This window comes from Apteryx mantelli, chromosome Z, assembly GCF_036417845.1.
Source record: "Apteryx mantelli isolate bAptMan1 chromosome Z, bAptMan1.hap1, whole genome shotgun sequence".
NCBI lineage: Eukaryota > Metazoa > Chordata > Aves > Apterygiformes > Apterygidae > Apteryx > Apteryx mantelli.
Genome location: NC_090020.1, coordinates 17,280,588 through 17,568,945, shown reverse-complemented (window position 1 = coordinate 17,568,945; position 288,358 = coordinate 17,280,588). Strand labels below are relative to the sequence as shown.

At 42.1% G+C, this 288,358-nt stretch overlaps 2 protein-coding genes across 2 annotated transcripts; one reads left to right on the top strand and one right to left on the bottom strand.

The window, feature by feature from the left end:
* Positions 1–41,412: 41,412 nt before the first annotated feature.
* Positions 41,413–99,093, bottom strand: MUSK (muscle associated receptor tyrosine kinase). The gene is made up of 17 exons (XM_067315770.1): positions 99,009–99,093; positions 94,610–94,736; positions 91,026–91,177; positions 88,594–88,721; positions 87,920–88,061; positions 72,142–72,266; positions 67,135–67,294; positions 65,886–65,892; positions 62,741–63,007; positions 57,883–58,058; positions 56,953–56,976; positions 53,257–53,345; positions 52,767–52,926; positions 51,245–51,434; positions 50,693–50,884; positions 44,868–45,016; positions 41,413–42,600 (listed from the first exon to the last, which is right to left on the bottom strand). Exons 1-17 carry the CDS (start codon positions 99,085–99,087, stop codon positions 41,924–41,926), a joined length of 2,844 nt encoding a protein of 947 aa, XP_067171871.1. The 5' UTR covers positions 99,088–99,093; the 3' UTR covers positions 41,413–41,923.
* A 48,190-nt stretch (positions 99,094–147,283) lies between these two features.
* On the top strand, positions 147,284–280,424 carry SVEP1 (sushi, von Willebrand factor type A, EGF and pentraxin domain containing 1). The gene is made up of 50 exons (XM_067315744.1): positions 147,284–147,802; positions 169,505–169,760; positions 170,993–171,169; positions 195,987–196,145; positions 196,381–196,560; positions 200,974–201,153; positions 205,501–205,698; positions 208,094–208,212; positions 209,669–209,798; positions 210,519–210,626; positions 210,930–211,061; positions 212,541–212,735; positions 213,861–213,982; positions 216,842–216,950; positions 219,100–219,291; positions 219,611–219,844; positions 220,368–220,529; positions 221,301–221,462; positions 222,278–222,439; positions 223,044–223,138; positions 224,441–224,537; positions 225,259–225,372; positions 226,253–226,366; positions 227,095–227,296; positions 227,836–227,993; positions 229,209–229,410; positions 230,036–230,211; positions 230,746–230,870; positions 235,859–235,982; positions 236,512–236,682; positions 238,825–238,998; positions 241,369–241,488; positions 242,315–242,491; positions 243,262–243,346; positions 243,658–243,849; positions 245,835–246,002; positions 248,024–248,696; positions 250,088–252,867; positions 254,146–254,371; positions 255,505–255,660; positions 257,884–257,947; positions 259,008–259,181; positions 260,169–260,342; positions 262,486–262,659; positions 264,160–264,336; positions 265,226–265,396; positions 270,607–270,702; positions 273,309–273,404; positions 276,208–276,301; positions 277,827–280,424. Exons 1-50 carry the CDS (start codon positions 147,284–147,286, stop codon positions 277,855–277,857), a joined length of 11,076 nt encoding a protein of 3,691 aa, XP_067171845.1. The 3' UTR covers positions 277,858–280,424.
* Positions 280,425–288,358: the final 7,934 nt, after the last annotated feature.

Genomic DNA, 288,358 nt, shown 5'->3' with positions numbered 1-288,358 from the left:
TGCACTTACTGTAAATGTTTATAGGTTGTATCTAGCACAATAAATTATTTAGCATGTGTAATATGGAGTGTGCATGAAAGATCCTTCATCAGGGTTTTGGGTTTGGAGGTGAGTTCTTTAAAAAGTGTGTCTATGTGTAAGCACAAGCTTGTGAGTTCCAGGAGATACCATAAGGATGAAACACAGGGACAATGAAGGGGCAGCTTGTTTCTAGTAAATAACTTAATAATTAAAGCATATTAGTTCTCAGGCTGGGGGGAATGGGGTCCTTCTTCTGAGTCTTTTGTTCCTAGCCCCTAGTTACCCACCTTTCTTCTGAGCTGTATGAGTCCCCATTTGCAGCTTTTAGCTTCAGGCATCCTCTAGTTGCTAAGTAGTTAACAGGAAAACAAACCTGTTTTCTTACCTTCCCCTTCTCCCTTCCCTCCCCTTTCCCCTTTCCCCTTCCCCCTTCCCCTTGCCTTGCCTTGCCTTGTTTTCCCTTCTCTTCTTGATGCCTGTGTATGAACATGCTTCTCCCAAAATAGGTCTCTAGTTTTGATTTAACTGGGGAAGGTCACATATTAACTAAAGCAATGCTGAATAGCTTGCATTTGGAAATGAACATGTCTATTGCACTGAGTGGCACAGCAATAGGAAGTAGGAGGAACTGAAAAGAAAAGTGTTATTTCAGTTTTCATGGAGCGCAGCTAGTTTACAAGTCTAGTTTATTTTTATGTTAAAATTCCTACTTAATTCCCAGTTTCAGGAAAAAATGTCTTTGTTAGGGGGTCGATTAACCCCCTGCCTTTTGTTAAAGAAGCTAAGCACTTATATATAGAAAGAAACCCAGTGCCCTGCGTTTTTGCTTTTTTGCTTCAGCAAAATAAAGGAAAATAAAGTTGACATTCCTGAGGTAAATTAAAGTACTAGTCATTTGGGGGCATTATTAAGTACCCTACAAAAATGTGAAAAGGGAAAAGTCAGATTTTTCCCTCTCCCCAAACCGTGGTGATTCATAGTGAATGCCCTAGTGGTGGACTTTTCATGACATGGCATGTGTAATGTAAAGCAGTTTCATAGAGCTTGATTGCTGGACATAACAAGTAGAAAGCCAAAATACACAATTGCTAAATAAATCATGCCTCATGAAAATGCAGCGCAATGCCTCTGGGATTCCTTATTTTAAGACCTGGATCACCATTTGTTGGCAAAGTTAGACTGTTTATATGGCAATCTGTTACCATTAAATACACAACATATGCAGTGATGCAGGACAGAGCCTCAGCATGCAGTGGGCAGCAAACAGAGACTTGGAGAACCAGTGTGTTTGGGATGATGAGGCCCAGACTCTGCAGCACGTTCCTTGGGATCACAGGGGACAAGCCACCCATCTGACAGCGTGTCCAAGCCTGGAGCACAGAGAGGTCTAGGTCCATCAGTACTTCAAAACTATAAAGCTGAACTTGAGAGGCAAAAAACAAGATGTGCACAGCCCCACTGCACTGCTACAGAATATCGTCACCCACCCTCACTGCACCGCTTGTCAGTTTCATGCCGTCCAGGCAACACTGCCTTTGTTTGTCTGGCTTTAAACACCTTGGCTTTGTTCACTTTTCCTAGTTTTCCTATTTTAAACATCTTGAGATGTGCCCCTTCATGCCAGGTGGCTGGGCATGTGTGGCTGGGATGACAGGGTTATATGTGGGCACATAAGGTTGGGGACCTTGGAAATAGAAGAAATTCAGATTTTGTTTGTTTATTTTAAGCCAAGTTAGTGCCCATACACTCAAGGCTTCTGCCACATGGAACAACTTGGAGAACTGGTCCTACTTACCAGGAGAGAAGCAGAGGAAGAAAGTTGCCTGAGGTGGACAAGTGACTGACATGTTTATCTGAAATTCCTTACAGCCTCATTGCTGTAGGTAGCATATTTCCTCCAGAAGAACTAAAAACACTTCTCTCTTTTTATTTCCTACAGAGCCTGTAAGGAAAAAAACATCAAAAAATAGTGAGGTTGTAAAAGCTGAAGTGGGAGGCTGCGTCCAATTTTTGTTCTTAGCATTTGGAAGTTGTGAGTCACAGCCAGTGACTCAACTTTGCTGGAGGTCCCCTCCTTTGGGTTCCCCAGGTAGTGTACCTGGGAGTTTTCACATTGCACACTCCAAAAAAGTGCCTCAGCTTACCTGCATTCACTCCAGCTCCAGACTGCTGCAGATGAACCAGTCCCACCAGGACCAGCTGCAGATAAGCTGTGCAGCAGCCCAGCAACTGGTTGGCGTTTGCCTTTTTGTTGCAAATGGTGATTCCCTGGTGTCTGTACTGCAGACTGTGGCTCTAACACCTACTGTTATCTGAAGTCTTCCTCTTCTTCGCATGGTCTTCACATCCTTATGGATGTGCTGTTCCCATCTCTAATCACTGCACATCCAATCTATTGCTGATCTTTCTCTTTCATGTCGCCCCTCTAAAGAACCCTTCCGGTTCCTCCTTTGTGTTGCTTTTTTTCTAAGCTTCCTCCAGGTAGCCTAAATCATCTGTAAAACAAGCTGTGAGATGAAAGCCAGGTGCTTTCCACCACTGCTATGGTTTCCTTGAAATTCACTGGGGGATGACGTGGAAGAAAAATAAATACTATACATAAAGAACAGAGAAGTGAAAAATTGCAGAGAGAGAGAGGGACAACAAAGTAGAGCCCCCACTACCTTCTGTGCAGGATTTTGTTTATGATCCTTTCAAGGACTTTCTGACAAGTTCAGGAAAGGGGTTTTTTGCTCTTGGAAAGAATAATGCCCTTTCCATGGCTTGACATTTCTTCTGATGGAAGCTTGGAGACTTTGTTATTTTAGGTGTATTTCATTATTAAGAGCTCAAAAGGCCAAATGAAAAAAGGAGAAGCCTTCCCATTTCCCACCCACACTCAACACAAATCTGAACTGTTTTTATATAAATGATGTTTCACCTCTGAAAGACTGAAGGATGCTTCGAAGTCTGACATAGGGCTTTTTTTCTTTCGTTCTCTGTTTTTTTCTAGGATCCTGATATCTGGATATTTTAATGCTTGCTCTGCCACAGATTTTGAAGCTTGTGCATTCTTCTTGTCCTCAAGTGTCTCTTTACAATCCTGCTTTTTCAAAATATGTAAACACTCCTTAGTTCAAGGGAGTTACTCAAAAATGTGCCTGGTTTGAGCTAGTCCAGCTGCTATTGCCTTCCAGACCCGTCTCCTGTTTGCTAACAGTGAGGACAGAGTTTGAGCCAAAACTAGATGTTAGCAAGTGACAATTATTTTGTTTAGAAATTCTTGTGTCAGAGGAGATGCCAATATCATATATGTGTCCTTACAGCCAACACACTATCCTGCCAGCAAGCTGGCTACCCCCAGGACATTTCTTAAAGAAGCACATGCGCTGGGGTGGTTTAAGGGTTTAAAAAAAAAGGACTGACCTTTTATTTTCGAAATTCAATTCTTACATCCTTGCATGAAAATGCTTAGGGATAAACTGTTGTTTAGTCTTTTCTTCTACTATTTTGGGACGTGCACACTTCTCTTTATGGCCCCACTCACCACAGTGATGTCAGTGGAAACACTGATGGGGTGAGGAGTGCTCGACTTATGCAAGGAGCTGGGAAAGAAGTGAGAGAGGGACTGTCACAGGGCTCGGTAACGGGCTGCCACTGATGAACATGGACTTGCACTGGTACACTGGTATTACCAACACACCCTTGGCTCCTGGCCCCTGGGTCAGATGATGCTGAGTGCTCATTTCAGAAGCGCTGGCCCAAGCACTGGAGAGGAGGAAGGTTCCCAGACCTTGTCTCAGGGTGCACTGGATGAAATCTTGCTCTGTGGACATCTGCAGAAGTCTGGCTCTTATTCTTGACTCTTTTTCCCTTCCCAATTTGCGTATTTTATCTCAGCTGTTGAGATAACAAGTTCCAGGGGTATAAAAGACCTTGCACATTTAAGTTCAGTGGTTGCAAACTGAGAAATTAAGGGTGCAGTTCTTGTACCTTGTATGTTCACAAGCAGGGAAGGTGAAGGTACCAGTCCCAGAAACAGTGATAATGTGCAGTGGTACACGACTTTCTCTGCATGGTGGGGAGGCAAAGGACAGACCAGTGTAGCAAAATTTTTGGCAAATGAAAGTTTCACCAAGTTACGAAGCAGAGATTTTTTAACTAAAAAGCTCAGATAAAATACCTCTGGGGTACAGTGTGTCAATACCAGCGAAACTATAGGGTCATCAGTGTTGATAAACATGCCATGGATGTTCTCTGCATTTTATGTGCTGTTGTTTTTATTTTGCCATCAGAGCTGTGATTCATATCAAGTGGCCAGATCTGTTTACATGAATTAAGTGATATTCAGCTCTGTTACTGGGAGACCTTGTGTTTAAACAAACAAAATTGCAGTTTCCTGAGTGAGCCTGAAGAACAGACTCCACAAATCATAGCTTTGCCCTTCATTCTTAAGGTAAAAGACTGCAAAAGGCAGCAGTTAATTTTGAGGCTGCCTTGGCCAAGGTGCAGCCTGGCTTGTAACGAAAATAACAATACTGGTAGCTGTTTGGTTATTTGGTGGATCAAAATTCGATGCTCTCTAGTCCAAAGGATCATCTTCAGCTAAAGATCTCCTGGTGACTGTTCTCGCTTTCCTTCTCTGCCAGGTAAGATTTATGATTTCCACTTTTTCAGGGAGGAAAGGTCATTCTGAGACCTGAGAGAGTGGTGGATGCTGGCCTGGTTACACCTACAGAGGTGAATAAAAGCTCCTAATACGAGCTCCCTGAGCACAGCCTGCCCTACAGCCCTACAGGCCATGTGTTCCAGGAAGCCAGGGAGGAAGAGGAGCCTCAAGGCAGAGGCAGCTGAACTGGGGCATCTGGGCACTGCTCTATCAGGCTTGCATCAGCCCACAGTGAAGTCCTACAGGAGAAAGGAGACACAGGAACAGGAAAGCATCCCTAAACCCCAGTGCTTTCTTTACTCAAATAGCAGTGCCTATGGCTCCTGGGCAGCAGGCCACTGATCAGCGGTGCCACTCGGTGACTCACTGTCATTTCCAAATAAAAAAAGCCCTCAGGAGCCTTCAAGTATCCCTTAGCTAAGTGACAGCTTAGTAGCATCAGTTTAACTGAGCCACTTGAAGGGTCCTGTGAGCTTTTTGTGCATTGGAAATGACAGGTGTTAGAGTTTTGGAAAAGCCAGTCTCCCCTGCAGATTCTTATTCCTGGAAAACGTAGCCTGGAAAAAAAGTGAATTTTCTGTACAGCAGAAGTCCTGCCTGTCAGTCCACTTGGCTAAAAGCACAAATGAGCCACACATGATTTATCCAAGGGAAGGTAAAGAGAGGATTTGTACCAAGGCAGGTAAAGCAGGACCTGGGAACCTTGACTGACCTTTGTTCTCATCAGCAGGTCACATGCTGAATGTCTGTGTTGCGATGTCTGTTTTGATTCAGACACACGAGATGTGCTCAATTACTTTTATGCTAAGTCCATGAGTAAAATGCAAGTGCTACGCAAGTAACTCTTTTGGTTAGACAATATCTCCATGAAAACTTGTAAGATTAGAAGACTTTCACTTAAAAGGGTGTTATTGTTATTATTATTTTATTTTTCTATGTGGAAAACTGTCTGAAACTGGGCAGCACTGTTTTTTTCTAAGCAAAACACATACTGAAGCCAAGTAAGTGCTTCAAAATTCTGGGGGGGGGGGGGGGGGAATGGACAATTATAAAGATAAAAATTATGATTTTTTTATAGCCATCCATAGGTGACAACTAAATTTTTAAACAAACAGTGTCAGCCTAGATGTTCTAGGACTGCAGTCCTTGAAAACTCTCCTTGCAGTGAGTTCAGAGAACGAAATGCAATCTGAGAGGTTTTGTTCACGCATCTCAGTTGCTACAGCTGCAATAGCATGAAGGGAAGCAGAGGCTGAGGGGGACGAGGGAAGAGGCCCACATTTCTTTTGTGGGAGCAGTCAGCCTGCCTAAGCCCCTAAAGCAGCATAAGAGTAGCAGCCCACGGGTTAAAGACATGGCCATGTTGTCAGAGGGACGGGACAAAAAGGGAGGCAAGTAGCTTGTGCAAGTAGCAACATGAAATGGAGCTGAGCTGGACTACCCTCTTCTCTGCCTTTAGGATTCTGTAAAGAGGTGCAGACTTGGCTGGGATACAGCAGAGCAGCCACTGAGTTTGGATAGTACAAATAATTTATTATGATGAACCAATAATGTGGATTATCATGATGGCAGACCTGGCCCAGAGTGCAAGGGAATGAATTTTGTCTTGGCTGAGGCGCTAAGGTTTGTTGTTAAGAGATGTCAATTACTGTGCTGTATAATGAACTCGATATAGTCTCTACAGCACTGGCTTTTAACTTGTACTAGAGGGCTATAACTCAGCCAGCTGGGATGTGTCAAAGAATACATACAACTTTGTCAATACTACAGGTCCTGCCAGGAAGTGGAAAACTGACAGTCTGGTGACCCCTCTGCCTTTCCAGTGACTCCCTGCAAATGAGCATTTCTGCCACGCTCATTTACGTTGCTTGGCCAGGAAGTTTAGCTGTTGTGGCAGAACCCATGCCACCACAGATACCACCAGCAAGCTGTGTGCATGCCTGCCTTTGCAGTGTTTTTTTGTGGCTTTTTTTTTAACCCAGCAGTTGAATAGCATTTTGGAAGTTTCCTGTATAAACCTTGTAGCTAAGCTAGCCATTGTGTTAGTGAGCCAACGCAGGGTGGTGATGTAAGAAAAGCATCTAGCAGTCATCTGTACAAAAATCAAAATCCTACTTTTTCCACACATTTTCAAGTACACAGTGGTATCTACAAGGCCTTGTAGCACAGAACAGCACCTCATGGGTTTTTCTAAAGTGCTAGTGCCCTACCTTTTTGCTAGCAAGGCTAGCATTTCCCCAAAACATTTACATGGCCTAAGAAGCTTTAAGTTTGGGTGAAATATGTCAGCTGAAAGTCAAAAGGACATAGCTTCCCAAGTGCCTAAATCACTCAGAAGTGTGGCTGAGTTCATTTTACTGAGTTCAGTGGAGGAGACTCTATTTGTGTAAAAGTATCTCTACCAGGCTACCAGTGTTTGTGCCAGTCTAGGTTATTCTAGTTCAGGAATCAAAAGACACAGTACTAGTGAAAGGCACCTTTGTACCAGTGCCTTGTATCGCTGTGTGATGGAGCAACCATTGAAGGAAAAACATCACACCCAGACCAACACACACTGGTGAAATTTTTTTGGTGTAAGCCATAGACACCTAAGTGGCTTAGACACTTTTGAAAATACTACTCTTCATCCAAATAAAGTAAAAGAGATGCCAATATTCACAGTGAGTGGCTGTGCTAGTAATGTTGCTTAAAGCAACCTCCCACAAGCTTCCACCTTCAGTGAGAAACTCCATAACTGAAAAGCTTGGACATGGCCCAAACCAAACAGTGTGTTTTTCATTAAGAGTGGAAAAAAATTATACTGTGTATAAATTTGCTATGAAGCCATGTTGTTTGCTATGAACTAATAGTGACATACGTGTGATTTTAATAAAGAAAAGCATGATTTCATTAGTTAACACTGTGTGCAAGTCAAGCATACGATGAAAAACAAAGCAGGTCCATTCATTCATCAAAAAAGCGCTCATCAATAAAGCAACATGAGCCTTTGTAATGACACTCCCCAACTGGGTGGGCTTTTGCCTCCTTGTTGCTTCCTAACCGGCCCCGACCCATTGCTGATCCAATTTGTGCCTGCAGCCAGTGGTGGAGCCTGAGAGACGAGCTGTGCCTGCTGGGACTGGCACAGCCCTCCCCAGGTCGGTGCCCATGCTTAAGGCCAGCGCGCGAGTACCATGCAGGTGTCTGACCTTGCCACCAGCCATCAGGTAGAAATCTCTGCATGAATCCGCCGCGAGGGCTCTCCCCTCACTCGGGAGCTGCAGTTAAGTCCCTGCCTGCGCCCTGCTGCAGCCGTGCCCGTGCCTGGCTGGGGACCCCAACCTGCAGACTTGACTTCCTCAACCCTGCTGGTGGCTGCAGACTCAGCTGCTGCGCTGGACCCTTGGCTGACCCTGGTCACTCTGCCCCAACCTGCTCTGTCGACCTTGCTCTGCCCAGCCTGCCCTGCTGTCCTCCTCCGCTGTTCTCCCTTGCAGAGCAGCCCTCGCTGTTCCCTGGCCGTGCCTGCTGATTTACGAGCTGTCCATGGGTGCACCCAGCAGTCAGGGCGTTGTGAGGGCAGGTCACAGCAGGGATGCTTCTTGCCTCCCCAGCCCACACTCCCCACCCAGTTGCTCCTCACTGGGCCTGCCAGCCGGGCGGTGCTTCTGGAGAGCTCCTGGGGCTCGTCCCCTAGTTCATAACCTGCCCTTCCTGGGCACTGGTTCAGATACCGCAGAACTGATGGTACTGTTGTAAACACTTGGTTCAGCCACATGACACCAGGAACAAGATTATCCATATGTGACTCCTAGCTTAGAAAATAGATACCAAATTGGTGCATTGGGACAGGGAAATAGCTGTCTCTTCTGTTGCTGCCTCTAACCCAGAGACCCATCACACAGTCAATAAATGCAAAGAGAGGTAATACAGTCAGCCGAGTAAAATATTGGACCAAGACTCTGGACATACATACAGATATGATTCCTTGTCCTGCCACAGGCTGTGTATGACTAGGCAAATCACTCTCAGTATCTAACTTTTCCATTTCAGTGAAGGGTAATAGTTCTGTTCTCTGACTCTGTTCCCTTTCCATTGTGAATTCTGCAATATGGGGAATACCTCTTTATAATGTATTTACACAGAGCCCAGAAGCGTGAATGAACATTTCCACACAAGAACATTTCCACCAGGAAATGAGGCCACTTCTGGTGCAGGACTCAACAGTCTCTCAGTAGAGCAATTCAGTCACTCAGTTGACTCACTGTCAATTCAGGCGTGAGCTGGTAAGTAATGCACTTACCTCATTCTTTGGAGAAGAGTTTGGATAGGAAAGCAGACAGAAGGAATTACATCAGAATGTGCTGGACACCAAAAATTAATGACAAAGGAAGAAGGCAAAATATATGTGCTGTTCATTGTTGGTAAACCAGCAAGAAAAGTATACTAAAAAAAAGAAAAATAAATTCAATGGATTCAACTTCACAGAAAAAGTTGAAAGATTCTTTGCAATCAAGCTTTGCTGGACCACAGTCAGAAAGCTAATCAGCCTGCATGCTTAAACCTTACGATTTGTCAAGGTTTGATTTTCTGAAAGACTGGGCATAAAGAAGGCACCAAAATCAGTGAGACCTGCTAGAGTCCCACAGGAAATGGCTGTATTACCTGAAAGGCCTATGAGGCTTGTGTTAGCAACTTTATCATTCAAGCAAACCCAGCTCCTTACAGCCACTGAGGAAGGAGGTGGAAAGTCTCTAAGGAAGGTGGAGCTGTAGACTGCATCAAGGTGAGCCTGTGGTGCTTTGGCGGAGTGGGGAGGGAGTGGGCTCTGCCAGACAAACAAGGAGCAGAGCCGCAGAGCTCCAAAATATTGCTGCAGCACAGAGGGACCTCTGTTAGAGCAGATTGACCTGACAACAAGCGATGCATTATTGAGGATTTTGGCTGCTATCTACTGCATCAAATTCACTAGCTGGTCACATGGCTGTTGGATGGGAGCATAAATCCACAGCACTCTGTGAAAAAACATCACCATAGATGTTCCCTGGCTTTCTCGAATGGGCCTGTGTTCCTTTCATGCACGGCAATTCCCCTAGGGCAACTAAGAGCTTTCCTTTATAAATACTGAGACGAAAAGTTTAACCTGGGTAGGACAAAGGCTCCGGTGACCATGTCAAACTGACCCTCTGTGGGCCAGCTGCCAGTCCACTGGGTTTGATTTTTATTGGACCTTGTGCAGGATGGAGCCCAAGCCATCCGGCTGGCAGCCCTTGTGTTTCCTGTTGTGTTGAGGTTAGTTGGGTTTATTTCTTTCCTCCCCTTTGTGGCAGCTGGAAATGTGTTCCTTGTTTCTCTCACCAGAGCCAAGGCCAAGGCCATGGCCACATTTTGCTGAGACAATCAACTTGAAACAATCTTGCTGAATTTTGCTGAAACCATCGAGTACTGCAGACCTGAAGGACGTGGGTACTGGGAAGGTAATACAGATGCTTGAAATCAGCCTCACTACAGCACATTCATGTCTTTGTAGAGACAGAGGGAAAGGCAGTATGGATTTTGCCCTGCAAGTACAAGTGTAACTTTATATAGAAATAGAGTTGCTACAGCATCTGGGATTGAGAAGGTTGGTGCCATTGGAAGGGATTTTCTTCTAGAATCATTACATGTAAGGAATGCAAATAGTCCCAGTGCATGTGCAAGTCTTCTTATTTAAGTTGTTTTCCATGATTGTTGAGTTCAGGGATCTTCTGCCTTCTCCCAGATCCCTAGAGTTTATGGAAAGATTCCCGGTGACTTCAGAGAGGTTTGGGTGGGAACTTCCTTAGCCTGGCAGGAAGGGTATGTCTCACCAATGTTCCCAGGGCCTGAAGCCAGCACAGGATGGTTCAGGATGCTCAGGATGCCTGTGCCAACACAGGCCTGGGCCATGCCAGACAAAGCACAAAAGAAGGGGCCTCAGCAGTGGTTTGACTGAACCGTAAAAAGCCCAGCACTAGTCTGTAAGTGTTTGGGCTGATGCAAACAAATGCTCTTCAGAAGTGGCCATTCTTTGGAGGGAAAAAATTTCTGTTCATCATCACACTGGACTGAATGCAATTTAAGTAGATGAAGGTGACTTGGGTTTTTGTGAAGAAATTGCCCTTCCTTGAAATGCAAAAAATTGAGGGGAGCATAATTAAAAGCATTATATCTCACATAATCTTATATTAGGATTGTATATTGGGTGGTCATTGGCTTCCTATCCTGTTATGAATGGAATTTTCATCTGCACCATGAGACAAAAACATCTAAGTGAGTATTCCTATTTTATAATATCTCCACCAGGATTGCTACAAAGTTCCACATAGTACTCAGCAGAGCTGGGAACTACTTCTATAATAAGATAAACTTTTTTGCATAGACTTGCAGATGCCATACCCTGGACAAATCGGTTGTTACAGGTAAAGGGCTTTAGACCATACTAAAATAGATTATTGAAGCTGCTCTCAAAATCACAGAAAATGAAATATAGAAAATGATGTCACTGTTATCCCTATGATCATGATCTTGTCTCATTTCTCTCATAAATACCAGATGATCACATTGCAGTCAGAAAAGCAAATCCAGGTGTATATCTATAAAATTAAGCGCAGAACCTGGGCACTGCTTCTACTTCCTTTCAAACAAGAGCTAAACTTGCTTTTGACCTTGGTACAGGCATATTTGTAAACCCTGTACTCTCATGAGCAAAAAAACAAAGACTGATGCCCAGATGCCATTCAGGCCAGGGACAAAGTTTCACATGATGAGGAGTGGTACTGAGTCTCTGAGCTGTCTCCACTATAGAAAGTGATCAGAGGATGGAAGGTTACAGCAAGCCTAACCTGGGGACACTGATAATGCTTGGGTGAGCACTGACTTTGAACTACAAACCTGGATTTCTTATTTGTCATAAATGACACTTGTACTTCTTTTTTTTTTTGGGGGGGGGAATGTAAAGATCATATCCTTTTTTTAAAATCACGCTAATCTAATGGCTGAGATTTCCACAGAAAAGCTTTCTACGTTATTTTGAACATCTTGGATAGTACTAGGGCTAATGATGGGGAAAAATTAAAAACTTGTTCACAGCCACTCAGAATCCTAAACTGACTGTGCAAATAAGTTTCAGAGAAACTTTCCCATCTACTTCAGCATCTCCTACAAACCTGCTACTTAAATTTTGTGCGCTGTTCATGTTATATACGTTTCTGAGACTTTTCAGAGTTAGGGGTAAGAAAAGTTTTTGGTCATGGAAGAACTGGAGCTTACCAGCTCTGAATTCAGCAAATGATCCACATCCAGTGGGGAAAAAGCCTGATCTCTGGCATGTTCTCCTTCCTGGAGAAGCAGGTGTGATTGCCTGGAAACCCAGCAGCATGCAGACAAGCTTGGCAAGTGATAGGGGGAATACTCCTATTACCAAAGATAGGTTTTAAAGTAGAGCATGTTGCTTTTCCTGCAATTCTTTTTAAGAATTTCAAACATGTTAAAACTCAATTTCCTGGAAGCTAAGTACTGAAATTCATGTACCTTTTAATTTTTCAAAGGTTTTAACTATCTACAGCTGTTTTCAGAATCAAAAAGAACTGAAGATAAAATCAGTTTCATCTACTTTCCTTAACTTCATCTCCCTTTCCTAACTTCAGGTGAATTTGCGTTTTCATTTGTTTAGGGATGTGCAGCTTTTTCCATATCTAGCAGTACAAACAGATTACAATACTTCCATTTCACCTATTTACAGTCTAATTATAGCCCAGTTACATTCTAATTACTGTCTAATGTGATATTGACTGATTTTATCTGCTGTCTAGCTAGGTATCCATCTACAATAAATTTTATAGTGGTAGACACAATGATATTCATTAAGTAATTTGACATCCAAAAGAAAAATGAAAAAGAGGACAGACAGAAATATAGGTGCAACATTGGGCCATTAGGTACTTCTTCGCCTGTTCACAAACAGCTTGTGATTCAGCTCTGTGACGGGTTGTTCTCGGAAGATGCTTGATAAAGTCCATGCATCTGCTGACGTGCCAACTCACTCACTCATGTGCAAAAATCCTCACTGTGTTGTGATGTTTGTAATAAACAGAGATCATGGGACAAGGGGAAAGCTTAAGGAGTGTATAGGAGATTGGTTATCACTGCTTCTGAAACTGTGAAGGATGCTTTTGGCTTATGCTTTACTGGCCAAACACAACTATCTTATACAGCTGGGGAATGCTCACAATTCCAGTCACGAAGATGGGAACGCCTGTTGAAAATACCTAGCGTTCCTGACCTCCAAGGGTTATCCCTGGGAGCTGCAAGACAGGGTTCAGTTTATCGTCAGTCCTTGAAAATACCAGAAAGTGCCTCTCCCGTCTCTATCTGGAGTAGGAGCCTGAAGGAGCCCTAGCTGCTCTGCGACCATTCACCATTTGCAACCTCTGAAAAACTAAACAGCAAATTCTGACAGGGTGAAGAGAAATAACGTGTCTGAATGAGGCCAGGCTGCTGAATATCTTTCCAAAAACGACCCAGCATGCATTAGCACAGGCATGTCGGGAGTTCCTCTTTGTGCTGACTGCATTTCCTATCGTTTTGTGAATGAGCACAAGTTACCAATGAGGGAAGGCTGGACTAGGCTGAATGGTGACTCTAGGAAAGGGATGGCATGACATTCGCAGTACTGAGAGGTGTTAACACCAGGAAGGGAGAAGTTGTTGGAAAAAGGAAGTGTGGGGCTGTGAAGAGGAAAAGGAAGCTGAAAGCTGAGCCCTCATAGACAGAGAAGCTTTCTGTCTGTGTCTGACCTAGGGAGTGTGTTGCTACAAAGTAGTTTGAGATCTATTGTCTTTGATATTTCAACACAATATATACACTGTTTGCACCCAGGTAAATGCATTTCAGATACAATTGTTTGAAATAATTTCCTTATGGTTCCAGAAGTGGGGGTTTTTTTTCCACCCAAAAAATGCTCAGCGCTCTCCTGCCTCTGCTATCTGTGAGATGAGTGCTAAAATACACAGCAGTTTTAGAAAGAGCCCAATGCTGAACAGTTTTCAAACTCCCATCCTCCAGGCCCAGATTTGCCATAGTAGGTGATATACTATGACTCTACAGGCTTCAATGATAATCACAAGAGCCAGATTTTCACAAATATAAACCCGAACAGCAGCAAAATACTGTTGCCAGTCCATTCCCTCTCAGCTTGCCAAAGATGAACTGAACTCCCCTCAAAATCCTGCTCAGAGCCAACCACTTTCAGCAGAAAGTGAGCAGATACAAGCAGCCTCAGAGTGAGTGGGAAAATCAGTGTCAAAGATGATTAGTTCAGCAATTTTTCCAAAAAACATCATTCTTCCTCCTGCTTCATGCACATGTTTCTCTTACTACTCCACTTTGTATTCATTATTCCTAAATCCTAGCAGTCTTTCAGGAAAACCTGTTCTGTGGGTTACTCTGTCAATATTGATCATTTGACAATGTACAAAGTTTTGTCACAGCCTGTTGAATATTACCGGTGTCCTGTGGCTCATGTTCTCAGCAACTCCCCTGCCCACCTCCAGCAAGGATGGAGCGTTCATCCTCCAGTGCCCAGAAAGGCCAGAGGAAGAGCGGGGCCATTCCTCATTTATAGAGAGCCTCTTTTAGGTCACGTAAAGGCTATTCTGCATTTTGATCTTTGTGATTCACTTCCTGACATACAGATCATGTTTAGCAGATGCAGAAATGGAACAAAAAATGAATGCCCTTAACGGGGGACACTGTTACTACAGTCACTGCAGTGAACTGAGGATGTGCATATCTACACAGGCAACAGGCCATTTGGATTGGGAGATCTCCACTTCGTTCCTGGTACGCTCATGTTCAAATTAGGCATGACAGTTTTCTGAAGGCATAACAAGACAATATGTTGAAACAAATATTATGTCAGTAACCCCAGCTGACAGGTTAATACACCTTAAAGTGTTGTCACGTGTTAGCATGTAATTAAATCCCTACATCTAGCCAATCTGAGGAGTATTATGTGGTCATCGCCTAGAGAAAGCCATCCAAGTGGCACATTATTTTGCAAAATTAAATAGAAAGAAAAGCAGACCAATGGAAGAACAGAAGTAGCCAATACTGATCATGCCACCAGTTTGATTTATTTTTGAATAATTGTTTTTATTTTGATACTGGTCTCATTCACAGTGTTTTGTAATGTTTTATGACACAGCAATCCCTTTCAAAATGCCATTTGTCAAAATTTGTCTGAAAATAGGTCTCTTTTTGGGTAGGAGCTGGTTAAAAACAGCTGCAGTTGAGCAAGTGGGAGAATCAGACCATGGTTATCGGTGAGCAGGAGACTGCATATCTAGCAGACAGGTGAGCTGCCATCCACAGGTCTCCTGCAGTCCTTGTAGGTGGAAACAGTAAAGAGGTGGTGCCATTTGGTGGCTGGCTGTGTGCCATGTGAGCTGAGCTGCCAGTGTTGTTCAGGTATTCATTCACACCCAGAGATCTGCCAAAGGATGTGGCCACCCAAGGAGGGGCACTGCGAGCAGCAGGCTGGGGTCCCCCCTCACCCCAATTCTGCTGCTTCGGGCAGGCGTGAGATCTTCAGCAGGGCTATTGGAGGAGGCTGTGGTCACATTGGTCTGGGCTGTGCAAGATGATTTAAGGCTGCAAGGCCAAAAATCAAACCCAAATCAGAATCCATAAACATAAATACTGACATTTTAAAAAGTGGAAACAGCATTTCAACTGTGTTTCCCAAGAAGCAATGCCAGTTTCCGCTACAATAAAGGAAAACAGCAAAAACAGCACAAAGACCTTCTTTTTGATGAAAAGCATCATTCTGATGAAAGCATCATTCATTAGTTAATATGGGACTGGAAATAGCTTTTAACTCTGATACTGACACAACCACAACACCAGTTTTCAGGAAGTGTTTATCATCCCATCTGAAAACTGAGGTACTTACAGACTAAAGAGAATGCAAAGCAGGCATGCATCTGCTCAGATGCACCTGAGAGGAAAAAGAAATGTGAATAGCAAGGTGCAAATGTCACCCTCTTACACTGAGGAGGCCTTGCATCCCAAAGGGACCTGAAGCAGTTTGCAGACTGCAGGTCTGGGTCCCAGATCGCCAGGGCGATAATGACTGCTAACCTTAGGAAGAGTAGATCAGACCTTGTGTGTGGGTACAGGAGGATCTCTTCATCCACAGCTGTTGTCTCCATAGTGAGACAGGAATCTGGAAATCCATTAACATTGCATATCTTAGCTCTGTGCCCAGAAAAGGCAGATTAATCATCTAGTCTATCTTCTAAATTATCTTAATGTGAATCAAAACATATGCTGCTTGAGGAAACTCTGTGAAGCACCATAGGCATGTGAACTGTGTTGTGAAAAGCTGTCCCAGAATTTGGGGCTGTTCAGCTTAATGAGTCTCTTTCCACAGCTGGAAAATCCATATTTCAGCTAAGTAGAGGCCAAAGGATTATTGGAAATTCTTCTAGGATGGATTCTTTTGAGAAGGGGGCGTTATTGACACTTTCTCCCATAAATGTCTAGAGGTGATCTGGGAAATCTGCCTGTCTGGAAAAAAATCAAGGCAGCTAAAAGATAGCTTGACCATCGCAGATGCAAAGTGTCCTTTGTAAGAACAGGCAAGCAGCTGAAGAGAATTCCTCATTTTCTGCCAGCTGGGGATGCATTTGCTTCAGTTCTGACTGCCCCGTAACATGGCTATTCCTCTCCACACCACCTCCTCTCTTTGACCATGCTCCCTATCTGTTAAGCACTTCCTAGCTTGGCAATGCTCTGCCAGTCTATTCTGCTCCCTGTTGAATTACCTGCTTGACTAATGCTCCTTTGGGTTTCATGCTGCTAGCTCATTACTTCCATGTCTGAGCCACCCCATCTGCAAGGACAGGACCTTAAGATGAAACAATATCCAATATTCATGTCCTTCATAACTTCCTCTTAAGATAAACCTCTCCCCATTCTGAGTTCTGGTCTTAATCACGTGCAAGAAACCTTCAGTCATAGCTCTGGATGTCCCAAGTGTCATTTCTGAGCATCTCCTTGAGTTCCAGTGACTGGATAAGGGGAAAAGACAGAATATGCCTGTAGAATATCACCTTCTGATGGCAGCTCTCGATGAGTTATCTGCAGCTGGTCTATCTGACAACATGCTTATATTGCTATCTCACTCTCTCCTCTCTGTCTTTGCCCTACCTGTTGCAAGTTGTCATTAACATGGGGCAAAAATAGCCTCTTGCTTATTTGTACAGCATCTAGCACCATAAATTCCTAACTTTACCGAGTACCCTTGGGCACTGCTGGGAATTTTACAGCAAATTCAGATAAATTGGGCTCGGGTAAAGGGGTATGTCATGAGGGTTTGCTCTGATGGGAGGAAATAGAAGTTCAGATTTTTGCACATGTGTAATGACCATGACAAAATTAGACTTTTTATAAATGAACCCATCCTACAGAAAGAAATATGTGGTAGGCCCTGGTCTGCCTATCCCTTTGTATTAAAGCAGAGGAAGACAGACTGCTGTCAAAGACAGGGTTTGTTAAATTCATGAGCTACAAATTTGATGGTGGTGGGGAGTGTCACGTAAGAAGTTCTGTCTCGATCTGTTGCTAAGCCCTTTAAAATGCTTTTGGACAAATATACAGTTACTCCTCCAAGGACACTGATTCAGTTATAAAACTGTCTATTGGATCAGTGAATATATGAATCAGACAAGATGTTTTCTGATGCTCTCTGGATTCCACAACTTGAAATGATCTTGCTGGAAAAAACAGTCAGGACTGTGGGGAGCAGTTAATGTGAGTGTGAGAAGACACATGATAGATGTGTATTTCCTGGCTTTTTTTCTTTTATTTTCCCAGTGTTCTGCTCATTTTGTTGGTGCACTGCAAAATTTTCCTTTTATCTATTTGTTATGCTTTCCTCTGCTGTAGCTGTATGTCATTAGCAAAGAAGAAGAAGAAGAAAAAAAATCTACTCAAACAGAAATACAAATAGCTTCCCATTTATCAGATTCATTCAAATTGGTCCTCTAGTCTCTGCTGTGACAGACAGTTGTACTGGTTTTAGTGGTACTGAATGAGCAGGTTAAGTGTCCTGTGGATGAGGAATACAGGCTTGACCCTGCCACAGGTAAGGAGTCATCCCAGCAGTCCCAGGGAAAAGAAGGACGGGAGTGCAAAGGGACTGTTCTGGTAACACAGTCTGGGATTCACTGCATGCAATTCGTTCCAGACTCTTCGCAGACCACCTCATATCAGCAGTCAGGTTAACGAATCAAAACTCTCTGTGCTGGCAACTGATTTCCAAGAAATTGTTCTGGGAGGAGTTTTTTGGCTGGTCACAAAGGCCCTTAAGTCAAAAATAAATCTGCTGAGCAAAGAACTGGTATGAGAACTTCCTACAACCAGATGCAAACAGGAAAAAATGTTTCAAAATGTCTCTAAAGAGGGGGAAAAAACAGAATGACTAAGTCACATGCCTTGAAATTAAAACTCTAGGAAATCATTAGCTGTTTTAGGAATAGCCTGCATTACCTGTAATGAAGATCTATTATAAGGCTACAACCTCAGCTTCTGTGAATCAGCACAGCCCCATCAAAGTCATTTGTCAGTTTCCTGAACTAGCCTGTAGATTACAGAAAAGGCAAATCATCTTATCCTATGCAATTCTAGTGAGAAATATGTATGTCTTTACGAGGTCCACTTTGTAGGATACTTTATATCCATATGGAAAGAACACTGAAAAATTAGGTCACCAGTCACTGGAACAATCTTTTGAACATCTATTAATAACTCTTTGTAGAGTATTTGTTTATAAACCTCTGTAAAAACTGTGATCTATATTTAATCTCTAAACCTTTTAAATTTGTCTAGAACTACTTGTATTGGGGCTAGCAACTGTTGTCTTTACACACTTGGAGCTCATGGCACAATTCATGGATTTCAAAGGAACTATTCCCCAAGGAAAATAAAACTTACACTGATCAAGGAGGGCAAAATCTATCTCACTAACTCTGTTATTCTTAAATAGGACTTTTTTTCCATGAAGGAGGAGAAAATTAGCTGCATGTTCATGGGGAGATAGAATAGTAGGAGATGCTCTTAGTAAATAGCGATGTAGAGGCTTGAACAAAGAAGGGCAGGACGCTGTTACTGCCAGGCACTGAGGTGTGAGCAGACACAAACTCCTCCAGACGGCAAAAACACCTGACCTGTCTCTGGAAAATGCATCCAAACTCTGACTAACTCATTAAACGTATCCTGCTTTGTCGTTAACTCCTCTGCAATAAAGAGACCTGTCCATCTTTGCAAAAGGAAAGAGCAGAAAATAAAGCAGCAAAGGTAGTTTTAATAGCTTGGCTTAGGAAGCTAAGAAAAAAACAAAATACAATTAGAAAATCACATTTTCTGCATTTCAGTTCAGGTGACTAGAAAACACTCTGGAGAGAGCTGATGAAGAAAAGTTGGGGGTTAAACTAGTTTCCATCATTTTTTGCACCAAGGTAATTGCATGACTGCCCTCCAACATTTCAAGCAATAACCAGGCTTGAATTAACACAGCAGAGCACCAAGGATGCTGCTGCTACAGAAGGAGTTTCAAGGAGCCGCTGTGGTGAGGGAGGAGTTGTTAGCAAAGGCTGGCGCAGGGGCCACAGTTTGGGAGAAGGGTGCATCTGGGTCTGTTTGGGAGCCAGAAAAAGAAGGCTCTTCTCTGTGTTGTGTTAGGAACAATAAGAGAGGAGCTCCTGTTACGTTGCCTTTTCTCAGTTGAAATTCCCCTTGGAGGAAAGAGGAAGGCAGATCTTGCACTGGCTTTACACTGCACCTGCCCACTTTCCCTGTTGCAAGCCCTCTGGGTTGTGAGCCTGGCTGTTGTGCCCACAACGGGGCAGACTGACACGCCAGCCTCTTTGGGTCTCCAACGCACCAACAGCAGGAATCATAGGAATACTTGAGGCTGTCAACTTCCACATTGGGGTTTTGGGGGGGGGGGTTGTTTGTTTTCTTCTGATTGGATTTTTCTCAGTAAAGCTTCTCAGGACAATATAGAAGATATTGGAAATGGTACTGCCTTCTTTACCCTCACCTCTTCCCCCACCTATGCTGCTCCTCCTACATCTCCCTTGTCCAAATGGATCAAAACTATGATGAAGATGATGGAGCATGAGGTGACTGTATGTCTTGTGAAAGCTGGGATTTGGCAAGCTAGCCACTTTCTAAATCTCTTGGGTGGATACCTAGATGACACAGTGGTTAAATGCCATATGCTAGCCTGTTTTGTTTTCTTGTCAGAAATTGAACTGTACCAGTAAAAGCAACAGGAGGAAACTTGAAGGGGAAAAAAAGCTTTATATAGACAAGGCCAAAGTGTATGAAGCACAAGACGCCTGAGGATGGCTGTTCCAACCCCTGCATGTGATCTGCTTGTAATAAAATAACAGAGAGTCTTGGCCATTTGTGACGTTCCAAGGCCCAGTGGAATAACACGGTCCTGCCATCTGGCTTCTCAGTATCTTTCTGCTTCATTAATTTTCCATATCTTTCCACTCCTTACTTTTATCTCTGGATTTCACTTTCCTTCTCTCGTTTAATTCAGCATTTTTGCATGAGAAGCAGTAATGTAAAACAAAGTTACACTTCAGAACAATGGGTATGAAAGATTCCCATGCAGATTTAGTGCAACGGAGCCAGACAGCTATAAAGCTGTTGGCTTTTTTGGTGAGAGATATGTGTTTTTTTTCTTGGAAAACACGTGGTAAGTTCCTGTGTGGAGTTTGCCAGTTGTGAAGTTTCCCAAGCTGCTTAAAGCATTCATATTATTATTTTGTAACACAGTCTTCAAAAACTGTCCCTGGCTGTCTTTGCTGACTCCTCTGTCATTTAAGTCAGACCTTCTGGATAATGGATGTTTGTGTTTTTTGCCACTCAAAGAGGGAACGGGGTTCTATTTGTTCGTTGGATCATTATGTTATTTTGGCCTTAGGCAACAGACAGAGAGGGGAAAAGGAGGATATTAGTTTCCATGTGTGCAAAGATTTTCAACTATTTTCCATTTTCACCAGGAAGGAATGTTTCACCCGTTTCAGTGCTCCTGCTTGTGCATATTTACACCTGGAGAAGATAAGAGACTTGTCATTTTCAGTGGCAGCAGGATTTAGCCCAATGACTTTAAAGTCAGGTCTGGACCAAGCATTCTTGCAGGAATATGGACCCCCTACACACTTCACTTATACTTTCAGCTCCCGCAGTCCATACTGGTTTGAGTATCAAAATTATTCATTTTCTTTTATTTTTTCCTTAATATTCCAGACTTGCATATGCCTAAGTCTAGAAATGAAAGAATTACATAATCTGAGAGTAACTTCTTGTGATATTCTTAGCTTTTCTCAAACCCCAATTCCCCCACATGCTCAGGTTCAAGCACAGTCATTTCTATAGATTTCAGGAAAGAACAAAGTTTCAACTCTTCAAGGTTTTCTGTGGTAGCCCTAACAGATTCTTTTATAACTCCTGCTTTTCACATTTTGTTTCATTTTAACACACAAATGTTCAATATAAACCCAGCAACTTAAGCTGGCTTTGAGCATATGACCTTGTACTTGTTACATATTGTAAAATCATTTAATATATTTAGGTTTAAAGTGAACTTAATGTTGTCATCATTTCTGATTCACGTAATCCTCTAACAAGAATATAAGTGCGTATTCAAGTACTTTTCCTGTTCATTTCCAGTGTGGTTATGTCATGATTTTTTTTGCATCCTGGGCAACTTCCTTCAGCATTTTGTTATTTCATATTGATGATTGCTTTGACATGACTGTTTATGTGCAATGAACAGTTGTGTGAGGTATATGCATACCTCAAGATGTTCAGGAACCAAGTGAAGGAACACGTGGAGACATCAAAAATCTGAGGTGTGAACTCTCCATCAGCAGTTACACGCCTGGTGTTAGAGACTATGATGTGGGATCATGGCATCTGAGCAACAAAGAGCATTTTTGTCGTGTAAGATACTTCTGGAGGACCCAAAATTGAATGCACTCCCTCGGTATCAAAGCTTAGCAGTACTTCCAGACCCAAACACCCACAAGTCATGACATTAGCTTAAAAAAGATGAACAGGTAAAACATTATCTTCAGGATACTTTTGCCTCCTGATTGTGACTCTTCCAGGTTTTCCAATAATAACTTTCAATTTTAAAATTAAAGTTTTCTTTCAGCTACAGGAAGGTTCAAAGCTCATTTCCAGCCTTGGATGAATTCTGGGATCCTCACCTATCCTGGGGATTCCTGGAATGGAGATTTTAAGAAAAACACCACACTTGTTGAACTCATAAACTGAAATCAAATGGACTGGCAGCATTGTGTTTGAAACCAGATGAGGAGCTTTCTCTGGGAGAGGGAGCAAAGCAGGGGCATTGCTTACCTTCTCCAGGAACATAAAAGGGAGGCTTCCCCCTTTTACAGAAGAAAGGAGCAAACCAGCGTCCCCTTTTCAAGCTCTACATCACTAATCCCTGCTCACTGAAAACCCCCTGCTATTTGCAATGAGCTAGGTTCTCAGGTCCTGTAAACTGCATTGAAAACCTCAGCCTATCACTTTAAGCTGTGTTCATTGCGCCCTCCTACACCTCTCCTTCTCTCTTCTCTACCGTAGTCTGGAGAGTTAAATACAAGACTCTCCCTGACCCCATTTCACGTCTATGCAGACTTGCTTGTGGCTGTGTTATCTTTGTCCTTGCATTGCTGGTGGTTGTTACAGAGCAGCAAAGAGGGCTCTCCTAAAGCACTGGCTTGGAGTAACCTTGCTCTGGATCTTACAGATATAACATTCATTACTATTTTCTTAATATAATAGCAGCAAAGTTTTTAAATTTGCAATTAACATCACTGTTCAAACTTTCTTCTCCTCTCTTTGGAGGCAAGCCCATTGCTTGCAATAAGGGAGATGATTGTGTGTGGTCCTGAACACTATGAGAGGTGAAGAGGTGCCTGTTAATTTTGAGGAATCTTTTCTGACCTTTGATCTCTGAGAAAATGTAATGCTTTCTTCAGAATCAGGACACCAAAGCAGCAACACTATAGAAGGGGGGGAAACTGGCTTTTAGTATAGCGATTGCTGACTTATTGCTGTTCCTTGGGATTTATTTTGGCTCAGCCGGGGCTCAGCCCTCCAGTGTCCTGAGCATCTCCTGCCAGGGATCGGGCCTTATTTTGTTTTCAGCTGACCACAGTGTTTCACAGAATGACTTTCCCCCCCCACACACACAATATTGTTTAATTGTTTGTTCACAAGCACCTCGGCCAGCAGCTGGGGAACTGAATTGCGGGCTTCCAGGGCTGGAAACATCAGCAACTGAGCAGCCAAAGCTTTGTAACAGCTTCCATCTTCTGTGGTGTGAAACACAATATGTGTTCCCCTTTGGGAGATGTACTTCCTCTGCACAAAAGACATTGTCCCCATTGTTTGAGGCCTGTCATATCTCAAAGACTGAGACTCCTCTTACATCGGAGCTCCCACTTGGCCCACGCGTGGGACCTGCAGAGCGAGCATTGCAAGGCCTTGTTTTCTGTCGGCGGTGCCTGTAGGAGCTCCTATGCTTTAAGCCTTAGGCAGGGAGAGGCACTAGTAACTTGCATGCACATTTGCATGCCTAGTTTGACCACAGCTGGACATCTAACAAGTCATTGCAGCAGCAACATTATTGTCCTTATGCTTAACTTGCTTATATAGTCATAGTAATTACAGTTGAAGGTTAGATATTAAATCTCCTATGCAACTTCAGATGGAGTCTCACTCTCATTAATAATGGAGCTAATGTGATTTTGTTTTCGTGTTGTTTCTGTAGAACACAGGCTCTATTGTAGTACTTTTCCGGTGTTTATTGGTTTATTTTAATTAATTCCAGTCCTGAAAAGAGTAGAAAGGAAAGCAGGGAGGGGATTTAGTAACTTTTTTTTTTTTTACACTAAATAATATATGAAGACCTTGTTTTTATTTTCAGGTAAGGCTATTTATCTCCCACCTGTAGCAGGAGCTGAGCTGTGAAATCCCATGGCATCTTCAATGTAAAAAGGGGTTGGGAAGAACTTGACACAGGTACAAATAAATGAAAGGGTCAGACAGGCGTGAGTGGGTGGGTAACAGCTTCCTGAAGTGAGGGTAGGCTTAATGACTCATGCCAGTTTACAAAATGTGGCCCTGTATATGTTAAGTACACACAGATGATGGCCTGTAATGGATACTTTATTCAGAAACCCAGATCAAACCTAAGCAGATCATATTTCTTTAGCAAATCTCACCATGCCTCTGTACTCTGTATGACAGCATTTAATTAGGGGAAAAGTACTGACTGAAGACTAATTATGTTCTGTTTTTTGTTCTGTTTTGGGAAATCTGTGCAAATTACTTGTGTGGAAAGCAGGAGTAAGGCTTGAGAAAACAGGAGACTTCAGTGAAGCCAGGTTGTCCCCTTGGGAGGACAACCTCCTCTATTCAGTCTTTCTTAACTCTTTTAATAAAACCAACCTGCTACAAAATACAGTTTTCAATAGAACATACTTTATGCTTCCCGAATCTTGCTCTGTCCTGTGAAGGTTTTAAATTTGCACTGTAGTAGGCATTCCTCTTTCAGAGAACAAGCAGGGAAGAAATTGCACAGTCCAAGGGCATAATATTGTTAATAGGGTGATAGTCCTAGTGCTGCACTGTGGGAAAGCGATCAGACAGGATTCAGCAGAGAAATTCTGGCACACGTGAAACAGGAGCTGCCCGGCAACGCTGTCCTCCAGCAAAGATAGAGTAACACTTTAGTAAGTCCTTGCATGTTGTGGCATAGATTCTTGTAAAATAATTTCAGATTTTTTTATTATAATTTTATACTTTTTTTCCCTTAAGTTTTCTACTTTAAATTTGTCTCAGAAATCAGTTATCAAACATTTTATTTCGTTATTCTCCTGTCATTCACATTTTATAGTATAAAGAAATTCAAGAATTGTGAAAAGAACATGCCAGAGCCTCTATCTCATCATTCAGCATCCTTCCTGTTCCTCCTGGAGACTCTTGACCTCCCAAAGAACAACCATTAGTCAGCATTCAGTCATTAACAGCAGATGTCCCTTCCATACATGCCAATTACTAGTGATCTGCTAGTGCCATCAGTAAAGTTTCTATTACTTAGCACCAGATCAGAGTGAGCAGAGTACACACGCAGCTTTTGGAAGAAGATTTCAGCGGTGAAGCAAGGGGTTGAGATGCCATCTGGACCCCTGCCCAGGGTTAAGGGATTAACGTGATGATAACGATAGATGACAGCATGCTCTCACTCTAGCTGTGTTACAACTCAGCCCTGCAGATGCTCATTTCTGCAGAGTCCAGTAGGACAGACAGAGCTATCAGTGCCAGACTTTTTGTGTGTCACCACAGGGGTAGTCAGCATGGGCAGGACTGGGTACTTTATTGGTATTTGGGGGAAAATCTCCTGTATCTGCAATCTCCATTCTTGTGGCATCAGAGAGCTACTTGGTCTCTCACGTGATCACGATCATGACGAGCGCATGCATTGCTTGCCCTGGGGGAAGAAGCATGGCAACACTCTCCAAACCACCCAGGCCAGCTGCAGCAGTGCCTGGAGATGACTGCCAGACGGGATCCCAAGCAACCGGACCACCCTTCCTTGCCAGCTTGCAGCCAGGTATAACTCATGTGGCCTTAGTGAAATGGCACCCAGGATGTACTGTACCCATTCTGCTAAGAGATAAATTATTTATGCAAGACCATTTTAGCTTCATGTTTTCCTTAGAGACTCATTATGCTTTGCTGGGGCGAGTTGCCTAGGTATGCTCCTGATCTGAGCATTATGAAGCAATCAAGGGGGCACACTTTTGCAGGTGACTTCCCAGGCAATTTAGAGGAGTACAGTCTATTAAACTAAGCAGGACTCATGATTTCCACCATTCACTCGCAGGGTCTTTGTTCCTAGCACACCATAAAAGCTCTCCCAACATTTTGAGTTTCTGTCACTTACAACAGCCACAAGGAAACTTAACAAAACTTCTCCTGTTCCCACTTTTGAACATTGCTGTCACTGACAGCCAGAACAACCTGCAAAAAGAGCAAGACTTAGGAGCACTTCTAGATAGACCCAAAAATGTGCAGTAAAAGTACCAAGTGAAGCATTTCTTGAACAAGATCCATGATGTGTCATTACTGTTCACAGTGAGTGCCTAATGGATAATATACACCAAGAGATTGCTACTCTAGCATTGTTGTTGCATTACTCCCATGCCCAAGGGCCTTAACTGGGATCAGACCTCCATTAAACTAAGTGCTACGCAAACACAGAATAAGAGGCAACCTCTCTCCAAGAAATCTTGTCTTCATGACCCTCAGCTTGCAATTAAATCTGTGGACAGACTCTTGTGTATTCCAGGGATATAGCTGGAGTGTCATGTAGGGGAAAGTGTCCCAAAATAGGTGAGTCACAGCAAGGCCTAGCTTGCTGCTACATTTGGGTCAAAAAAGCACATTAAGGAAGAATCCAGAGGAGATAATCATCTGGAAATATGGCAGTGATCCTTAGCTTCATGCATTATCAATAGGCCTCAGGCTTTTCCACCTCTGAGAAAGCCATGGACTTGCGACTGTTGGTGAAAGTCCCACTCAATCCATTGCCGTCCTTCTGGCAGACCAGTCCAGCCCATAATCTCCAGTCTGTTCTACAGCAGAGTTTGGTGCAGGTCTTTGGGCATCTTTAACCACCTTTTTGTCAAAAAAAAAAATCCTTTTTAATTTTTAACATTAAACATATTAAAAAGTTCAGTGACCACTTTAAAAAAACATCCACTTAAATTTTGGGGCAGGCACTACTTTTTCCAGGGGTCTGTCCTCCAAGCAGAGGAGTTGGCTCCCTCAGACAAGGCTTGCATCCAGCTCCTAGCAACAAATTTCTGGTTCTGTAAAGGCCAGTGTGTCCTTCAGACACTTGATTTAACGCCTGCAGATGTGACCCAGCCACAGAGAGATCCAAGAGAGATTAGAAACAAACCCTTGGCTGGAAACATCCAAGGTCCTTAGTGTTACAGCCCTGGACCACCCTACCCAAAAGGAAAACAGGACTGGCACTTGTCCCTGCAAAAGACGCCTGGCAAGGCAGCATCTCCATCTTTCGGGCATCAGGGTAAGGGAAGCATGACGGCTGTAGATGAGACATGGGGTAGCGAGTCAGGAAACCTGGTGCCCTTTTGGACACCCTCATTCACACTGTCAGGGGCGGGAGAGTCCCAGCTCCTCACTCCCATGCCCAGGGCTGGGCTGGCAGCCCATCCTGCTGGCTGGCCAGGGATCTTCAGGAACGTCTGGCCCATGGGAAGCACCAGGAGCCAGGACCAGGTTCGAACCGGGGCTATATGAGCCTGGGACTCTGTGTGACTTAGATTATTTAAGATTATTTAGATTTAAGCTCATGTATGTACTTGATTTCCTAAAAGACACAGGGCAGGGAGGGAAGGGGAGGAGTTATTTAGCCCCTCTAAAAATGAAGCAGCCCTGCTAGGTGCTTAAATACAGATCGAGAAATGCAGTCTCAAGGATCACATTTTGAACAGTGCTAGATTTTGCAGCCCTCCACCAACATACACAGTTAATTCTTTGCCTTATTTGTGAAGCAGAGGGAGGGAAAAGCAAACTGCTTTCCTTGTGCTCCTGAATGGTTTCAATGGGCAATTACCAGACTGGATTTGTCCAGGCATGCTGAACCCATCTTCCATATTTTGATCAGAACCATCTTGCTAATAGCTCTGCATCCCATTTACTAACAGTTTCACAAATATTTATGAGCTAATTCCCTCCTCCAAAAAGCAACGGCTGTTATGTTTGAGAGCCCACAGATGCTGCATGTGGCCTGAGCCTTCTCAAGTTGGCAGACATTGCTTGTTGCCTGCAAGTTTGCGCACACACACACAAACACACACACACACATGCACGCATGCACGCACGCCACGCTGGAAAGAAAACTGGTCCAGAAAAAAAGCATGAAATGAAAGCTCTAAAGCTTTACTGGTCCTCTCATTATAGCAGCATCAGCTAGCGGAGAAATAAGTTAGTTTTGTCTCCCTTACAGGATGTGCAGAGAGAAATGAACTGAAGGAAAAGTTAAACAACGTTGAGTGAGCTCCCACCTCATGACTTTTGCTTTTCTGGCTCTTCTGATTTCATTCTCCTCCCAGAAAAATATGCTGTGCTATCTTTTCCCTTGTGGCAGCATAATCTGTGGCTGTGATTTGAGTATGCATCATATTTTGGCATACGTGCCTTTCCAGACCAACGTCCCCTGAAGAATAGATATACACCCCTGCCAAAACATCAGACATCAACAAACCTGTTGTGACTTACCCCACCCTTTGCTCTTTGCACCTGCATAGCTCTCTTATGTGGCCCCCTGCTTGTTCCACTTAACAAGCCATGGAGTTCATCAGTTACAGCCCCTCCTGCTTTGATTTTTTTTGTGGAGAAAATTTATTTCTTCCTGTCATTTCTCAATCCCACGTGGAGGGTCACAGGTGAATTCTGTTTGCTTTCTTTTTGTAGTTTATTTATTTCTCCTGGAGTTTCTAACGTCTTGTCTTTCCAATTCATAAAGATGCATCCTGTAGTTTTATATGCAGCCAAGAACTAATGACTCTACTTGTGGCTCAGCATCCACAGACCTCAAAGCAATTGAGTGCAATGCTTTGCCTTATCTTGTCCTCTGACTTCCAATCTGTCAATCTGCTGTTGCAATGAGAGAAGGGAGGAGTACAAAGATGGCCTGAATCTAAGAGGCATGGAGCCATGCAATCTATTGCCTTGTTTTCACAGGATCTGAAGGGAGGAGAGGAGAGAACATCTCCATTAGCCAGAACTGTGAAAATTTTGGGCCATCAGTGTGAGAGCTGTTGATCCTCCCCTTCCCTGTCACTTTTTCTTTCTTTTGAATAAACAAAATAGAATCAGAGATGGTGCAAAGGTGTGGGCCACCCAGCAGGGTTCACAAAAGGAGCACTATCCCTGAGGGATGCTGCAACTTGTGTGGTCCAGCCAGCTTCCAAGTCTACAGTAGTAGCAATTTTGCTCATTATTCATCAAGCGGTGATGACCCCTGCCCCAGGACTCCTATAGAAATTTTGTCACTGTTGTGTCAGAGAAAGCCAGAGGAGAGTCAGTGCCAACAGCCCATAAAGTCATACACTTAGGAATGGAAGAAAACAACAGAGCCAGCCTCTCTCATTTTATCCAAGAGATTTTTCCAAATACTGTTTTAGTATACATTTAATCTAATTGCATTAGTATGGCACCTTTATGGAAGAAGCTGGTTCAGTACTGGGAGAAGGCGCCCATGAAATGGCCTGTTTCTTGGGGAAGCAACTTCCCGCACACAGGTTCTGACACATTTGTGATCTTGCATTCCTGAGGATGCTAACACACCAGATTAAAAGCAGCAATCATCGCACTTCTCTTTGTTTTCTGTGTACTAGTGCCACTGGCTGCAGCATCACAACTCTTCAGGGACAGGCTGGAGTGCTGTAAAGTGTTTGGGGAAACACTACTGAATATTCATCCCATTTAAAGCTCTGTCAAAATGTAGTCAAAATACAGCCACCTACAGTCACATTCACCAGGGATTTAAGATCCAACTTCTGTCATCTTCAAAAATGCCAGAATGCCTTCTAGTAGGAATGTCTTTAGGCCTACACTTTGACTAAAAGATATACTACTAATATTAATAAGTAGTATATCATCTAGTAGTATACTGTGTTCCCTCCCTCTGCCCAGGTGAACTCCTTTGGTGGTGATTCAGGCCAAAGCACACTACAGGGTTTCATTTTCTCCCATGAGATGACTTCAGTCTGTCTACTTCTCCTGCAGTGAGCTGACATGGCTGAAGTGTCCTGTGCACTTGTTTTGTATTTAGCATAACTATAGTTCCCTATGGATTGTAGTCATTTCCCAAGTTAGGTCAATGGGAATTGTTCCACTGACTTGAATGGAAGCTGGATTAGAACCATTATAATTAATCCATTATAATTAATAAATGGATGTGCACTCTATTTTTGTTTGTGTTTGCCCAAGACTGTGGAAAAATGCACGGAGAGGGCAAAGAACATGGTTGAGCATTTTTCGGAGATGCATGCTGTTTGTTTGGTAATGGGTTTCTGATTCCTAGAATTCAGCTTCTGATTCAGTTGTTTGTGTGCAAGTCCTTGTGTCAAATACCGATGATCTTTTGTGCTCAGAAAGGGATAGATCATACACACCCCTATTGCGAACTCTGTTAACCATTCTCACCTATTGGCTCCACAGAAGTAATGCCCAGCTGCTCATATAAAATCTGCAACAGGGATTAATTACTAGCTTGATCCTGACCTATTCATGGGGGGGGGAGAGTTCCTCTTTGCTCACAAGTAGAAAGACTATCCCATTTTCCATGTATCTGAAATAATGTATTGGCTGTGGTGGGTCTAGAAAAATTTCCATTCTGTTACTGTGGGCATGTGTTTGGTGTCTCTGTTTGCACAGAATTAGGAAAATGGTTTTTAGACAAATCTATGCTTGACTGAACATTGCTGGGCAACCCACCATGATCCCAAAGCCACCCATTTGCTTGTTCTTTGTGAGGTAAAACTATGGAAAAAGTGTCTCAATGTCTCTAACACCCTTTGTCTGCCTGCTGTCCCATTGAGCTGGCAATATAATGCTAATTGTCCTAGGACTGGCCTTTGATGAAGTCTGTCCTGGGGCTGTCACTTTGCTTGACTGAGGCCATTGGTTACAGCCTACCCTTTCTACCACTGCAGGTTTAGGTGACCACTGCCTGACCCAGCAAGATGTATTAGGCCTGTGAACAAGTCACTTCTTCCCACTTGTTTTCCTTCTGCTGCAGTGATGAACACTGTGTCATAAGCATTAGGGAGATGGGAGTGAATCAGTGTCCTCATGTTGTTTTGACTTGGAAGCATCACAGCATGAATTCACACTGGTGTAGGTGGCAGACTGCAGCACTTTGACCATATGAAACCATGTGTTTAATTTTAAAGAAAAAGGCAAACCACATAGGTAGGAAACTTCCCCAGAGCTTGCTATCACCCTTTATTTCATTTAGGCACTGGCTGTGAGGGCTTTTCCTTACAAAGGTGCCACCAATACAGGAGGAGTTGGAGGAAGAGGGAGAGGAAAAATTTTACTTGTTCATCTGCCACCAAAAGTGTGTGGCTCTCCAGGGAAGACATTCCTGAGACAGCGTCAGGCTATTTGGATTTCCAGCTTGCCAAAAATGAGTATCTGGAATTTGCCAAACTGTTTGGATCCCAGCATAAATTTGTAGCCAGGAGGTCTCTAATTACAAGTCAGGAAGCTGCCAAGGAAGGTCAGGTACAGGTCACGCTTATGTAACTTCAGCAAGAATATGCAGCAATTCATAAAGCTCTGTTATGTGATTAAAACTGTCCAGCTTCACATCACCTTAGATGTTATAAATCTTTATCTTGCATAACCACTGACATTATGAAAACCTCACTGCCGACAGTTAGGGTGGGATTTTCAAAAGTGCTCTGAACTAGCCAAATTCTGCTGGCGCTGAAATCAATGGAAGTTTTACCATTGGCTCCAAGGGCTAGCAAGCAATACTGTGTGTACAGAGGAAGGATAAAGGACTAATCTCATATTCTGCCCTACTTTTCCCTCTCCAGGAAAGGGAGCAGATCAAGAAATGATCCCTGCTGTATCCCACAATGTCTGATACTTGGTAATACCACCAGCACACTTGCTGCTGTTTGGTCAGGACACGTTGTTCTCCCCGGAAAGGCAAAAGTGGTAGTTACACATGTCCCAGGGTGCCTCACGGATCTACTCTTTCAGTATCCCTGTGTCCCAGGGAGGCAGATTTGCAGCAGAATGGTTTCGCTACAGTTGGTCAAACTGAATGGGGACCAGAGGTTTCACACCAAGTCTCACGCCAGTGCTTGTGCAAATGGCAAATTTTGGCTCCAGGAGCCCTCAGTCACGCCTTGAGGGCATGGCAGGACTGATCCTGATTTGTCACTCCCTGACGTGTCCGTGGGACGTTCTCCTTCCTCCCTCTTAACAAACCTTTGATAAGGTTTTCCAAAATAAACCAGAAGAAGTCTCTCGAAACGTGGGGCCGGCAGCGCGTGAGCAGGTGTGTCAGTCTGAGGATGCTGTCGGCACTGGGATTTGCGTTCCTGCATGGGCCTGGCCCTGCTGCGAGCATTGGGATTACCGATTTTTTTGGCCGTGGGTGGAGCTGCCTGCTGATCCAGGGAACCATCTGTGGATGAATCATGGAGCACACTGGAAAAAAGCTGGCCCAGGGGAGATGAGAAAGCCAGCTGCTGAGATTGACAGTTTCAGGGTTTGGAACTGTAAGAATCACATTTGGCCACAAACATCCGAAGATGGGGCACCAATAGCTAGTAATGACTGAATGGAAAAAGCACTTGCTAAGAAATGCCATATTTCTTGCCTTTCCTTGTTGACACTATTGTTGGTGTTTTACAAATAATGATATTGCCAAAGCTGCAGGAAGAAAACGATTTGATTCAAAATCTCAGTCTACGAAATTACTTCAGCACAGGGGTAGCCTTAAGGACAAGATCAGACTCCAAAACCCAGGAAGGCTGTACATTCAGCCTTAAGCACATGTTTCACTTTTGCTGGATCAGAGGCAAGGACTCTAAGGGCATGTTTTCTGGATTTTAATTTGGAAAATTATTGTGTGCAATCCCAGTCAGTACAACAGAATTGCAAGGTCAGGAGATGAGCTTGGTTTCTTGTTCTGTATCCTCTAGTCATATTTTCCTAGTATGTCCCAGCTATTTGACTTCAGTTTTGGGTACAGTTGCATCCTTGTAAGCTGTAAACATGCTGAAGGCTTCAAAAGTCATTGATGCAAGTCAACGGGTAACAATATTTCGAGTTACATGAGGCAAGGTTTTTACTGGTGATTTATCTTTCCTAATCCTAGAGTGGAGCTAATCGGTAATAAGTGCAACAGCTTGTGGAAGGGGGTTCTCTTGTCTCTTTGCAGATACCAGTATATAGGTATTATAGCATTAACCAGGTGATGTAATGTTGCACAGGGAATACGGAAAGCTGTCATTGTTTGCCCAGTTACATGCCTCATGTCAAGCCCAGACCAAAAAATATCCTTCAGCAAGGAGACATCTCTGAGGTGAATCCAAATTTTACAGCCCAGGCCCTTTTTCAGACAAATTTCACAATAGAATTAGTAAATAAGGCATCAGAAAGTTAAATATTCAGTATCCTGATTCCAGCAGTAACCAGAAGATACTATAAAAAATGTAAGAACAGGTCACATATAGAGTAGGTTTCTTCCACTGTGTTCTTCATGCCTCTATAAATCAGCCACATAAGAAATTCAATCAATATCAAATTTAATTGCAACTAATGGGCCTCATTTCTGTGAATTTGTCCAACCTCTTTTTTTTTCTTTACTTCTGTTTTCTGCAGCTTTCTGTCCATATGATTGTGTCCTGTGTGAAATTTTTATTTGCTTGCTTGTTGGTAAGCTCGTTGGACACCCCTTCACTCTTGTACTGGGAGAATCAGTAAATAATCATCAGTCCCACTGAACTCTGAGTAAAATTAGAAGGACTGCCAGTCAGGCCAGAGAGGATCTCAGGGTCCCCAAGGATGAGCTGTGTATATTATTTCTCACAGTTAGAGATATTTTTACCAAGTGTAAGGTTTTAATCTAATATTTTATCACAAAGTTATTTTTAAAATCTTGCTAATTGACAATCCTTTGTCTGGGGTGGCATAAAAAGGTATAGTAGCATAGTAGCAGCTACTTAACTGTATGGTAGTTTTCCAAGGAAAATATTTATACAAGTCTTGCTGAGTTGGTGTATGTTTCAGTATATTAAGTGTATTCCTTTCATTGACAAAATATATCTCATGTAGACAAAATCCCACACTCTGTACACTCAGGGAGAGAATGATTTCAGCACCTGGTTTGCAAAGGAGAAAGCAACCCTATTTCTTTGCAAGTTTTATAGTGTTATGTTTGCATATAGTGTGTTATACCATTAAAATAAATTGGCTAAAACCTTTATTGTCTTGTCTAAAAGGTGCCACCTAGGGCCCAGACAATACTTCACATTTTTTTTACATCCTCAGTTCATGAGAGCACAAACCATTAGCAGGCTTTGCTATTAACTTGAAGATTTCACATGGAGGTCACACTGGTATCAGGTCACCTTGTCCATTCCCCTGTTGGTCTGTGGCTGTTGGACTGCAATGTACTACTGATGCCAAACTATAAATCAGGCCAGTTTCATTTGAAATGGAGCCGAGAATCAGCCTAGGGGCTTGCAAAACCTTTTAGTTAACCTTATCAGTGCGAGTAATGCCACCCAAATGCAAGTGGCTTCACATTGCTGGAGGTTTTTATCTGAACATTTTGTACAGTCCTCACCAGGAGCTCTTTCTAAACAAGGAGCAGCCTCTCAGAGCCATGGAGATCTGTAGCTTTATTACACATTGGGTCTCTGCCCGGGGCAGGGGTAGCTCTGATATTTAATGGGAACCTCACAGTCATGCTGCCTTGGCTGCTATAAGTGATGTGGGAACATGCACCTCATCTGCCAGTGCTACCCTGCTCAGTGGATGTCCACCTGCCCCGTCACTGCAATAAGATGAATGTTCTGCCCCTTGAACCACACTGGTATGGATATGTGGCTGGGAACCTGTGGTCGGGTTGCAGTGTTGGGAACAAGGGCAAGGGGAGGAGAGCAGGGCTGTGCTTCTATTTTGCACTCGGCATGGTGGTTTGGGGTCTGGGAGCAACAGAAAAAGTATTACTGTGCTCCAGAATGGGAGAAATAATAACAAATGCTGTGGCACGGTGAGTAAATCCTAGTCAAATCCAAATGAATTCAGCACTAGAGTGAGCATACCTGGTATTTTATCCATCAAGAAAATAGCATGTTCCTCAAGTGAAGGACAGCAAGTTCCCCAATGTTCTTTCATCGCAGAGATCCTGTATCATTCCTCCTGGCCTCAGCAGGCCGCGGGAAGTTCCCCCGTCTTCACTGTAACTAAAGCTCGTTCTCTAGTATAACTGCTGTGACGCTAGTACCGCTTTAAATAAGAAGTTAAATTTAGCACAGAATGAGCTCAGCATTCAGGAGAGTGAATAACCCTCATTCATTCATCCAGTGCTACTCACTTCAGCACAGTTCCACTCTTCCATTAAGTTGTTTGTTTACATAAAAGTTTGCTAACCTATATAAGCTCCTGAGCTGTAACATCTCTTTTACATAAGAGCCTTGAGGGAGGGCAGATAAACATACAAAAGCCCCAACATGCTCGCTCATGCCCAGTAGATAAGTATAATGTGGTTGTCTCAGAGGCAAAAAAAACTTTCTGGCCTATAAATTGCACAGGATTTAAAGCCTCTCTGCAGGGAGAAAAAATATTGGCTTAATAAATATAATTAATTAATTAATTATCAGGGAGTTAATCCAAATCTATGATAAAACATCCTGTCAGTTGCTGATGAAACTCTTTTTTACTTAATCCTACATTTGCAGGAAACTACAAGACATTGTGTTGACGAGATATGTGAGTGGTATAAAGTGTGACCTTTATTTCAGCTTACCACCTCTCATGTTCTAGAAAATTCTAGTTCCTAGTTTTAAGATTGGCTTTAAGCTCCTCCTTTATACAGTTCAACTGGCCTCTGTACTTTCAATATGTAAAGCTAACTCTAGGAAATTCCTCTTTGCTGGATACTGCAAGACTGTATAAAAAGTATGTTTCTAAAGATTTTCCAGTGAATGAGTCCCATTTTCTCTTCTAAAGTTGAGAAAATTGAAAAATATGCATGATGTTATTAGGGCAGGTTCTACAGCTTTAGCGAAGTTGGCAAATTGACTTGTTTTTTGTTTTTTTTCCCCTTCTTCCTAATAAGAAAAAGATCCTAGTGCTATATTTCAGAGTCCTTGGCAACCTCTGATTTCTTAAGCTTCATGACACGTGAAAAGCAGTTTCCCATATACTTCACAGCACCAGTCTGGCAGCAGAGAGAGATAGCAGCTCCCACTTTATAGAAATTTCAAAGGAGATTTTGTAAAGGCCTGTTAGGGCCTAAAGTTTCCCTTGAAGAAGTCTGATGTTCTTACATCTAACTGAAAATGAGAAGTTTCATAAAGAACTGAAAGCCTTGAAAGCTACCAAGAGAAATTTGCACAAAGGAATCACTATAAACTTTCATCTCCTGCGCAAGGCATGCTTCCTCACCCTGCCCAGTTCCAAACACACGTGCACGCACAGGGATATACACATCCGCGAGAATGCAGATAAAAGCTGAGCAAAACAAAACAATCCACTGCACACTTGTCCTCTTCCCAGCTACGTTTTTCTCATTGATTCATACAGGATGGTAGGCGTTCCCACTCTAGTATGCAAAATACTTAGGGTGACTAATGACTTTGGGAGCAGCTGCTTGTGGATGTCCAGCTCAGGACATCTCCAAGGGGCCTGGGTTTTGGAGGGAGGGAAGCCAGGCGGTGATCAAACTGCTGAACACTACAGGTTCTGTCACAGAGCAAACCTTTGAGTACATGCTAAAAAAATGTAACCACAAAAATTCAAAAATCACTTGTTTTTCTAACAGGAACTGTGGGCCCCACTTCTCCTTGTGCCTCAAAAATACTTGGAGTGTAAGAGCCAACCCTTTGAATATGATTCTCTCCAATTAAAAAGGCAAAAAAGGTAGACCGGTTCCAAGTTCATCATACATATTCTCAGTAAGGACAGTATTTACAAAACTTTTTTTTTTTTTTTAAGATCTCAAGCAAGACTAGTTGCAGAAAAGATCTTACATCACATTAAAAATAAAAAAGAGGAATGTATTTCATGGCTTTGCTGGCTCATTGTAGTCTGGAAGTCTGGTTTTACTCTCCAGTTTGGATTGTCAAAAACTAGCAATGAATTCTAAAATTGTTAGAATTCCAGAAGACTTTGTGGGCTTACTGAATGAGCTGATGCATAGGAATCATGTGCAGAAAAAGAAGTTATGACATTTTTTAGATAACCATCAATGGCAAACTATTTTCTCAGGTGTATTCTACAGACAACAAACTCAATTCTCCTTTAATTTTATACCATGATTTTATTCCATGTATCTCTAGGTGTGAGATCAGAATCCAGAAATCATGGGGGGAGGTAGATGTCATTCTCGTCTACTTGAGACATCCTTTACATTGCTCTGTCAAGGGAAAGTGGTCAAGAGAATGACACCAGTGTTGCTTTCGTAACACCATGCTTTCTATTCTCTAAATGTCATTTGGTACAGGACAAGGACTATGAGCATAGAAAACAGGCTAGTTTTGCCACATACCTTGATCTGAAAAGTCTGTGTGAATTTTTAACTGCAGTTGCATACAATATAACCATTCTGATAGTAAAGCTGTAATAAAGCTTTGCTACTAACACATAATATGACCATTTTCAGTAGTAAATGCAGTGTTGGAGAAGGAAGGAAACAGAGAGCCAAGAATCAGTTTCATCCTTTCCTGATATCTCTTTATTTTATAAAATATTACACACATGAGTTACACAGGTTGGGATAATGTAAAACGTACATCTCTGCTTGGGATGCCGTTCAGAACCATCATTCATGAAATATGTATCAAAATAATCACAGAATAATAGGTATATATAGCCTTGGAGTTCAGACTATTGGGTTTAGTCCCCAATGGGTCTGAAAGGTAATTCTTTTAAACCAAATCTGCATCATGTTGCAGGCAGTATCCAATACAGATAGGAATTTATAGTTTAAAATGCACTTTAAATGCAGCCATTAAATATATCCATGAAAACATCAATGGATTTCTCTGCTGTTTGGTTGATGAGATTGTCATCATTTGTCATCTAGGTTAAAGCTTTATATATGCTACAAACGCTCTAGGCAGGACACTTGCAGAGGGAATGGTTACACCAAATGTGCTGTGAATCTGCTTCTTCTCTTTGGGATTCTCGCCCAGTGCCAGTGACTGCCAGGCTCCCTTTGCCTTCAATGGAAATGGGAACTGAATTTCCAAAAATGCTTATTTTTGCTTCATCCACTTTCTCTGTATGAGCATGTAAATGCAAACCAGAGACTGCAAAATAGTTTTACTTCCAAACAGATTTTTGAATAACAAACTTTGCTTTCCTCTTCCACCTTCTGACAGTCCCACTGTTTACTCCCATTCAAAACAACTTGAGTTATGTAATTGTTATACAGAACATCATATAAATCTCTTGACTAGCACATTGTATAACATATACATTTATGAAAACAGAACTCTCAAGCAAAAGTGGGGGGACTGTGAAAGAAGGCAAATTTTGAAAGCAATTTGACTTTCAGCTTTCAGCAAGCTGAAAAACATACAACTGGAGGCAACTCTCAGGGTAAAATCCAGACATATGTCAAAGCAAGAGAAGATCCACCTACCGTTTAATCCTCAAAGGAAAGCACCATTTAGGTGCTAAGCCCTTCTGCTGGATCATGACACAGGAGTGATTATTATCTTTGGAGGGCATGTTACAGAGAGCTGCTCTATGAGATGATCTTGAGATGATCCTTTCCCCATGTAGCACAGGAACCATTTTCCATCCCTGGCTACAGTCACTAACTACTGCACATCTCAATGCATGCTTACAATGCAAAGACCGGAATGCTGGGCAAGGAAAGCCAAATTTTCCACTCTTTAGTAACTACCGGCCCATGTCAACTGGCCAGGGCCTGAATTGCCATCACCAAGAGGAAGCTTTGGTGAGGAAAGTGCAATGAAAAGGGCTATTCTTCCAAGTTTGTGGGAATCCCTTGCGCACAGAGGAAGCAAGGGGAACTTTATAGCATGTACTGTTACAGGTGTTCAACATCAGAAGCTGCATCCAACATTTAAACAAGGAAGCTGTGATCAGGGTTCAAAGCCATCTAGCTGGGGAAAATGAAGATCAAGTGACTGCAGCCAGCACTGGGATCTTAGAAGGCAGAAATGTGAACTGTCCTTCAGGCTTTAAAGGGGTTGATTTGTTCAGATTAGCATATTACATAGGTTCTCCACAAATCTGTTCTCGGGACTGTCAGTGTAACTTTTCAGGTTAGGAGAAGGTGCTGGTTTCCTAGGAGTATTTATGCTGGACCCACACTGCTGTTTCACATTCAAGGCCTGAGCCTGTCCTTTCTAAAGAGAATGACAAAATCCTTGCTGCCCTGAGCACTTCAATTTACAAGACAGACCAGGAGCCGCTGTGGCAAGTGCAATAGGGATGCACAGGCTGAGAAAGTCCCTGCTCCAAAGCTGTTCAGGTCTAACTTGGTAAAACAGGCAAAAAGTGGAAGGCAGGAAGCAGCAGCCTCTTTCTTTTAGCCATGGGAAAACTAAATTGCACAAAGGTGTTGTGACTTGTGTACAGTCACCCAAAAAGTGGGTGGCAGATGAAACAAAACTAACTAAAGCCAGCTCTTACGATCTTAAGTGCACCCTTGTTTACAGTGATGAAGATGGAGCACCCCCTTGGCCAAACACCTGGGGTTCAGCTCAGCAGCAGAGCCCTCCTGTCCTTGGGCAGCCGCTGCAGGCACATCTGCCTGATCTGGGACATCGTTCCCAGCGACAACAGTGCATGTGAGGAGTCGAAGAACGTGCAAGGCACAACTTTTTAGGCATTGGCACATCTCAAAGGCTTTTGGATCAGTGTTGATTCATGTGCGGTGAGAAGGGACGGGGTAGCCTGTGACTCTCTGCAGGAAACCCCAACCCAGAGTCTACGTTGCTCATTCCTACTACTGTACTGCAAGGATGACAGTACATCTTTGACAGGTAGGTGACAAAATGTAACATGCTGAAGACTATGAGGTGCTCAGAAAGTGGTAACAGGAACTACGTAAGGAGCTGCAATAATTATTTTATTTGAATAGGGGGTGTTGGGCTTCTTGGGCTTTGTTTTTTTTAGCATTCAGACCTCAGTAAGATGTTCTGTAATGGAAGGACTTCTAAATGAGTAAGATAGCACTGGTCATTTTGTGTTCAGTGTGCACATATCCAAACATTTTTAGTATTTCAATGTTTTACAATGCAAGTAGAGCTTCCTCTTGTTCTTCCCACTATTTGGTTAATCACAAGCTCTTTGGTTTGAGTGAAATAGATGCCAGTGGTCTGAAAACACTAAACTGTGCTCTTGTGGCCACAACCAAAATGCTCAGAATGATGGTTATTTAAAAAAAAAAAAAAGTTTATGATATGTAGAAGAGATGATTAACTCACATTACAGAAAAACATAGCAGAGAGTGCATGTTTTTCAGTTTCATTCTTCATAACGCTTTTCAAATCTACCTTTCAAAAACCAAGTCTGTTCCTGATAGCCCTATAAATGGCCACTGTCTCTTGGATGAACACAACCAGTGCGTCAAAATGACAAAAGCCACACAGACCATGCACTCGCTAGAGCTCCTATCCTGTGAGGATAATGAACAACCCAGGCTCTAACTCTACTTCATATTAGTGATGAGGTTGTGTCTACTGTTCCTCTCTGCCCAAGGAAGCAAAAGGTAAAATCTGTCCTGCAAGGAACTAATTTTACTAAGGCAGTGAAGTATCCATTGTGATTTAGAGAACTTTTAGCAGAGAGCCAACAGCTGATGTTTGCAAGTGGGTTTTGGACCACCTGTAACCAAGGTAGTGTCATCCTTGCCCTATGTTTGTTCCAGTCTGCAACACTTATTGTGTTAGGTGTGGACTCCCATTTTTGTCCACGCTCCTCTAACTGGCATGTTAATTCTGAAGGCCACTGATAACACACATCAGCCTTAATTACTTTCATGATATAGCACAAGGAAAGGTAGTCAGTGAATGCTGCAACAGGACATGCAGGGCTTAGGAGCTGTTGTAAGAAAGTAGAAAATGGAATTGAGACAGAATCAGAACAGAGAAAGGAGAAAAATAAAGAACAGGACCTGCCATGTTCTCTAAAAAGAAAGCATGTTTTCTTACTAAGCGACATGGATGTGACAACCAGTTGCGTGTGACTGATGCTTCACACATTTGGGCAAGTTTTGAATATAGAAGCTGCATTTTGCGCAGCTCTTGGTGCAGGGAGAACTGTGCTGCAATCAGAGGGAATGAAATATGCCTGAGAGAATACACGGGTCCAGGGACCAGACCCTCATGCTGAATTTCTCCCTTAGCACCAAATGGCTTTGTGCAAGGAGGAGGCAGGGAAAATTTATCTTAAGTTATGCTTGAGATAAACTTTTGGGTGAAATCTTGGCAAAATTCAAATAAGTTATCTCTGAACTTCACTGTGGGCTTCCCTCTTTTGAAAATATAAGGCTTTACATTTCGTGGGACTTTGCTCATCTCTGTAACATGTTATACTGGCCACTGTTGGTGGTCCTTTGGGGTCCTGTTTCTTTCTGTTAGTCATGTTCATGAGAGCCAAAGAGAAGGAGGAAGTCAAAAGGAAAAAGCAAGCGGCCTATAGCTTCAGAAACATCCTTTTTTTTATAAAAGGAAGTGAATATGCAAAAAGAAAACAGTAAAAAAAATCCAAAAAAGGCTTGTCTTCTGTGATTTATTTTTTTTTAAGATGATGGTTGAAAATGTATGAGGAAGGGTAAAAGCCAAATGCATAAATGCAAAAGTACATGGAGACAATTGCTAGGAAGGGAAGTGCAGACACCAAAATGTTGGTTTGTTTTGCTGGGAGAACTGTTTGCTCCCGGACATTCCAAATATAAGTACTGAGTTAGCAAGGCCAGGATCATCTCTAACCTGATGGAGACAAGGCATTGTGACAGGAAATTAGTCCTACGGTATGGAAGGTATAGTCCACCTTAGGGAGATACAATCTAAACTTTTTGCTCGCCAGAGGAACAACCTGTTTCTGCTCTCCCTAAAGCACTCTTCCCTTAATGTAGCCATGGCTCATAGATGCCCCTTCAAGCACAGACAGTTTCTTCCCTTTCCCTTTGGCAGATCAAGTATGTTGGGCCCGGCCCTGCAGCAGGAGCTCCTTGTGCAGAGCTGCACCTTGGGAATTCACTCTGCCACAGGTCGAATTGCGTCCGACCACGGGGGTCGATTCGCACTGCTCGCACTGACGGCTGCTCACGCGGCACCACCGAGGCAGGGGACATGGGAGAAAGGGCCCTCTGGAGCGCACCCCTCAGACCTGCGCGGCAGCCACTGCCCTCTCGTACATGCGCTCCAAGATGCGGTGGATGCTGGCAAAGCTCGGCCGGTCGGAGGGCAGCTTGCTCCAGCACAGGCGCATCAGGTTGTAGAGCTCCAGGGGACAGTTGTCAGGGCAGGAGAGGACGTTGCCATCCCTCACGTAGTAGATGACCTCCTCATGAGCCATCCCATAGTAGGGCTGCATGCCATAGGAGAAGATCTCCCACAGCACCACCCCGTAGGCCCACACATCGGACTCCGTGGTGTAGCGGTTGTAGAAAATGGACTCGGGGGGCATCCAGCGAATGGGAATGGCATCGTTCTCGTTCGCCTTGTAATAGTCTGCCGAATACATGTTCCTCGAGAGACCAAAATCGGCAATTTTGACTACCATGTTCTCCCCCACCAAGCAGTTCCTGGTGGCCAAATCCCGATGCACAAACTTGCGCTCGGAGAGGTAGGCCATGCCGGCAGCCACCTGCTTGGCAATGCAGAGCTGGCTGGTGCAGCACAGGGCCAGGGGGTTGGAGAGACGGAGCCGCGTGTCCAGGCTGCCGTGCACCAGGCTGCAGAGGTTGCGCGGGGAGCGGTCACGCAGGTATTCGTTAAGATCCCCGTAGGCCATGTATTCAAACAGCAGGCACATCGGTTTCCCAACAGCACACACACCTGAAAGGAAACAGACGCACCACACAGGACTTTTGGGGAGCAAAGAAGGTTCCAAAAAAAAAAAAAAAGCCTTACACTAAGGGGAGATTTTCAAGGAATGCATGTGGGGGCAGAAGGAAAGGTGAAGCATGCAAACACCTTTAACCTCTATCAGGTCCCTTTGTGCCTTTGAAACTGCCTCAGCCAGTGATCCAAAGCTGAGCTCTGTAAGAGATGTTAATCAAGTCAATGTAGCTGCCTGGTTTGCCTGGACATCCAAAGAGGAGGATACATATTTGGAGCTGTATCTAATTAAGAGCCCAGTCCTGGTTAAATTGGCATTACCAGGAGTCTCACGTTTTCCCAGATGCAACTGGAAGGTCATGCTTTCAAGAAACAATCTCTTCAGTCCTGCCTACTGTATTTTTTAATAGCTTTGTTACTGTAATTAGTGTGTTCATACTGCTATGGGTATAGCAGCTATACATACATAGGTAGACTTCAGGGATAATCAGGAAAAACATTTTCAGGCACATGTTCAAGAGTTCAATGGTATACTTGAAAAACAAAGACACCCCTACCCCAAATTCCTCTGTGTTTTTGAAAACAGCACATGCAAAAATGTGCTTTGCAGAAATTACTTTTGTATAACAGATACTCAAAGAAAGAAAGAAAGGAAAAAGACCCAGGCATCAGAAAGGAGAGATTTCCCCATGCGACAGGTGCAGAACACACACCCACTAGTGGGCACATGCTGGTTTATCTTTGTCCCTACACCAGCTTTACTGGGGGTCTGCATCAGTACAAGGCTCCACTCTCACCATGCAGTAGGACTACTGTGACTCAGTTGCAGCTGATGAGAGTGTATTAGTCTGTAGGAAACTGTTTGGCTTGCTTTTTTCTAAGTTTTCTAATGACTTACTCATGTGTTTCAGACCAGGACCACCAGTTAGATGCATGTAATAAACGTATCTTATATGAGAGCATTGGAACAGAAGAGCCTCTTTTCATTGCATTAATTTTTTGGGTGTGTGCAAAGATCACCAACTGAATACATAACTTTCCAAACCCAATTTTTAACCAGTTGTAGTAAGCACACAGTAATATTAAGAGGCAGGCAAAAATACTGTGTTATTAACATGCCTGTTACTAACTTGCCTACTGCCAAAAGCCAGCATTTAAAGTGTATGTGTTTTCCTTTCTTAGGGCCATCATTTAGTAACTGGTGATCCAACTTGTTGTGAAATACAAAATTCTTTTTGATGATCTACCACTTGAATCTTTGAGAAAAAACAGGCAGCTGTTCCCAGTGTGATAACATCAGATCCTGACAAGCATGAGGAACGTATGCAAAAGCTTTATTGTCTAAGTTGTGTTCAACAACGTTGCTATTTCCCCACACCCCCACAATATGAAACTAGTTTATTGCTGTTCCTTTGCCCTTTCCTGATTTAAAATGTGTTGACAATAAACAGGATGTTTATTACAGTTTGGGGTATTTCCTGCTTTTCTTTTCAGTTGCTGAAAAACTTATATTAATCCAGCTTTCCCAAAACTGGGATTTATATATTTCCAAACTTTGTGGAGCTTCCTACTGAAATAAATAAAGACCTCAACTGCTTGTTCACAAGGATCAGATCTGCCTACAACAACTTACATCAGGATTGCTAGGTGAAGATGGCTAATGACATCTGCTTCAGTCAGAAACTGAAAATCTACTGAAACAAAACCTGGTAAGCAGCTTTCTTAACAGAAGAATGGCCTATTAGCAGAGCAATGGAGCCAAGACTTTCTAAAAAGCCCAATAAACTAGGGTTTCCTTTCGGCTGGGAAGGGAGGGGAAAGAAGATGCTGTTTTTGTGGCTGGGGTTTTATTTTTCGTTTGTGTTGTTACGATTTTTAATGCTGGTGAGTATTCAGACATCACAATAGTAAGTGGGACCCATAAAGCTAACAAGACTTGTTCCTTTTTTTAAAAAATATCTACAAAGTAAATCACAGCTCCAACAAGCTTGTGTGTTTCCTGTAAGACATTTGTGCCAATGCTATTAAACTGGAAGCAGAGCTATGTGGCAGCATGGTCAGGGGTATATTCTGACACAAGAAAAAGAGGGTTTATTATAACGCCCCTTCCTGTTAAGGCAGTAGCATCAAATCTACATTTTGAGACTTGGGCCAGTAGAGAATTTAACACAGCATGCAGTGGCACATAGAAAAGTTTGTCTCTTTTGCAAAAGGCATTTTTTCCTGTAAAAGAGATCTGCATTGCCTTTTGCATTAAGCCTTACCTAAAAGTTTGACAATATTCGGATTGTCAAATTCTGCCATGAGGGCTGCCTCCCTCTGAAAGTCAGCTTGCATGTCTGCAGATGCTTCTTCCTTTAGCATTTTCACTGCCACCATTGTGAAAGGCTCATAAGGCAGCAGTCCTGGAGCCCTAGAGGGATGGTGGAAAAAAAAGGAAAGGTATCAGTGAGAGATGCATGCAAAAAAAAGTTTTCTGTTTGTGTTAAATATCACAGGCTGACAGGAAAAAAAAGTTGGAAGTCCTCAGCACTAACTGAAGGAACATGAAAGACCAACCTTCCCTCTTAGACCTGTCTACATTGCACAGTACAGAGATATTTAGCTTAGTTCAGGGAGAACTAAATCCAGTATAGCTGTTTCTGATTACTACTCTTTTTGTTTAGAGGCTCTTTACCAAGACTGGCTACAAACAGGCTTAGATAAATAACTGCTAGCTTGAGTTGGAGGACATACCAGAAATCTGATGGAAGGCAGCATGGACAGCATTGAACCAAAGCAGTTATGTCATTCATTTGAGGGGTGTAATAATGGAGCCTTCTGAGAGTCAAAAATAAATGTATTTTGTATGAAAATGTTGAAGTAGAAGAGCCATCTTTCACTGGATCTTGTCCCACATCTGGCACAATGGTGGCACTGGTACATCTACTATGAGAGTATAAGTAACAATTACAGAAAATATGTTCCCCTGGTTTTGTAAGGAAAATGACTTATACAATTGTTCTTTGTGTGTCTATGTTTGTGTGTGTCTGCACTCTAATGATTTTCAAACTCATTGGATAATTTCAGCTGAGTTTAACAGGATGAGGCAGAAGTCTGGGAAACAGCTATGTTCCTGCAAGTTTTATGGAAACAGGTGGCTGGACAGAAGAGGCAAACCATATACTTGCCCTGTCTGAGGAACAACTTAATACGTGAATGCACCCTTGTTAGATGCTGGCAAATCTTTACTTAGTGCTTAGTTATCTCCTGACACAAATCCATAGGAAACGGAGCTTCCTGACTTAGAGCAATCACAGACTCATTTTGCTTTCTTATCCAAAGGTCACTCTGCCCTAAACACATTTAATTAGACAGACTTGCCAAAGATTTAGGGATAGCTGTTCCCAGAGCACATTAGCTTTCCACTCTGCAAACATGTGTCAAACCTCTGACAAGCATTTTTGTTGCCCAAACTCTTCCCAGGGGTCCTGCAGAAGTCATCCCCTTGTAGTTAAAACACTCTCCTTACAGGTAACCAGCCAAAACCCATAGAAAGTGGCACCTATTTAAGTTTCATGTTACTACACTGGCCTGACTGCCTTCCCATTGCTTAAATGCCAGGTTATTTTACTGTTCAGTAGCCCCAAGAGGAGGTTCCGATTTCCAAAGCAAACTTCCAGTTTCCCTGTCATCTACTCCAGACATATGGCAGTTGCAACAGATGCACTTGGATACTATAAATGTCAAATGTCAGAAGATGGCAGGATGCCCATCTGGAAAGGAATCTAGCCAGCAGCCAGATTGCTGCTGAGACGTTTGGGTGAGGAGGTCCAGCATGAGGGAGCAGAGCAACAGACTCCACATTTGTTTGCTACTGCCCCATTAAAGCAAAATGTCTTTTGTTTTTCCCCTCTGCTGGGAGTGAGCTTCCAGTCTAGCAAGAGGGGAGAAGTCTTCTCATGTACCAACTGCTGCTAAATCTCTGTGCTTGAGAAAGTCAGCAGCAATACTCTGAAGCACCCAGCAGAGTATTTAAAAATGAAAAGAGGTGAAAGTTTATCTCTTCCATGCAGCCTCATTGTAGATTACAACTCATCACTAGCTAGCAGAGTTAGTGCTATGCCAAAACAAGGGGCAGGCACAGCTTCATATTGCATGCTTTGGAGGGAGAAATTCACCCTAGGCCAAAGCTTGAAGTACATCCATCCATCTATCCATCACTGAAATCAAGCAGCATAAACCAACCTAAGTGGAATCTAAATGAGAATAAGCTGCACACAGTCTTTTGCTGAGCCTTAGGCAACAGTGAAAGATTTCACCCGCAAGAACTGATATCCTAACTTCAATCCAGTTATTAGCAGATGTGGGAAAATCACACTGAACTGGAACAGAGAGAGTCTTTGTTAGCAGTCTTGGCAGAGAGCTGTTGAAGTTGAGCCCTTTGGTGCCCAAAAGACAGTCTTTGCAGAATGTGCTAGAGATACATTTGCAGGGGAGTAATGCAAAGCTGCTACAGCTGAAATTAAACAGGAGAATTCATGCTCCAGGCCAGAACATGGACTATTTTGTAGACAATAGATAATTTTATTCTAGAACTAGGAAACATCAGCAGAAATGACATTAGGTTTCCTCTCTAATGATTTCCTAAATGCTTAGGCAAAATACTTACACTGTTTTTGCATGGCAGTGGACAGGACAGAGGACCTGTCCTTGCCTTCTGCCCCATTGATGGATTTGTGCAACACTGACAGCATTTGGCTTTTAGGTACCTGCAGTTCAAAGAACTAACCAGTGGTGAAAGTAGAGATTTAAACACCCATTCTATCAACAAAAGAGTACCTGACTTCTAATTTCTGGTTAGACTTTCTTTCCAGAGCAGTAACTGCAAAAAATTGAGGAGCAGCATGAATCTGCATTTTAGATTTTGTTCTGTCTCCCATCTTCCTCAGCATCATAGCTGGGTAGCTTATGTTAGACTGTTAAATGATGCAGTTAACATCTATTGAGGCTGATAGAGACCTACGCTTACCCTCTCCCTTGGAGAAAATTGTATATGCAGGAAAGTACTCTGAATTGGCAGGGGATTTTCTGTGGGACTTTTTAAAATAAACATCCACACTGTTTTTCAGTTATATTTGAGACAGCAGGTCAAAGAAATACCCTTTGCACTTGAAAAGAAAATGAGGACATCTATGGTAGAGAAACCCCTGCCATCCTGACCTTTGACTGTCTTTCCACGCCCTAGTTGGGCCCTAGGGACATCCTTGCCTCTCACGTGGATGAAGAGCTGTGACTTTGCAGAAGGGTCCCAGCAGGCCTGCGGAGCTGAATTGCTGACAAAGACCTCACCTCCAGGGTTTTAGGCAGTCTTGGGCTTCAGGCTTGGGCTAGATCACACAGATTCAGCTCTGGGAGAAATCTGCTTGTTGACCTGCACAGGGCTTGAAAGCTACTCATTGTGCACTGATGGTGCATGAGGGTAAAGGCAGTTTCCCCCCTAGTAGAAGATCTTGAACTGGCGACCACAACCCAATTGGGACTGACTTGAGCCAGGTCCCTAATCTTGTTTCAAAGACATCTGTTAAGGTAACTGGTTACTTCCTCATCCTTTCCAGTGGGAATTAGTTCTTAGTGAAAATGGCAGCCTTTCAGAAGTAGCTAGTAAATAATAGCCAGTCACTTCCTGTCCTAACATGTTGCTTGACCCAGGAGTAAGTAAACACTGAATCAGGATTTAAAGCAAGCCAACTGGCAAAGCATTGCTGGCACTATGTGCAGAGCTATGTTTACAGGGATGAAACATTATACTAGGAGAAGTAAAAAAGGGTTGCTAAACTTAGTCTGAGATGTCCATTTAACACACGTAGATGAGTACATTTTATTCATCTGAGGTGAAAAGGCAACAATTTAAGTTGTGATAGCTTCAGTGACCTAGAGGGATGCACAGCTGGTGCTACTAGGTGTTAGCGTAGCAGTCTCTTCTGATGTGCCAGCCATGCACAGAAATGCCAGTGACTTAAATTTTCCCTGGAAATAGGAGGCTCCAGAGGTACTTTCAATGGAGATATTAATAACAAAAAAGAAGCTCCTGAGAAGCAATGCTTCTGTAGCTCGTTCCCTGAGCCACAGAGAACACATGATCCCAAGGTATAGTACTCTCCAGTGTGCAAAAGCTGGCTGATAAGATGTGTTGCTTTTTTTTTTTTCTTTTTCTCCAGGTTTCCATTAATAATAGCAAAAAGGTTTCTTTAAAAGGAAAAGCAGAATTGGGGTAGTTTAAACCCACACGAAAGGTCTCTACACAACTTTAACACTTGCTTAACTCAAAGCTTTAATGACATCTGAATGGCCTTTGAGGGGTTCTGTTCAATATGGGTGAGAGTCATTAGAGTCATTTCCATACAGAGGCCAGTTCAGAAAGGTCTGTGCAGCACCTAAATTCTATTTAAATTCCTGATGTAGCATTTGGCACAAAGACTGTGTGTCCTGCTTGCATTTCTGCAGTGTGGTGAAGATACCCATTGTGACAGGCAGAAGCCAACATTCAGCAGAGTGTACCAAATGCCCTTTTTAGATCTTAGATAGTCAGATAACCTGGGATGAAGGCTGTTTTGCATCCCTGGAGTGGCTCACATACAGTGTCCAGAGCACAGCTGTGACACCATACCAGCATGCTTTGTTCTTGATTCAACTTCAAGTGCATTCAACTTAGCCATCCAAGTTAACAATCAATCACGGGCTAAGCATCTGTGATTTTCCCACTGTGTGCCCTTTAAACTTTGTTATTTTTAGCTCTCTCTATATTAAAGAAAAGTATGCCTGCATTTCTTCCATATCCCTTCATTAAAAAAAAAATCTGTCACATCTATTGAAATTGTTCCCCCCTCTAACAGATTTAACCTGTGTATAATTCACTTCCTAATAGATATGTCAACAGTATAACTATAAACATTGAAAGTATCTGCTCTGGTGACTGCTCCTTGCAAGAAAAGTCCCTTGACGTTGAAGTCAATGGGAGCTGTTCCACCAAGTAGGTCCTGGCCCATGTTAGGGCCATATAACGCATACCAGAGTCCATGTTAGGACTCTGATATTTCCCTGTATTTTCTTTGTTATCACACACTACTCCAGATATGGTGAAAAAATCAGCCATGCTACATTCTGGATACATCACATACTCATCAGCTATGAAAGGACAAAGAAAAGACAAACCAGCCCAGCAAAAACTAAACGGTACAGCCTGTCCACCTTCTTTCACTAATTTTAGGATGGGATTTTTCATGAATGCCAGTGTTGGCCTAAGGCTATCCTGCTGAAATTACAGACTCCGTTGAGACTAACAAGAGTCCCTCCATCCACATCAGTCTAAGCAGGACTGAGCTCTTCTCTGGGTTTTCACCTTTGAAGAAGGGAATGATCTCAACTCCTATGAGATTCAACAGAACTGGGATCACATCTAAGTCCTTAAACTTAAAACAGGCAACAACGGCTGTGAATTCCAAAAATGCAGATTGAGTAAGTAACAAGGGCAGAAAAAGAGGTTGGCCTAAGCGGGCTGGGTTTTTAGGGGATTTTTTGGTTTGGTTGGATTTGGTTTTGCCACTGAATTAAATGGAAACTGTGTCAGGACCTAACTGCAGCATGACACATTGACCTCTGTGGTAATTATTGGCCAGTGTTGACTTTGTAATGTAGGACAGTACACACTGACAATTTGCAAATACTGGAAAATATAAGAATTTCCCAATAGGTGACATTTTACAGGCAATACTCTTGGCAAAAACAGGCATGACAAACTTAGCTGAGTATTTACTCCAGACTTTGGTATGTGAGTGAGACACTGTATCTACTAGACAGAAGAACAGGGCATCTGTGACAAAAGCTTAGCAATTATCAATGGAAAGCAGTGAACAACAGAAACAATTAAGTCTGAGTTTTACCAAATGGTCCTTCTACCATATGTGTCTGATTTTTGTTTGAATAGTTTGTTTCTCTGCGTAGTTCAAGTAAAAGAACAGAAGATTTCTGGTTTTCAGAAAACAGCTGGTCAACTGCTGTTTTTCCCCAGTACCTCTAGGTAGGGAGGACTCCCACACAGGCCCCTTACCTTGCTTGGAAGACTCTGCCAAATGCTCCTTCACCAATATCTCTCACGTATTCAATATTGTTCCGTGGATACTCCAGGCTGAGTAATTTTGGATTGAGCAGAAGGGGCATCCGCTGGTACATAGGGTTGGGGTGCAGTCTGTCCAACAGGAGTTCAGAGGGCAGAGTGGTGAGTGTTGGCGTTTCTGACTCCCTGAAATGATGGAGCAGTTGTTAGGTCAGTGTGCACACACTCCCCTGCCAGGAGATAGCTTTTGGCATCTCCTCTGGGGTTGGTTTCTTCCAGAATGGAAAAAGGAGCTGCAGTGGGGCTGCTGACAAAGCCTTGGCCCAGGGTGTCACGCTATACCCCCAAAATAGCCACCAGGTCAACTTCTGCTCTGATACAGGAGCAACTTACAAGCGCTTGCTCTGGCATTGCAACAGACGAAGGGAGGGCTGCTCACCTAACCAAGAGCTAGTTGGACTATGCTCTCAGTCAGTAGTCTAGGTCTGGAGGCAAACTCCATTTCAAAACAGAATCTGTAGCCTTGAATTAAGTCCTGACCCTTACCTCTTTTTGTTTTTCCATTGCTTTCGCCTACGGCAGCAAATCAGGGTGACAATAGCAAGGATCACTATCAGGGCAAAGCTGGAGATGATCGAAATGATAACAGTCATGGAGTAGGTAGGGGAAAAGGGAGGAGGAAGGGGGAAATCTGGAGTCTCTCCGTTTGGTTTTCTTGTTCCTAATGATAATGATGCTGTAATGAAAACAAAATCAGGTTATTCTTCTTTTAGTCTACAGGGCTTTCCCTAAAGAGGTGCTTATGGAATCAGTCTGTTGTCCTGAGATTACTGTAACTTTATAGATATAACAGTATGACCTCGCAAGAGGATCATAGTTGGGTGGCGGGGGGGAGGTGCGCAGGGAAAGGCGCTAGGTTTAAAGGAAGCAAAATCCCTGCTTGCCTGCCGAACATGAAAATCCAGGATCTGGTAATGACCAAGACACAATTCCCAAGACAAGGCTTTAATCCCCATGATTTGATAAGGAATCAGACAGTTTGTAAGAATTACAAGTGGGAGATCACACTTGATGGTCTCGAAAAATGTTCAGATATAACAACGTTTGCATGGGGAAGGATCAGAGATCCGCACCACACAGTATCATGCATCCCACAAGGAACATGCAGGGAGGATTGTAAAAGCAAGGTAAGTCCACAGTGATAATATCCTGGAATACCACCTTGCCTCCAACAATTTGCACCTCAATGCCTTCATGGGTCCAAATATGGTAAATTACTGTAAAATAGTAAATTTGACTGAATACCTTTAGAAAAAAATCATTATTCAAGTCAGCCACCATTCAGCCACCTGCTGAGTATTTTTGACCCATCCTAGAAACTGCTAATTTGTGTATGCAATCACTGAAAATAGAAAGAAATTTTATTAAATTATTCTTTTTTAAGGTCTGCTAAACTGGTGCTGACTTGTGTTCCCTTAAGCCCACAACACCTCTATTCTCTGTCCAGGTGGAATTGTCTTATTTCCAAGTCTTGAGATCCTAAAAATGCATATTTTAATGAAATATGTTTTGAAACAATTGTTCTTTGAAAAAGAAATAATAGAAAGGCTTGGTTTCAACATCACAAAAAGAAAATGTTTCCATCTTTTTCAAAAATTTTTTTAGTTAGGATTTGTTTTTATTGAGAAAATCATCAAAAGGCAAAACAACTTTACAAAATATTTCAGGTGCCTTAAATCTTGCCTTTTCCTTAAAACACGTTTGGGGCCAATTCATTTCTCACAATGCAAAATGCACAGCAAATTTAAATTGATCCTTTGGCCTTAATGTAATCAGGGGCAAGTTATTCAATTTCTCCGTCTTCCTTTCCCCAACTGTAAAATGAGTATTACACCTCCCGGTTAAAGATGCTGGGTGGCTCTTTGAGAAGAAACAGTGTTGACCAAATCCAGCAGTCAGAATAAATTAGTATGGCCTTGAAGTTCATGGTGTGACACTGAGGACGCCAAGACCCTACGTGGTCCCAAAACAACAACTGTGGTACCTATCACAAATTAGAGATTCTTACCATCTCCACAAGGAGACACGCTGCAGTATTCCCAGTTCACAGATGGGTCTTTTGTATAACACCAGGGACGTTCGTTTTCACCTCCGGGATTACGGCAGTAATTCTCTGCGTCAGACAGCTCAGGGAAGACCTGAGGAGTCCTTCTGTGTAAGTGAGGAACCTTGTGGGAGGAAATAAATTGCATTGGTATCTGACTATAATTTTTCCTGCTGGTATTAAAAGAAAAAAAGGAACAAAGAAAGAAAGGAAGAAGCAAAACAGCTTTGTAGTAGCTTGCAAGAATCACTGAGAATGCATCTTGTGATGGGAAGGGGTAACTCTCAGTTCAAACTACTGAGACTGTGAAACACCAGTCAATGCAAGCATGAAGGCAGCCTGCTGTTAACCCAGTTCTGTCAATGGGACTGGACTGCCCAGCTCTGGTAAGCTCTTTAGAAAAGCAGATCTCAAGCACAGCACTCCATTTGGTGGGTCACACACTGTTGCGCACCTGGTCACTCCATTTCTGGCAGGGGATGCCGGAGGCCGTGACGTTGGCCATGCCCTGGTAGAACCGGCCATTGCCGCTGTAGCAAGTCCCTGGGGAGAAACAACATGCGGACAAGCCACCTGAGACCTCATCCTGCAGCAGGGACTCGCAAGTGTAAATGTCGTGTCATTACATGAGAACAAGTGACAATTAGCAGCAGATTTGACATGCAGAAAAGACAACAGCAGTCAAGAGACTATTTAGCCTTCTGTTCACACTTAAATGATTCTGAGCTCAATACCGAAGATTAAATCTGATAAAACTCCAAAGAGGGAAGTGGAGCTCTTGCAGACTAACCAAGCTGTGTGCTTGTGACAATCACTGTGTCTACCCAGGTCACTGTGCTTTCATGCACAAAATGCAGCACAGACCCACATTTAATGCAGCCAGTGCCAAAGCAAGCCAAAGACAGCAGGCATATTGCAACATTAGTTTCACAATTCACATCCTGCACATTTACAGGACAGTAGCAAGAAGCTACCTAAACTCCTGGGGTAGGTAGCAGGGGGCAGGAAATAATCAGGTCCTATTGTGATACTCCTCTATCAGCACTTGTCTTCTTAGCCTGAATATCTGGAGACACACTGTGGTTTTTGGCATGTATGGAAAACGCTACTACAAAATGAACTACAACTCTGAAGGGATAGTATAAGCATAAAATAATGTTATTTATAATGAAGGATGTTCACATAGTTCACATTCCATATCCAAATCTTACAAAGGCTGCAAAAAAGGCAAGCAGGAAGTCTTGAGAGGATTTTTATTGCAAGAATATGCTCCCAAGACAAAAATGTAGACATGATCTGCCCTTACAGGAGAGTTTAATGCATGCTGGCATAATTTATGCAGCAGGAGTGACAATAGAGGAGATACAGCCTCACACACTTAAACATGTGCTAGTAAATTTTATGGAAATTCTGTTGATCTTGGGCTAACATTCTGGTTGTTGTCATGCATTACAGTCCATATATTCAGTGTTGCATTATTAACCTTGTTAGATAAATTAGTAAGCCAGCAAGCACTGTCACATAACTTTTTTTTGCACTTTATATATATTCTTAAACTTGCAGCTCAGAAAATGGAAAACAGGATGGTATCTGTTCTGTTCTAAATTAAAGTTTTGAATTTTAAGCACATCTTTTTAAGCTTCAAAAAAGATTTGTCCAAGGCGTGATCCAAGTTTCAGACAAAAGCTGTGGGTACACTTTATTTTATCTGAGCAGATTGTACAGTTTCTTCTGTAGGAGGGACATGGTTGATTTATTTTTTGTAGGGCTGTAGTTGTAATGAGATGCTTGTTTAGAGTAGCTGAACATTCCTTTAAGGACCAGTGTAAAAGGCGATGCTAGAATAAATCAAAATGCAGTATGATGACTACCTGCTCTTTTCATCTTGAAGCATTCACTGCATTCATTATTGCAGTTATAGGTCTTCTACAGACCCATAGCTTTCTGCATTTCCATCAGGCCCAGTCACTGCCCATGAGTATGTAGAAACATCACCATGATGATGTCTGCACTGTGCAACTGAGCTCAAACACAGGATCAAGTAAGTCCTTGTAGTCCAACAAGCGGAAGCACGTCAGTTTAGGAACAACAGCAAACACCATGAGCGTGCTTAGCCCCTCACAAATGCAAGGTGACATTAACTTGGGCTACTCTGACTGGCATTTAAGCTACTGTGTTGTACCTCACACACACAACGAGCTAACAGCACACATGTGGCCAGCGACCCTAGCTCCACAAAGCTTGTTAGGCTGCCTGAAAACACTTGTGTCTGAGCCAAGCATTTTAAATGTCTCCCATTCAAAGGCAAGGAGAGCAATACTTGAAACCTGTCTCTTCACTCAGCTGGTAGCCAACATGGAAAAATTTTAACCTTCCATTATGATCATGAACTCTGATTTGGTGCTTCTGCCACAAGACTGAAACAAGCATCAGTGTGACTTCTTTGAGGAGCAATGTGGAGGGCTTTAGGGGCAAAAGCAACACTAGGAAAGCATCCCTGTGTCCATAGAGGGCAGGGAAATAAAGGTGCTTTCATATTGACGCTTATTACAATGAGAAGAAAGGGAGTAATAAAGATTCTTTAACTGGGCTTTAATGAATAACTTCAATGTGCAAGCTGGCAAACAACTCAGCTCTTGTGTCCCAGAGCTTTGTGCACCTAACAGTGGTTCTCAAGTAAAACAGAGAGGAGAAGAATCACTAAAATGTTATTATTATAATGTCCTTCTGGTTCATCACTGAGCAGTACCTATCTGTGAGATGCCAACCTGAGAGCATACTGCTAAAGCTGAGCAAAAAGTACACGGCACTTAGAAGCGAAAACCCAAGAGTTTATAACTGTTTCAGGAAAGTACCATTCACAGCATCCTTCCTTTGTGTTTTTTTCCCCAGAGAGAGGACTGACTACTGCTATTGGCTTTTAGCAGAGGGACAGTTGGGCTAGTGAGGCTGGAGCATCTGCAAGATGTTAAAACACTGGTCTCTGATGTGTACAGTGCAGGGTGCCTGGGGTTTGGGCAATGGGTTGAGTGTGGCAGCCAAGCCTTGAAGAATGGAGGCCTCCCATAAAAGAAACTTCTCAAAAATTCTCAGTTTTACCTTCTTCATGTTCTCTTTCTATATAGAGGGTACGTAATGCTGTAGAATCTCAAGAAATTCCCTGCTCAAAAACATAACAGAAGAGAGATACTGTTCTTCATTTTTTTGAAACGACAAATTCAATGGTCAAGCTTTAAAATGCAGTTTGAAGAGCTGAATGTGCACGCTTCAGCCAACGCAAAAGACAGGCCCTTGCAGTATGTCAGATCAAAATACCAATAAAAGGATAAAACTGCAAAAGCAAAATAAGCAAGTCTTTAATGTGAAATGCCTTCAGTATAGGCAGTCCTTGTGCATTCAGCAAAACCACAAATTCGCAAGGGTAACTTCATGATCCTTTCAAGGTCTGAAATTGGCTTTGTTCTGTCCATGTGCTCTCTAGTTCAGATGGTTTTCATTTGGGCTGCCAGCAGGTGACGAGGCCCTGGCCAGGGATTTATCTATGTCAACAGGACATGGAAGACTATGGGATTTGACATCAGAAATTGCCAGACATGACCAGTAACAATGAGAGAGGCTGACAAAAGTTACAGACAGTGCTGTGAGGGACGGCTGGATCTCACAGGTGGTGAAGGGGGAGTCACGCGAGAAATGGCCAAACTTCAGAGATAACTAGAGCATACTGCTGGGGTCTTTGGGGGAATAAAGCCTTGTAAGGCCAGCTGCACCTAAGTAATAGCATATTATATGTTCAGTAAGAGCACATAAGACCTAAATGACCAAGGTAACAGTATCAGAGATATCAAATGGGTATAGCAACACTAGAACCAGTGGTTGGAAAGATGGGAGAACAGCCAAGGGGTACTAGGTAAAAATATCGTTCCTCCATAACTGCCTTCAATGCTTAGCAGGCCATGTTTTCCCCAAACACCAGGGAGCTGGAAATTTATTTCACCATGTCTTAGATGTGAAAGCTCAGGCATTCTCTGGTGAAAATCTGAATCCAGCCAGCCAGACCCAGAACAAAACACAAAAATGCTATCAATATTAGCAATATTGCACCTTAAACAAAAATATCAGACCCAAACTCTAGATCTAACATCCTACTTACTGGTTATATTCTCCTTCTTAAAATCTGTAAAAAGAAAAAACAAGCTGTTAAGAGGTGTCATCCTGAAGGTGATAACTGAGCACTTGTTTAAGGAGCATGGAAGTGGGGAAAAGTTCCCTGCCAGCAGAGCCCCAGTGGCTTGTGTCTTTGTGATGGTACCCAGACAGCAATCTTGCCATTGCTAAAACTGATTTTGGCAACAAGGATGTTATGACCCCAGTTTCTCTCAAGTACAGAGCCAGGTTTAGAAGGGAATTTTGAGGGGTATTTTTTTCCACATCCTCATTGAATCAAATAGGCAAACAGCTGATGATGCTGTTGCAGGGTAATGCACAGATGCTGGCAGGATGGCGTTCACTTTGCGCACCTCTTCCAGCCATAACAACCGCTACTGAGGAATAGGTCAGCTTTTATTTTAGTTGTAAATTTCACCCTTCACAGTCATTGTCTTGCTTATTAGAAGGCAGTGCAGGTGCCACAGTTTAGTACGCAAACACACCCCAGCACAAGTGCAGGGCTGACTCACACCACTCGGATCCCAAATAAAATCTGTCAGGTCTCTTCTTCCCTTGACAGCCTCCATGAGCCAGATCTCCCCTGACAAGGACTCCCCAGGCAGCTCCTGCTCCCAAAGGAGGGATCCCCTCCAGGATCCCTGCAGCCTCCCACTGCACCAGGACTTTCCCCCGGTTGCAGTTGGAGGCAAGGGAAGCAGAGAGAGGTCCCCTGAGCTGGGGAAGCTCCCCCAGGCAGGGCAACGACGGGGACACAGTGGCCACAGAGCCGGCCGACACCAGAGCCACAGAGCTTCATCCCATCCGCCACTTGGGCCTGGTCTCCCAGCAGCATCCGCGAGTGCGGTCCCCTCCTTCCTGCTTCCCTTGCTTGGAAAGCCGCTACGCAGAGGAGTGGCAGCGCGTGGCCCGTTACCAAAGAAAGGGATCCTGGTGCAGGCGCTGGGGTCCTGGTGCAGGCTGGGCAGCCTGTTGCATTCAGGAAGAGTGAGCAGCATCAGCCCCGGTTTGTAAATCCCCTTCTGTGAGTTTTCCTCCATTGAGAGCCATTCCTTAAAGCAGTAGAGATCCTTTACAGCAAGGCAATTCTCTCTACATTATTTTGCAAAAAACAGTGAAATACAGCGGTCAATGGCTTGATAACAATTGCTGCATTCAGCAGTGGTGTGCGGGGGTTATGTGGGCTGACAGAAATCCACAAATGGGGCTATGCTTGTCTAAGACAGCTGAGACTCTGTCTGGCTCGTAAACTGCAAAGGAAACTCTGCATAAAATGTAACAGCTTCCTTCAGGAAACCCTCAAAGCTACACTTTTAATGAAGCTGGGTTATGCTCAAAATGCCACACACATCATAGTCTGTGAGGAATATTCATTCCCATCTTTTCCTATGTATTTGTCAGCACCTTCTAGTAATACAACACATCTGGGTGTGAGCTGAGCATTTTTCTGTCCATTCTAAAAATTTCACCTGTCTTCCATAAATTGTACATAAAAGTACTGTGCAATAAAGACAGATGAGCTGCACTGCTTAATCTTTCTAAGCTAAATATTTGCCCATATTTTTAAACTCACACAAACACCCACCCAACTTTCTTCTTTTCTCCACAGACATGTTTCTCTTTTTCATCTGTGACCTATCTGCAGCAAAACTTTCTACAGTGCCTGCTAAAATAAGAGACCATACTATCTCCTACCTAATGTAGTACCTCCCTAAAAATGTGAAACATTCATTGAAAAGAGGTTCTCTGCATGTTTAAATGTTTCTTAATAAGAAGCTGCTTTGTGAAGAGAGCAAAGGCAGAAATACCTGCTCTAGAAAAAAACTGAAACTGTTACAATATGGGAAAGTCTGAGTGTTTGTTATATTAGTTAATTTATTAGCTGTTTATGTATTTATTTATTTGTTTTCAAGAGCCTGGGTTGTAAAACCACTTTGAGGTGGCATGTAGGGACAACTTCTGCTGAACTCCTCTGAAGTCCTCAGCAGATGCCTGTCCTTCCCAACGTCCACGCCGGTTGGCCCAATTGGGAGTGGACACACTGATGCAGGAAGATACTATCACAACGAAGGTTTTAACCAAAAATACCACCTGGTGGGCTGATGTAATCTCTCTGCTTGTCTACCAACAGTTTGGCAAGGGCAGATGAAAATGAGCATTAGCGATAGCTGCCAACACTGCAAACATTGACGGCATCATGACCCCTGAAGGACTGAGGCTGTTAGGACTTTCAGCATGGTGAGAGGACAGGAGCTCTTTAGCAGCTGCAACAGATGTCTTCATGTCTGCATACCAAGCAGCCGAAGGCCCAGCTAACCTGCACTGGCTTTGGCCAGTGCTGCTTTCTTCCTTCCTCACTTCTGTAAGAGCCAATACGCAGCCAGATGCATCTCTTTTTTATTACTAAACAACATGTGGAATAAGAACGACCTTCTGAAGTAAAGAGGTGCTTAGCCAGGGAAATGGAAAAACCTTACATTTGAAGTGCTGGCTGATCCCTAGGAGATCTGGATTGTGTTAGCTGCCTTCACTCTAAAAGCCTGAGCATCCTTAAACAAGACACTTATTCAGTGTGCAAATGCAAAATGCAAATGACCATTCCTCTATAATCCTGTCCATTACAGAGGAAAGTGAGTTGATGTTCATTCATGAGCCTTCACTGTCGTTAAGGCACTCCAGGAACGTCGTGACAGAGTCATAGGGAGGGACAGTCAGTCTCCTTGACATGAGATCATACCATTGTTATAACACTTAATCCTGCGCAGTGAGAGCTTCATGAGGTCATATGCAAAGGTTACTTCAGATTATTATTAGAAATTTTATGCAATGTAAATGACAGATTGACAAAGATCAGTAGTAAAGGAAGAGGACAGGTGGCCAGTAGCATTTTATGGATGAAAAAGGACTGTTTAAGAAAAGGTAGACACACACACATGGACAAAGTGAATGGTTTTCAAACTGTTCCCTGGAGCCCAATCACTCTATATCAGCAGTAGCTGAAAAAGAAATCCGTGTTTTGTTGGGTTTTTTTTGCTGTCACAGCAGCAGTAAAAGACAATTGACAATTATGAGATGAGACATTATGTTCCCTTAAAAACAGAAAAACTCTAATTTTAATCAATTTGCATCTCAATTTACATGAAGTGAGATTTTTCTCATGATGTTCCTTCTGTTTCACTTCATCTTGTTTTACCAGCTGTTTATTTTTATAAAAGCTTTACTCAGTCTGCTTGTCAGTTACTGTTCGAGCTAACTAGTTTCCAAAACAGAATGAACATGCAAAATGACATAGGGGGAGAGAAAAAAACAGTACAGAGAATAAGTGATAATAGGACAAATAACCTGAAGCAAATGGTAACACGTCAAGGGAAAAATGTCCCTCAAAAACAGGAGAATTTTAGAGCACCTGAGATAATTAAATTCCTACTCAAAGAAGTAGTTCAATGAGATCTGAAAACTGGTGTAGTCTAGCCAGTTTCTGTAGAAAGGTATAAAGTTGTCAGTAAGAAGCAGATAAGATAACTGGAAAATAACCAAGACTGTGTGAAATGCATTTAGGAGCCCTCATGGCTCTTCTGACTGCATATTAGATGTCTAGGTTAGCAAAAGAAGTACTGGGGTAGGATTTTGGAGAAACTGTTGTCCAGCTGATGTGCTGTGGGAACAGAAAATAGGAAGAACACTGTTCCAGGGCTCTGGTCATGAAGTAAGTTACATTTAAATCCACTTTGAAATCATTGGGAAAAATCATTAGAAAAAAAGATGTACATATCCACAGAGTGGATTTGAAGAAACATAGTATCAGATAGGTCCATTAAGATTTAGATACATTTGCAAATGTTAGGCCTGTTAGGTCAAGATCCTCAGCGAGTGCAGACAGGATGTTGATTTATACTACTCTGACTTCAGTCCACAACTTTATGTGCCCCACAAGTGCAGATCCTCTATCGACTCACCAGGAGTTTTGTTCCTGCAGGGCTGTCTACGAGCGAGGGGAGACGAAGTGAGTCTGTTATCCAGACTTTACTGAAATGTTTCATAGAGCACCGTGCAAAATCCTTAGCTGACAAATGTGCCGTGAGTGTGTGGCTCAGATATAAATACTGTCACACATCATGAAAATAGGCAGAGAGATCATATACTAAAGGGCATAATAACAAAGAGCAGAACATCAAGGCAGCAGGGAGGTGTCTGCCAAAAACCAGCAAGGCTCAGGACTGGTCTGCAGAATAATCTGTGCATATTTACACATATGTTTCTTAGGATATATTCCATTACTGTGCAGACTGGGGAATACAGCACAAGCGCCAAATGGAGAACACAATGCCCTGTCACGCTTCTCGCTGGGATCTTCCTGTGTGCCTTTGTTTTAGGGATAGTAGAGGAGGAGCGATCAGGGAGGCCAGGATTACGAGACGATGTCCTGTTGATTGTCCTAAAAAGCTCCTCCGTAACTGGAAAAATAATTGCCAGTAGACTACAACTGGCCCAAGTCCAGCTGGCAGAGCAGTGTCTCTGCTCTTGCTGTGTCTGCAGACAAGACTTTTATTTTAGTTGAGACATCAGAATTGGGTCTGCTCTCCTGATAAACACTAATTTGAATAATCTGTTTTAAGATGCAGTTCAAGGAGGACAAGAACTAAGTACTGCACTTAGGCAGGAATGTCAGCTCCCCAAACATAAGATGAGGAATGACCAGACAACAATCCTTCTGAGGATAAAAATGAACATGAATCAGTTGTGTCACATTGCTGTGTTAGAAAAAAAAAGAAAGCTTCTCCCTGGGATATCTACACAGGACTGTCCTCTGCAAGACATGCCAAGCAATTGTCATTCCTTTCTAGTTAGCACTAACAGATCCTCAGCTGGACTCAGGGCACAATTTGGCTATAGCTCTTCAGGAAAGATGCACAGCAGGGGCTCCAGAGGCCTAAAAAACAAGGCCTAGGAAGATAGCACGGAAGAAGACAGGGTTTTTTCTAGCTTGAGAAAATGAGGAAGACTTGATAAAAGAGAGAGGAAAGAAACTCTCCTCCATGCCCATGGTGGGAGGACAAGAAGCCAAGAAGGAAGGGCTGCTCAGTAGGTTGCATGGGGAGGGAGTGGTGGACTTGGACTCGTTACACAGACACCTGACAGCAATGGATTAGCTGTAGCAGAAGATGCTTTGGACTCTTCAGAGTCCCTGCCAGCCCTGTTTTAATGGACATTTCTCTGAATATGGGATGGCACACATGCCACACAGGAGGTTTGGCTTAGTAGGTACAATTACCCTGGCAGTGTCTCTAGTCCAGTCTTTTTGTTGTTGTTTTGTCGCAATCATGGTGGGAAATATTGAACAATTAGTATATTGCCTTGACCAGATTTTGCTGCATGTAGTCTGTCCATATTTATCCAAAATTCCCAATGACTTGTTGAAAGTAATAATGATTACATACTGATAGCCTTTGTTAACTATTTAAATCAACTGTGTTATTCAAAGGGATACTTCTTTTCAACACCTGCTGTTGAAAGCCCTACACTACACAGACCTCTGGGCCTGAAAGTCACCTTAAATTCTACCGCTGACCTCAGACAGAGCAAGATCAGGCCTTCTTTGTGCATATGACAGAGAAAGCAAAGACTGATGCAAAGGAAAAACCCATGCAAACATAAAGGGTCCATTTTCACTCAGTACTCCTGTGTATCTGGACAAACTCTCCCTCACCACTCCCCTGCTGCCTACACATCCCCGTGAAATGAAAATGAAAGATAAACATTTTTTTTTTCTTTACCTGCACACTGGTTTTGGAGCTGGTCCAGCTCCCGAGGGATTGCACTCCTGGAAGATGTAGTTACACAGCAGAGACTCAGCAGCTGGTTGGCAGAATGAACTCACCATTTTCAGTTCAGTCCAGGCAGTGTGAACAAGCAGCTCTTGGGTCTCCTCTGGGTCAGCATAGGAGGAGTTGAAGAAAACAAGAGCATTCTTCGCCAAGATAGCACTACACACCTCACCTCTGTACGTGCTGCAGTAGCCTGCATCACCCTTGTACAGTTTGCTGTTGAGGGCAAGAACACACACATACAGTAAGCTACAATCATAAATACCTACGGGAGCAAACAACTAAATGCCTAGGCATTGTTTCTGAATAAAATGGCATCCATAAGGCTGAAGAGGCTACATGATTATAACCACTAAAATGAGGTAATATCATCCAAAAATAGAACACTGCAAAGAACCCAAGTGTCAGCACAGGGCCCTCCAGGAGATCTCTGAGCGCTGAGTAACTGGCCTTAGTTTCTAGCATTAGAAGTGGGCAAAAAGGCTGAGTGACAACGCACAACCCTGACCTAGCATGCCCCCTCATCCAGTCCCCAGGCCCTGACGGGAAATCATTTCCGTGTTTTGTTCCTCTGCAGAAGAGATCAGAAGTGCTGCTGCACACCTGTAGGAATTCATGTAGTGTTCTGACAAGCAACAGTTTAATTTTGGAGGGGCTTGGTGAGCAGGTGCCAGGTGAGTTCCACTCAACACACTCCAGAAAATCCTTTGCAAGGTAAGATCAGCAAAACTCCTGCCAGGCCCTCCCAGGTTCCTGCACCCCTCATGGCTCTATGTCTCTCCCACACACCCTTCTCATTTGCTCAAAGCAAATGTTTCACTCCGCCTGTGGCTGTCAGAACAGAGAGGACTTTTCAGTGGGAGACATGGGAAGGCAGAAGCCACAAGGCAGTGGAATTTTCCATCCTGTGCTTACCCCTGCAAGGTCTTGCTCTCCCCTCTCTACAGTATCTCCCAGTTTGCAAACCCCTGTCCTCAAGCATGGGGCCAGAAGCTACACTGGAGCAATAAAAAGTTCAGCAGGGTCTGCTCCTTCTAGGCCATTTATTTGTTTTTCCCATGTCTTTGCATGTAGCAGGAGACGGCTGTCATTCCTCCCTCCTTCCCCAAAGCCATGAAAAGAGAGCAGAAGGGCGAGTGCATGCACAGGTCAGCTGCGCTCACAGCAGCTTGCACGGCGGCCCGATAGAGAGCTGGGCAGCAGCAAGGTCTGCGGGCGGAGGATGTGCCCTCAGCTCCAGCAGCTGTGGGAAATAATGCCGTAGGGGCAGAGCAAGAGAGCACCTGGGAAAGCTGCCTCTCCTATATGTGGGGAATGACCGAAACACAGAGGGAGGAGAGCTGGGTGCAGCTGTCCCCATTGCTCATTCAGTCAGTTTAACAGGGGTCATGGAGTTCAATTCACAACACGCCAACCATTTGGAATAGCCAGCAGAGCTATTTGTATCTTTGCCTTTTATTTCTTTCTTCTATCCAAATATCACCCATTGTCAATGTCCTGTGGGTTCTTGTTATTTTTCTTAAGAAAACTTGAGCTACACTGAAAAGGGATTATACAGGATGCCTGAACAAGCTTTTATCCAGCCCAGATTCCTGCTTTTATGACACTGCTCTCAGCAAACAGATTACACTTTCTGGCCCCAGTTTAGCTGCACTGTTTTGGGGTCAATATCAACTTTTTCGCTCTTTGCGGTGGTCTTTTCAGGCTGGCTAAAAAAAAGCAAGAAGGAACTGATTCCTCGTGGTAGTAACACAACGGCAGTGCTCCTGTGACACTCCCCAGAGAGCCCAGGCTCTGCAGACACCCTTCACATGACACCAGCACCTCCCCTGCATCCTGCATTGCTCCAACAGCCACAGGGCAGGTTTCCCAATCAGCACTGCACTGTGCTAGAGCAGACCTTGGGGTAGTAGAGGTCACATTGTTCACATTTTCTTGATGATGTTGGTTTTGGGAGTATGAAAGGTGTGTCTTTCATATGCCCCAGCAGACAAGAGAAGGCACAGACATCCATGGGACAGCTGTGCTACTGAGTTTAGTGGGCCACAGAAGCAGCTTGACAACAGCCACCAGTGCTAATATCATGTTTCCCTGTTTTTTTTAAATCTACAGGGAGATACAGATCAGGCCATGATGGAGAAGAACCGATAACATTTTTATTGCAGTACTTCATCACTGAAAGAGATTTTTAAACAGCAAATGCTGGGAGCAACTGTTGGAGAAACAGGCTGAGCATTTGATAACTGTTTCCAAGCCTTTTACAGTTATATGGGTGCAAGTGTAAAGCATAAGTATGTGTCTGCCATCATCATTCAACGGTCAAAAAAATCCCCTAAAAACTTCCTGAATTAATCTGACAAACCCCAGCGAAGGAGGTGAGGACCTTCACAGGGAGCCTGCGTCAGCAAAGTAGCAAAGCCATTTCCTTGGATTTTCTCAGGCTGTTCTTTTCTCCAAGGACTGATAGAACATATCCTTCCTCCCAGGCTAGCCCTCTCATTTTGCTTCCAGGCTGATCTGCCAGTAGGACATGCAGAAATATGTCAAGACTCTTAAAAAAAGAAGCAACCAAATTCTTCAGTACTCCAGAAAATACCAGGCAAAAGTGCATGCCTGATCATATACAAGTGGCTTTGCTTGTAACAAATATCTGAACTTTGCTTGCCCTAGCCTTGTGATCACTGTACCAAAATACATTTATTGACTCTGTACAGACAGGAACTTATTCTGCAGCTAACTTTTGGCCCGTAAATATATAAGGTCAGAGAAGTCGAAGGTGTGTAAATGTGAACAGAATTTGCGCCAGAGTATTCTGCCCACTACTGTATTTTAAACACTCTTACTGATGTTTGATGCACTGTTTGCTTGATACAGATGCATATTTATCTGACTGGGCCCAGTTTCTACTCATGCCTGTATAAAAGAGCTCAGCATTTCCTGCAGGTGAACCTCACCTGCATTCTTGGGATCCAGAAACATTCTCCTTTCATTTAAGCAAAGTTAACAAAATACCCTTAGTTTTTCATTCTTTTCCTTCTGCAACTTCCCTGGCCCACAGAAATTTCCCAAACAGCCACATAAAAGTAATTCTTACCTCCATTCTGCCGAGTAGGCACCAGATTCAGCAGTTTTAATGAGCAAGGAGAAAGAAGAAATGGAAAAGACATCAGTGACATTTCACCGCCCCCTCTGAGATGGGGACATCAAACGTCCCGTGCTAGGCAATCTGTCCGAAACCTGTAAGCTGTCTGAAAAGGACTTTATACCTTGTAGTGAGGAAGACGAGTTGGACTATGCTGGATGCCTTACAGGCAGAGGAAATAAATTATTGCCTGCAATTCTTGCTGCAGTGGGCTGGTGTGCCCTAACCCCATACCTTTACCCTTACCCTTCAGGTTCAATGTAACTGGCAAACAGCGTCTTCAGCTTAATCCACCTATGTGCCCATTACAGAAATGGTCAGGGGAAGCTGCAGCTGGTGGAGCAGCCTTGCCTTCCAGCCCACCGCATCTCAGGAAGCAGAGCTGCGCTGTGGTGGGCAGGAGACACTGAGCACCTGACCAAGGACCAGCCCAGGTTACTTCTGCCCCGGCCCCCAGGAATTATCATCCCTACAGAGCACAGATTGGAGCTGACATGTCCCAGGTGAATGACAAGGCTGAACCAGCACCGTGTTTCTGGGCTCCCCAGGGACTCCTCTCTCCACTACCCAAAACCCCCTGCCTTCCTCAGGACGGGAGGGACAAACTGCCACCTTTCTGTCTGTGTGGCAAACACATTCAGCCAGCTCAGGCTGTCAGTATTTCTCCTCTTTGGAGCCTCCTTTCCTTGTCTGGGAGATGTCCCCGCAGAAGCAGAGTTCAGGGTGCAGAGAGGCTACCCAAGGTGCAGCAGCTGTGCAGGCCATCCAGTATCGCTTGGTGTGCGGGAGAGCCTCTTCTGACAGAAACCTCCTTGCTTTTCGGATGCAACCCACTGAGACGCTAAAGATCTCATGAAAGCTATTTTCACCTTGCTGTTAGGTGATACTAATGCTGGGCCATGGCCACTACTTCCTCCACATGGATGAATTTACCAAGGGCTTCTGGGACACAAAGTACAAGACAGCATCAAGCATTCAGGAAATAACAGCTGTGCCCGTCTCTGAAGTGTAAGCATATATGAGGAAATAGCCTGGCGGGGGATGCACTGGTACTCAAATTTAGCCCTCTGCAAACTATTAGCTCTCCAAGGCTTTGCATCCACCTCCACAGCACTTCACACCCCTTTTCTCTCCCCCAGGAAGAAAGCTGGGACTGCAATTGCAAAGGTAAAAAGTAAAAGCCCCTTCTTTTCCAGCATACCTGAAACACTGATGGTTGCTGCAGCTTTTGCGGCACCAAAGGTTTTGCTGTGTTTGTTAGTGGCTAGGCAAGTGAACAGGCCAGGTCGGGTGACGTATACCTGCAGTCTGGAGTCAACCACTCTGTCTTTGACACTTTCCATTATAGACCCTGCAGAAACCTAAGAGAGTGAAAAGCCTACTGCAATGGTGTTTCCAATTAAAAAAAGCAACAACAAAACAACAAGAACAACAAAAGACACCCACCTCCAAGCATTGAAATTGGCAGAGAAGTTGTAGCAAGTAGATGAAAGTGACAGCTAAAGGCTGCTCTTGTTATTTTGGTACTTTCAGAGCAGCTGACTTCAAGAACAAAAGCGAATGTTAAAGATCTCTCCTATTTCGCACTTCAGCAATACTTTTACAATTAATTTTCAGTTCCAGAGGGTGATATTCTCAATTTTACTGACGTAATTGAGCTGGATAATTGTGCCAGGACCTCTACTTATTAAATCATTTGTCTATTTATGTCTTAGGAAGTAAGAACACTGTATGGCTTTGTGGTCCAACCCTGACTGTAAAGAGATAGAAAGAAAGGAAGATATTTTGGAACTCACTGATTTTGGATTAACATATCCACTGTTTTTTTTTAGGGTCATGGTGAACAAAACAGATGTTCTGGCTCCCATATTAGGAAAGATCTGATAGACTTTCTTATCTCACACCTGGAAATGTGGAAGGGGCTGCAGATGTGGTAATTCTGACCTGCCCATTTCTCAGATCAGAAATTCCCAAGAAAATGAGATTGGAGCCTGCTGGGTTTTGCCAGTGTGGCTTAATTTTATCCTCAAGTCTCTCCTGCTCATATGACAATCATATGGCATAGGAGGACATGGTACACCAAGTCTCTACCTTCCAAAGGCAATAGCACTGAGTAGCATTGCCTCTTCTACCCTTCACATCAGTAGGAGCATCAGGTATAACTCAGGTGAGATGTGGTCATTCTTGAATCCCACTGGTGCTACCTGGCCCTAAGGATAGTGAGAGTTGTCTCCCAACAAAGCTCTCTGCCTAAGCATCTAGCTTTGAGGTTAGCCAGATTGATCTGACCTCCTTGATGGTTAGTAGAAACATGATTTCAATGGGATCTGCATCTGGTCCCAGAAGTACTAACAGTGATAACAGTGATAACTGAAAAAGCAAGTTGAGGTGCATCGATGTTATATCACTTCTTTAGTAAGCAGACTGGTTTCTCTTTAAAAAGAAAATACAGATACTAATATATTTATTCTACCTCAGTCACACTCAGAATGGAGTTGTGGTGAAGGGACATGTGTGCATCACCAGCTAGACCAACACACTTAAAAGTTATGTTTCAGGGATGGGCAGTATGCTGGTCATCATGCAAAGGTAGGGACGAGGGATATTTTTGGTTTTACTGCCATGAAGTCAGTTCAGATGGGTGGGAACTCAAGGGATATTTTTTCATTAGTTTATCCTTGCTGAGTTATTGATCAGATTTATTTTTATAATTTTTTCTACACAGAAATTTAGTCAGCATTAAAATATCGCTGAGTCCTTCCTGGTGGAAAGGAGAAATTTCTTTAGAGGCTACACCCCGTGTCCTGACAGTCATCCAGGAGAGATGACTGTTAACACTGAGCTATTGTGCTGTTTTAGTCATCTCCTCTCCCTTCCTGCCAGTTTCCCCCCAGGTTCGAAGCTGTTTGATTACCACTGACTGGTGTCGCATGTACTCTGAAGTGTTTCTCCTCCCCTTCATCCTATATTCTTCTTTCTACTAATTCAATTAGAACCTCATAAATAATATTTTAAAGCTGAGGTTCGAGTCTGGGGCCCTCTGGGGGGTTTCACACAGCTGGATGGCCCTCAGATAGGAAATCTGAGCATGGTGAGCCAGGATTGCTCCTCTTAGCTTGGACCACACACTGAAAAACGCTTTGCTTGCCACGTCAGCTGATAGAGCTCACGGGGACAAGGAAATATACTACAGCTGACAATAACTCAAGGGCCAGTTTCAGCCCAAGGTCTCCCTGGGTGAAAACAATCCCTGGCTGACTTGGCTCAGACAGTTGCAAACAGTATGAGCAGTATGTGTTACCATGTACAGTATGGAAAATCACCATGAATTGCATAAGAAAGCCTTACGTAGCTCATGAAAATGGCAGGCAGTTGAATCTTACATCTTCCAAGTTGGCTGTTGTTTTTTTTTCTGCTGGGAACTCAAGACCTTTTCGTTACATTAATTGATCCCTTTTGCTTTTCAAATACGTTCCCTGAGATTTTGTTTCCAGCAGGTCTGTTTTAAACCTTTGAAATTCCATTCCAGCATCTACCAAAGAAGAGACTTTGTCATATCTTCGCACCTAGCTTACTTATCCTTTGTGCTGCAGAAAACTACAGTTTAAGGTCCACAGTGTACTGTAGTGCATACCAGGAAGAAAAGGCATTGTATTTTTGTTTGAGTAGTCAAGACAGCTGCTACTTAGAGGAATTTGCATTTTTCTGTTCAAAGGCAGTTTAATAACCACAGCAGTTTCCCACTCTTTAAAGCTCAGGTCAACATTCAGAGTCTATAACACCAAAGGGACATTGCAGGGAGCACATCCTCAAGTGACTGCCTGTCGCTTGCTTGCGAGTCCATCTTCAAATGCATGTGCTCCATTCCACCTGCTTCCTGCTTTAACTTTCCCAAAGACAGACTCTCATTAAACAAAGGTCTCCTTGCCATATTTAAAATGATGTGGTCTGGAACACAACCCTCTTGGGACTGGCTTTCATCTTGCAGACAGAAATGCCACAGAGCAGATCTGACCAGTTAAGCAATGGCCCTGGGTGAGGGCCAAACATACTGGCAACACACAGCTTTATGCAGGACAGCTGAACCAATCAGAGCAACACAGAGCATCAACCCTCCTAATCCACCAGGTGAAAGAAAGCTGTAAAAAGGAAGGAAGGTGGAGAGCAGGCTCTAACCATCCTGAATTGTGGGTCCCTGATACTTTGAGGCCCCCTCAGAGGCAGGGTGGAAATCCTGCTTTTCAGTGTGCTTCTGAAAAGAGAGTGGTGAACTCTGTGGTTTTGTTGTTTTCTCAGCTGCTCTGCAGCACATGGACAGAAGCATGATCTTTGGCCTAGGAACTAGTAGAGGTGACTAAAAAAGATCTCAAGGACATGCATTGTCCAGAGGGATATGGCAGGGGCTGATGCAGAAATCTGGAGGATAAACACACAAGAAGGGACCTGCCTGCGAGTCCATGCAAACAGATGTCCTCCCAAAATACCCTTCCCCAGTGGTACTGCCCTTACAGAGGCTGTCAGACTCCCTAAAAAGCTGGCCTTGTGGTACCCTCTTCTATTCATGCCACCAAACAACCAGCCTTTGCTGTTATTTTACTAGTGTAAGCACCTTTTCAGGAGATGGTTGTCTGATATCGGAGATTCGCCTAAGGCTCATGTAAAAGATTGTCTTTCATGCTGCTTGGGGGTGGGTATGCCATGCAATCTAAATAAATTGTACTGGCAAATACCCAGAACCACCTACAATAAGATTTCTTTTCCAGTGGGAAACCATCCTGCAAGGCCTGAATGAACACCTGCAGTTCTCTCAAAATAATTATTACTGAAAACTACTGAGGACCCATGGGACCCATTCTTGCCCTTTACTGCTTTCCCTAGTGACCTCAAGGGAAAATAGAAAATTACCCGTAATAACACTGAAGGATACAATAAGGTTTAGTGGAGATAAGGAAGGCGAGTCAGCCTGCAAAGTAGTCCAGGCTCCTTACTACATATTTTAGTACACGGAAAGAGGGGATACAGACCAGAATGGGAGCAGCATTTTGAAGTAAGGAACTTTAGCAAGAGGATTTATTGATCATATTGGACAAGCAAGTCCACAGGAACTGCCATTGCCAGACTCTGGCTGAAGGACCTGTAGTTTACAGGGGATCAGTAAGAAAGGGCAGAGGCAAATTGTCAGTCTGCACTCAGCGACTGCTCAGACTGATTTCAGAGCATACCCCGGGGCCCACGTCTTTGCAAGGCTGTTGAAAAACCATGAAGAATATAAAACTTGGCCACAATAACCATGTGAAGACCAGAGGCAATCCAGCACAGAGAAGGACTTGAAAACAGTTCAATTGATTCGGGTTCCGAGGAGTGTATTTGAGAGCTGTCTTGACTGTGGTTTACAGTTTCACTTCTGGGGAAGCAATACTGGACATTAAGTGCCTCTTCTGTCTAGCTGAAGGTAAGGCATCGAAATAACCTACACAGGGAACTTAAATAGATATCAAAGCAGATATCTGTTTTAAATGGCCAGGAAAATTAAGCTGCGGAACAATTTCCTGTGAGAACTAGTGAATTCTTCATGTCCTGGTGTCTGCAGTGGAAGAGCACCTGCCTCTCTTGAGGACATGCTTTTAGCCAGGAATAAATCGGTGACATTCTTTAGCGTGCTACACAGGTCAGTCACAAAAATTTCAAATCTATTTATCTGCAAATACACTGTGCATATAGGGTGTCCCAAAGGCATTTTGCCTCAAGACAGTTTGCCCTACTTAACTGCCTCAGTTTGTGTTAAATGTGGTCTTTTGTCAAATGAATAGTTTTTTCATGTTATTGTTATCATTATATTTCATAGACATATCATTAAGAGAAAAGCCAGGAAAGGTGGCTGCAGAAATACTTAAATCCAAGATGAAGTCCTAGACATCCTGGCTCAAAGGAAGTTTGTAAACCTCTAAAGCGTCCTTCATCTCGCATTTCCCAGATATTGACAAATAAAGCTGTGCAAGACCCCGGAGAAAGGGGAAAGATTTTTACAGACGAGAAAACTGCAACACAGCAGCTAGGCATTTTCAATCTGATTGCACAGGAAGGCATGAAATAAGACAGGAATAGAACCCACAGGCCCTGGCTCCCAGCCCTGCGTTTTAATCGTTAGGCTGTGTTTCCGGCTGCGAGCAGATCTCATGGGCCAAAGGCATAAAAAAGAGACACTTACAGTTTTTCCATTTTCAAGCCAGGTGACAGTGGGGACTGGAATGCCTGTTGCCGCGCACCGCAACGTCACCACAGACCCAAAGGTGATATTATGGGACTCGGGAGCCTTCAGGATTCTGGCAAAAACTGTGGGAGAAGACAAAGATACTAGTTGAACAGATATTTAAAGCTGAGACTCAGACACTGTTCTGACATGGGGATGTTTCCTCTTCAACATATCTTGAAATAGTCCATGGCCCCAGCCCTACCAAAAATAACAAGTTTCCTGGTGAATAAGATGACAGTCTTGGGAGAGGGACTACAAGAAGAAAATGAGCAGCATGGTATATTCTGCATATTACAGGTCAAAATTTTACCTCTGGAAATTTATATACAGCCTGAGTTTGATACTTCAGAGGAGGTAATATGCAAAAAACAAGGGTGAATTCATCTAAAATATCAAATGGGACAACTTGCAGTAGATGCAAGGCAAATTATGATACTTGTTTTAAACCAAAATGTGGGGACCACCAGCACAGTCACATACAGTTAAGGTTAAGGGTCAGATAAGCTCCTCAGTATGATCCTATTGATTATGACTTACGACAGAGCACTGTGTAAACCCTGGCATTTTCCATGCCATGACAGCCTTGTCCTAAGGGAAGAACGTCTAAAACCAGACTGTGGGGGAATGGCCTGCAAGCATTTCTGGTAGCTGAGATTCTAGAGGGAAAAGCAGGTTTTTAAAATGTCTTTTCATCTCCAGTGTTCTTGCCTCTTTGTGTCAATATGATTACTCAAGAGTTTGGAGATAAGGTCCCCCCTTCCCCTAGCAGATATTCACTTTTTGGTGAAAAGACAACACTGAATTGCTTTTGCTGAAAATGCATTTCAATCCAGAAACATGACTCTGATGGCCTCCACAAGCTGTATTTCAGCTGCAGTACTTGGACTACATAGAGGAAAGCAGAGAAGAGAGACAGTTCCCACATGGAACATTTGAGTTTTGACCCAAAATTTTTAATGGAGATGCCTGAATGTCTGTACAGAAGCAGGCTGAATAGCTCTGTGTCATTTCTTACTCCAGTTTTTCATGCTTAGTGAGTAATGCTGTCTTTCTACCTTCTGAGCTGCACAGCAATAACTAAAAATCTCCATCAGAAATTTTAGTAGCAAGCAGGGGAGATTCTCTTAGAGGTCTCAGACAGGCTTTATATTTTCTTCACCACTTTTGCTATCCTTATGGTTCCCCTTACCAATTATCTATGTCATAGTCATGGCTCCGTTTGCTCCAACACACCTCTTGGCATTGGCCACTGACTGCCCCATTTTCCAGATGGAGACCTCAAAAGCAGTGTGATAAGAGACCAGCCAAGGGTCTCTTGAGAAACTGAGTATATGTCCCTGCTACCTGGAATGTCTTCTATCAAAATCAGAGAGAGCTTCTCCTGCAAAATTTCAGCTGGAATAAAAATACCTATACTTTCCTTCTATCCAGTCTGGGCCTGGGAAAAGACTGAGCTTTGTATTAACAGAGAATCTAAAAACAGTTTTCATTTCACTTGTGGATAAATAACATTAGGAACACATTTCAGCGTAGAAACTTTTTCATCTTTGGAGCAGAGCCATTCAAGGGAATCCTGGGCAGGGATTTTGTGAAGATTAAATTTAATATCAGTGAAGTGAAAATGATAGGAGGATATGTATTATATTCCTTTTCTTAATTCCTCCATGCGCTCCAAGCAGTCCCTCACTGTCAATGCTCAGTGCTGCTTATTTAAAGTAGAAACTAAGCAGTATCAGGGTTGTCATACCCAACTGCCTTTCAGAGTGGCAGCAGGTACAAAGCTCCATCGCTAATAAGGAAAGCTGCAGTCATTGGCCAAGACTTTTTTCTGAAGAATAATAAGCAAAATGAAACCTTTGCCTGAGATTTCACTTCAGGCCATTAACACCAGATGGTTATGAATTCCACCCCAAGCACCATGGGCCAAGCTCATAATTACTTTTATACTTCATTTGGAGAAATACTAAACTTTTGGGTCTGTCCTCTGGCAGCAGTTATGTGCACATGGCTCCCACTGAAGCCAGCACATTAATTTCCAAAGCCAGAATATGGCCCTTAATGCTTTTCTCATGCTGCCGTTATTTTTACAGTGTGCCACTGGGACTGTACTTGCATGATATTTCTGCTGCTCTGATCCTGTCCAGCTTATTTAATATTGAAGTAATGCATTAATAGCACCCCATTAGCCGGTGCCAGATACAAGCATGTGTTCCATTCTCTGTACCTTCTACTTTCCCCAAATCTGCCAAAAGTTGTTAGCCAGGAAAAAAAAAGGCACCTTACAAAAATTATCATAGTTTTACAGATGGGGAACAGAACCACCACAAGATTAGGTGTCTTGCTGAGGCTCACACACAGTGCCTATGGGGGGGCCAAAATCCTCGACCCAGCTCCTCCAGTTCCCTCAGACAGTGGTAGTCACTATACTTGCTTTAGTAGCCCCAAGTGCTGTTGGCTCGAGTACTCATTTGCTAACATATGGAAGGCAAGGTATTAGGCCATTCAAGCCTAAAACCCAAATAGGGGGAAAAAAACTTACTAACAGCTAAGCATTCTTGTCTCTCTTGTGTTACCTCCATTTCTGCTAAAGCAAATAAGATATCTGTATTGTTAAAGACGTTTTTTCCCCTGAACAGGTTTTCTGCTCCATATTGCTGATTAGTACGTCCGTGCATGAGAAAGGGCTCTCCATTCTGCCTCCACTGCTGTGTATGCAAAATACTGTAGGTGTGTTATCTAGCATACTTCCTAGTTACGGCTGAGTTTTCAGGGCTGACTAACTAAAAGTCAGCCTACAAAGAAATAAGCTGATCTCCAAAACTGTGGAATACGCAAAGATCTTGCTACTTTCTGTGCCACTGTCTGCATTTTCAGTACTTTTGAAAATGAAGTTACAAATTTAATACTTTAACATCTAAAGTAATATCTAAACTTTAGACATTCTGAGTAGAATAATTTTGTTCTTATACTGTTCACTTCTTAAACCATAAATTCTTTGTGGGAAGGACTGGACTCCCTTGATCCTGACAGGCTTTGAGTGCACCAGTTACTTGTCACTGGTGCAAAGTGGGGTAAGACCACCAGGACAAGGTTGACTTTCTTGTTGGCTCCCATACCAGTGAGGAAACTTGCCTGTATGGTAGTTAAATGGAGGAATCCAGCCTCAAAAGCTGTTATTTATGCCTCTTTGATTTTTTTTCGCCATATTACACAAAGAAAGAAAAAAAGAAAGAGGCATGGAGAGAAAGAAAAGGCGATTTTGATGGTGCCAACACAAGCAACCAGGAGGAGAGGTGGGTGAAGGGCAGGAAGAGGTGGGAACAGGAAATGCCAATAAATATTTATACAATTAACACTATTTGTTGGGTTTGGGGTATGTTTTTGTTTTCATTTTGCCTCAGAGTGAAAATTCCCCACAATCTGATGACTTTTAACATCTCTGCTACTTGTCCTCCTTTTCCAGATACTTCTGAATGCAGATTTTGTCAGGATCTTCACCTATTCAGCAACAGAGGCTGTCACAAGGTTAACAACACCCACATTGAGACCCCCAGGGTTTCAGCATGGGATTTACACAAAGATATGCCAAAACGGAGGTAGAGAAGGTGGGAGATGAGGGCTTCATTTATTTATTTATTTAAGTGGAAAATAAAACAGAGTGCCTCACTCATAGGAGCTGGAAATGAAATCTGGCCAGTTAAAAACCAAGCCAGTATGTAAAGTTTCACTCCCAAGCCCCCTAATAAATGTCCTTTCTTTTACAGCCCTGCTAAATGATGTACTGTATACTGCAGGGCTTGCTAGGAGGTATCTGTACTGAGGCCAGCTGCTCTCGTTTCTGAGAATTAGGTAACATCATCCAGTCCAAACAGTAGGGCTTTAATACAGTCACGAAATTTTTATACTATAAAAAGATTAAAGCTGAGTTCCGTCCCCGCCCCCCCCCCCCCCCCCCCCCAGTTTGAACAGCTAACTCTTTCCAGGTGACTTTGCTTTTCCCTTGCCTTTGACTGAGCTGTGCTGCATCTGGATTTGGCCCTGATCTTGCAATCCAGGCAGATGCCACCCCCCGACTGGGAAAGTCCTGATTTTTGTCAATGGGGGGTTTGACTGGGCCTCTTGCACCTAGGCAGGAACCCGCACAGAGAGGAGCTGCACTGCCCTGTTCGGAAAAGGGCAAAGCGGTGCCCAGAGCTTCCTTCTGCCCCTCTCTTCCCCACACTCCTCCTCTCCTGGGGCCTAGGCAAACCGGGAAGTTGCTCCAGGGCTCTGGCCATGGGAAACAGGACACTTATTAGGTTGTACACGGTAACACCACTGCGCCCCTGTAGAATGATACCCATTTCAACCCAGGGTTTCACAAGTCTTCGCATTGGCTTTGATGGATCAAGCCCAGCCTATCACTGATTTTGGGGTGGGGCTTTTTTTCAGTGAAGATTTTCTGCCGCCGTTGATTTTGGTTGGAACTTGGCTTTCAGGAAACACAACTGACATCTGCCCATGTACGTGACTTAACCCAGTTTTAAAACACCAGTGCATATGCATTGTTGCAGAGTTTGTTGCTAGTCCTGGCTTACTGTAAAGCAAACCTGATAATCCAAACCTAGATGAGGTCACTGAAGTCTGAACTTGTGTTTGCAGCTACTCAGCAATAGTGGATACATGCTCCCTTCTAACAACAGTGCTAGACTGACTGAATATGTGAGCAAAATTTGGCATTTCCATACTGTGAGATCTGATATTTCAACACTGATTATTTTGCTTTTATCATGAACAGTGACCTTTTGGATGATTATGACCAGGTCTTTTGCTGAAAAAAATTGCCATCTAGCCTGCAAGACAGTGTGGGTAAAGGCAACTCCTATGTGCGTTCTTCTCTGGTATAGCTTGTGTCATGCTGAGAACTGATGCAACCACATTGCTGGAAGAATTGGTAAGCTACATATTGCCTCAGAAAATTTCCTGATATAAATACTCTGGCAAAGCATTTGCATTGTGTACTATTCATGTGTAAGCATTTAGGAACTGAACTGTAAGCATTTTTTTTTTAATCCTGTTTGCTGATGTTCTGGTGGTTCTTTCAAACCTGAAGTGTGACAGATTGAAATGACTCCTTCTTAACAGAGGACTTCTCCAGAGTTGGGTTTTGCTTACTAATCCGTACAAAATGGATTTATGCTTGCCACCCATATGTTCTTAAGCACCATAAATTTGTGTCAACTTATTTGCAATCCTTGCCAATAAGAAGTACAGTTTTCCAAATCTTCATTCAGATTCATTCATTTCACATCCATTCATTCTTTCCGAGAAATCTAAATCAGACAGTCAAGGAGGGATAATAGGCAGAGTGGCTAGAATTTCCTTCCCTTTAGTAAGATAAATGGGGATATATGTATGGGAAATGGGATATATATGTATGAAAAAAGTTGCAGCATTTGTATTTTCTGACTTTTCAAATTAATCCGTGCAAAATCCCAACAATTCTTGAAATACCAGGCCTGAAAACCCACTGCACATTACGTTCATTGATCAGCAGTTGCGGAGACAGCCACACTGAACTATGTGCAGCAATTTATCTCGTGCCAAGACCCAGAGCTGAACAAGTGAGGCACAGTCTCTGCAGCTGACACGATGGGACTGAATCCCAACTCAGAGAACAAACAAATTCTTTAGTAAGCACAATCAGCAACCTCTCTCTTGCAGCAGAGACAGACTTTGCATATGGATCACCACTGCTCACCTTACGGAAACTGTTCACGTTGTACTTTCACCACTGCTCACAATGTGCTATCTTTCCACCTCCTTCCAAAATTGCTGGGTTAATAATTAAATCTCATGATAACTGTAGGGTTAATTTTGCTTTGATCTCTGTGTTATTCTCTTCAAAACTGCAATATTTCTCTTTCTGCAAGCCTACCAAGTTATTACAAAGAGGAGCAAAATGCTGCAGGCAAAGCTGATATGAGACACTTCTACTTATCTCTATCGAATTTCTTACTTGTTTTTATTTAATCCCTGTCCAAAATGTTCTCATTGCCAGAGAACCATGTTCATTCAGACTATCAAAAGAAAAAATGATCAGATACTGTAGGAAATGCACACAACCACTATATTATTTCTCAAGGAACAGATCTATTAGGTGTTGACCCTAGAAGATCAGGCTCCAGAACAGCCATAAGCAAGTGGTGCTTCATCATTTGCCTGCCCCCCATTTGTACTGCTGCCTCACAGCGTGGATATCATGCTAATCTGGGAGGAGAATGTATTTTAAATTGCATGTGTTTTAAATTGCACCATATTTTAAATCTCAAATTTTCCAGAAAACTTCCAAGCTCTTTTGGTTCCTGACATGATTTGGGAGGTTTGGGGTTTACAGTAGTTCTAAGATACTCTGCAGCACAGGTCAGACAGCCGGAAAGCACAGCAACACCTACACATGCAGCCTGAAGCTATACAACAACCCTGTGAGATGAACAGCAGAGACAATTCCAGATCTGTGTGGAAGGAAGATGGAGGAAATCACAACATCTCCATCCTGAAGCATATCCCTTCCGATTCTAAGCTGTGGTGTCTAATATCAAAGCAAGCTTTTCTTAGCAAGGCAATAGCTTTACAAAGTAACCTTATTCTAGGGTGAGCTCCAAGATTTATGGATACTGGGATAATCTGCATCAGTGGAAGGACTCCCTGAATGTTAACTGCACTAACTGGCACAGGAGCTTCTCAGCTGTGAAAGACTTTGCATTGCATGTAGATGTCTCTGGAATCCTAAAAACAGAGCCTGCAAATATGTAAAGCTATAATAAACGGGAGTAAAATGTAAATAGATAGCTTATATCCTGTGTAACTATATAAAACCTGTTCAGTACAAGTGTTCATTTCTATATACAGAGCAAACACCAGATTCAAGGACAAGTGAGGATAATGTGTTCAGATTACTTCCCAAGGAAATGAATAAGGAAATTCTTTTCATGTCAGTACTAATCTTATATATGCGTTTGGTTTCTTTGAAGGAAAGACTCCTATAAAGCTCTCCATACTCTAATTTTTCTAGAATATGGAGACACACTGTTTAACACTTCCATTACCCATTACTGTGCGTGAGACTGGAAAAGAGGTTCTTGGTCTGCTGAATCAAAAAGCAACTCTTTTGCTAGCTGCATTTGTGTTTGGCAACCAGCTCAAAGAGGAAAAGAGCCAGGTGAGAAGCAGCACTTGGATTTTGCCTTCCCATTTCCACAACAGCCAGCAAAATTGTCCAGTCCTGCTCCGTTACATACCTGGAAGACTTGTCCGAGCTGCTGCAAAGGCCTCCTGAGCACTATATGGGAAGAGGTGGTGGCTTCACCCAGTAATATTCCTAATACATTACTTGTTAAAAAGCTCGTGCTTCTAGAAGGCCTGCCCTGCAATTCTCTGGCACAGGAGGCCCCAGCGTGACCATTACTGGTAGGCAGAGTGCATCTCTCTCGACTGAAGTTGTCATACCTCATGCCTGTGTCACAGCAGAGCAAGCTTCAGGAATAAATTCAATAGTTTGTGCTTGTTTGTACATTTGCTGAAGGTTTGGGGCTGTTTTATTTCTACTGTGACTTGTCCTGTTGTCCTTTAATTAGTTATTGTCATATTTGTAGTATCTTAGAGCCTCTAGATGACTATAGTGACTGCAGTAAGTAGGATGAGATTAACAAGATATTCCTGGCTTTCAGTTATACCAGTGCCAACCTACGAAGGCCAGTCTGTTACTTTAGTGCAACTACATGCAAGCTTGGTACTATTTGCTTTCCCTGTAATGCTCCCCGCCGCCATAGCCCTTTGCAACTTGTAACAACAAACTGCAATATTCTCTATTTACTGTGATAAAACATGACCTGCATACACATACCCCAACACCATTGCAGACAGGAAAGGAATTTCTTTCCCAGAGTTTCTGCTTCTGCTCGTGACAGAAGCAAACACCTTTCCTCAGTTTCGGTATCCAGATTTCACTTGGGAACAGCCCTACACTTAAATACAAAATTGCAAGCTCCCTCTCTCAGGCTGCTTCTTGGCCATAGATTGACTTCCATCTCACCAAAAGGTCCTACCTTAGAGGATGGCACAGATGCCCATTGAGATTTCATTTGATAGTTGTTCTGTGGGCAGGGAAGGAGGAGTCAGTGTACAACATGCTCTAGGTGACCCTGCTTGAGCAGGGGAGTTGGACTACATGATTTCCAGAGGTCCCTTCCAACCTCAACTGTTCTGTGATTCTGTAAGTGTTCTGACAGGCTACCTTGGCGGTGACTTAGTGTCTCCCCTTCTTATTTTGTCTATGCAAAGAATACCATGCAATACAGAAGTGGTGACACAAAATTGTAGAAAACATGGTACATTGGGAGTCAGTTTTCATTCGATATAAGGCCCATCTCTGGAATGCAGTCTAATCAAATTGACAGATTAGCTAGGTTTAATACACGTTTATTCTTGTTACCTCAAATATTGTGTGACTTTCATGTCTTTTGACTTATCTGTGATGCAAATTTTTCCTAAGACCACATAAAAAGACCACAAAACAGCTGAAGGAAACTAATGATTTACAGATTGTGGCCATAGTGTGTTAACTAAAAAGCCAAAGCACTGCCTTCTATTCTCTCCCAGTCTGCTATGCCCTCACTGTCTCCAATAATTGGAGAAGTGGGGAAACAACAAAAAAATGTAAAAAAGTCTGGACAGATCTACCCATATGCTTCTGGGATCCTTCACTCTGAATGGATGATTCTCCAAGGAAGCCTTTCCTATTTTTAAGGGCAAGGCAGTTCTCAAAATGGCTTATAGGGGAACATTTTTGTGGCTTGTGGCAGAGTATTATTTTAGTAGCTAGTAATAAGCAATAAACTATGGGCAGGAAAAGACTTCTGTCTACCAAGGTTGGAACACAAAAACAAACAACATCTAAGTCATTGCTTCTAATCTTGTTTTGATTTGTTTGCTTTTTGTGCTGTCACAGAGTAGCAAAGGAGGAAGCAGAGTAGGAACATTTTGATGGATGGATGAATGAAACTGCCTGGACAAAGGATAAGTAGCCCTCAATCAATACCCACATTCAGCCAATTGGAAACTCCAGAAAGGATTTGATCCAAAAAAGTTATGAAAACCCTGGAGAATCGAGTTAGTTTTCTGATGAACATGCTGGATCTTCCAGCACATGTCCTGCCTGAATTATTTTTTGGGGGGGTTCCTTGCAGACTTCTGATTGATTGCTAATTTCTCAACATGCATTTGTGCAGTGATGGCTTCAAAACTAAACATTATTGCACAGTATACACCAAAACCCTTCGATTCCACAACTCTCTGGTGCCACAGGCTGGAGATTGGGCTCAACTTCATGCAAATCACAAGATGGAGGTTCACGGAATTATTCAGTATATAACCAATAGTACAACCTTGTACTCCTTCCTTTTTCATTACAGTCCAGGTTTATGGCTTTCTCTTTTATTCAGGATGTCAAACTAAAAATGCATTACTGGGCAAACTGGAAATATTGGAGGTTTCACTAGATAAGTGTGACACCTAGAAAGATGCAGCAGGCAGGTTGTTCTCCACCTTCAGGAAAAGCAAAACTCTTTTTCAGATTTTTACACACCTATTACTAGCATGTAATGCTAGAAAGTAGTGTAGACAAACCAGATGGATTTCCTAAAACAAAGGACTTCCAGGCATCTGCTTTTTTTGGAATGAAAGGACATCTCTGGAAAGCATTCTATCTTGCATTATATTACTACATAATCCACCACAACCCTTTGTACATTTGAACACAAATAAGTCCATTGGTTTTCGGAAAATACACTTCCCATAGTTGGTGCTATAAAAATGATTTAGCCTGATAAAGAAACATCTGGTTCATATTTTTGTACCTCTTTTTAGATAGCTGTCTGTTCCAGATTGTAAAGAAACCCACAGTTAACTTTTCAATTTTGTGACTTTTTTGTTTTGAAGAATGAAGACCATATAGGACATGAGTAAAGTTCTTCATTATTGCTAAAGTGGCTCTTTCCTTCTCCCTGAGGAGAGAACATTCTCCAAGACACAATAAAAAAATCTGCCAGAACATAAGAGCCCAGGCCAGGCAATCAAGCCTGTAAGTCATCTCAACATATTGTTTCACTTCTGTTTTGCAGTAGAGGCTTCTTATTTAATGGAGGAATTGTATATACTTTGAATATCCATTCTAAGTACCGCATCTGCAAATGATAGCAAGTGATTAAAGCAAAACCATCCAGTGGAATTTATTTTGCAAGCTAAAAAAAATACAAAAAAATCCTGCTGGACAGTTTCTCTGTTTGCTTGAGTGACAAATGTGCTCACATTTGGAATATCCTCGTTCCTCTTACCAGGCATGAGCTTAGCTCATGGCTTTTAGTTAATCCTTTCAATGTCATGCTTCTTATACATAATGGCTACAAAGAATATAATTATTGCACATGTGAAGCCCTGGGGAATGTAGAGGGCATACAGTTTTAGGCAGTTGGCCCCCAAGTTGAACATGATAAGCACTTGCACGGCTTTTGCTGAACTGGTCCTATCAATGGCCTGGATCGATGTCACTGCAAACACCAATGAACTCTGAAAATTCCTCCTGTTCTAGAGTGTATGTTACATAAAGAGCTGTATAATGCATGAAGGAAAGAACAAACAACTGTCTTGCTAAAACTTTCTATCATGCAAACCCTACTGATTTCAAATGCTCAGACAAGGGCCAAGGACTGCATTCTTGGCACACCCTAAAGTACATACCCTGCCCTCAATTTTCATTGACATCAGTGAGGATTTCTGTACTTGAGGGCAACTCTGATTATTACTGAAGGCAATAGTTGCTCTCCTATTAACGTCCAAAAGAGTAAACTTCAAGTAAAACTGGATGCAACGTCTTAGCCTACATCAAAAAACTTCATCTTTCACACAGTTGCATGATGTACAAATCAGTTAAGCAAGCATGTACATATATTCTCCTGCAGTCCTGAATCTTGGAATCATCTAAGAGCCTTTCAGCCCCAGATTCATTTTGGGCATCAGTACAGCTATCAACAGGAAATGTGTACAAATATTGACTAATCATTTGGCAAGATACTGCTTCACTGAGTACATAAATGCTCTTCTCTCCAAGGTTAGCAGATGTGTTCATTATCAAAACTGATAATGTAGCAATTAAACTGCTAGTTAGCAAAAGGCTTAAGAAAAAAAGAATACTGAACTGCTGGTCAGGAATGTTGTCTCCAGGAAATTAAAAAGACACTTCAAGACAAATAGCCAAGATAACTATATGTTTCTTTATCCCAATGCACATGTTACATGCTATGGACATTACTGGATGTACATGTGTAACAGGAAATCATTCTAACACGTTAATTTTAGCAAAATCAGCAAAATGATCATTGCTTATTTGTTTGGCTTAATCAGTAAAATAAAGTGATCATGGCTCTTTAATCTACCTATTGAAGTGCTGATTAAATTGGAAGATCTATGAAATGTTGCATTTCTTGGTTGTAGTCCTTACATTGCGCTGAACGTGGTAGCATAACAGCCTATTTTAGCAATCCTTCCATAGCTAATAGAATATCCGCCCACACAGAGATGAATTGAAAACTCACCATACTCCTGAAGAAACAGGTGGTTAGGGGGCTCTACCGGGGATCAGCAGGAATCAGAAGAGAGCACATGGGCAGAGCTGTGTGCAGAAGACTTGTTTCTGCTTGTCCTACTCCTTCCTCATGCTAGTACTTTTACTAGTCCTTTCTTCCATAAGTTGCATGGTCTATAACTAATTTGACAAAGGGGACAAAAGGGGAAGAGCTGACCCTACACACCCACACAGCTCCTGTATTATCTGTTGAGCCCAGAGATGAAGCCAGCCTAACAGCACAAAGTGTTTAGCCACAGCCCAAAGCTTAGCACTGCTGGAAACCCTAGCTCTGGTGAAGGACCACCTCATACCATTCCCAGCATGCGTCAACAAGAGCAGGCCCCACTGCGTGGAGGCTTCTTCTGAGAGCTAAACCAGAGGTGTTGCTGCAAGCCACTCCCCTCAAAGGATCATTTTACTGCTACAGGACACACTACGACAGTAAAGATAGTATGCAACCTTCCTTTGGCACAACGGCCACTCACCTAACATGGTCACTTACAAAGCGCTCTTGGCACAGGCTTGCTGCTTGTGTCCTCCTCCAGCCCCCACCACCCGCTCCACAGTGTCAGGTCGGTCTGGGCACCTTCTGCTGTGCTCAGTGCTGCAGGATGTCAAAATACCTCCCTCCTCCCTTTAACAGTGTCCAGGCTGCTAAGGAGGCTTTTGATGTGTATAGTAGTGTTCATGGGCTCAGCACAGTGCCCAGAGAAAATCCTGGCTCTTTCTATGGACCCAGCAGTCAGGTCTGCTGCAAACATATTTCTGCCCCTAATGAACTGGGTCTTTTAGGGAGAGAATCCATTTCACCATCATTTGTCAAATTTTGTATGGATTTGCCCTGAATTTGTTGTGAATGGGAAAAATCACAGTCCAGGAGGAAATTTCAACCCTTTCAGTTAAAATTCTGACCCAGTTCTGGATATTAAAGTTCATTAATTGATTAAAGTCCATTAATTCATCACCTGGACTTTGGGGCCTATATGATTCACCCCAGGAAAGAAGTAGGCTGCTCTGGCTAGGGATGGTTTTATGCAGGGTGTGCTGTATGAGGCAAGGCCCAGAGAATGCTAGCTCCTTTGGATCCTTATCTCTTTCTAATTCACTGAGGAAAATCTGAAAGAATTGAAAAATTATTTCCCGCTAAGAAAGCCCTCCATTACTTTCTGTTTCTTGATAAGAACTGCGCCAGAATCTTCATTTAAAATTGTTGCTCAAATTATTCTGATTTTGCTGCAAAAATAAGTGAATGAGCAGAGTTCAGTATTATAAATGTTAAGGAAAGTAAATGGGGAACAGAGAAAAACATATTTGGGGGAAGAAAAAAAAAAGTAGGATTTTGCAATCTATTTTGTCCTGGACTGTTAAAACCAGACCAGAATGAAGACTGTAAGGCACCTCAGTGATGTAAATGCTCAGGCCGAGCTATCATCAGTTGTTTGAGTTAGTGGATCCAGCACAGAGACTTGTTAGAGACTTGCTGTTGTTTCTGCGCTCAACTTCAGCAAGTCATATAAATATGTGCCTGACCTTTCATTCATTAAAGAGTCTTACTACATTCAGAGGCAGAGGGTTAATCTTTAACGCAGCTGGATACCTCCATACTGTGAACGATGTCTGAAACTAACTGCAGCACTAATGTAGAACCCATTAAAATGAATGCTTATGACAGAAAATTAGAAACCTCTTTCAGAAATCAGGACACGCCTGATCTAGATTTAGCTAGGCATAAATATTTGCATTGCGCTTTGAATAGGCATTTGCTTTGGAATTAAATATTCATAGTTAACCAGCCATGCTCAGTCATTTTATTTTAATATTAAGCCACACTATGCAGGGCAGTAACTCCAGTGAGTGGTAGCACCAAGATTTAAGGAAAAATATTGTAATGTCGTTACACAGAAGCAACAAACAGCATATTTTCATTAGTTATGTGAATACAGGACTCCAGTGAATGCTCAGGCAAGGCTGATTGAAGTGTCATTTTCTTGCATCAAGTCATTTTAGATTATTATTTACTTGGAGGTATTTTAAAACAATGATACTAAGGGGATAGGAGGGGAATACTAAAAATAATGATAACCTGGGTGAACCAGTCTATCCAAGAGGTGTGTGAAGGGGGTGCATGTGTGTGTGCATGCATGTATGAACACGTATATGCATGTGGGTGTATGTTGAATGCTCAGGAGAGTTAATCTAAAGTACTGGGAGGAGAAGTGGTCTGTATGCACTGCAAGTGGTAGTCAGGATTATTACCTTCGGATTTTGGAAGCCAAAAGGTAAAACAAACATGCATGAGTCTAGTTTGGGTGGCAGCCTGAAATGAGGTATACTATATGGGTGCCCTACCAGAAAAACCAAGGCAAGCCTGAGAACAGCATTGCTTTGTTCACACAACACATGAATGGAACATGAAGGGAGAGTCTGTGTGTGAGCACTGAGCTCCCATTGATTAATTAAGAGCTAATTTTTCTTGTTTTAAAAAGAGCACACACAGGCTCTCCTTTGCAAGTAGGGTATTTGTGGATTAATTTGCCGTTCCTTGAATTAACAGTCACTGCATAATTTTGGACACAAGGACAAAACAAGATATTAATCTAAGCAACCCTGATTTTGGTGCCATTCCAACCCATTTTTAGATACTCTGAATCTAAAAGTGTCTGGTAGATCCGGAGCAATAAAATTCCAGTGCCTAAGGCCCCTTTGCAGTGATGGGGAATTTGTATGCATAGCATTGAGAATATGCCTCAGTTAATTCTTGATCAGCCTTTGGCCACTGTCTCAACAATGGGGCCAAACCAAAACCCAGGACCTAGACTGTTCAGAGCCAGATCCAAATATCTTCAGTTTGGCTCCTCACTTTGAGCTTAAGAGAAATGCAGCTCTGAATCTACATTAGGAATAGCTGCCTTCCTGTTCTAAAGCTATTTAATAAATGTCTAACATACTTGAAGTCTGTACATGTAAATATTTTTTAAAAATGAAAAATGAATGCATTTTTTTAGGCAAACAACAAACCTACAGTAATTTGCAGTTGGATCTAATACACCTGATCCTGCTCCCAGAATAAAGTCAATGGTCCTCTTAGAAATGGGATTGTACCCTAAATAACCTCTGATATTCTCAGACCAAATGTAACCTGCACTAGTCTTCTGAAGCTTACTCGGCAAATGGAGATCCTTTCCCACTTTTTATAGCACAGATGATTCTATTCTGAATAAGCAATAAAAATGATTCCTTCTGCTCTGCAAAACCTCGCTTAACCCAACTTCTCTTACAGGATCCAGGAACACTGAGTGCTTTAATGCCTACACTCAAGTTCCCCTGCAGCCCACTGGTCTCAGCGTTCTGAAATTGGTGGTGATTTATAACAGAGAGCAAATACTTTGTGTAAATAAAAGAAGGACAGTGAGCAAGTAAAGATCAGAGACAAAAATCAACCCAGTGTTCAGTTTAGCAGGCAGAAAATGCGTAAGTCCTCGAGGAGAAAAGCTCTGTTTAGCTGAAGAATCAACTAATTCAGATGAAAAATCAGAAGGAAGGGGGAGAGACATACACATACTGTAATGTGCTGCACCATTTGGAGCTGCAGCTGTCTCTGATCAGGCTCTTTGCAGCATATTTCTCTCCGAAAAGTTTCCAGAGCCACCAGCTTTGTACTTGTCGATCTCCACAAGCCATACTCTATAACCCAGGGGTATGGTGGGACTTTGCGAACAAGAAACAAGCTAGCCTCTTGGAAATCATCAATCAGAAGAAAAAGCCAATGGACTAAGTACATATTTGGGAGCCCTTATTCAGACAAATTTCATACTAGAGCCAAAGCAGCTGCGGGATATGACCATCCACAGATAGTCCCTTTTGCCATCAACCAGCAAAGGGAATGAGTGTGAACTAACTTTTGTTTCTCGCTCGGCTTTTCTTTCCATTTTCTTCCCCTGCCTTGTGGGTTACCTCTGAGATATTTTTGTCAACATCAAAATGATATTTCAGGTTAATTTAAGTTAACCAGGAAGTATCTGCCTGTGAGGTAGGTATGTAGAGCCAGAGCCAGGTTCAAGGGTTACTCACCTTCCACTACCACTGTAACAGGTTTTGAATAGGCTGTGCCCAGGCTGTTCTTGGCTACGCATCGATACTGCCCAGCATCTTCTCTCTGAACATTGTGGATCCTTAAATTCCCTGAATCAAGAACAGCAATGCGAGCATTTTCCTGCCAAAGAAGGGAGAGATGGAGTTAACAGACAGGAAAGAAAGAACATCCTCTACAGACTACACATAAGCAGTACCAAATTTTCATTTAAAATGATTGGGCTTACATGCATAAAAATGATCTGTGTTGCCCTGTGATGGAAGAACCTGGGGCCAGCTCTTCCTGGTCAGCTTTGTTACAACACACTCACTCATGCTTATTTTTGCAAATCAGTGAATTATATCTTCAAAAAGGTCATGAATCTTAGCAAAGCAGCTGAAAATATCTTATTTAGGAGAATACTCGCAAATGCGTTTTGCAGCATTTGGCCACACCTAGTAGTAAAAAACAAATGAGGTACGGGAACACAGAAATGTTTGATTTTTAGGTAGAATTACTGTGAATGCTGACATTTAGTAGATAAGATCTAGATTTCCTGAAATGCTTTCTTTCTAGAGAGCAGAATTTACAAATAGTATGAATGATGCTTATATTTTATCACAATACCTTTAGCAAACAAGCTAGCAATATTTTAATTTTATTTTCTACTCACCTTTACAACTGTTTCTCCCTTGATCCATGAAACAGAAGGTTTTGGATTCCCCATTGTAGTGCATGGAAGAACAGCCTTTAACCCTTCTATTATTTCCACATTTATAGGAGGGCGGGTTATTTTAGGTTCTAAAATTTAAAAAGGCAAAAATTAAACTTGAACTGGAGGTAAGAAATATTAGAACAGGACAAGTTCTGAAATGTCCTTGTCAACAAAATCTCTTCCTGTTTTTTCTGTACACTTCTGTAGCTGAAAGATAGAGGGGTCTTGGTAGGTCATTGGAAATGCCTTGGAAAGAAAAAACTTTCTCAAGTGAAGCTTTCAGAGTTTCAGTTTACAGATACAAAAACAAGTATGTTGCATAGGTTATTTGTTTTCAGGAGTGCAGTTTGACAGTAATTTGAATTAGGACCTGGGCTAAAATCCAGATCCAGATAAGAGTATTTCCAATAAATAAGAATGTTTACATTCCCAATTTTGGCATTCTTCATTACGTAAACAGTGTCTTGTGTAAAAGCTCAGGTCTGGAGTGAATTGATTTTGAAACAGTTTTAATTCAGGCTTGTCTCTAGCTCAGCAAGAAGGACATGTAAATTCAATGGACATCACTAAGAGAAGGATTTATGACCAAGGCCAGTAAAAAGGAGAAAGGTCCTTAAAGAAAAAACAATTAAACTCACTTGAAATTAATTTGGGGCAAATTTAAATTCATTTTATCTGAAGAGAAATGTGGTCTAGCTTACTCAAACTTAGCAAACCTGGAGGATCATGCTCATTAGCACAAACAAACCCCTTCCTACACACAGATGCTGTAATAGGTATACATCTAGACTCATCGTTTAAGTGCTCGTGTAAATAACTGCAGTCACATGAATTCAGCTTCACTGAGCTAGCCACGTATCTAAACATTTGTGAGAACCAGGCCCCTGTTTTTAAAGTGGGATGACCACATTTATATCATGATGTTCCAGACCTTTCAAGACTGCTATTAAGAAAAGCTGAATAGCATATGCTTGGTTTCATCGTGCTCAGGCATAAATCTGATTAATGAAATATTGTGTTTAAACAGCAAGCATATGGGATTTTCATAGTATTGCTATGAAGGGATAATCTATCAAACTGTGATGCTTACAAAGTTTCGTACAAAGAGGATTCTTCAAAAGATTTTTTTTTATCCTTGCTATGCAAACAGTCCCTGTGATTCTAGCACAAGTGTTTGTTATTCAAAATGATTAATCATGGGCAAATCAGACCATATTTAGTTAAGATATTGCCTAATATGTCATGATGGAATAGCTTAGGCATACTACTTTAAATTTATATGACCACTACATAATTAATCCGTGGAACTCCACTCCAGAGGACATCCAGGCTCAAGAACAGCAAAGGAACTAAAAATAGAAGTTAAACAAAGCTTCAGCTGGACAGTAACAGACCTGAAGCAAACAGCTGAGTAAATTTGTGAAGGATTAAATTCTTACATGACAAAAATATGGCATCGACACTAATACAGAAGGCAGTCCTTATATAGACGCTATGCACATGTAAGCTTTGGACCCTTTGTCCAGCCCATAGCTGTCTTAAGGTCCCTGAGGTCTTACATAAAACACAGGTCTTTCCTGAAGACAGCACTGCAAGCCAGACCCCTAGAGGACGTGGGCTCCCTTTGTCCTTGTAGGTGCTCCAGTGTTTGCTAAAGCCCTTCTTATTACATTGTTACCTGGTGTCAGGAAGAGATTCCTTCCTGACTGGCTTCTTCTCAGGCATATAAAACTGAACTCCTTATTATGAAGGTTTTGCACAAGCCCTGGAAGTGTCCTGCACTGGTTACTTACAAAAACAAGCGTTTTCCTTTCTGCATGGTCTGGGCCACGTGGTGGGCAGTGTTCCACCTCTGGGGGAGGCCACAGCACCAGGACTGCAAAGGAGCCACAAGGCTGCACCTGTCTAGCATATCGTAGTGCCTCTCATCTGAGCACCGAGCTCTTGCAGGTTCACGTGGCCTGGACACTACACGGCACCTCGCCTGTCTCTGCCTGTCAGACAAAGCCCCTCTGCAGCCAGGCTGCCCCGACATGGGGCACCCTGAGAGAGGGCAGAGGCAGTGGTGCTGCAGGGAGAGGCCAGCAGTGCCGATCGCAGGGCAAGGAAGCAGGGGCTCGGCACACTCGGAAGCAAGTCTTATGCCTAATGCATGAGCCTGGACAGATCTGCAATGATCCTGGCACGTATGCAACCAATCGACCAGACACAGGAACCAAATGCATAACCCAGTGTGCTCAAACAGATGTGCAAAAATAGAGAAAGACAGAAGCTGGGTTGTGGTTGTTTTGTTGTTTTTTTTCCCAGTGGACCGGGAACAGTTAGGCAATTCTGGGGAGAAGGCCACTTTTGGCCCTCATGCAGCTGAGCTTATTTGTTTTCGCACTTACTCATTTTCACTTGCAGAGCCCCACAGCTCTGTGCAGCCACTCCAACCCCATTGTCTGCTGTGCAGCAATACACCCCATCATCGCTGTCCTCCACGCTCAGAATGGTCAGGAGCTGCCCATTCCTCTGTATGCTGTACCTGGTGTCGAACAGCCTGCAAGGCACAGCACAGCACTTGTGAGGAGACAGAGGGAAGGCAGGGAACAAAGAGAGGGAATTGCATGTGTATTTGCAAACTGCCGATGGCACTACAAAAGGCAATTTGATAATTTTTAATTTTAACCTGTAAAGATAGGGAAAGGCACTGAAAATGCCAAGGTGAGCTTTATGATTTGTTCTGGTTCTTACCAAACCACACAATTCCTAACTCCCACTGGTGTGGCAGCACTTCTGCCCCCAATCCGGTATTGACAGAACATGTCTCACAGTAGTATCTTGGGTTCCTGTCTCCAAGAGACAGGCATGAGCACAAGTGATCTTAATCCAGCTGGTTCCTATTTTAGGTATAATCATTCAGTGCAATGGAAGGACTGTCTACATAGGAATGGGAACTGGCTGAAACATTTTAAAGAAACCTTCTTTAGGTAAAAAAATGTTTTTTTCCCTAAATGGATAATTTTCTGGAAATATTTTTTCTTGTTATGAAAAAAGACAGCAACCAAAAGCCAAACATTCTTCTGTCTGCATCTAGAAGTGTTTTTGTTTATTTGTTTGGAACTATAGAAGTGTTGTTTTTATGAAAAAAAATAAAATTGTGCTGAAGAAAACAAGTCATCTAAAGTTTGGAAGATACAAGTGTAGCTATAACTTAATGATAGCAGTAATTAACTCTGGAAAAATATGGTGAAACCTCCTATCAGTTTAGTGGAACAAGATTTGCATAACATTTCATAAATTCCTTAGCATTTGACCTTCACACCTTTTTTGATACCTTCTGGAAGCATGTTCATGCAATTGGCCTTTGATTCTGACAAACATTAGTGAAATAGACCCAATAAGAGGATTGCCTCCCAAGTTGTCACAAATATCCAAAGCCTAAGTATGCGCTTTTTTGTCTTCTATTGTTAAAAATTGTACTGAGTAATCTAAATATGCCCTTTAAGGTGTTATAGGCTCAAATTTCCTTACAAAAGCACCTCATCCGGTCTTAAGTGTTATAGGATTGTATTTCCCTCCCCATTTTTACCCTAGGAAGAGTATAACAAACTTTCACCTGTTGTGTAAAATGTGCAGGTTCTCTTTCTTTTTCTTTTTACAGAGGAAAGTTTATCCAGGATAGCCTATGTCATGACTGGGAGGTCCAATCTCCCAGACAGGTAAGAGAAATCCCTGGACTATTGGGCAGATTATCTTGCCTGTAGTGATCTACACACAGCACAAAATAGCCAAACAGCTTTATTATAGAGGCTTGTAACCTCTCACTGGTTTATCTAGTTTCCAAATAAAAATGACGGAGCAAGTGATTTCCCTATAGTAAACTGTTATATGCCATTAACCATGGCATATTTGTCACAAATTTCAAGACCGAAAGGAACACGGAAAGGTGCTTCCAGAAGAATAATACCGACCATAGCCTGTATCCTGACACTACTTTCACTGAAGCTGAATGTTTACACATTGTTTTGTTTCGAAGGTTAGCCATTCATTTAGAGTGTCTGAACCTTGGCAAGAGAAGAAAATTTCATAAATAAAATAACTGTTATTTATTGCTTGCAATAACTAGTCTCTTTGAAGTTTTCTACACACACACTCACACACATACACGCACACATAAATATATTTATACTCTTTTTAGAAAAAAGTCCACTGTTTTGATCCTTTTCCATTGAGCAAATACTTTCACCCATGCTCTTGGAAAGTAATTGAAATAGTTTCAGCTTATCTATTTCCCTGCCTTTGGTCCAAATTTTTGTATCCAGCAGCATTGACCGTTAATGTCAACACAGCTTTGGGAAAGCAATTTAGCTGCTGCTACTATTGCTGCTTCAGAAGCCCCAGGAAAGGAATAAAGTAGCCAAGTTCTCTGGCCTCATCAGAAGAGCTTTTTGGATTAGTATTTTCTCTTTTGGTTGATGCTGTGAAAAGGGCACTGTGTCTAAAAGAGAATGGGATGCCTTTTAGAAAACTGTGATGGGCTTTTTGAAATGGAGATTGGAACCAAAAAGGGTCTGTTTTCCACATGATTTTAGAGCAGGAGAGTGGATCTTTAAAGTCTGTGGGAAAAGAAAAGCATGCAACCCCTGTGGTCCTACGTGAACGGCTTGCTCAGCCAGCTTTTACCTTCAGGCTTGGTGTCACTTATGGGGAAGGAATTAGGAGAAAGGTGACCTGATTTGGAAAATTAGACCTCCATGTCATATGAAGCCCTGTCAGAGAATTAAGATCGAGGTTTTGCCGGTCTTCTGTTGCAGGCAACGAAATAAGATTTCTGAAGGCAAGCATGCATATGTGTAGACAACTGTTTTTTTCTTATTCTAAAATGGCCTTCCTAGCAACAAGATCTCTTTCTACTGCCAACTTATTTAGAGTCTGCAGAGCCCACAGTTCACAGGCAGTTTGGATGCCCAACCCTAGCAGTAAGAATCATGCTTCAGGAGACCATCTGCACCTGCCTAACACAGAAATTTTGCACTGAGAACCGGCCTTAATTGTACTGCACAAAGATTATTCTGTAAATTTCCATTACGGAGAGAATCACAAACAGAGATCAAGAAGGAGTAAAGCCATTTGGCAGATGCAAAGTGATTTCTAAGTTAAGAGTTTGGGTCTGGTTTACTTTACATCGACAGAGCTCCAGCAATAGTAGCAACTTCCAGAACACACTTCCAAGGTGTTCCTCTTCAGAGGCACTTTGGTACATGGTGACTGACGTTTCACAGTTCATAACACAAAAAAGCCAGTTTCCCTCTGTTAGATCCAGAAGCGAACAATAATGTTTTTGCTCCCTTTCCATGTAAAGTTTCCAAGTGCATTGCAAACACTCAGGCAGCAAGTCTGGCAATGCCTCCTTTAATTATTATATAACATTATCCTGCTTTGTAAATGAGTAAACTGAGGAACAAAGCGAACTGCACCACTTGAGGCCAGAAAGCAAATTCCTTGCATAGCTCACAACAGAAACTGACTCTCTCCAAGCTCAAGTGTGTAAAGTTGTGAAGGACAGCTACTTCTAACATAACCAAAACTGAGACTCAGAGAAAATTCAAGGCCACATACTACTGTTGCCTCCACATGTATATTCAAAACAAGCCCATGTTGCCAAGAAAATGGCTTTCCACATTCATTTAAGAAAGCACATAGCAGAGCCAGAGGTTAGACTCCCCACTCTGCGTATTAGCAATAGCTTTCTGTTTTTGTTACCACCAACCACATGTCTGTACAGTCCCCAGGGTGCTCTTATCACTCCTTAAGGAATACAGATTCCCTAAAAATTACAGCCACTCATTGTCCCTCCAGCCCTAGACCAGTTCTGATTTTTCCAGTTACTGCCTCTACCATGAAGAAAAATAAAGATTTTTTGGAAGCAGAGCCTGCCAGCCTCCTCACACTGGCTGCCTGCATGCCACCAGGCAGGGTTGCTCCTTACCTGATGGGAATGCTGTTGCGTGTCCACGTAATCTCTGGCTCAGGGTACGACTCCACGACACACACAAACTTGGCAACGTCCTCCACCAGTGCGTCCACTGTTTCCAGAGGAGTGCTGATAAAGGGAGCTGCACAGAGGAGAAGAAAATGAGAAAAACCTCCTGCTGCCGTCCGGACAAAGGATGCTGATGGTGCCAGGCTCCTGGCATGGGCAGGCCAAATGCGGACACAGACACATCCCTGCAGGGTCACTCCACAGCCTTTTCCACAGCGTGGATGCAGTTTATGCATCTTCCATGCATTCACTTTAACTGAGGTCACTCAGCGTTTGCTTGCTTCAGCCCACTGTTGTTTACTCTACATTTTGCATTTTCCCTGGTGCTCTCTGAAGAGTACAAAATAGAGTGACCCAAGTGCAGAGTGGTTAAAACCATCCCAGCGTTTCGCTTGTTTTTAGCCCTCCTCTCACACCAGATGAACTGCACTGGGTGCTGTATTGTGAGGGCTCTCCATGTGCTATGGCCGCTAGGCATGAGCTGGTATTGCAAGAAATGGTACACAAAAGTGAAGGGGCGCTCCCCTGATCCCTGGAGCGGGCAGAGTGCCTTGTTATTAGCACACAAGGTATGAGATTTGGGCTTCTTCTTCACAATTTTTTTGGGGGGGAACTAAAATATAACACTATTTTTTTCAAAGGGAGGCTTGTAAAGGCCCTTCATGTGTCCCGTATTCATAGCCTAATTAGTGCACATGCTCTCTTTTCCTCATCTTCTCTAACCAAATAACACCATAGTTAAAAGTCTAGTAACTGCACCTTATGCTTATTATCACAGACCTATCATCACACATTATTTGAATTTATCTTTAGAAACACATTTTCCATCACAGTGGTAAAGTACTGAAGCATGGATGGAAGGGATCAAAGGGTACTCCTAGTGAATCACTTTCCATGCACATGGTATGCATTGCAGCCATTGCAGCCAAAGACACATGAATGACTTTTAATATATAGCTGTGAGGGACATACATACAATATTTGCTGGACTGGATTTCATTGACAGCTGTGCCTAGATGAACTAGTTTCATACCATGTTCCTTAAACACCACCTTGAAAATGTGCAATGGATGTAAGAATCTTCCTGCTCCTTCACAATACAAAAAAAAAAAAAAACGGCCTACCCATCATAAATTATCACAGGATATGTTTTGATTACTGTAGCATTATCTGGCACGTTGTGTGTCTTCACAGAAAAAGCCTGCCTGCATAATATGTGCCAACTCGCCTTTGTACAATTAGATTTAAATATCTGCAAAAAGTAAACAGCACCAATTTTACCCTTCACTCCTAAAAATTGGCAAAAACAAGATACTCCAAAATAAATTACTGAGGTTAGTTATAAGGCATTTATCTTAATTCTTTTTTAATTTACATGGGAGTAAAAACTAGAATCTCTTTGGAGTGCAGCTGCAATGAAGCTAGGGAAATTAAAAATGGACTTACTCTGTTAACTTCAACTATCAAGTTTATGTAAAAGGTCCAATGCCTTTGAAATGTCATTCAAATAAATCTATGTCAATAACAATTCTGTATTATATGAGTTCAGATTGCATAGTTAATAATTACTATACTTATATGAAAAGAGGATCCTAAAACTACAACTAAGATAGGACTAAGAATTTTACACAAACATTAATTAAAACATGTGTGTGTCAGGATTGTTGTTTGAGATCACTGCTTTAAATTATATCAGGCTTTGATTTATTACTAGATAGAAGGTACTGTCTGTGCATATTGCGCCTGGGCTGAATCCCACTTCAGTCAAACTGAATGAAAGTTTTTGATAAAGCCTAAATTTCCCTGGTGAAAACTGTCTTTGGAGGATAACCTCCATTAATGGCTCTGCTGTCTTCTTCAAAGGGGCTGTTATTATTTCATGACAGATTTTATGAGGTTTTGATGGAAGTAAGTCTGATTGAAATAGCATTTTATGGTCTAATTTTATATATGATGTTTTTATTGCTGTGTCCATATTCCTTGATCTCCCTTGAAGGGTGCTCTTTTTACCCTGAGAAATGTAGATTCATACAGTAACCCAAACTGAAAGCAACCAGTTTTATAACTGCGTTGTCACAATAGGAATGGCTACTCTGACAAAGAATAAAGTTAGATTTGTACTAAGAGCCAGGATGCCAGGCGCATAATGACAGCATTTTATTATTTGGGCAAACAAGGAGTGTCAGGTTTATATAGTAAATATATTCATTTGGAACAGTTAAGGAGTTTCCTGGTATCTTTTTAGTTCAACATGACACAATTATCTTTAGCAATATTGTCCACTGGAGGTCTGATCTAGCATCCCCTGAAATCAATCACACAACTCTTCAGACAGAATCAAGCCTATCCTCATAGAAAGCCTGGGAGCCTTGAAGAATAATCACGTTAGCAACAGTAAGGCATCCTGTAATTATTCTCCTACAGCCTTATCTTTTCCCATACTCTAGCTAAATGTTGGGAGAGCAGAGAAGGTCAAGAAAATATTCCTTTTGCTACGGTGAGAGGGAAAAAGGACACAAACCCAGAATACGTGCTATATCGATGCGACACAGTAAGTGGTGCGGTATACCGCCATTTTGTTATAATACAGCGAGGGAGCCCCAAAATGGCCACGATGGTGCTTCTTTATAACGAGCCATCAAAAATGCTCAGCTATTGGTATCAGCCACTGTTCTCCCAGGAAAGAAATCAAAACTTATGGTGCCTATATTGCCAAATTTAAACATGGGAAAATAAAATCAAAATGAAACACTGATATATTTACCTTTTTGTTTAAAGACGGCCCAAGATCTTTGTGCAACAATCATCAGGCTGACAACTGTAGGTTGCACTGTGGCTTTAAATTATATTGACAATCAAATAACTTACACATCTGTAAAGCCACTCAGGTGCCATTTGCCTGAATGTCTGCTGTAATTTCTGGATATAGCAAAATCACCCCCAGCCAGTTACAGGGCCAAATTGTTCCTCGTCTTTTGGGAGAAAATCAAACCCTATTCTGCTTTCAGCCCACCAGAAAGTACCCGATTATTTTGGTTTTGATTTTTGATTTGTAATTTTAAAATGGGAGAAGCCAAGAGAACAAAACAAAACAAAAAATAGAGCTGATCTGCACTGCAGTGTTACAGATGCTTTGAAATATTGCAACTCCTCTAGTCAAAAACTGCTCGCAAATGTGTTTTCAGCTAACACTGCAGAACCTCTGTAGGATATCTCTTCGTTGTATTTGCATATTCAGCTTCTCTCAAGAAACATGGCAATCCAGCCACACATGATGTTTCAATTGCTGGAGAAATATTCAACACCACTGTTTCAAGGAAGGGTTTGTATCTCTTCATTGTACAGTGCCACCAGGAAAAAATCACTCCCATTCCTCTTTGTTTTTCTTGTCCTTCCAATCCTGTTTTACCAGAGCTTTTAAAAAGAGCATGGTTCACCAGCTTACTTTACTGCCTTTGCAAAAAATCGACATTTGGTTTCAAAAGCTTTTTATAAAGAAGAGATCTTTGTTTTCAGCTCCGAGGGCAGCCTGACTTCCAATTGTAATACAGCAAGGGAATAGCAGGGATGTTGACCTAACAGGTGACTACTGGTCTTCTTGAGATTTTTTTGTTTTTTCCTGATGCTGTACATTTTCTGGCATCCTGATAATCGCTATGTGATGGAACTGTTTGTCCACAGGGTTACATATGGCAAATCCAGAAGAACCCTGCTGCACTTCGTACCTCAAAGACTTTTCTGAACAGACTTTTTTTCAGTTCTTGTATTAGCTGGAAATGGTGTACATCTGTTTGTGTGTGTGCGTGTGTGTGCGCGCGTGTGCCTACCAGAGAGGAAGTAGGTATAATAATTATATGTTCTATGCAATAGATATGAAGAACATTTGTATCGATAAACTTACTCACTATAAAGGCATTAAAGCTATTTACTTCATCTTTAAGCTTTATACATTTGTAAGCATACATAAGCATGCAGAATATCATAAATCTTTGGATTCCACAACACTGTGCTTTCAGTAGCTTAAACCTGTAAGATTCCTTTGATGAGAAACATGTCCATCCCACACAGACTGGACCTAAGGTCTTCCCTGTCCTTTAGAATGGGACTAAAAGCTATTCCTGGGCAAACAAGCTTCATTCTATGACACAAACATGAGACTATTTTCATTGATAACCTTCTAAAAACAGCAGTGACCACTAGACAGATGAAGCTGAAAGCACATTTTTGCAGCTTTCAGGAATGATACAACAGTGCCCACCCCACAGTTATCAGAGATGCCTTTCCCTTGTAAAATCTCCTTAGCAAGTGGCAAAAGCAGAGAAAGATGAAAACTCTTTAAACAAACCTTTTGGAAGCTTCTCGGCCAAGCTGAAGGCTGCCAGGGTGAAGATGTGTACGAGGGGAATGTTCAGGAGGTCTTTCATGTTTGATCCAGAAAAATAGACTGCTCCTTCAGGCAACGCGTACGGAGCTCACTGCCTGTTTCATTTTAGACCATGGTGTGTTAACAAAAAGTTCCTGCGCTAAAGACTGAGCGGGGTCTATGGGATCTAAGTATAATCAGGAATTCTCAGACTTGGCTGTGGTGATGGACGTGACCAGCTGGTGTGTATCCACTTAGGTCAGTGTGAAAACGTGGGGCTCATGAAACAAGAGAAAGCAAATCCCTTTAGAATTCCTTTTAAGCAAACAGTGAGGAATACAATGGCCAAATGCTTTTCCAAAACAATACCCTAACCCAATATAGTAAAATCAGCAGGCCATAATTTCAGCACAATGTAAGTACAGCAGTGGAAAAAATTCTTGCCACTGGATTTTCCTTCAGCTTAGTCCTTCTCTCTTTCATTTTTCTCCTCTCTCTCAGACTCCCTCTGTCTTATTATAACCTTTCATGATTGGCTGCAATAAACCACCTGTTCCCCTGCTGATTGCATTTCTTTTCTTAACAGATACATTTGCTAGAGCAGGAGAGGTTGGCATCTGGGAGCTGAAAGCAGTCTTCTTTGCCAAGGAGGCTGCCAGTATTGAAAATTGCTGCAGCAAATTGCAAAAGCAGAGCCTTATCCTGGGAACAGACATCTCATAAGCTCTGTGGAAGGGAAAAGTGAGTAGACACAGTGGGAGTGACATCTATACCCTGGGAGAAAAAAAATATTTCATTTTAATATCAGCAACAGCCCAGGAGATTTTAACATGGGTAGAGGCATTCCTGTAACTATTTTGGATGCTGGATAACAACATTATTACCTCCAAAATATCCTATTATTCACCAAGTCTCTATTTAAAGTGAAAGACTGAAAGTCACATTTTCTAGGAAGCTTTAGAGGAGCATCAGACTTGAGAAGGTCTGACTAACTTGACTCTTGCCCCTTCTTATCACAGCGGTCTATGTTGTATCACCTTTTTTCAAAAAATGTCAAATCATTTGTAGTCCCTGTTTTCCCAGCATTTACAGTGAGCGTTAACAGTGTGGAGTGGCTAATCTGGGAGCAACATTTGCATGAGTAGAAGAGAAAAAAATCAATAATTATGTTAGGGAGAATCTAACCGATGATGATGCCCTGGGAACATGACATAGCAGGTGTGAGTTTTGCTCCCCACAGCACTGAAAGGAGTGGTTCAAGGGAAGAAATTGTGCAGCCATGACATATCACAGTGGAAGGTACTCTGAGATCTTTGGAGTTCCCTTTCCTTGCTGGACCTCTCAGTTTCAACTTCCTATTAGCAATCATTTCTGCAATGAATGTACATATTAAAGTAGTGTTTCCTCTGAGGAGCAAATGGAGAAAAGGTGGCCAGAACTATGTGTGAGAATCCTAGTGGTTTGGAATGGCATAATATCCATGATACTTTGGAGGCTTGCAACATTGACTGGGAGCAAGGACCCATAGGCAAGTGCTCTCTTGAACTTGAATTAAAGGCAGAAGTACTCATCAAACATATATTAAGGATGTTCCAGGAATTCTGGAGCTAGCAATAACAACAAAACATAACGACAAGACAACAACAAATCAACAATAAGTCCAAGAATGACTCTTTGCCTTTTTTCTTGCTGATTACAGCATTTAGAAATGGCACTGACAGCAATGGCTGTTAACTGTTAAAGCCTTTTCATTTTTAGGATTGCCCAACAACTGCTAACCTCTCATTTCCTATGACTTTTTCTAAATTTTTACCAAGCCTTGTTGTAAGCTAAGCTGCTCTAAATTGAAGAAATGCAAATTTACATTATAAATATGAACACAAATGAGAGGATATGCTTGACCAAGATGAAGTTACTTTGTTCTGCAGAAACACATCAGATGGCTAGTAGACAAAATACATATGGGAAGCTGGTGATCATCTATGCCAACCACAAAAAGAAGACGTCTCTGTATCTGGACACAGCAAAGGGAGATGAGTCCAACACACGGCTGTACTGAGTGAAATCAGTGGAAGTGAAATACTGGGGACACCAACTTTTCTTTGGTTCCAAAGATATTTTCAGTCGTGAGCTTAAAAAAGTAAAATGGTCCTTTAGCTTTTACTCGAAGTAGTTATTAGTTTGCTGTTTGTTTTTTCCTAACAAAGCTGAAATGCATGCAGTTTACAGCTAATTATAGTTATTGTTTGCAGTTGTGCCTCCAGGCCTCAGCCAAGATGAGGTCCCAGTGGCCTAGACAACTCATAATGAGAAGCAGTCCCTGGCTTGCAGGCGCTGCCGTCCGAAGCTTTGTTCCTGCAAAGGTTTATGCATCAGCTTAGCTCCCTGCACCATGAAGAGCTCCAGGGAAATCAGTGCAGGAAGTTCAGTGCACAGATACATCTCTGAGGTCAGTGCCTACTAAGGCAAGAGAAGTGAGGAATTGCAAGGGATACATCATCTACAAGGTGTGCTGGAGTATTTATTACTTGGTTACCATTTTTTCCCTTCGCAAATTGTTTGCAAAGTTATTTTTAATCATACAAAGAAAGTCAGAATCTTTGAGGATTTGCTGAATAGTTTAGATCAATGTCTTTCAGTTAATGGATTGCTTGCAAACTCCCCATCATGATAAGTAAAAATTTGCTCTTCACTGTTTGCTGGACGGGATCATTCTAGACATTTTCTCTGCACATCTCTCCTTTCCCTCTTTCTTGTAGGTGCTCTGCTGGAGTATGACAATTTTAGACTCTAATACCACATGATGTGATAGCTGGATACTTTGAAAATTGCCTTTCTTCCACATCACCAGCTGGGATATTTTGTCTCTAGATAGTCCAAGATGTACATCCATGCAGACAGACCGGGCCAGATATTTTTGGTGGAAGGTGTCCAGCTTGGGAACAAACTTCCTCTGCAGAGGGACAGAATGAACTTGCTTTGGCAATGGTCCCAGTGAGAGGTGTGGAGGCTATTCATGTAGATATATCCAAGTCAGCACTAATCCAGCCTGCCCAGGTGTCCATTTTAATGCAATGTCATGCATGTCAATGCTGGCAACCTACTTGAGTAAATATAGCACCCACAGGTGCAGCCCTCAACAAACCCAATGTGTCTTATCTTTACTACTACTGGTACTTCATCACATTTCTGACTGCAACATGATTTATTCTCTGATGCCTGAGAGCAGGTTTGAGGCCTTACACAACACAAGCCACACTGACTATTTTTACTTGCTTTTCACCAGCAACAAGAATCCCTAAAGATTACTAGGTCATTATTATTCAGCTCTATTCATATATATAATGATCAAGCCTTCAAAAGAGCGAGTGTTAAACCTGCCAGAGTAATAGATGAGTACAGACACAACAGATCAGTGCTCTTCAAACCTCTTCTATGTGTAGTTCCCTAAAAAATTCCCACCAAGAACAGAGGATCCTGGAGAAATGTACCATGTATATATTAGTGTATAATATGAACAAACTTGTTTTTCTTGGTCTCCTTCTGCAGCTCTTTTAGACTTAGTCATGAGAACCAGACATAATAGACTGAAAGCATGTGACAAAATACCAGCTATTTTATTATCTGGTGTGCAAGCAGTAAGTATTACTACGTAAAGGAAAACTCCTGAAAGCAGATGTTTGCTTTTAGTTGAGGGTGGGACTCTAGAATGGATAATAGGTTCGCCCCTGATATAAATAACTGGATATATTTGTATTTGAGAATAAGATTTTCCCCACTGTGGATTCTGGTTTTCTCATCTGCTGCTCCTGCAGTGCAATCAGTAAGTCATGGATGTGGCCAACAAGGCTAAGCATAATCATATTTCCAGCATAGGTCAACCAGAGCCTTGGTTGTCACTGCAGAACCAAAGGCACAAAGAACAGAGGCCAACACAGGTAAAGCTGTCATTAGTGAAGGTGGAAAACAACTGCTAAGACATACTGAGCAACTTCAGGATGAAGTCTGACATAGGTGATTTTTCCATATTGTAAGGGTTTTCCACATGCAAAATCTTGGTTCTTTGAAAATACTGCATTTCATAATGGCCTTACAGATCAGATGATGGCTGGGGGCATGTCTGGTCATTTACAGATTTTCCAGTAGTCAGCAAAGCCTGATTTAGAAATAAATGAACTGGATGTATTTCTGCTACCCTGCCGTACTGCAGCCTACAAGTAAGATAGGCAGCTTAGTCTCCTGCTCAGCAGTGTCCAAACATGTGATGAAACACTTTGGCAGTGCTCTGACACTCCCCCCCTGCTTTGGCTAATGCTGAGTGCTTTTAAAAATTCTACCTTCGAGCATTTGTAGGTGTTAGACTAATTTTTGACTCAGGCAGTAAGCCTCAACTGGAGGCTTCTGACAATGGGTTAAATTAGCAGAAGAAATGGGTCACAGGGCTGGATATTTTTAATGCAGCCACCTTTACACGATGACTGCACCCATTCTGTTTCCCTAAAAACGGCTGGAATCAGAGGGCAAGTGAGTGGCAGCTCCCTGGTCACAGCTCCAAGCCTCTTGCAGCCAAGGCGCAACCCAGAAGCACACACACTGCATACACTTTCTCTTAGAAACATTCTCTCCGCATTCGCTAAACCTGTGTCCGGTGCTCCCTTGCTGCTTCCGTCTTCAAAGCTTATGGTCTCTCTGATACAGGGGTCTTAACAAAATATTTGGCAGTGAAACTCTTCCAACTACTTTGGTCTTCATGTGTGCCTTCCTGTACAGAAACTAATTAGGAACTCATTGCTGAAAAGGTTATGGGGACATCAGTCCTCCCAGTCCCACCTTCACATGCTCCCATCACTGCTTAAATGCAGATCATGCTCCTGGTTGTATGGTACAGAAAGGTATAGTAACATGTGCCAGTGTTTGGGGAGGAGGTGAACAGCGTTTTAGTTCTTTTGTTACACGTCATAACTTGCTTCTTTACACTGACCCTGAGTGAAAGCTGCTGTTACAGCCACCAACTCCAAGGAGATTTAACCCAGCCTGTAACATACATATGGCCCATAGGGTATCATTGCTTGTGTCAGTAATAGCAAACGCTGTATAGACTGAAACATGCAAGGGAGAAAACTATTCTGCTGCTGTGCTGTACTCTGTGCTTGTATTTTTCTTGAACTGTCAAAATGAAGGAAATACATTTATTTCAAGTTTCTCAAGACATTTCTTTAAGGAGCATGGACCCACATCCAAAGACAGCTTCTTCTGCTTCAGTTACAGGGTTTTAGGAGCATGTGGCTTGGCCTTTTCTTTCAGCCATCTGGACCAGTCTCTAATCTCCTCCTAATATTTCAACATTTTCTGAACTCTAAAGCCTCATTTCTAAAACACTCCTTTTTTTTTTTTTTTTTTTGTCTTGAGATTTTGTGAATACTGGAAAATCTAAGATTTGCATTATTTTTCTGGAACACTTTTATTGCTATAGTTTTGCTATAAATTTCATGGATTTTTTTAACTTACAGAATCTGCCAAACAGATCAAGACCAGTCTAATCTGGACTGCTGTGATCTGCAGTAGGGCAAAATTATATGGTGTAAGGTAGTATAATTACTGTAGTGAAATAATGCAAATACTGTTATGAAGGAGGAAAGTCCTTTGTGATGCAGCTCGCTAACTGTGCACTGGCATATACAGCACAGGGACTTTCACGCACAGGGGGGTGCATACTTGGGTGTCCCCTCCTTTTGCCCATTACCCCCATGCTCCCTGCACAGTGCCGTGCCTTCGTCTCCTCCTTCACTCCATGCATGGAAGGAGGTGTCCGCCTCTGGGAACACAGCTCTGCTGGAAGAGAGTCACGTCAACACTAACATCATTTTGGGCGAGAGAGAGCCCCTGTTTCCAGCGTCCTAGTCATCATCTGGGAGAGGATCTCCTGCCACATTATTCCCCTTGTCTCTCTCCCATGACACACGCAGATGATATGCAATTTAATGTGGAAAATCCTTTCCTGACATGTTTTACACAGGTTCCTGGCCTTTCACCTGGAAAAGGGACCTGATAAAGGTCATTCCCTGCACTGGATGCAACAGTGCTCTATTTCCACAGCATGACAGCAAGTGTTCATTAAATGCTCTACTTTTGCAACATATTAAATTAACCCTTCTCCCTGCTGCGCCCCTCTGAGCTGGGAAGCACATCCCAAGTTCCCCACCTCACTAACCCTCTCAACTTGGTGAGGGTAATGTGGTTGCTGTGCTGAGCTGGGAGGCAGTTGGAGAGGTCTTGGCTTCTCCAAGCAGGGATACCACAGGCAAGTACACCCCTTGTTCCCCTGTCTCTGATTTCAGTCTTTCAGGCTGTGGAAGCCGTAAGAAGAGTGAAGGCTATAGGGTCACAGTGCCCACTGACTTACAAAACCTGCTCTCCATCACATAGCACCACAACCTGACAAGTGAGAAATGAGATCCACATTTAAAAAGAGTTAGCAAAGCCCATGTAAAAGCCCTGGAGGAGCTGAACCTTGTGCCTTCAGTTTTGGGGGGGAGAGACAGGATTGAGGGGGTGGAGGAATTTGGTATGCATTTCCTGGCAACAGGGCAAATACAAAAGCGACCAGCTCCATGCACTCTGGTAAAGTTAAGAGAAGCATGTTTTGCCTTGCCCATTATAAAAAGCTAATAAAGTTTTTCTGAAATCAGATTGAAAACTCAAGTAAAACTGGCCATTGTACGTCAGGAAGCCCTTGGGCTCAAAATGCAAGAACACATGCAATCTGTTTCCTGCTTCTTGCTCCATCCTGGAATTCCTGGCTGACACATGCCAGGCTGCTCAGTATTAGATGTTTAAACTTAACTCAGTTTTGCCATCTTGTCTGGGTAGAACAGTGCTTAATTTTGAGAAGTGTTAAGTGCTCATAGCCTGCCTACAGGTCAATGGGGACTAAAGGATGATCAGGGCATAACACCTTATTATAGACTATGAGGAGGTGCTTCAGGGGCTGGAATGCATTAAGGGTAAAATATATCATCTGGATGTACATCCCAGAATACTGCAGCTTGTGAAGTCTCACTGGCACCAAGAAGTGAAGTCAACCTCAACTTGATCAGATGGTAATATTAGATGCTATTGAATGAATACAGGCATCAGGAAATAAAATTTGCTTGTCTCTTACCAGAACTCCTGTGAGTCATATTTTAATTATTGTCAGCACCTCTTTAAAATAATCGAAACTAAAACAAGGAACAGCACAAAAAATAAATTTATGTACTATGATGCCTCATGTGTCAGATTGAAAAATGTTTGTTTTTCACTTTTTGGCTGTTATTCTTTGTTGTTATTGCTTGTTATTTTAAAATACTTAGGAGCCTAAGCTAAGAAGCCAGAATTTATAGATGTGTCATGAATAAATAACAAATCTGATTTCAAACATACAGCCTCTAGCACAACTGGCTGCCAGTTGAGACTTGTGGTCCTGAATACAGTGTAGACATTAGTTTTCCTAAGTGCTTTGTGTTCAGAGGCCTGTTAATACCTTTTCCACCCGTCACTATGGCTTCTCTGAAACACGACAGCCTCTCTCTGGAGCCAAATGGGATCTAGAGAAAGTGTTATGACATATGGGCGTGATATGAGGAAACATCCAAGTTTCAGAAGTATCTGCACCCATGCAATAGTTTGTCTGCCAGTGGAACAGGACACCTGAAATGGAGCTGCCTTGTTCTGCCAGGCAATGGCAGGTTGCCACCACTGGTTGTAGGAGGTGTGCAATACACATGTCCCAAAGGCATCCTGTCCCCTTTCATTTCATTATGCTGCATGCAACATGCTGCAACACGCTAAACAGCTCCTCACAATTTTTCTGGGAAAGCTGGCTCTTTCTGTTGCTATTACAGGAAGCAGGGCTTGGCAGCATGTGTGGCTCAGGAGTAACTGGGGGCATTTTGGGGCAATGTACAATATGCAGCATTCTCAAAAAGTATTTTGAGGGGCTATAGCTATATGCATTAAAAACTAGGCACTAAACTCTGCTTTGTGTTAACCCTAGGCAACCCTACTGACGTCAATGGAGTGTAACTGAGAGCAGAACATTGCCTGTGATCTTTATTTCTTAAGAGGTCACCTGCTGCTCATTTGAAGCCATAATCCGTGGTGACATCCCAATCATTTCTATGGGAGAGAGGCTTGAACTGCAAAGATCAGGTCCTGGTGCAAACTTCACTCAATATGGCATTCTTGTCTATAGTAATTTGGATCGTCCCAGTGTCTACAGCATTATCCTTGGTTGTCATTTAAATACTGCTACTTATAATTTGGAAACACCACAGTTAGCATGGCACTATGTGTAGATACATCTCTTTTGTCAAATCATGTGGCTTTAGCTGAAACACACGTTCCAGCACCTTTAGCAGCAAATGCTATGACAGCGATGGCCACTCAAAAGATTTTGACCTGGCACAAGAAACAAGAGCAGAACCAAAGACCCAAGCCTCAGGAAAACATCCTTAGCAATGCACAGCTCCTCACAGCCAGTGGGAAAAACACCACTTCTGGGCTCTCTGTGCCAGCTATGCAGGGCCCCGTAGTTGTGGCACTGCTTCTTGTACCAGCTGAGAGAGGGCTTGCACAGAGAGTTTCTGTGTCCTAGCACAACAGCCGTACTTGTACACTATCCCTCAGCTTTAACAGTCCTGCAAAGGGCACTGTGGAGCACACAAGGTGTTCAGAGAGGAGGGAGCCCAGGAGCACCTGGGGGGCTATGAAAGAGGGGTAGGTATGCCATTTTGTACACGCCTGACAAGCCTGGAGAAGACTAGATAGTGAGAAGAAATGTCTGCCAGCTCTGCGTTGCTGATGAAGGAAGTTAAGGGAGGTAAGTTAGCATAAGCTAACTTCCTTCCACCTAAGGAAGCAGCATGGGTGCAATATCTTCAACAATAAAATGGTTGTGTCTATTTTTTTCACTTCACTGGGCACCAAGGTGAACAAATGGGGTGATGGCTAGTAAAAGAATAAAACTCAAAGGCAAGAAAACACCTCCAAAGACAAACAGCTTGTTTGAATAAAAACAAAAGTTGGGAATTTCATGACACGTGTTCTGGCGGCCCTTTTTCTTGTCTTTCAAAAAATAACCATGCAAATGAAAACACACAGCATCAGAGATAAGACTTGTCACCATATATGAGACGTTATGCTCTCCTGCCCCATATTCATAAGCGTTGTCCTGATTACAGCATAAATGACCTGATCCAAAACCCCCGCAATTCCACAAGACAAGTTCTTTTAGTTTCAGTGGACTTGTCCTGAGGCTCCCATCCCTGCCTGTTGTCAGCATAGCATCATTAACTCTGTTTGAAGCTATGCCAATGCACACAGGTTGTGAGCCTGGCCCTACAGTCTCAAGTGTTTGGTCAGCATGATGTGCTTCTGACACTTAAGATATTGTGAATTATTAACTAATGATGGATCAGCAATACAGTCGGTAAGAAGAAGATACAACAGGGGGCTGGGAGCGTTCCACCAAAACCTAAACAGGATTTGTCTTGTGTCTACTATTTTGCCATTTAACATCCCTATATTGGGAAGGGAGTAGCAGGGGACAGAATTTGTTTCATGCCCCAAAAATACTGACATAAAGCAAAATATTTTGGCTCAAAAGTAGTACAGTGCAGATGCCACCCTGGGTAACTCTGTGGAAAAGCAGCTGACCCAGAAACCTGCCCTGCCCAGGAGCTATGGCAGCTACTGCATAGGGGCAAATTACTCTCATACTTACACGTGCCCCGACATGCTGTCCTCAGAGTGGGATGTTTGCATGGGCAAGGGTTCTTTCTCCCCTTCACCTTCTCTGTCCTTCCCACTTTGGAGAGGGAGTTTCTGAGCATCACTTCGGCACCTCTCCATCTGGGACCTCCTGCCCCTGGCTGGGGCAGTCTTGCTGCAGTGGGTGGTCTCCAGCAGAGGAGGCCAGGTTAGGGAAATCCATGCCATCCTGCTCTGGTTAAGCAATGCAGATGTTCTCAAGGAGTGGTAAGATAATCGGACGTCTCAGCGGTGACAGTGGAGGCTCCACCCTGTCTCAGCAATCACAGCTGGCAAGCAGCACTGGGCTCTGGTCCCCAAAGCAGCTTGTGATCAATTGGTTGTAAATGTCAGTGCTTCTACTGCAAGCATTTGGCTGGAGCCTTCTCATAATATTTGCCTTTTTTCCATAAGTATCGGTGACAGCTCCATAGTGTCTGGATGAATAAAAAACACACTGGGCCAACTTCATCTCTGAGGTGTCTCCTCTGACTGCAACAGACTTATGCTAGGGCTGGATTTCCCCCTCCCCACCTCTGCGCTTAATGCACCACAGCTGCTGAGTGGTACGTGCGTGCGTGTGTATCCGAAGCAGGCGGGGGATTTCCTAGAGCGGGCTGTTAGTTTCTGGGTCCTCTGGCGCGTAGACCAGATCTGCTGAACTGAAATCCCACCTACCCCTTGCTTGGAGAGGCCGCGCCGCTCGCCGGGGGCTGTGGCTGTGCATGGCTGTGCCAGCTGGAGGCCCTGGTGGCTGCAGTGATACACCAGGAAGACCACCATGGAGCATCAAGGGGACTCAGTGCAAGTCACCAAGGGGGTGGCCACTAGCTGCAGCCCAGGGTCATATCCCTGAGGAAAGACCATAGGAAGCCAAATCCCTGAATCTTACTCTGCCTTTGGGGGCCATATGAGATGGTCCATGAGGGACATGCAAAGACCTGTTTCTCTCGCTGGGCAGAAAAAAGCCCACCTCTGCTGACAACAGTGGTCAAATTCCTACTGCTGCTAATAAGACTGTTGGAGATACAAGTCAGAAAAAGCAGAATGGACTTGAATTTCCACAAAATGCCTGCAGACTTACAGCTGGTGTAAAATGTCAGGAATCACTTGGCAGTAGTGGAGCTATGCCTGTTTATACTAGCTGAAGAACTGGTTTGTATTTCATATTTGATTAGCATCATTGAGACTTCAGCTGTCTGTCATATCTGCACATCAGAGACTCTCTGTGCAGCTTGCTATGTCCTGTATATCATTCCACTCTTCTGTGCCTTATCTCCAGCTAAGAAAGAAGAGTTTTAGCCTGTGGAGACATTTGAAATGAAGCTTCTGTAAAGACTTGTGTCACAGAGGCTATGTAGCATCTAAACTTTAGCAGATGTATCTGCCCATGATAACTAGATTATGCCAGGAGCCAGATTCCTTATTCTGAAGCTTCCATTAAAACTCTCAGTCTCTTAAATTAAGATAGACTCATGCATGAGGCAAAATGTGTCTTCTCTTCAACAAGCCACAGCTGCCTAGAAGAAGATAGGAGAACCAACATAGGCTCCACCTATAGTAGCAAACATTCTGGTCTCCATCACTGAAGCCAAAGGGTATGGAACAGCTCACACCCACATTGTTAAATTCCCCTGTCTTCCAAACAAGGTGGTCAGCCTCCAGTTTGCCTGCTGAGAATGGTCCATTTGAAACCTTAAACTACCACTGCTGAGGATTTTTTTGACATGGACCAAAACTATACCAAAGAACACATAAGCAACGAAATGGTTTGGGCCCTGAGCTTCCAAAATGAAGAGTATTTCCTGCTGCTGTGCAGTCTAAAGGTATATATGTGGCTATGATGTCCAACTGCAATCAGGGAACCCCTTTTAGTGTAGCAAGGACAGCCTAATGTTTTAGCCTAGGCAAAAATGTCTTTGGGACTGTCCAGGAGTAAGGCTCTTCCTCTACATACGTGGACCCCAGAGCTCGTCTCTCCATTCATGCCAGAAGGCTTTTCACACTGGCAGGAAGAGTCTGGACAGCGTTTCACAAATGACTGTCACTTTCCATTCTACACCCAGCCGAGACAGAGAATTATTAGGCAACTGTCTACAGTTTTCTGCTTCCCAGCCTAGCCCTCACTCTGGGGGCTGTTACCACCACTGCCAGCTGGCGAATGGCCCTGCGATGCTTGTCCCATGCCATGCTACTTCTCCCAGCAAACCCCTCCCAAACACTGCTGCCTATCCCTGTTAGCCTGGAGCCATAGCACAATAATTTGTGGTGTCACACTTGGATGGAGGCAATGTCTTCTCTCCATCCAACTCGCAGCTCTCTCCTTGGCCTCCTATGGGCAGGGAAAAGCATCGCATTGTCCCTTCCGCTCCCCTTCAGAGACTGCATGCAGCAACACCCACCAGCATTGTAAGGGCTCAGACGGCTGGGAAGACTTTTTCTTCCAAGAGCCAACTCAATGTGGATGACTGTTGAAGAGAACATGCTCCTGGGGAGATGAGAGAATTTTCTCTATCCACATGTTGGCCAAGAAAAAGGACGAATTGATTGTGTTTGTAAGGCCACATGTTTTTGTACGGCACATGGGACAGCCGCACACAGAGTCAAGACACACACATGGGTACTTCACAACAGTTGTGTCTATGTTTTCAGACACTGGAAAAAGAAGTATTCCTTCTATCATTGATGGAATTTGCATCCTAAACAAAGTCTCATCATGGAAACTGTGCCAAAAGTGATTTATCTAGCAACAACTTTTTTTGTGGACAAGCATGATTTTGGAACTGTAAACGTGCTGTAGGATATTTGTTAAGGCACCTCTAACACCAGATGCATGACAGAGGTTCCTGGGGGGCTGCTTTTGGAATGCCAGAAATGCATTACAGTATACAGTGTTCAAAACATTCTGGAAAACAAAAATCCCTAAATTAGGCAACACTGTGAGGCTAGGAAAATAAAAAATCAAAGTCAGACACTGAAAAATAGTTGTATTTTTGAAAATACTCTACAATTTCCCTCAGGCATTCAAAAATCATGAGTCAGGTCTCAAAAGAGTCATAGTTGGCTTAAATATAGTAGATATGGGGGTTTTAGTAACCTTTTGTTTTCTGTACTATTAAGGGTCACATTTCTAAGTTCTTCTGGAACAACTAGAAAATGTACTTTATTTTGTAATAAAAGCAGGGAATTTTACATAATCTTACATAACCCTGGAGGCAGGAGCATTAAGCAAAACATCAGTTAATACGATAAAATCCCAATGGCTGGGAATGCTGGAGCAAAATCTAACTTCTATAGCCCTGGTGATAGGTTTGGGATCCACTTCAAGAACACACATCCACAGGAACAGCCCACACTGGTGAAGTGATTCACAGACATAATTGTTCCAGCCTGCAGTTTTTAGATGGTGGCTGTCAGAAATGACCTGGCACATGATAGCACTGTTCCAGTCAATGGAAAAAGTCTTTCTGAATAGAAGAAAAGAAAAGCCCCTGAGGGACAGACTTCTGTAGTGACAAATTTAACCAGAACAACAAAGTGTAGAGTTTCAAAGGGCCTTCTGAGGTTTAGGGGCTTTAATCTGGGAGAATGTGGCCCACTATATTTCAATAGATACATCAGTTTCTCTGAAACTTGTCCCTTGTGTATCCCGTTGTGGTGACATCCATGTATAGGATAAGATTTGGTTAAAATATACATATATGTTTGGAAACAACTTGGCTTTTAAGAGGACCTAAAGTGTGGTTCAGAAACAAGGAAAAATCTCTGCTTCTGACACTTCCACCCACCCCAGCAGCTGCCTTCCCTGTCCTAGCACAGATCAGAGCTATTCCCACCAATCAGTCACTGGGGCTAGAAAAGAGTCTGGAAGCCCTGGGGACTCCTCTGTGACGCTGAGGATGGAGCTGGGATGAGTTCTCGGTCTTTGAGGATGTCACCATGCACTTTGCACGAGAAGAGATTACCCTGGAACAATTCTAATCACATTATTTCAAATTTTTCTGAAGCATAGATGTTCTGTATTTGAACTGGTTCACCCTGAATGTCACGTCCGGGCTTTTCCAGAATATAGGTAGCTATAAATCTCTGTCAGACCTTTCATTCACCCCCTCCAATCCACCCACTTCCAGTTAATTAGCATATCTCACACAGTGACCATATATATACATCATGTTTTTCAGAAAGTATGTGTCAACATTTCCTGCTAATGTACTTCATTGCAATTTCTTTGCCAAGTGATGCTGTGTCTGGCCATGGCTCTGTTATGAAAGAGGGAATACCACACTCTTTTGCTAAGAAAATGGATAAGGTTCTTCCCCTTCAAACTTTGCCCTCAAAAGCAAAGGTGCCACCAATATGGCACCCTGTGCCAAAGCCATCCGTATCTGCTGCTCACTGCCTGTCAGAAGCATAAAATTATGCCACTTCTTCTGTGCAACTGGTAGTCAAGCAACTGCAAGTTGCTATCCTCTTTGCAGCAGTAGTACCTCTCTGTGCCAACGCACAGTTTTTAGTGGTGACTAATCAGTGTAGAAAACACTCTTTTGCCTCCATCCTGCCACTACCTGACCCAGACATCAGTGCTGGGGGAACAGGAACATGTAACCACAGTTGATGCTGGGTATTACAGTAGCTACTGCTACTGACAGTGGCATGGTTTACAAGTCTTGCATGGCAAGGAAGGAGATAGTGCAGGCAGCAGTAAAGGAAGTGGCTGAAAAATGAGCCTGGCCATAGGAGATAGAGAATGGGCAGTGGTGGATCCTAAAGGACCTGGAGCTGGCCACACAGATGCCTTGAGAGATCAAGGCACTTGGCGTTTTGGAAGTAGGTGTCCTGGCCCCAGGAAGACTGTGCTAATGTCTGGGAGCACTGGTTTGGGGGAGTTTGGCCAAGCCTGGTGTAGCTGCCCTGACTACAGCCCGGCCTGCACCCTGCTTGCCCTGCTCCAAAATGGCCTCCATGTAGCACCAAACAGGCTCACCAAGACCTTCTGCTGAGTGCTTGCACATCTAGCCTTTCCAGTCCTGCCTGCACTGGAAGAGGTCAGAAACCCACACTGAACAACACTGTAAATAAAAGCAGCTTGATTTCTTCCCAACAAATATTCAGAGGGAGATGGAGAGTTGTCCTTTCTTTGTTACACATAAGCCAAAAAGTGTGACCTGGGGATCTCAAACTGAGAAATTAAGATCTGATTAAGGCCCCTTGAAGCCAGCGTAAAGTCCATTAGAGTGCAATTTACAAAGACTGTTGTGCCTCTCTCATCATCCTTTGTGCAGGCAGTCTGACACTCTTTTGCTGCAGTTGGGAAGCTTGATAACACTCTTTGAACCCTTGCACATGTATTGAGACATCAGTCTATAAGTGTTCCTATCAACGACTGAGCACTGGCAGCAGCCAAGTGACTGTGAAGCCAAAGAGACAGTGATCAGATCATGCCTAAAGAATGGCTTCAGACTGCATGAACTCTCCATTTATTAGCTGATGCGCTGTATGTTATGTTGTGAGTTACCACTTCAATGCTTGGTAGAAAGCACGGAATAAGAGATATAGAAGGAAAATCCTTGACTGCTGCCCTCAAAGGCATGAGAGCATTTCCACAGAGCTACACAGCGCTATGCAAGAGCAGAGAGTGGACATGGCAAATGCCTGCCGCTGTTCAGCTTGTCTACTGACTGAAGGCACGAGGCTCGCCCTGATGCCAAATGAGCAGGCACAGCAGCACTGAGCAGGTCAAGTAGATTTTAACCCTGTTGTGACTAACCTGTGACTTGGGAGTAGGCACGGGTGACTCGTGCCTTTTGTAGGATTTCCCAGGGGCCACCCTTCTTCTCAGCAGCATGGTCATAAGGTTTCCAGGATGAGAGGAGTTACACAGCAAACAGTGATACCTGGAGAAAGGGATGAAGTTCTGGATAGTCCTAAAATGGCCATTAAGGTGACAAAAACTTGTTCTGGTGATGCACCTTCATTTTGGTGACTTTATGCATTGTGAGCATGTTTAAAAAAATATGTAATTACTGTGATTGATTAAAAATGATAAATCACTGTTCAAAAGTGGATTAGAAAGATTTGGTCCACCTCTTTTGCAGAGATATGCATAAATTTCAAAAGGCTTTGAATTACTTCTAAAAATCAGTTAGAGAAGTTTTTCCTAAATAAGTTTTTGTGCACACTAATTACTGGTTCTTTAGGTCCTGATAAAAGGAAATGGCAATGAATGCCATTCATTGTAAGCGAAACTTTCCTAATTTTTAGCTGGATTCACAACTAGTCTTCAGATTATCTTTCGTTAATACTGTGTGAACTGATTTGAACTAAAAGGTATTACTTTTTTCAAGTCCAATAATGAGGATCATTGAGCATTGCCAAGTTAAATTCCCCAGAACACAACGAAGACTTAACTGGAGGTTTTAAAAAGAAAAATGCAGTCTGGGACACGTTTCCAGGAGATTTGTGGCATACAAAGCCACACTTAGACTCAGTGTACAGGTAAGTCATAGGAATATGCCATGGATAATCTTCCTTTGATCTAATTACAGTCTGATACATGGTAGTTCAAATTTAACTGAGTTTGACTATCCATACATCTACACAGGAGTTTCAGGTTTGAGGGAGTGTATGCCTGCTTGTGCGATGTCTGTTTGTCTAATATGAATAATGCCATTGCTTGGTACAAAGTGCAACTTCCTAGATAGCATGACATCCATTTTCCAAAAGAGACAAAATTCCAGCCGGTTGAAGACATTTCTTAGGAAACAGCCAGGCTTGCTCAAATTTTTATTCTTTGGTCTGCATTGGGGAACATAATCCCTAAGAAATACTGTTCTGTGATTTGGAATTACCTACAGTCTGGTGGGTGTTACAAATCTATGTTTCGAACATGCAGTATTAAGACCATAGAGTAGTCCCACACTAAAGCTTCAGCTTTCCCTCCAAAAATATTGCCTAAAAACTGGCATCTGCTGACTAGGTAACAATGGATGTCCAGGATACAGCAAATAAATTGGAATTATTGTGAAAATTGGTCTAAGGATTTTTTTTCTCTCAAAATTGATCATTATTACAAAATTTCATGAAGAAAAATCTGTTTTCCTATGACAATTTCTTTGTCAGCACATGTTCTGTTTAATTTCTTGCTGATTGATCCTGAATGCTATGGTGTGAAACCACAAGGGAATCCATCCACAGTCTGCTGCAGATAACACTCTTCCTGGTGACTGAAGAAATATGGCATCAACAGCACACAAAACTATGAGAAAGGACTGCATTTGACATGTGTTACAGGAGGAAAAAAAAATCGTTCCTGCTGAAGCACCAGTTCCTTCCAGGCTCTCATTATAACAAACAAGGTCTCATTAAGAAGATCGCCGAGTAGACTTTGACTGGATGGGACTGCTCTGGTCCTGCTCCTGCACTCTGTGTCTGAAGTATGCCTGGCAAAATAAGACCATAGCCTTTGCTGACACCAAACACAGTGCTTAAAATCCTGCACAAGTCCTTGCTGGGATCTTTCATGAGCTGCTTCCAAGCCTGCCTCCATCTTGATTTCCTTCATAAGGCATGATTCTGTCAAGGGCACAGACAGGGAAAAAAAAAGTCCATTCTTTCAAAAGTGAATAATCTGGTTTGTTTCTGTATTGGTGTTTATTTTATGACAGTGTAACAAAGCCTGTAAATGTTAAGCCAGAGTCAGTATTAGCAATGGAAATAATTACTACTGCTTTAACGGACGTTTTGTTAGTGTTACTGTAGCTCTGTCTCATGAGTCATGACAGGATGGAAATTAATTTGTCACTGCTGTAGGTCTCTTTTTCTTTACTATAAAGCCAGTTTCTCCTCTTACATTCATCTGCTCAAGTGTCTGTAATAGAACTAATAAACCAAAAACATGCTTGAACATCCTTGTACGTGCTGCCTTCTCTGTGGCCAAGGCATTTTAAATGTCATCTTGCTTAGGTAATGGAACAAATATGTGAAAACTGAGGCCCTGGTGCAAGCATCACTGAAGTTCATGTAAAGTCTCTAGACTCCTTCAGGCTTTGAAAGGGTATATTTTTACAGTCCTCAGAAATAACTTTGCTTTTGAGAACTTCGTGGTATAAAAGTTCCACCTGTGCAACAGTGGGACTCATTTTCTGTTTTTATATTAATGCATTGCAAAGTTAGCTCTCCTTTGTCAAAATTCACCTGCCAGTATGGTGATGCGTAGAACCTGCGCTAGTCCTCTCAGCCACTGGGAGCAAGCTCTTCATTCCTTTGCCTCCTTTCCAGGATGCCTGCTTCTTGTGATTCAATGCCTTCCTGTTGAAAAACTAGAATACAGCAAGACTAAAGAAGAAGTAAGAATATATATATATATATATATATATATATATATATATATATCTCATATGGTGACCACTGGAGATCACCAAGCTGGTCAAGGGGCTGGGCTTCAAGGAGAGGTGGTCTGATTCTATAGGATATAGGATAGGTGGTTTGATTCAGCCTCAAGAAATGGGGAATGGGAGACCTTATCACCAGTCAGACTGTGTTGGACAGTGATAGGACAAGAGGCAACAGGACACAATTTGCAGGAAGGAAAATTTTGATTACCTGTTAAGAAAAGTTTTTCACTGTGAGAGTGGTCAGCCACTGATACAGGCACTTGGAGAGGCTGTGGGATCTCCAGCCTTGGAGATATTTAAACTTCAGCTGTGGAAGGCACAGTGCAACATGCTCTAACTGGACCTGCTTTGGGCAGGGGGTTGGATGGCCAGCAGTCACTTCCCACCTAAGTTATTCCATGCCTTTATGAAGCCTTTGGAAGGTTTTGTTTGTTTGTGTGTTTGTTTGTTTGAAGGACTGGCTTCTGATCTCTGTTTAATTTCTCTGCCTTGGACTTAGCAAACTTAAAATGTTTCAGTCTTTGACTGGCTCTCTATATAAGAGCTTTTAATCTAAAAAATCCAATAGGGGAAACACATAGATTCCTAGACAAAAATATTTAAAGTGAAAATACTCAAAGTGAAAATACCTTTTCACTTTTCCTTTGGCTGTTGAAATGGGAATTTATTCCATTTGTGCACCAATTATTCCATTATTTTTGGATATGTTCAGCCCTACTATCAATACACCCCACATCCAGCAGCCTGTCCAGTCCCTAGACAGTGGCAGAACCTACATTTCCCAGTGTGGACTGTTATTGAACCAGCTGTAAACTTAACTGATTTCATCTGCTACTCTCTAGATCTGCTCTCAAACTCTTTTCTGAAGGTGAATAAGTAAGAGCGCTAATGCTAAACTGTTTCTACTGAAGAGCTGTTTCTGATTTTGAGAGCTCAAAGAAGCCTTTCTCTGCTGTGAAATGAATTTATTTATATATTAAATTTAACCATTGCTGAAACTTGCAGTTCTAGTAATTTTGGGGAGTCTTCTTGGGTTTTGGGTTGGGGTTTTTTTGGTAACATTTTTAATGTTCAAAAGTGACACAGTCAGAAAAGCTGGAAGAAATTAGACTTCTGGTGAAGAATTACTTTTTTTGAAAACAGACTCCAGCAATGAGGTCTAGGGAAACCTCAGGCTCTCATCCAATGCACAGGAATCTAGCTTTGTCTCTGGGAAAGTATGGCTAATATCTATGACTGATGACGAATCTCAGTCAGTAGAAGTCTTGCCTTGTACATAAGACCTAAGACCAAAGCACACTTTCATCTTTTCCCTTCACTTGGGCTGATGCATTCGCAAGTGGCCATCGTCCCTTTGGGAAGGTGATAATTCACTTTCAGCATCATGCTATACTCTCCGGTCAGCTTGCATATGGGGCAAATGCATCTGTCCCTGAAAAGACCTGTAGAGAGAGGAAATGTCAGTGTTCTTTTCATTGCTTCAAATACATGGTTTAAAACATAAATATTTCACTCTCCTAGGATGCACTTTGACAATATGCAGAGGAAGTAAGAGTGGGCTTTCCATCTCTGCAAACTCAATTTTTCATGTGAAATTTCAGCTCTTGAAACCAGATCCTATTGTGAAACTCCTTCTAAAGGGCTTTCTGTGAGCCTGATGCATATTCCTTAAGTTCTGAAACAATACAATATCCCCCCCATAAAACAGGTAAATTATGCCATTCTTCTCATTTCACTATGGGTGCCTGTTTTTTAGCACTGCAGCTATACATACTTATAGTTAAGACCTGACAAAATGACAGAAAGTTGATAGTCAACAAGGTACCTTGACAGAAAGCAAGGCTCTCTCTTGCATCAGACAGAGCGGTTTTATCAGAGGACTGGAGAAGGAGAACACAGATTACCATGCCAAATACTGGTGCTTGCTTTGGGGGTTAGGAGAGGGTTGGTTTGACTTTCTATCCCAGAGGCAATTTCATTAAATTCAGCCCTGTTGGAAAAGGTTGGACTTGGAGTTTTATAGGTTCATCCTCCCCTCTTGGACATCTCCTGTTTAAAACAAAGCTCTCATTGCTTGTTTTCAGAACTGCACAATGCTTCTCTGGCCCCTGCCTGAGAGAAGTATGACCACAATGTCTGTGTACCATACACAGCTTTCACAGTCCCCATGAATGAAGATCTGAAAGGCATTTTCTCAGGCTGACCAAATAGGATGCCAACTAGTCAGTAATAAACATGAAAAAAGGTGGTTTCTTAGCTGTTTTCTATCTTTTCCTCCATCCCCCAGACCTGCAGTTTCTTGACCCATGACTTTCACAGCATGTGCTAGCATATCATTTCCTGAATGGATGGATCTCATCATTCAGCAGAACAATGCATTGCAGAAGTGGAGGAAAGCAACAAATGTATTTCAGTAAGTGTCGCTTTTTAGCATCTGGACACATCACAGGTCAAATGCCATATGTTAGTGTAGTGATGGAAGCCAACAGTGTACCTCTACCTGCTTAACCAGTAAAATGAGAAAACCTGGGTTCTTCTTGCAGATCACAGATGATTTCTGCTAACTTGGCCTGGGCTGCAACAAAGAGCTTAAAGACAAGCAGGCTTTGGCTCCTAATAAGAGTTTTCCAGAATACAGTCATCACCTTGCCACCTTAAAGTACAGAGAAGTCTAGTCACTCTTACAGAACCAAGCAGTAGTGCTAAGCACAGTCAGCCCAGACAGCTAAAACTCTTGAAACATCTGCTTTTCACTGGGGCTTTACTATTCTGTTGGTGCACAGAAGTTCTCATTCAATGATGCGTGGAAGGCTGTCCAGGGTGTGATTCAGGTCAAGGAGAGATTTCTTGCAAGACTGACTAGGCAAATAAAAAAATCCTAGCTGTTGTCTTTGATCTTATCACCTTAGAAAATGTTCTCCTGGGCAAGAGAGACTGGGAAGACTGGCTAAGACATGAATAACGTATGAAATTGCTTCTATTGCTTCTTTAGGCTGCTTCTAAGTGAGCTGACTGTCCTTTGTGACCATTGCTTCTTGGGTTTTTTTTTTTTTTTTTTTTGAAATATTTGCTATGGGTGTTGTTAGGAGACCTGATGTAGAGATGGGGATGCCTGTTCATGAGTAATTGCATGGAGATCATCAACTTCAAGGCCACCAAACACTTGTCAGATGTCAACTACACTCCACCAACAAAATCTGAGACAGGTCGGAGCCAGCAACGTAGAGGTCACAAGCATTATCACTAAAGACATGCTCAGTGTTGCAGAACCTCTTCGGGGTTCTCTTCACATGCAGCACTTTCACTGAGTATGAACTGTGAAGGGGGAACCAACAACTGAATTTTGGAAATAGGATGGCCGCTGTCTGACCTCATCCACGAGTAAAACACAGGTGCAGACTTTCTAATGCCTTTCCCTTGTGAATACTGAACAATTTTAATTCTCTAGAAAGAATCTTTCTGCTAAGCCATGTCATGCATGTAAAATATCACCCAAATATTAACATCTTGAGGGAAGCTAAGCATGTGTTCCTTAGCGTGTCTCGTGCTCTCCTGAAAACCACCTCCAGCACTTTGTTCTTTGTGAGCATACTGACATCTCCTGGTTGCATCTGAAACTGCGCTGCAAGGAAACAAACACGTACAAAAGATGAATTTCTGCAAGGCACACTCTAACATTTTACAAAAAAAAAATGGTGTTTTGGATTACTCCAGGAAGGTAAGCCACTGAGGGAAAAAAATGTGAAACTTGAAGCACATTTTTTTTAAAGTCAGTATTTCCAAAGAGCCCTAACAGACTCTGAAGGCAAGAGTATTGTAGCCTGGGGATTTGCAATTCTTGGCATAACTACCAATGATAAGATTCAAATCTGTTTCCTCCATTCACTTCACTGTCTCTGGGATGAAGACAAGTGAAGTAATTGTCTGGGAGATATTGAACTAGCATGACCCAGCCTTGTCCTTCCGCCCAAGCCCCCACATTTGCTTACACATGCACTGACCCAACCCATCAGTGTGATCATGCATGCCTAGAAGATCAGTTCTATTCATGCCAGAGTGTGTTTCCAAAAACCTGGCTAAACCAGAGCTAATGACAGCTGAGTTAAGTGTGAAACTCAAGCTATAAATAATCCCTTTTGGCACTGAAAATCTCAACTTCTCCCCAAAAGGAGCTTTTAAAAAACTGTGTTTGGTGTTTGAGATACAAGTTTCATTTTGATTTTGCTTTTATGAGGTTCCAGACAAAAACCAAACTCCTGAGTATGAGTACCTGAAATATATTATTCAAAAATAGTGAAAGAAGATGCTCTTTTTGTCCTTTCTTTTTGTATTCCTCAAAGCAGAACTCTTACTGAACTTTAACAGCTTTGCCAATATGCAAAATGACAGGTTTTTTAAGTAGATTTATTATATTGATTTATGGTGTCAGTAAATATACTCAGCTTCTAAGTGAAGCATAGCTCAGGACTAAACCTTCTAGTTATGCCTGACTTAGCTGAATTGCCATCGGTGTTAATTTTCTGGGATTCTAGTCAATGAAATATCATGTTATACAACAATTATTCTGGAAGTGAGAGGGTACTGAGAAATGCTGTTTTTAAAAAGACTTCTCTGCATTTAGGGGAAAGTCACATTCACATAGCTAGTTCCTAGCTAGTCTAGCTAAAAAATAAAAAGTCTGTAGCTGGGACTAAGTCTGAACTCCACCTAGACATACTAAGTGCTGCTGCATGAAGACCACTTTGGAAAATCTGCTTGCATCTAACCTGAGTTAATTAATCCGTTTAGAGTAAATTTAACAATGAACACTGGCCCTTGATCTTATCCCATATGTCCGAGGGGGGAACGCTGTCCCCCTCAGGAGTTGCAGGCCTGTAGTGACAGTGGTATCTGCTCCCACTGGGAAGCCAGAAATAAGCAGAGCCTGGATGCCACTGAGAGCTGTGGAGGGCAGTTTGAAGTGACTCTACAGGCAGCTTGGCATGGGTTTTTTCACCAAACACCTATAAAGGAGGGCTTGGCTAAAAAGCTTTGCAATAAGCAACCCTGAGATTCGGTGAGCTGATTTACTACTGACCCTCATTTAGATCCAGTGCTGAGAGAGGTATTTCCACCAAGAGGTGACACTGAGGAAGAGGGCAGTGGGGCCACAGTAAGAGGATGACCAGGCTTAAATTTCTTCATCCCTTGGCAGAGGATGAACTCCCACACTGACCAGAAAAGCCAACATAGCACCTTCATCAGAGGAAGCTGGCATGAAAGGGAATAGACAGTGGCATGAAGAGGAAAGCTGGCAGGGACAATGCTTGGCTTTGGAGGTCATTCATTCTCTGTTGACTTACCGTGGAGCTACTCCAACTCAGCCAAGTGCTGCAAACTGTCTCTTGCTGGCTTCATGAGAAGAAAAGACTGCACTGTATAGTACTTGTCAGTCTTCTGGGGAAGGCGGACAGCAGGGGTGCATAAGCTACCCTGTTTGTTTTCAGTAGTGCTACAGTTACATGTATTTAAGACTCCGTTTTATAAAAGAAGCCTCACACGGAGCGAGAACAACTCTGAAGTGTAGCTTGTCATCTGCAGCTAAATAAATTGGAAAGGCACTTCAGCAGGCAGGGGAAAATGCTTACTCTCCTAGGTAGGAGACAGGTCTTAAATTGTCCCTCAGCTGGATACCCTGAGAGGGACCAGAGATGCTCTTAACACAAGTGAAGATTATGTGAAAAATTTCTAACTCTATCAAACGGTGAGAGACAGATCAGGTATTCAAAAAACAGTCACACATTACAAATGCTCATCATATAACGACAGCTGGTGTATTTGTACATGCAACGTGTGTGTGGCTGGGCAGCAGAACTTGATAAAAGGTTAGCCCAGAAAACCTGCAGACTTTGGTCGTGGTGCACAGCAGTCGCCCAGAGAACCTGCAGACTTTGGTCGTAGTGCACAGCAGTCTCCATCGTGTCTCCTCCCACAGGCAGGCTGTGCACAGGCAGCATCATTGCTCTTTCCTGAATGACCTCTGTCACTGCAACTCCAGGAAAGCAGCATCCAAAACATATGAGGACAAAAACGGATGTAGAAATTTCTAAAGTCTACCTCTCCTTGAGACAGGAGAAGGTAACCTGAAGGCATGGACGCTAGTCAGTATGATGGGGAGCAGGCCCAGGGGTTACTTTAGTACATATGTGTTAGAAATGCAGTGTGTGGATGCTACTTTTATGTGAAACAATTTTTTAAGCTCCCTATGAACAGCATGTTGGTTATGAGCTCAAAAATGGTGTTGAACGGTATATTCATTCTTATTCTACTCCTCAAAGATGCAAGAATGCCTTGTCTAATGTCAAGCTAGCCTTTGTGACTAGACAGTTAGGGGTGAGGATAGGTCTTGGATTCACGTTTTAATTATAATCCAGGTCCTTGTAGTGATGTCTATTAGAGTGCAACACCATTTCCTGCGAGGACCCTCATAACTTTAGGGGACCTGGTGCAGGAGACAAACTGCATGAGCCAAGATGGTTGTATAATGCCATATAACAGGGTAAGAGTTGTTGCCTACTCACTTCAGCATCTTCTGAGAATAAAAAAAGCAAAGATCCTGACAGGGAGAATATTTCAATTTTCGCTTGAGCTCACTGGTGATATTGCATCAGATGGCTGCACTTCTCATTGCCTAGAGGGCACGCCTTCCCTCCCTCCTCAGAAAAGTGCATTCCAGTCAGATAGAGTTAAAATTGACTGTTCCTGTTTGGACAGCCCTAAGTGTCCATCTCAGAGCAAAAGGCTGAAGAATGTATCTCTGGTCTTTCCTGCTATTACGCAGGGGGTATGTCTCTCACCTCTAGTCTTTCAGTAGTCCCAGGAAGACCCACACTGTAATCCTCAGCTAGATCTGTGTAATGCTTCTGGTCACAGTGGATCTGCTGCCTATTCATTCCTTTGTTACAGGTTTCCCTAAGAGCACAAGAACACGCAGGCTTGGGGAGAAGATCTGAGCAGCTTTTAGAAGACAAGGAGGTTTCTGTCAAAATCGTGTGAGACTTCACTGTTTACAATCTCCATTTATAATGTGTCATAAAATTCATGTCAGCACCTCCTTCTGGCTTTCCTTCCCAACCTGGCAGAACATTAACGTTGCTGACACAGGAGAGGCTCTGGCAGGGTGCATGGCCACCCACAGCAAAGGTTGCCATGTGTGGGCTCTTTTGATCTGGATGACAGGCAGATTTTCTGAAAGCAGAAGAAATAAGCAAATGTCAAGTTGTCAGCTCTGGCCAGAAAGAAGCCCTGTGGTGAACAGAGTGCCTAGCTTGGTGAGGGGGTAACCCTGCAAGTTTTGCTTCTCTCAGATCTCCACGGTGCTCTCCCCAGCTCCATAAAGACTATCTCAAAGGTGTTTGGAGGAAGGGATCAAAGTAAAACTACAGTAAATTGTTGTTTAACGCATAAAGGCCCTGCCAATGGGAAAATAAGAACAGCAAATTGAGATTGCACAAAATTAAGACTGGGGAAGGTTCTTATCTGCTTCAGTGGATTTTGGATCAGCCTTCCAAAGTTTTTCGTAAATAGAGTTTGTCCTCATCTCACTCACAACATCATTCTTTGTCCCTTCACCTTAAATGTTGTGACACCAACATTTTTGAGGAATGTCTTTGCCCATGCGTCTCTCCTGTATCTTCAGTTTATAACACTGTTTATACTTCTACCATCTTGAAAGGTGGTGGAAAAGATCTTGAACTTCAGAAAAACTGTAATTTTGGGATGAAACAGAAACAACATTTTTCTGACCTTTGAACAAAAGTGAGGATGTAGGGAGTCAGAATCCCTCTGGATAAACACCATTTTGAAAGTGTTGAAATGGGTCAGTTTGAAATTTCTAATAACACACATTTCTGAGGAAGTTTCTCTAAACCACCTATTTCTTTGCATTTCCTTGCAGTCTCAAAACAGACCATTCTTTCTGCAAAGGACTTCATTGGAAAACTGCCACTTACCACTACTCCTCCTCACTGCAGTGCTTTTCACTGCCTTCCAAATGACTTGGAGACATAAGACTATCCTTGAAGGCAGAAGTCAGTGGCTCCTTGGCTTATTGACTTCCTTTCCTCATTTGTGCTGCTGGTTTCAAACCACTTCTGCGGTGGAATAAAGATCCTTCAGTATGTCAATAACTAGGAGATACTCAGATTCTGCTTAGAGTCTTTGTACAATAGAACAGTTTCAAATGTTAGTGCATCTATGCTGCATAGATATCTGTTACCTGAATAATTTTAACCATGACTCTTGTATCAACCTCCACACTCTGGGTCTTGGACATGCAAAAATATCACATAATATGATTTTCAGCAGTAGCTGAAAAATGAAGGTTTTTTTGCAAGTATCTTGCAAAACAACACTTAGACTTACTCCTTACTTTTCATCATTCTTCAGCAGTAGGTTCAAGTGTGTTTTGTTCAAAAGAGCCAGATCTGGGCAATCCCAGAAATTGGACCTGTCCTGAAGTGTACTACCAGCTTGTGATCACGTTTGAAGACAAAGATTGTGTTTGATAACATGTAAGAAACTGCTCTTGCTCGTTTTGTGAGCTGTCTGTAGTTTCACCAGAGAATCACTAGAGGGCAGCAGGAAGCTTTGTTGTGGCCTGTGTTCCTGGGGTCTGATACAGCTTTTGCAATGCTGAGGTTGTACCAACACCCTTTTCCTGCTTTTGCTCTCTTGATCCATAAGAGATGTTAATTTCCTGAAAGACTAGAAGTTATCTTCTGTCTTTATTATTTTGAAAGACTGCATGGAAAACTGGGACTTAAATCCCTGTCAGAACCACCTTAGTTCTTGCTCTTGCATGGGAGTTGTGAGGCACTGCTCAGATTAAGTGGGAAGATTGGACTCAGACTTCCCATAGACCAGGAATAGTAATTACTGGTATCTTCAAGATGTTCTGCAACAGCATAAAGATTCAAGAGCAAAATCAGTGAAACAGGAAATGTGTCTTCTACACATTTTGATGTTGTTTTTGTGCAAAGCAGTTTCTAAAATGCTAGCTTCCAAGAGGTAGTATGCCGCTGATTTGTGCAGTTGCTGCTTGTATGTGAATTTCTGCAAACTCCAAGGTGCATGCTTATGCATCAGTGCCGACTTGTTTCTGTCTTGGCAGTGATGGTCTTTGGGGACCTCCCAACCAAGAGCAAAGTGACTTGCTATCTTGAAAAGACAGTAACTCAAGAGAGTAAGCAAGTGAAAAAAAGAAAGTCATATATGTCCCCCCAAGAACCTCAGTGCACTTAAAACACTTTCCACCCATTGGCATTAGAGATCAAACAGCAGTGTTCACAGGTGTCTGACACAGATCTCTTCACTGTTGCTTTTGCAAGCTTAATTTGGGAGGGTCTAGGAACAGCTGATCTAGCAGTTACTAGACTAGCAGTTACAGGCTGAGTTTGGCTTGGCTGGACCAAGTTCTGGGACCTGCTATTCCTCCTTGTTAACCTTTTCTCCCTGGAAGAAAAGGGATAATATTTTCTGCCCCATATGAAAACTGGTATGGCCATGAATTGATGTTTGACAGCTGGGTCATAAAATCACAAGCTGAAGGGTTTTGCTCAGTTTCCACTAGATGATGCTATAGCCACTTCAGAGAAGAGAGGCTGTAACAATTAGCAGGAAAAAAAGATACATCCTTAGTTTTAACTACAGATTTAACTGAAGCACTGTTTCTGCTCATCAGTTTACACCCAGGCCCTACTCCTCAACCTTATCCTCAGGGTACCTTAAGCATGGTGTTTTGCATATGTGACAAGAGAGGTTATAGCCCAGGCAACCACTCAGCTACTTAACACTGAGGATAATCAAGCCTGAGTGGAGGCAGACTTCCAATGTTAGCCTCCAGTTCCAACTATTTTTTGTCTATCTCCTCATTTCTTCTGTATGGGGCATTATCTAGGGTATCCTAACACCACAACTTGGTGGTCTATTTCTAGCACGTGTCCGCAGCAGCCAAACGAGGCAGATGTCCAACAATCCTGCCTCATTTAACTGGAAACTGAATTGACTTTTCTGGTAAATCTGTGATGTGGTAGCAATGAGGATCATAATTTTAGAAAAACAAACCCAAATTGTTATCTTTTATCTTGTAGTGGTTGGGAGAAAAATGAGAGCCAAATAAGTTGTGCACACGTCCTCTGTGGAGTGAATTTCTTAATGACACTCTCATTAAGAGTTGCTGCTGCCAAATGCTGTTTATTTTTTCCTGTCAGAACTGTCTGAATTAATCACAAGCAACTCTACTTGAAAGTGAGACTTGTTCTCCTGTGCTTGTTGAGTAACATACAGACCAAGCGCGACAAACAGCTTGTCAATAGCTCCATCAGGCAGCCCACTTCAGTACAACGTCTGAAAAATAAAAGATCGCTTGCCAAGACCATCTCAGCCCATGGCCTCTGGTACAGCCCTACCATGGATGCAGTTACATGGCTGGGTCATGGAGAAGGCTTTGCTCTATAGAGTCTCGTCTGTGAAGGTGTTCTGCGCTGGTGGCAGGCTCAAAAGAGAAATAAGTCAAGAATCTTACTTCAGCCCAGACTGGCCGCACCCTATTTAGGGCTGACAGAAATCAAGCCCATCTGGCAATAGATAGGAAGATGGGAAGACACAGGAAGCTGAACAGTAGACTGGCAGACTAGAAAGATGGGGTGGGGGGAGAGGTATACCAGATTAAATTAAGTGTTCACTTCCAGAGTCATGAATTCTATTGTAGGCTTTAGTGCAAATAGTTCACAGACTAGCTCAGCTCCTGGAAAAAGTCATCCTGTCTCTCACTTTGTGATTACCTCTCTTCTTTACAATAATGTGTTCATTATGCATTGGAAGTATTTATCCTAACTTTATAGATAAATTAAGGAATTCATCTTGCCACACTCACATTTACCTCATAAAATATATCTGCTCTCTGAAAAACAGGCTGTGGCTTTTGTTTGTTCTTCTTTTCCTCAAGGCATCTGATACCAAGTCAAACATGTTTACACTAAAATTAAGATGTCTTGTTTGGCTTTGGCCTCCCAGGGACTTCAGAGGAAGTAGTTAGATCTCTGCTTGACTAAACAGCACAGTCAGTATTGTAACCTACAGGGTATGGTTGTTGAAGTAGTAGTTATTACAGGAGTGACGATCGTGGCTGACCAGACTTGATAAAGTACAAACTCCTTTAGATCATGACCAAAACATGGAGCTTCCTGGTGCTCCAATTCAGGCAGCTGCAAAAAGCAATGAACACAAGTGAAAGTGAAACACCTTCTTTAAGCTAACTGTTCTCAGGTAAACCATAGACAAATGGGAAGGAGAAATATTTTTTAAAAACTGTAACAGGAGAAGATTAACATATTCAAGTGATCTCAGATGCTTCCACAAGAACAGCCAACAGCAATGCTCAGGTTGGTCCTTGACCCCCGCGATGGGTTATGGATACACCAGTCAACCGCCATCTGCAACTTCCCCCATGCACTTCCTGCAGGACAGAGGCCTGCAGCTGGATGAATGGGAGAAGACAAAAGTTTTGTTCTAACCTCTCTCCACTTGACCCCAACTGGATTACTGTCCATGTGCTGCCTCTTCCCCAGCTGCTTGACTTCTTCCTTTAAAGAGAAAGGAGCAAGGAAAGTTAATAAACCTATGTGCTAAGCCAGGAACATCACCGTTTCCCCAAGTTTTGTCTTTATAGACCACACAAGACCACACACACCCGTAAAATAGCCTCCCAAGGATCTGGTCAAAAAGGAATTCTAATGAGACGGAGCAAACAGAAGGGAAATATCAGTGTATATTTGCCTGCAGTGTTAACTCACACCCTTTATGCTATTGCTTTTATATGTTTGTGACTGCTGCTCCGCTTACTAATATTGCAGTGGTGCCTCCAGCAAGCAGCTCTGTGTGTTGAAGAACAGCTTTCCCCATGCTCTGCTCTGTGTCCCCTACAGAGAATCATCAGCACCCAAGAAATGCCAGCTCCAAGCACCATGTGCTTTCTGTGTCAGGGATTTCATGCTGTTTGTGCAATTTCACTTTTCTAGTGTCCAGTAAAGTTTAAGTTTGTAGAGCTGTCTTTTCCTCTTACATGTCTCCTCTCCAAACGTCTGCTTGTTCTCATGAAACATACAGTAACTTAGTATCTCTAAGGCTCTCTAATACTCTGTCATGAAGAGCTGAAATTGTTCCTCAGGTTCAAAAGGTGTCTGGGATACACCCATTAAGCATTCACCTGCACTTTGCTTCTTTAAGCTGAAAAGGTATTGGATAAAACACTGTGTTAGAATTAATAATTGTGTTGCTTGTAATCAGCCTGTTTGCAGTTCAGTTCCAAGAGCCCCATGATGTATTTATGTGAAAATGACAACCTGATTGTCAAAGATGCCTAGGGTATGAAAGTTAGTCAGGAGAGCTGATTATTGCTGTTATGGCCTGAGGTGGGATATGGGAACTAAATAGGTATGTGTGGGCAAAGGAAAGCAACTGACAACCAGTAAAATCCTTTGACATAAGGCCATGATTTTAGGTTTGCATCCACAGTACCTCTGAAGTTTCACTGTACTGAATTGATAAAAAAGGATTTGATTCAAGAAGAGGTTTACAACAGGTTCTAGATCCTTTTCTACAGCCAAAGCAAGCGTTTGCCCCACCAGCTCCATCATTTGGGTTGCAAATCAAAAGGGCTGAATGCATTACAGCACAGTAGCCCTTATTCTCATCTTGGGTATTAACTGTATCATAGTCTTAGAAACCTAGAGGATTTTGCACAGCCATCCTCAGCCTTAGCACTGCTAATGCTTTGTCTGTGAAATCCTTGCCAGTTTGACTGAAAGAGCTAATTCTATGCAAAGATATTTTATGATTTAACTGACATTAGTGTGGTGAAAATCTGCTTGTTCTCTGGTACCTCAAAATCTCTAAGGCAAGTATCATGGCTGTGATCCAGCCAAGCACAGTATGAATGTGCACTTGAAGCATGTGCATTGTTTCATCAGATGTAAGTACTTGCATAACTAAGAGCTATCATAATGGAAATGTTCTCTGGATTGCATGTATAAGAATTCATTTCTTTAAAAAGGATGTTGTATATCCTCTTTGAGTGTATTTTTGGTTGTCTTCATCTTCAACAGAAAGCTTCTGTAAGGAATATTTTTTGCAATCAATGAACTGGAAGCAAAAGGGAAATAGAAATGCCCCTGAAAACATGAGCAATGCCAGTTTCAAGTTACTGTGAACTTGTATACAGTCTGTACGAACCTTTCGTAAGTTTGCATAGTGAAGTTTGTTTTGCATTATTTTTGGAAGATGGGTGGGGTTTTTCCTATGTCAGACATTTCCAAATCTCTTTTGCTCTCTTTACAGCGTACTCGGATTATCCCATCTCTTGGGTGATATCTCTAGGCCTGTCTGCTGTTCCAAAGTTCTGACTTAACAATTGTTATGTTTAAACAAAGCCTCTGGAGTGAGCTTTTTCTCTCTGCTCTGTCTTTAAGATGGGTGGGAAACAACGGTTCAGATATGTACTGCGTTGTGTTTGTGCTGACTCCATCCAGGTTAGTAGGACGCACAAACACACTCAAGAACACACTGACCAGCTGGACACTGTTTACAACAGAGCATGCCCTGCCGCATTAGTAAGTGGCTTGTTCTTTGATAACCTGTAAAGCCGCTCTATTATGTGTTTGCTACACTTTGAGCCACCTGAAGGAAACAAGATTTTCCATCTTCCACTGTTAAACAGCCATGATAAAAGTATTGACCTTCCTACAAATGGGGAAAACATTCCAGTTATGTAAACAGAAGAGGAATATTTTTTTCTCTGCATTCCTAGAGTAAGCTGGCTTTAGCTCAGTCCATAGCTTTGCTTCTACATGCTCTTTCCCCATTACTGCCTCCACACGTGTTGGTTTCTCAGAACCACGACCTGCGAGCCACTGATAGAAGAGGCTTCAACAAATTCTTGTAAAAGGCAGCAAAAAGCTTTTGAAAAGACATCTACCAACCAGATCTACAATGCATTTCCAAAAGATGTAAAAACTATCACACTAGGTCAATCCAAATGCTCATTTCATTTCCAGCTCTGGCCATTAGTGACAGCTTAAGGAAATAGCACAACAGGACAAGTTAAAGACTCTTCCTTCTTCTTGCAAAAAATCTCAGCTTCCAGCATCCAACAGTGTAACAGCTTTTTGGCTTGGCAGCTCCTGAATTTGGACCTGAAGAACTGAGTTCAACAGAGTTTAATAGCCATATGTAGCTTTCTTCCTTGAATCCGCTGAATCTACTTTAACCCACTTACATCCTTGTCCTCTAAAATATCCCATGCTAGATGAGTTCCAGAGTCTAACTTGTGCAGTGTTTGTAATGAAGAAGAGGCCAGAAAAGGGGAAATAACTTCTTTTTGTTGGTTTAAATTGGCTGCCTTATATTTCATGTTGCCTTTAGCCCTTGAATTCTGAACAGCAGTAAATTCCCCACCTTCTGCACTTATGATTTCTATAGTTGCATTCTCAATCATCACTTTCCCAAGAGTTGTTTCACACATTTGATTATTTTTCTGTTCTTTTTTTAAGTTCATCTTCGAGATGAGGCAAGAGAAATGACATATGATAATATTGAGGTGGCTATACCATAGGTTTATATAGAGAGCTTTTTATTCTGTATTCGATTTGTACCTATAAGAGGGAGCTGAAAGGATTCCTTTTTTTATGGATTTTTTTTTTTTGGCAACATACACGGGGACTTGAAATTCATGAAGTATAAGAATACTGTCACAATATAATGCACAGTGGGCTCTGATTTTTCTTGATTTAGACTGGATCTCCATCTGGACCGCAGCAGTGGAAGACAGGTGGAAAGTATGCTTGATGTAAAAATACCAGTCTGGTAATTGTCTGGATTTTCACCTCTTCCACAGCTCAAGCTCATTTCTGGGCTCATCCATTCAGGAATGTTGTCTGCAATACGTGGTGTAAGCAGGCCAGTTCTAAATCCTACTAAACTGTTTGCACCCTGTTAGTGAAGCTATTATGAATTTGCTGTTTCATTAGCTTTTGAAACTCAGCATGACTAGCTTTAATGAATAACTGCTGGATTTCTAACCTGGATTACAACAACTGCTTCACCTTGTCTTGATTCTTTCAAATGCATTTCAAACAAAAGAGAGAGAGAGCAGAACAGACAGCTCAGTTCACCTATTTGCTAACTAGCGTCAGCACGGTCCTCAAAGTAGGGCTGCTCTGGAATGCCAGAGATAGTGAAAGCCCCACATAACTAAACAAACAGCTCAGAATAATAAACTGATCTGCACAACTTCCTGCATCGTCTCTTTGGAGTCACTGAGCTTTTGAGGCTCCTAAGTGAGCAGGAAGAAGACAGCCAGCTCAGACAAAAAAACAGAGGTACTGTCATAAAACAAATACTACGCAAGAGCTGCGTTAGCTGTAGTGGGTGAAATAACACCTTTTCATCCTGCAATCAAAACTGAGGATGCCATAAAAACTGTTGTACAGGAAGCTTGATGGATGTGGGGCTTGGATCATATCTGAAGCACCAGTTCTACTTAGGTTCCAGGATTAATACCTCTACTGCAAATAAATTGCAATCAACACAGGAAAACCTGCTTTTGTGTGCACCAGTTACATATGACATAAATGCATTGAAGTGAGGGCCATGTTCTCAGATGTTGCACATTGCAATCTTTCTAATGAAGGCAGTGATGGGTACATTTCCTCATGTTATGAAGGTATCCATCTGAGCTTATCTGAGTAGCGGATAGTATTGTGAATCCACCTGGTTGCTGTAATTATTGCAAAATAGGTGGATTTGGAATGGCAATGAGATGCTTCCTGCCCATGTCTCTTTTATTCCTGCTGGATTTTCTTTTCAAAACAAGAACATAACCAAAAAAGCTGATCCCTTTTCTAATTTGGAGCTAAAGTCTGTTGTTGTTTTTTTTTTTAATCAACAATAAATGTCCACTTACTACACTGAGTTTGGCATTCGGATATCAGACACTGAACCTCAGCTTAAGCTTACCTTAGAGGACTCTGAACACCCACACAAAGCTGAAGCTTCACTGGGAAGTATATAAACTAAGTTGGAAGAACAGCATGAAGCCAAGAGACCTGTAGCCCCTTGGTCCTGTTTGTGTCAGCAGACATGCTTGGTAAGCCCTTGGTAAGAACTGTAGCAGTACCATTCAAGAAATCCAGTGACGTTTGGATGGAGTAGCTGGCCATGTGAGAGGCGCAGCCTTCCTTCAGACTCATCCGGGTGTGTGCACGTATGGAGAACGCCTCATTATGTCAGCACACCTTATACATGGCACTGCTGCCTTGTTCAGTGCAAACACTTGTGTCTAAACAGTCAGAAAGGCAACCTAGCTGTGATATTTCCTAGCCTTGGTGTAACTGAGTTGACAACCTGAATGTACCTCTCAAATTTTTTAAATGCTCTTAAATATAGGATTAAGGCAGCAGACAGAGGCTGCATGTTTCCCATGGCTCTCTGGAAAAGTGGTGTGGTAGACACAATATAAATTTAAAAATATTTGGAAGGCAAAAGTAACAGAGCTTGCCAGAAGATGACTGTTTCACAACAACTTGCAAGGTTTCAAAACTTGTTTTCAATGTGCGCTAGAGGAAAAACAAAGCTCTTCCAAAGCTTTCAGGAAGTGGAATTATGTCAAAATGGCTCTCCTAGACTGAGAAAGCCAGGATTCAGGCTTTCTGCCTCCCAGCAGCGAATTTGTTGTGTTTGTTTGAAGAATCCTCTTGAATTTCACATAAGACTTTATTAAAATCACACTTTAATAAATGTGAATGGAATTTTTCATATTTTGAAAGTCTTTGGATAAGCCTAATGGACCTATCAGCTTTAAACCAAGTGTCACTCTGTAGATCTGACAGAAGCTGAATGCTCCACCGCGCAAGCCCTGAACCAGATGCCAAATTATGATAGAAACACTCCTAATAATGTTTCCAGTTTATGATTTTTTTTCTAACATTAACTTCCTAATCCAACATTTATTTCCTAAATACAAATCTCTGTTTCTCTCACAAAAAAAAGAATCCAAGTCCTGTGCTGAGGGCATGAGGGCAGCATGAAGAAAAATCATGTCAGAAGAGCAGAGCCATAAACTTCCCAGAAACACACATGGTCTTCATGCTGCTTTAATCTGTGCTCAAAGTGTAGAAGTGCAGTGAATAACACACATATTTTGTGTTTTACACGTTCATACATACTGTGCCAGATCCTTTGCTGGTGAAGTAAGTGTCTTGCCATTTAACCTTTTGCCATAACTATGCAGACTATTGTACATCCAAGGACCAGCTTGGACCAAGGATCAAGTAAAATTTTTGAACATATTGGTGTGGTGATTTTAGCATTTTAATGTGTAAGTGTTCAAATCCTCCTATACTCAAAGCCCAGCAAAATAAATGAGCTTTTCCATTATGATTCATGTAACTATTTAAGATTGTTTTATGAAACAATAACCAATGGTTCCAAGGTCATGGGCATGTTAGTGACAGAATTCAAATATAAAATGTCAATGCACTCTTAATTAGGTCAAGATGTCTGAGCAAAATTCCTTCTACCCAAAGCATCTTTTCTTTCCATATTTAGGATAATTAAAATAAATGATGCCCATGAGAAAACCCACGTTCCATCATCAAAATCCCATTTATCTAGATAAGCTTCAAATCCCTCCTTGTTTTGTTCAGATAAGGTTCATCTGTCTTTATTTGCAATTGATCTAGCTTTGCTTAAGCTTACTATAGCAATTTCTCCATAGCTTCCCCACTTAGGTTTACGATGTTGAAAAAAGGAATCTTTAGCCCTTTCTGTTTTCCAGCTGTCTTCATTCTCGTTATTTTAACTTTTTGTTAGTGACCTTATGGGCCTCCATCTTTGGACATCCTTAACAAGCCATCAATGTTGTTTGATAGTTCAATGAGCCATCAGCAGGTCCTTCTTCACCCTGAGGTTATAAGGTGAGGAGGTGGCGAGGCTGCAGGAAACACCACATTTTTCTCATAGATGTTGCAGTGGACAGTCCATTTCCCTCCAGCTGTGCAGTGCGGAGAGGACATGAGGCAATGAGTCCTGCCAAAGACACAGGAAGAGGATGAATGTGATTTGAAATACTCCAGTTTTTATTTTTGCTATAGATACTTTAGTTCATTTTCTTCTTTCCCATATTTACATTAAGAAGTATCTCCAGCCCCACCGCTTTCTATGGGACAGTTCATGGGTAGTAATCATATCCAGACATAACAGTGTATCCAACACTGAAAAGGATGGTTGACCCTAGCCTTTTAAAACTGGAAAAGCCGCCTCCCTTCTTTCCCATCATCTGGAGTAAGAAAACTAGCCTTTATACCTAAGGGCAGCTGTTTTCCTTACTCCTTCACAGATTTCCAATACTTCATCATCCTTCTTCTATTCTGTATTTCTCCGAGCTCTTATCTGTGGAGTTTTCCCTCCAAAGTTTTAACGTTCAGCAAGCTGTTCCCTTGTGTGGACTGTAAACTACTAAATGTGCTTACAGCTTTTAAAAGAAGGTAAGAGAAATAAGCAAAACTAAATAATGAAATGGAAAGAACAAAACAAGAAAATTCACTTTCTTCTTTCTATTTAATGGAGAAAAAATTAATACTCAGCTTGCAGCTAAATTTGTTATTTTAAAAGAGTAGCTATTGCTTGGTACTCTGTAAAGTATGCAGTGGTAATAAATTCATAAAACTTAGACTATGAAATTAGTAAGTTTTAAACCTCAGACCATTGTTTTGTGGAAAGGAGCAATTTCACATTTCTTCATCCCTTTATAAGGGCAAGAAGCAATTTCCATTATTACTTCTCCTTCAGTTCTTCAAACTTTACTTTAGGAGTTGAAACTTCAGCATGAATTTGAACTGTAACTGAACTTGGCTTTGATTCAAAAAATTTTTTTTTGTCATTCATGTATTTCCTGACCAGGGTTACATACCTGAATTGGAACCCTGAATGGCTGTATGGATATCATTTCCTTCATGGCTTTCTGTAGGCATGCTGGCAACTTTTGAAGCTACCAATTTGAGACTGTATAGGACAGAACAAAGGAAAGAAAAAAAATTGATAATTTTGGTATCTGTAAGTCTGTGGGAGTTTAAGAAACATGTGCCTGAATGTGCCACCGTAGTCTCAGGATTACATAACAAACTCATTATTTCTAAAAATCTCAGTCTTTACAGTTGAAATGTTGTGATGTGATACACCATGTAAACATCTTAATCAGTGGTACCAAATAAGAGAGATCTGTTAGCTGGCACTTGCATATGCACAAACCAAACGTAGCAGCAAAAAGGGAAGTTACAGCTGCTGTACTTCTGGAGGAAAAAATGTGTTCCTTGTGGAATAATTTTGCAAATATGTGCAATTACTTGTAGATAAATAGACAAACTTCGTGTTTATAAACAAAAAGGTCCGACTGTAAAAGATTTAAAAGCTTAAACGGGGATAAAACAAACCATTGTTCTCCATCACAAAGCGAAATTTCAAACCAGTCACATCCTCTTGTGACATTTATGCTAACTCTGAGGACGACTTTGTAGGGATTGCACCTAACAAGGAATTCTGTTACTATTTTGTTGACTTCTGTGAATAGTGGTGTCTTAAACATATATCCATAAATTGTCCACATTTGCCTGATGTGTGTAAGAGAATAGCTTGGGTCTACTCTGACTAGAGGCCTGCAGAGGTGCCACCTGGTATTTGGAGACCTGAAGAAGCTCTTTGAAAGGAGAGAATGCGTTCTGGTTATTCACTACTGTTATCAGGGTATTGCTCTGATATGTTTAAAAGAAAAGGTATAATTAAGAGCATATGTTTTCTGTGTTCTGTGCATGTACAAACAATGAGGAGGGAAAACATAATTATTAAGTTTGGAAAGGGAGTTGAAAGCACGAATGGGTAGGAAATAAAATGACAAAAGAGAGTCAAAGTACCTCTTTCTACATAGTGTATGATCCAGGGCCTTCAGTCCCTACCTCATGGCTATTAATAAATTCTGGTATTTCCCTCCCAACACTTCAGTAAGTATTTATAGACTGTAGTTATACTCTGCTGGACATAAAAAAACACTCTGTACCACACTAAGTGATTCCACCCCACATTTCTAATACAAACAGATGCGTAAAGCTTCACTCCTATGATTTTAAGGGGTTTGATCTAAGCAGACTTGAAGTTGACAGATCTCTTAGAAGTCCATGAGACTTTGCTCAGAAGCCACATGGCTGTTATAACTCATCTAGAAACTGGGGCTGTAAAACTCCTGGTGATGGGGACTGCAAAGCTGAAAGTGGCAGTAGGTTCCAGTTGAATCCAAATTTGGTCACGCAGCCAGCGCTTAGCACATGGCCCTGATAACAGATCTGTAACCTGGTACAGCTGAGAATGAGAGATCACGGAAGCTGAAGGAAGATCTGCACTGCTGCCTACCCTCAACTAAGTCTCTTCCCTCTCCCAGCTTCTCTTTCCTTCTCCACAGTGCTTGGTGCAGGGAAAACCTGTCTTCACAGATGGCAAAGATCACATCACAGCAAGATAGTGCAGAGCCTTAGACCAAATCTATCCCCAAAAAGCTGGTTTCTAAAAAAAAAGCAAATTAGGGCTTAAAAAAAGCAAATTAGGGCTCAAAGTCATGCATTTCAGTGGAAACAGTACTGAAGCCCAAAATAAAATCATAAATTCTTAAAAGCATGGTTTCAGTTAAGTGTGACTAGGACAAGAACTGAGCACCGAGGTGCAGTTAAGTAGAACAGCTTCACAAAATGGCATAGTACTAACATTAGGATTGATATGACTTTCCAGCATGGCTTAATTCTTACATAACACTAGTAATTTCAGCGAAAAAGTCTTGGTTTACTCCCAGTGATGACAAAAATAGGCTTTCTACAAGATACAGTAAAATATGTACACCATATTGATTCTTTTTTTTTCCCAGAATTTTTCTATGGATTAGTGATAACTGTGGAATGTACAAGAAATTCTTCAAAGCTGATCATTTAGTATAAGTTGGCTTTTTGCCAAAGCTGCACAGCTAATCTTCTACCATGCACTTTCTAAAAATGTAGTAATCAATTTAGTTGTTTGCTTTCTGGTCATAATCATCCTTGCTTCCTTCCCTATAGTGGGAAGAGATGAGCCTAGTTCGTGGATTAGGAGAAGCTGGGATCATGAAGGAAAAGCAAGACCTGAATGTCACTTTGTGGAAATTCTGAGAAACAGGTGAATACGCATACTAATGGCAACATCCATTAACATGCTTCTCTGAAAGTTGGGAATACTCAATGTGTAAACTCTAGGAGAACTTTCCTTTTTGTTTTATTAAACCGTAACAGTTGTAAAACATTATTAAAAATTAATTTCCCACTTACACAAGCATTCATGAAACAGTAACGGAATGGTAATAGAATGTAAAATGTAAAAATGTAAATAAGAATGTAAAAAACAGGTACTGGTGATAGAATATAAAAACACGTGAAGCAGAAAAAACATTGACCAGCTTCTGTTTTTGCTTCAGCTGAGACTCCTGCTTTGTCCCTTGAGAGAGTTCATCAATCAGCAAACGTCGAAAGCAACAGCAGTGAGAGCATGTGGTGACTGAGCTAGGTTCACCTAACTCCCTGTTCCTTTGTGGTCACTCAGTACTGATCTGGTGACACAAGTGCAGGCAAACCTTTGTGGCATGTAGACAAAATGGAAGGCCACAAAGAAGATAAATAGCAGGAGACAGAGGCAGAAATAAGTGATTACTGAACCGAGTCCAGACAAGAGGGAGTGCAGGGGAGTGTATGAAGAATCCAGTTTGCCACAGCACTATGGTACCTCTACATGCAACTTGTGGACAGCCTTGGGGCCATCACTTATACATATGTATGTATGTGAAGACAGAAAGACAATTTTTCCTCTACACAACAGAAATAACTTTTAGGTGATTTGCTTCAGAAGCAAATCTGGAATTCTGAAAAGGTGCAAATTGTCACAACTCCATTGATTTCACCCTTTTCCATATTACTCCAAATTTTGGGGCCCGTCTTTCTTATTTAGCCCTTACTCTGGCAAAATTCCCATCAGTAATGAATGGGAATTATGCCTGAATATGCACAGGAGGATTAGGCCAGAACATTCAGTCTCAACTTGAATTTCCTGATGTTTATTTGTTTTTTTGCTGAAATTTTAGTATAATTTAGCTTTCGTTAATCATACAGGAAAGGAGACACTTCAGACCATAGCAGAAAGAGCACATGCTCTGAGGATCCTGTTCAGCCAGAAACGGAGAAAGAAGGTACATGAACCAAATGGGTCAGACTGCTAAAAAAATGCTAAATTTACCTCAAACATCTTTCTGGCTTAACTGCTGCAAACACATGTACTTTTAGTGTGATATCAAGTGGGCGAGGGAGCCAAACCCAAAACACAGCACGTCCTCCTTTCTGTGAGTCTTGACTTCTGACAGGCTGCAGGGGTAGACGTGGAAGGGTTGTGTGAGCCTTAGCAAGTGCAAACTGGGGTTTGTAAGCTCTTGAGGAGGTGACTGTACCTCCCTTCAGGGCAGAAAGGATGCAGCAAATGTTGGTAAAAGGAGACGGTGGAGGCTGATGCCCTATGCTCCTAGTCATCCCAGTATCGTGACTTGGCCACTGGCTGAGGTGTCCCAATGCTGTCCTTGTCAATGTGTGAAGAGAGAGGTAACTTGGACCTTCCCATCTTTCTTGTTGTCATTTCAGTTTCTCTCACCCCCATTTGGCATCCTGAGCTCAGTGTTTACCATTCCTGCTGTCCTTGAAGTTACTGACAGAACTCAAACTTTTTTCTGCAGGAGCATATTCTCTCTCCAGCCTTGTATATTTTCCTTCTCTTCCTTCTCTTCCTTCACTGGCACAGTGTTTTTGAGAGCTTTTTGTCCTAGATGAGTATCACAGTAATTCTGAAAGCTTTTGCAGCTTTGCTGCTGAGTTGGCTTGATTTCAAAATAATATTTTGAGTAATGTGCATATGAACTCTCATACTGAGAGAGAGTGAGATTATATGAATACAAAATGAGCCACATCAGATTAGATTAGGGGTCTGTTGACATTAAAATCCTCCCCCTGACTGCAGCATTTTAGGGAACAGTTTAAATCCAGGCAAGTGTCATGCATACTCTCCTAAAATCTTGGATATGCAAGTCAGAAGTTTCCTGAGATGGAGGTGGTACCTTTGTGCTGCTTTAAAGCTTTAGATGGATTTTTATTCCAGAGTTTTTTCCACATACAAATTTTTAGTACATATTGTATTGTTATGGAGCTCCACTGCTTAGGTACAGACTCTTGTGTGATATATCACCTCTTGAACCAGGTCCCCACCATTTAATTTAATGCCACTTACTCTTGGCACTGGAAACGATAGTGAAATCACTCCCTACTCATCATCTCTGTTTTTCTCATGACTTACTGTCTATCATATTCTTCTGCCTATCACTTTTCAGTTATCTCTTTTACAGGCTGAAGATCATTTCTTGTATGAAAGCAATAATTTTAATGGGTATCATAGTGTCCTAATGCACATTGAACATACTTGTTATCCATGGGTGATGCTAAAATTGTGTGAATTTTAATGAGGAAGTTATTGCCCTGGAGACTGGAGTGCCTTCTTATCCACAGAGTCACACTTCTGCAAGCCTCAGCTGCCATAAGAAAGAACGACTCCATCTGCCTCTCTCTGATTCCTTAATCTTTGCTACCTCTGGAAATGACAGAATGTAAGTTCTCCATCAGCAAAGCACTTTCCAACGTGTTTTTCAAATCCATTCTGAAAATTCTTTGGGCACTTTTTGATGCAGGGAAGAGAGTTTATATGAAATTATTCTGATTCTGCTAGTGCGCAGTCTTACTTTGCTGGGTCGGGGAAAAATAGCCCTTGAAATACAAATTCACAATGAGCACTAACTGTGCTGTGTAAGTAAGCTGAGTTAAGGACTGTGCCAATGCTTTTGTGTTTCCAGGCTGTAACACACAGGAAGTTTTGAAACAGGAACCTGGAAGAGAGTGTCTACCAAAATTGTTTTCCAATTGTGTCAGCCTAATTATGAAAAAAAAAAAAAAACCTTCTCCCTACAGACCTTGCCCATATCTTCTGTCCTGGTATACCAGAGCTTTCAAAGACTCCAGCCTCCCTGCATTTGAATCTAGCTTTTATGACCAAAGAATCTTCTATAGTTTTATCATATTTAATGTCCGCCAAGCTCTTTACAAAAATCACATGGCACGTACTTGGGGGTGTAGAATATTGTAAAATACACTTACTTTAACATGAATGTACTAGGCCAACAACAGACTTTGTGCTTACGGGCAAAATGTTACATGAACTCTCAAGAGCTTAGCTTAAAAGTATATTCAACATCTGCTGTGCAGACGGAGACCAGCAGATGTTTTGATTTTGCCTACCTTTTTTTTTATCTTGGAAGCTAGCCATGCGATATTCTTAGTGTGTGTTGGATTTGACCGCAAGTGAAGATGAAATTCCTATGACTAAACTTTGTGATTGTCTGAATAGTGCAAAGCAATATCAATCTTGTTTTTCTTTTTTTATAGCTTGAACTAATAACCCATAACTTGGAACGTTCAAATGCTTGTTTGCTCTGCTGAAGACTAAAACACCCATCTCCTTTACAGACCTCTGCCTGAAAGTAGAAACTTTTGGCAGACCGACTCCTCTCCTCCTGTAATAATCTTTTCCAAAGTACTGTGGACAGACATTTTGCCCTCATTTAAGGGCCATGTAGTCTCTTCAGTCTGTGTCAGAACTCCCAGAGGTGTCGACGGGATTTGCATGTATCAGTCAAAACTGACTGCCCTCAATCTGTGTGCATTTAAACAATTTATGTGGGAAGTCTGAACTTAAAGTTTCTAGCACTGAACAATTTATTTAGAACTAATTAAAGTCAGTGAACTACTACTATTCAAAAGGATACCAAAGTATTTGTCTTATCTTTTTAATGTTAAAACAAGTGACAATTTATTTACAAGATCAATGCCTTTTTTTCCCTCCTTTTTAAGGGTACTATTACTTTTACAGAAAATTCTTCATTTCCTCTATGCACATTGTTTCATGTTCTGTTTGCACTGAAGCCTAAACCATCAGAAAAAAACCACTCAGTTTCTATGGCTAGTATCTTGAGTGCCTCGCTCTGGTATACCTCAGTATTCAATGTAAAGTACATCCCACTCCCTTCTCCCTCACCACTGCCACCAGAAAAATATTTGCCAGTCAGCGATTGCTGAGGCAGCATGTTCCAGGAACCCGTCCTGCTGCAGGGAGCTCGAAATGGCAGGCTCTGCTCTGCAGCAAGACTGTATTCCTGCCTGGTCTCTGTCACGGTTTGGCAGCACTGAATGAAAAACACAGCCAGAGCTGTGGGTAGGGAAACCACTGACAGCGGTGTGGTCCTCGGAGAAGTTTCTCAGAGATGCAGGGTCAATTCATGCTCCAGCACTTGGGAGCTGTCCTGTTCTTTCTGCCCTACCTTCCAGAAGGAGTAGGAGGAAGGAGGAAGAAACAACTCCCCAAATCCCCTTCTTCCTCTTCCTCATCCCTTCCTGAAATGGTCCGGCCCCTTCCATTTACACCACGCAGACTTTGGACACCACCTAACAGTGTCCGTCCTCAGGGCACTTCTCCCCTAATACTCTATTAATGTTTCTCCAGGAGGCAGATTTCAGAGGTCATTTTCTGGCAATGCAAGTATTTATCTTTCCATCCTATAAATACCACCCCTGCAAGCTTTACCCCTAATAGCGAGTCCCAAACATCCCCCACTGAAATACTGCCTGACCTGCAAGGAGAAGTGGACAGTAGAGAGTAATCCTCACCATTGCCTAGGGCTGAAATGGAAGGAGGCAGTAGGCTATGTCAGCTTTGTACTGAGTTTTCCCCAGACAGATGCTACCCTGAGCATAAAGAGAGACTCAGAATAAGCTTAAAAAACATTAGACTCATATTTTTGTTCTTAAACTGTCATTTTATCTCTAGTCTAGATAAAATTTGGAATGTAGAAGACAATGTTTCAGTTGTGGCTATGTTACCACTGTGGTACAAAGTCACTAGCAGAACATCTTTACAGTGAACAAAAATGACCTGCATTCCTCCAAAAATTGTAGGGTATGTGATACTGTGGCGTTGTCTCTGCAGGCATGAATTCTGTGTGGGTTGAGCAGAAAGATGCATTCAGTGCAGCTGTATTTGGGGGAACATGAAGGGGGGGAACATAATGCTTTTCTTTCCATATTTGGAGAGATGCTTGGCCATGTTTCATTGAGTAATTCAACCAAAAAGCTATTTGGCTAAAGGACAGCAATCCTCAGACTGTTTGTTTGCAGAAGGGCTTTTAACAGGGGGTAAAGATTCCCCTTTTGTTTAGTAAGCACAGTGGTGTTAAATAACCATATGATCTTGTGGGGAGACAGCAAAGAATTACAGGAATTCATGAAGTCTGTGGATTTTATTATGACAATCAAAGAGATAGAGGAATGTGATTGTAAAAGCAGTGGAAGTGCTAGTCTCAAGCTTTCCTTGTCAGGACGAGTCAACCCTGCAGCCCTCTTCTGTCACATGACAGAGACAGTTTATTCACAAGGTCTAGTGTTTTTGTTACCTGCAGTTTTGTAATGGAATAGAGTCACAGACCAACACCGCGTTCTTGTGCACACTGTCACCAGCAGCCACAAGAAACCTGCGTTATCTGTTCAAGTAGTGAAGCCCAGGGCAGATATTTTGACCTTCAAGGATGCTCAAAGTGGGAAAAACTCCTGCTCGCCATTTCCCCATCTGCTACAGATCAGTATGAAGCAAAGTATAAATCATATGCACGAATACAACAGGCAAAAGACTGTCAGAAGCACGGGGCTTAAACCTATCAACACGGAAAGGATTTGTAATGGGCTGGCATACAGGCTTGGAGAAGGCAATTTCATTACAACAGAGATTTCCACTGGAAATGATGCTTTCAGAAAAGCTTAGTGAACAAACAGAACGTACAGCAAACAAAATTCTTGCTGCTTACATGGACACAACTGCCTCCATCGACTCCAATATGACCTTTACTCTTGCAAGCACAACCATGGATAAAATACCTGCCTAAGGATTTCATACACTGAATCCAAGATTGTAGGATTCAGTTTATTCCAGGAATTGTTCTATAGTTCTCTCAGTTCAGATGACAGGAACACACTTGAATACTTTGGATGCTCTTGTCTCACCCTTTCCCCATTGGCATTAGATCATGTTTATTATAGATGTCGATTTCTAACTTTTCATAGTGTTTTATAATCCCTGAATGAGGGTCTCCTGCCTGCATAACTAGGACGACTCCCATTGCCATTACTGGGAGTTACACCTGTCATACACAAGAAAGTACATGTAAGGAGAGTCATTCACTACTTACAGGTCACTGATCATTTTTGAAGTCTTTTACATGCTGATTATCCGTGGGTTTAATGGAAATTTCCCCTCACCACTTTAATTTTCCTGGATTTTGGTTCATTTCAGTAACGTGCTGTGGTCTTAATCTTGTATGCATCCACAATCAGAGCTTGGTTGATCACCTACTTACTCCTTTTTTACCGTGAACTGTGTGACACACACTTACATCTTGTGCTGATGACTTGACTCTGATGTCCTTAGTCATAAACATACAGCTTCCAGCTGAACCAATAAGGCTTCCGTGCCAAATCACTGCAGGAGCTGGGTGACCTAGGAGAATATGAATTTTCACAAACTGTGTATCAGGGATTAATTTATAATTGCCCTGCCATTTCTTGGGTTTTCAATTCTGACAAGATTACTAGGACTGAAATTAACTGCTGTGTTTACACATTTAGTCACATCTTATTGTTGTTACTCATGCTGGCAGTACAGGAGGCGTATATGAAAATTCACCATCCACATGAATTGTTCTTCCTTTGCTGAAAAAGTTTCTAACACATTCTCCCTTCCTTTGCTTCTTAGTCTGCAAATGTGTGGCATTTTTAAATCTACATATGATTAGTGTTAGGAAAACATACAGGGAAAACAAGGGAACTGACAGTTACCTTTTCCATAAACTAAACTGGCCTACAGGAAATTACCTGTTGAGTACAACCTGGACACTGAGGTTTAACAGAAACAGGGAGTTGCAATTACCCACTTCAGTTAGGAGCAGAAACCTTGCAGAAACCAGACATCTCCTCCATCTCAGCCTCCTCTTCTTGGTTACACTTTCCCATTTCCCTTTTCCCTTGGCTATACGTTTCTTGATTCTGAGCTGTGCAAAAACTGTCATGATCTCTAATTCAGAAGAAAGTAGCTGAAGGCTGTTTTAAGTTATGCCAGTGGTGTTGCTCAGACCATGAGGAGTACGACTGGGGCACCAATTCTTTCATCCTGCAGAGAGCCACTGAACGCATCTATTTGCTGAGGATTTCCATGGTTGTAGCATCTTTCGGCTACCTCTTTTAAGACAGCCTTCTAGTTGCCTGTTACTACAACAGGGAAGGCAGAGTAGCCCAGGTGTGAAGACTGAACCTACTGCAGCCTATGCTTTGCTGTCACAAAGACAAAGCCAGTTTAACTGACCCAACCTGCATCAGCTGCACATCTTTCAGTACCAAAACTCCTCTTCACATATGCTCCTGTAAGAGTGTCTGGTTGCTATCTGCTCTTCATGCACTATGAGGCAAAAGTATACCTAAGAAATGCATTTCTATGAAGCACTTAGACTGCTATATAAATGTAAAAACATGCTGAAACCTCATACCAAATGCATGATATCTCGAATTCAGTAATATCCTTTGTCATTTAGTCTTTTGTCATTTGCAGTGGAATTTGAATGTTGGTGGAAAGTCAAAGGAGCAGTATTGGGTTAATTTCCTATCAGTAGACACCCCAGTGAAGAAAGATGAAATGAATCCGTTTAATTTAAATGTGGGGTTTGACTTGCAAATGTACCGGTGTGCCTATATATTACACAGCTCTATGAAATGGCAACAGAAAGTAAACAAAAGCAGCGAGCAGTACTGGAAAAGGAATAAAACAATAAAAACAAAAGCACAGATGAACGGCAAACAGTTACAATCGTCAGGTTTACAGGGTTAATCTGTTTCAAGGGAATTTTTCCAAGATGGAGCGACTGCTTGAAATGGACTTATTAGGTGGACTACTGATCAATACCAACCTGGTGGCTAAAATGAGCACGAGTTATTGCCTCGCAAAAGCCTGGGACATGAAATGTGCACGGAGGCTGGGTGCAGGGGGAGCGGGCAGCGGGTCTCTTTGGGAGCGCCTGCGGCTCACGGAGGGATTCACGGAGGGAAAGAGAGTAGGGGACGGTTTCCAAATGCTGGCTGGCGCTTTCGCACCTCGCTACCGGGAACTCTCCCCACCGGGCACCGAACCAGCTTTGCGGGTCTGTGCGCCTGCAGACACGCGTGTACACGGACCTGCACGTGCGTGCACCGGTGCGCACACACACACACACACACAGACACACAGACACACACGCGCGCGCGCGCGCGTCCCTGCGCACGCCGGTTGCGGGCATCGCTGCAGGACGGCGCGCAGCGCTCCGGTCTCCTGCGCGGGGAAACGGAGTCACGGGCGGGCGCGGCGACTCCCGCGGGGCAGCGGCGGCGCGGGGGGGAGGGAGGGGAGGAAGCTTTTGCCCCCCGCCACCGAGGAGGAGGAGGAGGAGGAGGAGGGGGAGGAAGGGCGTCCAGCCCCCCCGCCGCGCGGGCTTTCGGCACGGCGCGTCGCGGCCGAGCGAGCCGTCGGGGGGGCGCGGCGGGGCCGGGCCGGGCCGGGCCGGGGCGTGCGGCGGGCAGCGGGACGCGGGGGCCGGCCGCGAGGGGGGCGTGCGGGGGGAGGCCGTGCCTCGGCGGCGGGGGAGGCGTCTGCGGCGCGCCCCGCTCGCCGCTCGCCTCTCGCCGCTCGCCGCGCCGGGATTAAAGGGCGCCGGTGCCGGCGGGGCCGCTCCGCCGCCGCCGCCCGCCCGCCCGCCCCGCCATGTGGCCGCTGGTGGCTCTGTGCTGCTGGTGGCTGCCGCTGTCGCTGTGGCCGGCGCCCGGCCGGGCGGGCTCGGCGCCCGGCGCCCTGTCGCGCGGCGGCCCGGCCCCGCCGCCGCCGCCGCCGCCGCCGCCTCCGCCCGCCGCGGGCGCCGCCGCCGAGAGCCGCGCGGAGCGGCTGGGCCGCGCCTTCCGGCGCCAGGTGCGGCGGCTGCGGGCGCGCAGCGCGCGGCTCGAGCTGGTCTTCCTGGTGGACGAGTCGTCGAGCGTGGGGCCGGCCAACTTCGTCAGCGAGCTGCGCTTCGTCAGGAAGCTGCTCTCCGACTTCCCCGTGGTGCCCGCGGCCACGCGCGTCGCCATCGTCACCTTCTCCTCGCGCGGCAACGTGGTGCCGCGCGTGGACTACATCTCGCGGCGGCGGCCGCAGCAGCACAAGTGCGCGCTGCTGGGCCGCGAGATCCCCGCCATCGCCTACCGCGGCGGCGGCACCTACACCAAGGGCGCCTTCCAGCAGGCGGCGGTGAGCGCCCGCGGCGCGGCGGCGGGGCGGCGGCGGGGCGGGCTGTGCGGTGCCTGGCGCTGCGTGTGATGAGGCGTGGCGAGGTGCGCGGTGCTGCCGGTGGTGCGTGGCGAGGCGGGCTGGGGTGTGGTGAGGTGCCTGGTGCTGTGTGTGGTGCTGCCGGTGGCGCGTGGTGAGACGGGGTGGGGTGGCGATGTGAGGTGCATGGTGAGGTGTGTGGTGAGATGGGGTGGGGTGGCAATCTGAGGTGCCTGATGAGGCATGGTGTCTGGTGCTGCATGTGATGAGGTGCAGTGGTGAGGCGTGTGGTGCTGCGTGTGGTGGGGTGGCCATGTGAGGTGCGTCTGGAGGTGTCTGGTGCTGCATGTGATGAGGCGTAGTGGGGCGGTGTGTGGTGTGTGCATGGTGAAGTGTGTGGTGAGATGTGGTGTGGCAATGTGAGGTGCATGGTGAGGTGTGTGGTGCTGCATGTGATGCATGGTGAGATGGGGTGGGGTGACGATGTGAGGTGCATGGTGAGGTTTGTGGTGCTGCATGTGATGCATGGTGAGATGTGGTGGGGTGACAATGTGAGGTGCGTGGTGAGGTGTGTGGTGCTGCATGTGGTGCATGGTGAGATGGGGTGGGGTGGCGATGTGAGGTGCGTGGTGAGGTCTGGTGTCGCATGTGATGAGGTGCAGTGGTGAGGCATGTGGTGCTGCGTGTGGTGGGGTGGCGATGTGGCATGCGTGGTGTCTGGTGCTGTGTGTGCTGCTGCATGTCATGAGGGGCGGAGGTGTGGCGACGGGAGGTTTGCGGTGCTGTGTCGTGCGGTGAGGGGTGGTGTGACGCTGCGAGCTGCATGGCGAGGTGTGATGTGTGGTGGTGCGTGTGGTGCTGCACGTGGTGCGGTGGTGTTCAGTGCGATGTTAAGGTGTGTGGGGCCGTGTGGTGGGTGGGATGTGGGGCAGTGGCGTGCGGGGCAGAGCAGTGCCGTATGTGCTGTCACTCAGCCGGCATGGCGAGTCAGTCTTTCCATGGTGTCTGTGCTGGTGACTGTCCTGTTTTCTGCTGCACTTGGAAATAAATGTGTGAAACTTGCTCTTTGGAGGAGCGTGGAGCCAATGTCCCAATTTCAGAACTGATAGAGATATTTCCGAGTCAAGTCTGGCTCCTGAAAAGCCTGCCGTGTTTCTCAGCAGTGGGACTTGGGTGCCTGGTAGCTGTCAGCAGTCAGGGATGTCTTCATACTGTCTCCAGATGAATGTTTTAATTGCTGATGGCCAGCAAAGGTGCTCTTAGCCAGTGTGTATACCAGCAAGTTGAAGCACGTCCAGGAGCATTTCCAGGCACTAACACAATCATCTGTAGCTCTGAATTGCCGTACAGCCTCACGGCACCAATTCTGCCCAAGCAGCTCCGGGACGTCTGCTGGCACCTGACCATGCCAGAGGTTTCCAGCAGACAGCCGGGGCAGCCGGTCTCCTCTGGAAGCTGTTTTACGAGGATGGACACAGGCTGCTCCCTGCCGTTGACCTCTGTACCAGGAGCATTCCCAAGGCACATTTAATTTCCTGGTATGAGCGCAGTCTCAGTGCCCAGTATCTGAGCATCTTGTGTACCTCTCTCAGGAGACCTTTTGCAGTCCCCTTTGGAGTAGATGAAAGAGGAGGTACAGACAAATGCAGGAGGCACATCAGCAGCTTGTGTTCTTATTCTCTTCTTCACATTTGGCAGGAGACAGGAAGACTTATTTTCCAGTGTGCCCTGAGTTGCACATAGAAATCCTGCTTTAAGAAATCATATTGGATCTTCCATTGTGAAATCCAGATTTGATATGGATGCATTCTCGGGCAAGCTGTGTGGAATAAGTTAGAGAAAGAAGTTAAAAGTAACGGCACTATGAACAAAACCTGAGCTGAAAAGATGTAGTCTGTTTTGTTCAATATGCAGTCCTGACTAATCATACCTTTGAAATTGAATAAACAGAAGTTAAATTCAGAAACCTACCATTTAGTTTCATGAGCCCAGCTAAATCCTGTGGGTGCACCAGTGTCACTGTCATTTTATGCTGTGGTCTCCTAAGAACTTGGGAAGAATCATTTTCACACGATGGCACGGAGAACTGCAACAGAGTGACAAAGTTACATGTTCACATTGCTTGCTGGCTCTTGGTTAAAGATACTGTGTTGTGGTTTTGTGCTGTTTGTCTTCTTCCTGTGAGACAAATTACAACTCTAGGGGGATACTATCCATTCTGGGGACTGTTCTGTGTTTAAAATACCACTATTGGAATACATTTAGAGAAGTATTTTAAGTATAGCAAAATTGGTGTTCCCTCTGGACTCCTATACTCCTGTCCTTTGTTTTTAAAAGTCTTTCGTTACAACCATCATTATTTTTTTCTTTCACTTTCCTAAAATGTCTCATTTCTTCTTATGCTTTAATGTGGCGTTTGTTCTGCTTCTAAGCAGAATTCTCTGCTTCTTTTCCAAAACCAAAAGTCTCCGCTAAACTTGACAAACTCCCAGAAATAGTATCAGTTGTGTGTTGCAATATCAGAAAATGAAGGAAAGTAGATCATTACAGTAATCCAAATGCTTAAATCTTTGTGCAGCACTCTTCACTGGTAGGTCTTAAAAGAGACTAATTCAAGCCTGTGTCATTATCCCAGTTCTACAGAAACCTCAGGCAAGAGAGAAAAGTGACATCTCTAAGGTCATCTGAGCAGTTGGTGGCTGACCTGGGAGCAGGATGTGGTAAATGAACAGAAGCAAGATTTATTTAGCAGTTGCTTGAGTCTGTCTGTCTCAGCCTGTGGCAGCAAAACCATTTAACACCCCCTGGAAGCAATGCCGTTCAGTTTAATGCACTGTTTCATACCTATGCTGCATCCATCTTTCAAAAAATAAGGGGATTCTCCTTGGCTCTGTAGTTTTTTATCCTCTCCGGAGGTGTTTTGTGGAGAGGTTTAATGCAGAGTTGCTGTGTTGTGTCAAGGCTTACTTTTGCCGTGTGAACCACATTTTGACATTTTTACCAGATACCTAGCAGGTTAAGGGTGAAATCTAGAAAGTAAATAGGAATATGAAGGATGTGCCATGGACAAGGGCCAGGGACAATGCCCAGACGAAGAAGGCTGCCTTAATATCAAAGTTCAGTTTGGGGAATTGGTTCTGGATTTCATATGACACTCACTCTATTCACTGACCTAAAGAAGCCTGATGTTTGTGTTACTTCTCTCAGCGGTTAAGTGTTAAAGAGAGAGTTTCTGCTGCAATGTTTTTTTCTCCAGAGCCCTTCAGTCATTGGGTCTTGTAGCTTGGCCAAATAGCCATAGTACGAAACAGAAGTGGATTTGAACACTGTCGGTAATATTGCCTGGTAAAACTTTAGGCGTCCCAAGCATGATGCAGAACTTAATTGCAGGTTCGGAAAAAAACAATCCATTTTGCTGTGCGTTTAGTTTGTTCAGGAAAGAGATCTTCTGCTGCTACATGTACCAGAAACTTCTTATGCTAGCTTAAAATTGCAGGAATTTGGTGGTGAATTTGTCATGCTTGCCAGTTAAAGCCTCCCAGTGAAGGAAATTTTTTTAAGCTTGGATTCTGACAGTTAGCTTTAATAACATTTCAGGGTCATTTTTATTTAGACATATTTTCACAGTTGTGTTCATCTCTGCACATACTACAATGTTTTCAAATATAATTTTACTTTTACCAAATCTAATTTTTGCATGTTCGAGAAAGATTTACTGTTCACACTTTTCCTGCTCCTTAGTAAAGTTTAATGGTCTACAGGCTAACCTTCTAGCTGGTGTAACTTTTTCTCCTTCTTTATATTTGACTATGGCTCTTACAGTTCATAAGAAGTCTGTGGTTTTCACTTTTTTAGCTAGCATACGAGGCAGAAGTAGATAGAGTGCTAGAAAATGGGTACCAAATCTGGGTATTTGAAGAGTGCCATTCAAACCCTCTGTATTCTGGTTCTAAAACTAGGTGATGGCAATAGGCTACTTTGACATAACATTACATATATCGTGGTCTGCTTCATTACTCTTCTAGGTAACGTAAGGTCAGAGTAAGTGACTGTGTTGTTGCAGGTGGTTTTTTTTACGCCTTAGATTCCTAAGATGTTAGTACTGATTGAGAAACATAAGATGCTACAGTTCTCACCTTATGTCTGAACGCTATAGCATGGGTAAGAGTAAAACGTATTCTGTGGTATCTTCCATGCAATTAAATCAAATATGGCTTGCAGTATGGGTATGTCTTTAATGGTACCTAGAATAGTTAATTTAAAAAAGTGAAAGAGCCATGGCATGAAGTTGTTTGTAACTCGGTTTAAGATCCACAAAACATCCTGCGAAGGATGTTCGTGTACGTGGCTTGAGACTCTTTCTCTTGTTTGTTTAGGTTTTGCATCATAGGAAAAAACAGATGTGGAGTTATGTAAAACATATTTATCATAGCAAAATATCTGTAGTAGTGTTTGTTTAGAGGTATCAACTTCTGCTCATGTTCAGCAGCCTTTCCTCTAAGGAACATGTAGCCAGGAGCAGTATAGGGAAGGGGGAGAAGCAGAACTTTTTCAAAACTCTTTGGCTCCAATTTTTCACATAGTGAGTTGATGGGCAGCACAAAACTAGATGCCGTACATGTTAAGCAGGTTGCTTAGTGCATTTCGGAAAGCTGCAGAGGTGCTCTGATGGCGAGGAAGAACTGAAGTTACTGCTGCTGTTTGAGGGACACATTTAAAGAACGCAACAGTGTGAAGTGCCGAGTTTCCCCGCTGTAGGTACCCGACGCTGCCCGCTCCAAAGACTCAGCACCCTGCAGGGTCAGATAAAAGGGTGTTTTGATCGAACCTTCTGGTCCTGAGAGGTAACCACTGGTAACAACAGCTGTTGCACCTCATGGGAGGGGGGGTGTTCGCTTCCTGGCAGATCAGTTGTGAAACAGAAATGGGAGGCCACCATACAGCAGTGGAAGGTTAACGGTGCATTTTCGTCCCTGCCCCCCCAAGACTCTCACCTTCGTCACAGTTCTCAAATGTGCCAGAAGAAGAAAAGAGTGCTCTGTCTTTGCTGATGGACAGTTTTTACGTCATGAAGCTGCACTACATGTTGTGGGTAAAAGATGAAAATACAGATTGTTTAAACTACTCCATGTAGTAGCCTCTTGACAAAATATGAATAGCAGCTTACAAGAAGACAGACTTTTTTCTGTCTTCAAATGTAAGTAAAACAGGGGATTTTTCTCTTCAAAACTGCACTTGAAGTTGTAGCTGTGCAGTGCTGCTGAGTCGAAGCCAGACCTTATATACATCCTGCCTTGAATAGACATATTAATTGTTATAAGCAACCTGGCAAAGCAATACCTGAGAAGGACCTTGGGAGGAGCTCTGTTGTTGTGGTAATTCTTATGTTAAAAAGCCAGGTTTTTTCCTTCTGTAATCCAGCTTTACTCCATTGAAGTCAGTGATATATATATAAAAATCAAAGGTCAGTCACAACACCTACGGATCTAAATGACACATTTTCTGTTTCTGACAGCGTCTGGTCTTCAGAAATAAAATCTGGCTTTTGTATCTAACCTGCTCTTGAGGGAGCATGACAATTAGCCAACCAGTATGTCAAATTCAGTGTTCTGTTATCATCCAATTAACAAACATGAAAAAACTGACCCTGAAAAAAATGTAAGCATATAGCAATTTAGGATAAACAATTCTAATGCTTATTTAATGCTTGTTTAAATAAGTGATGGTGGCTTTGTTTCTTCTGTATGTCAAAAGCACAAGAAAGTTCAGGATGCAACATTGTTACCCACTAGGATAATTGGCTTCTAATTTCAATGCATTATCAGATTCAAAATCTCATTTTGAAATCATAACAAAAAATAATTGAAGCAAAATAAAGTGGAAAACTTTTCATACCAGGTAAGTGATTTTTAAACTTTTTAATGTAAAAGTATTACCTTCTCACTCAGAAGACCTGCTGTGCATTTATGGTCACGTATGCCATCCGTTTACCAAAAAAGTATTTATGGATTTTTATTCCTATGACTGCTGAAGAATCAGCAGCTAATATTGAATGAGCAACAGATTCCATTCTGTCTCTGGTACCGTGATCTAAATATCTAGTGGCAGCTGTGGTCAGTTAGAGCTGACTGACTGACACACACAGTGGGCCTCTGTAAGCTCTGATACCACCTTGGAATCTGGACTGCAGATTATGGTGAAAAACCTGAAGTCAACCCGCTTTGCCTCCATGGTCACCTTTGAAATCGCACAGCTAGTAGTTAACAGTAACTGAGCAAATTGGGAGTGGAGTTCCTGTCAGCCCTCATCAGTTTCAGCTCTAAATCACTTTTAATCAGTGCAGAGTTTGTAAAAAAAAGTACTCATCCTGCATTCTGCAGTCTGGTGTAGGATGTGCTCACAAGATTTATACAGCAGGGTCAGAGACAGGGAACACATCTGTGTGTTGTTCACTGTCTTTAGGCCTCGCCCGAAATGGAGCTACCTTAAGAAGTTATTGAGTCGTTCATTTTTTTCCCTGGAAAAAACCAGCCAGAACTGGCAAGAAGTGCTCTGTTTAGTATCTTATATGGGGCTGAGTGGAGTTGAGATTTTATTTGGTGAAGACCTATTACTTAGAAGTTGGTCTGTCTGTGTCCTCAGAATTGTCTCCTGTATTTTACTCTAAGCAGAAGTGTTTGATTTGGAAGTCTGGTATTTAGCAGATTAGCCATTTATTATCCTCCCTTTAAGCTAAGCGTAATTCATTTTTAAAAAGCCAAAACGTGTGTCATCCAAGCAGCACAGAAGGATACTGCAAGGCTACCCTTTTGCGCATTCAACCTGGCAAACTGAGCTAATCAGTGTGAAGTACCGAGGAGAGAGTTAACATGACTTCAGGCACAGACTGAAGTCTTCAGCCTGGGAATCTTACTGCCGTACACAGACCACCTGTAGGGTCATTCTTTAGGAGTAGCATCTCCATATGGCAGTTGCAAGTTAGGTGTACTGTTTCTTCAGGTGTCTCCCTCTCTACTGAGTATGTGGGGTGTCGTGGATACATAGATGCACCACCTAACCTAACCTAAGACCCTGAATTGAAATAAAGCTCCCACTTTATCTCCTTTATTCTCCATGCTCTTCCTCCTCCAGTGCATCTGGAAGCAAGCATACTTGGTAGTTTCGGTTAAAAAAAAAGGGGGGGGGGAAATACTGGTGGCTCTTCTGCTTTTTATTGCTTTCTAAAGAATTGTTTCCCATGGCTTGAGAAAGTCAATAGTCAGACCTGTTAAATACTTTAGACTGCATGTCCTTCCAAGCCAAATTTTCTATACCTTGGAATATACTTCAACAATATGCTCATACTAGTATTAGGGATAAGAACAGTGGTGCAACATGCTGTATAAAGAAACAGTTGTTACTAAATGGGATGGCTTGTAATATTTTCATGCAACGTTTATAGTTTATTGAAAACCTGGCTTGAAAGAGTGCATGTTTTCATCCATCCCTACAGTGTTGCACAGTTCCTGGCCTAGTGGTTTATTCATACAAGTCATTACCTCTGAGAGTGACAAATTAGTCCATAAAAGAACTTGTAGCTGCAGTTCTTCTTGTTCTACTGTTTTTGAGGTGCTAATTATGGCGTATTGTTAATTGCATCTTGCACTACTGTGAGTTTATTCTGCATTATTTAAAGATAATTGAGCTTATAGATAATTAACAGAAGGAAGAACCTTGAAGCCATGTTAAATCTCATATACATCATAGTCTCCACTGAAATCTTCTTAAAGATCCGCAGAAAGTGCATCGCTGTTTATTAGTTTCCAGTGACTATCTCTGATTTCTGATTGTACTTCACAGAATTTTAAGACTGAAAAGATCATCGAGTATATTGTTTGAACCCTCACATAACTGTAAAGAGTTTTTTATGACTTTCAGCCCTAAAGAGTAGCCTTTGGTGGTGCTGTGTAGGATGGAGCTGAATGATGCAGTGAGCAGCTAGGGCCAAATCTTTAGGTGAGCTCAGATTTTCTGCCTTTTACATCTGCTTTGAATAGGAAATGCCATGCATGCACTTTGAGAAGCAGAGAAACTGTTACAGTGTTTAAGAGAGATCCCAAGGAAACGTGCAAGTGCCCTATATATTCTACTAATGGCATGTGTCCTTCTGAGGTGTTGAAAATGAGTCATCCCATTACCTGAAGTCAGCTCTTCATTTGTATTATAGTGACCCTTTCATTTTGAACTGTTCCACCCGTGTTAGTGTATTGTAGCCACACTGATCCTCTGCAGTTGTTAAGTGCTAAGTATGAAAGATAGGATGGACAGTATGAGAGATATGATAAACTAAGGCAAAAAAGCGCCATTTTCTGGAAGAAGGTGGGCAACCATAGCACAAGGAAAGGTGTTCTGTTTCTCTCATTGCTGATGAATTTGGCACCACCAGCAAAGGAACTTACATTACCAGGCTGCTGTTCCTTGTCTCACCCTCCTGTACCTGCCTTGGCAGGCTTCCATAGGCTGCAGAAAGCTGATCTAATTCTAGCCATAGAGGCCATATGATCAGAGCACATCTGGACATTTCTTGTGACTTCTAGCCCTGAGGCCTGTTGGGATGAGTGTTCCTGCCTAGGAGGACCTGCACTGTGCAATGTACCACAGCCTTCCTGACCTGTTTGGTCAACCAGCTGTGTCTGAAGTAAGGAAGAGAGGAGGTTTGGGGATGCAGAGACGGAGTGGTATGCCAACATCCATTGCGGCGCATATATGATAAGAAGAGCCTCTACCAGAAGGTGCAGTCATCATTTACAGCCTAATACCACAAAGCTCATCTCACTGGTGTAACATATGGAGGCAGAGTAAAGTGAGCAATGTGAGACATTGCTGCGGGAATTAGCACAAATCTCACTGATACCATCACAGAGCTAACAGACAATAAAGGAAGCTTTTCTAAAGAAACATCATGGTAACTGGGTGATCTCATAATAAATGTTTCAGGGACAGAGATTCCTGGGAACACCTCTCTCTGTCCTCTACTCCTCTCTCAGAGCCTTTGCTGGAGGAGTCTGGCACATAGTATGGTGTGTCCCACCCTGTCCTTCAAAGTTAGCACCTTCACACAGGAATGAGTCTTACAAAGTGCTTTTCCACAGAGACACAGGGCTAAACCAGAAACACTATTAAGCAATTTATGTGTAGAGTAGGAAATAAAGTCTAGGTATTACAATTTTTAAGAGGTAAGGAGGAAAAAAGTTGTTTTATTTTTAACTCATTCCATTGATTTATGAGAGGCCTTTTCAGCACAATGCATCATATTTAGCAGTAATTCCTGATACAAGTCTCAGCATTAATATTCTGTTTGTAACAAATTTTGCATGTTCTGTAACACACTTTTAGCCTCTTTCCTCAAGTTCCACTTTTACTGGAAGTAGAAAGTTAGACTTTGCAGGCATGACAGGACATTTGCAGCCATCAGAACTTTCTGACTGTCCTACTTGCAGACCCTTAAAAGCACCTCTCTTTTAGCAACAGCGATAGGAATTTTTTACTCATGTGAAGCATGCCCTTTACAGAGTCTGAAAGATGTTCTGCTTACAGAGGGCTGAATTTGACCAAAATTACTCTGTGCCATTATTGCTCTCTGTCCTTTATTGTCCCCTCCTGCTTCCCAGTGACTGTCTTGGTAGAAGGAGCTGAGATAAGGCCCAGAATACTTAACTACTAAAGCAATAGAGTAGCACTAAAATTTTCAAAGGTGGGCTCTTCAGCTAACCAGGACCATATTCACGTCTTTGAGTTGCTAACTTCTGCATGATGTTGACGTGATTAAAAACAAAAGCTCCTGTTAAAACAATGATATTCACAGTGGTTAAGAGTCTGTCTGGTAACCTCAACCATGGAGACGAAGAACCTCGTGGAACCTGACAGGCAGCTTATAAGAGGCTTTAGCGTTCAGAACTGTGGTGCTTTGCTGGACAAAGGGGTTAAACAGCAAAGCAGGGAGACCCACTGTCTGTCTTATTTCTCCCCCACACACACACGCAGTCTTGGGCTGGGACAGCTCTTATCAAAACTATCTGTTCATGTTGCACCATTCCAGCAGTCCTGGAGCAAAAGAAGGCATTCAGAAGGTATTTGAGTGTGACAGCTGGCAGGAGATGGCCAGATCATGAATTGTGTTCGTCCTTTTGGAATTAATTATTTTATTCAGTTTTTTCCCTGCATTTTTAGAGTAATGAATGCTTAAAACAAACACAAAGGAAACAAATATTTGGCAAATACACCAGTCAATAATGGTATGAATTTCTGGTATGAAAATACATGAAGATTGATTATGTATTCAGTAAAATAGCTTGGAGTCTTTTTTAATAACAGCAAAAAACTGGAGCAGTACTGGATAAATCAAGTAACATCTTGGTTCTATTAATGATGGAAATTGCTCATAGACAAAGAAAACATGAAGAAAAAGGACTTTCCTTTCTTCAATTCAAACCAAGGTACATTAGCAAGATGGTATTTTGAATAAGGTACATAGCATATCAACAAATGGACGCATTTGTTGTGAATGTAGCACACACAATATCAACACACGAAACCTGCAGCAGCCTTTCAGATTCCTGATTAGCTGTTGATAAAAGGTTGCACAGCACCAAAAGCTGAGGAAATGGCCATGTATCTGAGTTCCCTCGTCTTTTAAAGTCACATTTAGAAGATCTCAGAAGGATATGTATGTAAGCTATTTCCTGGGAACTAGGTGCTTTCCATCTGTCCTAAGTTGGAGCCCAAAACTACATGCCACCAAAATTTTCAAATCACCAGACCCAAGTAACTAGCACTAGCAATTATGTGGAACTGAATCTAGGTCAAGATTTTATGTGGTAGCTCCTGTCATTGCAAAAGCAATGATTAGGGGGTTTTTTAGGGAAGAAATAGTCTTTATAAAAAAGTGTGCAATGTGAATATGATTGTCTTGAGTTGGAATGAATAGCTTTGCTCTCTGAGATAAGAATAATTTCTTCATTTTTAAAACTGTACAAAATGCTTGAAATGGCATTTGTTAACTGGGCAACAGTACTTTTTAAAGAGTTGAAAGTTTAACAGACATTACAGTCAGAATCCATGCTATATAAAGAGGGGAAAAAAGTTAGGTTAGTGATAAATGAACTGGATGTCAGGTTATGTTCCTGCTGCCTCACAGAACAGCAGAATCACAGAATAGTTGGGGCTGGCAGGGACATCTGGAGATCACCTGGTCCAACCCCTGATCAAGCGGGGTCACCTAGAGCAGGTTGCCCAGGACTGCGTCCAAGCAGGTTATGAATATCTCCAAGGACAGAGATTCCACCACCTCTCTGGGCAACCTGCTCCAGTGTCCAACCTCCCTTAAAGTATAGAAGTTGTTTCTTACGTGTAGGAAACTTCCTCTGTTTCAGTTTGTGCCTGTTGCCTTGTCTTGTCACTGGACAGCACTGAAGAGAGTCTGGCTACATCTTCTTTACGCTCTCCCATCAGATGTATATAAACACTGATAAGATGCCTCCTGAGCTTTTTCTTCTCCAAGCTGAACAGTCCCAGCTCTCTCAGCCCCTTCTCAGATGATATGTCCATATATTTCCTGTGTGATCATGAGCATGTCTGGCTTTTTTACCAGTACACTTTGATTCAAAGAATGTGGATCCAGAGAATGTCTGTCTCTCTGTTGTGAGACCTACTGAGTTCATACCTGCCAGATACATAGAGATGCTTGGAAGATAAGTGCTATGGCTAAGCAAAAAATAATTTATTATTATTTTTATGAAATCATTTAAGAAGATGACTTGCTTTCTTAGTTAAGATTCTCACACTGTGTTATTGACAAGAGATGGAAAGTTCATTCTCAAAATTATGCAAAAAACCACATTCAGGTTGGAATTTTGAAAGATGATGGGGAGATGACTTCAGCAAGGAAAATTTAAGGTTGAAGAAAAAGGGGATAGAAGAGGATAGAAAAGATAAAAAGATACATGCATAGATTAACTACATGATTCTGAAGACCCACTCATTGCATAAACGAATCATCAGAAAATTGTTATATCTAGTATATGGTTTGTTAAAGGGAAGTAACAATCCTGGTAATACTTGATTAGCATGAAGTCACTGCATTTTACACATTTGTTATTTCTGTTTGATTGTTACATTCAACAGCCTGTTACTTGTAGCATATTCAAATATACAGGTGCATCCTGCAGATACATCTTTTCCTTAAATTCTGTATGCAGTTCCTGCTAGGGGAATATTCAGGGAAACCTTTTCTATTAGTTAATTTATTGTGTCAGATAAGAGCTCAGATTCCTTAGAGTTTGCATAGCAATGCAGAAGAAAGTTTTGAAAAAGCCAAAAGGAGGAAGGGTTAAAGGTGGCAATTGGAATCCAAAACCTGTAACTGTGGAGTAATTTTAGTTCCTGTCCTACAAAGGGGGCAAAAACCTAAAGAGATTTATTTGAGTGAAGCAGAGGAAATAGCACTGTCCAGTGAACAACAACAAAAAATGGTGTTGAAATCAGACATTTGTTCTTTTACAGAGGGAGCACTGGAAGTATAGTCAATTCCTTTATGTAGGCTGATATTTGTGTCATGCTTCAGGGTAACATTATTTATGTCACACCACAACTCTCCATTACTGCTGTGAAAGAACCAAGTTTCTCAGGACTGCTCAGGATTCAGTAGTAAAATACCTCAACCTCACCAAAAGCTAGGGTTGGTCCCAATATTGCTTTTTTGTGGGGGAGGACTCAGAATATTTGTTTAGATTAAATGTTTCTTTCAGACTTGGGCATTTTTACCTGCAGGAGAAACAAAAGCAAAAGGAGCTTGAAACAAAGTGTGAGCTTTACGAGAGGATTTAGGAATCTTCCTCACAGTCAGGGAGAAAGCAGCAAGGAGGCATTTGGTAAAGTCCTAAGGCCTGAGTTTCTCTGACTCTCATTAGTGTCCTTATCGCTTCTGTCTGCCCATGGAAGAGTGAAATGGAGACAGGAGAGAGTGGCAAGCCTGCTGCAGAATACTACAACTCAGGAGCATGTTTGTCCATAACAGCCCCACATCCATGTCTCCTGATGCAAATAGCGCAGTGCAAGGGTTTACATCTAGATCTGTGGAATTACAGAAGAGCAACCTAACTAGTGATGTAAAGAGCGAAATGAGTGTACAGGTCACTAGCATTAATATTTCCCTCTGTGAATGACATGCAGATCTTCTAAACCCATTGCTGAGAAATTAAGACATACTGTTTTAATATTTTTGAGTTAAAAAAAGAAAGTTTGGCCAAGTGTATTGGTCAAATATATGCGTATTCACAGTTTTCTGTAATAAAATATAATTTATTCCTATTTATTCCTATTTATTATTTATTTATTATTAATTTATTACTATATGAACATTATAGTTATTCATGTTGTATTTTATATTGTTATATTAAATCTGTAATATTATAATATGGGATTTATTTATTTCATTGTGAATAAGTGATCCTCCAGGGAAAAGAATCATCAGGTTTATTCAGAACTGATCCCAGAGTGTAGTTCCTAGGATGAAAACAAATTCAGTGTAAGTGCTCTATTGGTGTAGAAGGGATAAATGACTCTGTAATAGAGGACTTTGTGTTTCACTTCTGAGGTACAGTGATGGTTCTTCCTGTCTTATAATTAATAGCATTTGCTTTGTATCCCTAAGATAGGGTATTCCCTACACTGCATACAAGGAGCAGTACATTTCTTGTGATAAATGCTTGGATAATGTTGTTTTGATAGCTAGGTTCCAACTTAAACCTTTTAAGGCAAGCCTTCTTCTGGCAAGGATCCTGTGGATGACTGATGTTATCTGAAAACTAGTTTTTAAAGTGAGATAGATTAACACATTTCAGTTTGTTTCCCTGTAGACAGATATATTAATAGCAAATTTTGTATAGGCAAAATCCTCTTTAAAAGCCTGAATAAGGACAGAGATTAGGCCCAAGATCAAGTGTTTAGGGATTAGGTGCAGGACATGTAATCAAGGCAGTAACAAAGAGCCTCAACACTGTCATTGTTATGGCTGTTAAATGCCTAAAGAAGTCTTTGGTCTTGGACACAGCTCATCCCATGACTTTTACAAACTATAAATTAATATTAAAAGCTCAGAAATCAGTGATTTAGCTCTTTTTATGACTGCACTAGTAGGATTTCATTTTACCTTGCAGTAGTGAATTTCTAGAACTGGATTTTGTACAACAATTTTTTATTGCACAAGACTTCGTTTTTTAATTCTAAGGGCTGTTATTGGCACAGAGGAAATGGTGAGTCTGCCAGATATTTGTACACACTTAACTGAGATTGAATACAATACAGATGGTAATAACTTTTTGCTAATGTGAAAAGAATGTTGTATTTTTGCTAAAGGAGTGAAAGGATTACAGAAACTGACTGATCTGTCACTCCTGTGAAAGAAGGGTAGACAACAAAATAGTTACTAAAATAATCAAAGAGGAGGTCATTCTAGTGGTCCTCTGCATTACTTTCAAGAGTGGTCATGAAAAGCATTAATTGTTTTCTTTTGTTTATACTTGTCCTTTATTATGAATTTATTATAGTGATCAAATAGGACATGTTCTCAAATAAGGTCATTCAGCACCTCATTTTAAGTAATGCCAGTGCTCACAGTTTCATTTGAAATTAAAATCAGGAGCAGATGTGGATATTCATACTTCCAAGAAATAGGTTTTCAGGATCCGTTCATCTTCCCAGCACTGTTTGGTGGATTCTTATGCTTTTTTATTTATTGCAAAACCTGACAACTTATAAAAAGCCTGCAGAGCTTTGTCATGAGTGAAATTCATCTTTATACAGATTGGTAGTCCACAGAGTTGATAGGGACTGGCAGAATGCATCGAATCACTTGTGTGCATGCTTGCAAGTTTGGGGTTTAAGTGAAGATATCCATTTAAAATAGATGAAATTTCTATTGGAAAATAAACAGTTTTCAAAAGGGCTTTCTGAAGATGTAAGGGGAAAGGTTCTTTGCGATAGAGCAGTGTGGGTCATGGTTAAAGGAAACAAAAATGGTGTAAAATGCTACAAAAATACTAGAGAAAAAGGCAGAGTGATGCAGCTCTGTAGTGACTGTATGTAATGTTAAAGCTTACCAGAAGACCTGTGAAAACAGCCCATTACTTGGATTGCCAGTTGCTCCAGACAGTGGCTGTACTTTATGTTACTGTATGCTTAAAGAAAGAAACAAAACAGTAACTGGACCACCAGACATATACAAATGATTTAAAAATAGATTTATGCCTCCTTTTTTTTATTATTTTCCTCAAACACAGAATGTTTCTCTCTTTTTCTTGTTCTTTCTCTCTGCTGTTGTACAGCCGGGATTCTACATCTAGAGTTACAGCTGCAAGACGTAAGGGCCAGTCAGTTTAATGGCTTTGTTTTATTTTGTTTTCTAGGGGCATATGCAGCAATCCTGTCAGACTCTGTTTCTCTGCTCAGATCCATTGGTCCCTGAATATTTGAGTATGTCAGGTAGCAGCAAAACAGTTTCATGCCCCTTACTTCTATTTGTGATTGTATGTGACACAAAAAAGTGCTGCCCCAAAGAGGAGGTTGCCCTTTCAGAGTCAGAAGACAGAAAACCTGTTGGCTGCTTGCCTTGTCTCAGGTTCATATAGCTAAGGATGCCATTTGCCCCTCAAAAACAGCCTTTTCCTGAAGTTTCCCGCTTACTCTGGCCCATAATGCTCACTGTTAAGAGAGCTCATTAAGCCAGTGTTCACAGGTCCTACAGCCAGCAAACCTTTCTTGTACACACTGGAGGATGCAGAGGGCCTGTCTACTCTGCATAGCGGTTGAAGTGAGCACTGGTGGCAGTCTAGTTTTGTAGAGCAGAGCTCCCTTGTAATTCACAGAATCGCAGAATGGTTGAGGTTGGAAGGGACCTCTGGAGATCATCTACTCCAACCCCCCTGCTCAAGCAGGGTCACCTAGAGCAGGTTGCCCAGGACCCTGTCCAGGCGGCTTTTAAATATCTCCAAGGATGGAGACTCCACAATCTCTCTGGGCAGCCTGTTCCAACGCTCAGTCATCCTCACAGTAAAAAAGTTTTTCCTTAGATTCAGAGGGAACTTCTTGGGTTTCAGTTTGTGCCTGTTGCCTCTTGTCCTGACACCAAGCACCACTGCAAAGAGTCTGGCTCCATCTTCTTTATACCCTCCCTTAAGATATCTATACACATTGCTAAAATTGTCCCTCAGACTTCTCTTTTCCAGCCTAAACAGTCCCAGCTGTCTCAACCTTCCCGCAAATGAGAGATGCTCCAGGTACTTAATCATCTTAGTGACCCTTTCCTAGACTCACTCCAATAGCTCTGTATCTCTCTTGTCCTGGGGAGCCCAGAACTGGACACAGTACTCCAGGTGTGGCCTCACCAGGGCTGAGCAGAGGGGAAGGATCACCTCCTTCAACTGGCTGGCAATCCTCTTCCTCCTGCAGCCCAGGATACCATTGGCCTTCTTTGCTGCCAGGGCATATTGCTGACTTGTGGTCAGTTTGTCCACCAGCACTCCCAGGTCCTTCTCCGCAGAGTTGCTTTCCAGCAGGTCAACCCCCAACCTGTACTGCTGCATGGGGTTATTCCTCGCCAGGTGCAGGACCCTGCACTTGCCTTTGTTGAACTTCAGGAGGTTCCTCTCCGCCCACCTCTCCAGCCTGTCCAGGTCTCTCCGAATGGCAGCACAGCCCTCTGGCGTATCAGCCACTCCTCCCAGTTTTGTATCATCAGCAAACTTGCTGAGGGTGCGCTCTGTCCCTTCATCCAGGTCCTTGATGAAGAAGTTGAACAAGACTGGACCCAGTACTGACCCCTGGGGGACACTGATAGCTACAGGTCTCCAACTAGATGTGGCACCACAATTTACTCATCAGAATTACTTAGTCCTTTCCGAGATTTGTGCTACTCTGGCTAGACTGCAGGGACTCAAGCTAGCTTGTTAATTGGCCATGCAGACACGTGACAGACACGTATTTGAGGAAGATATGGAGGCTTGTCTGCTAGCCATTGTGAGTGTCACTTGCTGAAAAACTGGGGCAATGTGTAGTGCCATCTGGTACCTTCATATGCAGAGTTTGTTCAGCATTATGCTACACACAGAGGGAAACTACACTGAAAGGATATTACTGAACTTGCAAAGCCAGGAGCTGCCAAATTAAGCTTTGTTCCCCCTTCTGTATGTGTTACGACATGGTCTTAGGTTACATAATCATTCTGCTAGAGCAAGCTGAGTGCAGGTGGGATCTTCAGAGAATTGGACTGACAATCTCCAAAATGTCTCTTAAACATGTGCAAGCTGCAGTTTCTTTCTCACATACACGAGTTTCACAACTTGTTCTAATGTGGGGGCTACTTCTTCACAAAGATGGTAGATGCCCACTTCTAATATAGTGGTGATTCACAGGTTGAAAGTTCCTGCTGCAAAGCTCAGAGATGCGACAGTTGCACAAAACAAATAAATGTGGCTGGAACATATTTTTTTCCTCATCTTGTTTTCAGAAATAACACCCATTTTCACTGAAACAGCTTGAGAAAAATATCCTGGGTGGAGAATTTCGGCCTGAAGAGTCAATAAGTTTGATAAAGATTTGATTTGTTTGAATTCTGTCTTTAAATGGCAATGTTAATTCTCAAATTTTAATTATAAATAGAACTGCCTTCTCTACCTCCACTACCATTTATTATAGAGTATGACATCCATTTCCGGGGGCACTTTGAAATGAGGCATTTGTGTTTTTGCTAATATGTGTCTTCATACTGTCTTTTGCATTGTCTTTATCTGCCTGATTCTTTTCATTCCAGTTTTCCACTTCATTCTGGTTTTTCAGTTATGACTCAAGCCACATGAAGAACAATAGGTTTGGTTTGCAAAGCATGTGTGTCTAAGGGAGAGTTTGGTTTCACTCCCTTTGGGTTTTGCATACAAGTAGTAATAAAATCAAGCCCAACAGCAGCGCTTTCCTTGGCACCCTTTCAGACCACAGTGCCATTTTTCTGTGCTTTGATTTGTTTTGCATATGGCTTGGTTTTGCTTGTTAGGTACCTGAAATCAAATCAAATTGTCCTGAAATTTGGCCTCGCTTAGCAAAAAAGTTTATGAAATCCCTGCAGGTTCTTTGAACTGGTCCAAGTTGTGAGGCTTTGATTAAGGTGAAAACCAGACAAGTTTTACTTTAAAAGTCTTAGTTTAAAATTATGTAATAATACTTTACTCAGCTCAGTTCACCTGCCTTTTTGGAATCTGTGGCTGTAAGAGTGTCTTAAATACTTTTACTGCTTATAATACAATGACACGATTTTCAGAACCCACTATGAACGTCCTCAGAAGGACTGTCAAATGTAGTTTATTGTGCTGGGTTTAGATTGGTTTAAAATGATTTTAATCTATTATTAAAATGTACCTGGTTGTAAAGTATTTTCATGCTACAAAGCTGAAGGTCTGATTCTGCTTCCTTTTACATAAGTTCACAGAAAAGGGAGAAAATATGGGATGCTTTCAGAATCCTTCCTTCAGGGCCACAGACATCACCTGAGACCACATAATTGCTCTTACTCTGACAGACTATGGCTAATTACAAGAGTGATAATTACACAGACGGGGTGGCTTCTAGTCCGCAGCATAGCAGCATAGCATTTTTGGAGGTGCTTTGCCTACCTGTGTACAAACGTATTCAGGGAGTAAATAGAACTAGTGCACTGCCAGACTGAAAGGATGCAATGGACAGAGTTTTGTAGGGCATGACCTGCTCAAGTGCTACTGAATATTGTCAGAAATGCTCTTTATTCCTTCTATAGAAGGAATAATCATTTCATTTGTAGATGGCAGCAGGGTAGATAGGGCTGTTGGCAGTTTTTGAGCAGGATGGACAAACTGCAGTGATCTTGGAAAACTGTAATAAGGGAGAAAAAGTATGGTTCAACAGGGATGAATGTAGGATGTTATGCTGGGGTAGAAATAACCAGCAGCCTAAATGCTCACTAGGGAGAGAGTAGCAGTAAATCACAAGTGGCCCTTAGAATTCAGTGGATCAAAACCTAAGATGGTTTTAAAACATACCAAATCATACGAGTTATCTCAGACTCGCAAGAAAAGCAAAAATGTGCTACCAACAGAAAAGCAGTCGCCATTCTGGGAGGTACAGATAGAAATGTTGCCTATAAGACCCAGGAAGCACAATATACATTGTCTTTGCTGTGGTAAGACTAGTGCTGGAATAGTGTGTCCAGTCTGGGTACTATCCCTCAAGTAGGGATAGATGTCTCACTAAGATGAGATGCCAGAAGAGTATCCATTTCGGTAAAAGGTTGCTCTAGAGACGAAGAGAAGAATCTCTTCCCTCTTCCCATTGGAAATAGGAGAAGAAATGACTGCAGCAGGGAGACTGTGGACAAGTGAAACTGCTTACTATTGTAAAGATAGTGGAATAGGCTGCCCGTGTGAAGTCTCCAGCACTGAAGGTCTCTAAGAACAAGTTAAAAATAGATGTACCATTGTCACAAATGACATCCTTGATGCAGTGGGCTGGAGCAAGTGACCTCTCCAGGTTACTGTAATATTATTGTTGAAGCTGTCTTTATTGCTGTGCCCATCTGTCCCCTTTGCTTTCCCTACAAGTACTGTGCGACTATGAAGACAGGGTAAAATGCTGGCTCCCGTGAAGTCATTGGCAAATCTCACCACTTCTCTCCCTCTTTAACCTTAGATATTTACAGCCATAGTCTCAGCTGGTAGGAAATAGGTGCAGTGATGCTGAAATTAAATTAATTGCTCATCTAGACTGTCAATTTTTGATGAAAACCACTAGATATCACAGTAAGTGTGCCTCATACTGAAATTATATGCTTTGAAGTCATGTTTGCCTTCTTTCCAAGCCACATTTGCTGCTAATGACTTAGCAGAGAAATAAGAGTAGAACTTAAGTGTGCAAAGGACAAGGAATTTTGTTTTTTTAACAGGAATCTGTTGTGGGTGAGCTATTTGCACAGAATAAAGAAAAGTGTTGTAGTCGCATTTGTTTCTCTTTCTTTAATTGGTTGCCTTGTTAAACTTTATAGCCATTTGCCAGCTTTGACTTGACACACAATCATTGAATGCATGGTGGCATGGGAAACTTTGGTGGTAATTGTCACTTTGGGGATTTCATTTTCCATGTGGAAAATTACAGTTTCGAAGACTGCTTTTTTATCTAGACCCCAATTTCCTAGTGCAGTTATGCAGTTAGTAAAGATAAAGTACCTGAATGCAGGAGGGATGCTCAAGGTAACATTTAGGGAAGCAAGTCACCCCATGCATGGTGACTCTTTGGAACCTTTTTGAACAGCAGATGTATGCAAATTCTTTGCTTTCGATTTGTAAATTTTTAGCTTGGCAGTGGATATAGCCTCAGTAAGAACTTGTTTCTAACCAATCGCATGTTGCCATCTGTTTCTAAACCTGTTCAACTTCCCCTCTACAGAGAGAGGCTTATAAGGCCTCAGCAAGCATAGCTGGGTTTTTTTGTGTTGCATATCAGGTGCTTGAGCTTCATTGTTTTCAAGATCCCTGTTCTGGACAGCATCTCTTCCATCTCCTGCCTTCTCCCTCATACCCATGCATGTGTATGTGCTTTCAGACATATTCTCTGTCCATTTACATATGTAATCAAATTGTGGACTCACTGTAAGTAAAAAATTCTTTTCCATCTGTCTTACAGGAAGTAAATGACACAGTCACTGTTTTGTTTTCTGGAATTTCTGGAAATTTCACTTGTTAGAGTAGGAAAAGGCAGATGGAAGGTGGGAAGGAAAATGTGGAAATACAGAATTCCCTGGCCTGTGGCCAGATAATCACTGTGGAAACTTTAACTGCTTATATGAGCTTCCTCATATAAAAAGTTGCTATGATAGGTGTGTGAGAGCTGTTTTCAAGTGTGTTTGACTGATTCTTTTTGTTGATCTGCCAATTTCTGCAATTTCTCCAATAGATGTGGGGATTTTTTTGAGCAAAATAATTCCTAATAATTGTTTTTCTTAAGTTACCCCTTACAAACTCTTTGGAATTTGTTCATGGAGCAGATACTGAAAGCCATGTTAATGAGAGTGGGCATGCCACCATTTGCAGCACATCTTCAGCCTATTTGCGTGGTCAGATTTGGTGAGCTCCTTGCCTACTCCTGAATAGTCAAACAAGTTTGGAGACGAATGGCATTCATCTGGTGAACAGTAAGGCAAAATGGACCAAACTGTCAGCTGACATGCATCCACATCACTCTCTTGAGATTAGGACAGTTGGCAGCATCTGAAATTTTGTCCCAAGGAACAAATCCTGCAATGGATTTTCAATGTTTGTGTTAACCATTCAAATTGCAGTCTAAATAGAGTTGCTAAAGCACAGCTCAGGAGCTTTGCTGTCACACGGGTGTTCAGTGTGAAAACGTCTCTTTTCAGCTGTGATTGGGCAGACTGTGGACATCTGAAGTGTGAGTCAGTGTTTGGCCTTATGTAACCACAGTCTCTGTTTGCAGATGGTTTATCTTTGTTAATAACGTGTGGTCTTGCAAAAACTTAGTCAAACTGCTATAACCCAAATAGAAGGAGCTGCATAATGGAAGAAAGTAGTGTTCAGATCAGCTTGAGATGTACCATTTCATTTTCTCTTCCAGCAAATATTGCGGCATGCCCGTGGAAATGCCACAAAGGTGATATTTCTTATTACTGATGGATATTCCAATGGGGGAGACCCAAGACCCATTGCAGCATCCTTGCGTGAATTTGGAGTGGAGATCTTCACCTTCGGGATATGGCAAGGGAATATCCGAGAACTGAATGACATGGCTTCCCATCCAAAAGAAGACCACTGTTACCTTCTTCACAGTTTTACTGAGTTTGAAGCTTTGGCACGCAGAGCTCTTCATGAAGGTATTGATGTAGTAATCTCAGAAGTCCCAGAGAGCACACAGGTCTGAATAGAAAGATCTCCAATATTGTCTTTGTATTACATTTCATATAATGGTGATTCCTTTTATTTTTATTTTTCCTCTCACTTTCCAGCAGAGGTGTTCATTCTTCAGGTGAAAGGATAAACAGTTTGTGACTAACTCACAATCAACAAAATGCGAGCTAAATTCTTCTCCTTGGTGTATGCACACAAACATCCATTCAACTCTTCATTTTGCCTGAGAAGGAACAGACTGAGCTGTTAGCCCAGTATAACTTTTGTATGAATACATGATACTGGCAGTCAAATGTGTGGTTCTCCAAAAGACAAAGAGACACCTAGCACAGATCTCAGGCCTACCCTCAGTGCCTTTTGGTGTTTAGGAACAAGAGCTAGCCTGTTCAGAAGTCTTTCAGATCTCTGTGTATAAAGATAAATATGATTTCTTTTTGGCCTTATACATTCAATAAGACTGGAAAGAGCACAGAAAGGAAAGAGAGTTTGGACTGAGTTTTTATCCTTTTTTACCTACTTTATTCTAAACAAAATATTCGCCTTGAATGCAGAAGAGGTTTAGAAACATGGCTAGACATGTGAGAACACACGGTCTCATGGCTAGTGGCTTCATTTGTAAGCCACTGCTACTTGAATAAGACTTAGTACAAGCATCAGACTAGCCATTAATATTATTTCCTTTATTTAATTTTAAAGAGCATGCTACTTTTACATAAGTAGTGTGTTTTACTGCCATTCTGTTTGTTCCCAGTAAGGTGTAATCATTTTGTGGGAGTGCACAGAAGGAAAGGAGTTTTTTTTAAAGAACGTAACCAAACTGATTGGAAGTCCCATGAATGAATGCTCTCACGGACCCAGAGACAGCATCCACGTAAGTCAGGAGAAGCTGTCTCAGGAGCTCCTGTGGGAAGTGAGACTGGATTCCTGCATTTCTTGCGTTAGTTAGTGTTTGACTCAGTTGAAACCAAATGAAAGACTTTAGGGATCTTTGTGCTATGGGTTCCAGAAAACTTTTTTCCAGGATAAGAACACCAAGTTTTTCTGTACTTTGTGTGAAGCAAAGTTCTACTTCATGCTGCCATCACTGTTGCTCAGGACTTAAACATAGGTTTTTAAGAAACATTTCACTAATGAAGTATTGCAAAGCTGTGGGGGGATATTTGGTTGGATTTTTTGTTATTAAACTGATATATTTCAGACCTGCCCTCTGGCAGTTACATCCAAGAAGATATATCCCATTGTTCGTACCTCTGTGAGGCAAATGAAAACTGCTGCGACGTCATGGCAAGCTGTAAATGTGGCACTCACACTGGCCAGTTTGAGTGCATCTGTGAAAAAGGGTACTATGGGAAAGGACTACAGCATGAATGCACAGGTGAGTCTCATGTCTCCGTGCTTGGGTTGCTCTGTGTGCCCTGCGTATATGGCTAATCTTGTTGAGGGGGATCAGCTGTATTTGGATTTAGGGCTATAAACCTGGATCAGAATGCATTTGGGGCTCTGGAAAAACTCTCACTGGCTAAGGACACAGAACAGAGTCAGTCTTACCCCCTAACTTGTCTCCAACAACAGCCAAAAGAGGAGCACGGGGAAGAGATAAGAATAGGGCAAATGTTCTTACATATAACGCTTCCCTAAAATGCTACTCACCAGCAATTTGTGACTCAACATTTACTGAGTCCAGGAGAATGTCTTTTGTGTTTAAGACCTCTTAGTAAGCTTTTCCTTCATGAATTTTGCTAATTACTTTTTGAATTTCCATAAACTTTCCTGTTTGGAAATGGACTGGATATGTGGATCTTTGTTACATAAATCCTTGGTGAAAGTTGCAGTCAACTAAACATTCTTTAATTGTCCCATGTTGACTTTCAATTACTAAAGAAGAAGAAGATGTTTGAGTCACTAAATAGAAACTTGTCATCACATTTGGCTTCCAGTAGTGCTTATTTGAAGCCTACAGCCAAAGTGACTACAGTGACAGCTCTCTATTGCATGTCAGAATAAAAACATGGAGGCAAAAAGTCAGGCTTTCTGGGTTCCCTTCAAAGTCATTTTGTAAGCGAAGATGAAAGAAAGACTATATAACTTGACTGTGAACTACAGTTTATTTATTTTATTCATAAATAGACAGAATTTCCCTAGGGAAGTGAAAAGGGAAGTTGAGCCACTGGTCTTCAGTGGAATTGTCTTTCAGCTCTGGAGATACCGGATGCCTTTGTTTAATAAAAATATAACTTGATGGCTAAATAGCATTTTTAAGTATGAAAATTCTTTTTACATACAGTTATGAATTCAGTTGAAAGTTTTAGAGCAGTCAAGATAATCTGAGGACATACTTGTTCACCTAATGCAGTGATTATATTAAGTGAAGAGAAACTATGCTTGTAAAAGAAGATACACAAGTTTTGTTCAACTCCATTAGCTTTTCTGGGACAAAAATGTCAAAATTATCAGAACATATCTGAACTCTGTTAAATTTGGTTTATGAGCTGGATAAAAGGAAGAGTTATAATCAAACATCTCTCCACAAGAAACAAAGCGTAGTGTTCTTGTGATCTTATTTCTATCCTCACATTCTCACTTATATTCTGTGTACATAATCACAGTTCTCACCAGTTTTCACAGGAAGCGTTAGTCAGCTGTGGTGGGTATATATAAGGGTTGTATAGCCATTTATGAGGGCCACGTTCCTTTTTCAAATGTGTTTTTCATTGCATATAGAGGCCTCTTGATATAACTGTGGCACTCTTGATGAAGCTGTTACTAACTCTACTCAGAGAAGAGACACAGGCAGGTATGAGAACAAAAGCTGAAGAATGCCTTCAGGGAAAGGTTTAACAGAGACTGTGATCTCTGTATGTCTGCACTAGGAGGAATAAAAGGGTGCAGTGAGGGATCCAGATTATACCTGAACATAAGATGAGGGAGAAGCGTTGTCTGTCACCAGCACAAAAAAGTACGGAGATACCGCAGTGTTTGTATTGGGAAGATGATCAATTGCCCTGTACTCCTTGCTGATTATCATCTTGTAACTCAGCTTGTACCTGTGGAGCATCTTTCCTTTGATCTATATTAAAAGGGAAGCAGGTAAGTATATAGGAATTTGTCGGGTTTTGAGTGCAGGATGAGCAGAGGGATGCAGTAGAGTCAGTGTCAGCACTGGCACATTGAATCAGATTCTAATTTTATATCAATGGTGCAGCTTCCTTGTGTGCTCACTTAGCTTTAAACAAAAATATGCTATTCTGTTTTCTTATTTCCGGATGTAATTCCAATTCATTTTAAACAAAATTAAACCTTAATTTTTGTTTTAAAATTCTACTCCATTTCCTCCACCTCAGCGTAGGCTCCCCAGTAGCCTATCAAACAAAGTAAGCTCAGCACTTCTATCTCAAGCAATAGGCTACATCATTAAATATTGTTTTAAACTATTCCTGAAGGTACCTGGACTATCATTATAGAGTTAATGTTACCCTTGCTACACAAAAGGAGCTTCTTAAGGGATGAGCTTACCTTTTGAATGCCACCAAAAATGATAAAATTCCTTGACTTCTTTAAATGTCTATTGGCAGTTGCAGAGGAAAGTTTTGTTTTGATATCATCAGCAGGTATCTGTAAAATAAGTCTTTAAAAGTGTTTCGTATTAGATACTGTGCAAATGAACTGACAGTTGCAGCCATCTGCTGTGGATGGGAAGATATTGAAGGATGCATACATATATTTTAGGGAGAATTTGACCTGAATAATGCAAGCCATTCTTGCTCTGCTCAACTGCTCTAGCCCTCCTTAAGATAGACAGAAACAAAAGGCAACATGTATTCTTTGAAGGAAAAAACACATATTTTGAAATCTTGTGTTCTGAAAAAGATTCCAACCTTTCTTTTTTTAAGTATTTCCCAGCTGAGCATAGCTGTGGATTTGTAGAGCATGAGGAATCTGCAGAATGCATCATAACTTTTCTTCACTGCGTAATGTGCAGGACTTCCAGCAAGTTTACATTGACAAGACTTACATTTTACTGTGATTAATTGGACTACTTTTAGCTTTTGAATGGTTAAGCTTGCAGATACCATACGACTCCATGTTTATTTAATGCAATAAGGCTTGTTTTTAAAAGTTTTCATGAAGATAGGAGATTGTTCCCTTTCTGTAACAAATCTGTTCTTTTTGTAATGGTTATTTTCTGTAGACCTTTGTGGTTATGCATTATACCACTTTACTGTTGTTTATGGTTTTAAATGTGACGCACCAAAGTAACTATGTAAAAATCATAACAACAGTACTTTTTTTTCCTAATTACCTGAAAACACCCTCTAGAAAGCTTCTATAAAATAAAATAGGAGCCATATGCTTTGTGTTGGAGAGGAGAAATTGGCTCTCAATGTCCCCCTCCTGTTCTTTGTAATGTCGATGTGCCATGGAAAGAAGAACAGACTGACTGTTCTCTACTTCAAAAAACAAACCATACAAAAGTATAGTGGACCACACAAGGAACCTCATACAGACAGAGACTTCCCTGACAATTGTGACAAAGGCAGCAGTGGGGAGGCAAGCTATGAAGCAGTGTGATGTACAGGGAGGAAGAGGAAGAAGGATAGAGGTAGTATCCCAACCAGTCCTGAGTGTTGTAGAGTACATAATTATCTTCTTGTAGAGCACAAAAGTATCTTCTTTTCAACAAAGCTTCACTTCTTTTCTCCTTCCTTTCCTTGATTATTTATGTTAGATTTCAAACTACAGACAACCAAACAAAAAAACAGAGATAGCAAAAACAAATTTATGACTTCTGTGATCTAAGACAGTGACTTCTGTTCCATCAATAGTAAGGTGGGCTGTTAAAGTCAACTGCAAATATGGTGCCCATCATGTTTGTCTCATCAGTTACCTCCTAAGCAGAGCCCCACATTTTGGGGAAAGCATGGAACTGTTGTCTTGCAACCAGTGGTTTCCCTTACCTAAAGCATGGGCCCACTTGTCTGCAGCATGAGATATCCATAAAGCTGATGTGTAACTGGCAAGGCAGAACTAGTAAATAACATATTTATAGCCTATGCTGTTATTCTTTTTTTGGTTTATTTTTGGTCCACTGCTTGTGTATAATTATAGAAGTGCAGATGTATGAGTATTCAGGAAGCTGCCTAGGCTTTTTATTTTTTACAAGGATGCAGCATATCAATTGTCATCTGCATAGCCACAAGGCCAATAGTTTTGCCTGCAAAATAACACATTGATTAGGTTTGTAGAGAGCCTTTCTAGTAAAATCTGAAATCACGTGAAACTTTGACTCTATGTACAGATTTTAACTCAGACCACATTCACTTAAAAGACTAAAAACTTTGAGGAAAAATAGGTCCAGTGTGGGACATCTGCACTGTGTATTTTGTGGCTTCCCAAATTTTGGACCCAATTTTCAGATGAGCTTTTTTTGCCATGAGATTTTCAGGATTGTTCCAGCAGAGAACGCAAAGCAAAACCTGATGTTCATAAGCTGTAAAGCTTTCTAAAAAGAAAAAAGAGAAAAGGCGCATATTTGCTGCTTCACTTGTTGGTGATTTTTGTTTTTATTAAATAGATTTTTATGTTTAGTGTATTACTACCAGTTCTTGGTCAGATAGGAAGAACTTTAATTCCAGTGGTGACTCCAATGGCCTATCCAAAGAAAGCTAACTGTCTATGATACCTTCATATATATTACTCCTTTATTTGAAATTTATTCATTTTAAAAATCTCCCAAGTGGAGCCTTCTGCTGTTACAGATGCTGTTTAGTGGTGTTTTGTGATAATGAGGTTCTAATGTGAATATGCTGTGTTAACATGGCTAGCTGTCATGAAGAGAGAAGAAAAAACAAGAATGCAGGGATCTCAAGCAAGAGGAAGAATGCAAAATACCCGTCCATGACTAAGCAACACTGAATTGATTCTTGATTATTATCAGCAAGAATGTTCCATGCTGTCATTCCTTTTTTTTTTTTCTTATAAATTGCGTTTGACTTTTTATGGATACTAGTTTGCACATAACATCATCATGGGTAAACACTGAAGAAATGTAAATGGATGTGTTTTTCTAGTGAGGATATCATAACATTGTGATGGATAAGTATAGAAGAAATTGATGTGTTTTTCTAGTGAGGGTACTGAAAGACAAGTTGATGAAGGAGGTGGATATAGATAATGACAAGTGATATAGACAAGGATATGGTGGGTCACTACGTTAATTTTCTTCACAAAATCTTTTTAACACTTTGTAAGAGAATTTGAAAACTTAGATAATTTTTGTTTGCATAAAGATCAAAGGAAACGTCATTTATAGCTATTTTGTTTGAAAAAAAAAAACATATTTGGAAGCACATGCAGTCATGTTCTTCCAGATTTTTTACATTGAGACCTGCTTTCTCAAAAATTCAAAGTGTATCTTTTCAACAAAGAAACATTTGGCCCCTGATTTTGGCCCTAAAGCCCAACATTTCCTGCTTTGCTTTGACAGTTCAGGTACAGAGTCTCCTACTTGTTGCCGTAAGAAGCAAAGCAAAGGCTGAGAAAGATAGGATCTGGATGCTATAAGATTTTCTGAAATGGAGCACACACTAGAAATACATTCCTTTGGTTGGGTAATTTTAAAGCCAGTATTAAAATATAAATGCCAGTAAATTTTTCATATCAAGAATTTTTTTTGGTAGGAGTGACTCTGACAGAGATGAATGGTAACTTGCATGATACTACAGTAGTTTTGCTTGCTTTGCAAATGGTTTCTGACACCAAACCTAATTTGTTTCCCACCTGTACAACCCTTATGAAGATGGGACATTTTTGGCAGTGGAAGCTTCTTTTGCTGAGTTTATTCTTTGAAGCCTTATATCCTTGTAGCCACAGAGTAAAACAGAAGAGAATTCTAGAGTACAATGTGTATGAAGTGGTGACAGATTTTGTCAATTACTGAAAAGTCTTCCTTGTGGTAAAAAAAAACCTCTATGATATGCTTTCTTCAGGTGCAGTCTTTGAAAGGAGACGGTAGCAAGACACACATTGTTAAGTACTAATTTCATGAATATTTTGTATTTATAGGGAGGAAAGAAAACTCTGATGAGGTTGGGATTCTGTTTTATTTCGTTAATGGTCTAATCAGAGATGTGGCAGATGACACAAATTTATTTGGGGGGTTTCTGTTGTTTTGCTGGAAGGTTCTTTTTTATGTTTTGCTTTGTTTTAAGATATGTGAGCCACATCATCTTCAAAATGGGATTTTAGTCCAGGTTCAGTCCTTCAGAAAAAACTCTTAACAATCCTTAAAGCCAGACAGTGAACTTGCCACCGCATTGTGAAAATGTGGAAGTTTCAACATTTAACCAACTCCTTTGCTTGCACAACTGTAGAAAGGGAACTTCTGTTGATCAATTTTGTATATTTTTTTTTCAGCTAAACAAATGACCTGTGTGGCTGCTGGTGTTTCTTAACTGTGTCCATAGTCCTGATAAGCCTATTGAATGATTATTTTCAGTAATGTTAATGTGCTTTGGATCAGGTCCTTGGAATGGAGTGACACATTTTTCTCTGTTCTCCAGGGCTTATGTATCAGTTTAAGCAGCATGGTAGCTACTGTGGATAATTATGTTTCAGGATACAGAATTTTTCTAATTCTACACCATGTAGCTTGTTTCTTTTGCATTTAAAACTGAACTGTAATGGAGTAACAAAACCCTAAAACAAACCAAAAAACACTAACAGAAAAGTTCTGTCTGCAGACCTGCACCATTTCATTTTCTTTAAAAATGAAATTGCGGGGCGAAGGTGAAAACCCAAATTCAATTTTGGCATGTACTGACTAGAAAAGGAGAGGTGTAAATTTTCAGTCTTCGCGCAGCATTAAGAAACACCTCACCCTTTCCAAATAGATGTCATCAGAGGCTTTAGAAAAGAACATGACGATTCTATTCCAAAACAGACTCTGTCATGTTAAGCACAGAGACATTTCTGAAATAGATGTGACAGAAAATTAGAAAATGATAGCACAGTTACCCTTTCTTCCTTAACTCAGAAATGACTTGTCCTGCTCACCTCAGAATGTCATGAAAATAAAGCTACTGGCCAAAGTTCATGTGTGCAATTAGAGAAGAAAAATCTGCTATTTGGAGGGCTTGAGAGGAGTAGAAACCGTGCTCTGAATAGAAATAGACACCATGTAGAAACAGACTCCGGCTTTCTGCGCTGAACTGGCTTACACTGGCCCTGGAGTGCCAGAGCTGTCCTTTGGCCACAGGATGTATCCATTAGCATTGGCCATCATGAAGGCTCCAAGTGTAAATGCAGCATAGACAGTTTTGGCCTTTAGTCAGATCACACTGTAAAACCTTCACTGTTATGCCTGGTCTTTTTCTTGAGTCTCTAGATGAATAAAAAGTAAGCCATCTTATCTCCAGTGTGTTTTTACACTGTTGGAATTACTTCTGTCTGAAAACAACCTTTTTTGGTTGCGCAAGCATAGGCTAAGTGGTAGTTTTCTGAACTCTGTCCTGACCATTTCTTCCTTAGCTGCCTGAAGAATTCATCAGCTGCCCAGTTGTCACAGACCTCTTACACAGTTCAAGCTCAAACTGTTCTAGCACAGCTCTTTGATAAGCCTTTGACTGGTCACACAGACTCAAGAATCATTTTCAGAATTGAGACTTTAATCATGACAGGGACTTAACTGGGGTAGTTGTCTGTGCATTGAATCCCTTGCTTAAAAGGTCTTTACTGCAACATTCTTCAGTTACTTTTATGGATTATATGGTGTCATCTTGCATTAAATACTTTTTCAAAAATATATAGCTGGGATGTTTTCATGTGTGTGTGTGTGTATGTATGTATGTATGTATTTATGCACATATACACACACACACATATACATATGCATACATACACACACACACACACATATATATGAACTTGTGCCAGTCACACAAACTAAAAGCAGCCATTTTAGCATTCCGTGAGCCTTTAAGTAGATTGTATCCGAGATGAAGAAAAAATGAGAATTCTGGAAAGAAGTTCAGGAGCAGCCAAGAAAAAATAAGATGAGAGTGTACAGCGAACAGTTTTAATTACTGAAGTGAGAAGTTAAAAGACTTTAAAGAAAGAACTTGTTTTAATTAACTGTTTTGTCCCTAGAGACTCTCCAAGGCTCCAGAGTGTCAACTTTAAGTACTTAAATCGTTCCCAGGACTTCATTCAAGCTCTGCTTAACTCAAGATTAAGCCTCAGTGCTTATGTCTATGAGATTCTGAATGGGTACCAGAGTTCTTGGCATCATTAGGTTGCTCTCAAAGACTTGTCAAAACCAATTTGTTTAACCAGGCTGGAGCACAGCACTCTTAACATGACAAAATTAGGCAGTTGCTGTGCCTGTGCATTTGGAACTTGATAGATTGTGCATTGTGCCACTTGGTCAAAAGTATTTGAGTCTTAACTCTTCAGAATCAGTTTCCAAAAGAACATGGAGGGTAGGAATATTTTCATTTTCTTATTAAATGTTTGTCGCTGTGATATTCACTGTAGCCAGATCAGTGAGTATTGCAAAGCATGATCTCTGTAAAAAGGACTACTCTTCCTCTTGACACTTTAGACAGTATTATCTGCTTCTCTTGCAATATGGAGCAGGTATTGTGTATAGAATGCAGTTCACATCATTTTGCAAGTTTGCAGAGATGGCTGTGTGATAATTGATCTGGGAATGCACAGTTGCAGCTGAAAGGAAAGCGAAAACATGAAGGCAAAACTGCACAAAGTGCATCAGGTCATGACCCACAGATGAACAAGTCATATGTTCACAGATTTTGACCCCAAATGAAATCTTTCAAGGGAAGTTTTCCCAGAAGGCAATACAGATGTTCCTTCCACTGCCTTCTCTCTGTTGGTACTGCCATTGTAAGAGAGGCAAGAGGATAGGGGAGAAGGCATGTGATGGCATTCCTGTTGCCTCTTCTGTTCACACCTGGCTAGCTGACTTCTCCCTGCTGTCTGAGGAAGGAGATCCGGGATCCTGCTCAGATCCTTTCACACCCTCTTCCAGGGAAGAAGCCCTTGCTCCCTGTCTTCTACACCTATGCTTTTTTCTTCTTCTTGCAGTGCACCTTCTCCTCTTCTTCAGCCACAGGAATCCAGAAACACTACACACTCTGGTACCTCTCCAACAAGGACAGTAAGCAACAAGAAGAGTGGGCTGGAAAAAGAACCTCAGTCCTACCATTCTGAAAGGGGGCAAAAGCACACTCAACTGTGAAAAGAATTAGAGCAAATAGATTGCAGGCATTTTATGATAAGATTCATCTACCTGCCAGGTACTTTCTGCAACCAGAATGGATGGGAGCATTTCAGGCTGCTGTCTTGTGAGCAGCCTTGTTTTCTCCTATCACCCTGAAGATCTACTGCAGATGGCCCAGCCTTCTCACCCAGAGACAGTGCTGACTGCATGGAGTGGGGCCATGTATCTTGGGAAGCAGAGAGCAGCAACACAGACCACTTTCATCAAACAGGAAATTGGTTTGTGCTGATTTTGTTGGTGTTTTGGTGAAAACAGAAATCAGGACTCTCCACAGAAATGGGAATCTCTTCAGGCTGAAACCCTAGGGTTTAATTTGTTACCATGCAAAACAAAGCCAGACTAGCAACTTAGACTTCCAATGCAGATGTTTAAGTAGGGCTCACATCTGTAGGTAGTTTGAACATTTTTTTCTCCCGAGGCTGAAATTTATTAAACATGAAGTGTTTTCCTTTAGTATTTTGCTCCATAAAAATGTGGTGAATGATCTCTTAGTGGGAAAAAAAAAGTTGAGGAAGATTAATTTTACAGAAGTTTGTATAATATGATTAATCATATAGTCTAGTTACAGTTTATCATATAGTCTATTTATGGTTTGAGCCTGGTAGGTTTGAAACAAAAACCAATGCCATTGTGCACCAGGCTGGAGTCTTTCATTAGTGTGAAGTATGGAGGAATGGCAGATTCTCCATCTGTGTAGGTGTGTGCAGCTGTATTGATTTTATGCAGAGCTGTACTCTATTGTAACAGCTTGAGATCTGGCTCCTTCTCCTGGCCATGAGGCAAATCTGCTGTTTTTTCCATGAGAACAGAAGAAACCTTCTGAGGATAGCTAAGAAATAAATGTGTCTAAGGCCCATAAAGTTCAAACAAAGGGTGTTCCCTTCTAAATGCCATAGTCGACACCCGTGCGCAATTTCCATCTCTGTGTAGCGTATAGTTTCTCAAACGAAAATGCTAGAAGACAAACTACAACAACTTTCTTGCATTCTGGCTGTTAATTCTGCATGTTTTTTTTTCCACAGAGATTATTATCACTCATTTCAGTATATGTGTTGATTAGGGCTTCATAGGGTAGTCCGGAGTATAACATTCCTATTGCTATCGTCAAGCTTCCCTACAGCTCCAGATTTTTTAGCTTTGTAACAGTGGAGTGCTTACCATGTTCTGGCTGTGTTCATGCGAAAAAACATGATCTGGAAACACAGGTGGCATGAAAAATTATGAAGAGAGAGGGACAGGAAACATCAGTGTTCTACTGGAACATGGAAACATCTACATGTACACAGAATTGGGACACCCTACTGAGTCTCATTAACTTAAAGGCATGTATTTATATTCTGAGTTTTATCTCTGTATAAAACCGCTGTAGCTTTGGGGGAAAACGTATCTGGCCTCTTACTGTATTTTCTCTTCTTGTCCCTCTTCTCACTCTAATCTTTGCCCAACTGCTGCCCTCAGAACATCCTGTGAAGCTTATGCAGGCCCAAAAGTACCTTAGTACCTTTAAATGCAGCAGCTAACTAGTTTGACCTCTGTGGCACAGCGATACCTTAGGGGCTAAGACAATGGATATGGAAGAGTGCTTTGCATGCAGGAATATGAAGTGCTGCAAAAATTCCTCTTCCAGTGTAACTCAGTTCACAGGACTGAATTTCTCAGGCACAGGAAGGGGAGTGGGAGACTGAGGAGCCTTATTTTGAGGAGCCTTGGGGGTCAATGCAGAACCTAGGGAATACTTGTCAAAGCTCATGGTAATATACCATAACAGCTATGTGTAGTTGAGCTGGTTCTTCTTTTGGACTTCCACTATTACCTCTTGGACTCAGTAGTTTGCACACCTAAAAATATCCCCTAGCCCTCTAGGCCTATTTATGTTGCCACCTTGGCAAAGAATATCACCTTCTGAAATACAAATATGTCATTTCCCTCTTTTCAGAGACTAAGTCTTTGCCTTTGTGTTCTCATCACAATGGGGATTGAATTATGCAGTTCCTCGCAAGGCTCTCCACTTGAATTTTTGTGTCATTGTGAATTGCAGATCAGTAAAGCTTACACATACAATTTTGCTCTCTCTTATTGCTCAGTGGGAATTCAAGATACAGGACCTTGCAAAATACAACACCACTTTTAAAAGGTAGTGCTTCTGTGAGCATCCATATTCTCCCAAGTCAGCCAAAGTCACTCCATGACGCTGTCTTGCTGGCAGTGCACATGTGATGGTTAAAACATGCCACGTGAGTACACGAAGGCAAGGGTGCTTGGCGTTCCATGGTGACTCAGTTCCATCAATGTGACTAGCCAATAAGTCCTGCTCAGACAACAGTTTCTTAGGTAGGCCAGTAACACATCCTCTAACTACAGTCCAAATACATTAGAAGAGAGGAAATGTGGCCACAAGGAATTTGACCAAGAGCTACAGTACCAGGTTCAGACACTGAAGCATCCTCTGCCAGTGTCTCTTTAATGTAACAGCAGCTGAAGGTATTTACCTTCATCTCTACCTCTCTTTCAGTACATGGCAATGCCGCTCCTTTTCAGTGTTCATCCATCATAACGGCTGTCCTAGCTTAGGTGCCAGAAGGGTTTGCACAGAAGCAGTGCTAAGCTATCCTGTCTTCTCAAGAGCACAGTCTGTGTGGACATCAGTGCCAACCAAGAAATAAGGCCTCTTGCTCTGACAGCTACTAGGATTTGCTGCTGTCTTCACTCCCCTGGTAGCTCTTCACCGGCAATTCTTCAGCAGGTGCCTAGGCCCTCTCCTCTATTAGAGATCACAGGCAAGAAGGCACCTGCACTCTGAGAAGATGGGGGAAGCCCTTTGCTGTCTTCTTCCTCCCTATCTTCTCTTTGACACCCTGTCCTTCAAGATGAAGGAGATGGATTACAGCTGTTACTTGTCTGCATTTTTTTGCCCCTGAGGCTGAAGCACAGACAACTATTAAAATTAACAAGTTCAAGGTCTGTGAATATGACACTTTGCAAAGTTGTCTGTAAGGTCTTAAATTTCACCTCTAGTGATATTACAGACTGATTTATTCTCCTTACTTTAGGGTCATTTTAGGGAGGCTTCCTATGTTGAAACAGAATGCAATGCCTCATACATTCCTAGGTCAGAGAGGCAGTTTATCATTTGTCACTTGCATCCCTCGCTGGTTCATAGTCTGCAAAAGTGCAAAAAATTAGTGCAAAAATATTTGGCTCCAATTCAGGAAAAAAAGCAGGATATTTTTGGACAGCGCTAATTATTTTCTAAGCCCAATTAATTGGAGTCAAATGCAGTCTAGGAATAGACTTTCTAGCTAAAATTCAGTGGCTGAATAATTGGAAGTCCTAGTACCTCCTTAATCATTATTGCTGCTTATATGTTTTTTTACTTCAGGCCATCCTTAAGAATGTTCTCACCTTTTTATTCTCCATCTCTGCAGGTATAAATGGCCTGGTTTGTGGCAGAAGAGCTCAAAAAAGGCCATGAATTTAGAGAAAAAGGTAGAACCAGAAGTGTGACAGACTGTTTACATCCAGAAATGTACAAAGAACTTTGCTGTCGTTTAGAAGCAGAACAAGTGATTCTAACTCTTCAAGGTAGAAAAATACCCTTGAGGCTGAGAAGCAGGATGCAGAAGTAGGATGCAGAGCAATGTCTTACTTTCATGGACAGAGAGACTGAGCATCAGACAATTCTTGAAAAAATCTTACTCTGCTGTTTCCCTGCTCGCTTTTTGGCAGCAGCAGCAGGTTATTTCATTGTTTAAAAAAACTACACTTGAATAAAGCCTCTGGATGTCACAGGTTGCTATTTTAGCACGTTTGGTCAACACTGGCAGCAAGAAGGGATCTTATAAACACATTAACTCACCAGCCAAGGGTTCCTGTTGTAGGGAGGAACTGCTGAATTGTGGAGGGCAAGGGACAGAGACCTGGTTAGAGGTGTCTGGCGGGGGAGTGCAAAGGTGGTGTTCAGAAATGTTTTCATGGCGGCTCTCCGCAGAGAGGTGTGTTGTTAGACTAAGGACTGAGGCTGTGTTTTTGGTTTTGGTCCTGAAACATAATCTGAAGGCCTTTAGCTTTGTGGTAAAAAAATGCACTTTGTTGGCAGGGAACAGGACTAAGTACTTAGAGCAGGTTTCTTCAGTTTAAATCTGAGGTGACCCTTTCGCTTCCAGTGGACGCTGCTTCAGCGAGAGTCAGAACCATTCTTAAGGAAGGACTTCCCTTCTATCCTAAAAAGAAACAAGAGGGGAGAGAGACAAGGGAGAATGGGGGAATGAAATGAGAAACAGTCACATCTCCAAATGTTTTCTGAGCAAGCAGCAGTTAATTCTGACCATACTGATCAAGTTGTTCTCTCAGCTCTCTTTCTTTCCATAAATGAGACTCTATTTTGATTTACATAGTTTAGATCATTTTAAAAGAATTCAGGGGGTTCTGTCGGGTTCCATAAGAATTTTGCCTGAAGAATGGAGAATGGCAATTATGGTATTATTCACAGTAAATCATGTGTATCAGTAATGATTCCAGGAATTAAGTAGAAACTGTAACATCAAGATTACAGGAGTATAGTGAGCTCAAAACAGGAATAGCTGCTCCAGTTTCACAATATGTGAAAAAATTATTGGCAAAAACACCATTTTTTATTGTCTGATTATTGGCCTGAGCCACTGCATGTGCTTCAGCCCTCTTAAGTTAACCAAAAATTGTCTGATTCTCACCCTGGGCTGCTAAGTAAATAAACATGGAAATAGTGGCATATGTTCTCCATCTGCACAGTCATGCACTATATCTTTACTGCTCAGAAATGTTATTTAATAGGACTATAATCACTGTTGTTGAAAAGTATATTTAAATGATAAAAATAAGGGATGTAGAAAAGAGGCCAAATTTGGCACTTAGTGCAGTAGTGACAGTTTATTGAGGGTCTGGCAGAAAGGGCTTCACTTTCCTGTTTATAATAGCTTTTACTTGCTACATTCCCCATCTGTGATTCAGCAACTGGAACTATTCTGATCTGCAAAGAAAGGAGACAGAAGTAGGGGTCTATTTTTTTTTTCTTTCTTCTCAATCATATGCACCAATCACTCCTGGGAGTGGGTGGCAGAGGAGACAGCAGAAAGGGAATATATCCCATGGGAATAGTAAAACAATCCAGGACTGTGCCAGGTTCTGTTAACATTTTGACAGAGAACAAATATGCAATCTTTCCATGAACAAGGAGGAGAAAATCTGAGGATGTGGAGTCTCTGAGTCCTCATGGATTCCTTGTATGGCTTCCTGCTCTCTTAAAAGCCAGTTGTTCCTATAGTTTGATCAGAGAGTCAATTTTATTTTAACACTTCCCCTGGTAAGTGACAAGAATAATTGCATACAAAAGCGTCAGTTGTTTAGTAGGTGAACGCAGTGGAAAGGGATCTTAGACAACCAGGGATGTGTTTGTCACTGCAGAAACATATCACGCTGTGGAGCTTGGTGTGCATGTGCTGTTGAATTTTAACCCTCTATCCCATATTTTAGCGCCTCTCTGAAATCCCAGCAGAAGGTGATCTGTTGTGTTGTCCTTATAACATGAGGCTCTTGCTCCCTGCTTCTGGAAGAAGAACTAGGCCGTGCTGAGCAAGTGCTGGTTGCGCTGTGATGATTTCAGGGTATCCCACGAGTCACCGGCAGTGGAGTCGGTTCTCAGTTCTGTCCGGTTCTTCCTCTGGGTGCAGATCAGCACATCAGGGGTGTTAAGGAGCCATTTTTTTCCCCCCCACCCCAGCTCAGGCTTCTCCCTTTCCGGGTAGTCCCACTTCTCGGTTGTGCATAAATGAGGACTAGTTCTTGCTTTCCTATGCGTTCCTCCGGTTTGTGCTGAAGTTAACGCAGGTAAGTAAGCAGCGTATCATGCAGCCCAGGTAGGACTTTTTCACTGTTTTGAAGTTTCTCAGCACTCTCACTTGGGATTTGGTCTGGGGATCATATTGGCCCATTGAGCATCCAGTAGCTGCTCATTAGTCCACCCTTGTAGGAAGTCGATGGATTTGTTGGTAAAATGAGGGGTAATGGAAAAGTAATGAAGAGTATGGAGTGGCTTTGCTCCTCATATCTGATCTGTATCACTCTCTGCAAATGCATCTTTCTCTTGGCCCTCCCTTTTCATTCCTGACCCAGAACCCTTTTTGTCAGCAAAAATAAAGAGCAAAATTATTTGACATGTTGTACAATGGTTAGACCAGGCTTGAAATAAGCTGGACTTCCAGTGTTTTTAAACTAGACAGAAATTAAACCCCTCAAGACAGATATTTGCTCATCTGTGCATAACACAAACTAAACAAAGGAACTTTTTATGGACTTTGCTTTGCTTCAGCCTGTTTGGATTTTTATAGTTTTGTGAAAGCAGAAATGTAACTTCACAACAACTACGGTGAAATGGCAAATAAGTGTACCTACAGCAGGGTGGTGATGTCCCTTTTCAGTGCTTATATATTTAAATTGCAGGAAGCAATCCAGAGATCCAGGGCACTTAGAATGGGATTATTTACAGTACCATATACACCAGCAATGACACAAGGTTTACTGAGGAATGTACATCTGTGATGATTATGTGAAGATTATGTCCAGAGAAGCCTACTGTGTAACAGTTCTCTGAGCAAAGCGTTTTCAGAGCTGCTTTTATTTCCCCCTTTAAGTGAGGGTCTGGCTGTGAGCAAAGTTTTAGATACAAAAGCCCTGCACATAAATAAATGCATACTAAGTAATCTCCATTTGCATGGTAAACTTTACATAGCTAACTAATTCAATTTCCCAGCAAGACCCTTCAATACTCTTGGAATTTGCTGTACACTGTTAGCATGGTATAAGAATGTGTTAGAAATACGTAGGGGCAGAAGGACATAAATCAGTATCTAAGTTCTAAAAATCAAAGTTCTGTGTGAATAGGAACAGTGGGGTTGGCTGGACCTCGGCTGGCATGAGTTAAGGCTCACAGTAAATAGGTCCATATTTACCTTGGGAATTCCCTCTAAATGCATCGCCAAGACTGGATTTGATGTCTGCACAAACAGCAAACCTGTGAGCACTGTCTAAAATGCCACTGAGGATGCAACCCAAAGAGCTTCATTTTAATATATGAATGTCATTCCTGTATGGAGTTAACCAGTGAAGTTGCTTCAGCTTCACCATTAACTTTGCTAGGCTCAGAGTTTTGCCTCAGTAAATTGTGTTAGTGTGGCCCTATACTGTCTTCTATCACTGCTCACTCAAGAGTGCCTCAGTTCAGGTTATGTCACACTCCACTGGCTGTTACACACCTTGCCCTGCTGAATGCATGTGTAGAAACTATGCTGCTGTATCAAAACACTGTGGTGTTCCCGGCTGGAATTGCTTACCCCTTTAAGCTGTTGTAGCATTTCCAAAACCAACTGAAATTGACACTTCTGTTTTGAGAGCAAGTGAAATGGAACTTTGTGCAAAATTACACAAATTGCATAAATTGTTAGGACATCTCATGAGAGCTTGTAGCTTAAATGAAGCATGGATAGGCTTGTTTTCAAAGATAAGTTACAAGGCAGTATCCAGAACCAGGATTTTCTTTTTCTGGGTAAGCCACATGCTTTGAGATATAGAAAGAAGTTACTCTCTACAAAACCCATATAATAGTCTTTATTTTTCTTCACCTCAGAGGGACTAAGTTTTAACTACATGTTTGTAAAATATTTTAAAAATGTTTTTAAAAGCTCTGTATCCCTCTGTTGCTCTTCTGCTGTTCAAGTATGAATCTACCTAAGGGACTCACCATGTTCTTAAGTATATGATAATTGTTCTGATTTTTAAAAAAATACTGAAGCTGAATGGATTTTCTGTGTATTCTCAGTACTCCTACTATTACTGGGGAGGATGTTTTGCAGGCAGAAGCATTGCTTTGCAGTAATCCTATGTAAATGCATAGGCCCTGAGCCTACCCCGGGAATGCTCAGCACACTTGTGGCTCAGTGCCAGACCTCCCTATGGAGGAACAGCCTTGTAGGAACCATAACTCTTACCAGCTGTAATAGCTCTTTGGGTTGTTATATTTTTCAGCAGGCAGATTGTTCCTACACTCTGTGCATGCTTGGGGTACCGAAATGAGATGTTCATGCCAGGGACCGCTTCTCCTTTCAGGCAACTTTCCCGTCCTTTTGCCCTGTGAGAGACAATCCAAGATTCTCATGTATATCGTGAGCATGTTATTTCTGCTGAAAGTTTGTTATGACTGTTTGAAGTGCTCAAAGGAAAATAACATCTAGAGCTAGATCTTCCCAAAGCTTTAATCCAAATGCTGCAGCCCCCTGTGTAGTAGAGTGTCACAGTCTTGATGTCTGTAAACTTAACAGAAAGGGTCGGGTGAACCTGTCCCCTCCTTCCTTCTCATGAATAGAAGTAGCTAAACTTCTGACTTCATTCAGCCTGCCCGCACCAGGGAGAGGGAGTATGTAAATATAATAAAGAGATGGAGCGAAAACACATCAAATGGGAACAGAAAAGACATGTAGCTTGTTAAATTGCTAATTGTGTTCCTGTGAGAAGGGATTCTTAAGGAAAACTGATACGGAGCAGACAGATGAGCAGGTTCCTTGCTGTCTGTAATCAACGCAGAGCACATGCCGGGGATAACAGGAAGTATTAAAGAGTCAGCGAATATGCTGAGATTTAGCAGAAATCCTTCTCTGATCCCTACATTTAAAGACAAGCTCAAGGTTTTCCTTTGCAGTCCTTGTAAAAGTCACACATGTCAAATGTTTAACTAAAGCCACTTCCTTGCATATTTCTGATAATCCTAGCATGCTCCTGGCTCATATTTCCTTTTTGGCACCATACATGTTGCAAACTGTAGAAAGGTAGATTACAGTATCTGACAAAGTTTTAGGTTTTTTCCCTTTAGTTTTCCAACAGCATTTCTGGGGCACAAAATGCCCATTTGGACAAACCTACCTTGGAGATTAAACAAACAACCTCCCAGATAACTTAAATGTGACAAAAAAATCTGTAACTGCTGGAGGCAGGGCAGAGACTCAGGGTATGATAAGTCTTTGTGAAATAGGCTTAAACGTCTTCATGTGCAGGTCCAGTGAGGTCTGTTTCAGTTGCCAGGCTAGTCTGTTTTTCTGCTGGCACAAACTAAGCATTTTTTGGCTTGTGAACTTCAGGAAAAAAAAACATAACCCTGTTTCATGGTTTAGTTTAGTAAAATAGACCTGAAAATTACCGTTTCTCTGGGACATGAGTGCCCTAAGGTTGCTGAATACAATGGTTACAGAAACAGTCAAGTAGCACTGAGATGCCTGGAGAAGGCAGGGGATTGGGGAGTTTCATGCAGTCCTGGCTCCCACCTTAGCAAGTTCTTCCTTTGCAGAGGCCACTCACAAACGAATTGTGCAGCAGGAACGGAGCAGCTTCTGGAGGAAGAAGGGAGGGCTGGGAAGCATGGCCTAGTGCTACCGGACATCCCAAACCCTCCCTCTGCTGCAGCAGGATGTGGGGAAGCATCAGGCAGGCACTGGCTGTTCAGCCAGCATTGGGGACCTCCGTTTCCTCCTGTGTAGGTGGAATTGCAACCCTAGGCAGCTATTCCTTTGTTTTCCACCTTAAGCTAACACCATGCACAATCCCTGTAAAGCATATTTTACTTGGCAGATCTTTGTGACAGGGATACAGCCCCTTGTTCCTATTTCTTCTCCTAATAGTGAGTGTGCCTAGGCCTGCAGCAAATCTAATCACATACTACTTTGTCATGGGGAGAGATGCAGATATCAGTGTTGAAAAATTTAGCCTATGGTAATGTACTATAACTTCTTTGTGCTCGCTTCCTCATGAAGGTTGTGGCTCTATTTAGTAAAATAACTAAGCTTAATATATCATCAGGCCCATCCATGATGCCCACTTTAAAACATGAATGTTGGCAAAGCAGAGCACATCAAATAAATACAGCTACCACAGCGCTTACTTCACACACATGAAGGTCAGGGTGACATCTGTTCTAATTTTCATATTTATTTTGGTGTTGCCAAGGCACAAGTTGAATCTTAGATTAAGTAAAGCAGAGAGATAGCCCACACCCTGTCTGTAGGTCTTCTCCTCCAAAGGGATAAACATAAGTTAATTTGAGTTTTTGGTTCTCCTCATCTTTTGGACTATAATTTGAAGTGCTTCTAGGCACACACTAGGCTCTTCCCACAACTGCCAGTGAATGAATGAAAATATGAAACCATGTATGCCAGATCAAAGATGCGTGTAAACAAAAATCTCATGTCTATCTATGTTCAGTAACAGAAACTGAGGAAGCAGGCAAAGAATGGAATACAAATATCCAGTGATCATTATTTATTGTTTTTGTGACCTATAAATTTCATCATTTTAACAAGCACCAGCAAACCAAAATAAGAGTAGATCTTCACTATATGCTCTGATTCTGGAACAGATTCACCACTTTGTTATGCTGAATGCACATCAACGTAATCAGTGACATAAAAGTAATTACAGTAGCATAAAACCAGCTTAATTGAGTGGAAAATTAAGTTTTACTTCCTCATTTATGAAATTTGGGGATTGAGTTAATCATGACCTTTTACGTATTTGTGATTTGCTTCAAAATATCATTTCATTTAGGTTTTACACATGCAGGGAAAAATGAGAATTATAGACAACAATCAGCACAATAGCTGTGCACAGCTCAGGTTCATGCAGCAGAAAACAGGATAGTGCCTAGCAGATCTCTGTCATATCCTGCAACAGATGATAAACCCTTAATCGGATCCTTCATTAGCATCAAGTGCGGAAAGAAAAGCTCATGCCAGAGATTACTTACTAAATGTAGTTAGTGAGAGAAATTATGCATTGAAGAAATACAAAATCCCTCAAATTAATCTTTAAAATACGTGGAGTTTGAGTCTCTTCTCTCTTGCACTGGGATAAATCAAGAATAATTCCATTTCAGTGACTGAGTTACGCTAGTGTAATATGAGAGGAAATTAAGCTTGCCTGCTCTCCCAGGAGTTTAGAAGATTTACGTTTTTAAGGCAGAATTATTTATCCTTAAAATTTGTACTCATACATTCAGAGGAAGAATTATGACCCCATGTTACAGGGTAAAGCTCTTTGATAGCTGATCTTTACTTATTTAAATCCAGACTGGAGTTTTTATGCTACTCTATGTGTTCAATATCAGTTAGTTTAAGTCTGATGCTGGTTTTATTATTCACAGTTTTAAAAAAGGCAAAATGCATAAAACATGTTAAATGTTCAGTGAAATCTCTGAAACATACCTTGTTTTATGTTGTCACTTTTACAACTTTAAATTCTTATTGCTTGCAGATTAGAATATTAAGTTAGTCATTATTGTAGGCAGGAAGAGCAGAAGAATTCCTGCTAAATTTGAAGGGCTGTCTTTTGATTTTTTGCAGACCTTCTTAGCTATCTATGTCTGTTGTTCAGCTTCAGGCCATGTCTTAACATATATTTATGCTGTCGTGCATATGCCTTGACTGAAATGTTTTTATGCGTGCCCTGTGGGTTTTTTTTCTAGCAAGCCTATATCACATTTGCTTTCTAGTGATTTCTCTCCTACATGCAACTTTGATTTTTTTTTTCTTTTTTTTTTGATAAAGAAGACAGTGTGTTCCATTGATGGTCTAAGAAGTCATCAAGCCCTGCAGTATTCACAAACATAAGAGATGTTATATTTTCTTTTTTTTTTTTTTCAATTAGTTGTAGACCCTAGGGGAGCATAACTGGGGAGGATAATGCAGGAGGCAGGCTGAAGTAAGCATGTATTATTTCATTCCCATTTCTCATATGAAGGCTATTGCAGTGTCACTACCATAGACAGGAGAATCTGAACATGGATCACGGGTGAATAACCACCATTTTGTGAAGGCAGGTTGTTGCTGATCACAACTGCAATGTGAGCCATCTTTGCATGCTTGGGAAGTTTAGGGCCTGTGCTCATCTGAGTTAGCATTATAACCTCTGCTTCCAGATATCCTTTTGCTCTTGTAACAAGGAGGTAATCCTCTAGCATAGCTCAGTATTCACTATTCTTGTCTCAGGAGGGGTATTACATTAAACAAAAGGTATTTTCTTGCTTGTCCCCATGCTTTTGGGGAAAGAACAATGCAGTTGCCATACTGGCAATAGTTAATTCTCTTCCTGAGAAGATCATATATGCAGATGCGTATATTTTGCGAGTGCCCTCTCCCTTTCTTTAAAGGCTGATACTTTTGAAATTGTTGCCCCACTTCTAAAATCCATGGTTTTTTTGTCATTCTTGACAGTGCTGGCTTGATGCTTATTTACACTGGAGTTCATTCACACACATGCTTTTGAGCCCTTTTCCACCATCACAGTCTTGGGAAGGAGAATCAAGCCTTGAAAAAATGTTTACATTGTTTTTAGATTAGAACTGGAGAAGACGACCTTTCCCTGCTGTTTTTATTGCAGGTATAGGGGTCATGTTGGTGAAGACAGATTGTGCTAGAATGTTATAAAGGTTTGGCACTGCCTGATTCTCAGATGATGCCGCAGAGAGACCTGTATGATCAGTCAAGCACGGGGCCATATGTGCCAAACATTCTCCAGATGCGATTCCCCCACAAATATCATCAAAAGTCGCCCACTCTGAGTGTGTCCCTGTGGGTAGAGCGGGGCCATGCTCTAGCACTGGCTGGAGCAGGGGAGAAGGGGTCTGCAGTCTAGCTGGGTCAGGTACTGACCGGGCCAAGAGTGTCCACATCAGGCAGCCTGAGCTTGGCTCTTCCACAGCATGTTGTGGACAGCTTTAACCTAAGCTGTGGCCAGGCTAACCACTGCAGCTGCGATGAAAATGCAGAGGTCGGTGTGCTTATGCTCCCTTCTTAAGCAGTCTCTTAGCCTCACAGGATAGACTGTGTGATCTTATATGCTCTGCAAGCAAGCGTTATCTTGTGGAAATGTTGGGTGTACCTCATGTGGAGGCTGGTAGCTGAGTAAGTCTAGGGGAAGTTTGGGATCAGTGAGCAGTTCAGAGGCTTAGGCTTGGAGAAAATTCTACATAAAAAGTCAGCTTTTTAAAAAGGCAGTGGCAAGCATTTCAAGCATACAAAAATATCAGGACATTTGGGGAAACTGGTCTTCTTCAGTGGATGAGATATGTTAGGAACCATTTTGACAGTGTTATTTACCTCATGCTGATTCACTGGAAAGAACTAGTTGTAAATACTTTTCAGAAAGAACAGTCATCCTCCAAGCCAGACTCATAGAAAGCCATAAGCAAATACTTGAGTTTGTTTGTAAAAATGCCCAGGTTATCGAACAGTTGACCATTTTTATGCCATAGTTCTCAAAATAGAGTTAAAACAGCTATTTCTTCATCTAAAGTGGCGTTTCCATGACAAAGAGAAGTTAGGCTAGGTTTTTGTTTTGTTTTCTTTTAATGAAATACTTTTTTTTAGATACCATCTTATTTTATACACCAGACACAGAACAGGAAGGACTGATTTCTCTATTACATGGAGGGTGTCTTTGTCAGACAACAGAGCTAAGGTTCCCTGCGAGGCTTACCTCTTGCACTCTTTCCTGTATCTTTTTGGATGCACATTATCACTTCCTGCTGGATACACATTAGTTTTAACAAGGATGTGCAGACACTTCCACAAAGTGCCAGGAGGAAACACTTCAGAAACAGAGCAATACCAGGGATATATTAGCTTTTCTGGAGGTGATCATCTGAGGCATGAGGGAATGTTCAGGGACACCTAATGCCTGCCAGAGGAAGAAAGAACCAGTAGTAATCTGAGGGGAATGTCTTGGAGGGGAAGAGCGGGTGAACCATACAAAGGTGTTTTCTTGCAAACGCTTTTTCAAAATCCCAAAACAAGAATGAAAAATTCCCAGGTTTTCTGTCCATTTTCCCACAAAGTGCTTTGACTTTTAGTTATATCCTTTATTATTTGGTCATTTTTATTGTCTTTTTAAAATGTGTTTTAAATATGGATACGTGAAGTCTGTTTACAGCACCTAAAATCAGCTCTTAATTTCTTGCTTCTTTGATTGCTTTGTTCAAAATAAAACTGCAAATTTTCCTGAAAATAAAATAAAAATATTATCTCTGGAAACTATTGAAAAGGCCATGCTTTTTGGAGAGGAAAAAGTGTCAACTGTTCACACAGGTTCATTTTTTTAAGGTTTAATCCACAAAATTTGACTTAAACTTAAATCTCCTTTGACGGGAGGGGAAGAGGGTGGGTTTGGTGGCAGGGGGAGAGGGTTTTTTTTTTTTTGTGGTTGCCAAGAAAGCAGAAAGCTGTTTTTCATTAATAAGACAAGTGTCAGAGTGTTTTAACACCTAGTTCACTGAACAAGAAGAGCTGGTCCAGAGAAAAGACTGATATTGCCAGAGTCGCTGAACTCCAGGAATTATGACTCTAGCACTTCAATAGGAAAGATTTACATCTAGAAAGAGAGCACATCTTCTTAAGGAAGAAGACACTGGAGGGCATTTATGGTCAGACTCAGTCATCTTAGAGGTACAGAGCCAAACTCTCCATTGCCCTGTACAGTTTTTTATACCATGCAAAGCTACATCAGATGGTACAAAGTGACTGTATTGAGGGCAAGAGATGAGAGGCTAACTAGTAGTCTGCAAGAGAAATTTTGGGCATTGGGAAAATTTGCAGACAATTGAGTTAATGAAATGAGAGGTTCCTTATCCAGCCTAACTGAAGGTCTCAAGCTTGGAGTGTCTTTTCCCTATGCTCCCTCTGTAAAGCAGAGGCAAAGAAGAGAGGCAGTAGTTCCTAAGGGCACACCTTGGATTTGTTCTGGTTTTCCCAGCTCCATCCATTTCTTCAGTCTCTCTCTGTCTCATGGCAGTGAGAGCTTGTCTGGCTTGGTCTGGGCCTGGCTGGCCATTCCTGGAATTACCGGATTTATTTTTGCCTACATTGTCTTGATCTGGGTCAAAGCCTGTCTCTTGTTGGTTGTAAAGTACATAGTCCTACCTTAGGAACTTCAGTTAGAAATGACCTGCGTAATTTGGTCAAGTTCCATCAAGAAGTCTGGCAGAGCAAAGAATTGAATAATGTGATCTCCAGTCCCTGACCAAGGCTATAATCACTGGAGCATCTTTCATCTCTTATTTGTGCTGTTATTCATCCTTCTTGCTTACATATTTCCTTGCCTCTGAAGACATCTTCTAAATCTCTTTAAGGTTTGTGCATGCACATACACAGAGTTAAAATATTAAATGGGATATAAATGACTGCAAAAGCTTCTGGGAGCAATTGTTTTGATTAATTGCTTTATTGCTTGTGGTTCATGCATTATAGAAAGCATAGTGTGTAAATCATAATATGTAGATCGAATGCAGGGGGTTTTGCTAGCTTGTTTTACTAAGAATTTGTATGCATTAAGCTTTAGTGTAGTTTTGAATGATAGTGTTTTATCTGAACTACTTTTGTACTCTAGCTCTAAATCCAGAATGTTTTCATGAAATCATTGCAGGTTGTATCAATGAAAATATGGTGTGTGGGCTTTTTTGGAAGAAGATAAATCATGGACTTAATCCCAAATGCCCAGAAGTCACTGGAGAGACCTCCACTAAGTTTAGGGGGCTTTAGTTCAGTTCCTTAAGAACTCTACAAGCACCTTGAGCAGAGAATGTTCCTGCCTCAATGGCACCAGCTATATGAGAAAGAAAAATAAGCATGTAAAAAAGTAAAGCAACACACTTGAAAAGTGATGCTAGCTGTGAAATACAAGTATCTTAAGTTCTTCAGCTCTTGGAAGATGAAGCTCATTAAAAAAAGAAATTCTATTTTTTAATGAGAAAAGGAAATTGGTAGTGCGATCTATTTTTAGAAGAAATGCAATACTACCATTTTCCTTCTTGTTTTCTTTTGCTCAACAGCTTGTCCACCAGGAACATACAAGCCTGAAGGTTCACCAGGTGGAGTTAGCACTTGCATCTCATGTCCCAATGAAAATCATACTTCTCCACCAGGAAGTACCTCCATTGAGGATTGTACATGCCGGGAGGGATATCGTGCTGTAGGACAAACCTGTGAAGGTAAGTATTTCTATCCAGGAGCAGAAAAGTCCTGAAATGCATTGTACAGTGCTTGGACAATTATTTGGTTTTGCACTGTGAAAGAGATGACAAGCTGTATGCAAGATTGTTGATGTCATTCCAAAACAACAAAAGTACCAAGGTGCAAGCTGAGTTGGAAATGAAAATTGCTTTCCTTAAGTAGCCTAGTGCACTCCAACTGGCATCATAACTCTGTTGTTGTTTAATTATTTAGTTGTTCACTGCCCTGAACTGAAGCCCCCTGAAAATGGTTACTTTGTCCAGAACATCTGCAACAATTACTTTAATGCTGCCTGTGGAATCAGATGTAAAGCAGGATTTGATCTCGTGGGAAGCAGCATCCGACTTTGTCAACCAAATGGCCAGTGGTCTGGTTCAGAGGCTACGTGCAGAGGTATGGATGTTGTGTGTTTGAAGAAGTTGTTTTCAGTTGGGTTAGTCCTTCACAATGGTTTACTTTGCTTATTACCCACCTGTGCATGCAGATTTGACCCTGTTAGCCCTTAAGTGAAAGAATGTTCCAAAGGTGAACTTCCACCACAGTCATTCTGTTTTCCTCCTTCCTTTTTAGGAAAGAGGAAACATCTATAATAGAAAATGTAGAGCAATATTTAGCAGAGAGTCAGTCTCTTGCAAGCGAGTCTTCACTGCCCTTTCTTACTCCTCTCTCCACATAATTTCTGTGAATTTTGTATCTGCATTATGTAAAGCTGGTAAAAATACAGAGTCAAATATATAACAAGACCTTGCAATGCGGGTGTTTTAGAATATCCATCAGTCTCTTGGCATACATGTGTATCGGCATTTGGAGACATTCATTAAGCATGAAAGAATTCCATCTTGCTTTTTTCAGTTCTTGGGTTTATTATGCAAAATTAAAGTAGGAAAGTTTGGGCATGAAGCATAGGCTTCAGAAGAATTTTGAGTGGAGGTTCACTGGGGAGCAACTAGCAGTATCCTAGAAATTTGCTGTAAGGGAATGTCAGCTGGAAAAGAAAGAAACAGAAGGGGTACAAGGAGGAAGACACGGGAAAGAGCATCCTGAAAAGCATTCTTTTCCTTCTGGAGCTCTTACAAGTACATAGGAACACTGTTTTCCTTTCTAAATCTTGCCTTTACCTGGGATTTGGTTCTTGATGGTTTGGAGTGGGATCTGCATCACCATCCTGTTCTGCCTGAAAAAACAAACAGCAGCTCCTCAGCTCCTCAACAGCCACAGTTTATAGTTCGACCTGTTTAACTTAAGTTGCATATGCTTTACACCAGTATGCTGCCCTAGAAACTAGTAGATAAGAAGCCAACAGCTCCTGCTGCAAGTCTTGCCCTGGCTATGATTTCAGGGAAACAGGCAGGATAGGTCCCTAGAGGTATTAGCGCATTATGCCGCTACAGCAAACACTGCAGCCCATAGGAAAAAAGGAAATCATGATGTGAAAGAAGGGATCTGAGCTAGAGATCTGTTCCTGAGGGCATTCTTATGTAGCAGCAGCAGCATTCTTATGTTCACTCTTTGCTTACATTTCGAGTCTCTGCCTCAGATAATCCTGGAGAACTTATTCTTCCTTTATTTCTTCCATTCACCCTGAAAGAGACAGGAAGGGGAAGTTTGCAGTAAAAAATAAATTGCTGGACAGTTGCTTGAGGAAGGGAGAACCTAGATTTAGGCAGTTTGACTTTTCAGAAGACAAAACACAGCCCGAAAGTGTATACTACTTCAGGTAGACTGGGATACTGAGAGAAAGCATATGTCTGTCAAAGCTTCTCATACACAATAGTCTCCAGCACAAAAAGTCTGGAGAAAGTCAAGCACAAAGAAGGGGTCCTTCACCTTTACTACTTGTAGAAAGAAGTGGAAGACTATAGTACTTGGAAAACTTTTTGAAGCATCTAAAAAGTCTTCATCCTGCTGGGTGTTGGTGCTTGGAAAAGCACCATGATCTTCCTTAAACAGGGAATTTGTCTGGAAAGTGGAGGAAAATAAAATTCTGTCTTGAGGTATTATCTTGATGTTGTGTTAATTTCCTTTGAAGCACTGAGAGGATATCATTTTACTTTTCTCCTGCCACTCTCCATCATGCTGAAGTCTTCCAAATAAAAAATACTAATTATTAAAAAATCCTACCTTTGCATGTGCTGGATCTGCTATTCTCCATTCATCCCTATAGACTATGAAAGAGAGCAAGATCAAAGGCACAGTTTATAGCTGTCTTGTTAAGCCCAGGAGTATTTTATCACATAAATTAAGAAGAGACAGTGGAAGGATTCTAATCCCTCCATGCTGCTTTGGATTTTGACATTAAATACTCCTCAACTGCTCTGATAGCTAAAATCTTCAATGCTATTGGAAAGTGATTACTGCAGTCATGTCTTGCAATCAACTGTGATCCATGAAAAAAGCCCTGCAAAGTGTGTATTTAATCCAGAAAAATATATTAGGAGAAAACTCAAGAGTTGGCAGAACATACTGTTGTTGTTCTGGGTTTTTTTAACTGACTTTATGGACATGTTTCTTGGTCATGGAAAATGCCAAACTGACAAGAGGATGATTTTGTATCTAAGGCATGAGACCATGACCAGGATAACATGGGCTCAGTTCCAGATTTCCGCCAGAGAGATATTTCAGGGAACTAGCATGAATTCTTAGACGGTCAGCTCCTCATCTTTAAAATGGGGATGGTGGCATTGCCTGACTCCCTGGGTTTATGATGATGGCTACATTAACTCCTGGGTTTGTGATGATGGCTCAGGCATTTTCTGCACTTCAGCTTTACATTTGGTACACCCAGCACTGTTTCCAGCTTCACAAGGAGTCTCGGCTATACAGAGAATGTGGTATTGGGGGGATCAGGCTATTCAGCTTTCTTTGAGTAAGCTTGTTGGGAAGATAGAAAAAGGGGAGAGAGAAATGGAAAAATCAGGTTTCAAGTTTGTCACATTTTGGATTGGCATTTTGTCCAGATCCATTTTATTCCAAAACACAGCATCCATGAGGGCTGAAAGAAATAGTATGTATTCATTTTAGCCACCAAAGATTTCTAAAAAGGATCAGGAGATAGATCTTTTATGCTGTGGAGTCTCTGTTGCCCAAGCAAGCCCTTACAAGCGATAGATTCAAGAAGGAAATCAAGAAGGAAAACAGAGCATTCTTCCCCTCCTGCATAAAACACAGGCACTTTCCACCTCTTGGCCTAGGGATACAGTGTGAATGGTAATACATTACAGTCATATACTGGAGTCTGAAACTCTGAGGAGGCAGGAGCACTACAGCTATACACTCCTTCCAGAAGAGATGACTAGACTTATGAGGTGGTGCAGAGGAGTGCCCTCTGCCATCTCTAAAGGCTCATAACAGTGGTCTTAATTCATTCAGGCTTCCACAATAATGCTCATAGAATTTGGTGGTTTTTCAAAGCTGTTTGCTCCTTTTACCACAAATTTGGTGTTAAAGCCCTCCATAGAAATCATAAAAGAGAAAGCCTATTCTCTTCTACATAAAATATGTGTGATTCAGCTGTAAAATGTCTGTTTTGTTCACTGTATTGAAGTTAAAATACAATGGATTAGAAAGTTGCTCTTATTCTCAAAATGCCACTGGCAAAATGGAAGTTTCAGGATCTTTGTTGCAGTTTTAAATGCACTTTCTAGAGTATGCCTAAGTATAAGCCTGCATGAGAGGAACAGTATTTTCAAACTGTGAACATGAAGCATCTGTAATACAAAGATGTATCATGCGCATCTGAGTGGCTTTCTCTTTTCTTTCCTATCCAATATACCTAGGTTTTGCTGTAGATCTTTTTTTTTTTCCACCCAGGTGCTTCTATAACTATTTCCAAAAAAAGATGAATTATTTAATAAGGTTTTTTGAAACTTTGAGGGGCTTGCAGTTATTGCCATTTGTTCAACTTGGTTTCATTTGAAGGGCTGCTCAGGATACCTGCACATGTATTAGTTTGAGAGAGTCTCAAATCTCAAATCTCATCAGTATGTACAGTAAACAACTACAGGAAAGAAGCGAGAAAGTTGCCAAATTGGCTTGCTTTTGAGTGCATTTGGAAAGAAGGTAGTGGTTTGTCTCCTACCCGGTGGCAGGGAGGATGCATTGGTTGGTGAAATCAACTTTCTAAACCACACTAGAGAAGTCATCCAGATCTCTGAAGTCATATATCATTAGAGCTTGGCCCCTGCCTGCAAGGCCAATAGAAGTTGTGGAAAACAATCCCTAGAGACAGCAGTTTAGGGAACTGCAGCCTTCTTGATTATATTTTTGTGTAATCACACTGTTTGCCCTTGTATGTCTTTCTCCTCCTAATAACTTTTGAACATATTGAACAATATCAACCAGCTTTGACTGAGAAAATGCATCTACACATTTGGGCTTGCTGTCATGCATATAGTATCTCGGTAGTCAGCAGGTGTGTACAGCTTAGTCATTTGACACAGATGGGTCCAAAGGCCTGGCACCGTATATTTAGCTCAGAGTCTTACTGAGAGGGTAGCAAGGGGACAAATGCCAGAGCTGAGGGTACTGCCTGAAGAGGCAAACTTATATTGGAACTTAGGTGAGTAGGAAACTGTGTGCCTAACCTCATATATGCTACGTAGGACTGTGTTTCAGGAAAAATAAGGCATCAGCCCTTTGAAAAAATTAGCTGGGCAGACAAAATCCCCTCTCCCCAAATCTATACAATCTATCATAACTAGTACACAGACCAGTCCCTGCCTCACTCCTGGAAATCTGGGCAAAATTCTGTAACTACCTGGGTTTTCAGGGCTGCAGAGTGATCAGGTTTGTTTTTCCCATTTGCAGTTCGAACATGTCCCAAACTTCGGGTTCCTGAAAACGGACACATTAATTGTTCAACGTCTGATGTCTCCTATAAGACAGTGTGTTTTGTGACCTGCAGTGAGGGCTATGAACTAGAAGGAAACACCAAGCTGACCTGCCAGGGAAACTCACAGTGGGATTCAAAGGAGCCAAAGTGTGTGGGTAGGTATCTAACCCCACTATGTCTGTTCGTGTCTGAGTGTGGCCTTGACTGGCATGCTGTCACGCATGAGAAACTATCCCTATTTTAATATCTGGTGGAGTAAAGTAAGAATGAGGATGCGTCTGTGGCTGTTGTAACAGGTCTTACAAGTTGGGGAGGAGCAAAGGAATTTGTAAATGGAGAAGGTGTCCAGATTACGGCTGAAATCCAGCACAAATAACTGATAACCAAAAGGTCGGTCTCATCTGCTGGGCTTGCTACATGTTGTAGCAAACAGGGCCTGTATTACAGATTAAATATGAGCATATGAAATATGAACAACCAGAGGGTTGAGGCTCTTAAAGGTAAAGCCAAAGACTAATGTGCATTAGCCAGACACTGTGAGTGCCGAATGGAGTTATGGCTTTGTCACTTTCCCTGAACTCCCAGCAAGAGGTAAGAGTTGAGAGGCGTTAGGGACTAAACGCCCCTGGCGCAGATTTCAGAGTTCATTCATACTGTGCAGCAGTAAGTAAGCATGTATTGCTCTTTCTGACTCTCTCTGTTATGTGGAGAAATAAAGGACTGCAGACTGCAGGACTATCTGGCAGGTACTAAATTCACTTAAAAAGGTGAGGGGAAGAAATACATTTAAAAACTCTCTGAGGACAGGCTGCAAGAAAGAAATCACGAGCTTAAAGCCCAGCATTTCAGAAACTGAACTGGTTCTGACAAAAAGTCAGGGTGAAACACATGTCAGCAGTCTCCAGTAATGTCCCCCGTTTCCAGTGAATGTGATGTCAGTAGGTGACTTTGATTGGACCCTTGACTATTTGTACTGTTTAACCCCAAGATTAAAAATGAGGACTTTGCATGAGACAAGACTAAATTTCTAACTGCAGATATATGCTCTAAAAACGATGAAAATAATCCACAAGTATTAATTTATGAGGACAGTTCATTAAAAGATCCTAATCTTTCTTCTGTTGAAGTCAGTGAAAAAATCTTCAATTAACTTCAAAAGGAAAGGGACCCTGAAATCCCACTGGAAGATCATAACTGGAAGACTTACTGTAATAATCAGCTGAATTCATCTGTTCTAGCTTAACATTTTGATTACTAAAGTCCAGCTTCATTCTATATCAAAAGATTTCTTCATACCCTGCAGTATTGCTTCCATTCCTAGATTACCCATGGCAATGTCTTATTTTTGCTGAGTCTGAAAATCCAGTACAAAAGTTAGCTTTGGTTGTCCCAGGGGGAAAAGTATATACTGGAAAAATCTGTGCTAGTTTTTGTCATGACTGCTGTCCAGAACAAGCTTGCCTAAATTCCTGGTTGTTATAGATGTGTGGAGTTTCATTCACAGAAGGATGCAAACCAGAAGAGTCTCTCATAGCATGCCCCCCCCCCAAAAAAAGTATCCTTTGTACTAATTTTCAGAATGTTTATTATTATTATCATGGAGATACTCCGTATTTATTTCGAGACTTAACAGTTTCTCCCATTTATTTCTAGACTGAACAGTTTCTAACTATTATTTATCATCTGCTAGATGAAAGAGAGCAGAAATCCTTCCATATTTAGGTATTTGTAACTGATGATTTATTCATTTCCTACCCTTCTGTTAGAAAAATGAAGTGGGTTTGGGTTCAGTCTCCCACTTTGAGACAGATATTTTAAATGTCAGGGTACTCTCTGAGCTTTTTTTCTGAACTCTTTCCAGTTGGAGTAGACATCAGTGTAAGGTTTACCATTTTAAAAGTTATCTCACTGACACTGTACTACAACCATCTATAACCGTAGCTGACACTGTATCATAACATAGTCTGGATAGTTTACATTTACTTCTGTGAGATCTGTTGTCATATGCATCTTTTTACAGAGAGAATGGAAGTTAATTCAAGTTTGTCTATTGCATGTATTTTTAATTTAGATATTTTTCCATGGAAGGTGGTATTTACAATGAGTTACTTTTGAGTAGGTTACATTATGTTATGGGCTTAAAAACAATGTATCTTGTAAAAAAGAGAGACTTTGTCATTTGTCCAAGTTGGAAAAAAAAATCCACAATTATATTCTTTTGTTTCTTTCCCCATTGTATTTCACTAGTGAAAGTTTAATAGCCAGAACTTTTAAATTACAGAATTTTGCAAAGTATTGTTCTCCTTGCTTTGTTCAAGGGTTAGTGAAGAAAGGTAAGAATGCAGATGGCATCAAGGATATTGATGCCATCTAGGGTTGAAAGAATTAATGTTCCACACTTCTAATTGTGGTTGGCCCTGAACTTATGTGGTCATTAAGGAGTTGAGTGAAAGAGGCGTGATTTTCTTGGCAGTCTTTTCTTTAATTATTACATTCAAATTCATCTTGATGAATTATAATATACTGCTGTAGTTCATCACAGGCAGTTGCAGACAAAAGCAGATTCCTGTCTCTCCTTGGAAGTATTTTTTCCTCTGTCTCTATTAATTCCCTATCCGTAGGACTAATATGGATATCACTCTGCTCCACATGAAATCCAGACTTCCTGGGTCATTTTTATCAACTTCTGTAGTGAGAACAGATTAAAGAACCAAACAGCACTGTACAACTTATTTCCGGTAAAGATCTGCCTGACTGAGAAGAGATTCTCTAAGACTAGAACTGCCGAATGTTATCCTGAATGTTTGTTGGATGATTCAGGATTGTGCCATACTAGGATTTTGCAGGCCTAGTTGGAAGCATCCCAGCCAGGAGGACTCTTACCATTTCCCCATAACTGCAGTTTTCTTTTTTTTTTTATGCTTACACCTTTCACATCCATTCCCCTAATTGTTTTCTATCTGACTAATACACATCTTAGTGCCTTTAGCTTTTCTTTTAGAATATTCTTCCAACCATTCTCTGATCTTTCTGCCATTTATCAGTTTCATTCCTGTGGTGAACAACCCAAAGTTAGGGTTTTTTCAGATAGATTAGTTTTAGATTTCATAGCCAATATTGTCTTTGCCTGAAGTGAACAAATGTGTTAACACTTATGGTCTTTGCAGCCTATTGAAATGAACTGCAGTTATTAATTGTTTAGCCTGTAAACACATTTTCAGTATTGAGAGTTTAAAGGGCAGGAAATACTTAAAATGCTTAGACTCTTTAAATTTTGTTTCATGTAGAAGAGCCAGCTTTCAATGACTTGCTGCATATTTTGGGAGAGGAGAGGAAAGAGATATGAAGTGTTCTGAATGTGAATCACTTCTGCGTCATTAAACCATCGCTACAGGATACACAGAGGTCTGCCCTCGGTAGCTGGATCGGGTTGCTCTTTGTGAGACCCTTGTGTTAAGACCAGTACGTTTTCTCCACTGGCTAGCTAAAGAGTGACAGTTCTTCTCATTTGTTATAAAGGGTGGAGCATTTTTCTTCCACATTTGCTTATTACCTGTTGTAAGATACATTACTGGAAGTCTGTTAACTGCACTCAGTGCCCCTTTTTGCCCTGCTTGTTAATGTTTCCATGTTTGCAGCAAAAATAACATTCCTTGTTTTGCATGGTAAAAACAGCAGCTCAAAAATGGAACAAAGTTTTTGTGAAAATTGAGCCCATTTACCTACATCATATTTTTTGGAAGTTTACACTTTGATGTAAATATTCTTCAGAATTTGTAATGAATCCTAATAATGGAATATTTTAAAACTTTGATTTTAATCCTGTAAGCAACTATTAGCCCTTCCTAGGTCTGCAGGGAAGGTCCTACTTCTCTGGTGCCATTTGTAGTTCCCTTGAGTCTGTGCATCTGGGTTTGAATATAGTCACGGCCAAGCCTAATTTCATTCAGTTTGAAGTGGAGTAGGCAAAGTCAGATGCCATTTCCCTAATCTCATATGAGCTTCTGGCAGGGTATCCTTGTCCTTTGATCATTATTATTTCATGAGATAATGTAAAAGCTGTATAAGGCAACAAATACAAGACTATTACTATACAAGACTATAGTCTCCTGCTACGAAGATCTGGTTTCCGTAGAAGGCAAGAGGATGGAGCTACAAAGCAATAGTGAAAGGTGAAGTTATGGAAAAAGAAAAAGAAAGAGAGATGGAGTAGAATATAGTGGAGCCACACCAAAAACCCAGTGTTTCTGTCCCAGTGAAAAGCACAAGCAACAAAATAAAAGAACTGGTATGCTGGGTGCTGTTTACTTCAATCAGCACTGAAGTGCAAAGCATTAGCAGAGTTTCTAGCGTTCTGAAGTGCTTGCAGAGCATGCAGACTCTTTTGAAAAGTGTGTATATTTTGTGTTCCCTCTGCATTGCCATGTGACTTTATTTGCAGGCTGGTTAAAACATGCACTTTTATGTATGTCAGTTGATAACACTATACTGGTCTCTTGTAGAAGTGCGTTGCCCCATCTTCCAGAAACCTGCAGGTGTGAGAGTACTCCCTCCCCGCTGTGGGCTGGAGCCAGCTGTTTCTGGGACTGTGTGCCAGCTGAGCTGTTCCCAGGGATTCATCTTGTCTGGAGCTAAAGAAGAACTAAGGTGCATTTCATTTGGGAGATGGAGTGCAAACGTCCAGGAGGCTCTGTGTAAAGGTAGAGACCAGCACAAAATCTTTTCTATGTACACGTATGTGCAGGATTGAAGGGAAGGACATAACAAAGGACAGAATGAGCACAGATTTGAACTGGGGAAAGCTCTATATAAGCAGTCTATTAAAAGTGTTGTTTGTGCCATTATAGCTTGCCTGTCAGGTTACTTGTAGTTTGTAATGAATATGTGGAGCTCAAAGGGTTGCTTGAGAGCAGCCTTACAGTGTTCATCATGAGCTGTCTCTCCTAGCATCCATCTCATACCTCTCTTGTTGGGAAGCTGCCTGCTTAAAGGCCTAATGTGAAGATAAATTGGAAATTTCAGAGTAAAAGTGAGAAGCCCTTAGCTTAAAAATGGTCAAAGTAGAAACCATACTCCTAGAAATAAAACAATAATAATACTATTACTAGTTTATCACAGGTTTATGTGACCCCTGTGGTCTAAGCAGATCTGTAAATGCTGTGTAAACCCTGGCTGGTATACACACTATAGAGGGATGTTTCTTTTCAGTTGACTCTGAATTGACTATGGCTGTTTACCTGCCCTGAGAAACAGTGCACAAGGGTTCAGGCCAAAATTGACTGTCACAACTGCACAGAGTACGCAGACGGACAGAAAATGGCTACATACATTCGAATATGGTTCTAACATGTTTGCCCACCTCTTCTAGAAATGTTAGATTATTTGTTCTCTTACACACATACAGGCTGGGTCGGAAGGAGTTTGACTTTGGATTGTAGGAGAACACAAGTAAAGTGCGGTCTGTCCGAGAGCCACTGCTCACCTCCTCATGAACCGTTGTGCTGGTAGAAATGATGCTTCCACAGAGAATAAGGGCCCCCCACAGACTGCATAAAAGAGCAGAACCAAAAAAAAGCTAGGACAGTCATCATGCCAAATCAGTACAGAAATTGAGGTGGGAACTGTTTCTCTGTAATGGCCAGGAAGATTTTATCCCTCCCTTTAAACATATAATTCCCCACAGTGTGATGTACCACATCGTTGTTCCGAATCTCTTGTGTAAACCTGTGCCAAACCGCAGTTTTTAATATATGATGGGATCCCAGCACAAGGCTACTGGCTGAAGTGTTTGGACTGAGATAAAGCAGCATGGTTTGGGATCAAGCTTTTAGACATTACCACTGCATAAAACCCTAAAATAAGAGGCACCAAAAATCTCTGAAGGTTATGCTTCCCTAGTAAAGATGAGAGCAGTTGTGTTTCGATTGCTTTCATTCTTGTTAGTGTCTCTCTTTATTTTGCTGCCAAAATATTTGGCTAGTTCAAAATAGCCATTTTCTTTATGACTTATCTATTAGTCTTTCTTCTGAATTCACTTTTAAATGGAATTTGCCCTAGCCTGAAGGCTGTGGTCAAGGGAGTGTGAATCATAACTGGTAGTTATTTAAAAGAGTGCATTTCTAATAAAGTTTTCATCAGAATGAGTTCAGAGGAAGGCAAAACCACTTGTATTTATTGTTTAGTGCTCTTAATTATGGGGCTTTAATTGACTGAGTTATGTCTTTGCTGGAACTATTTAGCAATAAAAATATAAGCAGTATCAGTCCTGAGTTGTTTTAAAGCCTCCTGGGTATATATGAGTTCAGAGCTGAATGCTGTTGTCCTTGTCTCGTGAGTCTAGAGACCGTTTATCAAACAGCGCTGCAGCAATAAAATAACCTGACCACGAATGTTTTGAGAGGCCCTCTGCCAGGGAAATAATGAAGTACCTCAAGTTTGTCAGAGAAACTTGAGGCCTAAATGTGGCTGGTGGTGTTCCCCATGTTGTACCAGCAGTCCTTTGAACCATCCGGCATTGTCACATAGGTGGCTAGAAGATCCCATTTGCCATGCGTAGCACCTTGCAGCAAGTCAGTTCTACACCGTGCTCCAAAGAATGCGAGAGTCACTACTGTCTTGCTCATAGTACGTATGTCATGTCACAAAGACTTTTTTTTTTTAAGTCACTGATGATCAGAAATAAGTGCTTATATCTGTATGTGTCATGCATGTATTTTGGGAAGTGAAAGGATAGAGAAACCATTCCTTTTTAATGAGTAGGTGTGTCTAACGAATAGATGAATAATAAAAGAAACCAAGTCATCATTCTGTCTTATTGACTCTTTGCCTTACGGTTGCATGTAGAGACAAGAGTCTTGTGCTAAAGCATGTACAAAAAATACAGCAAAAAGCAGTCCCTTCCCCAGGAGAATTTATTATTTATGTATGAGCAAGTAGGCAAGAATTAAAAGAGGCAGAGGCAGGAAGTCTGTAAAAAAAAAAAAAAGCCCAGGCAGTACAGAAAAGAGTGGTTTTAACAAGCTGCAGTCTAACTATTATAGAGGTTTTATTGCTATAGTTTGACATATAAAACTTGTTTGTTTTATTCTGGGTCAGATATTGAAGCTCCTCAGATCCGCTGTCCAGAAAATATTGAGACTAAGACTCTGGAACATCAGAATTCTGCTAATATCAGCTGGCAGGTCCCAACAGCTGAAGATAACTCTGGAGATGAGGCAAGTTAAAATCTGTACATTTGACTGGATGCAGCCTTTTGATAGCATTCTTTTGCTAGCTATTTAGAATTAATTTTCTGAACCCCTAGAATTTCTTTTTCTGATAAGCAGAAGTAAAAGAAAGATCTGCTGAAAACTTTGTATCTTGAGAACTCAGCATTTTTTTTCTCAGTTAAGGTTATGCAGTCACAGGACACTGCGTGGTGTTTAAGTGGATAAAATCTCATATGGTTAATTTATGTGGTCAAAAGAAAGAATGTGCCCTTGTTTATAAAATGGAGACAGCCACTTTAAAAATGAGCTCTTAGAATGTGAAGAAGTTTAATAAACTCCTCTCATACGGAAGTAAACCAGTTCATTAATCTAAAAGGCTAACAAGAACATGATGTGATAAGTAAAAACTTGATTCAGCTTTCTGAGTGAGAGAAAAATCCCATTTTCTTATGCCATGCAAGATGTGGGCCTTTGACTACAATGGGTGTCAGAGGTCTGGGAATGGAGTTGTAAGCAGAATTTGCTCCAGAGCTGTTTCATGAAGACTAACATTCCCTGCAGGCTCAGACACGATCAAGTTACAGCAACCGAATGCATTATCATGAGTCAGCAGAAGAACAGTGACTGTGTGCATGCTCTTCATCTGCTGCAAACACAGGAGTTTTTTGCACTTGGAAGCTGTGAGCTTTCACAGTAAAGAGGTTTAAGTTAATGCATTTTTTGATACAGTACAGCCACGGTCAGCCACTATAGCTCTGTTGACACAGGATCATTCATTAAGCTGTAGAAACGAAGTACCTTAGCTCTCAGTTGCAGCTGGTTTGTCAAAGCCATAGTTCTCAGATAAACTACTTTGCTCACGTGGAGCCAGTTGTCTTAGAGAGAAGTGACTTTACACAGTTCCAGCCCCTGTGAAGGAGCCATGGAGAGCATTTAAGTGTCATTTACTCCAAATAAAGGACTCCTTTGTACTGCCAGGATCATTTGAAGCATTTGCAGTCTAGTGAGTCACAAATACATGCAGATTAAAAATGGGTATGTTAAGTCCTTGTGGCCCACAACTGGCTGCCCCACACATCTGCTAGGACTACTCCCTTTGCAGCTGGAGATCTGAACTGCAGACAAAGCACGTCCTGAGCTAGCATAGTTTCAATTCCGGGTGTTGAGGCAGACAGGAGTCAGGCTCAGGTTGTCCTAACGCACAAGGCTGTGAAGTGTAGCAGGACAAGGTCCAACTCCTGAGCCAGTAAATGCCTCTTGCTGTGAAGAAGGCAGTATCGGGAAGGGAAGCAAGGCAGTCTTCTGCAGAATCTGCCTTTGCTACGTAAAGGGGCTGTTTGCATTCAAGTATGAACAGCATTAACATTAAACGATACTGTTAGTGTCCATTTCTTGAGATACATGAGTGTTGTGATTACTAACCAGGTTTGTTTTTTAAGTAACAAGTGTCTTCCTATAAAAGGTCTCAGTTCATGTTACCCCAGCTTTCATACCACCATATCTTCTCCCGATCGGCGAAGTTGCTATTACTTACACAGCGGTTGATAAGTCAGGCAATGAGGCAAGCTGTACATTCAGTGTCAAGGTTATTGGTAAGTTAAATATCTGCTGCTAAAAATCAGTGGGGAAGAGTCTGTCATGGAGGAAACCTTCTCATTTTGTGCAGAAAAAGACTATGAATCACTGTGGCCTTTATGTGTGCATGTATAAGCCCAGGAATAATATCATCTCTCCCTAAATGCTTTGCTGATCTCGGGCCACGGTTTGCACAGTGGGCAGCATCACTGCTGCCAGATGCTCTGTTTGGGTTGTGTTTTGTTGTGTTCTTCATTCTGAATCTCAAAATTTCTCCTCCTATCGGTAAATTAATGCCTTGTTATGTTGTAAGTTAATTTTTTATTGTGTTCATCATACACATCTTTTTTTTTTCCTTCTTGAAAGACTCCATACCAACAAAGAACTTTAAAAGTTCTTTCATGTTCCTGATGCAAATCATTGTTCAAATATTTATATCAGACACTCTTGTCATTCAGCAGTCCTGTGAGCAAAGATTGGCTCTGTAGAACACAAACAGAATGCAGAAAACAGTTCAGCTGAAGAATTTGCCTTATTGCCATTCCTTTCCCTCAGCATCTACCAGTTGAAGCAGTTTACTCACAAGTGTGCACCTAACTTTATTATATCTAACTTTTTTATATCTCCTGGTGTGAACTTAAACTACTGTTTAAATGACTTCTTCTGATCATAGATTTTACCTGAGCGTGACTGCAGTTCAGTGAGCTAATTTCATGCCATCCCTTCAAATCCTATAGATGCAGAACCTCCTGTAATTGACAGATGCAGATCCCCACCTCCTGTTCAGGCATTGGAGAATGAGTACCCAGCCACATGGGAGGAACCTCAGTTTTCAGACAATTCAGGTGAGATAATGCACCCCTAAGCATGCACACAACAGTGTGGGACTAGGGAGCTCCAACCTGCTTACCCATGATGCCTTGGCATTCAGGTTTTTTTTGTTGTTGTTTTTTTTTTTTTTACTTATTTATTTTTAGGAACACACTGTTTGGAAGACATGCTGCCATTTCCTTCTCCAGTTGCCAAGCTTGAGCACAGGCAATCCTATTTTGCTGATTTTGTGTTCAGTGTCAGTAGGAAGAGCTGCTGTAAGCTAGGCCAGAAAAACCTTCTTATTGATATTTTAGGTTGTCTTTTAACTCTTCTAGGTGCTGTACTCACTATTACCAGAAGTCATGCACCTGGAGATCTCTTCCCCAAAGGAGAGACAACAGTTCAGTACATAGCTATGGACCCTTCTGGCAATAACAGGACATGTGAGATCCACATTGTCATCAAAGGTTTGTTATCCTAATTTTTTTCTGTCTGCTGGCACAGATCCATCACACATAAGCTGTAGTGTAACATGTGGTGCTACAGATCAGTATCCTCAAACCAGCAAGAGTGTATAGCTTTGTTATAACTGAATATGACAAAGGATGCAACCCTACTCCACTTTTTCATTCAGCCTACACTTTTTTATTTAGTTATTCCCATCCCATTTTATATGGGAATAACTTGAAGGAAATAAGGATATTTTTTAAAATCAATAAATTATCTGAGACTGAAGCAGCACAGCAGTAAATTGGGTCCTATAAATTCAAATAAGTGTAAAAGCACTGAAGTTACTATTCATTATGCAGTAAAATGTTTGGTAATGGATCCAGTTGTTTGTCAGTGACAAATACAGTGCGAAATGGATTAACAGATGTTGTTGAAGTCTCATATCAAATCTGTAGAATCTGTAGTTAGAAAGGAAAATTTCCATGGAAAGATTTTTGTAATTACCTGCAAATATCCTACCAGGTATTATAACACTTTTTAGATTTTAGAAGCTATCTGTACCTATAGATATACTCATGTGTTTGTATTGCTGGCATAGACACTACTTTCCTCCTGTTATCAAGCCCGCTTTCTTCTTTAAAGGCCAAACAGCTATTTGGCAGATGAAGAACAAAGGATGCAAATTCCACTTGAATTCTGCCCTCTAGTGCTTATGTTGGACATTTATATAGAAAAATCTGCTAGTGAATAGAAAATTTAAAAACATGCAGACTGGGGTTTTGGTTACAGGTTTACAAAAAGGTAACTTGCAGAAGGCTGTCCTAATTTCTGATCTGCTTTTGTAAAACTTAACAAGAAAAAGCCAGTTCTTAGAACTGGCATTATTTCAAATTCTAGACCACCTCAGATTTTTTGTGGTCTCAGTGCTTGGGGCATAAAATTTTCAAGTGTTCAAATTCTTCACAATGGTCCCATAAAAATACATTCTAACTGAGGCTTTACAGTACTAAGATAATTCTGACTTCTTAGGTATCCAGATCAAATCCATGTGTTGTTGCAACAGTGCAGAATGAATAATGCTTAGTTTCAGAATTCAGTATGTAATATATTTTAATATAATTCACTCATGAAAGTTTGCATAGAAGATATAGTTTAGTGTTTTGTATTATTTTACTGCATACGTAAATGCACCTTTGAAAAAGTACAGAAAGATTAAATAAGTCTTGCATTTCCAATTTTTTTTTTTTTTGAGTTTCACATATATATCACAAATTGAGTCTTTGTTTCTGGATTTCAAATTCCAGTGGCAGAGTTCAAAAAGAATTGGCACTAGCCTAATTCTGCTTTTATGAAAATCACAAGAAGTAGACAGACTTCCAGCAGAAGTAGAATCAGATTGATACTTGGTGCTTTTGGAAATCTTATCTGCAGTTTTCCTGTGTACATACTAGCTTCACCACAATCATCCATATATAAAATCTCTGTATTTTGCACAGGTTCCCCCTGTGAAATCTCCTTTGAGCCTGTGAATGGCGATTTTACATGCACATCAGATGAAGCAGGTGTTAATTGCACATTACGCTGCGCGGATGGTTATAGCCTTTCAGAAGGATCAAGTGAAAACTACTATTGTACTTACGAGGATGGTGTCTGGAAGCCACCTTACTCTCCACAGTGGCCCGACTGCTCTTGTAAGTCTTCTTATTATTAGACTTTGTTTTGCAAAATGAATCCGAGGCTCAAACAGTGTGTCTAAGGAGGAAGTAAATGAAAGTATTTTAGAAATTAGGATGGCGGCTTAATGATAATAAATCTTCTCTATCTTCTGCCTCTAAATGGTTAGAAATATTGCAAAAGAACGCTAGAAGTCCCTAAAGGTATTATTTCAGAAGCTTTCTAAAATATAAAAACAGTAGTAAATTTGAGTTCTGGAATTCGCCAGACAGCAAAGATGCCAAAGTTAACAAAGTTTGCCTGTCATTAGCATTTGAAATAGTTTGTCTGTTGACAACACTAACAATGCCATTTCAACAGGAATTTCAATGGCTTTTGCAAATTGTCAATGCAAATGCTATAATTACCTACCTGCTTACCACCAAATCAGAAGCTCTAATGTATTTTCTTACTTGTGATAAACATATGCAAAACTTCAGCTGCGGGCTTTCTCAGCTTTGGTGGCATATTAAATCCAAATATGAATGTAAGAGCTGCAGTCGAAGCCAGTCTTGGCACCGTGTTGTGTCCACTTTTATCAGAGTAGCTTCCTTGGTTTCAGTGAACAAGAGCAATATTTCAGCTATAAACCAACAAAAGTTATGTTTCAGACCTACTTGTCAACTCAAAATCCATAATTTGGATACTTAAACTTTGACTTGCTTGAATTCTGGGCGAGAGTTTTTCCACATTTAGCCAAACAGTATTAGTAATAGCATTTTAATATCTTTTGTTTCTTTCTCTCTCTGTAGAAAGTGCGGAGGTTGATATTATGCCTGTTGACAGATTTCTCCCACTAAGAAAATACTGAGATAGGTCAATGATTGACATCTTTAGTCCCCAGTAGCTTTCACATTGAAATATTCAGCAGTGTCATGAAAGTTTCATGCCTGTTGAGGGGCATTCTACGTGCTGTTATATTCAACTCCATTGACTGAGATTTAAGTGATCTGTTTTAGACTAACAGACACATTTTCATGTACAGCCCTGGGAATCTGAACTGCTGATTTAAAGACAAGGCTTCTTAGTTTAGTGTAATCTAGTTTCAGCCAGTCCTCAGAAACTATTACTCTGACCAATACAAATTTTTCTCCATTTTTCAGTAAATCGTTTTGCAAACCATGGGTTCAAATCCTTTGAGATGCTGTATAAAGCAACACGATGTGATGACAACAGTCTTCTAAATAGCTTTGCTGATGCATTCCAGAGTGCACTTGGTAAAATGGTAGGTTAGTAAATAGTCCTTCCTTTTACTACTTCCCTCCAACCCAAGATGCACCTTATTGTTACTTTTCAAAGCTAACTAATTGCTTACAAGGAAAATAGCACAGAAACTTGAAACTGAAGGTTGTTTCATTTCAGAAGATGAAATGTCTCCTTTAAAGATGAAAAGAATACACTGGCATTTTAATGTAACTCATTTCAATCTTCAGTGCAGAGTTACTTAGGACAGAATCCAATTAGCCTACTTAGGATGTGCTGCAAGTAGCTTGGGGACCTGATTTACAGATTTTCAGTAGGCTTCCAGAGATACCTGTTCATGTTTGAAAAACCCAGTCAGTTGTCCCTTAAACTCAATGTTACTTTTGATAGTTGGATATGGTGCCAAAATATATTTTATATAGAATATATATGGCATACCTAAATAATTAAATATGCACATATAAAAAATACATGCATTCCACATTTGGTACCTAAGCCCAGGCACTTAAATCCAGTGGCTCTGATTTAAATAATTTGCTCTGTGCTCTCAGATTTCTCAAGTTTCTAAGTTCTCCCTGTTATCAAAAACAGCTGTATGGCCCTGAACATGAACAGGTAGCCTGTTCCCTTTCTGCAGCATCTTTTCCTTTCTACCTCAGTACGACAGTCTCCCCTCCTAATCCACAAATATATCCTCAGCCACAGAGCAGAAGCAGCAGGACTTTGAGGGGTGGGCTAAGGAGTTGACAGTCCAGGCCTAGTCCAGTAGCATTGCTCCAGAAGAGAACACTGGGCAAGTACCGATTCTGGAGGACCAAAGAAAGATCCATGTGCTAAAAGCTCCACCATTAACTCAAAAGCATTATTAACACATACAGCTGAGGGACAAACTGCTACAGCTTTGGGATCCACACAGATGACAATAGCACTGTTCAAATGGTTCAGAGCCTACATAACCCTTCCAGGCAATCTGTGGCCTAAACATCTGTCACTCTCTTGTCTTGCTTCAGGTTTATTGTCTTCCAATAGGAAAATCCTGGTTTTATTTCCATTCCTTTCTCCCGAGAGCATATTTATCAACTACCACTAGATTCCAGTGCTTAGGGCATTGGAACCAGAAAGCGAGATATAAGGCAAAGCGCTTGATGACCAGCCCAAGCAGTTACATCAAAATGCAGCAGTCTGGGAAAAGAGTCATGAAAACTGTTTTGAATATGCCCAGTCCTGCTCTTATGAATTTGGAATTCTAACAGAGACCTGAAGAGAGGCAGGGAATTAGCAGGAGCCACTTCTCCAATGAGAAAATGATATGGAAAAAGCAAAGAAATTCAGAAACACATCTTAGAGCCCACCCTGCTTGAAGCCTTTCTAGAAAGAGAAACATGGATTTGATCAAAAAAATCATTCATGCTTTCATTTATTCTTATAGAGCCTCTGCTGCCTTTGTGGAGAGAAGAAATCACCAGTACCAAGAAGGTTTTTGTAGAGCTTTCTGTTTAGCGTTTTCGAAGCTCATTCTGCCAGAGAGCAGCAAGGGTCAGCTATTCCCTAAGGGCCAGGGAAGCTGGGAGCCAAGGGGGAACATCGCAGTCAGCAGGGCATGAGCCTCACCAGCAAGCACCCAGTCCCACAGCACCCAAGCAAGGCAAAACCAGAGATCATGGCAAGATTCAGCCAAGAACTGAGATCACCAGTCAAGTTCATAGGTTTGAGGCAGGTCCAAATTCAAGCTGAGAAGTCAATCTGCAGGTCAAGATCTCTATCAGTGGGGTCTGTAGCTAGGTAATATCGTGGCTGTAGCTGAACTAAAGATCCTCCAACATTACTCAGACAGCAATCTAAGTCTCTGACCTGAGCTTAAATGGGCCCGTGGGCAGAGTTTGTGGGGGAGGCCTCAGCTGAGGCTGTTAAGGGCCATTAAGGCCTATTAGTGCCCTCAGGCCATGCTATGTTCCAGGCAGGTCACCCTGGAAATTACCAATGAGAAGGGGCAGGCATGCATGGCCCAAATTACTGTAACTTTCTACTAGCTGGACTCTGTCACTAAGATGGAGAGTCACACTTCTCTCCAATGCGTTGTTCACATGGTTGGAAATACTTCTTTGCTTTTGTAGCCTCTTTTAGGAGGGGCTCTTTCAAGGTTTTACAAGTATTTCTGAGTTACAGCCTTCATGCAGTGGAGTTGTATGCCACTGCTGTTATCCCAAACTGGGAAACAAGCAAGAGGAAGTTAAGTAAATGGCATGTAATATCCAGAAATGCACCGGTAGAGCCACCACTACCATCTAGTTTCCTCAGCAGCTAATTGTGTACCCTGTTCAAAAGACTGTCCTTCTCCTCAGATGACTTCTGCTGTCTTCTGAGGTCTCTTGAAAGAATGCATGAATACTTCCCCATGGGTGGAGAGGAGGTAGATATGAAGAAATAAGATTTGAAAGCTAGAAACATACTAACAGTGTTGCTATAACCCTGACAGAATTACAGGTTACGTGCCTTGAAAACAACAAAGATGTTTTCAGACCTGTAAGCTCTCCTGTTGTCTTCAGCCTGGAGAAACAAGCCTGAACTTTCTTTTATATTATGGGATTTTGCAGGCAAGAATGGTGCAGAGGTTAACTGAATGGACCTCTTGTCTTGCATAAATGTTAAGAGCATGCAAAAGAGCTTGTCTGCCTACAAGTTTCCCTCTTCTTTCCTAGCTGTATCAATAGAATATACCTCTTCCAGCAGACTTTATGAGGATTATAACAGAGATGAAAGGAGAAATCTAGTGTCAGAGAAAGGGCAGGACTGTTGCTTTACATCATAATTAGAAGTTTTTTTCAGTCAGGGATGGCTATGTGGTTTTGTTTTTTAATGTTATTCTTCTTTCTGTTTGAAGGTCCCATCATTCTGTAATGATGTTGATGATATTGACTGCAGATTGGAAGACCAGACACATAAACATTGCTTAGAATATAATTACGATTACGAAAATGGATTTGCCATTGGTAATTACTGATTGCATAGATTGTTAGCCATCCAGGCTTAATGTGGCTTAATTCCCTTTGTTCTGAAGTACTGCGCTGTGTTGTGTGGAATATTTAAAGAAAACAATTATAGAGCTCTTAATATGCTAAGGAATTAAATAATAAGCTTGATAACAGTATTTTGAAACTGTTTGTTATCTGGTTTTGATACTGCTTCCTATATACCACACATGTAGAGAAAAAGTTTACTGAAATGCCTCATGATGGAGATTTAAAAAAGCAGAAACCCCCAACACCTGTTTGATTAGCCTTCAAGAAAGGAACTTTTAAAAAACATACAGTTTCAAACCAAAATATTCAAAAAAGAATGATGATCCTGGAGAGCATCAGGACAAAAAGGAACCCTCACCATGTAAAGCTAAAAGAGCTTAAGTTTGCCCATTAGCTGTGAAATGACTTTCTGTATGCAAGGACAGTTCTTTTGCAAGATTCAGACTGTGGTTATATCTGAATGAAAGCTATGCTAGTCCTCATGATTGTTCCTGTTTTGCTTTATGCCAAGTACACTGTCATTTTCATTCCATTTTCAAGCATATTAGTGTCCATGTTGTACAGTTGTTGTGGTTGGCACCTCTGAGTCCTTTGGGGGTGCTTAGAGCAGAAGGGCTAAGAACACAGAAAATGAACTTGCATCACCTATCTTGGTGGGAGGCATTTGGCAGGGCAACCTCAGAACGCTTACTTTGCCTTAAGGCTGCGGCTCTTTTGGGGGTTCATAATGCGATTACTGTGCTACAACTTCCTTCTTATTCTCACCTTTCAGACATGTGTCACTGAGCTTGATGAGAGCACATTTGTTTGTAACCAAACACAGGAGGCTGCAATTTCCAATTGTCATCAGGGGAAGGGTGATTATTAATGACAGCTGAAACTAATTTCAAAAGTCATCTAAAACAGTGAAGACAATGTTGAGAAAATGAGATACAGGGCTCTGTTTTCTTTCGGTTCATGTCAACTTCTTTTCAGAATAACCTTGTTGCTTTTTCTGGAATTTCCTGTGATTTACCTCAAGGAGGGTAAAGATCAGAACTCCTCTCAGGTCATAAGGGACAGTAGTTTAGAAGATGAGTTATGGAATAATTGCACAGTATTAACCCCAGAGCTGTGGGGTTAACTTACCTCAGTTTTGCCGTAAACTAAGGATAATATAGATGACTGTTAACTAGTAATAGGCGGAATTTTTTTATACTGTCACATTTTCAAAAGAAAAAAAGCTAGATTAATGAAAAAATGTGTGCATCTAATTTCAGTCATTATGAGAAGGCAGATTATGTACAGAAACAAATGTTTAGGCAAGACAAGCTAGTTGAGTGCACACTGTAGATGATGACATCAGGACATTATACTGGAGGTGAATTTAACCCACTATGTGTAACAGTAAATGCCTGTCTGAGGGGATTGAACACGTAAGGTGACGTTGCCATCCTCTTCTGAGAGGTCAGGCAGGTACAACCATTCAAAGAGTTATGAGAAAGAGGTGTAATGGATATGCGTGGCATAAGCCATGCTAGCAATATTTAAGCAGGAAAAAGAAGAGAGAGCTGTATGGGATTGTTGTAGAAGATGTTACTGGCAGTAGAGGGCCCATGTGAAGACCGAGCAGGAAGAGATTTGTTACTTTTATCAGAAATTTATTTTATAACTTTTACGGCAGTAATTTTTTAAGGTTTTGGCTAAAGACACAAGTTTCAGGAGCTCTAGGGTATAAGTGAGACTTCACTGATCATCAGAGAGACTTGTTTCCTTTTTCTTTCTGTATGGAGCTGGTTAAATTTCTAGCCATAATCCTGCTACAAGAGATGATTTTCCAGCATGGTTCATTACTTTTTCTAAACCAGAATAAGTGATATCAGCATAAAGAGTGGTGGAACTCTACTTATAGGCAGGGTGTTGTAAAGAAAGGGAGAGTTACATTTTGATAATCACCTTGTTATTATACCATTAAAGCCTTTTTGCATAGGCAAAGCCAATGCATGTTGTCTGGAGCTTCAAATAGATCCCATTCTGTAGGGGAGATATTTTAAAAATAAGTGTAAATATAATAGGCCTCATTTTTATACATGATTATATTTCTCTCTTTTTTTTTTTTTTCTTTCACAATGCCCGGCAGGACCTGCTGGCTGGGGGGCAGCAAACCAGCTGGATTATTCCTATGGTGATTTCATTGATACAGTGCAGGAAGAAGACCTATCCAAGCATCTCTCTGCCTCTGTAAAGGCAGCGCCCACTCGGGTGAAAAGACATAAAAAGCTCAACATTCCAATGACTGACCACAAAATTAAATTAATATTTAACATCACAGGTGAGGAAATCAGAATATCTGCCTTCTCCTGTTCCTCCTTTCTAAAAAAATGTGTTTCTAATACATTCAGTAAAACTTTGTCTTCAGTTCACAAAGCCTGCTAGAGATGCAGATGACAGTTTTCTGGAGACATTCATAGCCCAATTTTCTCAGACTTTGTGCTTGGGGAAAGATCACAGCATGTTGTTCATGGATAGCACAATGCACATGGCCTGCTTTCCACTTTGCACTGGCAAGCTTGAGTGTTGCACTCCCAGAGTACACCAAAGTGCTGACTGTAAAATCTGTGTGCTTGTTGTGTGTTCTCTTTAAATCCCAGCTAGCGTGCCATTGCCTGATGAAAGGAATGATACACTGGAACTGGAAAACCAGCAAAGGCTCCTTAAAACTCTAGAGACTATCACGAACAGGCTGAATAGGACTCTCAATAAGGAACCCATGTATTCTTTTCAGTTTGCATCCGAACTCATTGTAGCTGACAGCAACTCACTGGAGACCGAGAAGGCTTTTCTTTTCTGCAGGCCTGGCTCCGTGCTGAGAGGAAGAATGTGTGGTAAGCCAGATGACTTACTCCTTTACATGTATTTAAAATCATTTTAAAAAGCAAGGTTTTAGACAATGTTTGAAGAGGGTAAGGGATTGGCACAACCCAGTGCTTGTGGTCTCCCAGAACAATAAACTCTCCAATGCTTTGCACAGTTTGACTTCCAGAGGATGTTTGTGTTTGTAACCAAGGACTACGGAAAAAGAACGCTTTTATACCCAGGGTTCCACGCCATGGGGGAAATCAGACATATCCATACACTTGATAATACTCAGGAAAACAGTGCTTTATATGTCTTTTAACTCTGTTAGTCTTGTAGATGATGTGTAACTAAGATAGGGTGTTGGATTTTATTTCTTGCACTCAGTGAAATCTTTAGAAGGTGCCAGATAGACACCCAGTGCAAGCCCTTTTGCTGAGGAGCAGAGTCACATTTCACACAAACAGGGTTTGATTAAGTGGGAGCTCTAGAGGCAAGGCAAGTATGTGTGACTGTGTGTTCTGAGGGGCGCTTATGTCTCCAATGTTACAGTCAACTGCCCACTGGGTACCTTTTACTCTCTGGAGCATCGCGCCTGTGAAAGCTGCTGGACTGGGTCCTACCAAGATGAGGAAGGTCAGCTGGAATGCAAAAGTTGTCCATCTGGTACCTATACAGAGTACCTGCACTCCAGAAGCATCTCTGAATGCAAAGGTGAGGATGTCACCTTCTTCGGGCAGCTGTTTTAAAATGTCTCATGGCTGTCTTTTTGCTCCTCATTGCAGGAGTATTGGAATGAGACTAGCCTATGAAGCGAGGAGCAGTCCTGACTGCCCCTTGATGCACATGCAAAGAGAAAACACAGGTTTCCCCACTGCCGTGGCATGCAGAATGCCAACACAAATGGTTTTAAGTCTAAGAAGAACTGGTCTTTGAGGCTTTGTTTCGGTTTTGCCTTTGTGAGATTGTGAGCCTGCTTCCCTGACTGATGCGGTTGCTTACTCTTCTAACAATGCCATTCTTCTCCTTACGAGCTATTCTCCATCCTGCAGTGATGGAAGACGAAATGTCTGTATTCCACTCTACAAGGCTTTGGCACAGAGCTCTTCAGCACGTCTTTATCTTTGCAACTTGTTTCTGAAAGAGAAGCTGCTAGTTTTGTCTTCTGTTGATTGTCTTGCCATTGCCTTTGTTGGTTAAAAATGAGTAGCTGAGTTAAAATAAATCATCTGTGCAGTTATTTGGAAAAGAATTAACTGGTTAATAATTTGCAAATGCACTGTCAGTAACTTAGCACATCCCACACTTAAAGAATTCCATTTTTTAGCTCTTTGTATTCATGAAGCCCTTCAGAGTAAACTAAAAAATAGTAGAAATAAACAGTCTCTGTGATGATTATTGTGGTTTCAGCATTATTTTTAGAGGTTAGGAATCACGTTTCCTGTTGGATACTGCTTAATCTTTATGAATTGCTCTGCCTTATAGCTCAGTGCAAGCAGGGAACGTATTCAGTAAATGGTCTTGAGACCTGCGAGTCATGTCCACTTGGCATGTATCAGCCAGCATTTGGATCCAGGAACTGCATTTCTTGCCCAGAAAAGATGTCAACAGTAAAAAGAGGTGCTGTGGATGTCTCAGCCTGTGGAGGTTTGTAACAAAAGGGGCTATGAAACTTCTAAAAATGAAGCAGCGTTTAAACAGCAGCTAATGTAGTCCAATCCATCTACCTGAGATTTAATTCAGCCTATGGTTAAGTGTAGACCAGCAGAATTTCCCAGCACAATGACAGGCTATTTCCTAATACCCTGAATTTTTGAAACACCCTCCTTCTGATTTCCAAGATGAGTTCTTAACTAAAGATGAATAGAATGAGCCCTCTGATGAGTATCTGTGTGAAAATAAAGCCTTTTCCCATTCAGAAGAGGGCAGGAATGACAGTATGTTTCACCACCATTATCCTGGGAACCACAGTTCCACAGTTTCCACATCTGCTCTGCAAAAATTCTGAATTTTTTTTAGTTTGTACCATTTCCTTTTTCAAGAAACTGTCCTCAACTGTCCTGGGGAAAGTTTTGCCAGAAAGATCCCCAAAGCAAACAGTCTGCAGGGAAAATGGTACAAAAAACTTGTCTTTGGTCCGTAGACCTTTTTTTTTTTGGGGGGGGGGGGGGAGGCAGGAAGCAAGGTGATGTGAGATGAAGGGGAAGGGAATTTGCAGTTGAAAGCTCTCTCCACAGCAGAGAAGGGAATAGACAAAAATACTTCCCAGATATTTCTGTGATTCACTGAGGTCCACGTGTCACCTAACAGCACAGGTTAAATAAGGATTTTTCAGAGTTGTGAATTCCTTGTGGGTTTCACCCAAATGCTGTAGGTCTGAGGAGGAACTGTGGTGGGAGGAGAGAAAATGACCAGAAAGGGGACAAATGATCACTGAAGAAAATGTCCTTTTGTTCTTGCAGTACCATGTCCTGCAGGAGAGTTTTCTCGTACAGGTTTGATACCTTGCTACCCTTGTCCCAGAGACTACTATCAGCCAGACCCAGGAAAGTCCTACTGCTTGTCTTGTCCCTTTTATGGGACAACAACCATCATTGGTGCCAGATCCATCACAGATTGTTCAAGTAAGCCAAAATATCTCCCCAGAAGAATGTGAATAAAGGGAGCATCTAAAGGTGTGGCCAGCAACTGCCCGAAGGGAAAACATCCTATGCTCTCTCAGAACATATGTAGACCTCCCATTTCAACCAGTGCAGTTCGCACCTGTTTCTGCCTACTAATGTTGTCTCTGGGTTATTGTGGAAGGGGTGACTCTGTGATATGTACTAAGGCTCACTTACAGAATAGGGATTCTTGACCCCACTGAACTTGATAAGAGTTCTCCTTCAGGCCCATAAAAAACACAGTAAATCTTTATATATACATAAATATATATATACACACACATAAATATATGTGTGTGCGTGTGTATGTATAGGTACCTATATAAAAATATGTGTGTATTTTTATATGTACATACACATGCATGTATTTTAGAAATATATATGTTTATAATATATGACATACATAGAATACTATGTGGTTACTGTAAATTGTTATATTTATTCCCACAAATCCACTTCTATCATCATTTAGATGCATTACTAAAATGAAATTATGATGCCCTCATGGAACAGGGATCTGGTTGTAGAGTGTTATTAACAGCACTTCCATATCTTTCCTTTTCAGGTTTTGGCTCTACTTTCTCAGCAGCTGAGGAAAGTGTTATGATGGTACCAGCCTCTCCAGAAAATATCAGCAAGCAGTACAAAGTCAGCAGTCAGGCAAGGACCAGATACATTTTCTAATGTTGACTCTAATGAAAGAAACAGTGTCTTACACCAGCAGTAAATGAGTAATGCTTTCTTTAGTGTAATTGTTATGTTGACTATATCTCCTGAAGAGGTGAGAGTGATGGTAATGGGAGCTACTTTATTTGACAGATACCATTAAAGCTAGGACTTCTGGTCCTGCTGACCTACATGTCAGTCTTACTCAGCAGAACTCATAAAAATTGCGCTTTGCTAGCCAGTGACAACATGCATAGATTCACAGCTATTTCAGCTTTCAAATTCTCTTTGTGATTATAGAAACACTCCTGTTGAATAAAAGAAGCTGCATCAGTTATTGGCAATCTTAAATTTTGGAGCTTGAAGCCTTCAACCTGATTTATGAAATACCTGTCACACTTTTTAAAGAAACATGAACCTCTTGGAAGAGGTTCAGTCAGTCTCTAAAAAGTAGGTTGCTCATGCTCAGTCATTTGATGGCTTCTGTATGCTGGATTCCAGAAGATGCTACCAGATATCTAAGTCCCAACTGTAGAATCTTTATTTTTACTTATTACAATAAAGATACACTTGAGAAGAAAAAAGCAGAACTCCCTTCTGCTGTGAGTACCCTCCCTGAAATGGAGGCAAGTCCTCATGTGATAGAAGCTACTCCAGTGATGTTTGCCACAGCCCCTAGCTGTAACTGTGACAAGGCTGCTTTCTATGAATCTCAAGCTGAGACGTTATGTTACAGGAGCAGAGTTGACTGATGATAAGTGTGGTCTGAACTGCTGTTTTAAAATATGGGCAGATGACAAACAGATCCCCCACGACTGTAGTTGACCGTTTTCTTAAGGGCTCTGTTGAATTCAGATTTGCTATCTGAGAATAAATAACCCTATACAGTGAAGTCCCCCACAGATTCACCTCTCTTTGTTCCAAAAGACAACCAGCTGAAGGAAGTCATTATCAATCAATGTAAAAGGAAGCAGAGGAAAAGAAATGCTGGAGAAGTATTGTATGAAATATAGCATGGTATAACATGTCTGCTGTCAGTCATAGCTAGGAAGGTGATCACTTTTTGCTAAATAAAAAAGACCATTTAAAAAAATTATTCAAATTCCTGGCAGTTTTCCCTAGAAATAAGAGTGGTTGACACTCAGGTGAGACAAAGGGGAAGAGCTAGAAGTTAATCTCAGGGCTTTTTTCCAGTTTTTTAAAAATAACTATGGAGTTTGCAGTTTAAAATTGGAATATTTCTTTCCAAATGTATTTCCATGTTTACTTTAATTACATCATTCTTGCCTATGGCAGGTCTTTCATGAGTGTTTCCTGGAACCGTGCCACAACAATGGGACATGTAAACAGTTGGGAAGTGGATATACTTGCATATGTCCACTTGGATATACAGGTAAAAATGTCAGAAGTGGGTGGAGGAATAAACATGGCTTCATACTCTTAATGTGAGCAAGCATAAAGGAGCAAAACATTTCAGTGTAAAAGGCAAAAATATAGCCTAACAAATTGGATTGCCCACCACAGATTTACTACATTAAGTATTAAGAAAACAAATCGTTCCCGTTGTTGCTAAATTATATAGTGTTTGGCAGAAAGGGAGTTTGACTGGAGTTTATTTTAATGGAGTTAATGAAAAGTCTCACAGACTTCAGCTGGAGCAGCACTGGACAAAACTTTGGGGATTTGAAAATCTTATTGCTTAGCAATTATTTTTGATAAGCAAAAACTGGAAATTTGTACTATGAACAGGCAATCCCACCACATCTTCCTGTTCTCCTGTCAGCTTTGCAGTTGGTCCAAAGCAAACAGATAATTTATATTATTTAGCTAGTATCAAGAAATTAGTGGTCTCAGTTATTTGTAATAGAATATTAAGTACTACCATCTGGAACTGATCAGACCATTGCCTGATCTACATTATACCTTTCTAACAGCATTTTCTTCCAGATCTCTGTTAAAACACAGTTTAAAGAAAAGATAATGAACCAAAATGTCTAGTAATCCAGGCAATTAATCAGTCTGATGTTTTCCTACATTAAGTATTCATGACCTCTGTGTTTTTGAACAATTTCATTTTTGTCTCTCTGTTCTCTGTTCTTTGTTTTGCATTTTAGGCTTGAAGTGTGAAACTGAAATTGATGAGTGTAAATCATCTCCTTGTCACCACAATGGGATGTGTAAAGATGGCATTGGGGCCTTTGTTTGCCGTTGCCAACCAGGCTATTCAGGTGATTTAATTGCTTCATAGCTCTTCTTCAGAGAGGCATTGTTTCTGTGCTAAGTAGAAAAAACACAACACAAGGGCTGTGCTTGCTTCACCGACATTAATAGAATTACAACAGAAAAGCAGTCGGATCCACAGGCTAGAGGAAAGTCCTAATGTATGTGAATAGTTTTCAAAATAAAAGGAAGAGCATTCAAGAAGGACGGTCTGTGTGTGTGTGTGCGTGCGTGCTTGTGTTTTGTGACAGTTCTGATCTGGAAAAAAAAAGGAAAGATTAGAGAATGCAGAAAATTCAGAGGGAAAAATTGTTATGAAATTGAATGGGACTTGATTAGACAAAGCATTTATGGAGGTGCAGGCCTGTTAGTAAGTGAGTGTCTTTCATATCTTTGTTCTCAGTCTTTTTAACTCTCACCTGCAAGCATGTTCAGGGTATTGAAATCTTTGAAGCGACTGACATGCTTGAGTACTTTGCCAAAACAGCATCGTAACTTCTAAATATTGAAGTAAGCTTTTTGAGGAGATAATTCTGTGAGCAGGTTTAAAAAAAAGGCCTAGTATTTTCCACTGAAAATGGCCTCCCTCATTTTTCACATTTATGGCCCTACGTTTATGACAGCAACACTTGCTGAATATTTTTAAAACTTTATAAAGACAAATCCTGGCCTTGGCATCTTTTGCAGCTCAACAGCTAAATAACACAGATGATCTCTGCAGATATTTGCAGTAATGCAGTCAAACATGGAGTTTTATCATCTGATCTCAGTAGCCTTTTATTGTACAGGAACTACAGAGCTGCGCTGGCTTCCAAACCCAGTCACTGCAGCATACAGGTCTTGACTATGTCTTGATATATCATGCCATGTTACGCTTGCTGTTTGAAGGTCTCTTGTGTGAAGAAGACATAAATGAATGTAGCTCCAGCCCATGTTTGAATGGAGCCCATTGTGTCGATGACAAGAACAGTTACCACTGCACTTGTGCAGAAGGGTTCACAGGTACACCATTTCTTGTTTAAGCCAGCCATCACTCTTTCTGCCCAGAAAAATGCCTGCCTACCCTGGCCAAAGTATTTCAATGTTATTGCTATACGTTGCATATATTGTGCATTGATTTGGATGCATTAGTCTTCCCTGTGTCCATGTAGTTTCCCATAGTGCCTGTAGTGCAACAGTGTGACTTCAGAAGGATGTATTAGGTGATATGTTTCCTCTTCCTAGCTTTGCTGTGAACTTACTCTGTGGCACAGCTTTGGACAAAGTTGTCTATATTAAAACTACTCCCATCCATTCTTCTATGCTTGTAACATGGAGCCTCCTTCCCAGCAAAAATCCCGAAGTCCCATGTGTTTGGCTTTTACATTTCACTGTAGACTTAGGCTTCCAGCTTAATTTCTTTTGTCGCAGCTTCTCATTAGTTGCTCATTTCTTAGGTGCTTTCCTGATTCAGCCTAAATGACTCACATAATTGGCAATATCCGTTTAGACTCCCAACGTCACGCTGAGTGTTCATTTATGCAACTGCAAAAATGATTCCTGTAACTCTTCTATGGCCACTTTCCCTCAGTTAATAGAGTAAATCCAGAACCTGCATAACTACCCTGATATTTGCCATTTCCCATAAAATCATTTGTTGGCAAGAGTCCTCAGAAGCCAGGAATGGTTTTGTGACCTTCTTTCTCAGATTAAAGCAAGGCGGAGCCGTGACTTTGTTCTTTTCTTCTCAGGTGCTCATTGTGAAGTGGAGGTCAATGAATGCCTTTCAAACCCGTGTCTTAATAGGGCTGTTTGTGAGGACCGCATCGGCAGTTTCTCCTGCAAGTGCCTTCCGGGTTTTACTGGTATCTTGTGTGAAAGAAACATCGATGAGTGTCTCAGCAGACCCTGTAGGAACGGGGCTACATGCAGAGATGGTATCAACAGCTTCAGGTGAAAAACAGATGATTGCTATAATGCAGTGTGAGAAGCCAGATATGTTGTGGTGCTTGGGCCTTCTTAGATTTCAGCAAAGGGCTCAACAGCCTGATCCGATAATTGGACCCCTTATGCACTCTAAAGGAGATTTTAAAAGAGAAGAAAAATCTTGGTGTCCTCACCTCTTAGAAAATGCTGAGATAGACAGCAAGGAGAATGTGCAGGGTTAGATGTGTCAGCATGGTAGGACTGCAAGACATGTACCGTGTGAGAGATCTGAGTATTGTTCTGCCAAAAGAAATCCACTTTCCCAAGTCTCTCCCAATTTCATATGAAATTATGCAGTTACTACATTTAAATATTTTATTGTCCTTCTCCAGAAGAAAAACTGCAGCTCAGTCATACTTAAAAGGAGCATCCAAAATAAAACTCTGTAGTATCTGTTCTGCAGGTTTTTCAGTATATGCCATTCCCATTGGTGGGAACGGGCCTCGTGGCAAGGATTTTTTGTTATCACAGCTGCCATATTTGAAGTATGTTTCTCTTCTCCTTAGGTGTCTGTGTGTAACAGGATACACAGGACTGAACTGTGAAGTGAACATCAATGACTGTGACTCCAGTCCCTGCTTAAACCAAGCCACCTGTGTGGATGCCTTGAACTCGTACGTTTGTAAATGTCCCCCTGGCTTTACAGGCAGCAGGTGTGAAACAGGTACACAGGACCAAAGTGTCAGAAAAAGGCGGCTTGATTAAGTGTCTGGGCAAGATTTGCACTGGCTGAATTGGTTTTATACAGCTTCCCCAGAAAGCAGCTAGGTGTAGTGGGTCTCTGAGAATCTGAGTGGAGCCTGTGTGACTGCAGTGCTATTGTAATCGTAATTGCAAACAAGTAACAGCCTGTGTGCTAGATCATATTTTTATTCCTTTCTCTTTTTGTAAAGGCACAGGTCTATCTTTTTAATACCAAGAAGGCTTGTCAAATTTAATTTGGATTTGCTCTGTATATCTCAGTTAATTAGCTCTTTGTGTTTCTTTTATTTTGTTTAGAACTTGGCATCGCAAGGTTAAAGATGAGGGCATGGTAGTCTCAGCTTCAAAAGTACTAAGAAAATCAAGTTCCCTACAGTGGGGCAAAACAAGCCTTATACTCACCTGGTTCAACTCACTGGATGGCTGTGCAGTTACACTGCACATCCATGGGGCTCAACTCTGTCTTTCAGCCAACCCATAAAAATTGTACTGTCTTGTACCTGTAGCTGATGGATCTTCAGATGGAAGCTGAGGACCTGCACTGGTTTCTACAGAGATAGTGGAGGACATATGGGTCATTTAGATCACATCTTATGTTTAAGTTTAAATAGCACCCAGCTTTCAGGAGAGCTTTAGCTGGTATATTTGCACACAGTGGTCTTTGAATTTTGCTATAAACCATGTCACTCTGCATTAAATGTGAGCACCACGGGAGTGCTGTTCATATCAGTGCAGTGTATTTCAGTCATTCCAGAGCAGAAGTCATCTTTCTCTCTCTTTCTCTTTCTTTATTTTTTTAAATCTTGGTTCTTATGGATGAAATGAAAACAAATGATCATGCCCTTTTGGGCTGATGGATGGGCAGATGGATTTGTACGTTCATGGGCAGAGGATGAAAAGCATATCCAGTGCTATACAAGGTTCATGTTCATTCTCTGTTAGACTATCAGCTCCTTTTCCAGTTGTATTTTTCCAAATGCTGTGTGTTCTCTAGCCTTGGAAAACTCTGTGGGCTGGCTGGTGCCAGGCTGGTATACATTCTTCTAGCTCTGACCAATTTAAAGTGAAGTATTTCTGTAGATGGGTTATGTTCCATTTTACTGCATTTGGTTAGATTGCATTTGATTTGTTTCTGTGTTTGTAAGAATATAGCTCTAAAAACTCTTCTTTGTTGCAGAACAGTCCTCTGGTTTCAATCTCGATTTTGAAGTCTCTGGCATCTATGGATATGTCATGTTTGATGGTGTTCTCCCATCTCTTGGTGACATCACCTGTACATTCTGGATGAAATCCACTGACACCACAAACTATGGGACTCCCATTTCTTATGCAGTGGAAAATGGAAGTGATAATGCATTTCTCCTGACAGATTACAATGGGTAAATCACAAATCTGCTTTTCTCTAGCTTGCACCTGTCTTTACTTGATAGAGAAAGTACAATCCAAAAGTCTGAATATCAGCTTTGCCTATTTTGGGGTAGGCAAATTTGGATCCAAACTTTGTAGCTGAAGTTGCCCCCTTGTGTTGTTTTCTCTGTTACTTTCTTTCCTTCACTTTTTGCCAATACAAGAGTAACAGCAAGAAAGCAATGTGAAGTTTAGAAAACAGGGTATTTCCCTTTGGATTATATTTACAGCATATTTAAAAGAATTGAATCAATGACGGGGTAAAACTGGAGCTCAGCACTCAGAGTACTTGTAGGTATGATTCTCAATGCAGAGATGGATCAAGGGACAAGTTTAAGAATCCTCTATACAACCATAACTTGAGTCTTCACATTGTGGTGCAGAACACATTACTTATTTCACTATACTTTGCATATGATAATAGTCACTTCCAAGTTCTCTCAAAGAGTACAGATATTTCAAGAGAGATTTTGTGTACGAGGTGGACAAAGTTACCCCCTTTAGCAAACGACATTTCTTTGGGTAGTGTGGGACAGGCTGTACTCTTCAAGTTGCTGCAAACAACTGAGTATGCCTTCATCTTCCTTCTCCATGCAGCTGGGTTCTTTATGTAAATGGGAAAGAGAGGATCACAGACTGTCCTTCAGTAAACGATGGTAACTGGCATCACATTGCAGTCACATGGACATGCACGGATGGGGCATGGAAAGTGTACATTGATGGAAAGCTGTCTGATGGAGGCAGTGGGCTCTCAGTCGGCTCAAAAATCCCTGGTATGCTTTATTTACATTACACCAGATCTTTTTTCTTTTTCCTTTTTTTATTACAGAGTTTGCTTTGCGTGCAAGGATATGCTTATTTTGATGTTTCTAGTATGTTTTCAGGTTTTCAGCATTTATACAGTGCTCATGTTTGCTCTTCTTGTTTATGAGGATAGTTCCCTTACTCAGCCTCAGTGAAGACTAAGTGACTATTTCTAGGGTAAAGTAGTAGACCACTTGTTTTGGTGGTGACAGAGTTTAGTCTGTAAAGGAGCCTGTTCTGAACTGATTTCAGAATGGTTTTGTGGGAGCAACTAATGCTTATTCCTGTTTGAGGATCACTTCCTAATTTTTATGCTCACTCACCTCAATCTAGAATAAGGCTTCCCAGAAGTTTGCTGGGCGAGTTTGTTGAAGGTGGCTGGTGTTCTGCTTTATAAAACCTCAGTAATATGAGCTAGAAAACTTTTTTAAAAAGTTCTTCTGTGGGGATACCTGCTGTGAGGCTTTGTTTCCTATCCCTGTTCTAATTGTCTCTGAGTTTAGGTGGAGGTGCTCTAGTACTGGGACAAGAACAAGATCAGAAGGGAGAAGGATTCAACCCAGCCGAATCTTTTGTGGGCTCCATCAGTCAGCTCAACATTTGGGACCATGTCCTGTCCCCACAGCAGGTAAGTCCTTACTGCAGTGTTTGAGCACAGGGCTCTGAGCATAGGATGAACACATGAAAATGCATTCCAAGTTAGCTTATTGGATAGACTTTACTGTTTGCACAGAAGTCAGTGGGGACAAGAATAAGCCTTGGCTTAGGGTTATAAGCTTAGTGTAGTAAGTGTAGTAGCTTTAAGCAAGCCTAGGTATGGTAAAATCAACATTGAAGTCACCATCTTTTTTTGACTGAGCCTTTCTATATTAAATGTCTTTGAAAGAAAAATGAAGACACACAAAAGCTAGTAATCCTGTTAGAAGAGGGAGAAAACTGTATGAAATGAGCTCAGGGCTTACTTTACAAGTTTCAATTCCCTCATGCTGCCATGTGAAGGCATTGATAAAACTTCAGAGGTAAGGTATCAGAATTTAAGCCAATACATTAGACAGTATATAAAATCTCTGAACTATATCATTCAGGGAAAAGTCTGAATGATCAGCATCACTGAATATTAGGCTTCTTTTTTTCAGGTACCAAAAATACAGGTTTGATGCTAAACTTTCACAGAATTACAAAATTACTGTGGATGGAAGGGACCATGGGAGGTCTCTAATCCAACCTCCTGCTTTAGCAGGGTGAACACTGAAATCAGACAGGGGACTCAGGGCTTTGTCTAGTCAGATCTTGAAAACCTCCGAGGACAGAGATCCTACAACCTCTCTGGGAGACAGTTCCAGTGGCTGATTGTCCTCAGAGTGGAAGTGGTCCAAATGGGACCTCCCACTTCAGTTTATGACTACTATCTCACTCTCCCACCACACACTGCTCTGAAGAGCCTGGCTCCATCTCCTTGACGATCTACCTGCACCAGGAGGCTGCTGTTAGGTGCCCCTGAAGCCATCTCTTCTGCAAGCTGAACAAGCCCCAGTCTCTCTTCACTGGGAAAATTTTGCAATCCTTGACTTTCTTGGTGGTCTCCCTTGAACTTGTTCCAATTTATTGATGATTTTTATGTACTGAAGAGCCCACAGTGGAATGTAATATGCCAGATGTAGTCTAATAAGTGCCAAGGAAAGGGGATAAGCACTCCCTTTCTCTTCTAGCTGTGCCCCTGTTCACACAGCCTAGGATGTTGTTGGCCGTTGTTGCTGCAAGGGTGCACTGCTGGCCCGTGATCAGCTTGCTGTCCACCAGAGCACCCAAGGCCTTCTCCACAGAGCTGCTCCCTGGCCATGTTGTCCTCAGCCTGTTTCATTGTAGGGATTTTTCCTTCCAGTTTGTCCCTGTTGAATTTTATGGGGTTCCTGTTGGCCCATTCCTCCAGTGTGTTGAGGTCCCTCTGGATGGCAGCTGTATCCTTGAGCATGCTGACTGGTCCCACAGTTTGGCATCATCTGTAAACTTGATGATTGTGCTCCATCACCTGCTCCTGGTCATAGATAAAGATATTAAATAGTGTTTCAATCCTGAAGGTCAGAAATCACAGGATCACAGAATGGTTGAGATTGGAAGGGGCCTCTGGAGATCATCTAGTCCAACCCCCCTGCTCAAGCAGGGTCACCTAGAGCACATTGCACAGGATCGCGTCCAGGCGGGTTTTGAATATCTCCAGAGAAAGAGACTCCACAACCTCTCTGGGCAACCTCTTCCAGTGCTCTGTCACCCCTCACAGTGAAAAAGTTTTTCCTCATGTTCAGATGGAACTTTCTGTGTTTCAGTTTGTGCCCGTTGCCTCGCGTCCTGTCGCTCGGCACCACTGAAAATAGTCTGGCCCCATCTCTTGGCACTCTCCCTTTAGATACTTGTACACATTGATAAGCTCCCCTCTCAGCCTTCTCTTCTCCAGACTAAACAGGCCCAGCTCTCTCAGCCTTTCCTGAAACTGTTAGAAAAGCCTAAACAGCAAGGACTAATGTTCAAAGTCAGAGGCATTTCTTGGGAGGAAAGGGGTTGTGATTAAAAGTTTTTGTTTTGATGTATTTTTACAGTTTTACTACTGTTTGCTTATTTATCACTATTTGTTATCCATGGTCCAAATAAAAAAATAATAAAATTAACAGGAAATTGAAAAGAATATAATCAGAATCTTTGCTTCTATCATCCAAATGTCTCCTCTGTTTCTCTCTTCCTGTCTTTATGTCTTTGGCTTTCTGCTAGGTTCAGAAGTACCAGCAATCTGGTACTTTTCTTTGCCTTTTGGGTCACCGAGTGCTGCATTTGCAAGTCAAATCTTTGGGTTTTCATGTACAAGAGCAATGCTGAGAACAATTAGTACACATGATTTTACAGGACACTGGTGAAGAATTTAAGTGGGATTTTCTAAGGCCACTTAGAAAATTTCTCAGTACTGGCCTGTCTTTAATGCTCTTGACAGGCTTGGTAAAATTCCTATTGGCTTCAGCAGTCATACAGTTAGGGCAAGGAAGAAAATCCTACCTTTCATTTATGGTATCCATATTCTTAATCTGAAGACGGATGTGACAGAGACAGGGAACTGAGCCAAGTAAGCTTCCTATTAATTTTTTACCTCATTTGTTTTTAGAGATTGGGGTAGTAAATCACTATCATTATCTCTTTTATTATCAGTTATGTTCTAGCCAGCTGCAACTATTCAGTAAGTCTTATTTTCCTGTTCTCAGCCATAAAGGAAACCGGGGCAAGAAAATATGTTGCCAAGTGAATAACAAAAGCTAAATCCACTTTAGTTGCCCATCCATTCGCACAATAATTTTGTATAGGTAAACCAACATTCTGGCTGTTTGTTGTTGAGTAGGGAGCAGTAGAAATATGAGTTGTCGTGAGGTCCTTTCCTGCCCTCCATACTGCTTGGAAGAAATGATTCCCACACTCCCCTGGCCTGCAGTAGGGCATTTTCCGTGCAGGTTGTTTGCAGCTCGTGGCCTAAGCAGTTCACATCAGCACAGACAGTTGAAGTCAGATCTTTGAAACAGCTACAGAATAAGCAGGTGTGGTCACTCTTGTCTCCGGTTGAGCTGGCTCTGCACTCTGGTCAGCCCCAGTGGAGCTCAGGACAGGGAATGTGAGAATAATTCAGTGTGAGGTTCACGGTGTAGCTTCCCTCCTCCCAAAGACAGCCAGTATAGCACAGTGGCTGATTTCAGCCACCGGAGACTGGACAGAAGTCAGTCACCCTTCTGGAAAAGGCAGTTTCCCAGCTGCTCAGCATGGGCCTGGCACACCTGTGTTTTTTAACCAGCTAACTCTGCCTTGAAGCCATGCTGCGTGTACTACAGGGCCAAGCTGGCTGTGCTGAGATGTGCACAGCCTATTGAGCTGCTCATCTTTGCTCTTTTAATTCATTCTTTCATGCAGCTAAAGAAAACATTCCTTTTTTTCTGCCAGGGAATTACTGCAATGATCCTCCAGCACAGGACAGCCACAGAGTAGGAAGTAGGCTTGGTAGCCTAATTACTAACATGTTCTCTTAATTGAATAACTATCTTTTCTCCATAGACCACTTCGGGCTTTGATGCATTAATAGAGGATTAATTATCCTTTTGTTTATCCTTTTATTGCACCTTTGTCCTCCTAAGGGCATGTATATTATTTTAAGTAGTTCCATGGGCCAGATAACTGCTTCTTCCGTGATAGGGAGAAATGTAATAGAGAGTACTATGCCAATATTACGAATTAGAATTGTTTTTAAGCACCTCCTGGTACTATGTTCCCTTTCTGTTCTTGGAGTTACAGTGAGCAAAGGTAGTGCAGAGTGATTCCAAAGCCTTGGTTCTTTCATTTGCATTTTTAAAATGCTTTTATATAATAGAAATTTCCCTGGGCATCCAATGGAACTAGTCAGCTGCCTTTTTTTGCCAATGGCACAGTCAGGACATCTGAGTTCTTTGCAGGGAACCACTACGTGGTCACTATTTATTTGACATCCCATCAATAAGAGTCTGTCTGCATATTCTTACTTCTGCCGAGGATTCACTGTTGGTGTCTGAATAGCTTAATGGTTCTGTGACATGTGGATTTATGGTCCCCAAGTTCCTGCTATTGGTAGCCATACAGAAATATGATTACATTACTGTGTTTAATAGGTTGTCAGATTCACAATGAGGAAGTTGAAACATTTTAATCTTATTGAAAAAAATAATTGACATTAAAATAGGACATGGAAACAACTCAAAGTTTCCCATTGGCATTTCAGGGTGTTTTTTTTTCCCTGGTAAAAATCCAAAAGAAACCTCTAGTAGTTCCATTAAAGAAGTTATGTTTTAAATGGAAAACTTTTCCATCAAAGATGTTTGACCAGGTCAGTTCTTAAGATATTGACCTGCTGCTGATCTAAAAATGTGTTCCTTTCTTTGTCCTGTCCTCAGTTTGCCTATTCCCATTTTACATTCAATATATGGTTAGATATGGCCTTGTCCTACCTCAGTTGAAGACAATGCCAAAACCAACAATAATATTGGTATAGGTATGTCTTACCTGCAGTGTTTTGAAGAACCACAATATAGCCTAGTTTATTGGATTCACAAAACACTTGTCCTGGAAACAGCAGACTGCTTCATTTAGTGCTCCTTTTTGTGTTTCTGGTCCTTAAATGTGGTGCTGTGATAGCACTGTTTGAGGAATGCCACTCCTTAACTTTCAGTTCCTCTTGGCTCCCATTTGACATTTTTCTGCAAATACATCAGGTCTTCTCTTCAGGTTGTGTCGTCCTATCTGCCTTGTCTGTGACATAAATACATTCTTCTTTCCCACTAGCAAGCACAACATTGTTTCAAGGATTACGTTTCATGTTTTGCTTGTATGACAAATATTCTTTTAGGTATTACTTCAGTACATGCCTCTCTATAACTAGCTGGCTTATAAATACAGAAGAGCAATTAGTTTGACCAGAAACTTCTTGTGCTAGAAAGGAAAAGCATCGCTTTCCGAATGATCTGTTTCAGTGTTGCATGCAGGCATGGAAGGAATATTTGTTTGCATTCTTTTCCTACAAGGTCCTTAAACAGCACCTAATCACCTGTTTTAAATCCATAGGTAAAATCTCTGGCTACATCCTGTCCAGAAGAACTCCAAAAAGGAAATGTACTAGCCTGGCCAGATTTCCTGCCAGGAGTTGTTGGAAGAGTGAAGATAGACTACAAGAGTATATTTTGTGCTGGTTAGAACTTTGTTTCCTAGAACCCTTTTTGTTTTGAACAATATTGTAAGAAAACTGTGTTGTAAGGTTAAATGTGCTGGCTTGCAGCTTTTGCCCTACTAGCCTTGAATAAATTATTTTGATAATTTAACATTTGGAACATTCAGTCCTTCATTCCTCAAATTCCAGGGTTTTGTAATGAAAGTTCACTGGAATCTCAGACAGAGATTTATTGCTTCCTGAATTGAGATGTTGAAAGAATGAAGACAGTGCTGGGTCAGAAAAAGGTTTTTCTTGTCCTTTATACTAAAAATAATTGGAGTGTATTATAATACCTGCTGCCTCCTCACCCCTTTTCTTATGGATTACTTGTCTGATCTTCAATGTTGCTGATTCTCAAAACTTTTTGAATCTGAGCGGGGCATAGAATAGCATAACATTTCCCCAAACTTTCTCATGGATAAATTTATACAGGATCAAACAGTCAGATAACAAATGTATTGCTTTCAGCACCACATCTCATACTCCGTGCAATGTATTTTGTCCACAGACTGCCCAGCCTTGCAAGGATCCATACCACATCTGCGGGCTTCTTCGGCTGATTTAAAGCCAGGGTCAAAAGTGAGTCTTTCTTGTGACCCAGGTTTCCAGATAGTGGGCAACTCCGTTCAACACTGCCTTAACCTGGGACAGTGGACCCGGCCTCTTCCCCGCTGTGAAAGTGAGTTGTCTGAATGGGCTGGCAGGATTAGGAAATTTCAGCTTCCATTTAGATCCTACTAGTGTTCTCAGCCTATTTATCCCTGCTACAGCAAAGCATCTAATCCATCCATGTTGCAGCATATACATATATGCTTAAAACTTAATTTACATTTTACTGAATGGAGCTACCCTGTGGTCCAGTTCTGCCACCTTTTTCAGTCATTTTCAAATGTGCATGGCAGAAATGATCTATTTGGATCAGAGCTCTCATGCTGTGAGCTTTTCTCTCCAATGATACCAGGCATGTGGAAGATGCACAGGAAATGCTAAAATATCTATGTGATTTTTAAATATCACTTAGAATGCCTGGTTTGAGATAAAAGCCTTGGCATTAGGTATTTTGTAGAATAACTTCTTTAAAGGTGACAGATAATCCTGTCAGGACTGAGAAGTGCTACAAGGCTTTTATGAAACCGGGCTGCATACATTTAGGTTCACAAGGTTCTTTGGTTCCTGCCTTCCTAACTCCTATTTTCTCCTTTCATTTGTCCTCCTGTATTGTGACTGCACGTCTGACTGCAGTTGTACATGTTGGAGCTGACTGTATTTCTCATTTCAGCATAGTAGTAAGTTTGCTCCAGAAGCAAGCATGCATGATCCCAAAACTGTTCAATTTGGAGAAAATTCATTTTTGTGTGGGTTAAAATCTTTTTTATAGTTTGAACTAGATTTGATGTGGTTGTTCTTTCTTCCCCTTTATTCAGTTGCTCATAACACAGATCTCCTCTTCTGCCTAAAGAATAACATGTGTGTGAGGATTACCCAAAAGTAAGCCCTCTTAGGCAGAGCCTAATTTCAGTGGCAGAGACAGCTTTGCTCCTTTTCGGTGTTTTGGTGTTTATCCCTTTTTGGTATTTTGGTGTTTTATCAATGACAGGGCACCAAAATTCTGTTGGTGTTGCTGTCTGTTTTCTCTGTGTTGGAGCAGGCAATGTTCCTCCTTGAGCACAGAACTCAGAGAGAACAGGGTTGGTCTGCCGCAAACGTGCTGAACGACCAAGGGTCAGACTTACTGACCTTTCTCAGCCGGTTCCACAAGTATCTGATCGATAAAAGTGGGACGAAAGTAGCTATTTCCTGCATAAACAGCTGCAGGATTCATAGTGGCCTGGTCAGAAAATGTTCTTCTACTGAGTAAATCAGGCTTGTAATGATTGTAATGATTACCTTTACTTACCAGGATCCTTCTCCTGCTTCCAAAGATCCCCAAATCTTCCTGTCCCCAACCCCTGACAGCGTGTCCTTGTTACAGGCTCTCTTTAGCAGGTGCTATAGCCTCCATCACAGTGGGCTCTGCACAAAGTGTCTATTGTTCGATCTTTGCAAATGTCTGGGAAGCAAGGAATTGCTGCAATCCATGTAGTTACAAAGATGGGCTGTGTAACCACCAGAGTAAGTTCTTGTCATTCTGATTGAAACGAGGATTCACAGGAGCAACTCTGCTAGAATAGATAGCAACCTCCGGCAGCTAGGTACAGTGACACCTTCTGCTGGCAGAGCTGGGATCAGAAGAAATTATTTACTATAGCTGAAGTGATTTGCCTGTGCATGTATATGAGGTCAGTTCCGGTCTCTCCACCACTCATACACTCCCTGGTCTCAGATTTATACTGTTCTTCAACCACTCAGCAGTAACCTGTTCGCCAACTTTGCAGTGTTTAAACACAGTAACACTGAGCTTGTTTTTCAGCAATAGGGAAGGGAAATAACAGGAACCTGCCTGAGAGCAAATTTATTTCTGTTTTTCCTTAAAACTCATTAAGGACCATTTGATCATCGGGAAAGTTTCTTGTAAGTGAAGGGCATCTACTCAGACCTTAGTGTTGCATCACAGACCTCTCCTCCAGGGCTAGCAGAATGGCAGGAGCTGAAGAGTCCTGCTCAGTCACTGTTCGACAAGTGTCCACAGAACAAGACTCTCCCCTGGAGCCAGAACCAATTAGTTACCTCAGAAAAGGTTTGGGCCTTCTGGTGGACACAATACCACAGTTGTCGCAGAGAATAAATCTCTAGTGGTGGTTCTGGTGTGGAATTACACTTAAGTTAATCTTCCTGTGTCTGATCTGCTAATATCTGTGCACTCTTTTCACTCATGTTTCAGGGATCAGCTGTGGAGTGCCTCCTCCTTTAGAAAATGGATTTTATTCAGCCGAGGACTTTTTCGCTGGCAGTACTGTTACCTATCAGTGCAATAATGGCTACTATTTGTTGGGGGACTCCAGGATGTTCTGCACAGACAATGGGAGCTGGAATGGCATTTCACCATCTTGCCTTGGTGAGATACGCCATACATGTGGCTGCATGGGCTGGTGATCCTGTGCTTCTCTTGTGCCTTTGGGTTTGGGTGGGATTGGGTTCTGGTATTGAGCAGGCTGCTCAGAATCTGAGGAATCACGCTCCAAAATGTTCGTGCTACTGAAATCCAGTGTTCAACATCTTGTCACCTTCCCCTCTCCATCCCTCTATATGTCCCAAACTCTATGCTCCTACTCAGTAAGCCTCAGTAAATACAGGCTCTTACTCTCAGCCTGTATTCCCTCTCTCCTTCCAGGTTCTTTTAGCCTTAGAGACCTTGCATCCTCTGTTTCTAACCTGTGCATCTCCCTGTGCTTCAGCATGCCTATCAGCAAGCAGCTGCAGCATTGAGAAGACTGGGAACACAGTTAGGTCCACAGTTCACACATTTACCACACCATAACTTATTTCTTGATCAGGGATCTGACATACCAGATGCAGCTGCAGGATCTGAAAGCTGAGAGAGCCTGTAGCATTGTATTGCACACAAAGGACCAGGAAGGACAGGTCTTGTAGGACCATCTCTCCAACAAATTCCCACTGAAATCCACTAGCTAGCTGTAACTGACTTGCTTCGTAAGCTGCTGTTTTAATCATGCCTAATGTGTGAGTTACAGGGTAACAGCCTGACATGATTTACATTTGGTTTGGCTGGTTGCTCTGTCTAAACAAGTAGGTAGAGCACACATTTTTTCAATGCAAGATGAACAAAAGCAAAGCCAATAGCCTTTTAGCTCTGCCAAAATTTCCTGTGGAGCAGGATCCCTTTTCTTTCATCAGGACTACTTCAGAACCTCCAAACAGACAATGCAGTCTGTTGTTCTACTCTTTGTTTTTCTCCCCTGCACTTTATAGCATGGCACAAAGATGAGCAGGCTCAGAACAGATGCTGCAGTGCTGTCCACATAATTCCACATCTGTGCAGTAGGGAGCATGTGTTGGGAAGAAAACACCCTGTGCCCCACCTTGCAGCTTGCCTTGACCTCATAAAGCAGAGTAGAGTGTAAAATGGAACCAAAAATGGGTTTGGCACCCTGGCTCACCCTTTGCCTTTCTGATTCATGCTCCAGGCAGGTGCCAGCAAAGCATGGTACACCTTTTGCTCTGGAGCAGATCTGATTCATAGTGCCCATCCTCTCTTCCTCACCATATGAGACGTTACATGAAGAGCAGCCCTTCCCGTTCTGCTGTGGTATCACATTGCATTCTCCTGACGCTTGTATAATTGGCAACTGGTTTGATTTTATTTAACACTTCTAGTCCTGCATATCAGAGAGAAACACCGTTTCTGTTCAGAGTGTTGTTGGTTCTTTCATGCTGACCAGACTCATTCAGCAGTGAAGAATGAGCACACCAATGCCATAGACCAATTTTTAATCTATTTGCTCCATTTGCTCTGCAATTTTTGCCTGGAAATGGTCTCTGCATTTTTTGCCTGGAAATGGACAAAGAACTCTAGCTATGTGTTTGCCTGTTATACCCAATTCAACAGCTGTCCTGTAGCAGATGTTTAAATGAAGAATTGTTCTGTTCTCTAAGACTCTGGTTTGTATGAGGAATAATCCCTGATGCTGGCATTTTTCAATGAGATGCTTCCAAATTGACCCCTCACAATTTATGACTCATTGTTTACATACCAAGAACACTTCTGTACAGTCAGGATTTGAAAGCTGATATGAAGTGATCTGGAGCCAGGGATTTGGTTTGCTGTACAGTACTGAGCCACATGGAGCATAAATCATCAATTGGCATTTCTAGGCACTATTGTCATATAAATAATTAATCATAATAACTAAGACATTTTGAAATCATTTTAACCTTTCTGGCAACTGCAGGTACTTCTCATTCTTATTCTAGCAAAATTCTGTTCCACAAAAACTGGACTCTTCTTGTGTTTTATGTTCAAAGTCGTTCCCCTCTTGCCTAAGTTTTCCTGCCTTACCGGTGGGAAGTTTGAGGCACAAAGAATTTCCTAGCAAAGTGTTTAATGCAAAAGAGTCCTCCTTCCTCGTGTCTGTACAAACCAGCAGATAACAGCACATGAATTGAGATGTCTGTTCATCTACTACTTGGAAACAAAATACTCTTTGTGGAAACACTGGCAAAAGGATAATAGAGGGGTCTCTGACTTTTCCATGGTTTTATAATATTTTATCATAAATTTACCAGAATGCATAAATATTGCGTCTTTCTACTAGTGCATCAAAGATGTGATTGAATTAAGAGTGATTCTTAATTATACTAATTAAAGAAATTCCTTCTGACAGTGAGACAGAAATTTGAAGCAAATGTTTATTACAAGTACCAACCAAGCAACATCTTCATTGTGTCTTTTTCTTTTTTTTTGTAGATGTTGATGAATGTGCTGTCGGATCAGACTGTGATGAGCATGCATCTTGTCTTAACACAAATGGATCCTATGTTTGCACTTGCATTCCTCCATACACAGGAGATGGTAAAAAATGTGCAGGTATGGGAGAGAAAAACATCAAGCTAGCCTTTCCAAGGTTCTTTATAGGCCAATATCCTGCCTCCCCCTGTGGAGGACAGTTGCCAGGGATGGATATCTAAGGAGGGATGGTGCAAGCGTGCCCTCTTCTCCAGATCACTTTGGCCTAAATCAGAGCATGATGAAGGGCCTCCTTTTGTTTCTTGAGAGCACACCTGTCTCTATGGACAAAACTATCATTAGGACGTAGGGATGCCGGTTAGGAGACAGACACATGCAAAAACATTTTCCTGCTAAATGGAGCACATATGCTTAAGACCTGGGAAAGCCACATGCCACTACTTATGTGTCACTTCTCAGAGCAGAGCTATGAAAAGAAGAAATATCTGATGATAGGCATCTGAGTAGGAGTTAAGCTGCCTATTGCATGGAAACATTAAGCAAGGTAGCTTTGCAAGAAGATGCCAAGACAGTGGCTGAAGTTGGGACAGAAAGCAACTGAGCTGATTTCCAGCTCAGGGCTGGGTGTGCTGCAGTCAGTTTTCCCTCAGGGAGGGAAAAACGACTGTGAGATATGTTTGTTCTGACAATAAATGCAAAAAGAGTGTTCAAACTGTGAATGCAAACTCTTCTGCATTGAAATTAGCTTACTAGCATCAGCCTTCAGTGCCTCTCACTTGCATATAGACCAGAGGAAATCTGGCAAACCTGAAGATTACTTATGGGTGTTTTGCACATGTTCTGCCTTCTTACTTTTCATGAAATTCCTGAGGATGTCTCCAGCATCTGGTTTATAAGAGCTGATACTTAGTCATGCTATTAGTCAGTTGTCTCTCTTCCTTTTCAGAACCGGTGAAATGTTATAATCCGGGAAACCCAGAGAATGGTCATTTTTATGGGGACACTTACAGTGTTGGCAGTGAAGTAACTTTTTCCTGTGAAGAAGGGTTTCAGCTGACAGGAATGACTAAAGTTACATGCCTGGAGTCTGGAGAGTGGAGCCACCCAATACCATATTGTAAAGGTATTGTTCTTGGGGAGAAGGTTGATTGTAATGTGCATTGTTAGAGAGATGGAAAGTAAGAGAGAGAAGTAGTTCAGAGAGCAGAGGAGCTAATGAAACCTTGGCCCTGGGGACTTCGGTCTCAGGGTTGAAATCTCTGTTGTCTAAAGAGATGTAAGCACCAACTGAAGCTTTTCCAACAGTTACCATATTCACAGTGTCACTCTCTTATGCAGATTCTCCAAAGTCTCAAAGAATGATATCATTGCCTTTCTTACAGTAAGCATTGAAAGCGTCTTTCTTCTCCACCCAGCCCCCTGTTTTCAAGGAACTTGTGGGAGCTTAATATCTTAAAGACCATTAATTGTGTTTCAGTGGAAAAGCAACCAGGGAGGACAGGCTGGTACACGTGCATATACATGGCATGACTGCGAAACTTGTTTCCTTAGAAAACCATGACTAATAAGGTGAAGCAACAGGGTAAAATGAAGCAGTGGGAAAGAACAAACTAAAGTAATTTTGAGATGGATGTGGAGTCCTCCTGACAGTCAAGCCTGTAGATTGTGGAACAGTCTCACCTATCTATTTCCAGTTAGTCAAACTTCTCAGTAGGTTTTAAGACAGATCATGAGCCCAAAAGTGTTAAATCAGTTATAACTTAGCCAAAAACCTAGTGTTGCTAAGGGCTTTAGATCTCTCCACACCCATTTAGTGAAAACACAGCAATCCTGATTTTTGGTTCTCTTTGATTTGTGTTATATCAACCTCTCTTGTGATCCCATCTTTTAAAGCTGTATCCTGTGGTGATCCAGTTGTTCCAGAGAACGGTGCCATTTGGGGCTCAAATTTTACATACCGCAATAAGGTGATATACAGGTAGGAATTCAGTATGTTTGGGATGCTACATTAATAATTCATTGAGAATCTGGCAACAAATGAGAAAGTGTGGCTGAACTCAAAGAGTGATTGAAATAAACAGAGGGAGAGGACAAAGCCGGATAAAAATAATGGAAAGACATGTGGATAAAACTGTTGAAAACTAGCCAAGTTGAATATTTACTCCGGTGCTAACTCTCTGTGCTCTACAGTGAACGTTGGTGTGGACATAGAAAGCAAAGGGGAGGCTGGTGACAATGTTGTGAATAAAAGGCTCTGTGTTTGATAGTGGTTCTTTTCTTCTAACATAGATGCAATGATGGCTACAACTTAGTGGGTGCAAAGGAAATTCTGTGCCTTGCTAGTGGCGTTTGGAATCATCCTCCCCCTTCCTGTGAAATAGTAACGTGTCCTAGCCCAGAAGACATCAGCAATGGAAAATACATGCTCACTGGCACAACCTACCTTTCCTATGTATCATACACGTGTGACAGTGGATACAGGTAAATGCAGGAACATTCCTGAGTCAGATACAGACAATATGCTTGTTGAATAAAAAGACTTGCTGGAATGTCTTACTTATGTCTGTAATAATCAAGGCTGGGATGATGGCTCACAGATAAAATAGTAAAATAAAATTTTAAAAGACTTTTTAATATTTGAGGTACTTTCTGTATTACATACAAATTGGAGCAGCTGCAAGAAGGTCACTCAGTGTCTGCCATATATATATATATGTAATGCTTTTACTTTACCATCAAGCTCAAATGCGTATTTTGAATGCTCAGAAATCGGTTGTCATTATGTTTGGAAGTTGTCATTCATTTTTAATGACTATCATATGCCTAATTATCTTTAGTGCACATACAATATTATTTTTGCTGTTGTTTCACAATGCCCTTAACATGCTGGTCAAAGAACCTTCTGGAAGTTATTCAGGTACTTCTAGAAAAGTATATAATAGTTATTTATTTTAAGCTTTTTTTCTGTTTTACATTCATAAATCAATTATGTTGTAAACACATTTTTAACAAGCTGCAATTAAAAATGAATACACGAATGCTATATGCAGGGATTTAATTTTAATTACAAGCTACTGCTTGTCCTTGATAATCTGCTTGTCCCTCTAGCAGCTGTGCTGTGACATAAGCTTATATGGACCTATTTAGGTCTGATTTTCTTCTGCATTCTCCTGCTGCAGGCACCCACTTTTCCAGATGCAGGCAGGTAGATGAGGCATACTCATCTGGTGAATGTTTTAATAATGCTAATATAAATGGGTACCTGAGCTGCAGCACAGTGTAACAGTAGGTCGTAGATCCAAAGTGTGGGCTAAGTTTTACCCTGCTAAACTGAATAAGTGCTTTTACTGATTTGAATGAGTTTTTTGACTGTGGAGTCGGGACATCCAGGCAATAAATATCACATCAGTTGTGAGTCTTTCCCTTTACCTGTCTAGCCTAGGTTTGTGAGAGAAGTCCTCTGTCCTTTGGTCACCACTCAAAGGAAAGCCCTCCCACATCATGTCCCTCTTACATGTTGTGTCTGGGCCTAAGGGTGTGCCCAGTCTCTTCCTGCAGGCACATTTATGTGCTTTTTGCCTCACCCATATTCCTGAATGGGGGCAGAGACCACTGCCCTAAGAGGGACCTATGCCTCGTCTATAAGGACTCAACAGGTCAATGTCATTCTCTTCCTTTAACCCCAGAGCACAATTCAGTAAGCCTAAACATGGGTGCCTAGTATCATTTAAGAATGAATTCTAGGGAATTGGAGACACCTGTGCAGATATGACATGGGACCTACTGGGGACCACAGCCAGCTGACATGGCTGCTGGAGACCAGGGGATGCCCCAGGTCATCTCAGGATGGTGTTCAATGCCTGTTTTAGATGATTGAGTCCCACCTTGTGTACCCATGCATTGCTGTGTTTCGTTAGCTAAGGAGACCAAAGAATATCATTAACTTCAAATGTATGTGGCCATTCAATCAAGCAAAGTCCTTTTTGTCCTGAATGAACCTAATGCCTTTTTGTAAACAAACCCAAACTGCAGAATTTCCTTCAGTTTTCTGAGTGAAGGTAGTGTTAGAGTCCTTGAGTGAATCAGGTCTCAGTTCTTTCAAGATGGGCATGGTTGATGATGGCATACAAATAAATCTTCAAGCTTAAATAAATATTTAAGCAGCCCATGACCTTCTGTTATAGCTCAAAATGGGCAAAGCTACAGCAGAAGTTCTGTACGTTTGCATGGCGTGTTCAGACCCCACATGAATTGTCAGCTTTCTCTTCAAAACGATCTGAAGACCAGCTCCAGTGATAGCATCAGCAGTGTTTTTTCATGAACAGAGGGCAAGATTCTGGCTTCTGTTGAAGTGACTCCCCTTGGCTTCATTGGGGCCAGGAAGTCCGTGAGGAGCAAGGTTCCTTTTAGCTCTCAGTTCCTCACTAACTGAAATGATGGCCTTAATAATGATCTTTGTGTCTCAGCCTTCAGGGACCCTCTGTACTTGTCTGTGAATCTTCAGGGAGCTGGAACAACACACCTCCAGCTTGCAGCATTGTCTCTTGTGGACCCCCTCCTGCCATCAAAGATGCGGTCATCAACGGAAGTAACTTCACTTTTGGAAACACAGTCTCTTACACGTGTAAGGAAGGGTATGTAGATTAGCACTACTGGAGTAATACTCAGGACAAGTAAAACTGGTTTCAGGCCACACAGACTTATCAGCAAAGCTGTGTCCTTTGCTGCTTCACAAGTCCTTTATAACTTGCACACTAATTCATTTTTACAATTTCTCTTTGAACTCTCTGGAAATTAAAGATGATGGATTGTTTTTGTGGGCTGGCAGGTTAGCATGGGTCCCAAGCAGGTATTTCTTCAAGTAGTCAACTTCAAGCCAGCTGAATACACCCTGGAATAGGAGAGTGGAGTGGAGTGAAGTGGCTGAATGCATGACAGAGCAGTACAATAGAAATCCCCTTAATTTGGAGTTACTACAGAACTAGTACTTCTGAGGTAAACTCAGGGCCCTGTTCATAAGGAATTCTTCATTTCTCTTCACACCATATCAGTGGTATTTGGTGTGTATGAGGACTAACCTACCTGTTCTGGTGTGGTAAATTCTGCTTCCTTAAAAGTTTCACTTCTTGTTTATTGGGGTGCCTTATTCATCTCTGATTTCTGTCTACTTAGTGTAGTTTTTGTGTTGCTGTGAGCTTTACAGAGTAAATCTCATCAGAGAAACAGTTCCATTCTGGTGATGTCTAGCATGAATGTAATGCTGGCTCTGATCCTGCAAGAACTTTTGCACATGCTTGTCTTTACAGCCTGTGAGCAGCCCCATTGAATTTCTTGAAGCTGTTTTGCCCAAAAGGCAGAGCAGGTATGCGGAGCTTTGCAAGGTCCTACCCTAAATGACTGGAGGATTTTGTGCTCCTTCTTGATGAAAAAAGGTACATGAATATGGCAGCATTTTTCTTATGAACTGGCTTTGCAGTATTATTTGAAATATAATTGAAACAAATCCTCCTTATTGTGTTTTCTTGACTGTGTTAAGATTCAAAATGCTGCTTCTCTTGCCTATGCAAGCATTTTAAATGGGGTAGAATAACAGCATTTAAAAAGGACCAGTGCTGCCTGTGTGACAAAGAATAGGGTGGATCATATTAAATATTGGCATGTAGTAGACTCTTTTTCTGCAGTCCAGTCACGATGCTCTGGAAACAAATTCTGCAAACAAGACAACGCTTTTACAGGTGTTGCCATCAAAATCTGAACAATAAGTTCCCAATCCACAGCTAGAAAGAGTCACTGGGAACTTTGCAGTACATATTGTTTCTTTGCTTTCTGTGGGAGCACACAACAGAGAATGTAAAACAAAGCAAAAACAAAGCCACAGATAATACATTGCATTTTTAAACAGCTGGGATTTATGTGGGACAATTAGCAGCATGGAGTAATGCCTGTCACTGCATGCCAGAGACAGGTTAGAGAAATACAACAACACTAACCATAACCATGTAGAAGAATTTCATTGTAGAAGATTATGGTTTTTATCCCTATTGAGTATTAAAAGCATGTGCTTTTACAGCAGTCTTAACAGTGAATTTTTAGGAAGAAGTTGTTACAAAACTACCGTTTGCATTACCATCAACAGCATTTCTGGGTAACTAGCAAAGGATTTTCTCATTGTTTGCAAGTGTAAAAATAAATTGATATGCCTGGAACAGGAACTCAAATGACCTATATGGACTTTTCATTGTTTTCTTCTCCATTCAGATCTGCTAAAGAGGAAGAAATTCTGTGGGGGGTAATTTCTTTCAGGAGTAGATGGACTATCAGAGTGCATTACTATGTTTGTTATAGAAGAGAAGTTTGTACCGAAATGCAAGTTCAGGAACTGTAATCAGATGGGCAGACAAGCTGCCTCTGTGTCCAGAGAGGAGTAATATATACAAGGTGTTCTAAGATCTCCCTCATTGGGATACCTTATCCATGGCCAAGCAGACTTCACGATTTGCCTCTTGAATTTTTTGATAGTATATCTTGTAAAGGTTTCTATTCATCCATCTTCCAGGGTGCTAGCAAGCTTGGTCTGCGGGGACTTCAGGAAACAGTGGGTAGGGTTTGACGATGCTTGTCTTTTTGACTTCCTGTGTGGTTTCCTTATCCACAGTTACACATTAGTTGGCCCTGCAACCATAGAGTGCTTAGCCAGCGGCGAGTGGAGCATGAGCCACCAGCAGTGCCTGGCAGTGTCCTGTGATGAACCACCCCATGTGGAAAATGCATCCCCAGAGAGTGGTCACCGCCTCTTTGGCGATATAGCTTATTACTTCTGCTCAGATGGCTACAGCCTGGCTGATAACTCTCAGCTTCTTTGCAATGCAGAAGGGAAGTGGGTGCCTCCGGAGGGCAGGGAGATGCCCCACTGCATAGCTGATTTCTGTGAAAAGCCATCCACCGTCTCCTACAGCATCCTGGAGTCCATCAGTAAAGCCAGGTTTGCAGCTGGCTCCATCGTGAGCTTCAAGTGCATGGAAGGCTTTGTTCTGAACACTTCAGCCAAGATCGAGTGCTTTCGAGGTGGCCAGTGGAATCCTTCTCCCTTGAGTATCCAGTGCATCCCAGTTCGCTGCGGAGAACCTCCCCACATCAGCAATGGCTATGCTAGTGGGACCAACTACAGCTTCGGAGCAGTGGTGGCTTACAGCTGCAACAAGGGGTTCTACATCAAGGGGGAGAAGAAGCGGACCTGTGAAGCCACTGGCAACTGGAGTGGCAGTTTGCCCACATGCCACCCAGTGTCCTGTGGAGAACCACCCCAGCTTGAGAATGGCTTTATTAAGGTACAGAATGAGTTTTCTCAGCTGCCTGATTCTGTAGCAAAATGGATGGGTCTTCAGAATTGCCACCGTTGTATTTTATTTTCTGCTTTCCAGCTAAAATTGAGAAAGAATGTGACTGGAATAAATAAGCAAAGGAAAATGGGGTGTATTTGTAGCAGATCAAATGTCTTGATATGATTCAAAAATATGGGCAGTTTAATGGGATTTCCTCTCTTCAAGTGGTCTTTCAGTTAGGAGACTCAAGAGGTGTCCTATGACAATCAATTGATTTCCTTAATGTCTCACTCTTCATTTGCTCAGTCTGTGGGTGGCTTCCCATTGCCATTTAGAGACATGTGAAGTACTGTTGTCCGTTCACAAGCCATGCTCTTTTCACTGCTAAAAAAAGAATCATCTGATTTGAAATAGATGAATTGCTTTGGGATACTTTCTCTCCTTTGGATGCAAGCACACTTCTTTATTGAAATCAGAACTTGTCATTTCCCTGTCAAATTAAGTCACAGTACACCTGAAGGTAAAGATCTCCTTCTGGCAGCCAAAAGCTGTAACAGCTACTTAATGTGTTGTGTTTTGATGCACAAGTGTAATATTGTGGTAAGGAAGATCCAAGAACACTATCATAAAGATTTAGATTTGGTTTTCTTTTAAGCATTTTTCTACTGAACTTCCCCTCCTTCCATATGTCCAGCCAGCAGGGACTCTACATTTGCTAAAATTTGAGGGGGTTTGCATCCTAGTTCCTACTTGAGCTTCCAGCATTAATAGCAACAATTTGTGTTGAGATTCTCACACAGATACATCCTCTAATTGTTGTGTATTACTCTGTGTTATCTTCCCTAGGCAGGATCGTTCCTCCAGCTGTTCCAGGTAGAGACCCTTTTTTAATACCTCAATCTCAGCTCAGTCTGCACCTTCTGCAGGTTCCTCAGCTGCCTGCTCAAGACCCTGCAACTGCACATATGGCACCTTCAGTACACCTGAAGGCTCCAGCCTGAAAGCTAGCCTGTACAGCTGTAAGCTAAAGAGTCATAAAAGCAATAAGCCATTTCCTGTCAGCTTCTCCTGGCCCATTTCTTGTCTTCCTGTTCTTTTGGCCTCAAGGGTGATGAAGAGAGAATAGAGAGGAAATATTTTCTAGCTCTTACATTTAAACCTTGCATTTTCTGTTTTCTTTTGGTGGTGCCCTCAGTTTTCCTAGCAGCAGAGTATATCATTCGAGGCGAGATGTGCTGTGTCACTTCCAGTTATGTATGTTCGTTTCTTTGAAGACAGCCCTTGCTGCCTTGCAGCCAGAAATTAGACCAAGAATACACAAGTAGTAGAATCAACCTTGCACTACCCCAATAATGAATCTTCATTTCAGACATGTCCCTGTCTTATCTGTTTTACAGGAAACAACTGGACACTTCTTTGAGAATCAGGTGAATTATGAGTGCGAGTCTGGCTACCGGCTGGTTGGGAGCTCAGTATTTATCTGCCAAGCCAATCGGCAATGGTACAGTGAATCACTTCCTCAGTGTGTTCCCCTCAGCTGTGGAAAACCTCCACCCATCCAGCATGGCTACACCAAGGGAGAAAGCTTTGATATGGGCTCCAAAGTTGAGTTTCTTTGTGATGAAGGCTATGACTTGATTGGGGATGTCTCATGGACATGTCAGAAGTCTGGGAAATGGAGCAAGAAGCAAAGCCCAAAGTGTGTGCCAACAAAATGTCCAGAACCACCCTTAGCAGAAAACCAGCTGGTCTTGAAGGAGGTGGCTTACCAAGTTGGTGTTGTACAGTTCTCCTGCAAGGAGGGTTATGTTTTGCATGGCTCCTCTGTGCTGAAATGCTTGCCCTCCCAACAGTGGAATGATTCCTTTCCTTTCTGCAAGGTTGTACAGTGTCATGCGCCTCCATATATCCCCTTTGGTGACCCTTTGACTTCATCCCTTCATTTTGGTAGCACAGTGAGGTACATCTGTGTGGATGGGTTTTTGCTGAAGGGTGAGTCTACAATTAGATGCCAGGCTGACGGATCATGGAGCTTGCCTTTGCCAGAATGTATTCCTGTGGAGTGCCCCCAGCCAGAAGAAATTCCGAATGGCATTGTCGATGTGCAGGGTCTCACCTTCCTTAGCACAGCCCTCTATACATGTAAGCCAGGGTTTGAACTGATGGGGAACACCACTATCCTCTGTGGAGAAGATGGCCAGTGGCTAGGAGGAAGGCCAGTTTGCAAACCTATTGAATGCCCAAGACCTAAGAAGATTCTCAACGGCAAATACTCGTACACAAACTTCCATTATGGGCAGACTGTAAGGTATTCCTGCGACAGAGGTTTCCAGCTCCAAGGGGAGGAAACTCTAAGTTGCCTAGAAACAGGGCAGTGGAATACAGAGGTTCCCTCCTGCAAAGCCATAAATTGCCAGCCCCCTCAGCCCATTGAGAATGGCTTTGTGGAAGGTGCAGATTACAGCTATGGGGCCATGGTTATTTACAGCTGTGTACCGGGCTTCCAGCTTTCTGGCCTCGCCATGCAGACCTGTGAAGAATCAGGCTGGTCTAGCTCCACTCCAACCTGCCTCCCAACAGACTGTGGCCTGCCTCCTCACATTGACTTTGGGGAGTACATGCAGGTGAGACATGGGGAAAGACATTCTGACCAGGAGAGTGTTACAGAGAGTCCCTCCCTTTCCCACATATTACTAGCTGACAACTGGAAAGATTTCAAAAGTTCTTTGAAGGGGAACAGTGCAATGCAGCAGACCAATTTCTTATTTGGAGCTACCATTCTATATACATGTTATTCTGGTTACGAGCTGTTGGGAAATGCTGTTATAGCTTGCCAAGAAGATGGGGCCTGGAATGGCACTGCCCCTGCCTGTGTTTCAATAGAGTGTACCTTGTTGTCACCTCCAGAGAATGGCTTTTTGCATTTTACTGAGAACACGCTCGGTAGTGTGGTGCAGTACTCCTGTAAGCCAGGTTTCACACTTGTTGGCCCCGACACACGGCTGTGTTTGCCAGATCGTCAGTGGAGTAACACTGCTCCGTACTGCAAGGTGATAATGTGCAGCTCCCCCACCCAGCTCATGAATGGAAACATAAAAGGGGAAAACTACACATATGGGAGTGTTATCTACTATGAGTGTGATCCTGGATACCAGTTAAATGGCCCCACGCAGAGGACATGCCAGGAGAGCCAGAAGTGGGATGGCAGTGAACCGATTTGCATTCCTGTTTCCTGCAGCCCACCACCAGTTTTAGAGAATGGTCAAGTGACTGGAGAGGAATACACATTCCAGAGACGTACGGAGTACAGCTGCAAAGAAGGTTTCCTGTTAGACGGGGACAAGAGTAGAGTCTGCCTTGCAAATGGAAGCTGGAGTGGGATCACTCCAGTTTGCAAAGCTGTGATCTGCCCTGTGCCACTGCCTCTCCTTAATGGGAAAACCAGTGGCTCAGATTTTGGCTTTAAGAAGAAAGTGCAGTATCACTGCAATGAAGGTTATAGCCTGCAAGGAGTGTCTACACTTACCTGTCAGAATGACGGTACTTGGGATTCAGAAGCTCCACATTGTGATCCAGTCATTTGTGGACCTCCTGAAGACATCTCCCATGGCTTTCTGAATGGCTCAGGCTTTACCTATGGGGAATTTGTCCAGTACGAGTGCTTCCCTGGTTATGAGCTCCATGGTAATCCATTACGGCAGTGTTTGTCCAATGGTTCCTGGAGTGGAAGCCTTCCATCTTGCCTCCCCTGTGAGTGTCCTGTGCCACAGATTCAGAATGGGGTCGTTCTTGGTAAACATTTCAGCTGTGGTAAAAGTGCCCAGTTTCAATGCCTGGAGGGCTTTAAACTACTAGGGCCTTCTGAAATCTCCTGTGAAGCAGCGGGCAAGTGGAGTTCTGGGTTTCCTCGCTGTGGACAGATTTCCTGTGGCTCCCCACCTGTGATCCCCAACACATTTATCAACGGGAGCAGCTCTGCAGATGAGAACACCATCATCTATAACTGCATGACGGGTTTTGTCATGCGGGGGAGTCCAGAGCTGACTTGTGCTGAGACAGGTGTCTGGAAGAAGCCATACCCACGCTGTGAGCTGCTAAGCTGTGGCCCACCGCCTTCTGTCCCAAATGCAGAAGTTATTGGGAATACTCACACCTATGGAAGCAAGGTCCAGTACAGGTAAGAAGGTTGCTGCCTTTCGGTTTCCATAAAATCTGTTAAGGGATGAAGATGGGAGGTTTAAGCATCCTCAATTAGCACAGGATTTTAAGACCTGGAAGAAACACTGTGCCTTATTACATGCTCAGACTGACAAATCCCACGCTGCCTTGCACAAACAGAATACTATTGGGAAATTCACTGTCAGAACTCCAGCAAGATATTTTGGCACCTGGGGCTGCACTCCTCCCCTGCCTTTAGTTTCCCATTCCTCTTTGTCTTCCTCCTCACCTCCTTTGAAACATTTCTCTGGACGTTCAGCTTTTTTAGCAGGTGGCAGCAACAGTCAGCAGTATGTCCCCATTCGGCACTCCATTTACCTCTTCTTGCTGCTTCAGTTGCTTGTTGTAATACAGAAGTGTTGATCTTCCTTTTACCCCATTTTCTGCACTACCACACTGCAGTGTCAGCAACTGTTGTTGATACGCGGTTACTCCTTTCTCAGAGACAAGAGAGGGGTTGGTATTAGTTCCCTAGAGTGTGCACGCTGCAGATCCCTTTCTCTGAGGAGAGAAATTCCCTTGGCAGAAGGGTGGATGCTTTTTTGTCAGTAAAGGCAATTAATAGTCATAGACAGAAATGGGAGATGGCACATGGAGGAATTTAATGTAATCAGTCATTTCCCTGCATCCTAACAAGGTGTGTGTGTGGGGGGGTGACTGTATGTACCTATTTACAAGTGAACCCACTGATGGCCAGGTTCTTCAGCCCAGCTGGGTTACACTTCATGATGCATTGTATGGAACAAAGCAAATCAGCCTTAATTTTCACAACAGCTCACAACCAGCCTGAAGCTTGGTTTGTTCATAGAAGAAAATGAGAGTGTCTTTGGAATTGCTCGTGGTTATAAATGCGGCATTGAGAGCACTTGGTGCTCACATGCTCTTTACCTAACTGAAAATCATCCTCACAAAGAAAAGGCAGTGCAGGACCTGCACTAGTACTGGGATTCTCCTAAATCAGTCAGGATCTTCCAAGCACTAAAGCCACCAACTCACTTTCCAACATGCTGCTGCGGCAGCATGAAGCAGCTGGAGATGAGGTCTAAAACTTCCAGCTCTTGCCATAGAATAAACCCAGCCCAGACATGCTTCTTGAAATATTACCTCGAAATAATAGAGAAATCTCTAGGTGTGCTTATAGAAGGCTATGCTGGAAAATGACTGCCTGATTTGTAACTTGTGGACTAGCTTGTCTCTAGATGTATGCCTGTGGTCAGATGTTCATGTTCTGTTGCAGATGCCTGGAAGGTTACACAATGGTGACAGACGTGGATATATGCACTTGTCAGGAAGATGGACAGTGGTCTCCTCAAAGTATTTCCTGCTGCCCCAGAAAGTGTCCGCTCCCAGCAAATATCACCCATGTAATCGTACTTGGGGACAACTTCACCGTGAATACTAATGTCACTCTGTCATGTGTGGAAGGCTATACTCTGGTGGGAACAAGCACATCGACGTGCAAGGTACAGTGTTATCTGCACAGTTTATTTTGCAGGAGAGTCCTCCCCATGCTCTGATCTGCAGTTAGCTCTTGGCCCTTAATTGCACTCATCACATTAAAAATATAAAGCATGTCCTGCAAAATATATGTATCCTTGTTCCCCCGTAAGAATGATTATTCATTTTCCATGTATAGATTTCAGAACTAGAAACTAATGATTTCTTCTTCCATCTAAAAATAATGCTGTCCTACAGAAAAGCATTCCTTTTAATGCATTTCCACTTAATTTCAGAGGAACATTTCAGAGAATAAATCATATCTGAGATTTTGAGAAATGATGTCTGAGATTTCTAATATATTTTTAGGATCATGTGCACAGCTTTTTCTTTTCTCCAAAATAACAGATAACACATATTTTATTCCACTGAGCAAGCTGTAGAAACTTCAATTCCCTGTATATTAAAGAACAAACGACTTTATCAGTTCTGCTAGTAGCCTCTTCTTACATATAAGATGCAAGCTTGCATCTGTTACTTAAGCTTGCAAATAAATTTTGAAGTCATATGAGTAAAGCTCATATGAGTAAAGCTGAGCATGTATGGTTTTGCAGGAGTAGCTGGTTTTGCTTTGCTGCTGCTTACAAGTCAGCACAGACCATAAGAAAATTAATTTTACTCCCATATTTTTGCTGATTGCCTCTCCAAGTATCAGACTTCTCTTGCAGTTCCAGGAGGGCAGCTGAAGAACTTTGTCATATTATTAGAAATGCACCCAGGACTGAAGTGCAGAGCATGGTGCTTCAGACAGCTGTAGTTTTGGTTCTTTACCTGCTGTGTTCACTGCACTATTGTGTGATCTTGTACAAGTAACCTTGCTTTTCCAAGCCTCCATTTCCCTGTTTACATTTTCTTCCTTCTGTCTTATACATCAAGGCTGAACATTCCTGTCACAGATGAGTTCGTCTAGGTTGTCTTAAAGTGTTGCTTGAATTACTGAGTGTCGCTAAAGATGATTGCACAAATAATGTTACAGTAACCGCATCTGAACAACCATTAGATGTTTCTACTATGACTTTCCTAGTTTTTTTATTTAAATGTGAATTTCTTATATGAAATGATGCATTCCTGCTTTTTTTTTATCACATCTCTTTTTCAGGAGAGTGGTATTTGGGTGCCACTGTTTTCTGATGACATCTGCATTCCTGTGTCCTGTGGGACCCCAGAAGCTCCAGAGCATGGATTTGTGGTTGGCACTAAATACAATTATGAAGATGTGATTCTTTATAAATGTGATTCTGGCTATGAATTGCAAGTAAGGAAGCTGAATCCCCATCACACTAAGCCTTTCATTGTCATTTCTGGTTCTGATATGACGACTCTGGGAATGTTTTTTGCCTGTTCCAATAGTGATATATTTCCCAAGCTGAAAATGACATTGGATGTCTGCTTTTGTTGTTGTCTATAGAATGCTACAGGCATGTCTGGGATCTTTCTTGAATGTCTTAAAGTATAATTGAGGCAAATATAAGCATCCTGGCCAAGGATACATATTCAACAGACACCTTCCAGTGTTTGGGGTTTTAAGTGCATGCTGTTTCAGCCCTCTGAAAATACAACTTTTCTGTTACATCAGTGACCGTTGTTATATGCTTGCAAACATAAACCATTGAAGAGTTAATTTTTCACCTGTTGCTCTATTTAACTGGACCTCCAGCCTCAGTTAGGCTGCTTTCCTCCTTCAATTTCATAATATCCCAAGGACTATGTCTGCTGCTTTGTGCCTGTCAGACTCAAAGCTCCTGATAGACTCTGCCGCCCTCAGTTCTGTGATATTGCTAGGAAGTATGGAAGTGATATCTCTTGTTTTAATAAGGCAAAGAGACCGCAGCTTGTTCAGTGGCAGCTTTATTCCCTGATAGAGATGGAAACAAAGCCCTCTCCTTCTGGCTCTGTCCATTGTTTTTAGTATCGGCATCGGGCGATTAGCCCCGTCTGAGCTCTGAGGCGCCACTGTGGCTTGTTATCAGGACCCATGCTAGCCTCAGGTGTGCTGTCACAAGCTACAGAGAACTGAGAAAGGAAAATACATTTCCAAGGCACAGTGTGGCCTCCCCCGTCCCCAGGTGATGGCAGAATAGGGAGCAACCCCATCCAGAGGCGTGAGCTAGCAAGATATCTCCAGGTCAGGGGCTGTCTCTTAGTACTGTGTTTTGCAAGCACATAGCAGAATGCGTGATCTCATTCCCTGGGGCTGTGGTAGCACCAACAGTGGATAAGAATTTCCTGCACGTGAATTCATCCAGCCAGGAGTGGAACCAGCAGAGCACTGAGCATCTCTCTGTTGGTTCTGCAGTGGGGTAGTCCCATGGAGTATGGCCAAAAATGTGGGTATTCCTCCTGACAGAAACTCTAGGGAGTATCCGCATAGGCCACAAGACAGAAAGCACAGGAGAAGGAGACAGGGGCAAAAAGTGAGTTGGAGCATTTCTGTAATACAGGAGGCACATTTTATGTTAGCAGCTAGATCTGACAGCATTTGGAATTAAAATTAGAAGAGTTGCTTTCTCAACCAGAGAGAAGAGAGCATTGCCAAATTCAAATGTAAAAATCAGGAGAGTTTAGAGGATGCTCAGCTAATAATAAAGTCAATTTGTAATATGTATGTTACATATATAATATTGCTGGGGGATGGAGGGATGACTTGGTAATTAGACAGGTAGAAGTGCTGTTTAGTGTAGTTTTGGGTGATAATAAGCCAGTGCATTCTTATATTAAAAAGTCCTGCCAAGTTTTGTATTCCAGCTTCGCCACCTAGTGTCAATCTTGCCTCCCTGCTATTTTTTTCCTGTGGAAGGCAGAGTCTGCTGGGTGTAATGCCATGTGTACGTTCTCGTTTCAGATAGCTGCCTTGTCAATGGATTTGCTTAGTAATGAAAGTACATTACTTTAAGGGACAAATTTAGATGTTTTTCTCCATGTCCTGGAATGAAATAGGAAATTAATCATGGGGCATTAGACTGGCTATAAAATGAGTACATAAGAAAGAAACAAAATAGTTTATTAGCAAATTTAAATAATGAGCATTTGGGGTATGGTCAAAATTAGTACAGTATGTTTACAAAACTTGTTACAAAACTTGTACTTGCTTGTAGTTGCTTGTACTTGCTTGTATTGTTCTTGAAAAAAAATGGTAGTTGGATTTTCATTAAATGAGTACTGGAAGGAGAAAATTTACCATTGTAGCACATTCCTGGAAACAAGAATGGTGCAATTGGCAAGAGAGATGATATTCCATGGAGAAAGACAAGAGAACTGCCTAACTGGCCCACAAACTTTGTCAACAATACCCTGCAATTTTCAGGAAGGAGTTCTACCGAAAGTCTCCTAGCAGGCTTGGTCTCTAGCATTTAACCTTCTCTTTGTGTGGGTTGCCTATGGGGGGAAAATGTACTGTCCTTGCTGAATCCTAGGGCTGATGGGAGAGAAGAGATCACTAAGTAAAGTTGTTCTTTGAGCTCTTCCTTTTGTTTCATAGGGTGATACAGAACGGACTTGCCAAGGAGACAAGCTTTGGAGTGGCACAGCACCAGTGTGCAGAAGTAGGTTCCACCTGAGTTGTTGTTTGGTGAATTTGGTCAAGGGTGGTTTTACTCAGCAAGAAATGCTAATGCTTGTTTTCCTTGCTTTATAACTCAGACTGTCTGCATATACCTAAAATTTTCAGTAAGTACCACTGATATATCCTAGAAGACTTGCAAAATTGCTGGTGTATACTGGTAACAGTGGAAAATAAATCACTACACTTTCCTCCTCTACTCCCCAGCCCCCAAGAAAACTGGACAAACAGCTCCCAAAGTGACTAGTGCTTTTGAATACTTCCATTTCTGGATCCTTTACTTCAGACATTAGATAGGGCTGGTTGCACAATCAAGCCTTTGATGCATTCTTTCTGCTGTTTTAGTTTTGTGAGTCTTTAGATACTTTTTTGGAAATCATTAACGATGTGAAAAAGTTTAAACTTTTTGTGTTAACTTCACTTTTAAATAAGATGAGAGCAGTATAGAGCCTTCTCCAAAAACTTAAACATATAAAAAGCAGCAATGACCATTAGGAAAGCTGGTGTTCTTGCTGTAACAGATTGCTGTCCACCTTCGAAGGGTCATATTTGAAGTTTAATCAATTCTGGCACTTGAGGTCATGATTTCTAGGGCTACTGAGGACCTCTGAACACCAGAGCTACCAGGATTCACAGGTGCTCAACATCCTGAAATTTAACCCTGTGGGCACATATTTTCTCAGGTACTACACTTTTGTGAGATGTCTAATTCCCACTGATTGCAGTGCTGGAATAGGAGTTGGCTACATAAATACTTATGTGGTTTTCAGCTATTGACTGTAAGTGGCAACGCTGGAATCTCCCAAGGCTTCCTGCCGACACCACCATGATGCATTTTGTCTTTTAGCAGTAACTGGAAGCATCAAGCATGATTACTTTACTGTATCTTTGCTCTACTTAGGGGCAAATACCTGGGAATGCCTGTAGAAACACCATGTTCTTCCCCTGTTTCACAGAGTATAAACTGTGGAGGAGCTGGGAGTAGGACAGACTGTTTGCATTATGTCTGATTGGAACATATTCCCATATAACATATGTTATAGGGATATCATGTGGGCCCCCGGAGATGGTAGAAAATGGATCTGTTCAGGGAGAGGAGTTCCTGTTTGGCAGCGAGGCTCTTTACAGCTGCGACCCTGGCTTTGAACTACAGGGACCGAGCCGAAGGATCTGCCACGTTGACAAAAAGTGGAGCCCCTCCGTCCCTTCGTGCACGAGTAAGTAGTGAGCAGAGCAAAACGGTGGCAGTTTTCCAGGAGGGCTGGGAAGCAAACTGTGAGAGAGCTTTTGCTGGCTTCCTCCTGGTTTCCCCCTCCAGCCGGAGGGCTGTAACAGGAGAAGCCAAGGGAAAGCCAGCTGAGCAGTTCTCATTGGCAGTTCCTCTTTGATCTGAAGGGAGCTCCTTCTGGCGCATTAAAATGGCACAGGCATGGAGCTGTGTTCAGATCACTAGGGGAGGAACGTGGCCTGTTGTGTTTGATTTGCTCTGCACTTTGCAATGCCAAGGCTAATATATTGTGGCCACTCTGTGTCTGGAGCTCAAAGTTGTACTCCCTAGGATCAAGTCTTGGCTTTCTAGTAACCCCACAGCAGAGGGCAATTAGTTGCAGGAGCATGGGTATAAGGATTTATGACTTATTTCACACAGCTTATAAAAAAAAAATACAAAGATTTCATAGCCTTTACCAATAAATTATCTCCCACCTTCTTGTGGTGATATCACATTCCTACACCCTTGCATTCTTCTCTCTCAGAATTAACCAATTTGTCTGGTCTCCATAGGAAGAGTGGGGCAGGGGACAAGATCTTTCTTAACTACCGCCATTTTCCTTGAGGCCACCTTCCAGTGTACAGGGAGCAAAGGAGCCTGCAAATGCAGCCTCTGCTCTGGTCAGAGGAAATACCCTGGATCACTCTCTGTTTGACTGAAGGCACCTTATAGGCACCTTTACTATACCATTAGATACACTTAAGCAGGTTCTCTTTCAGGTAGGCACCTGAAACACCTGCAGCCTGAACACCAGGAGAGAGGGCAGACAAGGCACTGCATAACCCTACTCCGTATAATACTTATACAGCTTCTTTCTTCTCCTTGTCTTTCTATTGATTTCAGTGTGTGAAATGAGATGTCAAACTATGTGTAGCAGATATACACAGTGAGCCTTGTTATCTGTACAAAACCAAAAAGTTTTCTCCTCTTCTAGGAATTACTTGTGGGCTGCATCCCTTAGTAGAAAAAGCAGAAGCCATGCCTACAGGAAGCACGTATAGAAGTAACGTGACCTTTGTGTGCAACTCTGGATACCATCTTGTTGGGCCCCAGAATATCACGTGTCTTGCCAATGGGAGCTGGAGTAAACCCTTGCCTTTCTGTGAAGGTAACTGTTTGGTCTCATGGCCCCAGCACATTCTGATGTGGGGTAAACAACAGTGCCCCCCTTATGCATGCATACCATATGATCCAGGAATTGAACTGCTTCTGGAAATGGTTCTGTAATGTGCATTAATGGCTGAGATGATCCCTGAGAGATGCCTGAGATGATATCTGAGATGGTGCACAAGAGATGAAATGTTTCACAGGGAGCAATTACCAAAGCAGAAGGGATCTTGGACATGATTTTTCTTTAGGGTCTTAATCTGCAGTTTTACAGTCCTAATGAGAGGTGAGGCTGCTTACCATCTCAGAGAATCAAACCCGTAACAGAAGATGATGGATTGGGAGGACAAATGACTTTTCTCCCAGCAGTCTTCTAAAGTCAGTTGCTAGGTTGATTTTCTTTTCTGAATTTTTGGTCTCAAACTCAGCAGCAGGGTTGTCTTGAGAACTGTCTCAGCAGCTCAGCCTTTCACCACCACACTCCTCACATGAACACGCACCATGAATGTATGATGTTTACCATTCTGGAAATAACTGCTTTGAAATGCTCCTTCAGTAGGTCCTGTTGCTCCTGCCACAAAGCAGAATGAGTGCCAAGCAAGAACTGTCTGTGTCATATGGACTGGGCAGGGGTATGTGGAAACAAGGCTGTTGTTAACAGAAAAACAGCACAAAATCCTGAGATCCCAAGTATGAACTCAGTATTGTTGGATGACTATTCAAAATGTAAAGCATATGGAAGCTTAATAAATTACATTATACATTATAAACCTTTAAGTGTGGGTGTTCCCCTTTCCCAGCCTCTTTGCCATAAAAAGGCAAAGCCTGGGCTTTCTGTGTGCTTCCCACCTTTCCTTTTCTCTCAGAAACACACTAGTTCATTTCTTGCCCATCACACTTCATTTAAGGCTGTTCTTGTCCCTGCTGCTCACATTCCTGGTCTCCCCATGCTAGACTCTAGATCCTGCTTGCCTTCCTTAGTTGCCCCTGGCATTCTCACATGAAGCTGGGATGTTGATTTCTCTGCACCCAGCTCCTCACACATATTCAGAGGGGACCAGGATACTCTGACAGCTCCACCCGAGTAAGACAGGTAATTATCTTCCACTCAAGGTACATGTTAGGTTCCTGTCACCAGAGCTGCAGAAATAGCGTGAGGGCAGGCCAGTTGTGACCTTCCTTGTGATGGAGACAGTCTTGGGTGATAGATGCAAATGCCCAACTGATCCTTTAATGCAGGACCTGTTTCTCGTAGAAGAGACTATCAGATTCTGTGTGGGTGACCACACAGTACACAGCTCACTGTGCACCTTGTAGTGCACAGTGCTTTGCAGCCCGTCTAGCAGCAATCTGCAAAGTTGGTTGTTATCATCCACATTGGAGAGAAGGTCTCAAGTACCTGTCCAGGCACCTAAGAAAAGTTACAGGCTAGCAGTTCTGAAACAAGCCATAAGTTAAGAAGACTGTCTTGAACAAGGTCAGGCACGGCCCCTTCAGGAACAGGGTAGCTGTTACATCCTTAAAATAGTCTCTTCCACCTGCCTGACAGTCTTGCCTCAGTCTTTGGTAGCTTACTCTTCAGTCATCCTGCTATTATGCAGATCCCAGGGAAATCATATGGAAAATGGGACAAAGAACAGAGTCTCTTCTGTGGTAGTGGTAACCCCGCTTGGGCTGTCTGCCTGCTGGCTTCAGAAACAGAGCTGAAAGTCCTGAGTGGAGCAATTAGTAATGTAAGTGTCAGCATCTCGTCGCAACCCTTCCTGCATCTTGTCCGGTATTTCCAGTCTGGTGAAAAGGAAGGCACAAAGGGCTGCAAGCTTCTGAGGTATCTCTCAGTGGTGAGAAGGAGCCATTCATGTTCTGCCCTATTAACCCCAGCAGGAAGTTATAAATGTGTCCTCTCCTCACCAACACTGTGAGATTCTGCTGACCTGAAAAACAGGAGGCTGTGGCTTTTCTCCATCACTGGGAGGAGCTCCTTCCCCAGCATGGCTACGTTTTCTTCCCAGCGAACTGAACTCACCCATAATATTCCTTATAATTTATTAGTCTGTGGTTGCTACTTTAAATGTATTGTGTGAATAAGTCAGGAATTGTTGGAATAATATCAAGCTGAATTAATGAGAGCTCTTCTTTTGCAGAGACCAGATGCAAAGTTCCAGTTTCCTTGCTGAACGGGAAGGTGATCTATGAAAACAATACAGTTGGCAGTACTATAGAGTATTTCTGCAAGAGGGGATACAGCTTGGAAGGGGAACCTGCAGCAGAGTGCACAAAGGATGGAAGATGGAGTAATCCCATCCCTCTCTGTAAACGTGTGTGTTTGCTTTGTAACAAAAAAGTGGTCTCAGTTTGTAAGCATTAAAGACCAGACTGCTCTTTATTTAAAGGGGTAGTAATTAAGAGCAACTTCTGCAGATCCTTGTGGAGATGGACTGTAATTTTCTTTTGGAGTGGCCAAGAACAGAGTTTGTTATTCGTAGCTGAAAAGATTGGTTTGGTCTTCGTTGGGAGATTGCCTCTTGGGGCGCATCCCATGTTTATGGGGGAACAAAGGGAGCAGCTACTGAGCCATGTTAAAGCAGTAACTTGTCTGAGTATATTTTTGTGATAGTGAAAGAATGAACTGTGCTCTACATTGATCCCTTTAGTTGGAAAACTGGCTTACATTGGAGTCAAATGGAGTCAAGCACTTGATATATGAGGAGAGGGTAAGAGAACTAGATTTGTTCAGCCTTGTGAAGAGAAAGCAAAGGGGAAACTTTATGGCTGTCTACAGCTGACTGTTGGTAGGGTGTAAAGGAAACTTCACAAGAAAACAGACTTCCCGCACGTGCTCAGTGATAGGATGAGAGACAATGGACACAAATTGCAACACAGAAAATTCCAAATAAATATTAGAAGAAACTTTTCATGATGGCAGCAGTCAAACATTGGAACAGGGGCCCAGAGAGGATGTAGAGTCTCTGTCCTTGGAGGTATTCAAAGCTCAACTGGACAAAACCCTCAGCAACCTGACGTAGTTGGCCCTGCTTTGAGAAGGAGATTGTCTAAATGACTTCATAAATTATTCTATGAAACAGCACCTTACACACACATGCACTGCACACATACACCCACAGTAGCCTTCCTTGTTGCCCTATCTGTCTGTAGCTAATCTTAATGTCTAGTCTCAGGATAGCAGCTGAGACATTTAATTGTTGCATAACAAAGGACGTGTATGGTTTTAGTTTTAGGAAACTGGCATCAATCTCTGCTGTATTTAGAGTCCAATCTTTCTCACATTTATGATGACAGATCAGCAGACTATTCAGAAAAGGCTTGGCAAGCCTACAGCCAGCAATAAATAAGACTATCAGAGAAATTTTAAATTCTAATGAATATTACTGAGGGTTTCTGTACAAATACCTGGATTTTCTGCTGCTTTATATTGCTCCAGACCCTCTAAACAGCTAAATACAATAGCTCTGAATCATTTTACAGTAAGGTTTTGGTAAAGGGGCAGGCCAAGGGAGAGTGGTTTGATAGTGTCATGTAAAATATTCTCCATTTAAATCCTCAATACCTCTTCCATTGGTGTCTGTACAGTATGGTAAAAAGTCACGCAACAGCAGAGAGTCAAGCCTTTTGTCATTTTTTTGTAAGCCCAAATCTCATAACTTGACATCAAATTACAAATGGGGCTTGTGAGCAGATTGTTCTTTGTATGACTTGATTTTGAAATTTGGAAATATTCTTCTAAAGTACTCTTTCTTCTTTCCTTCTCTCTCTCCTTCCTTCCTTTTCCTCTTCCCTCACACCCTTTCTTTGAACAGCAAATCCTTGTCCAGTGCCTTTCATAATCCCAGAAAACGCCCTGCTCTCTGAAATGGATTTTTATGTTGGGCAGAATGTATCCATCAGGTGCAGGGAAGGCTACCAGCTGAAAGGGCAGTCTGTGATCACCTGCAATGCTGATGAAACGTGGACTCCAACAACAGCTAAGTGTGAAAGTAAGTACAGGAGTTGCAGTCCTGCTTGGTCCTTTCTAGAGGGTTGGTGACAACAGCTGTATCACAACCGGAGCACGACAGCACAGATGTGTGAGCAGAACCCTCTAAATGCAGTTATTCTGGATGAAGAAAGCTTCTGTCTGCAGCTGTCATTTGGAAAGGTGTGTCACTCCACTGACAGGAAAGCTTCTGAAGGTGTAAACCGGGTCTCTGCTGGAGACCCTGGCACATAAAGGTGAACTAAGAAGCCCTATGAAAGAGGTGTTATTTCTTGAGAAGGAGACAGAATGTGTCTGTGTGGGCTGGTGCACTGAAAGCACTCCTGCCCTACCATCATTTTCTTTTCAATTTACCTTTTGTAAGTACTGCTGCTGGGATGGGTTGTTGGATACCCCAAATATCCTACGAATGACTGCTGTGAGACTATAGGTGAGTCACAGGTTGTAGGGAGAGGTAATATCTTTTATTGTATCAACTGACACTGATACGAGGTATGACACCCTTTTTCAGGCATGTCAGAAAACTGTTTGGCTTCTTCCAACAGTATTGGCTAGGACATCACCTGACCCTACAGCCTTGGCCTCATGTATAGCTGACCATCTGAAAGTGTCTGCTATGTGTATGATAGATGCAGTCATTGTTGCATTACCTAAAATTGCTGCTCCTAACCATCCTCCTGCTCACAGGTACTCATATGGGTGTAAGTACAGGTTCACCCTGTGAGTGCTTTGCGTCTGCACCATGAAGAAGCCCTCCTTACTGCTCTCCCGTAACTGAGGTGTCTCGGCCCCTCTTCAGTCCTTTGTGCAAAGCACTGTGTCCAGGATTTAAAATCGTATCATGCAGACATTGCAGCTGACCAAGCCTCTGGGCGATTTGTTTTCTTTAGAGATATCTTGCGGGCCCCCAGCTCACACAGAGAATGCTCTGATCCGTGGTAGCTTCTATCAGTATGGAGACATGGTTACCTACTCATGCTACAGTGGGTACATGCTGGAAGGGCCCCTGCGGAGCATTTGCTTAGAAAATGGAACATGGACAACACCACCCACCTGCAAAGGTATGAGTATTTTCTGTTAACAAGCGCATTTCTGATCTTGCCATAAGCACAAAGATATCATCCTAGCTGCAGTAAAACGAAAGCCAAATTCTCACTGGTTTCAGTGCAGCCATGATTTCACCCAGGGCATTTTAAGTGCAGGATATTGCTTTATTTCCAAGTGCAAGAAGGCTTCCACAGATCTTATCTCCACTCCTGGCTAATCCTATAGTTTCTTCTGCAACACTGGTGTATCCCACACCCAAAGATCCTCTCTCCCAAATCTCTTTTGAGAAAGTGAGGGAACAAATCATCATGCTGGTAGGTTGAGCTGTTTCAAACAGGGACTGCCAGTCAGTAACTGTTCTTTAGAAGTTAGAATGTATCTATCTTTTCCCAGCTAAAGATCAAGCACTGCGGAAAACAAAAGTGGGAGATCAGATGGGTACTTAGCCTCTCACTGTGTTTAGAGCCTGATAGCCCCAAAAACTCTTTTGCAATAAAATACTTAAGGATGGGTTGATACAACTCACTGAAATAATGCAGACTAAGAGCTAAGCAAAATTCATGATTTCAACAAAATGGAGAAGGCAAAGTCTGCCCTTTTACACCAGTGTCATACCAGAAGGAAACTGCCACTGTTTGGTTTGCTGGGCTTTAAAAACATGTGCTTGTTTAAATTACAAAATTAATTCCTCCACACTCAACACTCAGATAATCAGTTTGATATAGAAAGTGGGAGAGGGCCACACAAAACATAGTAGTAATAAACTAAACAGTTAAAAACAGATACAAATAAAAGCAACTTCAAGCACTAACTTAAAACCAAAAAATGATGCATAGCAGAGGAGTTTCAAAGCATGGGGCTTTGATGGAAGAGACCTTGCCTTCTGCCATTTCCACATCAGGAGCCTGACTGGCCCTGCAGCTCTCAGCTGTCATACAGCAGGTAACTTAGCTGCTCGCTGGCATCCTGAAGTCTGTCTTGGGCAGTATAACTCCTACCATGCTGCAAACTGTGCCTTAGCTATGTTATTTGGAAATGAGAGTACTGAAAGCAAAAACCTTAGTGAATATCACTGGCCAGTCACAAGCAGTCCCATTCTCAAAGCTTGCGAACTCCCCTAGAAGACGAAAGGTGCCAAAACACTGATCTGGGAACATCACAGTCATGATTAAAGTTGTCAGGTCCACCTCTCTTTCCACAAGTGTTTCAGCTCCCCATGTCCAAAATAAAAGCAATAATACTTCCTGCCTTCTTGCCCTTTTTCAGTTTAGATCGAAAGCCCCTTGGAGACAGAGGTAGAAACTTACCAGTGCTTAGCCCAACTAATTAGGATTCCTGTGCAAATTCTTTTACATGAATTCTGCCGCCAAAACATTGTCAGTGTCTTAACCTAGACAAGTTAAATTGTCCTAGTGGGCAAAAACTGTGTTTGAAGCAAGCTCTCTGTTAATTCCAGGCACGGTATTTATATTGCCTGGCCTAGAAATCACAGATTAGTAGATTATTTTGAGAAGATCCAGAGCCAAAGAAATGGGCTTGCAACTCCTGAACATTTCAGGAATAGAGAAGCTGCAACTGAAAACCATTTTTTTTTCCTGGTGATGTGACCCTGGCTTGGCATTGCAATGGAGAATCAGCTGGTCCAGCAGCCAAATAAGGAAGATTCATAATAAAAGCATCTGAGTTATTTCAGATGCCAAGAGGGATCCAAAAGTCCCACTAAAGACATACACTCCCAAGCCACCAAGCCTTTTCTGAAAAGTTTGCCTAGTATCTCATTGTTGCCTTCTAAACTGTGATGGCTACAGAATTCAACAGATTTCTGCACAATACATACTCTAACATAAGCTAGATATTCATTAGGGAAATTATTTGGATATTATCTCTTCAGGTCTTAATGCTTTGGATTCTTCAGCTGTCTCTTTAATATCACCAATTACTACTTTTTATTCTAATTTTGTATTTGTTATTTATACAGAACCCTACCTTATGCCAATGGCTGTAGTTTTCTGCTAAAACAGGTTACTGCCACAGGTTGCTAACATCCTGGGAGGGCTGATCTGCAAAGAGCTGTCAAACATGTATCCCATTTCCAACACCACTGATTCCACTGGGACTGTGCAGAGGATTAAGTACTAGGGATAACAATTTCCTGAAACAGAGGAAGTGATGAGGTAGACAGATGAACAGGGCATAGGACAAGAAAGCAAAGTGGAATAACCTGCCTTTTGCTGTATTAAGGCAGGGAAATAACAACTACCCCCCTCTTTCCACCTAAAAGGGGAAGCTAAAAGAGACCAAAGATGTTTCTGAGAGGACAGACATGTGTTTTCATGACACACATCAAAATAATCTTTCAGAACTTCTTTAAAATCCATAGGAGAGATTTGCCTAACAAAAGGCTTACAAGACCTAAGCCTTTGTGGTCTACATCAGAAGCGACATGAAAGCGGTTTTTGTAATGACTCATGCAGCATTTCTTGTTTTTGGCACTGTGAGTTGATTATTAATGTGTCCTAAGCCTGCATGAAATGTTCTGGCCCAGTCAAACGGGTTAGTTAACGTAAATATTATAATTAAAAAGCAGACTTTGTTCGTTTCTTTGGGAGAGCTCTAACCACAGCTGCACTTGCCTGAATCACTGATAGTTAAAGATTGCAGGCCAGGTCCTGATCTGAGTTTCAGGGGTGAGAAGGGTTACCGTGGTTTTGCTGATAATAAACACCTGTGGGACTTGGCAGTCTGCACAGATTCACCCAGCTTGTCTAACTCCAATCTTTCCTCTCTAAAAGCTGTGCCATGTGTTTGCCCTCTGCCTGCATCTCGCTGACTAGGAATGATCTTCTGGTATGGAGGTGCAAGGCAAGAAGTTCATACTTGGTCAGCAAACGAGTATTTTGAGGGGCCAGCTCTGAGACGTGGGGAAAATTGTTCACTTGGTACCACATGAAAGCTTTGTGGCAGAGCTGAGAACAGATGTCAAGAGCCTTTTTTTACCTCCTTACCCATGTTAGTGTAACTTCTGTGTCCTGTGGAGATAATTATCAGGCATGGATTTACAAGGAGATCTCAAAAGATTTAACATTGATAGCTGGGATATGAGCTCTGCTACAGTAACTGCAGTTGCAATTAATGGTTCCCTGTCTGTCCCCAGTAGATCAGGCCTGCATCTGCCCTGCTTGTTTTCACGCTAGCCCGAGAGAAGAATGAGATCCCAACTTAACTCCCCGCCCTAAGACTTTCTCGAGTCTTGTCTGCTGAATGAATAATAATCCCCACAGCTACAGACACAGAGTTTCTCTTCCTAAATCAGGGTATAACAAGTGCACACCTAGAGATTATACTGTCTTACTCATTCAGAGTTTCACAACTAGGGCCTGGGCACAAACCCAGGAAAGGATCTCTGCCTGAGATCCTGAACTGCTGAGTATGGCTGGAGTTGCATCCCGAGTGACTTCTAAAACTCCTGAAACATCTGCTTCTCCACTGACAGAACCAGACAGAATAGGTTTCAGAGACTATATTTCTTGGACTGTGGATTCAACCTGGGATCCCATTTACATGTCAGCCTTATCCCCGCCATCCTGTTTTTCATTCACAGAATATCATTTGAGTGGTGTGGATTACACAGAGCTTTAAATGTTTTTGTATCGAACTTTCTTAATGTTTCATAGCACGGAGAAAATCTAGTCTGCACATTGTTCTGCTTTAGTGGACACACAGACACAAACTGCCTATGTTATCATAGACATCTCTATAACAAAACTGTGCAAAGTATCTGTTAAAATATTACAACTTCTGTGAACCTCTCAGGGCCTAAGATCTCTTCCTAAATTCAGTATCAGTTGACATTTGATGTAAGGGCTCTGAGTTTGAAAAATAAAACAGCAAAAGCTTTGGCCTTATTTCAAGCGACTCCAAGCTGTAGCTTGCAGCTTGGCACAGCTTAGCTGCAAATGTCACTCAAGTTTGGCTCCATTGGTGGAAGATTTGCATTCCTTCCAACAGGGATCTCAGGTCTGAACAGTGTTTCAGTGTGCTAAACCACTGTTTGTATTTAATACTAAAATTGAACAAGATCTGAAACACTTTCAAAGCCTAAACTCATATTTTGCTCCTCTAATAAGTAATTAAAGATAGGATGCAATTAACAGTTCAGACTGGTTTTCCTGAGGTTACACTGTATTCATAACTACCACTAATTAGAATTTAGTCTGATTATTTATTTGTTCTGTAGTATCACCTAGAAGCCACAGGCTTTGATCTTGTGTATGTACTATGCACACCAACATGAGACAGTTCATGCTTGCTCCAGTGATCTTTAAGTCTAACATGTTTGTAGTTAGCTTGACACCCATTTTGTAAAGTAGGCCTGGTTTCCCTGGATGTATTAGCCGAGATACAGCGTAATGCAGATGCATGATGATAAAGTCCAAAATCTGTCTCAAGTCAAGGCAACTTATTAAGCTAGCATGATAGAGGCCACTTTAAGTTCCTCACCTTTATGATCAGGTACTTGTTAAGAGTTGTGTTTGTCAAGGAACAGCAGTCAGCGTGAATAGTAAGCGAGGTTTGTAATCACACTTTGGGTTCCATAAGAAAATACTTCACTGTGCCGCCACGGCACCCTTGCAGAGCACTGCTTTTTACTCTGGATGATAATGCAATAAAAATTTTATGTGCTACTGCTGTGTTTTATCCTACTTTAATGACAAACCCTGTATTATACCAGACAGTATTTTCTTTGTGTTTCATACCAAGGTTAGAAGAAAGCTTAATTTTATTTTAGATTTAGTTTAGAAGAAAAAAAATAGGAAATGTTTTTTATTTTGTTTTACAAAACGGAGTGGAAAAAAACAGGTAAAGCACAGCATCAACCTTGAAACATTGTCCAGATAATTTACCAGACTATGCTAAAAACTTCTAATGTTTCATTCTTCCAGTAGTACAGAGACAATTCCTGGTTATCTAATCGTTCACTGTAAATAAAGAGGATAGTATTACATATGCTCCCTCCCACCTTCTCCCACTCACAGTACCTAGCCGCATGCACACAGCCAGAAAATGATGTAGCCCTTGAAATCAAAGCCAAGCTTAGTTTCTGAGCTTCACTACCTTTATTTATCCTACATTAAACCTTACAAATCCAAAAATCTGTGCAAGATGCTGAACAGCTGCTAATTAACCTTCTGGAGTCTGACATGACAACTCTACTGTTTTCCAGCTGTCTGTCGGTTCCCGTGTCAGAATGGTGGAGTATGTGAGCGACCAAACGCGTGCTCATGTCCAGATGGCTGGATGGGCCGTCTCTGTGAAGAGCGTATGTATATCTTCTCTAAGTGTAATTTTAAGGATGTTTTAAATAAGACAGGTGAATTTACTATAGTCAACCTGGTGGGAAAATTAAAGGCATAAAAGGTGGGGAAAGAATTGGGATTAGAGCAGGAAGAGATGTGAGGGTGCTGCTCATGGCTGTGGTTTTTTTCTTGGCTTCCTTTTTATCAGTCTATAATTATAAACCTGATCAATTCAAGTTCAAATAATACAGCTGTGGCATCTTTTCCATCCTGTCCCTCCTGACCTGTGTAGCTGTACCCCATAAATGATGGGCTGGCTTTAGTTTTCTCTATCTGCGCAGTTAGAGAACTGGATCTGTTCTGCTTGAGAAGAGCCAGATTTGACCTTCAGGTCTGCAGAGATTCCTCGGGTACCATCAGAGGCCAGTTTGTACCATATTTCCCATTTACCCAGTGGTGATCTTATCAGAAGGGGCTGGTAAGAATTATGCCTTTCAGGCTGGCAGTGCTCCTGCACAAGAGACCTTGTGATTGTACGGGTATTTAGGTATGGGTCTACACAACTAGAAAGGAAAGTGCTCTTCTTGCATTTAGTACTCGGCACGGCCCTGACCCAAAGTTTTAGAGTGCCCAAGGACATCTGTAGCTGAGATGATGTCACTGATCCTCATTCTGAGTGCAGATGGAGATATACAGAAAGAAGTGCCACCTCTTCCTGTAGTGAATGGAGAGAAATGTGGTTCAAACATTTTGCTAGGCAGATGTATCACATCTTAAAATTATCCACTAAATCCACCTCTGCAGGCTCTTTCAAGCCTGCTCTAGAGCAGTGCCCATTCAAAGTGGCACAGACCTAGCTATAGTTGCAGAACAAGAAGAGGTTTAGCGAGCTGATATTTTGGCCTTCTTCTGTTGTACGAACTCCAACTGTGTGGTGCCTTCGCACAGCCGCTGTTTCGGTTTTCCTGTGTTTGTCCGTTCCACCACAGCCAAACATGCAAGCTCCATCCTTTATGTTTCACAGGTTCAGCAGGAGGGGAGTGAGCCCTGTGTCTGGCAGAATTGTGCTTGGTATGCCACAGTTGATTTCCTTGCCTTACCATTAGTAATGATACTTAATGCATTCTTCAGGACCAGAGGACAAATTGTATGCCCCCAGTCATTTTGATCTGCCATCCCAGTTCAGACCTTGTCTTCCTGTATGAAAAAAAGGAACAGACAGCTGACTAGCTTGATTAAACTTCATACAGATGATACAGGCACTATCTCTCCGTATTTTCTTTCATTTGGCATAGGTAGTAAGGAAAGGGGAAAGGGCTTCACACAGCTAGTGAGCCCCACCTCCTTTTGTACTGTTGTTTGTCAAGCAAGATGCACCAGTGAACAGAAAAGATAGGTCCAGCTTTCCTTGGTGTTGAGTGTCTGCTCTGGAAGCCAAACAGATTTTTGAGTACCAGCACTGAGCACTGATCTCTCAAGGTCTTGCCACAGGTGAAGCCACAGAGCTCTGACAGGATTCGGTTACCTGATAGTTCATGGTACATTTCACAGATAACAAGACAGTCTCGACTTCCTGAGAAAGGCCTGGCCACCCTTAAAAATGTGCAGAGCCCCACAAACTTAATGATATAGGCAGCAGTAATTCTTGGTGATATGGATTCGTCCTGTGAACTCCTAGAAGGTAACAATCCTCTCTTATCCAAGCTGGCTGCAATCGCTCAACTTGATCTTGGCAGTGCAGTGGAAGAGGAAGAACTTCTGCACCAACCCTCTGCAGTTCCCATCCACCCTCCCAGAATGAAACTCCAGTGGAATTGCCACTCAAGGGTCCAAATTTGAGACCCAGCTCACCTCATCTTTCTACTAGCGCATGCTCACATAATCACACCATTCAGTTAGTGTATTGGAAGGAATAATTTTGAGGAGTTACGCAGGAAGCCATGAACAACGGTTTGCAAATTGGACCTTTTTTGCAGACATGCTAGCAGTAGCAGCATAGGTCAATTGGTGCCGAGTCTAGAGACCATCAGCTGTGTGGTATCATGCAGCATTTCTCTGCTTTGTTTGTTTTCCAAAGCTTCCAGCCACAGTCAACCTGTTTGCATCCCAAATGCCTTGCATTGCTGCAGCTGACTTTCACTGGAAGGCTTGTAGTGTCACCTGTCTCAGCATGTTTTCACTGGCACAGAACAAGTGATTTTCTAAGGGTATTGCATAATTTCCTTGTTTTGAATGTTACATTGAGGGAATTCTGTTAAGCTCATGGTGAAAGCATGTTTCTTTCACAGAAGCAAACATTGCTTATAGATACTACATGTGAGAAACAAGCAAGCAGCCTTTGCTCCTCCCTGAGTGAGCACAGAGCCTTCGATCCTCTAAAGGACTCATGCAATTGCTCCAGTCTGCCCATTTGTTTGTCCTTGTGCTTCCTCCTTTCTGGCCAATGCTAGTCACAGCTTATGCCTTGTGGAAAGTTCCTACTCAGCTTTGCTGATACTGCATACAAACACTTGCAGGGGCAGGGGCTGGAGTTTCTCGTTAAACAAAAGTGCCATTCTCACTTGAACATTTTATTCTTTGCTTTCACAGGTAGTAATTCTTTTCATTGCTTTTCTTCTCCTCTCCTTAGCAATATGCATCCTGCCGTGTCTCAACGGAGGTCGCTGTGTGGCCCCTTATCAGTGTGACTGCCCCCCTGGATGGACTGGATCACGCTGCCATATTGGTAAAACTCCTTTCACCTGCCTCTTTCCTCACCTTCTGTGACTATCATCAATACCTAGCACAGTTCACTAAGGGCTCTGTAGTAAATACTGAGCCTCTCACGGGAAACCCTAGCCCTGCAATAACATTCCTAGAGGATTTGCTGTCCCCAGCTGCACACTATTTTCAGAATATTCTTCTTGTTCTTGATGAGTTTTAACGATCCTCAGAACAGCTTGCTCCCAGAAAGGACAATCAGCATCAACTAGAAAGCTTTCCATAAAATGCAGTGCTGAGGAGAGATTTCCAAGCAGAAAAATAAAACAGGACTCCCAAGAAGGATTAGAATTTCTCTCATTTCCAGCTTCAGCATATGCAGTTCACCATTAAACTGATAAGGGAGCTGCAGGTACTTCAGAGGTTATTCACCACATAGTTGTCTGGTGTGGGGAATTTCTGCAAAGGATTGCCCAACTCAGTCCTGAGTCCTGAGCCAGATAAGAGGGCAGAGCAAAGCAAGGATGTGTTTAAAGATGGTTGAATTGAATGGCTTGATCTGACCTCTCTGAACAAACTTAATGCAAACTGCATTTTAATAAACCTCTTACTTCCACCTAACTGAGGTTCAAAGGCTTGTAACACACCAAGGTAGTGGGTGGGGAGTGATCCAGGGCTTCAGACATGTGCCCTGGCAAGCCAGCTTGTGTTAGGTGAAGCTAATTTGAAATTAGGGATAATATTTGAACCCATATATGATATGCTTACTTCCATATCAAGACTGAGCACAAGTCAGTTTTTGGAAGGCTTATCCCTGTGGAAGTAGCCAATAAAACCCATAGAAATTGAATGATCATTGAAATGCTTTTTAATCATGAATAAATCTTAAAATTATTCTTAAAAATAAATATTGTTATATAGGCTGTTCATTGTATTTTTATTGTTCTGGCACACCTTAACTGATTGCTAATGAGGCCATAACATGAAGGTCTCATTCTGCCTTCCTGAAGGTCTTTAGAGTGGCTGACAGGGTGAATAACAGGAGGAGTTTGTGCTGTTGTTAATGAATGTTGGCATTACTTGCTTACCTGATAATCTAGTAAAATAGTGAGTCTGGGGGATAAGCTCTGTGATACACTACAAATCCAACCATCCTTCTGCAAACTGTAATCCCAAAGTGAAGATTTTAACTCAGAATTCCTGTTCTTTGAAGAGACACTTGCCTAGCGCAGCACACAGCATTTCCTCTAATAGTTCATAAACTTTGCAGCTATAACAGCATACACGGCTGAGAAGGATAAATGGCTTTTTCACTTTTGGGCCAGCAGTTCAAATCTGTCCAGGCTGACTTGTTCTTCAGCAACTCAAGAAAAAATTCTAGTGGGCAACTGCATTTGTAGCAAAGTCCATTCATAAAAGTTCATAAGCAATATGTATGAAGTTATTAAACCATTTCTTGCTTTACCACTGGTCTTAACATTTTGCCATGACAGAACAAAATGAGATGAGAAATACTTGAATTGCTGCTGGTCTCACTGCAGTAATTATGTGCATGAAGGAAGAGCCAAAAATGTTTCATTCACATGTTTAATTCCAGATTCAGAAGTCATTTTCAATATGAAGAATATGACTCAATTAATTGTACAATTGTATAATTACTTGTAATTAATTGTCTATAACATCCTGCCGTTGTCAGCTTATATTTTGATATAAAGGCATGAGAGTAGTGCATTTCCATCTCCTTTACACATTCTTGTGTTTGCTCCTTCCATTTCCTGTAATTCCATTTTAATCAGAGTTTCCAGTGATGAGTATCCCTTGTAAAGATGTTATGCAGAGTTTGTCCTCACTGTTATCTTTAGGTCTGTCCTCTAGATATGGCATTATCTTCTTAAGAGACTTCATGTTTTTCAGCTGTCCTGTTCTATAAATATCTGCATCGATGGAGCTCACTGAGTCTCAGAATCTGTTCTGTAAATTGCATGGTGGTTTACCTCCTAGTCTCAGAGTTGACAGGGAAGACTTGAAGCTTTGTTTTTTTCTGTTTAGTTGCCTGATATCTTTGGTGGGGTTGGCTGTTGCACACAAGCAGGTGCAACTGTTTCACAACTTCCCCTGTACTTTCCTATCAGGCAGGCTAGTGTTTATTCTCTAACTCAAATGCCCTATACACTAATCATACTTCTCAAGGCTATGTAGTGTCTTTCAGGGACTTGTTGTCATTCTCTGCTTCCTTTCCTTATCCCCATGCAGGTGCCATTGTGTGAAGCCTTACACCTTGTCTGCTGTTGATCTGTAAATGCTTTTTGGTTTTGTAAATGCTGTGAAGGCTTTTTGGCCTTTAACTTTCTCTGTTCTGCCTCTTTCTAGACTTCTTACCACATCTGGTTTCTGCTTCTCTGAACTCAGTTCTGGCTATTTTTTAGGTGTCACGTTTCTTTCAAATAAACATTGGTATTTTTTCTCTAGAAATAAGGCCTATTCTCCTGCTGATCTTCTGACTCCTCTCCTCCTGCTTCTGTTTGCATTCCTCCTTCTGCCTCAGCCTGGAGCAAAAAAAACAACATTTGTAAGGCAACATAAGATAGTACAGCAGAAGTAATAGAGGATGTTGAATCACTTTCAGCAGAGATGTGTGTCTAAGGCTGCCTTTTCCAGAGCAAACCACCTTTTACAACAGACTCACAGTTTGTGTTTATGTTGTAGTTTTGAGAGTGCCTCACTTTTAACAGAATACCACAGGCTGGATTTTCAGAGTCCTGTTCCTTAATCAGCTTGGAGTGGGTATGGTCATTAATACAACTCTGTGTGTGTGTATTTGCATGCAGCTGTTTGCCAGTCACCTTGCTTAAATGGTGGGAAGTGCATACGGCCAAATCGATGCTATTGTCCCTCATCATGGACTGGACATGACTGCTCTAGGTAAGTGTTGTTGGGTACTCTCCTATGGCTAAGTTGAGTCACACCCTGCTGAACTGTAATTCTGAAAAATGTGCAATTAATTTTGCAGAAGAGCATCTCTAGATCCTCTTTATCAGTGATCACTGAACTGGTCATGATTTATGGGCAATCTGGAAGACCTTAGAGAGTGCTCTGCAAAATGATTGCCAAACGGATAAAAATTTCTCAAAATACTGCACTCACATGTGAGCAAGCAGGCAAACCTGCAAGGTTTAGCCTTATTTTTAATGATGAAAATGAAAGTACTTGTTGTGATATATATATATATATATATATATGGGATGTTCTGAAAATCCGGGTGGCCTACTGAGTACAAGCAGTCTTCATTTTGGACTGTATGTACCTCAGGTGGGTCCAGTTTTCAAGAGAAGGGCCATACAACAGGTGTTATAAATAACAACAGTTCTACTTGTACCTACTGTTGAGTGGTGTAAGTATTTCAGGAGTACAGTACAGTGCCTCCAAGTCAAGTCCAGTTCAATCACTTGGTGGTGTAGTCCCTGTATCAAGAGCCCCAAGAACTGGGCTTGCCTCTTCTTCATGTGTGCCAAGTCTTACTGGGTTTTACCAGTGCTTGTGTTTTGGCTGGCTGATTCATTTCTAACAAGGCCAATGGAGGAGATGGTGAAGGAGAAAAAGCGAGTCCCATCACAATATGCAGTAGCATTTAAAAGTTGTTCTCTTCCTTTTAGCTTTGTTTTCTTAAAGATGACTTGTGAAGTTTGGGTGTTTGGCTTCCAGGGAGCCAGAATAGGCCCCAGTTTCTCTGGAGAGCTGTTTTGTTTCATGCTGCCATTAGGAGTAATTTACAGCCCCGAAGAAGGAAGACAGGTGGAACTGTAATGATGCTGTTGTGGTCAGGAATCAAGTACCATAAGAAAACATGCAGAATGAGTTCCCCTGATCACCTCCATGAAGTGGTAATGAAACCCACAGGTACCAAAAATATTAATACCTCAACCCACACAGACTCCTACTGAGCACATTGGCCACTCTCCTGGAGAGCTAAATAAATAACGGCTGAACATTAATGTTTTTCTCCAAGACATATACAAATCCAATGCCAGGGCTTTTTATTCCTCTTTCTGGTCAAATCAGGGAAAAGGAGGATGGAAAAAAGCAGTGAGATTTGTTCTGTATGTTGTTAAACTTTGGCCTCACTCCCCTGTGGCTCTTTATGGGATCCAATACTATGCCTAGGGCCCCAAAACAATACGGGCACAGCAGGAGTTACTGGGAGTGATTTATTATGGGAAATTCAAGGGGCCAAAGCCTCTATCAGCATCCAGGACGAAACTAACTCCAAACCACTCTGATGAGTCATGATTTACATTAAATGCCAGATGTATCTCTCTCTTTCCCACTCTCAATATGCTGTTGTGTGCCTTGGTCTGCTTTCAGACAACTTCCCCATGTGCCTTACTCTTGATCTTGCTCTGCCTGTTCAGTGCAGCACTAATTTTATTTTGTTTGTTTGTTGACACAGGAAACGGAAGGCTGGATTCTATCCCTTTTAACATCAGAGCAACGGTTTCACATTCAGAAATCTTTCTTCAGCCTAGGCACCAGGGCTTGGAATTTAATGCATTGTAAATCAAATCCATTTCTTCCCTTCCCCCCAAGCTCCATTGTTTTGTATTTTATTTTGTGATATATTTTTCCTGTACCTTTCCCTTTTTAAAGAAATCCTCTGTATTTTTCATTTACAGAAGTATATCAAATATATGCTGCTACACACACACCATACACACATACACCATACAAATGTAAAAATTCCTACTCCCCACTGAGGAAGTAGCTGTGTACAGTGAAGTCCTTCCCATTTCTTGCATACAGTCAGTTGATTGAAACACACTATATTGCCAATCATGATCAAACAGAAAGTGGCAGTTCTGCTTACCATCTGCTAAAGCACACTGCAGTCCAGCAGTTTGATGGTAATGAATAGTTACTCAAGGCTAACTGAGCCACTAAACCTTGCATTGGGCCTCCTTCTGAACTCATGTTGATCTAAAATAAGAAGTACATCTGATAAAGTCCATTGTGTAAGCATAGTTTCACACAGATATGAAAAGAACAAGAATCAGTAATGTTTACTATGTGACACTAATTCATTGGAAAGCGGCTTAATGAAAGGCATTGGCAAGAATTTTACCTGAGGTTTATTGGTAAAATACCCCAAAATATGAAAGAGATGAGAGAACACTGTGTCATTCAGAGAAGGACAGACCAAGTGTAACCAACACCGGCCCTTGAGGCTTTTTGACTTACGAGTAGTTTGGGTGTAGCTCTGTTGCTGGGTAGTCCAGGAGCCAGCAGTGGAAAACAGACCACTGAAACTGATGCTTCCCAGTTAGCATGGGACTAACTACCACCTGCCCATAACCAGCATCCCTTCCCTGTGTACGATATGGGATACATGTCTAGCAGCTGTCTGACATTTGAATGTTTTAATACATGGGTTTGGGGTCCCAAAGATTGACTGGCCCTGAAATAGGGGGAGAAGGCACCAGTTACATTTACAGGTGAAACTTTGCTATTTTTTTACAGCAGTGATATTTATATTGTGCAGAGCCCTCAGAGAAGTAGAAAAGGCCTCTCTTGAGTGCAGAGACAGGCACAAATGCCCTGCTGAGCAAGGAGTGCTGAGAGCACACACAGCAGTCAGATTTCTCTTTCTCACAGTGTTGATCCAAATTGCCTCTGAGAATAACATGTATTTGAGTGCCATCATCAAGTCATGCACTAATGAACTGAGGTGCTAAGATTTACCTACAGTTAAGCAAAAATTAGAAGGTGGAAATCACATGCAGTTGTTGAGGACAAATGTTTGGTAATTAGCATCAGTTAGCAAAGTCTGACCTGTGAGAGTTGTTAGACAGAGAACCTGAGAGTCATCCATCAGAAGCTCCATTCTTCCCAGTAGTGATAGAAAAGCATGTACTCAGCCCTAGGAAAGAAGAAGGAAAAAAATATATCTTCTGCAACCTTACTGCTTAATAACCCTTCAGATTCTGAGTGAGCACACCATGCCCCTGCCTTTATAAATTTACCTTCCTTGTATGAGTGCATGAACTTGGACAGAGAACTGTGGTATAACAGAAAGAGGGGCTAGTAGTTTTGAGAATAGGACACCAGTAAATATTGACACATAACTGATGGCTGTTAATGCAAGACCAAAAATGGGGAAGAAAGAAACAAGTGAAGTTGTGAGCCAGTGAGAGCTTTCAGTCAACAGCCAATTAAAAAATATATATATAGATCGAGAGTAGAAGTTGTTAAGAGACCAAATTAATTTGAATGCAGACTCCTTCCTTTTGAGAGCTGCAACAAGTTGAAAAGAGTTGTCATTACAGCTCTCACGAACTGCTTTTTCCTAGACTCAGCTAGCTCATAGCAACCATCTTCTGACTCCCAGCTCCACAGCCATTGATGTTTACAGCTCTGATTAAAGTGTTCAGTAAATAGTATCCATGTTTCAACCCCACAATCACCACCATCTGTAGGCACTTTGTTCCTTGAACTCCTTGCTGCCATAGACAGCATATGAATGGAAACTGCAGTGAGCAACATGGGAGCCCTCAAGCGAAAGAGTGCAATGGTGGCAGAAGTAGATCTTTATTTATATGTCATTCTCATGTTCTAAAAAGTAAATGGTCCCTTTTCTAGTGTACTTCTCTGGTGTGTGCTTTGTGTTGCCCTGACTCTGCCCTGGTGTCCCCCAGAGCAGAACAGCAATGGTTAGGAAAGTGCTTAGAGATGGCAGGACATTTTTGGAGAGAGGTGTTTTGGGGCTCAGGGCTGGCTTTTAGCACTCCAGCTTCACACTAGTAAACTCATACAATACATGGAGTCCCAGGATCAACCCAGTCAACATGTTGTATAACCAGATGTGGTGGTAGGACAGAGTAGGTGAAATTAGAGGCTGTTATATTAATGCTGTTGATGATGTTTTGATATTTACAGGAACATTTCCCCTCCCCTCCCAATACTGTATTGTCATTTATGTCACTGCTTGTTGTGTGTTTTAAACAACTTCTGTGTGATGCACTTTACACTGTAAATAAAGTTGCACCGTTTAGTACGCACAGATGCAACAGTGCACTCTTTTTCCTAATGCCTAGAAACAAATTCTCATCTCTGCCTACCCTTTGTGACCTGCTGGGTAAGTCTGGGTATTAGGAAAGTGGAGCTCCAGTCAAGGGAAAAGATAAAATAATAAACAATATCACCTTAAAAGGATGTGCTGGATTACTCCAGGTTTGGTAAAAATGGAGTTAGCATATAATTTTTCAAATTCCCTCTGCTGATGAGGTATATATTAAAACCTTTAAGGACCAAATTTATCACTGGCGTAAACAGATGCGTTAAAGCCGGCTTCACTCAGTGCTTACGCCAGATGGAGATGTGGCTTGTTTTATTCTGCACTAACAGTGGAATTTTTAAAGCTGTAGAGATTCCTATGTTCAGAGGGATTTGGCTAAAAGATGTACTATAACAGAAGGAAAACTTCATAACCCAAACCCCACCCCTCCAAACAAGGAAAATGTGTGACATAGTAGTCAAAGGATTTGGGGAGTGGGTGGGGGGTGGTCAGGTAATGTTAGTAACCCTTTCAATATTTTGATAGTAGGCAAAAGGGTAGTATTGCTCTTGACCACTTCTCGTCTGTGCTCTGTACAGGACTATCCAGTACAAGCAGTTGCATGGAAATCAGTGGGAGCACTGCCAAGGCTGGGATTATTTTTATTAAGCCATCAGCACCACTACTGTAATCCTGCAGCTGTCAAGATGGGGGACAATGTCATTGGCTTCAGTAGGAGCACTGAGAAATCTCCACTTGCAATGGCATTTCTCACTGCAAGTGGACATTTATGAGTGTGAGAGACAGTATATGTTTCAAAGCCTTCCCCTAAGCCACCAGCCAAAAGGAGGCATGAAATTAAAGCCAGTGCTATCAGCAAAGTCCTGAAATTTGATGTGCACCTGATAGAAAAGATGCAAATGTGCATCTAACAATAATCCTCCCAATACTGCTAGAAATCCTGAGAGGGAACAGCTGGGCTGCCATAGCACATGGACTCTGATCTTGTGCATGCTGTAGAAATACAGGATACTGCCTTCTTTAAACAAAGTGTGGTTAAATTGGGCTTTTTTTCTTGACCCACCATAAAAATCAAACAATGTGTTGAAGGGACTCTTTGCTGACACCTGTGTCTTTCTGCTCTTGGGAACACAGTGGGAAAGGTACCAATGTCATCTCCAATCTCACAGTTACTGGACAGGATTAGTGTATGCCAGCAGGTATTATTGTAAAGAGTTACCTTTTTTCCTCAAGGCCAGTCTGAGCAGTGAGCTCTTTTTTAATTCATGAAGGAACAGTGTGCATCTCAGACTGGTCTTTGAGTGGACTGGATCCTCACTGTGGGAAGGATCCCTGCTGTTTTTACTGCACTGCCCTGAGCATGCATTTCCAGTAATGAGAGAAAGGCATTGCAGTACCCGCCAGCAGGCTAAATGGAATATGCAGTAGCATTATTGATTTATTTCTCTCCATTTATCCACTCATGCACATGAAGCAGAGCATTTCTTCACTTATCTATCCATTTACCACAAGCTCCTCTCCCAGGACCAGGCTGGATTTCCATTACCCTGGCTTTCCAAAATGACACATGCCTGTTCCCTGCCAATATGCAGGTCATGCGTGCTTGCCCACTTTCCCAGCTGAGCTCAAAGCAGTATAAAAGCTGATGCTCTTCACATGCTCTTTGGTGCAGGTTGGTCCATACCGCTAGACCTTGCTCATAAGGAACCAGTGCAAGCACCCTGGTTGTGCAGACAGACCCTACGGGAGACACCATAGTAGATAGGTCACTGAGTTTCTCCCTGCCAGTGGGAGGCTGTGTCAGCACAAGTACAACAGTTCAGGTCTTCCCACTTTACAGAAAAGATGAGTCCTTCCTTCTCCATCAAAGTGCTACAGATGAAAGAAGCCAGAAGAGAATTAAGCATTATTACCACCATTACTAATGGTAGCCCTCCTGCAGAGCCTTAAGAGGAGCATGGAAGCCTTCAGAGAAGGAACATTTTCACATGGGAAGTAAAAGGTCATTTCTCAGCTGTAAACTTGATAGTGAGATTGTGTCCTTGGTCACTGGATTAAAGCATGGGGGAGAAAGGAAACAGCTCTGTTACCTGAACTTCTCACCACAGAGCTTGGGGGCGGAAAGGACACAATAACCTTAGAGCAGCTTGTGTTCATATGTCATACATATACCTCGTTACTATTCCAGTGTACTGGTACTAATCTTAATCTTCCCAGTCTAACTTCTTTGCTGTGAATCTTCACCCTCCTTTGCACTGTAGTTTGCTAGCAAGAGCTGCTGAGCAGATCATCCTGGAACTTCAAGTCTCCTGTTTGTCTTCAGAAACTTTGAGGCTGTGACAACATGAGCCACCCCAGACCAACACCATCTAATCCAGATGCTGTACACATGGCAAGGGCCAAAACCGGACACTGCAAGGAAAGAAAGATTGGCACCATGACACAGAGCTCTCTGGCAGAAAATGAGGAATGTTACTTCTTGGTAGGCAAGGAATCTGAGACACAGAGCAGCGGAGCAATGTTTTTCCCTCGTCATCTAGTAGGCCAGTAGCTTGTTGAGGACTGATATTCAGACATCTTGCATTCCAGCCCAGTCTTTTTCTCTCTTAAGTCACACTTACACTGTGCTTCATCCCAGCAGCCTCAGGTAAAATTAGCTATTCCCAGTGTGCAAACCTTGCGGAAGAGAACAGGCAGGTCTGATTTGCCCTGGTCCTGAGCTATGAGCCAGTCCCTGCCCCTCGGCAGCTTCTGTTCAAAAGAAAGGGACAGAGCGAGCAAGCGTGGCAGCCCTGGAGAAGGGAGGAGTGCCCAGCTCAGAGCGGCCGAAGCGGAAAAGCAGGCAGGTGGGAAAGGATACTCTGAATGGCAGCAGCCGTGATCACTGAAGGCAGAGGTTTGCAACTGGTAGGTTCTCCCAGTGCTCCCTCTCCTTTTGCCCAGGAATCAGCAGCTCCTTTACTTTGGGGAAATATGTCTGTTCATCTGCCATGAGTGGCAAAGAGCACGGTGTCAGCCAGTCCCTGCTAGTCCATGCGCTCTTGTTCTGCAAACATAATGCAGGGCCTTCCTGCTCTTAGTCTTGCCTTCACCTACCTTTCCCCTCCTAGCTGCCTCCTGAGTAACACGTTGTGGTTAGTTTTTATTATCCTGGCCATAGTGCCTTCTAGCACTGCCAGAAAAGGGGCGTCATGCTTTTTGCAGATAATTCAGAAGCAGTCAAATTTATTCAACAATAAAACCAGCAGCCAGAGAGCCTCACTGGTAACAATTTTCAGAAAGGTAGAGATGTCAAAGTGGAGTGATGATGAAGCTGTAACGGTAAGCATGTATCCGCTCATGAGGAAACTGCTTGCAGCCTCTGCAAAGCACAGTTGCAGCCCTGTGGAGTTTAGCACTCCTCTGATTGCTGTTACTTCACAGTTTCTTCCTCTTGACCTGATCAGTCATGCCTCTCATTTTACAAACTTGGGTTACTAATGCAGTCACTTGAGTGGCTTTTGGCAGACCCCTAAAGAATGGAGCAGAAGTATATCAGCTTGTGTTAGGTGGGCAGGGCATGCTGCTCCCTCCTCCCCCTCCCTCCCCTGCAGTCTGAAATCTCCATTTTCCCTCTGAGTTCCCTGGTGTGGCTCAGAACACTTTCATGCACGTGTGTTGGTGCAGCTCTGAGCACTGGGCCTCTGCTTGGTAAACATGGCTATGAGCTAGATCCTGAGCTGATGCAAGCGAACACAGGAGTCCAGGGATGTGCAGAGACCCCATCTGCCTCACCTACGGTGGTGAAAGTGCATGCATAGAAGGCAGGTCCCAAATATTGCTAAGTGGCAAGGGGATAATAAAGGGAATTACTGCTCTTCATTATTTCTACAGAGCTGCAATGTAGACTTGGAGCTTCCAAGGGACAGAGTACTGAAGAGGTTATCTGTACCTCTGCTGCAAAGATGTCAGGAGGGGAAAAAGCCCTGTGAAAAACCAGCTGAGGCCATCAGTGGCAGTGCAGGCACTGGGAAGCGGGGAGGAGGAGGTGAGCCTGCCTGCAACCACAGCTTCCCGATGGCACAGAGGGAATTCAGACCAGCCCTTTCCAGTGCTGAGGGCGGAAATGGGCTTGCACAGGACTGCGTTCCCGTGCTTTCCTGACGTCAGCTGAGATACCAAGCTGTGCTCCTCCAACCAGGCCACCCCTTCTCCCAAAGCACCTTGCCGAAGTCTCCATGCTGTCTGAGGGAAGCCAGGCTGCATCGTTGTCTCCCCCACAGAGTGTTTCTGCCACTCAGAAAGTACTTAAGTATATGGTTATGTCACAGAACAATTACAGGTACTTAAGTGCATCTCTACAGTTAAAAAACAAGCTTAAGCATTTTTCTGGGCTGGAGCCTTAGTCATTATGGGATCATAATACACAGAAGAAATAGTGCCTGCCATGCAAGCACTGGTGAGAGAGCTGCTGAGTGCTTGGCACTGGCTGATTTGCTTTCAGCTGAATGCAGAAGGTTGGTTAAAGACTCAGCTGGCCAGTCAGGTATTGCTAGGCTAGATGTCTGGTTTGATGTTATTAAATAGCTTGGATAATAACCTGGGATAAGGGGTAAATAGCTCATTAATTAATCCTACTCTTAATAAACAGGGAGATGCTGCAAGCACCCATGGGAATAAATTGTACAAAGGAAGGTTAATCACATTAAGGGGAAATGACCTGAAATTAAAGTTAGAAATGACAAGTCAGTGCTTCCTGAGCAAAAAAACAAAAACAAATATGCCCCTGGGGAGGGAGGGAGGTGTGAAGGTATGCTGGTGTCCTGGCTATACTCTCCCAAATGGGGTGTGGGTTTCCTGCTTGCGAAGAAGTAACATTGGCAGAGCCCTAGGTGTGAGAAAGGAGAGCAAAATAAAGAACAGTTTGCAGTGCAGCAATGATACAGTAAAAGCCTGTGTGATTTTTGGTTCGTCCATGTGTTTTGGTTCCAGCAAGGCTTTGGGTTCTCTCTGGCCAGACTGAGATAAAGTTGCTTCCATTCCTGTGTGTGTGCTGGTGTATGAAATAAGTAGCTTATGGCAAACTGATTTCAAAATGGAATGAGAAATGTCTAGAGGGCTAGGCATGTGGAGCTCTGAAGTGGCAGATATATAAGGAAAGATAAATATAGACAGGAATTCTGCAGGGGAAAATAGGACATGGTCACGCCACTAAGGACTGTGCTGCACACAGGCACAGCCAAGAAAGTCATATCCTCTTGGGAACCTTAATGCTAGCATTTCCTAACTACCCAGAATATGATTTTGCAACCTAAAGGCTCTTCAAGTACAGGGAGCTCCTTATTTCCACTCTGACTGGTCAACAAAAGCCATGGACAAGTGGTTGCATAGAAGTACAACGTCTGAGCGCTCTCAAAAGAGGAATCACTGAGTGTGGCTCCAGGGAGATTAAAAAAAAATAGAACTGAAAATAAGCAGAGCAGATTTCTCAAGATATGGCACAGCATATGTGCTTTCTAAGAGATGTGTGGGCTAGACTTCCTCAGAGAAAATCCTGGACATCATCAGTTTGGCTGGTGTAAAACTGGACATGTTAAAGCTTCATATAAACTTCGTATTGTACGGTCAGTAGGGCTCACTCCAGCAGGTTTCTTATGTCTCTATTGTCAAGAAGCTACTGGTATTTCTTGAGTTTTTCCATGTAATAATGAAAAGATGTTGTAAAAGCAATGAAGAATAGGAATGCAGACAGTTTGCCTGGGGATACATGACTCAGGTTACACTGAGCACTGACACTTCAGGAAGCATCATGCATTTAAACACCGATGATTAGAGGTAGGAGCCATGTGCCTCCACCTACGTTTCCGAGAAAATCCATCACAGGGCTCAAGGGTGATAGAGATAAAAGCTAAACAGCAAAAGTGAAGGTGCAGGTTTACGTAACAGCTCTCCTGCCTCAGAGTCCCAGTCTGACCCAAAAGAGGCTCAGGTCTTTATTGCATCTGAGAAGTGGTCAGGCTTGGGGGTTTCCCTCAGCCCTGTTCTCATGACTGTTTCATTTAGACCCAAAATGAGATGTAAATATTCCCAGTGATCAGGTGTTCAGAGTTAGATGATGGCCTTTCTCTGGAGTTTAATGAACTTTAAATCAAATTGAGGATAAGGATCTATCTGAGGCATTAGCGGGCTACAACAGGAAATAACAGCAGGAATGAATACCAGCCAAAGGACTACAAAGAGAGCAACTGGATTTTCCACATTGTCCAACACCTGAAAAATTTCCATCAGGCTTGAATGTCATTTACTTAAGAAAATCTCCGTGACAGAGAATAAGAAAACCTTTGTTGCTGATGTTCCATGACTGCAGAATAGTATTGCTGTTAGGGACTGAAATGAACCATGAATCCTCGTCACATGAGCTATTTTTAAACCTCTCTTGTGTACACACGTATGCACAGAGGCACACTATCTGCTGTGCACGAGTAAACAGCATCTGCAGTCATCCTGGACTCTGCTTCTCCCAGCTGCGTACTGAGGCATAAGTATGGTTGAGGGCTGAAGGGGCAGAGTTCAGATCAGCTGCCCATGGTAAAAGTAACTTCCCTTTACTTAAAAACAGTGGAAGCCTGTCTTACAGACACTGCATGAGAGTTAGTTATTTCCCAGCTCTGCAGCATGTCCCAGGCGTGGCAGTTTGGCACCTACAGGGCTGCAGAGGCACAAAGTCAGACTTGCTCCTGGCAGTGCCCTGGGCTCCCTACTGAGACACCCGCAAGGCCTACAGCAGGGGCATCACTGCTCTGCATGGCAATTATGTGAAGAAGCAATATCAAATGCAGTGTCTGAGCTGCTTCAGAAGACCTGGCTCTGTGTGAATAGATGGCGCATGTCACCCACCATAGTGTTTGCAGACAACAACCATCCTCCCTGAAAGGTGGTCTTGAGCCTAAAGTTGATATAACTTCATTCTGAAGTACTCACCCTGTGGGTATGAAGGCAAGCAGGACACCATGGCACAGACCTTGAAGGGAGCCTTCCCAGAGTGTCAAAACTTCTTTCCCTCTGCAGACTCACTGGGAGTTGCATTTTCCCATATCTCTTGAACTAGTAGACGCTTGTCAAGGCAAAACATGGGCTTAGCCTCCAGGAGCAATGCCATGTCCTGTGTGACTTCCTGTTGTCCTGTGTCCCATGCTAGCACCACAGAATTCCTTGGTCTCACCACACTCAAAGGCACAGCCAATTGCCAGGGCAGCAATTCATGGCATTTATCAAGGGACGCCAGCAGCTCCTGATCCACCACCATACTCTACCTAGCTGTGGTGGGTAGATGGACTAGATGCTGCTGCCACGCTCCTATTATTATCCACACAAATGTGATATTGCGGTTTGGTTGGTTTGACATTCTTCTGTTACCAGCGCTAAGTGTGGATGGAGCTCACCGCAGAACCAGATTGCTGCACGCAGTATTATAGGTCAGATCCTCAGTAGATGGGCTTAAGCTTGGCCTAGTTGCAGACCTCAGCCATGGTAATTAATTTCCATAGCAACCCTTGCAGGTAGCGATGTTATCTACAAAGGTGGGGAGACTAAAGCACAGACACTGAATAATCAGCCCAGCCATGCGCTGAGGATAGAGAGATACAGTTTGGGCTAGAGCTGGGACTTTCCGATTCCTTTCACAGGCGGTACTGCTGCCTGCCCATGACTTCCTAATAGTGTCACAGGGTGGGATCAGCTGCTAGAAGACTGAGCCTCAGCTCCATTGGTACCTCATTATCTGCCTCCTCATTGATGGGTCCAATAACATTTACTGCAACCATTATAATTCAAGGGCAAGATCCCACCGCTGGACAGGGAAAGAAGGAAACCTGGCCTAAACTTTGAGACTGATGGGGTGAGAGATGCCCTTTCCTTACACCCAGTAGCTGCTG

What these genes read in the sequence shown, in the direction of transcription:
- MUSK (XM_067315770.1), bottom strand. Translation starts at nt 99,087, where the DNA reads ATGAAAGACCTCCTGAACATTCCCCTCGTACACATCTTCACCCTGGCA. An exon ending in GGCTCTGCAAGTGAAAATGA is followed by an intron (nt 88,722 to 91,025) that starts GTAAGTGCGAAA and finishes TTTAAATTTTAG; the next exon opens with AACCTAAAATAACCCGCCCT. An exon ending in GCTCCAAAACCAGTGTGCAG is followed by an intron (nt 58,059 to 62,740) that starts GTAAAGAAAAAA and finishes AAAATAATGTAG; the next exon opens with AGAGAATTGCCTTGCTGTAA.
- SVEP1 (XM_067315744.1), top strand. Translation starts at nt 147,284, where the DNA reads ATGTGGCCGCTGGTGGCTCTGTGCTGCTGGTGGCTGCCGCTGTCGCTG. An exon ending in GCTGAGAGGAAGAATGTGTG is followed by an intron (nt 219,845 to 220,367) that starts GTAAGCCAGATG and finishes CCAATGTTACAG; the next exon opens with TCAACTGCCCACTGGGTACC. An exon ending in ATTCTGGCTATGAATTGCAA is followed by an intron (nt 255,661 to 257,883) that starts GTAAGGAAGCTG and finishes TTTGTTTCATAG; the next exon opens with GGTGATACAGAACGGACTTG.